Source organism: Hesperophylax consimilis, chromosome 10 (genome assembly GCF_061612785.1).
Source record: "Hesperophylax consimilis isolate HC1 chromosome 10, BYU_Hcon_1.0, whole genome shotgun sequence".
In the NCBI taxonomy this organism is placed as follows: Eukaryota; Metazoa; Arthropoda; class Insecta; order Trichoptera; family Limnephilidae; genus Hesperophylax; species Hesperophylax consimilis.
The window spans coordinates 18,385,832-18,656,832 of NC_142845.1; the positions used below are offsets into that span (position 1 = coordinate 18,385,832).

The window sequence follows — 271,001 nt, forward strand, 5'->3', positions numbered from 1 at the left end:
TAATTTTTTTTATTTACATACTTGACTTCAGATAAACATACTTTTATTCAGATAAACACAAATTTATTCATGCACACTTTTATTCAGATAAACACACTTTCATACGACTTTGCCCGCAGAGGACACTATTTAAAAAAACATTGGACCTTGCTTGATTTTACATTTGCTTTTTTACCCTCCCTTGATATTGCCTATTACATTTATCAGAAGATTAGTGGCAAAAGCAGTTTTCTTTATTGTTTCATTTTAGAATTGGAGAATTTTTTTGAAATGACCTTAAAATGCTTAGAAACTCTACTGAAATTGAAATGATTATTAGTTGTTTACAGTTTTTACTAGCATGAAAGAGACCAACAGACCTAACATACTGAACTATGTCAACCGGGCAAGTTCTGACCCACAACTAAATGCTCCAAAAAACTAATTACTGTCTCGGAAGATCGAAAACAAGGAATATTAACACCAACTTAAACTAACAACCAAAACCAACCAACAAAAAGTCTCCCAATTCGGCTGGTCCCCGCGGGAGTTACAGACCACAATCCTCTAACAACAAGAAGAAACAAAATACTCAATATTGCAACTTTAAATACGAGAACCCTTTAGAATCGAAGAAAGCCTACACGTGCTAGAAATAGCTCTCGAAGAATAAAAATAGGATATCCTGGGCATTAAACTCACGGCTGGACATCAATGGAGAAGAGTAGCGCGTGACAGGTCCCAATGGAAATTGTTAGAGGAGGCCTATGCCAAGAGGCAAACTGAGCTTCGGGAGAAGTTCAGAATAAAAGGCTTATTATTATTACTATACAGTTTTTACACATTTAATTACAACGTCGCGGACTGCAAAGGTGAAATATTTCTGTCTTCATAGATATGACTGTCTGAAAAAACGAGATTCCTAACCATATCTCTTCATAAATGAGAAGATCCTAAAAGTTATCAGATTTTTGTGCAACCTTTCTTGTTTTTTTTTAACGACAGTTTGAAATGTATTTTGGTTATTTGAGAAACACTATTCGGTAGATATAAAAGACCTGTATAATTCTTACAGGACTGATTTGAAAGAAAAATTGTGTATTGTTGTAGCCAACAGAAGTTTTTTATTGGAATGTGGCGTCCCCAATTGGGAAATGTTCTGGGGCTGGTAAAAGTAGGGGTGAGGTAGAAAAGGCACTAAAGAAAGATCTGGTTTCCAAACATATTTTTCGACTGTTTTACATAAGTTTCGATTTTGAATGGTGATCTCTCAGATCTCTCTATCCCAGACGATGTTGCGAGATTCTGTCTATTGGGTATTAAAGTTTGATTTGAGTTTTATAATATTCAATTACAAAAATGATCACTATACATCTGTCGGTCGGCAATGACAATCCTGTATTTGAAATGCACTCTTTGTGGTACAAATATTCTCAGTAATATCACAAAACAGAGTAACAATGTTAATAGCACAATAATATGTAATAATGGTTGGTGGTAAGGGGTACGGACCGCGGACTGCGGACGATCAGCGGAATTTATAATTAACTACTTTCACGCCGATCATTCATCTCGGATTAGTACGCCAATTGCTCAATGCCCACATACTGATTACATACTTTCCAAGAACAGGGCCGGCACCAGGAAGAAGCAACCAAGGCATTGACACCGGGCTCGATATCTGAAGTGCGCCATAACCTAACGTTAAGTTTCCCAAACTCGACATGACATCTACCAAAAGCATTGAAATACTAATAATGGTAAAGTGTGCTATCTTGAAGTAAAAAAGAACAATAACTTTTTTCGAAATTCCAATGTTTAAGGTGTTTTTTAAATTCATTATTATTTATTTTGGCTCTCACCCATTAGTGGTGATTTGGCCATATACAATTTATATTTTTTTCTTATAAACAAATACAGCAAATGTCAGAATTAAAAATACAGTCAGGAAAAAATACATGTCAGAATTAACAATAACATAAACATAACATAAAGTTACATAAATAAACCCAACATAAACCTGACAGCAAATAACATAATTAAAATATACAGATCATTATACAACATAAACATAACATAACGTTACATAAATAAACCCAACATAAACCTGACAAAAAATTAAAGAATTAAATTATACAGATGATTATACAACATAAACATAACATAACGTTACATAAATAAACCCAATATAAAGCTGACAACAAATGAAAGAATTAAAATATACAGATGATTATACAACATAAACATAACATAAAGTTACATAAATAAACCCAACATAAACATAACATAACATACTTAAGATAAATTTTGAATATTGAAATAAATGTCTCCAATTCACATTGTTTAAAACACCATAGCATTTTTGACCTGAATATTTTCAAAAATAATATCGCCTATTTTAGCCCTCTGACCCAAATGTGTCGACTGTATAATAAGATTGAGTGTGCTGAAGTAGATATTTTTGTTGATAATTTATATGGATTCAGAAAAAAATGCTATTGTTAAATAATATGTTGCACCGATTGTATTACGTATTACTTGCTTCTCTTACTTTTCTGTAATATTTGTATTTCATATATATTTTTAATTTTGAATTTTTATTTTTATTTGTTTTATATTTTCATCTTTATTTAGGTATATGAAAATTAATGTGTCTTTGTATGTGTATTTGTATGTTAACTGAGTTTTTATAACTGGATTGTTCTCACGTAAGTGAGATCGTCTGTAAAAACCCAGTATACATAAATGAATAAACGGTACAGATGTTGGTAGTTTTTAGGTAGTAAAAAGTTGAATTGTTTGCATGGGAAAATAAATATTGGTTTACAAAAACAAAACAAAATATGTTTTTACTTTCTACTTCTATGATCACGTAAAATCACCTCCTAAAGTTACCGTACTTTACGCCCAGACACCCTGTATATTAATTACAGGTTTTAGTTTAACCTTTTCTAGCAACTTATTTAATTTTAGTACGATGCGTCAAGATTCTATTTTTTTAAATAAATGCACCGGCACCCCTGCTATATCATAAAACGCAGCGAATCACTTAGGGTTACCTATAGCAAATGTGTTGCTTGTTCAATAATTGGTTACCGAGGCGGCGGTACCCAAAACCGCTTCCACAAATTATTATATATGTTATAAAATTCTTATTAATATTATTGGTTGATCAAATATCACAATTTTGAAATCATCTAAATCCGTCATTCGTCTTCTCAATTAATAATTATAACAATAAGAACATGATTTTGAATTTGTGCCTGCTCGAAATATTTCGCTCCGGCTCTGTTCAAAAGCGCTTACTTATTGATTGGCATTTAATTCTCAACATTTTTAATGAGATAATTTGGAAATAGACACTTTAGGAATCTGGTTATTTCGGTAGCAATAAAGATATTTCTATAAATCATTCTATGATGAGATCATGCACCTAGGTATTTCCCAAATCTTTGTCTCGTGGTTGTTGGTAGAACTCTATGAAACACGAGAATTATCTAGTCTTTCTTTCTCAAGTTAAATATATAATTTAAATATATTTTTAATTTGTTTGCTATATACAAGATGACGCTCTTCTCACCGCCTCAGTTGAATACCATAAACTAGTAACAAAAGGTTGTGTCGAGGAGATAAAATAACGAATACCCAAATCGAATGAGTCGATCATCTGCAATAAAGTTTTTTCAAAACTTTCTACGCCCAACGTAACCCCTGGTTAAAGCTTGAACCATAGTGGTTTTGTAAGGAGATCTAAGGCTTCCTTGGCCAACTTGCCACCGCATCCAAAAGCTTGACCCTCCGACCGTCCTTTCATCAAGTCAAGCCCATTGTTCGAACCCTTCCCGCATGTCTGTCTTCCCGCATTAAGAACAACAACAACAATCATAAACGTCAGACGACTATTTGAATGCTCCAACATTAATCTAATCAAAAGTGTAGTAAAAAGTTAAGTGAATCACTTCAGTTTATGAAATACAGTGTAGTTTTTTGCGCACTATCATCGCGTGATCTTAGATCCTCAACTGTAACACCCGAAAGTATCAAAATAGTGTTTTGAAATTAAAACAATAAACTTCCTACTAGATTGCACAGTCTAATCTCATTAAAAATTAAAATCATATAGACTGTATTTCGACAAGAAGCTATACAAAACAAAGAGAACAATAGTAAATAATTCACAGTTTTTCGGTGAAGATAAAAAGTGAAATAACAAAATAAAAAAGTGCTAAAAACGTTACAAGTGCAACAATAAATACATGTGTATACCCAAGAGCATAAACAAAATATAAACAAGTACTAAATGAACTTTACACAAGTATATTTAAACGTATCCCACAGCTCTCACCCAAGGCTCCATAGCTCAGTGGTCTAAAACGTCGGCACCGCGCTATTCTGTCGATCCTAGTTCAATCCTCAGACCGGCGAACAAAAAAAAAAATCTTTTTTTTAATAAATATTAATAAATTAATAAATAATACTCAACCCAGATTATAAAACTCTCACTTGGATTTTAAAAACAGCTTCACAATCAGCTACCATCACGGATTCAAACCAAAACACAACCTGTGTAACTGGTTTTGCCTGCCTATAGGCGCTAGAGAGTGTGCCAGTGTGTTTGCCTACCAACAGGCGCAACCCTCAAAATACATAACCGGTGTAATTGATTTTGCCTGCCTTTAGGCGCTAGAGAGTGCCATTGTTTTTGCCCACCAACAGGAGCAACCCTAAAAAAAAAAAAAAAGGACAACACAACATGTCTAAATCTCGCAGTAAATTCTCCAGCGCAAAGAAAACCACATCTTCACCACAAACTAGCAATATGGACTCACCGTCGGCGACACATCAATCTATGATTAATATAGACAGTGAATCAATATTTGAATTCATCAATACGAAATTCGAGGAAATGAAGACAGTAATGCTCAATAAAATTGAAACAGAGCTGCAAGAAATAAAAAACTTCACGAACTTCATCAATGACAAATATGATGACATTTTACAAAAACTTCAACAAATCATGGACATTCCAAACACCGTCAATGAAATCAAGGAGGAACTAGCGGATAAAGAAATCAGATTATCTACGGTAGAAATCCACCTGGCGGATATAGAACAAGCAGCCCTGATGAACTCCATAGAGATGAACGGCCTAAAATTACAGGACAACATATCCCCAGTCCACGCTGTTACACGGATCGCTGAACTCGCAGGCGTTACGATGTCCCCAGAGGATACATACAAAGTCACAACAAACAAAACAAATGATCAAACAAAAATAACAATTAATTTTAAGGATACCACAAAAGCACAAACCATGTTAGCATCCAAACACAGTGACCCGATAAAAAATTCAACGGAGAAGGAGCCAAATATGTTTATCTTAATGCGGCATTAACCCAATATTACAAAAATCTGCACTGGAACACCAGAAAAAGAGCCCAAGAAAAAGACTACAAATATGTTTGGGTAAAATCAGGAAAAATTCTCGTCAGAAAATCCAAAGACTCAAAGGTTATGGAAATAAAACACCTAAACGATATATCTAATAAACTGACATAAACACGACTGTACATCTAACACAACCTCACATCACATACTTACACAAATACACACCAACATGGCAGATTACATGGAATATATAGATTCGGACAATCAACACTACTGTGAAAGTACAAATGATATTAACCTCTGGACCAAATTCACAAAAGAAAAACATAGAATCAATATATTACACCAAAACATTAGATCGATCAATAAAAATTTTGATGAATTTTTTATATACCTCCAACAGCTTGAAAATAATTTTGATGTCATTGTGCTGACAGAATGCTGGTTGAATGACAACTACATACCAAAAACAATCAAAAACTATAATACACACCATACAAAAATACACAAAAACCAAAATGATGGTATAGTTATAAACGTCAGTGATAAAAATAACACAACCATTCAAGAAATAAACATAATTGACTCCAACTGCATACAAATTACATATGGAAAAGAAACATGTATCCTAGCTATGTACAGATCTCCATCCAAAAACAACATCACAAATTTCTTAACTGATCTTAACAATACATTAAATGATCTCAACAAATACAAAAATATCATCATCATAGGAGATCTTAATATAAACATTCTACAAAACGGACACCCACAAAACATAGAATACCTAGCAATACTAGCACAACACGGACTGGAGCCAATAATAAATGTCCCAACACGGGTCACACAAAACACTAAAAGCTGCATAGACCATATAATGATCAAGACAAAACTAAAAACTAAAACAGTAGTACTTGAAAGCACAATCACTGATCACTACATGAATATGATAGCAATAGACACCGAAAACACTACTTCGAAACAACATAAAATATTTACAAAAAAAATAATTGACTACTCAAACTTAAAAGAAAAACTCCAAAAAATAAACTGGAATACATTATACCAAATAGATAATGTCGAGGAAGCCTGGAATACATTTAAAAATACGCTAACGCAAGAAATAAATAATTACACTACAATAAAACATATAAAACTTACACACAAAGCAAAAAAAAATTAACTATGGATAACACAAGGAATATTAAACTGTATTCGTAAACGAGACAAAATTCACAAACAAATTAAACAAACACCGTATGACATGGAACAACTTAATTACTATAAAAGATATAGAAACATATGCACGAAAATTATTAGAGTAGCTAAGGAAATGTACTACAAAGAAAAACTTAAAAAAGCAAACAATTACCCAAAGGAAATATGGAGAATATTAAAGGAAGTTACATACACACAAAAATACAAACAAAAAAATACTATCGAACATCTAAATATTAACTCGAAAAAAATAGATGCCAAAACAAATATAGAAATGATGGCAAACCACGCAAATAACTTTTTTGCAACTATAGGGAAAGTTTTAGCGAATCGTAAAAAACACAGCACAAACACACTAACACAAACAAACAGATCAAACATCGATACCCAACCAACACAACACAGATTTATATTAAAAACAAGTTCGGAAATGGAAATTAACAAAATAATAAATACATTAAAAAACCAGATTGCTCCTGGATTAGATGAGATAACAACGGATTGCATTAAAATAATAAAAAATGAAATATTAAAACCTATAACACACCTAATCAACCTTAGCATAACACATGCCTGCTATCCTAATACTCTTAAAAAAGGACTGGTAATCCCTATGTATAAATCCGGAGATAAAATGGAAATAACTAACTATAGAGCAATCACTTTGTTAAACTCTCTATCAAAGATTTTCGAAAGACTATTAAAAAACCAAATAATAAAATACCTGGAAGAAAACAAATTAATCTCGGACAAACAATATGGATTTAGAGAAAAAAGAAGCACAAAAGAAGCTTTAGCAAGTACAATAGATTATATACATAGCAACTTAGATCAAGGGTTTAAATGCATAGCGATATATTTAGATTTGGCTAAAGCCTTTGATTCAATATGCCACAAAACACTTTTTAAAAAATTAGAAAATATGGGTATCAAAGACAAAGAACTACAACTATTAAAAAGTTACATGAGCGACAGAACACAACAAGTCAAAATTAATAACTATACTAGCAAACCACTGCCGATTACACACGGAGTTCCACAAGGAAGCATACTAGGGCCAGTTTTTTTCATAATTTACATAAATGAACTTTGCAGCATGGAAATAGATGGAGAAATAATTAGTTACGCAGACGACACAGTTTTACTATTTAAATCTAAGGATTGGAATAAGGTTTATAACATAGCGAATCTAGGAATCACGCAAGTGAAAAAATGGTTGGACTCAAATACACTCACACTAAACATATCGAAAACAAAATTCACAACGTACAGCATAACTAACACAGGACAGCCAAAAAACAATACAAACACCATAAAAATACACGAATGCATAAACACCAACATCTGCGATTGCCCCCCTCTAGAAAAAACAGAACAAATAAAGTATCTAGGAATCGTAATTGACCATAATCTTAGATGGACACATCACATCAAACAAATCACAAATAGACTCCTCAGAACAATACACATTTTCCTAAACATAAGAAACATATATAAAATAAAACAATTGAAAACAATATATTATGCACTATGCCAATCAATAATAGAATATGGAATAATTGCTTGGGGAGGAGCAACAAACGCAGCTATCGCTCAAATAGAAATCGCACAGAAAACGATATTAAACGATATAATATACCCAAAAAACATAAACTAACCGACACAGACCAAATATTTAAAAGCTGTGACGTACTTGATATACGCCAATTATATGTTAAAACACTACTAAACTACATTTTCGACCAAAAAAACAAACCCCAACAAACACAAAATATCACTAATAGACCGGTCAGACAAGCGTACAAAGAAAACATAAAAACTCCGACGGTAAACACTACCTTTGGACAAAGACACCATAAATACCACGCTATTAAAGCATTCAACAGTCTTCCACTTGAAACAAAAATTGAGGAAAATAAAAATAAATTCAAACACAAAATAAAAAAATGGATTAAAGAACAAAAAGACAATATTACCAAAATTCTATAACATAAAAGAATAAAACATATACACGCAACACAAAAAAATATATAAAACACGCAACACGCACAAACACATATATCATTATAAATGCCGATTTACATTCTCTTTTGATATTTTTCTTTTAGTGTTATAATTATATTTTAATTTTTAATCTTTTTTTTTATTTTAAATTTATCTTTATTTTAATGTTGTTTTTCTTTTATTTTAAAATGTATAAATTCTTACATTATAAAATGGGGGCCTCAGCACGGGTAAACAACCCAGTGAGGCCAACATTACTGAATTGAAATATGAAATATTGTAAAAAAAAAATGTATCAACAATAAAAAAAAAAAAAAAAAATGTCTCCTTAATACCTCAGGCCTCTGGCATTTTCTGTTAGAATTTGCTTTTGTTTCCACTTTGCAATAAAATCCAAATTGATGTAATATTTTTGAACGTGCACGAAAACTCTTTTGTGAAACTTTTTCATATTTCATTATTAGATAAAACATATAATTTTCGAAATAATAACATTTTTAATGCAAATAATAACATTTTCTACTAGGCAGGATTATTTAGATTATGTTAAAATGATTGCTCACCTTACGTTTTTCTTTTAACTAAAATTATTGATAACGAAAAAAAAACACAAGTTTTACCAGACAAATGAACTTGATATCTTATATTTTTGTCGATCCATATAAAAATACACGTAATCAATAAAAAATCACAAAGCTTTATGTAATTTTTTTTTCAAAATGCCGCCTGAACCTTTGGTTTCATGGAGGTGTACATTTAATTTATTCTGTGGTTAACTTCTAGATTTGAATATAAAGCGTGGTGTTTTTTTCTTTCTAAAACCGTTTAGATCATATTTCTGACAATGGCAATAAGGGAGTCACAACGATTTATATGAGCCCTTAAGAGCTGTTCCCAGAGCGAACAAATTAATCTGAGATGTTAGGAACAAGTTAATCTGTCTGGAGACAACACAAAGAATATTTAAGATCTGAATGATTCCATAAACTTTGTTTCCACTGCGAATTATTTAGAACTTTCGAATAAACCGCAAAAAAACAAATATATTATGTAAAAAAACACTCTCTTCAACAAAAGTATTAAAAAGTCAGGTAACACCGTTTTACAGACACAAACCGCGCAGATTGATTTTTTTAGTTTTTAAATTTCAAAGTGGGTGACTGGCACACTTAAAGTGAAATAGCACAAAACTGCGCAATTAACAATAAGTTACTGAATAAATTTAAGGTTGGCAATGAAATATTGGTGATAAGCGCTTGAAATCTCTCGAAAGTTTTGGACAAAAATGAAAGTCCTCAACATTAAGACTTTTTTACTTGTACGAGTGTCTTGTATTACCGATCTTATCGTATGTACAATGTACACTTTACATTACACATAAAACCATATTGTCGTAATTTCGTGTAGTTTTACAACTATAATATATTTTACAACATAACTGTCGAATCCTGCAATGTGTCGCGGAATGCAAAGTAAGTATTTAATGATTTAAATTTAACTTATTATTTTTGCAAGTAGCTATAAATCAAGTCATTTTGAGTATATATTTAAAGTTTAGTTATGAAAAGAGACTGCAATTCTGAAGATAATTCAATAATTTGGGTACCTACCAACTGTGTTCATCTGAAGTCACTCGATAAAATGCCAACAAACTAACGTTTTCATCCGTACTAACAGAAGCCACCTCGTCGAAAGCCTCGGGCGTCTGACCGTCCTTTCCTTAAGTCGAGCCTATTGTTCGATCTCTTCCCACATGCTTTCTTAAAAACTAGTCGGATATGTGTGGAGGCGGCTTTAAATGCCGCTATCAACATGTTGATATCTTTAAATATGAAAAGATATAAATGCTGCCATTATTACGTATAATATATTATGTACAGTTCGAGCACCGCTGTTGAGCATGATGAGAGTATTCCCTGAGAGAGATCGCCCCGCGGAAGCAGAGTTACAGAGTTACCCAATAGGTCGTTCATGCCTCCGCCGGACTGGTGGACCATGGTGTGGCTTCTGCACCTACCATCGGTCACTTTATTTGACCGCTTGACATCTCGACCGATCGACAGTTCGACCGTTTGACTGCTCGTACGCTCGACTGCTAGACACTCAATCGACTAAATCAATTTGACGGCGGGTACGGGAACCGCAAGTTTGATGACTTATCAGGGTGCCCGGGTTCATGAGGTTAGGTTTGTACAGGGTATCGATTCTCCAAAACAGGCCGCGCGCAATCGCCGTCGTAAGTACATTCATTGGTCGATATTCTTATTTTTAAGTCTTATCGAAGGTACATACTTACATACGCCAAACGTCAAAAGTTATTCCACTCGAACAACGAGTGGGTCGAACCACTCGTCGTTTGAGTGGAATGACTTCGTCGAGAATCGAGGCCTAGATCTTAGTTGCGGACGCGTCTGCTTACTAACAGCGCGCTGATCGGCGAGCAGGATCGGGAGAGCCTGGTTAAGAGAGAACCTTTGACCTCTTCAACCAGGATGACTCCCAGATTTTCCTCAGGGCCTCTTGTATGGAGTTAATGTTATGTTGTGGTCAGTAGATTATTTAGTCACAATTTTGAAACAAACTTATCGTTTGCCTTGATTGGTAAGCAAAAAGCATTGGGGTATCATTGATTTGTGTTGTTTCAGCATTTACTAATTAAAAATAATAAATAGTGAATTTGTGCCAAGTTCCAGAGTGGAATATAATCGCCTCGGTGTAAGATTGAAACGTTGCTTGAAATGGCTTTGGCCATGTTTGGTGATCAGATCTGAATAGCAGTAAATAACATACACTTTACTCTTTCCCGTTTCCTTCCCCTACTCACTACCTCCATCGTCACAACATACTTAAATTCGGGATGCCATAGTCTTACCGGCTCCAGACGGTTGAGAGCAGTTGGGGTTCTTATGAGGTTTAATTTTTTTTTAAGAGCTACAAGCCAAAAATGTGTATATTCTTGGTATACCTTATATCGCAGGTAATAGGCATTCAAATCGCTTGACAAACGGAGTCTAGAAACGTCCGATTTCAAGCAAAAAACTTGTTTTTATTTATTTTGTAAATAATTTTATAAGAAAACCAAAAATTTAATCAAGTGAAACTTTCACTGGTAATTTTAGCTATAGTACTGTATTTTTTTAAAGTTGTTTCCTTTATGCGTTCATACATATCTATTGAAAAAAAAAATTGTATTTTACATTTATATTTTTTATTGATTAAATTATTATTTATTTGTATTCTAATAAAGCGAAACGATAGGAAAACCTTCAATTTATCTAAAGCATATTTTTTGGTATTCATAATGTACACTAATTCGTTATAAATATTAATCAAAATAGTGATTTTGCATTAAGCTTCGCCTTAATCTTTATTCATATTATATTTTATATACAACGAAGTCAGTAGGTAGGTACATAATACCCATTAATGGAGGTAATTTTTCATTATGGATGTGTTCTTTATTTAAAATAAATTATTTAATACATGTCTTGTTTTAAATGCACTGTGCACCTGCATTATAACCGTACAATGCGTATAAGTGCACCTTGTTTATAATTTAATCAATAGCTTACTTCACACCTTGAGACACCTTGTAAATCGCAACTTGTAACTCGCACGAGCGGTAATTGGCACCGAGCCCCGACACCACGCCACACAATGACTGGCACACTGTCACAGTAATAACACCCATAGCACTAATAGCACCTTTATTGGCATAGGCCCATTAAAATCTAATACGGGCTAACGAATATGACATTATCTGCACAGGTAAGTGCCAGGGCCTTTCAAATTGAAACATTATAATCCAGATTGTACACGGAGAAAAATATTGCTAATTTATTAAGAATCTCTTCAAATTACTCTTTATCCGGTTAAAAACGTGATTTCAGGCCTTTAAAGAATGAATTAATATGTTTCCTAATTTAGTTTCATAAAAAATCGAATATTTTAGCTTTTTAGAGCAAATGCAGGTGTATGAACACGAGTTCCGATTTATTGCGATTGTACTATAAGTTTAATGGGATACTCATTTTTCTCCGTGTATGTTGCATGAAACATGCAAATTGATAGAAAATGGGTGAATTAAGTGATAAATAATAAGATAAGGGGTAACATCTGCCGCGATGATGAATACTGCAAGGCTGTCTGAAACGTTGTGTTAAAGCAGTGTGTTACACCTAAAATCAATCATCTTGGGTGAAGGTACTTTCCAACCTTTCTTTTCCCCATCTCTTTCCCCTCGCAACTGTCTTCATTCTCACAAATTACCCTAATTGGGGATGCCATAGTCTCACTTGTTCCAGACGGTTGGTAGCAATTTGGACTCTTGTGCCATCTTGACATCATCACATTGGGAATATTTTGATGTTGATTTGATGAGGGGAAGGGGAGTTGGCTTTTGTCATTTTAGAGGTGCTGTATGGAGGGTCTATTTGGGAAAAGAAAGGAGAGGACGTCCTGGGAAAGAAAAGGGTATGTGAGTCCAGGAGTCTCCATCGACCGGTCTCTCCCGATCCGGCACGCTACGCAATTGGTGAGCAGACCCATTCGCCGCTCAAGACCTGGTCTAACTTCTCCATATCAACCCTGGAACCCCTGCTAAGTAACCAAACGTAGCGAACCACTTGCGTTCTATAGTAGAGGTGTCAGTTATCCAATGAATGGTTCTCGAAGCGGCGGTATCGAACCACCTATTAAGCTTTGGTCACTAACATAGAACCATTTAAAGCAACAAATTCCCTCACGAAAGAAGTGGTATTCTTATATTACTGCTAGTGGATCCCGCAATGCTATTGCTAATGTCTTTCTCGAGCGTTTCCAACTTCTTCTACCTTTCACTACTGTATACCAAATGTCACTGTTAAAAAACTACTTAACATTGACTCTGTATCTCATGCAGAGATATTGCGTTAAGTATTCCTCGGGCGTTCCCGACTTCTTATACCTTTCAAACCAAACATTCCTGACACTAATAAGAACCAACTTTAAAATTTTCAGCCATATCGGTTGACTACTTTTCGAGTTTTGCTAGCACAAACATATGCAGACTGATTTTTTGTGAAGAAGATAACTTAGCTAAACTTAGCCCACAATATTTGGCCCCCAAAATCAAGGATCTTACTTATTATTGGCTAGCTAAAGTCCCCGGACTTAACGCAAACTATTTTGTTTGAAGAGACATTAATTTATCTCTTTTTTCAAAGTCAAGTGTGCAAAATTTAATCAAAATACTGCTTTAAGGTGTGGGAATAGGGTATGGGGGTGGTTATTAGAAATTTCAAGTAAACAATGACCTTTCTCTTCTTTTGAAGATCAAGTGTGCAAAATTTAATAAATCTCGGAATAGAACTGTAGATTTGTATACAAATATAATCCAGGCCGTCTGCCCCCCACAAACAGACACTTTTTCAATAAATAATCTTTAATTTTTGAATTCGGATGTTAAAACCAGTGTGAGAGTTGACGCAAAAAAAAATTTTTTTTTTGATAGTGTGAGATGCATTCAAATAATATGTGGAATAGGTAAATAATGAAGATTTTCGTAAATGCGTTATTTCGTGTTGAATTTCCTCGGCGGTATTTTATACTTGACAAGCATACTTTTTAATGATCCAGTCTGCAGATGTACATAGCAGGACGGAATAGGTCCGGGCAACAAGGGAAAAAGATATAAAGAATAACAACAATAATGAAAAATATACAACCCTTGCAAATTTACTAACTATGCAAATATGTTTAACACGCGTCATATTATTCCGTATTTATCAACATATACTAGCCAGAAGCCCCAAGCAATGGTAATAGTTTCCAGACTCAAATTAATATAATTCTTAAATGCACTTTGAAGAATTTAGTTGACTTCTTATTCGTGTCACGATCGGCTTAAAAGGCCATAAACAACAGACTACAATGACGGTGGACAAATATTTCAGTAATAACCATGGAGTTATTAGCGCTGAACTGTCACGGGGACTCAAGGCTCCATGAAATGACATTTTCATGGCAGGCTGACTATCGGTGCAACGGGGAAATGGCTTTTTCTCTTTCAATTCATTGGTGCAGTGGCTAAACGGTCAATTAGTAATATTACCCAATTGTTCTGGCAAATTAAGGCAACTGATGATATTTTTTCATATCTTTTATTCTTATCTCTTTTAATCGAAACAAAAATCTTTCCACGTTGCGAATAACCTGATAATATTATAAAACCTTCTGCTACCATCATTGTAGGGGGAATATATTGCTAGTGCAATGATGGCGCAATGATGAGGAGAGCAATCTTGCTGTTGAACAGAATCAATTCAGATACCGACATTTTAGTATCAATAAAACTGCCTTTAAAAGACAAGCTCTGTTACTACTTGTACGCGGAGAAAACTTACTGATATAAAATATTGCTAAATTATTAAAAATCTTTTTATACAATTCGGATTCCGAATTGACAGGTTTCCTAATAAACTATCACTAAAACACGAAAACGTCGGAACGGGTCTTCATAGAAATTCAAATATTTTCGCATTTCGTCATTGTGTACTATCGGGAAAAATGCAGGTGTATGAACACGTGTTCCGATATATTATGAATGTACAAAAAGTTAATTAGGAAACGGCATGCTATCCAGTTTTTAACAGGATTTTAATAAATCAGAGTTGATATACCCAATTCATTTATTCTTTACGAAAAACGCATTAAAATTACAATTTTGTAATTTTTCAATAAATAGAATTAAATTGAATGGTGGACTGGAACCAGTGATGCTTGGATGCCAACCAGATGTATTCGTCCATTCAGCTACCAACCCGACACACCTAATCTTTTCAAGCCTATAAAAATGTCAGATTCCCCATTTACTAACAGTTTTTGTGATTGGAAAGTTTATTCTACACATCCTAATGGAAAACATGACAACATCGGTGTACTGGACCTTGACAAAATTAATTAAAGCACCCTCAATGGCGATTTTTGTTTTGAATCTTTTAATTCATTTGTTGAAGGCCTGCAATCTCGTTTTACCAATAAATTAGCAATACTCATTTTTCTCAGTGTATTCTCGAAAAGCTTAGCATCCACAGTGGTATGAACTTCATGGCTACAGCATATCCAAAGATACTTTGAATTGGTTGTTGCTCGACAAACTGAGGACTTACACCTGGAATTCACGGTGACTGACAGTATTCGGCAGGAGATGCATAAGAAGATCAGCGATGAGTCGGAGTGATCAAATACCTATAACAGGAGTCTGGAACCGCAAACAATGGAGTGGGGGTTACGATCCTCGGCAGAGGAAATAACTTATCGACCTGTTACGGTTGCAATAGCCAAGCGGCACATCCCGCCGTTAAATGTCTAAAACTATAAATTCTGCTCTTAATGTTTCGCAAAAGATAATTTGCATAAGTGAAGAAAAGAGTATTGTTAAGTTGTTGTCTTGTGAAATTGTCGAATCGCGGTCTTTCCGCTCTAAATGCTTAACGGTTCGTGTTCAAGTGATATTCTCGTGGGTGCTCGCTCGTTCGTCCAAAGTCCTTGAATGGCTCCAAACAAGGACTTATTTAGGAAAATACATGTTGGAAATGAGGGAAATGCTCACGTCTTGTTTATTCAAAGCTGTTTCGGGTCAATGTTTTCTATAGGGTAATAGGGTGCCGTTCCAACTCGTTTTCAAATGTTCGTGATCTTTTTTTTCAATGAAAGTCATCTAGTACGATATTTCATTAGTTTCAGAGTGTAGATGTCCTTCTTTTAGCCGCCTGTACATATAAGTTATCAGTAAATCTGTAAATGATATTTCACCCGAAGAGAAACAAATACATGAAAATAAAAAATAAATACACTAAACAAATACTTTATAACGATTATTTCAAATACAATTGGCGACTCAAATATGACTAAAACGTGACTCAAATATGAGACGATAGAATGAAGTAGGGAGTGAGTGCCAACACCAAATTGTTTGGCGGTCCATCGTCTCTTCCTACCTCTGCGGAGAAACAGCTCATTTTAATGTTATATCTTCATTGGTTACATTGATAGCATGAAAATACCTGGAATAGGGTATATTCACTATTTTTACAGTCTAGAAAAAAATCACAACAATGAATTTATTTTAATTTTTTTTATGTTGAAGAATAAATTTTCCATAACGTTTTGAGATTTAAAATGTGCCATTTTCGATATGCGGTCAAAACTACATGCTCGTTTTTGTTCGTGAATTCGGTGGCTTTGATGTCACCAAAAGCGACGTCAGTGACAGCCGTCCTACCAGACATTAGAGTTTTATATAATGTAATATAATAAAAATATAATGTCATAATGACGTTGCAATAATTATAAATGAAAATGTTAAAATGACATATTTTTAGTGCGATAATCATAATCATAAAAAATAAACTTTAAATTTGTAACGATATTCAAAGTTTATGAAAATACCCCATTGCAGTTTGCGTAGAATAAATGTTACCTAACAAGTGATATTGATAATAGCGGTTCAATGATAACTCATCAAAATGATAATGCAAAACACATATAAAAAGTGCTATAAAGTTATGAAAAGTGAAGAAACAAAAAACTAGGTAAAATAGTTACATTTGTTACCTATTTAACTTAGTTTTTTTTTTCATCACTTTTCATACCTTTATAACACTTTTTATAGGTGTGTTGAATTGTCATTTTAATGAGTTATCCGTAGCAGGACACATTTTGCAGAGAACAATGCACAATAATTGCGTTACTATTACAATATTATTACAATTCAACATCGTTAATAGTAATAGTAAGTTCAGAGCTAGCACAAGTTTGGTGTCTGTGCATTTGTGCAATGTGTAATATTGTGTTCCACGCTCAGTAAGCTGTGTACTGTGTATCTAAACAAAAGCATGTTTGTTTTAATTCTCATTGAAGGTAAAAACGAATATCTCAATGGATGGCGCAACCAGAACTCCAAGCGGCACGATCTTTTGTTACTGGGAACAAGGTTGCCTGTTCTATCCAATGAATAATACAATACCTAATGTTTTTATTTGGTTTTTATTACACATTTGAAAAGGTGATTTTACTGTTTTATTTTTTATTATTTATTAAAATTAAAATATTTAATTTAAAGAGATTGAGATTATAAAACATTGTGCATGACAGCTTTAGAGTTTTTTTTATTTAAAAGAATACAAATATATATATTTTTTTAAATGGTTTGTTATTTATTTTTGTTTATTTAAATGATTGAACCTTGCTCCCCAGGGACTGGGTCTTAAATGGTGTGAACTTTCAAACCTCAAAAAAATATATACGGTTTATCTAATTGAATTGAACCTTCCTCTAGACCAGAGTCAACATCGCTAACAACTAAGCCAAATTCCAATTGGATAGTACCTTCCCACAATTATTTCGCATATTAATTGCTGTAAATTTTTATTTATTTAATATGTCACCCAATTTCAGTAAAATACGTGTGTGCATGAGTGCCACCAGATGGTAAAATTCATTTTCATTCACAACAAGTCAATTTTCCGAGTTTCAGCTCGATCGAATATTGGGAAGTGGGTTAAATTCCACTTCCAAGATTTCACTTCATTAATTTAATCGTTTGGTAAGCAAATGTATTTTGAGGAAATTTGTTCGCATCCGTCGCTTATTTATTACATTATTACTTTATTTATTACATTATTACGGTTTGTCAATGACAGTTGTCGAGTAGTGTTTTGCTCCGTATTAAAATAGCGAAATTAAGTGAAAAAAGTTTATTTAATCGGTATAAAAAGTTTATTTAATCAGCATAAAGTAGCTGCAGAGTTGAAGAAGTTGTCAAATGACAAGTTGAAGTAACGGAATTTCAGTAAATGTAATTTTTGTATTGCCTATGCCGAACTGTCTACATACATTAAAACAGTGAAATAAAGCATAAAAAGTCTACTAAGCGTAATAAGTTACAGTTGCGCAGTGGTGCGGTATACAGAAGTGAAAAGTACTTTAAATTTGAACAAAATTAACAAATTTTAAACGAAAATAAATAAATTTGAACGCCACAACTACACATTGTACAGTTATCGCTACTTGACCATAGAGGGCAGAAAAACGTGCAGGAATTAAACAAAAAATAAAATAAATTAATGCGTTTCGCTATTCGTCAACAGATGGAACTGAATACATAAATTGTTTCAAACAAATTGCGAAACATACATATTTTTATTATTCCAATAAAATCAAGAAACCTCGCATTCAAGAAATATCGGTCTATTTAAAATAACTAAACTCAAATACAAAACCATATTTAAAAAATGCCCCCAAAAAGTGATATGGATCAAAAATTTGAATGCTTCAAAGAACAATTATTACAAACAGTGAGCGATAGGATCGACCTTCAACTTAGAAATTTTATAAAGAAAGACATAAATAAACTATTTTTGGAAATAAAAAATGAAATAAAAGACTTAGTTAAAAGCGTAGAATTCTGCTCAAGCAAAATTGATGATTTTAATAAGGAAATAAAAAAAAAATGATCACCAAAAAAAAAATGAAGCAAAAATTGAGGAATTGCAAAAAGAGGTTAAAGATCTAAAATTAACTGTAAACCATATCCAACAGAGCGCGCTTGAAAATTCTATTGAAATACAAGGAATATTGAAAATTGAAGTGGAGAAAAATGATAATGTAAGAAAACCCATCGAACTACTGATGTCGGCCCTAGACTGCAGTGACTTATTAAAAAACAATTCCTTGGTAAGCTACTACAACAATCCGGCCAAGAAGACTATTTCTATTCAATTCAATTCAAAAGAAACAAAGGATAAGGTAATTAAACAAAAAAAAATAAAGGAATTCTTACCCCTCAAGAAATGAAGTACTCGGAGTCAACACAGAAAATCTACATCAATGAAAAACTAACGCCAGCAAATAAACAGCTCCTATGGTTAGCCAAATCGACAAAAGCATTTGGATACAAATATGTATGGACGAAGGACGGACAAATCTTACTTAGAAAGAGCGACGACTCCCCTATAATACGTATAAAAGATGCAAAAGACATACCACTGCAATAAGCATATACTGGACAAGAAGGAAGAATTTTTATACCTTGTGAAAATGGATCCCACTGACGATTATACGTTAATAGACACAAAGGTATGTGAAGATACTACAGAACTAAAAAACTACATGAGTGAAGGAATTACCGACTTCAACATAATAAATTTAAATATCCGCGGTATTTATAAACATTTTGATGAATTTTGTATATTCCTCAATTCTCTAGGATTTCAACCAAATTTGATTATACTTACAGAAACGCAAATGCGTGAATTTATCCCTTACTCCATCTCTGATTATATCACTTACTCACTTCCCTCTAAACATACTACGCATGACGGTCTAACGATATTCTATAGTGCACATAAAATAACTGATGTAATAGTAAATATCCCTAAATTTAAGTTTTCAAATGCCATACACTTATCATTCACGCTAAGCAATAAAAAATACTCTATAATTGCTGTTTATCGCTCCCCTTCCTTAGATTCTAAATCTTTTATCACAGAATTAAAATATTACATAAACGAAAATAACTGCAACCAATCAGATTTCTCGTTTATAGTAGGGGATATAAATATTAACATAGAACATTCTATCCTAAGCCCAATTGCAAATGAATATCTTAATGTTATATATAGCGAAGGATATCTATCTTATATAAATAGCCCTACAAGATACGGTTCTTGTCTTGATCATATATTTCTCAAAATCAATAAAATTTTTATACCTAGATCAGATGTCCTAAAAATTGATATAACCGATCATTTCCCAACTTTTTACGGCCATAGCACCTTAAAGTATCATCATCCAACTAAAGAACAACAAGTGGGAAAAAATAAAATTAACTATCAAACCCTAAACAGTTCTCTAAAAAAAGAAAATTGGAACACAGTTTTATCCAATGATGACCCAAATCAATCACTAAACACCTTCTATTCAATATTAAATGATAATATCAAGAATAGTCTTGAACCAACATCAACACCTAGAAGAAAACATAAAAAAATAAAACCATGGATCACGCGTGGATTGATAATTGCAAGCCAACACAGGAATAAACTGTACAAAATTTACAAAAATCATGAGAACTATTGTATGGCAAAAAATATTCCACCTAATGGAAATTTACGACAGCAATACATCACTTATAGAAATTTTTACAATATTCTTATAAAAAAATGTAAACATGAGTACTATATTAAACAATAACAAAAAGCTGATAATGATTCTAAAAAAACCTGGCAAGTCATAAATGAAATAACAAATAGAAAACATAAAGTAAAAACATTCCCTGAAAAAATTGTTACAGATGATAAAATAGTCATAACCGATATAAGAAATATTGCAAATAAATTCAATGATTTTTTTACAAATGTTGCCTCAGATATAATAAATAACAACCCCGCATTTAAAAACCATATACATCAACCCACTCAAATGGACGAACACTCTGAAAATTCTCCTAAATTATCTCAATTTAAACGTGTTACCGAATCTGATATAATAAAACACATTGACAATTTTAACACAAATACAGCCAATGGTCCAGATGAATTGAGCGCCATCGCTATCAAGTCTACTAAACAATACATTTCGAAGCCTTTGCAACACATTTTTAATTCCTGCTTTGAAAAAAATGTTTTCCCAGACGCATTTAAACTCTCCAATATTGTACCAATACATAAATCTGGATCAATTTCTAAACTAGACAATTACAGACCAATATCGCTAATATCCCAACTAGCAAAGATATTAGAAAAAAATATTAAAATACAAGTACTAGAGTTTTTAGAATCAAATGCACTTTTGTCCACAAATCAATATGGTTTCAGAACAGGTCTTAGTACAGATGATGCTTTATTTAATCTAACAAAAAATATATACACCAATCTTGACTTAAATATGAAAAGTTTAACAATCTTTTTAGACCTGAAAAAAGCGTTTGATACAGTTAATCATAATAAACTGATTAGAAAACTCAATAATATTGGAATTAAAAATAATTGTCTGTCACTTTTAACAAATTATTTACTTGATCGCAGACAATGTACAAAAATTGGTGATATTATTAGTAAACCAGAATCTGTGAGACATGGGGTTCCACAAGGAACAGTTATCGGTCCGTTATTGATCCTAATCTATATCAATGATCTGTGTAATATCAGTATTCCGGGAAAACTATTCTCGTATGCTGATGATACTGCAATCACAGTTGATGGTAAATCTTGGAAAGAAGTCTCTGAAAATGCAAATAAGTGCACATCCATTGTCAAAGAATGGCTAAACCAAAACCTTCTAACCCTGAACTGTGAAAAAACTATTTATATTCCATTTTATAATACCAAAATGACGGCACCCTTAACTCACCTAAATATAAGGTTTTATAACAATACTTGCAACCCTGTTTCGTGTTCTAACTGTGTAGAAATGAATTCGGGGAACACAGTTAAATACCTAGGAATTACTATAGACAGCCAACTAAAATGAACAAATCACGTAGAAAAGCTTGTAAATAAACTTAGGTATTTAACTTACATTTTTAAAAGATTAAATAACATAGTTGATATCAAAAGAATGAAACTGGTTTATCATGCATTGGTACAATCATCAATATCTTATGGAATAATTGGATGGAGGGGTATCTATAATAAACACATTAAGCCGCTAGAAATAGCTCAAAAATTAATACTAAAAATAATGTTGCAAAAAGATGTTACCTACCCCTCCTTGCAATTATTTCAAGAAGCTAAACTCTTAGATATAAGAAAAATTTACTTTATGTAATGTCTGAAATATATATTTTCACGAAATGTACATTTTACAAAAAACGAAAATCGTTCTAGCAGTAGAGTAAATAATGCATATGAGGTTTCACTATGCAAAACTAGGCTTGCGCAGAGACATGCTTTCTTCATTGCCCCAAAAATCTACAATGCACTCTATCAGACTATAGAAGTTAGATCTAAAAATATATCGTCTTACAGCATATACAAAAATTTAATAAAGACTTGGATCACTACCATTGACACAAATACTTACCTGCCATAACATCCTACCTTTGTAAATTTACAAATCCTTAATTTTTCTATTTTTTAACCTTTTTTCTTAATTATAATTTTGTATAAACGGAATTATTTTTTTTTAAACTGCACCAAACAAAATAAGTATACCCACGAACTGGCGATGCCTATGTGGGATTTTTTTTTGGTATATATGCATACTATTCTATTATATTTTTTATTTAATTGTATCATTTTATTTTTCTTATCTTAAAGCTACCTTTTTTATTTTTTATAGTACCTTCTTTACCTGTAAATGAAATGCTTTTTGTAATACTATAATAATTTTAATAATGTAATACTTGTTTTTGTAATACTTGATTTATGTAATTATATTTTTATGCATGTAACAAAAGAAAATTATTAATAAAAAATAAAAATAAAATAAAAATTTATTTTCGGGATTTCAATTTCTGGCGAACGATTGTCTTAAAATTTTGGTCACTTTATAGAGCACCAATTTATGAAAATTCAGATAGATCACCTGGATTCTATTTGCAAGTGCAGAATGGTTGTCGCAGCCCTGAGGTCGTGGTAGATTCAGTATGAAATCGTTTGGTTACAGATTGTGAAGTAGGGAGCCAAATGAAACTGAAAGTGTTTCAAAACCAAATCTCATGGAGTCTGCAACCGGATGCGTTTTGAATGTGATTTCGATGGGAATAGAGTCCGTGACCTGTGCGCAGTGATGGCATGAAAATGGTACGCATTTTCGAAATTCTTATATTTCGGTCAATTTTTTTTAGACGGTCGGGATACTAAATTACCCTGGGCTTAGCGAAACACTTGCTAGGGCCGTCAGAGTTTCCGAGAATTCCGTTGAAAACATCTGGGGTGCATTTACCGATCGACATTCGTTCATTGCGAGCGAATGCCGATTATTTTTGAGCAAAATTTTATAAAATTCACTTTAACACACAGCACTCGAATCTCATTACTATTAAGTTTTAATAACTGGTTGTTAAGTCTATTTAAAGTGTTTATTTTAAAAATAATCTAAAAGGGATGTTGCCACATTTCCCTTGTAAATGCTAAAAAAAACACAGTTGGAGGACGCGTTCTAGGACGCGTCCGGCGGCCACGAAGGCTCTAAAATAATCTATATCTTCTATATAAATAAAAATGTAAATGTTCGTTTGTTCAAAATCTCAAATCTCCGAAAGTTCTTTACCAATTGGTTTGAAGTTTTGACAAAACGTTGCAATCAGATGTGAGTGTGTTTTTTTGTGACAGGTACAACATGCTTTTTAAAATAAAACAGTGCCATCTGATGACGTAAAAGCAGAACGCGATATTAATTCTCCATCTACACAGTCAGACTAAGCCACAACAATGCGTGCGGGATACAGCTAGTGCACTTTAATTCTGTAATTATTACAGTATGTTTTTATAAAACCCCGAGGAAGGTTCAAGCTGGACTAAAATTACTGTTTATCTGTTCTCACATAATTTTTGTACCATGACTCATGTTTGAAAGGGTTCTTATCATCGTACAAGTTAGTATCATGTAACTTATGATTTAATACTATCCAAAACCCTTTGGGGAAACAACGTGATGGATAGTTAGTTAGTTTAAACATGTATCCACACGACAAACCGTGGGACTTTGGTACTTATTTTTTGGCGCCTTGACGTCATGGCAATACTTATCAATGTGTAGGTGTACGTATATTGTTAAATAAATTGTCAATAAGGATCTTCTCGCATGGGAACAATGGTCTAGAAAAATAAAATTATATTTCAAGGTAGAAAACATATAGTTTATTATTCAATGATGACTCTTCTGTCTCAATCAGGTGAGCATTATAAAAGAACAACATAAAAATGAACACAATAATATAAAATACATTTTACATAAAGAAATGATGACACATCAATTAATATATTATATTATGGTTGTTGGTATTGTCTAGTGCATCTTATGTTAAGAATGAAGTAGTACATTTAAGATCTCAAATAGGAATATTTTCGTAAGAAACGTTTTTCTTTTTTTCAAACGAAGTTAAAATGAACCCGAGCAAACAATATTTTTAAATCACCACAGTACGAGTATTTAACATTTAGGGAAGTTTTTTGTAAGTGGTCAAATAAATAACCCTGGATTCTTATAAGGAGGCAAACTGGCCATTACAATAATAATAAAAACTTGAATATATACGTTAGTGGTTGATAATATTTTGAAAATTAATAATTTTTATTCAACCCCGTGGGGCCGGACCCCTGTATTTGCAGTGTTGAAGAATTGTGCCCACCCACGGTACGAAGCACTGCAATTGCAGTGTCGTCCTTATATATTAATATTGCCTTCGGATGTTACCTCTACAGCGTTAGTTAAAGAAAAAATAAAAACTTCAGTTTATCAAGTATGGTATTGTCTACGTGTTGACTGAATAAAAAAATATGCTTATATCTATTGAAGTTTCTTGTTTGCCATAAGATAGTCACAATTTATTCGGAAGATAAAATATGCACAATTTATTCATACCATAAGATATTCACAATTTATTCGTACCATAAAATATTCACATGATGCACTCTTCATTGATATCAATTCAAAATAAAAACATATCATTTTTGAGTTTATTTTATTTCAGTAAATTATTATATCTTGAACTAAATTAAATATTTTTTATAGTGGAATAACTTAAAGAGTAAAACCTCAAACTGTAAAAATTAATCATTGAATACAATATTGAGGACTCTTTAAAGAAAGATGTGAAACAGAAAAGAAAGAAAAGATTCAGTCGCATATAAGGATTGAACTAAGGACCTCTTCCTTGCCTGGTTTCCATTCCTAGATGCAATTGAATTTTTTTCTGTTTCACATCTTTCGTTCGAGAGTCGTTAATATTTCCTTCTTTGATTAAATTAAATACCTGAATAATACTTTTGATTAAGTATTATCATAATAAGCACAGAGTATTCTTCCATACACAAACAGATTTGATCTAGAACCATTCGCCCCCAATTATGTACATAGTATTTATCACATCACAATTCCTTTTCAAGAAATTAGTTACACAACACCTCATCACCTAAATACAACGACGAAAACTAACTGACACATCATTAGGAATCTGATTGGGTGCTATTTTACAACAAACAATATGTCGTTTTTTATCAGTTAGAAGTTTCAGTTAGAAGACTTCACAACAAACAATTTGACGCATTTTATCAGTTAGGCATATTTATTGATAACTGAACCGATTGAGGATTTCAAAAAAATGAATTAAATTTTAAGTAGGTAGGTACCCACAATACTTTTGTGATGAGAAATATCATATTACGTTGATGAACAAAACATTTATTTTTACATTATAGCAACGAATTCCGCTTCACGCACGTTTTTACTAAAAAATAACGAAGTTTCAGTTAGAAGACTTCACAACAAACAATTTGTCGCGTTTTATCAGTTGAAAGTTAGACATATTTATTGAAAACTGAATCGACTGAATATTTTTAAAAAAGAATTTAATTTTGTGATAAATTCTAAGTAGGTAGGTACCTATACTAATACTTTTTTTAAGATAAATATCATATTACGTTGATGAAAAAAACATTGCGACGAATTCCTCCTCACAAAATAACACTTGATTTAAACTTAATTACTACTGTAAACTATTTAAGTCAGGGGAGATATAAAACATGAACAGAACGGGTTTTTAAGTTGTTCGTTTTAACCTACAAACATATCTTTGATTGAAAAAAAATGGAACTTTAATGCATCTTTTGCCTTCTCCCTCGACATAAATAGTTGTTTCTTGTAGTAATTGAGTAGAAACCAAGTGCAATTTTAATTTTGTTGCGTATTAAGCATGCGGTGGAATAATTATTAATATACAATAACGATAAGTTTATCACGATTTCTTTCAATCAGAAGTTATATTTTACGAAGAATTTTAAATAATCATTGCATATTTACAATATTAATTTATGACGTCGTTTTCAAATGGGCAACTAGCGACATTTCGATTTTTTAAATTTGAACACACTCCGTTAACAGCCGATTCGGTCTGTCAACGTTTGATTTAATGTTGACGACGGTTGAGTGGGATTTACGATGTGTGGAGAAAGAAATATGGGATATACGAGTATGATTTAAAGAATAAATGTACATTTATATTACTGTAATGTTTAACCGTATATTCCAATCGAGCTACAATATTCTACCCCGGTCTCTCATTACACTAGATTAATAAGTTACATTAAATTACAATTTATTTACTCTCTAATAATATTATATTTGACTTCTAGAGCACACCTTATCGACTCAAACAAGAATGAATTCAATACAATGCAAAGGCAGTAAACACTATCAATACAATGAAAAGGTAGTGTGAACACTATCAATACAATTCAATACAATGCAAAGGCAGTGTGAACACTATCAATACAATTCCTGCATACTATTTAATAATATATTAATGTTTGAGTAGCCAGAAACACTCAACACTCCGAACTAAGATCACACTCGTAAAACAACAATTATCACATTTTCCATGAAAATATTGAATTAAACAAACATTTGACCGGTCGCCTTGCTGCAGTCATAACATTTATGTTAAAAAAAACTGAAAGAGGATTTTCCAATCTTTTTTAAAATCAAAATTCATCGGTTTACTGCAATTCCAGAATTAATTGTAAATTAACAACAGGCCTTAAATAATGAAATTAATTAGTAAAGTTTTTTGTCCACCAAAAGACGCCTTTTATTTTTTTCAACGATAATTTGGGATACACAAGCGAGAATATTCAGAGTCCGTATTTTTGTTGTAAGACAATAATATTTATTAGATTTACATTTTCCAATGTGTATTAACGGCTCAATTAATGCAAAATCTAACGCCCTTAGTACACGTTGGCACAACGCTTAGGGTCAACGTGTACTAGGGACATCATATTCAGTCATAGATCTAAGCCAAAAATCTAAAAATCAGCTCTATTACTATTTTCTTTACTCTGAACATTTAAGTAATTAATTCAGTCAACTAAAATGTTATTTAAGTGACATTTTTCGCGAATATAAAATCATTTTAATTAAAAACGTTTTTCAAACTTTAATTATGTTGAGCTGCATTTTTTATTTTTTTACTATTGATTTGGTCCACAGTGTGGAGTGCCGATAACTGTTTTGAAAATGGAAATTTAAAAAATATTTTTTAAAGCTCTCCGGAAAACTACCTATAAGAACGTAATAGTTATAAATAATGCGGACTTTATATAAAATAAAAAATATGTATGAGTGTTGAGTGTAACAGTACAAGACGGTCTTTGATACTATCAGCCTCAGTAAGTAAGGTCGAGTGGTTGTTCGATTGATGGTTGGTTTTGTGGTGTTGGGAGTTGGGTGATTTCATCCGAAGTTCTCGAAGTGGTGGATGAAGTAGGGAAGCTTGCGACCCTTGTTGACCTCTTCACAAGCGGACATCACGCTCTTGGTGAGAGGTCGCGGTCCGCAGGAGAACACGCCGATCTTGGACACCTACAATCAATCAAAATAAATCATCGTAAACCATTCCCTTATACTGATAAAAAATACAACTGGATTCGGTACTACTGTCCTTTCATTTTTACTTTTTTATGTTTAGGTGTTTCAATGTTACATTTTCATCAGAAATTAAAATGTTACATTTACATCAGAAATTGAAATATTTCATTTTCATCAGAAATTGATTTATTACATTTTCATCAGAAATTAAAATGTTACATTGACATCAGAAATTGAAATATTACATTATCATCAGAAATTGATATATTACATTTTCATCAGAAATTGAAATATTACATTTTCATTGGCGCCATTTTGTTTTTTGAATTTGAAAGGTCCCCGTCAAACACCTTTTTCAGATTTATGCCAAATTGTATTCAGTGACAATCATAACAATACGACAGCTGTTATATTGAGCTGATCGCTGTTTAACGGGAAACTTTCAAATTTCAAAAGCAAAATGGCGCTGATTGTTTATTTGATGACAATGTTGCATTTGAATTTATATGAAACACCTCTCAGGCTCCACGCAGAAAAACTGCGCCAGCAAAAATCATAGCGCGTGGTAGACCGCCTGCATTAGCAATACTGAAATGTTATAAGAATATTGATAATTTTGTTAGAAATGTTGAGTTGAACCCTAGAGTTAGGTTAAAGAAATATTACAAGCAATACGGTCGTCAATTATACTTACATAACTATGTTTCTTTTGTACAAATTTGAGGAAGGAGGACATATCTGGTCTACCAAAGTGATTGACGGCTTTCAGACCAGTAAACATTGACATCTTCGATAGCCTCTGGAAGTGGTTCTCGCAGATGTACTGAAAACAAAAATAAAATAATTAATCAATATATTAAAGAAAGCAGATAATTTGTTACAGAGGCATCTTAAGACGAGAAAATGTCCTAAAATAAAGCAAGAATCTTAACAACGTAAGTGAAATAGTTGTGCGCAAAAAAAACGATGCGCGGCTGAGGTGTAATGGAGAGACCCCCGGTTAACATTATAAGTGATGAAGTAGTGTCAAAACAATATTCGGCGCGCGGCCTGGCGTAATAGACGGACCTGCGGTCGACTTTGCCCTAACGAGCCTAGAAAATCGATCTTTCCGTGGGGTTTTATTTTAATTATTTTTGATGAACGTAGGTACTACTAAAACCTAAAATGTTTCTAAAGAGATCCATCGGGAAGTTACTAATTCAACGCTTAGAAAAATAAAATCTGTTGCTTATCGCTAATTATATGGTTGAAAAACGTTTTTTTTTTTAATTTTCCAAATATTTTATACAAAATAATTTTTATAGTAAAGTCCTGTTTATTAATAATATAAATAACTTACATCCATAGGGATCCCTCTAGAAATATTTGAGATTTTAGTAATACGTTCATCAGAAATAATAAAAATGTTAGCGTCGGGCGAACCCCCGTTATTAGAGTCTTATTTCGCCAATGAGGCTTAGATTATTTATTTGTGTATCAACCCCTGGTTACATACAAAATCCCAATATAAAAGCTTACAATACATTAGCGTCCCTAACGCTACCAGTGGAAACCACGGTTCCATGATATTTCATCAAAATGACAACTAAACATACCTTTAAAAGGTGATATAGAGTCATTAAAAGTGTTTTGATGACATACTCGGTCACCTACACTAATAATAGACAAAACAAAGAGTTGAAGAGGTCTCGACTTACCAGCATGGTAGTCCTGAGATCGAACTTGTGGAAGAACTGCGTGATGAAGATGTGTATCTCTAAGACATTGGTGACGTCCTTGCGTTCCACGTCTCTCAGCACGTCGATAAACCACTCGAAGTGCTTGTGCGATGGACAAATCCACAAGAAGTAAACCTGTAAAATGAAAAGGTTCTTCATGAATCTATCATATAATGTCTTCTGCTCGCCTAAAAGCATTGTAATATTAATTTAATTTTTGGATAAAAATTGAAATATGTTGAACAGATAATGATGTGGTGCCTTCAGTGCCGGATCTACCATACATTCAAAAATGTGCAAAAAACCTGGCACCCATCACTGAAAAGGCGCCAATCATTTTAAAATTACCCATAACATGGGATAATTAATATACGTTGGCAACACCAACATTTCAGCTCATCTCTCGAACCGCGGGTATTGTGTGCACTTGACCATTTCAAATTTGGTATTGATATTACAATTTGTCACGGATTTTTTCTCGAATTCTATTATTTTTATTCGACAGTAAGGTCCATTTTTCTATCGTGTGTTTTACATCCAATGGATGCGATCCAAATTCAATAACCAATCACAATGCGTATTCTTGTCGCTCGTGCAATGGAATCGTATTCAATATGCTGGGAACATAAAGTACAACATTCAAATATAGAATATTCGACAGACAAGTTCGATAACATAGATTCGATAGAAGATAGTTTTTTTTAGGGAGCTTGAATTTTTAATCTGTGAATAAAAAATGTGGGGAGCATCGGTACTTACTGCACAGAGTGCCAGATTTCATGGATCCGGCACTGGACGCTTTGTCCCTTTTTATATGTAAAATCTGTACCGTGAAAATTGTTTTTTCGTAATCTTGTTCGAACATGAGATATGTAGTAATTTAAATTTGTAAATGAAATGTAGGTACCTTTTTACACGCCACCCCCGAGTATCTATTGGTGCTGGTGCCAAACACCAGGTCATTGAGGATAGAGGCGTATGGGGTCACTCCAATTCCTCCGCCCACCATCACAGCTACCTCGAACTTATACCAGTCCTGGTTACCGCCGCCGAACGGACCCTGGATCCTGAAGATAAAACGATACACATATAATTATTATGCCAGAACGAGTCAGCGCTTCTGTAATACAAGAAAACTCTCGTCCTGGATGTAGTCCAGTGGTACAGAGCGCCTTACATCATAGATGGAGAGCTGCTATCCGTCCACCATAATACAAGAACACATATATTTATATTTGTTATCTTAACAATTCTAGTTCATCGCTCCTAAAATATACGATGCATTGAACACCGATGTAAAGTCAAATAATTCTTTATCCCCTTTTACTATTCGTGTTCAACATTGGCTATTTGAAAGGGGAAGAGCTTTCTTTAACCCTTAGGTTTCGACCAATTACAATAGCAGTTCAGTGAAATCATGATTACTTTCAGGTGCACTGGAATGTACAGTGTATAGAGTTAGGTTTCAGAAGTTTTAAACGTATTTCAATATTATCCATGAAAATTTCAAAGTAAAACGTCGACATTGTAGATACGTGTCAATTATTTAAAATATTATTTTTGGTTTTCAAGATATTTACAAAATATTACTCGACTTCTAAGGGTCAAAGAACACATAAGTTCCTAAAACTGTTTAAAAAAAGGTTTCACCATCATTTTATTCAAATGTTAACGTAAATAGGTAAATTTCTGGTACCATGTTCAGTAGTACCATGATTAACATGTGTTAAAGAAAAAAAAAATGATAACAATTAATATGTATAATTTATTAGCATGTAGTTTAATACTTTTAATATTTTGATTTTGGTTTCTATTTTCTTTAAAATATCTTTTTATCAAACAGTTTAATCTTTATTTTTATTTCTAATATGGTTTCTAGAATAATATGTTTTTTTTTATTTTGTTTTACTTTAACATGTCTTTTTCCCTCATATTTTATTATTTGTTCTACAAAATATATATTTTTTTTATTATTATATAAATCACTATTACTATGATACGGGCATGACCCAAGTATGGTGGTTGAGAAAATCACCAAAATGGTAATTTTAATTTTTTTTTTAAATCAGACACATTAGAGATGATTATTATTGTGATCGGTGTTTGCATTCTGGTATTTGACCGTTTGGCTTCTCGTAAAAGTCGAAAATTTTCTCTAAGTTTCAGAAATCAATCGTATTTTTGCTAGTTCGATGTTATGAGAAGTCTTAACTAGTCGGGAGACAAAATTCAATATCCTGTACCTTATTTGCGGGCGATCTTCTGGCTGAAAGTTGCAAGGATCAAAGTAGTTCCTCAGGTTCCAAGTCCAGGGACCCTGCGCCTTGATGTGGCAGCTGAGGAAGTTCTCATGAGGAGCCGACGTCAGCGTGAAAGAGTGGAACTCTTCTTGCTTGAAGGCCGTGCACGCTAATCTCACCCATTGCCCTAAAATTAATTCATATTTAAGATTTAGTAATTAAATGAATTGATATGAAAGTTTATGGATATTATTCGATATGAGGTATAAAAATGTACCTGATAAATATTTTAGATTTGGTGGACGGTAGAACTTAATTTTGATTACATCTGACGGCAGAAGATCAGCTTCGATAACATCGAGAGCCATGTATTTCGTTCTTAGAGATACAACCTGTGGACAAAAAGAGAACGTACTATTATCCAAGACAAGAATTATCGATTGCAAATTGCTGGCAAACATATCTTCACAGAATAGGCAATATAGGCATTGCAAGAGTGCAGTATTCATGTTGCTGTAAAGTTCGAAAAGTCTAAAATTTCCGTATTAGTTGTATAAATGTACGAGAATAATTAAGTAAGTAAAGCTTAAAAGTTAATGTAAATTTAGGTTAGGTTGCTTGAAAAAGCTTGTAAAAAAGTACATCTCCGACTTTTACAGTGACAAAACATAATTTAATGTAGGTCAAGTAAACGTTTCCAGAAACTTGGTTCACACAAGAGAACCGACACGTCATTAGGCTCTTGTCATGTATACACATATTTCAAAAAAATAAATTATATATATAAAAGCGAACACGGTATATGTACACTGTACAGTTCCGTGAGCACTCGGGCAATGGGCCGGTTGTGCTATGTCTAATTTTTCCCCATTCCTTTGAGTTTTTTCCAGGTTTCGTGAGGGGCACTGTTTTCTCGCGTATAGATGATCCCCTGGTGAATCTTGCAGCGGTAACGTTTTTCCCAGAGGAAGTCCCTCTTTGTTTGGGTTACAAGAGAGGAGTGACCTCAGCTTCCCTCTCCACTCCCTCTTGGTTCCCCGAAGACCTCAAGAGGGAAGAGTCAATGGAGGTGTCATATTTAGGAAACGGAACTAACCTTATCCAAAGCATAGATGATAGCAGGTCCGCAGAAGAAGATCCAGAACCGAGGCGCGCCGGTGAGTCTTGCCAGTCCGTGCACAAGACACAGCGCGTACAGCAGCACGTAGAGGGAGTGCGCACGCCAGAAGTACGTGTAGGCGCGCTTTCGGATCATAGGGTGCGCAAAAACGAAGATTATCACCATTATTATGAACAGGAGTACTCCAGTTATTCCTGAAATGGAAAAATCAGGTGGTTGATTCTTTACGATGTGATGTATTTATTTTATTTTCAACAGAACACTTCAGAACCAAAAAATTGTAAAAACGGGAGAAAGTAATTACACATTTAATTAATACTAGATTCTGAAAGAGGTTTTGTGGAAAATATCCACATTTCTTCCGAGGCAGTTAACTAATCTGGTGACTTCCACATTCGTGTTATAATTATTGCACGTTTGTTTACCTGTGAGGGTCTGGAAAACCCAGTACGTGATGCCCGGCTTGTAGTCGGACGCGAAGTGCACCTCGCGCGTCAGGCAGCGCAGGTGCTCGACAGGCTGCGTAGACACGTGGTAGAAGTTGACCATGTGGCCCACGGTGTGAAGCAGGGAGAAGAACAGCGCTGTGCAGGCTGCGATTTTGTGGAACTGGATGTGTGAGTCCAGAGGGATGTACTGCTGGATCGAGAACTCCTGGAAAGAAATATTCAGAAAGTGAAAAAACCAAACCTGTATTATGTGAAACCGTACAAGAGACTGATTGCTCCTAAAGGTCTGTAGCCAGTGGGACTAGACATCCCCAATTGGATAGGTATGTTATAAGGCTGAAGGAAGAGGATGAAAAAGATTTTCGAAACTGGAAATTGTTGAAGTACCTGTCTATTCAAAATCGACCACCCAAACACCGTTAAAGCCATTTAAAGCGACGCTTCGACTATGAATGGTCTTCCACGCTAGTCTAATCGTCAAGTGTCAGCAGAATATTTTTTTATATTCTGCGCAAGTAACTATGGGCTAAGGCTATGATGAAGTGAGTAAAATTATTTTCATGGGTCATGTTATCAGTCATCATCCCTTTTTCATCATATTTTGCTTTCAACTTGCTAAAACATCATTATGTCATAGAAAACGTTAATGTCTGGAAGAGGACTGTCACTCAATGATGTCCGATTTCACGAATAAAAATGAACATGCCTTTTTGGCGGCAAATTGAAAATTCCACATTTTTAATCAGTTACGGGAAATTTATTCGTCAGCATAAAAATACCTCCATTATTGTAATTTTTTTCATTTCGATATTAAAAAACCGTATGGAGCAATAAATAGCAAAGCTGAACACTGGAAATTTCGTTTCGACATTCAACACAAGGAAAGAAATCTTAGAACCAACTGGTTGTAAGATTGACATGGTTTGGTACTCCATACGTAATCCTGTAAGCATTGCACTGACTTATGCGGAACAATGGAAAAGCCATATGTTCTAGGCATAGACGTCGTCATAGAAAAAACAACAAAAAACATTAATTCAATCAAAAAAATTGGACAACTTGGATAAGCATATTTTGCGTAATCCAAAAAAAAAGTATGACACATTAACTAACCTTCAATTTAGTTATGAGATTCCTGGACATGGTGAGCAAAAGCAGGCTGTAGCAGAAAGACAAAGAGGCTGCAGCCCCACGTGTGATGGCAATGCCAACTCCCATGATGTGGCGCAGGTCGAGGTGCTCCGCCATGAAGGAGTAGTGGATAAAGCGCTCCACGAACAGGCCGATGGTGATAACGTAGAACACGAACAGGTAGAATATATTCTGGCGGTTTTCCTCGAGGAAAGTCGTGAGGCTGTCCCATTTCGTTATTATCCAATGCCTGAAATTACAAAATATGCCAATATTAATATCGATTCAGTATCCCGAAAAAACGTTTTTTTTTCATTTGCCCACATGCAGAACCAACGTTAGGAAAAACCTGATTCCCCGTATATGTGCGCAGTTTAATACAAAATTTCATAAAATTAATAAAAGTAATAATAACGCGTAAGAAGTAACGAGTACGATAGTAAGTTAGTAGTTCTGTAAACGGTAAACCTTGGGTAATATTGATTATTCCGATTAGACAGCTCATAATGCTAATTCAAACTCTGGCGGATTAAAAAGGTACTATTTAATACAGCTACCATCTTGACAGGATCGACCGGACACCGAACACACTAACAAATTTACGGACAGATGAAATGCAAGGCACTCGAGTAAAAACAGGACTTCGCTCCGCTCAGTCAATTAATACATGAGTATGGAATATATCAGAAGCATCTCCTATCCATTATTCTATATTTCTCTTCCTCTCCTCTTTACCCACTAATAAGTTTTGAGACAACTATAAACAACTTTAGCCTACGAATTTTTTTTGGCTTGACCTTGATTAATCTCTTATTTATATATACTTGTATTATATAAACTGATTGTTACTTACAAAATAAAATATAAATTTTACAGTCAAGGGTCATATTATCTTAATGTTTTTCGTTAGGGATATTTTGACTAGTAGGTACATACCATTAAGCGTAAAAATATTGCGCAACTTAATAACCATCAAAACCTACAATATCTCGAAAAAGAAAATACATATGAAACCACACAATTGCGTAGTTTACAGTTAACGCGGAATATAAAATTAATTAAAGTTGAATCTATCATCATAGTAAACACCGGTATACATCGGCCATCTGTGCAGATGATATTGGTACGAATTTAATGTTATGTCAATCACTCTTATCATTACTTATTTTGGTAATGGATTATTTAACGTGAAGGATTTGAACACATTTACAGTTACGCCTGGAGGCAAAGCTCGGTTGTCCACTTTAAAATATATATACGACCTTACCAGCAGAACATCTGTATAAGTTATATTGAATTTGTGTTTTTAGCTGAAACCTTTGTCAGAGTAGTCTTACCTGCTTTGATCTAGGGCTGGTTCGATATGGAAGCTTGTCATTCTGGCAACATTGGTGGAGGTATCCAAGAAATTTTGTTTGGCTCCTTTGCAGTCCAGGCCGATGGCAACGAATTCTCCTTTGTATTCCTTCATCATAAGTTTGAAGTCGGAGTAAGTCAAATGGTCCTTGTGTTGCAAACCGGCATCCTATAAATACATATTGTCAGGTTATGTTTTTATCTTTCATTTCATTAATTACTTTCTCCCTGTTAAATAATGGTTCTCACCTGGAACATTCCATCGATTAGTTCAGTAACGTGATCATCGCTCAGGCTTGTGGTTCTTGCAATCTCTACCAATGATCGCAACATTTCACTAAGTTCCCCCTTATCAATGACTCCGTTTCTATCATTGTCGCACATATCGAATATTATTCGCAGCTTGTCTTCCGTTTTGCCTCGTGAGAAAAGGACGACTGTATCTAAAAATTCCTGGAAAAGAAAACGAAATTTAAAACTGATCAACAAACTTAACGAGAATTAAGAGATGAACAATTTATGAAGTTGTAATACCTGGAAGGATATTCGGCCATCTTGGTCCTTATCTACAATGTTGAACATTTTCTTTACAAACACGGCATCAGATTTCATTCCGAGAGCACTAGCAAACTCTCCCTTCGACAGCGATGTTCTCATTACAATAGAAACCTGTGAAATGAAAGGAATAAATTTAATTCTTATTATAGCCGTATCACTTCACAGTATTTGATTACAAGACGTAATATGTATCGAGAATGGTTCAAACTTGATGTTTTCTACCAGGAGATGGGGGGTTCGTTCAAACTGTGATATTAGCATAACGAAACACTTGTTTACCTCTCCATCAGAAGAATCTGACCTTCTTCTTCTCTCTCCGGGAGCCAGTCCAAATGTAATGGCGTAAGCTTCCCTGAAGAAGTGCTCAAGCCTCTTCTGGCGTCGCTCCCTTGTTTCTGCTTTGGCAAGTATGTGCTCGCGATTTGACTGTGAAACAAGACATCAAGATTGATTACAAAGGCGATACAAAATAATCTTAGGTTCGAGTTATGTTCCAGTTATGATGTCAGCCGTAATGATCATTTACCTGTATGCAGTTGAGGTTCTTCTTCTGTGCTGTGAGGAAGGACTCCAACTTGTTGAGGAACTTGCGGCGGGAGGCCAGGGAGTCCAGCTCAAGTAACAGGTCGTGTTCCCGGGCCACTCGGAGCAGAGCCAAGGGACGATGCTTGTTTCCGTGTTCCTGTAGAAGAAGTTTAAACATGAACGCTTACGAAAAAATATTGAACAAACCATCGCATCGGCGGAATCGTTTACAGTAGATTAGCTCAGTTTTGAAGGCGTTTTATATGCAGTTTTCTGAGGGCACGTTCAAGTTAATAAATAAATACAAACACTCACCGCACTCTCTTCTACATTTACGCAGTCAATGTTTTGGAATGAGATGGTCCTCAACTTGTCTCCCTTTCTGTCCACCATGTGAAGCGCCTGTTCTGGACCAAACCTGATCTTTACCAGTCTTTTGTGGTGTGCGTGCAACCATTCCCTCACTACCATCTTATCCACAGATCCTGGAAATGACAACAACACATCAATCTATTGAGCAGAGTACAGGATACTTTATGTCCAGCTATGATGATGGACAGGAAGTACAGATACCCACCTGCACAATTGCGTAATATATATAAAATAAGTATTGGGTTAAGAAAGGAGAGTGGTTAAAAAACCGTAGTCACCTTTCTCACCTTTGACGTGAGCATTCTTTAATTCCTCTTGTTTGATCTTCAGCTTCCTCCTCTTGGAATTCTGCAACTTGATCACTCCATAACCTGCGCCGGCGCAGAGGATAGGAATAAAACCAAGAAACACGCAAGTGTAGATGTAGGCAAGTTCACTTCCCTGGAAACATCGAATGACTTTAAAATTTAGATACAATGATGCATTACAGTAAGCTATCAAAAATCAAAATAATGAAATGCGTCAATGAATATATATGTACACAAAATAAAAACAACTATATGTGGGTATCAAATAATTAATACTGAAATTCGGCTGCAGAATGTGAATGTTGAACACCTCGTTATTTTTCAGCCATTCAATTGCATCCGGCATCTCATCGTGCAGCATCTATGTACCCCGAGGAACTTGTAGAATGGATTCAAGAATGTGTACTTTGGTTTTGTTTACCAAACATAATATATTTTCATCTAGTTGTTATCATAAATTATCATTATGTAACAAGTTTTATTTTTTCTTGGAACATGAAAAGGTGGTAAAGGTGAATTGAAACTCACCTCAAAGTAGTCATAACCCTTGAGGTACTTGCAGGGCGCCAGCAGTGAGGTGTTGAGCTGAAAAGGCTGCGGACAGACATCCCCGTCCTTCCAAAAGAAGACGTTCTTTTGCAGCTCGTCGGGCATAATATTGGTAGAGTTTACGATGATGTCCCACAACGTGATCTGCCGTAGTTCCGCGATCTCGTCGGCTGAGAACACACTGAGGATAAAACAAAATTCAATGCCCAGAGTTGCTAAACAAGATTCCATTCAAGGTACCTGCGCGTTCAACACGCTCTTGTGTCCTGTTCAGGGTTGATCAAAGTAAAACGAACTCTAAGCAGAATTCTTGCCTGAACAGACTATGCAATAATTACAATAGCGTATTATCTAAGGTTGATATTTTCAGTTGCAAACTTACCAAATACAAGAGGTCCATAAAATAATATTTCTCTGATGGTTTGTGAATAATGTTTATTTCTCTATTGTTTATATTGTTTGAATCTCTATTATAATTTGATTTATATCTACAACCTCTCTCCGTGGCTATAAATGTATTGTTTTGTAAATTTTTCGTTTCATATAATCTTTTGTTTTGTATATATTTTTTTAAATAATATTCCTTCCTCACAAATTTAAATTATGCTATTTCAGTTAAAGTCACAAGGAGGAAATCCATAATTGGTTTTATTTTACTAAATAACACTTATGTACAAACTGATTAAATGTATGTAAGCTGTCGATTTCCCAAAAAATGAATAAATAAATCAATTATATATTATACTCCTTTTACCAATGCTACTTGATGTTCTTACATACGAATGAGAAGAGGGTAATAATTACACATGTTGCTTGACTGAGCCGTGTGCGCTTCGGACAGCCTTGCAGTGCACATTATTATTGAAAATGGTGGAGATTTCACTTCAAGATTGTCCAAAATAAGAAAGATGAAGAAGCACTCCTAACAACCGAATGCAACCGTTAGTAAAAAAATATATATCTGAGACTTTATTAATTTATTTTATAAATAATTTTCAACTCACTTGTTTTCAGAATTTTCGAACCAAAATCGATCAGCGTCCCTTATTCTTAAGAACTGCTCAATGATAACGGCAGTGAACAGTTCTCCTGGACTTCCATCGGATTCTAACATACCTCCTAGAAATTTCAAACACGAATTAAATTAAATATTGAATAGTTACGAATTCAAATACATCCATAAACATGATAGATAAATTCTTACCAATATAAACATCAACATCATCGAGATCGTCGTTGTATGCTGAGACTAGAAGTTTCAAAAGATCTGGTTGCTTTGCAAACAGAGTAGGATTGATGTCGGTCCACTGCTTGTGTCTGGCCAACTTAAAGTAAGATCTGAAATGATTTCGTGATATTAGAACATATAATAATAAGGATGGAAACTATTGCTTATCCAATTTATTTATGTATGTAATTATACCTTGCAGTATTGTAATCGGGAAGACCGTTGTCTCTTCCCCTCATGATGTTTAAAGCTCCCAGATCTCTCCTAGAGAACTCCATTGGACCAAACAGTTTGTCCCGAACATCTGAACACAGCACGGTATCTTCTTTTTCAGATATTTGTGACGCCATTCCCATCAAGAACTCTTCAATCGATGTTTCTGATAGAATGTCCTAGAATAAAAAAGTCAAGATTTATGAAACGTATTAATTCATCAGATATTATTTTAATAACATTTTTAAAAATATGTCTTCTAACGCTCGAATAGGTACTTCCCAACCTTCCTCTTCCCCATATCCTTCACATTCCCACTATCTTCAGCCTCACAACATACCCCAATTGGGGATGCCATAGTCTTACTGGCTTCGGACGGTTGAGAGTAGTTGGGACTCTTGTGAGGTTTCACATTGGAAAAAAATGATATAACATGAACTTTGTAATACGTTATACCTATGATATTATTAATTACTTATAAATAACTACAATAAAGTACCTTGCACTCCTCCCAACATAAGCTAACGCTTCTATGAGTAGTATTCAAATCTCTTAATATGTAAAAGCCCAATGTAAATACGATTTTATTGTAACTACTTTATTTCTTTAATAAATATAATAATCTAACAACAGCAACATAAAAATAGTCATGCAAAGCTACCACATGACAGTTTGTAGGCAGGATCTACCATTTTTCTTAATTTAATAACAATTTTAAGGTAAATACAGTTAAATATAATTTCACGATAATGTCTTCATGTAATAAACTATTACGTACACCGTTTCATATTATTATGATTGCTCTCTCTTATCGGAGTTTGTGTCGTTGAGAAACGCATAAGCAGAATTTCAATCACGACATCAGTAAATTGTCAAAAAGCTCATAGGGTACAGTCGATTCCAAGTGATTATTGCAGTGCTTTGGCCAAGAGGATGTGATCGAAATAATAATATATATTTTTTGTTGCATAATTTAGTAAAATATTGTACTCACGTTGCTATCCCACCACGTCGAGCACAGTCGGATGGCCTTGTGTCCCATAGGCGTCTCGCGGAAGTGGCACTGTCCGTCGCGGCGGTAGATGCCCGGCGGGATGAGCGTGTGCCCGAAGCGGAAGGCAGCGGCGGCGAACACGTGCGATACGCCGGGGTGGATGTCGCCCGCGTAGCCTCCGTACGCCGGGATCTCGACGCCCAGGAAGGCAGGCAGGTACTCGTACATTATCACGTTCTGCAACAAATGGAGAAGGTAATTAAATTAATAATAATCTACCTTCAAAATCATACAATGTGGTCCTTGGTCCTGTAACCTCTCATTCACGCTGGCGTCTTTGGCTCTCCGCGCGGCGAAGGACCGCGAGGAGTGGTGGAGTCATGTTTTTTTCATTTTTATTGTATTTTATAGTATCGAATATTACCTGCAGAGTGGCAACGACAATTCTTCTAGCTCTCTGGAAGACGTCCTCGTCGCTCCAGTCGGGATGCTGGCGCAGCACGCGGGCGGCCACCACATTGTGCCAGCGGAAGAACAGGATCCCAAATGACAGGATGGCCGGGTTCTGGTTGGTGCGGGGGTCACCCAGCACTGCAAAATAACTTGTAGTTAGATATCCAATAATTTTAATATCCTTACACACGACAGACAAGAAGATGAAAAAAAAACAAGAAAGACGTTCAACACATTTTTAAACAGATACACGGTCTCTGCAAACTCCCAGTACAAGAGGGAAACTAGTGATCTACATTTGGAGTTATTTAATTTTGTGGTATATCTTTTTTGAAAAATATTCGAGTACGCTGGCCAGGTTTAATACGTTATTTTTTCAAAACCTTTTGATTCCCTTAATTAATATAAAAGGCAACTATTTGCATTTGGGAAATTTTAAATTTTACATACTAATTTTTAATTACCCAAAATGAAAATTGTATGGGATTTTTTATTTTTTTTTACACCCGCTAAACTGCCAAAGCAGTTTTTCAGCAGACAACCATTTCTAATAATTTGAACGAAATTTTCATATGTTGGTATTCCCGATACTATACGCTGGGCTGGAAGAAACGTTAGTACCATTTAATTCATGCATATTAGGTAGGCACTAGTTTGGCGAAACACTGGAAATTAAATTTAATGAAATCGGGGTATTAAGGCAAATTGAGTATTATTAAGGATAGTCAAAAGGTTTTATGTAAAAAAATGTGGCCAGTAATCAGTTTTTTATCGTAATTCGCTGATCAGTTTTTTGAGTTCTCTAATTGACGTAGACTCATCAGTTCCGTTTGTACTACGAGTTTAAGAAAACCGTGTGTACGTGTATTGGGACTTTTGCAAGGCATATAGAATTCATATAAAAAATATTGGTTAGCAATATGACTTTCCCGCCATTACAGAAGACCCCGAGTAAAATGACATACCCGCAATGTGTGTTAACATAGCAAATAGATAAAACATTTAGGGCAAATATATCTATTTAATTTGTAATATTGACATATCGAATTATTACTATCGGGAAAAAATAAGAGCCGTTACCGATTTTTATTGAAGAAAGCGTAAATGCAAGTAAACAAGTCTTTAAATATGTTTATATTTATTATTATTAAAATATACTCAAATAAATGTATTACAAATTAAAAATGCATCATCATTGCTAATTTTAGTAAGAAAAGAAGAAAATATATCGCACAGAGTTTTGGCGGCCGGGCGGAAAGAACCGACGATCACGAAGCTGGCCGAATGAAACATCGTTCGGTGCAAGAACGTCGTCCGTTTCATTGCAAGAGTCGGTTTTACCCCCATAGGCACGTCAAAAGATGTTTCATATCAAAATTTAAAAATATATATATTATGGGAAAGCCGCTTTACATAATCTAAGAGTAAAATATATAGAAAGATAGAAAAATGTATTTACAGTGATTCAATTTATGAGGAGAAAGAAATTGTAAAAATATCGGTAGATCTAAATATAAAACATAAAAATAGTTTTCCAATTCCGTTGATGAAACAATAGATGTCCCAATCGATTAAAAACAGACATCGCGCCGTTGTTTATTACTTATATTATTTTATAAAACATGTTTTATCGAGGGTAATTGACCCAACGGACATCTGTCAGACATCGACGGCCTTCAACAATCATTTCAACGCCATTTTCCAACATGGTCGCACGCTGCGCACACTAGGATGCGCGCAAAAACTACCTCACAAGAGAGATATATTTTATAATTACCATCGCTAAACGTGATACACGACCTGCGATTCATAGATTAAATTATTATTGTATTGCACCTGACGAAAAAATTCCGCCTTTGTCACGAGCGTTTTGTTTTCAGTATTATTTTTAGGTTGTAAAGATGCGTGAAATACCCATTAGTGAATTTACAAATAGGATGTAAGCATTTAGGTAGGTGCTAATTCCAATCACCAAATAACTACATGTCTCTGAAAACAGCTTAGGTTCCGTCTCAGAAGTCAACAATTCAACACCTGACGCAAGGCAAATGTAATCTTTGAAAATAAAAAATAGATTTTTCGTAAAATCAATTTGAATTAATTAAAATTATTAAACTTTACTACTTTTATCTACATAGGTGATGATTCTAGTATCACTCTGTTGAACCACTGACTTTAAAAATCAAAACCTTGCGTATCTTTAAATGGTATTGACAATGTTTAATAAATAGTCCTGAAAAATATCTACTAATCCCAATTTTTCTTCTTCTTCATGAATTCTTCGTATCAAAGAAATAATAATCTAATTACACACAAAACAATCAAAAATACAAATTCAGGTTGTACGTCTGTCCTGTGTAACTCTCGTTTAAAAAGATAAAATATCGTTATTTTTATCGATCGTACTCAAGGTGTCTTTAAAATAATTTATCTATAACTTTGTAGACAATTAACAATGAAGAATTAAAAACACCTATCCATCTTTTCATAAAGCGTTCCTCAACTAAATAAATAATATTTTTGACTTAATCCACCATGCATATATCCATTTAAAGTAAAGCGGTCTTGTTAGGTACCTGCTTAACTGTAGATGTAGGTTTAAAAAATATTTATATACAATACTTACAGAAAAGTCTTTCTGGACTGAGCATGCGCATGTACTGCGGCACGGGGTTGTTGAAGAGAGGAACCCTCATAGTGTTCCGAACAGGAAGTCTGCCGCTGGGGTCACTCAGGAACGAACCATTCTGTACACATAATACATTCAAGTTCAATCGGTGAGCAAAAATATCCTCGATTAATGAAAACTCCAAAAGTTTTCCACTGTTCGAACTGTGGGGTAAATTATAGGGAGTTTGCATCTCCCGAAAATAACAACAATATTATTTTTACCCACATTCTTATGAGGCTGGTATCATTGTAAACCTGCGCGCGATACATAGATAAATAATATCATTCTGTCTTCAGCAGTCTTGCCGTCGGGTTGACCCTAAACCTCCTCTAGCGTACGCGATTTATTTGTTTGTAAAATTATTATAAGTGAGTTTTGTTAAAATAAAAAACTAAATTAGAATTATCCAAATTCTGGTTTTTTCACACTAAAAATAATCACGCAACCTCGGATTCTGCGGATTTGGAGTACCGCAGAATCATTTAGCCATCAATTCATTTAAACTGGCAATGATAACAAATCCTCCAAAGATCCCTTGTCGAGCAACTGTTATGCATAATCTACAATCTACATTATCGGCGAGACTAAACGACGTGCAGGCAGAGAGGAAAGACAACCACACAACTCTGTCATGACCAAGGGCGGATCCAGCTTTGGCGCCAGGGGGGGGTCACGTAGTCGTGGTCAAGTTTTTTTTTTTGTTTTTTAGAAAGACAAACATTCCCGGGTTACGAATAACCCAACAATAACTCCTACCACCACCACAGAAAGCCGAAAATGCTTGCTTGTGTTGTGATGGAGGACTTAGGTCCGGTCAGTTACAGTTACAAGAAGTTATAATTTAATTTTGATAATAATATATACAAGTAAAAAGTAGGTATTGTTGGATATGGTAACACTAGGTATATCATTAAGATTGTCTTTTGCTCCGCAAGCCCGGGCGGCGTAGGCTCGTGTAATGTCAATTGTCAACCAATACAGTACAGCAGGGGTGCTCAAACGGTCGATCGCGATCGACCGGTCGATCGCGAGTGCTTTTTGAGTCGATCTCGAGAAAAATTTCCCATTTTTCATGCCTTATTTTTTATTATTTATTTGTTGCTTGTAGCGGACTGAGTTACTGAACGGAGTGTTCTGGAACATTGCAGATAATTTCAGATATACATCTCATAGCCACAGCATCTGACACAAAATTCTGGTATTTTATATCTGAAGATAAATATCCGAATCTAAGTCAAATCGCCCTTCAGTTGACGGCAATGTTTTGGTCAACTTACTTGTGCGAGTCTGCATTTTCTGAAACGAAGATTATTAAGTCAAAATATCGCAATCGACTAACTGACGAACATAAAATGTTATATATTATGTCATCGTGCTTGCGATTAGCACTCGGTAATTACGTACCATCGTATGAAAAGTATGCTGAGGACATGCAGTGCCACGCTTCAACATCCAACGACATTATTTAGTTAAGTTTAGAAACTAGAACTCGTTTTTTGTAAGAACCAATAAACTTGCAATTTTTAATAAATATAAGTTTTTTTATTGACTTTTTAGTGCAGACCTCCACCTACCTTGACTAAAAAAAAATGCATATTGCGAACTAATTTCTGTCGTTCCTCCAAATTCTACGTGGATTCGTGGCCATGCAATTGTGCAACGTCCCTATATATACACTTATACCTGCGCCACGATACACCCTACCTACATAGACGAAAATCCTGCATCACACATACTTGCAGCCTCTCAGAGTCGATCGATCGGAATCTAATAATATTGAGGTAGATCGCCAGCAGTTCAAGTTTGAGCACCCCTGCAGTACAGATTACAATTATTAATCGTGTTCTTATTTCACCACAATATAACATGGTGTCAGGTGTGTCTTCAATATAGTATTGTGTGTAGGAATCTTGCAACTTTTTGAATTTCCTTTTCCTCGTTGTAGTTATTCGCCATCATATATAAAAGAAATGATTGCTTAAAACGTTTCCACTCGCCAACCATATCCGTAGCATTCTGCATTTGCAGAATTTGACTCGACATTATTATTGTAACACTTTGCTTGTCACGACAAAATAGACAAATAATAACAGCTTGTTGACCGTTATTTCTTTGCTTCCTGGTAAAGAATTTGAATCGTTCCACTGTAATATTCACTGTATCGTCTATAGTATTCACTGTATAGTCTATCGTAGAGTAGAATAATGCCTTCCAGCGTGCTCTTCTCAATAGTGAGGCCGAATGAATTAAAAATTTGAACTCCTTTAGGACCAATCGTGTGCAGCAAATGTTATTAATAAATGTAAGTACTGTACTTCCATATTTAAGAGGAATATAAACGCTGGAAATATTTCGATTCTTGTGCTTTATAAATTTTAAAACCGAGCGCCTTGCACCGTCATATTTTGGCCTGATTTGCACGAGGCAAGTAATTTGAAATAAATATTGTTGCCATGACGCGGTGCTTGCAATACGTAAGAAGCGCCCAGCGAGATCTCCGTTCGCCGATGCTTCCATACGCTTGTTAATACCTTGTTACCTGGTGGATGAATACCGTCCATTCTATTTTGCCAGCAGCGGCCGAGCCGGCAGCGTAGTCAATATTATCGACAATCCTCAAACTATGGGGAACGCTAATAAAAGTAAATATTTATAAAATTTGAATTGATTTTATTTATTTACAATCCAAACAAAAATATTCTGAAAGTGAATTATTAATAGGTACATATAAATATTAATAAAAAGAAACTTGATTAAGTTAAATATAATATGTATATATATTAACAAAATGTAACTAATACGTTCTTTTACAAAACTAGGTATATGTACTTTTATCAAATTTACATACACTTTATCAAATTTCCACATCTAAAATTTTTGTAAAATTTATTTACAAATTATTTTTTTGGAAACAAATCAACAAACCAATCTCAATATTAGAAATGATGATGGAACAACTCACAGCTAGGTTTAAATATATTCTACAATAGATGCATCAATTTATGGATACATACACTTAAAAAAAATGTTAAAATAAATAACTTGCTCTAGCTATTCTGAATTTATCCTAAAAGAGCATAATTAAAACAAATACAATAGATATCGTGGGTTCGAACCCCGGCAAACAAATCTCAGTATTAGACATTTTCAAGGAACAGCTCACAGCTACATATATTTAAAACATAATCGGAGACGGAACATTTTCATGTAAATCATTCAAAATCCATCATTAAAAATAATACTATGCATTTCTAAAAAAAATTACTAACGTTTTCGTAATCTTAGTAAAAAAATCTATCCACACTTTTAGCCTTCATTTTAATTGATTCTGAAGAATTTGTTACAAATATTAAAAATGTGTCCACTTCCGAAGTTATTAATTCATCATCTAGAAAAATAAAATCTGGTACTTACCGCTAAGTCCGCTAACTTTATAGTTATACACGGGTTATAAAGTTTTAAAATCGTTGAACGTAAAATATATTAATTGTAAGGTATTGTTTTATTAATCTAAAATATAAATAACTTGCATCCCTCGTGCGGCATAATTTTATTTTTTTTAAATTCAATTATAATTTCGCCGAAATAAATTAAAATGTTAGCCTTGGGCAAAACCTCGATGAACGAGGTTGTGTCTCGCCTTAAGAATTGCTTTAGGAAGTATAGGAAGGCTGATAATTCGCGCGGGCGCGTTAGACCTGTCCAGACCTGTCAAAAAACTTCCGAAAGAATAAGTTCTGTAACTTACTAAAATTACGTTAAGTGACTTTTGGTGTCGTTTACATTGGGAATTTGGCCAAACTCGCCTTCAAGAGCGATTTACAGGAAAAAAACTTACGAGTCTAACCCCACCCTTAGAACATTAACAAATAACATTTGAGTTTAAACACACATACACTGGCATAATGAAGAAACTGATTAGATTACTTACCATTTCTTGTAATGAATTGAATTTGCAGCAACAATTTTTAAGAACACTATTACTTATATTGGAACTTATTTTTTTTAACTTAGTAAACAAATAAAAGTAAACACTTTGTTAATAAAGTTTAGTCGTTCCGATTGAGGTTAGGTTTTGCTAGACGCTAGACGTTAGTCGAAACAAAGCGAGTGCAAGCGTCACACGTGGTTACACGAAATGTGTCATAATAATATGAAAGGTGGCGGCCGAAGCGCGCGCCGGTGGCGGTGCGCGGTGACGCGGTAACATTCGAATTTTCGATGCGTTCGTTCCCGAATAATGCGTTTGCCGTCAAACAAAGTATTATATTAAATTAATTAAATATTGAAAGTACTTAAATAAAATTTATATTGTGACAAAAAATATATAAAAACATTATGTTTAACAATTTTAATTAGTGGTCCACCTAGGTCCTGGATGGGCCCAGGACCTAGGTAGTCATGACCCCCCCTGGGCTGGGGCCCAGGGGGGGTCATGACCACCGTGACCCCCCCCCTGGATCCGCCACTGGTCATGACACAGACTTATTAATTCATTCATAGTCTCATACATAATCTGGACAAGATTCGTGCATGTCGTATCATGTCTTCCTTGGAATTGATAGAATAGAATAGAATGGTAATAATCTTAATAGAATGGTATAAGAAGTCCCATTCACTTTCGCGTCTCTATATTCTCCTTGTGTTATGTTGGATCTGAATCTGCATACGAATTATACAGCTTCATATTATGAACTTTAATGTGGACTGTAAACAAAAACGAAATGGTGTTTGATGACATCGGGCGATAGTATATTATGTAGGATAAAACATGGTGCGGAAAGGAAAAAGGATGACTAATCACTTGAAACATCTTTGCTAAGGAGCACATAACATCATAATCCTTTAATATAGTTAATTCTAACGCGATACGTCGAGGTAATTATCGCCAAACGAATGAGTACTAACGAGATTATATAATAAACACGAACAACACCAACAACATGTTTCCACGATAGTCTGAATCCTTCTTACTGATCCAAAATAAAAATATTCGAACTTGCGCAATTTTATTGCAATAAATATGTTCAATATTTGAATAGTTTCCGGCCAGCGATTATGGTTAGGGTAAGGTAAGGAACTGGATAAATGACATGTTTTGGGCATGTAGAGCTAATGAACAAAGAATGGAGTGTAAGGAAAATATACGACGCGTATGAATGGCAGAAGAATTCGGGGACGCCCGAGGAAGATATGGCACGACCAAGTAAGCCAGATACTTGAGTCGGGCCATGTCACGAGTCGAAATAACAGAAAAGTATGTATGAGACGATGTATGAATGTGAGTGAGCGAAGGAGTGTGTGCCAAGACCGAGATGTTTGGCGGTCCGTCTTCTCTGCTTGGAAACGGCGCGATTGTTAGTTAGTTAAATGGATGAATTACATTCCGATAGGAATCAATCATATTCTCATTTCAAGACCAAACACACTCTTTTCCCATTTATCCACTCCACACGTCTAAATCATCAAATCATGTTTCCTTCCCAATGTCTTAATTTAAATACGCTTTACTAATCTTTGCATTCTTTCTAGATCTCTCCACATACCTTATAACACATACGCTTAAGGGATCTCTTTTCCACATCATCCAGTCTACTTTAACCTTTCCTCTACCAGTTCCGTGCCTCCCTGTCATGCATCAGAGTTGGTTGGTGTCATACATCCATTGTGAACTGTTAGGATGGGTTGTTTCAGAAAATTTGAACAATTCATCAAATTTCAAAGTTAATTTTCAAGTTCTGCGAAAGTCCTATTGAAGTTCTGTTATTATATCAACATGGGCCAGTTGCTTCACAGAACTAAAATAGTAATAGAACTTGACTAGAACTTTCACAGATGAATTGTGCAAATTCTCGGAAACAATCCGTCCTTAGTCTTCTTTCGAAAGACGCGAAGCAAACAACAAATTCGCATCACTAGAGTGAAAAGATTACATAAGAAATGTCTCCTTGGTAATTTAAGCAAAATGTCGTTCGAGTTTGTATAGCAGGTACTCCGATTAATATCGCTTTTAACTTTTCTATGCATTATTTTTAATATTATAAAAACAACCGGATCACTGATTGAGTAATCACATTCATTAATCCAATATATCTTTGTCATTAAAACACTGACAGTCATTGATAATATATTAAGATCCAGTTTTAAAAAGCACCGAGCGGTTTAAACTGTTCAGCTCCATGACATAGATATTACTTTTTGTTTGTCATTGTTGATTATTAATATTGATGACCAACATCATTGTTTAATCGAATTGATCAGTGCCGTATAAATTATTATGCGATATTTATATCCTTCACCCCCGGGTTACCGATCTGTCACTTTAATGCAAATTTAATATGAATACAACAACTTTCAAAATTTCGCTACACTTTGAAGCTTAAAAAAATTGACGTAAACATTTTTGGAACTGATATTTTACACGCAGCTCTTATTTTGTACAATTTTTTTTTATTCTCCCTAAAACGGTTATGCACCAATATGTATTATTATGGACAATATCACAAATAGTTAAGCACGTTTGTGTAAGTATAAAAAGTCATGGGCAGGTTAACTAGTTTGTGACATACGTCTACAGATAGTTGCCGAACTGTCTGTAAGTGACATTGAACATGTCGACGGTCAATGCAGAATCGGCATTTTAGTCGCTCTGTTGATTGGCGCTTTCTGATAGGCAGAAGTCCTCGCTTTCGGAGTATCTAAGAGTGCACGGAATCTCCCACGAGTATACTTGTTAGGTACATATAAGTTTATCTCTTCTAATATAAGTGGATAAAGTATAGGGGATTAGTTATATGTACTGTGTATAAAAACATTTCAGTAAATTCAAAGTTAATTTCTAATTTACAATAGGTTTTTAATTCTAAATAGCTTATAAAACAAACGTTTTTCAACATTTCCAGCCCAAATTGATAAATTTAAAAAAAGTTTCTAAGGTAGCCACATATTTCGGGATAATTTAGAAACTTCTCGTACTATCCCTGGTTATGCTGTCAGTCATCTTTTCTGGAATGCGGGGTAGCTGCTTTTTTGATGGCATAAATGCTCTTGAACGGTCATTTCAGCAATCCAGATATTTTAGAAAAATTTGCCCCGAATCTATGACCCTGACAATTTGACAAGTGTGAAGAGTTCACAGATGATCTCTTTATCTATGAATTCACAGTTCATAGATGAAGAGTTCACATTTGATAAAAAAAACTGGACTGAATTACATTGATGATTTAGTTTATTATGTTTGTGGTAAGTATTATGAAAGCAAGGAGAGAAACAAGGACGCCAAGGATCTGCATATCTGGAAAAAAGAGCCCATGCCCAAAGATGCTTGAAGGCTCATAAAAAGATTATGAAAGCCAAGTGTTTGAGCATTGGCTTCTTGCATCTGATCTGCAGGTAAGTAATAAGGACTATGCTAAGCATGTTATATATTGACCTGAAATGACCTCATAGCATTCACCCAGGCCTCGCTTGTGCTGTAGATGAAGCTGCCGTCAATCCAGGAGGTCATGGAGTTGATCTGGGGACAAACAAAACACACAATTATTATTGATTTTTTTAAATACGTATTTATTTAAGTCCGTTTAAAATGCGTTTACTTGTACATTTGTATAGATTATACAATATATCAAGATGACAAATAGATCAATCTAGGGTCAATGTAAAAAAAATCATAAACAACCCAGTAGATAAGTATGCCATAAATATATCAAAAATATTGGAGTACCAAAGGACTTATTATATCTATCAGAAATAAAGAAAAACTTTACAAAATAACTTTAAAAAATCCCCAAGATGAAAAAGCATATATTTTCTATAAAAAATATAAAAATAAATTAACATATTATATTAAAAAAAGTAAAGAATAGTATTTTAAAAATAAAATATTAACTTCAGAAAATAACCATAAACAAATGTGGAAAACTGTGAATTTCGCCATAGAAAATACAAAAAAAACACAAAACATTAAGTACATTGAACATGATAAAAAAATTATAGATGCCAATATACAGCCTAAACAATGTGCAAACATATTTAATTCCTTCTTTGCAAATGTTGGGAAAAATCTTGCGAAAAATATTCATAAGCCTTCAAACCAAGAAAACCATAAAAATAAAAATATACAGAAACGTAATATACTTTCAATGTTTGAAACAACAACAGAATGTGAAATCTCGAAAATAATAGAAAATATGAAAGGAGGTTCGTCCCCCGGTTTTGATTCTATTACGACACACATGTTAAAAACTATGAAACCTCACTTAATAAAACCTATCACTCATTTAATAAACTTAAGTTTAACAAATGGAATTTTTCCAATGAACTACAAAACCACAATAATCTCACCTATTTACAAATCTGGAGATCCACATCAAGCAACGAATTATCGCCCAATATGTCTAATTTCTAATATAGGAAAGATCTTTGAAAAAATAGTAAAAAAACAATTGGTAAATTTTCTAGATAATAATAAAATATTACACAAAAACCAGTTTGGCTTTATAAAATCACTCAGCACACAAGATGCTATTGCTAACGTAACTTCATACATTTACGAATCATTAGATAAAGGTAAAAAATGTGCGGGTATATTTATTGACCTTAGAAAGGCATTTGATAGCATATCCCATGAGATGTTATTAAAAAAATTGAATAATATTGGCATAAAAGGCAACGCAATTAAATGGATCACCGACTACTTAAAAAACCGTCCTCAAGTAGTAAAAATAAATCGTGTTAATAGTGATCAAGAGATTACAAGCTTTGGAATCCCCCAAGGTACAGTGCTTGGACCAATTCTATTTACTATATATGTAAACGATATTTTCAACCCTTACATGGTCAAATTACGTCATACGCCGATGATACAGTATTAATAATAAGTGATACGAATTGGGAAAATGTAGAATTAAAGGCCACAGAAGACATCAACACGCTCAAGAATTTTTTCGACACTAATTTACTGTCACTTAATAAAGAAAAGACATTTGTAATTCCATTTGCAATCCATACAAATGATACTCCTAAAAATTTTAACATTGTCATACATAATAATACTAAAATTCACAGCCAAAACTATTGCAAATCAAACTGTACAGTACTAAAAACAACAAATAAAATTAAATATCTAGGAGTAATTATTGATAAAAATCTGAAATGGAAGGAACAAATATGTCAAGTAGTAAACAAAATTAGAAAATTAATATATATATTTTTAAGAATTAGAAACTTTCTGTCGATAAAAAATCTATATTTAATTTACTATGCCTTAGTTCAATCCACTTTACAATACGCTATTATTAGTTGGGGATCCGCGTATAAATGTAACCTTCTTCCAATTGAAATTATACAAAGAACAATTTTTAAAATTATATTAAAAAAATCCTTTGACTACCCAACAGAACGCCTGTTTGAAGAATTTCAAGTACCTACATTTAAAGACCTATATATTAAAAACTCATTAATCCAAATTATAAAAGAAAAAGATAAATATCAATTTTTAAATGAAAACAGAACGCGACTTAGACATGTTTTTCTATGCCCAAAACTAAATACGTCTTTTGCCCAACATCATTATACTTACCAGGGAAGAACTTTTTTCAATCGTCTACCAGAAGAAATCAGAAGCATTAATGATAAAACCCGAATACTGCTCTCTGTCAAGAGACATTTTAAAAATATTCTGAAAAAAAAACTACTGTCACTTAATTAATCTCACAAATATCCTTAGTTTTCCATAACTTCCTTTCTTTTTTAAATTTAATAAATTAATATATTATCCTTCACTACTATCAAAAAAATACTACAGCAAACATACATTTATGTAAAAAGAATTATTTAAGTACTAACTAACAACAACATTTATGTACACTCCCCTTCCATACACAAGCAAATGCTTTCAATGGAAGAGTAGTAAAAAAATACAAGATGTAAAATGAATAATGTACCATGTAAACATATTATTAAAAATAAAAAAATAATTACAAAAAAAAAAAAAAAAAAAATTGGCAAGAAAGAAAAAAGAAAAAATTCAGGAAGTAATATAAAAGTATCAATACAATTTGACACTTTTAGCCATCTAGCCACCACTTTTTAGCACTTCCAGAGTTAAAACTGAATACAATTTAACACCTTCATCCATCTCACCACCGCTTTTTTGAACATCCAGAGTTAAAACTGAATAAAATTGATTCCTTCAGTCATCTAACCACCTATCTGTTGCACATCCAGAGATAAAACTGAATACAATTTGACACCTTCAGTCATCTAACAGAGTTAAAACTGAATACAATTTGACACCGACAGCCATCTAACCACCGCTCTTTTTCACTTCTAGAGTTAAAACAGAATACAATTTGACACCTTCAGTCATCTAACAGAGTTAAAACTGAATACAATTTGACACCGACAGCCATCTAACCACCGCTCTTTTGCACATCCAGAGTTAAAACTGATTAAGATTTGATACCTTCGCCATCTAACCAACGCTCTTTTCCACATCCAGAGTTAAAAACTGATTTTTTGAGATATACTAAAAAAAAGATACAAAATCGTAAAATCTCCCAAATCAGTTTCTAATTCACTGCTTGCGTAAACAGTGAACAATAGTTTTACTAAAGAACATACAAAAAAAAATTTACATTATGCAATACCATTAATCATCTGAAGTTTCATTAAATTAATTCAATTACGTGAATTTAGTTAGACATGAAATTATATTTATGTTTATCCAACGCGATACTTCCTACCATTTGTTAAATGAGCACCTCGTTAGGCAAATTTAGCACAAGAAACTAACCGAAAATTGATAAAACGACATTGAAAGAATGGTTGAGTAATACTATAATTACTTCAACATATTTTTATATAAAGACCTCCGAGGTCGAGTGGTTAGGATTCTCGATTACGAATCCAGCGGTCACGGGCTTAAATCCGGCATGTGCAAGGAGAAAACAAAATATATTGTTGATTTATTAAAATTCTGGTCAGATTATTCGTTTTCCTGTTAAAAACGGGACTGCAGGCCTTTGAAGAATGAATTGACAGATTTCATAACATTTCAGCACGAATATTTTATATGGAAATCGTAACACGTGTTCTTAAAAATTATAATGTGATTTCGCCCATTATATTTATTATTATAAGGGCACCTGTATCATTTTAAATTTAATTAATTAATTTAATTTTTAATTTAAAATAACCTTATTATACACATCGTAGACCGAAATGCCGTCAACATTTTTTACTCCAATTAAGCTCAGAAATCACTTTAGTCTGGTTAGACTTTTTACACCCTGTATTTACGAGTGAAGCAACGATAGGTACCTACAAAGATTTTCTTATTTAACTTTACAGTAGCTAACGTAGATAACTTTCACAACACAAAAACTGTATAATGGTTTCCGATTGCTAGGTATCCTAGTAAAAAAAACGGATATTTCTTCAAAGCCGAGAATAAAAAAGGACATGCTACAACGTGCAAGTTTTTTTAGTCTTGATTCATATTTAATTCTTTCTCAGCGGAAAGAATTCCCTTGGTGAGTTTAGTTAACACCAAATTAATGACAGTTTTTTCCAGTTCTAGTAAGGGCATTATTAAATTACAGTGCACTGTGCGAAATCTCTATAACAATTTACGCAATCTTTGATAGATGGCGTCCATGTCACACAGAGGACGAAATCAAATGGAACATTTCTGAACGTATCCGAAAACTAGAACTGTTTTTGGAAGGTGATGAAATACACTTTCAAATTTTATTATTGGAAAGAAACATATATTCTTTGAAATATTCAAATTTTGAATGCAAACATAAATAATACATAAAAATGGCTCGCTTAAATTACTGAAAATTAAAAGTATTTAAATCAGTATTTCGTTATTGTTACCTCATTTGTTTGTCGCTTCATATAAAAATATTTGATAAAAAATTCACCAAATTTAATTTTGTTTTCAAGTTGCGTTCGGAACTCTGAGTCTTTGGTTTCATAAAGGTGCACATTTAAATTCATCTGTGGTTAATTTTTAGATTTCAATATAAATGTGGTATTTTTTTTCCTTTCTAACACTGTCATAATATTTTTCACCATTATAGTAAGAGAGATAGATACAACAACTTTTTGTGAGACCATATGAGTTGTTCCCAAAAGCGAACAAATTAGCCGGAAGGGTTAAAGAAACACGAATCTTTGGTTTGTCTATAAAAAAAATTTCATGCACGTTTACTTTGAATATGGTTGACTGCTTGTTATATTTTCGTTATTTACCTACCCTTAATTAGGAATTAATAAATAAAAAAATAACAGTAATTATTCGGAATCGCTGGACAAGGATTATATGAAATATTTTTAAATAAAACCTTCTGATTTACCTTAATTACTATAAAAGGAATCTGACTGCATTTGGGATATTTTTAATTTTAGCATTTTAATTTTTAATTACGTAAATCTAAAATTCACTTTCGTTGTATAGGATGACATGGGATGACAGCTGGAATGATTTCTGTTGATGACATTTTCTCTTGTTGGTATTCCTGATACGAGTGGCTAGAAATTGAATCATTTCTGAATGCAAATTCTAGTTAGGTACTGTTTTGGCCAAACTCGAAAAATAAAATATTTTTATGTTACTTCCTTTTATTGTAATTAAGGGAAATCAGAAGGTTTTATTAAAAAATATTTCGTATAATCCGTGTCCAGCGATTCCGAATATTTACCAAAATGACAATATAAAGGCAATGTTCGAGTATATGCATTGTGGCCCGAGTAACTAAAAAATCATTGTGTTCGAAGCAGTAAAAAATATTGAACATTAAGCCCTGGCGTCATGAAATTTAAAAGTTTTTTTTTATGAAATTATTAGGTCTACCAATGAGCTTTGGAGCTTGGAAATATTAATTTATTTGTGCAAAAACATAGCAAAACGCATTGCTTGTTCAATAAAAAACGTATTTAAAAGCTTAATAAACTTGTAGAATTCCGCTGCACACTTAGTACGCAAAAATATATAAATAGAACTTGGTATCTACACAATTACTAAAAGAAATAACTGTTTATGTGGTGGTAGACGGTAAAAGATGCATTAAAGTTCCATTTTTTCTCAATCAAAGTTATGTTTGATGATTATTATTTTTTTGATAAATTAATGTTTTTAAGACAAGATTTTATTTATGCATAGCACAAAGGATAACAATTATTTTTATAAGCAATAATTGTTCGCCTGAAACACTCATCCACATTTAAAAAATATCCTGATAAAAAATACATGACGCCAACGGGTTGGCGTTGGCGTCCCGTTCATTTCCACGAGCGTTAAAAACCAAATTCCTAAATATAAGACGATCCAAGCGGCAACAGAGCTTTGATTGCTGTTGTAATCCAATCGAGGATATTGACTCCAAAGCGATATACAAAATGCTCTAGCTAACTCTAGCTTATAAAATAAGGCTTTGTGCACAGGGTCGCTTTTTAGATTTATTAAATTTTTCTGCTCTGTTAGTGTCTCGATTCTCGATTAAGTCATTCCACTCGAACAACGAGTGGTTCGACCCACTCGTTGTTCGAGTCGAACGACTTTTGACATTTGGCATATGTAAGTATGTACCTTCGACGAGAAAAGATAAGATGTCGAGCAATGTATGTACTTTCAACGGCGATTGCGAGCGGCCTGGATTGGAGAATTGATACCTTGTTCTGATTCTTGATGGATGTCCCACTGGTACATTTTATAATCAAGTGATGAAAAATGATACAGAAAGGAGTTTTAATGTTCTCTGCATTTCTGGCATTTAAAAAAAAATTGTTTGAGGAAGTGTCTACACCTGGGAAGCAATCAAGCTGGTTCACAGTTTTAACTTGTCAGCGAAAGATTTTAATTTTCACTACTATGTACGAACGACACAAATATTTATTTGAATACATATGAAAAAATGAAAATGAACTGTTTTGAAGCTTCTATCTTCGTGGCACACAGTTTGGAAGACACTGGTATAACTAGACCTTGGAACAACCTGAAGATGCGCTTCTGAAGAACATTATTTGCCGTTTAATTGCTATCGATTTGAACATTCTCGCTGAAGTATTTAGGCCATTCGAAGTACCTAGTCGCTAAGTATAATAATATACGAGTAAGCTGCTCACATCAATTAAATAGTACGGTTGATAATTCCACAAGCCATTAACGATAATTGTTTATTATCCTCTGTCTCTGGGAATCGAGCCCAAGCGGAAAAGTTATTACTTGTAAGGACGACCTCCGTGGTGGTGATTTCAGAAGTCGCACATTACAGTTTTTTTTTAAACTTATTGGTATATTCCGAATCAGGCGGTTAAATTCTAAATACGGTCTCCGGAAACTCGTAGTATAAACTGGAAACTGGTGAATCTACATAACATTTGGGGTCGATTTTGTAGTGTAACTTTTTTTAATTGAGCTATTCTTTTCGAATGAATCGATTCCGAAGTTGATATTTTTTTAGGAAATAAATTAAAAAATTATCGGTCACTAGTGGGTTAATATCAGCTGAATACTTTCTTTTAAAATAAGTCAAAGCATGTGCCTGACTCCAAAAGTTTAATAACCCTTCAAAATCGAAAATTTCAGAATAAAAAGTTTTTTTTGACCAACGAACTTATGCACGATACTAAAAGCAATAAATCTCAAGTAAGTCCACTAGACCTAGTTCAGTTAAACCACACGCGTTATCTCAGTAGCTTATCTTCGCTTTTAATTCGTCTAAGCTCAGAGAAACAGATTTGTTTTATTTCACATTAATATTATTATCCATAGTACAGGGTTTCCAATAAGAGGTGTTATTTTGAATAGCCCGCTATTTCGGTAGATGTTACTTTTGAAGCTGTCATTTTTTGACATTTGATAAGTAAAAACTACGCCATTAATAAAAATGGAACGATAGACATTTCAACAACGCATTGAAATTATTAAAATTCACTTGAGTGAATCAAATGCAAATCATCTTGATTAATGAGGCCCATTTCCACCTCGGTGGATTCGTCAACATTCGGCAAAATTGTCGCATCTGGGGCTCGGAAAACCCAAGAATTATTGTTAAAATTGCCTCTCTATTCTCAACGTGTGATTGTTTGGTGCGGTTTATGGTCCAGCGGAGTCATAGGACTTTACTTTTTCGAAAATGAGGCTGGAGCAACAGTTACGGTGAATGGATTGCGCTATCGAAAAATGATTAATGATTTTTCATGGCCGGAATTGGATGGTATTGATCTGGACAACGTTTGCTTTCAACAAGATTCAATTGATCTTTTACGATTGAATATCAAAATAACACCTCTTATTGGAAAACCCTGTAGATGCTACAGGTTCCAAAGTGGTAGATACTCTGATCTTAGATCTCATTATTACTTAGCTTAGCTTCGCTTATCTGCACCTCCTTAGATTATATTATATTCACTTACTTGCAATAGGGCTACGTAGCGAAATGGTTAATGCATATGACTTTGAGTTAAGCGCATACAAGAGGTAACATTTCGATTCCCGACAGTGCAAACTGACATGACAATGAACCTATATTTTCATGTACAGGTGCTGCCAAACGGGTATTATTGTTACGTCTTTTGATGAACCTTAAGAGCATCGCTTTTCAGCTGTCTTTTATAATACTGAAAAATTTGAATAACTACTTTTTTTAAGGCGATGCACTACGTCGTGTAATATTTTAAATTGAACCGCTATTAATACCAACCCTTAAGTAGATGGCGATAAAAATGGTTTAAATTCCCGTTTAACACCGTCCGCCTGTTTTGATTTATGCAAGAAAAAAACATGGCCAAAAAGTGCCTTTTATTTTATTTTGTGGATGTTCGGGCATAAATATTTAATTTTTTTTCGATCATTTTATAAATATCTTAATTTTCCACACTATACAATAAAATCATAACCGAAAATGGGTTGGTAAGTAGGATATTTTGAACTTTAAAGCAGTTTTCATAGGCCTTTACATTATTTTTTTCTGGGCTTATAAAAATGCTTATCTAAAAAATACTCGATTATTTCAAAGGCCAAGATGTATTCTACTCGCAGTATTTAATCAAAGCATCTGAAACATTTCTAGGCGACCAAATTTTCAAACCAAAAACAAATGATTTTGAATTAGGTACTACGTATGGCATCGCCTTAAATCCTTAAATTAATATACCATGGTCGTCACCAAGATGTTTGAATCATCTTGAGTATCGAATACTTGCATATCTTTGTGGAAGAAGCGCCTTGAATCTGAACACTAGGGGTGTGTTTGATCGTTATTTCTAACATGTATTTAGTATATACGAGGATATTTTTATAGAATAAATAATTACAATGCACCTCTCTCAACACTGCTGGTAAAGACTTAAATGACAAATATGTCTCAATAATGATAATCTATACTATGAAAATACAAGAGATGATTTAAACAAAGTAGAATAACTTTTAATCTGGTGCCAGTTTCCGAAGCATCCACCGAAGAGGCTTTTGATTACCGGTAATATCGGTATAGCCGATTGATTCGAACCACCGATTAACTACAATGATTCAACCTCAATTATATTTTCAAACATTTACCTGCACACTTATTGGCGTTTATATTACGTGTTACAAACGTGAGATGCCGCAGAGCAGTTGGTACAAGTTGAGTGATTATTTCAGAAGATTAAAACTTGGCCAATATTGGATGTGTAATCAAAATTAATCTATATAAAGTGTTCAAATTTAATAGGTGATGTCCGTGATTTTTTGATTTTTTTATTAAAACGAACGTAATGCAAGAAGAAATAGTCATTTTGTCCGATCTCAAACGATACACTTCAAGGTGAATTGCTTTAACTCGGTCGCTGCCATATTTGTATGCCAATCGATGTGCGATGGATGCCACTCCCATGGGGGTGATCGGCACTGAAAGAGTTAAAAACTAGAAGTGCGAAGAGAAAAATGAGTATTGCTACTTCATTAAAAATAGCTTCAAATTATTGGTAATCTGGTAAAAAAAGGGATTTCAGGCCGTTTTCTGAAAAACTTTTAGTAAATTCATAATATATTGGAATGCTTGTTTATGCATCTGAATTTGCCTTGATAATACATAATGAAGTTGTGCAAAAATATTATGATTTTTATGCATATGAATTTGAGTAAGGCACGTGTTCCGATATTATAATTTAATCGACAATTCTTATTTTACTAAAAGTTTATCAGGAAACCTATTAATTCATTCGTTAAGGGCCTGCAATCTCGTTTTCAACCGGATTACCAATAATTTGAAGAGATTCTTAATAAATATTAAGTTATTATTACGTTAAATTTATGAATCGCTCAGGAATGAGGATTTCTAATCGATTTCTTGTCGTAAAAAAAGCGTAACCGATATTTTGACTTCTACATGAGATAGACCACAATTGACTTCTACATGAGATATACACAATTGACTTCTACTTGAGATAGACCACAATTGACTTCTACATGAGATAGACCATAATTGACTTCTACATGAGATAGACCACAATTGACTTCTACATGAGATAGACCACAATTGACTTCTACATAGACTACAATTGACTTTTACATGAGATAGATAGACCACAGTTGACTTCTACATGAGATAGACCACAATTTCATCAATCTACATTACTTGACATTGGTATTCATAGTGATGGAATAAGGGACGTTTTACAGTATATCAAATTACAAAAAACTGACAGGCACTTCTGGCATAAACCCCCAAAAATAGAATATATTATTCCAGTTGTACCTTCCTTCAATCACGATTTCGAGGTTTTATCTAACCGATACGGCGAGGTTCCATGCAGCGAATACAAAGCAGCCATCATTATATTGTTTTTTGCAGATTACGTTTACAGTGCTCTGAATGATGATTAAATTGCATTCTGGTCCCTCGGGGTCCATATTCACACAGTGGTCACTCAGATGCAGAAGAAACAAAATAATCATTGTAATTTTAAATCTGCATTTTAATGGATGCTGCCGGCATCTTGCTGGCGAAATGAAAAATCGTGCATTTCATGCAATTGGGTTTTCGTGAATGTTCTCAAATTGATATAATTATAGAGCCTGCATATGACGCCTCGCTGGAGACCAGCAGTGCAAAAATGAATCAATGAAATATTCCACTCATGAATAAAACGTTGAAATGTATTGTCCAATGCTGGTTGATGCAGTTCGTATGGATTTCAGATCAAAGATTATTCTGACAGGCTTTAAAAACCTTAAACGACGAATCAGCAAAGTTGGACAAAGACCTCTAGACTCTTTACTGATTTATATTACTCTATATTAACCATCTTACCCCGTAATTACGTAAGTAAAGTATATAACGGTATAATAAATAACAACTATATAATACCTAGGGACATAGGTACCTATAACATGTATTAGTGATAATGTTTTAATTTCGCGAGTATAATGCCTTTTGACACGACTTTATTTTTGTCTTCAAACAAAAGTTTGAAAAATAAATACTTGCTAACATATCTCACTATCATAATGAATGCAAAACATGAACAATTTTTACAAAAGGAATCCGCTTAAAGTAAGCTATTTAATTAACTTCAATTAAACATGGAAAACACGAGGACCCTGAGGACAACCTCTTAGAATATCTAACAGAAACCAAAAAGTCCCTAGGGCATTGAAGACAGTTCCTAACAAAAATGATTAATTTGAATATAAATCATTTACTTGTCCACACGTGCGTTTTTAAAGTCTTTCAGAAATGTTGCAACTTCACTGTGGTCAATTAATCTCAATCAATATCTCTTTGTTATGCCAAAGAAATTACGTTGTGAGTGTGATTGACATTTTTCCATTACTGAGTTAAATTTACATTGTTTTGGTGGCCTTTTGCCTTCCTTGATGATCCACATACAGGCGCTTACTCGACTCTCTGAAAAAGATACTGAAAGCCATTTATTTATTAAAATGTTTTTCCCATATTGGCATAAAATCTAAAAAAACATAAAAATTGCGGTGGAAGGGTGTGCCGTTCCCAGCTACAGTCCTTGTCGTACATCTCGTCACACTCTATCCACCTTGATCTTGGGCATATTTATGGGGCAGCTTGATTCGGAGCCTACCTCGTGGCAACATTTGAAGACATACATTGATTAATGCTGTATTCTTACCTGTTCTCTGGGACTGTTGGGGCTTTGACCCGTGCTGCGGTCATAGGCCGCCCGGTGGAAGGGGATGTGCCGCTCCCCGCTGCAGTCCTTGTCGTACATCTCATCGCACTTCTCCACTTCGATCTTGTGCATCTCTATGGGGCAGCCCGACTCAGAGGCCATTACGATCTCGCCCGTCACCACCTGGCCTGAAAAACAAAAATACAATTTTTGTAAATATAATTTAATGTAACCGAAACCGAAGTAAAATGTAAAATACTTAAATCTGATAGTATTATTGTCCCAGCGTCTGGACGATGTAGGCCCTCTGATTGGTCAAATTCATATTATGTGATTCGGATAAATTCTGCATTGGGGGTCTGCAGGCAAAAAATACCAATCTGCCTCTCAATTTTAAGCAACCGTAAGGTTCATTTCGGTTTGCAGGCGACTGGATACAAAAAAAATAAAACATTAAAAATTAAGACACGATTTCATACTGAAAAAGAATCGCCACATGTAATACGATATTTCTTCAAAAATATCGTTTCTCCTCATATAATTTTTGGATAATATCGAAGAAAATATGTTTTAGAAAGTTTATAATCCATTGGATTAATTAAATTACAGTGAAAATTATCCACAATTACGTGATTACGTTTGACGTTTGACGAAAAAAGCACGCGTTCATTCAATATGGCCGGCAATAGCTGGCCGACACAGAGCGCACCTCTGGCGGTGTAAAAACTAACCAAATAACTGGCGCGAATATTTAAATATGCAAAATTACTTGACCATTAAGGGTTTCATAAGAAGATTTCTTCTGGAAGTTTATTTAAACTTTGCAATGGCATTTTTCATTATTATTTATAATTTTTTTTGCTTATTAATTATATCTGATTTTATATTGACATGTTTTATAATTTCTAAGATTTAACAATTATTTATTTGCGATGCTTTAATCCTGATTGTTTATTTATATCTTAAGAAATAGGGTAAAAATACCGTTTGAAGAGAATATGTTTAATTTTTTTATTTAGTATTTCAACTTTCAATTTATTAGAATAACCGTTATTAAATGTTATTTGTCTTATGAATATATTGTTTTATGGTTTTATGCAATTTTTTTTTTCAGGTCTTAAAATACTTCACACAGGATATAAAGCATCACAAATAAATAATTTCGAAATTTTAGAAATAAGAGAACATGTTTATAAAAGTAGATATAATTAACAAGATTTTTTTTTATAAACTCTCTTTTAAATATTTTCCCACTTAACTGGTCTTTCATATTGTAATTCCTAATTCTTATAAACCCAGCCTACTCTTACCCCTCCCCCCTCCTTCCACTTCTTTTTTCCAATTGTAATCTATATTTAAATTTTGACTTCGGTGTATACTTCGTTCATGAAACATGTATTGGTTGTATATAATAAAGTGATGTTAAAAAAGTTATTTGTTTTTTAATAAAATAAAGTTTAATAGGATAACATTATTTTATCTATTTCCATTGTATATCAATCCATACGTACATAATAAAATGTAAACATTATATTTATTTATTAATTGGACAATTTGCATAGCACCGCTTTTGTGAGATATCACCTCAGGGGCGCTATATTGTAATAATCTACCTTTATATATAGATTTTTACTCTCCTGATGAAGGTGTATATATATTCTAACTTTAAACTTTATTAGATACAGTAACAGTTTTAGGTAAAGAATTACCACCAGTTGGAGTAAAATTTACACCTTTTAATTAAACCGACTGTTAATCTCATCGCACAATTACCCTCCTTTTATCCATAAACACGGGTACAATTAATCAATATGTAATAATCTATTATTTCAGTCAACTTTGTTATAACTATCTTTAATTGTTGTGACAAACTATACGATATTGATTTAACTTATAGACATTGATGGTTGTAACACATATTTAAGCACTGCAAGTCTCCTATGAGCAAATTATATTAGGTACCATAACAGTTAATATCAGTGCCGTGCAAGAAGTGCCGCCCGCAGGGCCTGCTAGTGTAATATAATTGTGCAAATAATGGTCTGAATACGGTAACACCTCTCGGTGGAACGAACAGAGCAAAAATCATTGTTAAAAACTGTTATGTCTCTGCCTTACTTGCAGATTTCTGTGTTGGAAACTCTTTGATAAAGTAAAAGGTTATTTTACTATAATGGTGTTTATTTACGTAAAAATTAATAAGTCTGGATTAAGCTACACTGTTCATTACCCGAGGGTTGGTAATTCTCTGTTTCTAGAAGCTTGTTGTCTGTCAATAATATCCCACAGGCAATTGCTACACTCTAGCGACATCTGTCGGACTCTGGAGTAAGCTTTATGACTAGTGCCATCTATCGCTTGAATACCCAACTTATTAACATACATCACATAAACGAAATGAAAATGTGGCGTGCTTCCAAAAGGGCCAGTATAAGTTTTTCAAATTGCACTAGGCCTATATAGAATTTACACCTTCAGCAAGTTTTAACGTTCAGAAATGTTATTTACCAGTGTACCATTGGCCCGCGAAAATAACAAAAATCCTTTCTCGAAATCTAAAGGTTCTTTTAGAATTCGGAAGATAACCCAATTTTGAGGCAAAATATCAAAAAAATATTTTTCGGAAAACTTACATTGGCCGTTTTAGAAGCAAGAAATAGAAATAAAGAGACAAATAGTTTATTCCGTTGCTATGGCTTAAATCACCTACGTGTTAAAAATGTAGTAAACGTTTTCCACAACAATTCAAACATTATTATTTAAATATTTTCAGTCACTAAATTAATAATAAATAATTATTTATTATTAATTTAGTGACTGAAAAATAATTAATAACACATTACTAAAATGAATAAAATCTTGTTATCTCTGACTTTGACTCTGACAAAAACGAAAATTACTCCTTCTTTATTTATTCTGCTGATCTCTTTTTACACTTTATTAAGTCCTGATAGCACCCAAGAAAACGATTATTAGTTTTGGATTCCTAATTTCTAGATATGCTGAAACTTTGGAAAGGATTTTGCTGGTAGTAGGAATTGATCTTATTTTTTACAAATACACTCGTACATATTTTCATTATATGTTTTAATTGATTCATAATTGCAATCATACCTGGCACTCTACAAATAATTCATCAATCCTCACAAACCAACACTGAACCAGCATTTAATTCCGACACGCATCAGCACGAAACACGATCACAAAATCAAATACACTTATTGTCATCTACTCACACGACTAAATTTGGAACTAACTCCTTACAATACACCACACATACGCGATACAACCCATTACCTAGTAACCCAAAACATCCGGTAACAAACAAAAAAACATTGGCAAAAACTCTTAAAGGATATTTTCACAACAGCTTTATTATTAATGGTGATACAATCTTTCTTTGGAACTCTCTAATTTCTGTATATCCTTCTTATTGTATTTACGAAAGATTTTTGAATTAACTATTCACACACTTAATTGAACCCTGTTTTAAACTCATATTCTAATGTAAAAAATAATGTTATTTTATTTTTATAAGGTTATCTTTCCCGAAATGAGTTTTAAATTCATTGTAATAAGATAATATCAGGAATGTTAAAAGTATCTACAAAAAATATTATTGCAGAATAATAAACAATAGGTCACATGTTCTCACGGGTCAAAGAAATTACGTTGAAATCCATGATTAGACATAATTATTCATTGCACACACCCGGCGCGTGTACAGGTGTTTTAAAATAAACTCTCGAAGATATAAAAGGATGTAATTTAGTTGAGGAAAGTAGGTCAAAAGAATGGCTAGGTTATACTCGTATTGTCTCAGTCTTTAATTAGGCGGAGAAATCATTGAGAGCCGCTCTTCTTTCGGGCTCGAGCATCCGATGGCTATCATTTGATGATTGCTTTGAGGAAATTATCTAATACATGATGAAATATTTCGGGTAAAATGAAATCAGTGGCGTAAAAAGCAAATGCATGGGCTCTACGCATTAAATAAAAAAAGAATTCAAGAAATGCGATGAAGGCGTGTATCGTGATCCAAAAGCCTGACCATTCCTTGCTTAAACTTCATATGCAGAACGATGAAAGACAAGTATAATAAAGAAGAATACAAGAAATGCGATCAAGGCATGTATCGTGATCCAAAAGCCTGAAAATTCCTTGCTTAAATTTGAAATGCAGAACGATGAAAGACAAGTATAATAAAGAAGAATACAAGAAATGCGATGAAGGCATTTATCGTGATCCAAAAGCCTGAACATTCCTTGCTTAAATTTGATACGCAGAGCGATGAAAGACAAGTATAATAAAGAAGAATACAAGAAATGCGATGAAGGCATGTATCGTGATCCAAAAGCCTGACCATTCCTTGCTTAAACTTCATATGCAGAACGATGAAAGGCAAGTGTAAGAGAGACAGAGCGCATTCTAAATGGGCTAGAACCAAAATGTATTAAGTCTATGTCAATATGAGATTTCATTCAAATCTATATGGAAGGAATTTCTAGTGTGTATTATCTATTCGATGGCTCTGTGTCTTCTGCATTAAGTTAAGAATATAGAATAAGTAGATATCCATTCTTCCCAGGACCCCTGATAAACTTCTTACAATATAATGTACATAAAGAATACATTATTTATTGCTTCATGCAAACAAATAGGACATTTATGAAACAGGATTGTATTTGAAAAATAGTTGTTAATTAGTATTAGCTCAGAGATCGTCTGTATTCTTGACAAATGAATGGACAATTAAAATTATTTTCTGTTCAAAATATTACATTACAGGTAAATGATGGGTGGGTTGGAATAAGGTCAAACGGTCTCCCCAAAATAGCCTCTTCCGATCCGGTATGCCACGCAGCTGGCGGACAGGCGCATTCTGAATACACTTCAACCGATGAACCGGGCACCCCTGCTAAGTCACCAAGCGGTGACACTTGGGGTGACTTATGGCAGAGGTGTTGGTTATCCAATAAATGGTTCCCTGGACGGCGGTACCCAAACTAGCCTCCCAAATTGTAACTTAAATTCAAATCAAATACATGTCGATGTCCCTAGACTAATGCTTCTGCATGATTCATATAAAGTTATAAATGTGATCATTAGATTAGTTTCGATCATATTATGATGCTTTGGTAAGTTTGCTCAGGCTGCCCAAAATTTCGCTACGCCTTACATCATATTGGCCCTATTGCGAATAAGCGTAATTATTTCACAAGTCACGAACGCAATGAGCAATTATTCAATGAATCTGATAAAAAACTCTTAGGACGGGTTGTTTCGGAGAATCTGAACAATTCATCAAATTTCAACGTTCATTTTCAAGTTCTGTGAACGATTTTTTCAAGTTCTGTTTTTATTTCAGTTTTGTCAAGCAACTAGCCTACAATGATATAAAAACAGAACTTGAATAAGTCTTTCACAGAACCCGAAAATAAACGTTGAAATTTTATGAATTGTTCAAATTCTCCGAAACAACCCGTCCTTAAAGAAGTTGAATTTTACCAGAATTCCTTACCATCATTATTTGGCATGTTTAAACATCGATAAGATATTCAAATTTCAATAACAACAATATCGTTGTAAATAACATGTATTATTACAAAACGAACTATAAAAATTCATAACGATGCATGCGAAACAAATTAAATACAATTATCAAAATTGCAAAAGGAAAGTATAATTTCGCAAATTCAAAGTACAAATTATACCGTAAAGTGTTCCATATTATCCATTATTCAAATGATGTCGATGTTTCATCGTTATGATAATGTGTTAAGAATTAAGAATTCCTACAAAAAAACTAGGAACATGATTACTGAGAGCTTTTTATGGCAGCAAATTTAACTGAGGTGACCTCACGGAGGGTAATGAATAAGTTTTAAAAAAACGTTTGATGTTTTTTAGATTTTAAACGTTAAATGTCTCAGAGGGTAACCGTGTGATCATCATCTGTAATTATTATTTATTGTGATGGCTTTAAGAATTGTTGGTATATAATAAAAACGGTAGGCCACTCATTAGTTAACGTCCATGTTAAGATGTTTAAAGCAAATATTTCAACGTAAATCACCTTCGAAATTGAATTTAAATTTGTTTTTTTCGCATCGCAATTATGGACTAATAATTCATCAGTGTCCAGCTTCTAAGTTAGGTCATTTTTTAAATGTACCTGCCGCAGTCTTATCCGAAGTGATATTTTTTTGTCCTATCGGACTTTTTAAAATTTATTCTAAATCTTATTCCATCACGATTAAATAGCAAAGGAAAAAAACAAAATTGATTTGATCTGATTTTTATACTTACTAATGGGTCCTCAATCATTCAGTAATAAAGTTAAAAACCTTAAATTTAACAATGCTGGTAAAATTCAAGGCCTACGCGGATATCCAATTAAAATCGATGGTGCTATAAATGCTACGATTGCAATCAAACAATTTGCAAAATGTGCCATAAATACAGAAATTGGACTGAGCACATTTTGAGGATCCGGTATAATATTAGAATTACATAACAAATATATTTGAAATAAGCTTGAGCATTGCAATAAAACAAGACACTTGGCGATTAGATTGATGGCCAAATTTGAATAAATGAATAGTAAAAGATATTTTAGCATTTCCGTTGACAAGAGAGGAAGAAGTACCGCACTTTTAGTAAGTAGTTGTTACCAATTGCAACCAAATTTAGAAAATCTGAAAACCGAGGTTCTCCCAACTTCTCCTTACTTTCTTCTACATTTTCCCAATTACCTAAGGAATTAATTAATTAGGTATTGTCTAACTGGCTCCAGACAGTCGACGCTTTTGTGAGGTGATGACATTAAAGTAATAAAGAAAAAACATACAATGCTCTTTGCCTAATATCTTATCTTCTTGCAATAAATCTTTTTGTTTTAATCCAAGACTTAAAATATGGTGATATTTATCTTCTAGGATGTGAAAAAGGATACGACTAATAAACTTAATGATCTAAAATTACAACACAACTCTGTAACGGCAAACACTATTTGCTTTATTCTCATTCATATATCGTTTCATACATACTCTGCTGTTATCTGACTCTTGACATGACCGGACTCAAGTTTTTGTTTCACTTGATCGTTCCATGTCTTCTTCGGGCGTCCCCATCATTACTTTCCGCGTCATTTATTCTCCTTACACTTCTTTCATCGTTAATTCGCTGTACGTATCCAAACCATCTAAGCGTCCCTGTTTTAATTTTAACTTAATTAGTTGGTTAGATGTTATTTTTTACGGTTTTTTCATCGCAAGCATAAGCAACTTATGAGAACCCTGAGAGAACACTCTCAAAAACCACAAAAGTCTCCATGCAAATAAGACTCAATGTAGGTAAACCCCATCAGCACAGATTGGTTTCTTATTCAGTTGGTTGGTTGTTTGTTAGGTTGATTAGTTAAATTGTAGGTTGGATGGTTTGTTGGTTGGACTTACCGAAGAAGGCTAACAGCGCCGTCCTGTTCATCATGGATCCCATGCCATCCTGTCCACGCATGAAGATCTGCGATAGTTTGCGCGGACTGGGTCGGTTCTGCCCCGCCATCATGTACACCCCATCAGCATAGGCAGAAGGTGTCTTACGCGTCAGGTGGTTTGCTGCAAAGATTAAATAATATTTTTTTAAATGTCTCCAGAGAAAATAAAGCATCCCCAACAACTGGATTTCCTATACATTGGATGGAACACGTGTTGTATAATAAGGTTCATATTTCAATATAACAATGAAGAAACAATGGTACCTACAACCAGTATGTCTTCCACGCGTAACACAATCAGTCACTACTAACTAACAGAAGATTTCGTGTAGCTCTATCTAAAGCATGTCTATCTGTGCATGCCTATCTAAACCTGTCCTAATCTCATCTAACACAAAATCGTTCCTCTGCTTTTTTACTGTTCCATTTGGCCGATCCTATATACGATCTATCTGTGAGGTTATGTTAGTTTCAGAAGGGTTTGCGTAATGCGATTGTGGTCATGTCAATACAATACAGCCACGTATGCACATCATTTTCGTTAGTTTTTTTTTGCAAATGATCTATGACAATCAAGCGCAATACAATTTAAAATAACTACTTTGTTCTACAATTACAAACGAGGTTGACTTCGGAATAACGCTGCCATAATCTTCGAAAAATACTCGTAACATTAGGCTATTACAATTATACCGAAATACTTCATTAGTCATGCCTTTGTTTTAAATTTTCCGCATTTAATCTTCGCTTCAAAACGATGTCCTTGAAAAAAAAAATGCGTATCTACATCTTGAGATTTTTTCAACCCGCTATCTACAGTTAGGCAATTATTTTTGCACGAGTGGGTCTTTGCACCCGGCAAAATGGCGATCTGGACATCGTCAGAATGCTTGAAAAAGCCTACCAATCATAAAAAAGTTTACGTTAAAAAAACTAAACTGGGGTCATTGGAAAAATGGGCAACCTGTTTAACTCTTTCAATACCGGATTTCTTACTCAGAAACATGAAAAATACATTAATATCTCTTGATTTTGTTAAATAAATAGCTCCGTATTTTGTGTATCGCTTATGAAGGATATTTCTCATGGCGTCTATTTTTTCAGCTAGGTTTCAATCCTTATTCCATGGACAAATATCGTAAATGTAATGACAGATCCTGTTTGATTGATTTGAGCTGATTTGCTCGAACTGGGATCCATTATTATTTTTTTTGTTATCTATATATGTATGCACTGTAAATCGAAATAAAAATTAAAATTTAAAGTTTGTGTTTTAATTTTTTTTTCTTGTTAATAAAAAATAACCCTTTGAGGCCTAATACTAAAAATAAAATTTATAAAATAGCTAAATTAGTGAACAAAAATAAAATTTATTTACAATAAATTTAAAAAATATATTTAAGGTGTTAAGCATAAAATGTGGTCTCTGTGTGAAAATAAAAGTGCTGTGCTGAAAGGGTTCACAGATTACCCTATTTTACGGACCCGTCTGCACGCGTTGTAAAACAAAGACGTCATGTTGGAATGCTTTGTTTTTTTCTATCGTTATTTTAAAATGAGAGTTCTGCGAAAAACACTACCAAATTCAATATGTATAAAATTTTACACTGTTAACATTTGACACCCAAGAAAGTCGTCGCTTTTACGTGCTCACAGCTCGATGGCGGAATAATTTTATAGCTTCTGTTTTTCGTTTTCTCTGTTCTGCAATACGAACCTATACCAGGTGAAGCTGACCACGGCTCTCAAGCTGAATGCTGCTCTTTGCCTAGGCTTCTGGGGCTCTGCAGACATGAACTCCAATTTCCAATATCACCTCCATTCGACCAACTTAATGAAATGGAACCGCCGAATGAACTTTGATGTTGACATCAGTTTTGCCAATACTGCTCTTGTAGAGGTACATTTAGCTCTAAATCAAGGTCCTCAAAAATTAGCTTCTTTTTTAGGTATTCTAGCTGTTTATTTTATATGGAACTCATTCACGTAAAACTTTTTTTTTTCCAATAAGAATAAACCCCAGAATATTATTTTCCCTGAAATTCTCTATCCATCCCCTCCTTCCATCTCTCCACACAGCGTCCACAAAGAAAATACGAACATAATTAATAATTCTGGCTTTCCATCGAGGCCTTCTGCGTTGAATTAACATTTTAAAGTATCCATAAATAAAATAAAACATACGCGAAACCCTGTATATGTAAATGCTAATATGAATGTGCTTATTTATTTACAGATGTACCCATAAATCATTATTAAAAGCATGAACTGTATATTTGTACTTGCGTCTGAAATATCAGTTACTTTCTTTACATGTAACCATCGACAAAGGCCAAAAGATTGATGAATGCATGAAATATTTATACAGTATAATGTACCTATCAAACAATAATTAAGCGGGCGTTAATCCCGCCGAAGGCTTCATGCAATAATACGTTTTTCTCACTAATATTAAAGTGCTTCTTCTCTAACATCAATACTACTAATCCATTACTTCAAGTATTTACTAACAGTATTTTAGGCAAGCAGGTTGTGATGCAGATAATAAAACATTGGTAACTGTTTCACTGATAAAATAGCAGTTGGTTGATTATATTGGACTATAAATTAGACTAGTAGTATTAAAATCCACTAGATTGGATGTTGTCGAACAAATTAATTACTTGAAGTATTATATTTATTTTTAATGTAAGCCTGACTTTTTCCCATAACAACAGTGAAAAGATCATAATTTATATGGTTGGTTGTTATTTTCACTACAGAATAGTAAAAACAGTGAAAATAATACATGCATAATTGGTAAGTAATTAAATAAGCTCAAACGATATTTTTTTAACTTAAAATTGATTGTTTCAAAATCTAAGTCAATCTAGAATACATATATCTCAAGTTTAAACTCAATGTTCTTGGCATGACAGAGTACCAAATAATACAGACTTTTTAAGAATTTATTAACAAAAAATATTCATAAATAAAATTGGTACATTACTGTACTTATGCAGTTTGGAACAGTCATTTTTACCATTTAAGATTAAGTTCAGAAAAAACCCTTCTCTACGATACCTCACTTCTGAACTTTCAATATTTTTTATGCTATCGAACTCTATCGAAATATGTAGCTAACAATTTATAAAGCTGTGCAATATTTAGTAGTGAATCAATATTGTATGATGCATACAACACATAAGACGATTCTAAGAAGATTAAGTAAATGATAAGAATTTCACTTCGAATGCATGACAAATTTTGACCAGGGAACTTTTCTAGTGTGGACCGTTTCTCATTGTGAATTCTACAATTCTACCTATTAATAGTTAGGCACGCAAAGATGAGTTCCTCTAGATATGCAACCCATTCACCTAAAACTAATGCAAAACATGTTCTTCCAATTCATTCGCATCCTTAGAGATGCGGCTAATGATTAATTTACTACAAACAGGGGACTAATTTTTTTTCAACTTAAACTAATCGGTGGTCGTTATAAGAAAATGTTTCCTCGAGAAAAAATTAAATATCTACATGTCACTACAGACTCAAAGCTGAAGTTTAATTTTTGAGATTGAAAATATGATTCATTTTAAAAATGAATTAAGTAAGTGATTTAAGATATATTATGTTTGCCAAATAATATTATTTTTAATATCTACAGGGTGTTAAGGGACGTACTTGACTTACTTTAACTCACATTATTTGGAGTAAAAAATGTAAGTAAAATGTCTCCGGTGAATTTTTCAAAGTTTAAAAAACAAAAAACATATAAAATCAGTAAAAATTGAATAGCTAGGGTCGATGTGAGGGACCGTGTATTTATTACTCGGCTAATTGAAGTTTAAAAAAAAATTGATTTGAAAAAAAAAATTCTAAAAAGTCATCAGAGACCAACATTTCGTTTTACATTTTTTACTCCAAATAATATCAGGAATCACTGGTTAATGTAAGTCAAGTACGTCCTTTAACACCCTGTATGTTTCTAAAATTATTAGCACGCACGACGATGTTATATCTTAAGATCAATAAATTAAAAACACCAAACACCGAATCGTTTAACCTTTCGGTATTATTTAAGTTTCTGTAACCTCAAGACACATATTTTTTTTATTATTTTAAAATTGATAGATAGGTAATATTGGCACATTTTCGACATCATTATTACAGCTGCTTTAGACCGTGGGAACCCGCGAAACGGGTTGAGCAAATAAAAGAGAAAAATGATCCTGATTTGTTTTGATAATAAATCACCAGCATCTCGGCCATTTATATCTTTGACGCTGAGCTGCGTAAAATTTCCACATTTCCACGCCAGCCACATTTCAATCGGCCATTATTAAATACGAGTCAGCGGCTCCGGTTTAATTACGCTACACTTTCTGTTCGCGTCCTTATCTTCATATTTATGGGCTTTTGCTTTGAAAAATACATATTATACAAGTAGGAACATATTATATTATACGATATTGGTACGATTGATGAAGTTTAGTATTAAAACAGTTTTTGGATAATACCTACCATTTTTTCCATCATATACTATTATACCTCCTATCCATTTCCATCCCTAAAAACAGCCTTACCCACATTGGAAAGAATAAGATGGATTTGTTGCATTGTAAATTGTAGCAAGTACAACATTCGTATTCGTGTCGTGTAGCAAGAAGGTGTAATCGTCTTGTCCTCGTCGTGTATTCACACGCTTTGTGCTCTGTTTGCAAATATCAAAATCATATTAAAGATAAATTTCACCCTGTGAACAGTGCAAGTTCGTCGAGAGCTATATTGCCGGGATTCATGGGAATTCAAGGTAGGCTGTTTCCATCATTCAACATTTTCCGTGATTTTCAAACCCAATTGAATGAGTTTTATACTGTCGTTTTCTTGTGGATTTGATTTACAGTTTATTTCCGTGTAATAGAACACGTTCCAGATGATATTGATATAACATTAATATTATCAGTCCCACAAATATTTCAAAATATTAGTTCTAATTAAATACACATGTCATGTAAGATTATAATGTAATCAACAAAATGTAAAAAAAAACTTTGATCGATTTTCAGAAACATTTTTTTTGCTTAACTATGCATAGTTATCTTTTACGACTATCATTAAATTTAACAATAAAGATTAAAAACCATTAACGAATAAATCTCGTAAATTATTCAGATTTCTTTCGCTACTTCTATAAAATATTATGTGAATAGTTTCGAGACGACTTAAGCCAGTATATTAGATCCATTACATCATCGCGTAAAGTGTGCATTCAATCTTAACTTCTTATAGAGAGCAAACACCTGTCAGCCGTTGTGCTTTAGGCATTCTCAGGGGATTACCACCTGTGTCTGAACTCAACTTTTCTATATAAAACGATTAATAATGACGACGGCTTCAAATTGAACAGGTACTGAACTAATCCTCATCATTATTTCAGTTTTTTTATAATTAAGTCTTCTTTTGATTTCGTAATTATTAACTAACACTGCTATGTCAATGTTTAAACTCCTGAAGTATGAATTCTGATTATTGTTAGAAAAATTGGATGCTCATATCAAACCATACTTACAAATAATACAAACTAGCTTACTTGTACCCGTTGCTTGGGGTTATCCTTTGGAAATAGACATAAACCACAATGGAATTTTTTGTAGACATTTTAAAGACATAAAATTCCGTTTTACATTATTTTGAGGTATCTCATAAGGTTTAGCGTCCGAAAATATTTTTTTATGAATAGATTACAAAACATCAAATTTTCTCTACTTTCTTTAGGGTTTTCCAATAAGAGGTGTTATTTTGAATATTAATTAAGGAATTAATGATTTTTTATAGCCGGAATTGGATGGTATTGATCTGAACAACGTTTACTTTCAATAAGACGGCGCCATTGATATTTTACCGGAAAAGTTTCCGGACCGTGTTATCTCTCGAAGAGGTGATCACAATTGGCCTCCGAGATCTTGTGATTTAACACCTTGCGACTTCTTCATTTGGGGCCACGTGAAAGAGAAGGTCTACGCCAACAGCCCAGCGTCTATTCAAGACCTCAAAGATGGAATTCGTGAGACTATCGAGGACATAAGGCAGCCACTTTGCGATTTGGCTATGGAAAATTTCATGAAAAGGATATGGTCCTGTAGGCGTGGTCGTGGTGGTCATTTGACTGATGTTATTTTTCACTATTAACAGCATACTTTTATCTTTATAATGAAATAAACATTATTTAATCATTTATATTAAAAAATGGCATTTTTCTTTGAATATCAAAATAACACCTCTTATTAGAAAACTCTATATAAATGTAATATGCGTGTATTATATATTTAAACCTTCTGGAAGAAATTCTCTAAATGAAAGTGAAAATAATAGCGTAATCCTTAGGAGATAGACATATACCGTCGTGGAATTTTCTGAACGTCTTTTTAAGAAATACAATTCCGAAGTAGATTATTTTGATGTGTCTCATAAGGTTTAGTCAGCGTTAGCAATGTAAGCGACCGAAATATTTTTTTACGACTTGATTTTAAAACATCAACTTTTCTCTGCTTTCTGTATTATAATATGCACGTATTATAAGTATAAATCTTATTGATATAGTGGGAAATTCAGCACTAACAAAGCCTTTCCAACAATAATAAGTTTGGTTGTTTACAGGTGAAAAAATATAATAAGCAGTAATTGTCGATTGAATTTTTGATTGGTTGGGAATAAGCCGACGTAGCTTAGTGGTCCAGAGCACCTTACCGGACATCAGAAGGTGCGGGTTCAATTCCCGTCGGCGGCATTTATTTTTACTCGAGATATTTTCAATTTGTATGGATATTTCAGGCGAGTAATTAATGCTTATAATAATTTGTTATACTTTGTGCTATGCATAAAAACCTTGTCTTAAAAATATTTCTTAATCATTAAAAAATAAGAGTTATCCGACAAGTTTATCAAAATCGAGAATTATAATTGTTGATTGGTAATAAATTGCACAATAGCTAAAAATATCCTTGAAAAATCCAGAAATCTAACTTTAAAAATTTGACCAAATTAACCTTTATAAATTTAAACAAAAGAAATTCATATTTTAAATATATTATTTCATGTAGGTAGGTACCTCATCGCATGTCTGAATTCTTGAAATAATCAGTTCTATTAAAAAAAAATAACATTATAGTTTAAAACAAATCCGAGTTTATTAAACCAAAGTTGCCCACAGACAGACAGACAAACAACTGAATTAAGAATTAAAATTATTATTTTTTATTCTTTTTTTTAAATAAAGGCAAAAATTAGGGTTTTGCACCTATATATAACCTGACAATAATAATAATATGGAAATCTCGTAAGAACAACATAATTACAATGTGCGGAATTAATGTTGCTTGTGCAATGATTAGGATTTGGCTAGCACAGGAGTTGAACCCAAGATGCTACGTGCGAGTGGTAACCCGACGCATTTGTCAACTTTGCTACTAACCGGTACTCTACTAAATAGTTTAAAAAATCTAAATCTTTTAAAATGGCACGTCGCATTACCGAAACCAGAAATCGACACATTCAAAAATAACCTTTCAAACAGAACAATATTTTACGAAATGTTGATATTCTTTACAAATTAAAACGGTCATATTTATAAGCAATAATTAATAACTAAACGTTCCCATCTATTCAAAAATGTGTTAGTATTTCAAACAAAATAAAAAAAAGTAAATAGTGTTTAGGTAGGTCAGGTGAGCTCAGGTCATAAGGTCAAGGCACGCGCAAATGTCTGGTTTTTTGTTGTTATTTTTTTAGGAATGCCTACTTAATTTTTTTAAGCACATAATGCTACCGCATCACAACATGCTTCATTGTCGCTGCAGGAAATAATTGATTTTCTGATACAGTCATCCATTCAGCAGAGATAAAAAACGATCATTCGAACGTAGGTACCTACAGTAAAATACAATAGTATATTAAAATATCCAAATATTTAATTTCAAAGTGTTAACTACCATCTTAGGGTACGATCATTTTTAATGTTGGAGGCTTACCCGTAGACTCATATTATTATATTTATTAAGGCGACATAATACTAAAAACGGGGGTTTGCTCGACGCTCACATTTTAATTATTTTTGATGAATGTATTACTAAAATCTCAAATGTTTCTAGAGGGATCCCTACGGATGCAAGTTATTTATATATAAAATTAACAAAAACATGACCCTACCAATAAAATATTTTATGTGAAACGGTTTGATAATTTTATTTGTCGTAAGATCTCTCTCTGGGACTACTATAGAACGTCGATGACGTGTGTAAGACCTCTCTCTGGGACTACTATAAAACGTCGATGACTTGTGCAAGACCTCTCTCTGGGACTACTATAGAACGTCGATGACGTGTGTAAGACATCTCTCTGGGACTACTATAAAACGTCGATGACTTGTGCAAGACCTCTCTCTGGGACTACTATAGAACGTCGATGACGTGTGTAAGACCTCTCTCTGGGACTACTATAAAACGTCGATGACTTGTGCAAGACCTCTCTCTGGGACTACTATAGAACGTCGATGACGTGTGTAAGACATCTCTCTGGGACTACTATAAAACGTCGATGACTTGTGCAAGACCTCTCTTTGGGACTACTATAGAACGTCGATGACGTGTGTAAGACCTCTCTCTGGGACTACTATAAAACGTCGATGACTTGTGCATGACCTCTCTCTGGCACTACTATAGAACGTCGATGACGTGTGTAAGACATCTCTCTGGGACTACTATAAAACGTCGATGACTTGTGAAAGACCTCTCTCTGGGACTACTGTAGAACGTCGATGACATATGTAAGACCTCTGGGAATACTTTATAACGTATTTGCAGTAGATATAATATGATAATTTGAAATATTTCTAAACATTGTTATTAATATTTGTGTTTCATATTATGTGATTATTTATCGTTGGAAATTCATAAGGTACGTACATCAATCTCTATCGTTTATAATAAAAGACATTTTATTGAGGCCATACAAGCAATAAATAGGTACTTAGTGTATAAGTTGTTGACAAGTACAAATGCAAAGTATTGATAACCTATTAGGTTTATCCACACCTGTTTGTCGGTCGTGGGCAGCTATAGTAGTCAACTGGTCAGTAGCAATAGGCAGAAGGCACTAATAGTCGAAGAGAACATGCTTCCTAATATAAATACTGATTTTGTGTACCTGTTTCTCAGATAGGTACAAGTGAAGAAACACTGGCATTTACTGCCTACACATACTAAATTAATAACTACTTAATATCTTATTGATTGTAGAGTTAATACTGATAGTTAATGTATAAATATTAATACCACTACTTCCTTATATGGAGTTTTAAGTGATATGTATCCAAATACACTTTATTTTAATAGGCCAATATATATAATCTAAATATTATCAAGGGACGCTCTATGTGCTTAGTATGACTAACGTAGCTTAACCTTCTTTTAAATAAAACAATCGAACCATATAAAATACATTAAATATTTAATTATTAATTAATAAAACAATAAATTCGGAAGAATTTGCCCCGATTGCGTCAAAGAGTTACAAGACGAAATTACTCAGGCGTGAATTTCAAGTAACAACACGGAGAAAAATTAGTTTTCCTAATTTATTATGAATATATATAGTTTTTAATATTCTCCTGACGAAGGAAGGGTTCTTCCAAAACCGGTAGAGTGAAAATAAAACAATAGTGGTCAAAAACAAATTTATGTGTTTTTATTGTATATTATGAATATCTTCAAATTATTGGTAATCCGGTCAAAAACAAGATTGCAGGCCCTTTTTTTATAAACTATTAGTAAATGCCCAAAATTTCGGAAGACTTGTTCATGCACCTGCATTTGCCTTGCTAATATGTATTGACGAAATGCAAAAATCTTATGAGCTCGTCTTACGACATCGTTATAATACATTCGTATTTTACTGTAAGTTTATCAGGAAACCTGTCAATATATTTGTTAAGGGCCTGCAATCCCGTTTTTTTATAATTTCAAGAGATTCATAATAAATTAGCAATACCTACTCATTTTTTTAAATTGAATTTTTCAGAATTACACATGGACGAAATTAAACATGAAAAGAATTACACAAACTTAAATTACAGCAATTACGCACGACGAAAAACTTAACCTAATTTTTTTTTAATAAAATTGTATTGAAAGGTTATTACTATATGTGTAAAATATCACTGAAGAAAAAAAATCAAAATATATTTAATTATAAAATAATTTGGTCCCAATGGCCGAGTTGGTTGAGGAATAGTCCCAGTACGACAGAAATCATGGTTCGATTCCCAGTTCAGACCATTACCTTTTTATTTTTATGTGTCTTGTTCTGTTTCATGTTTCGTTTAGGTTTATTAGTATTACTTTCTACTTCAGTAATAGAAAAGAAAAAAAACTAAATTTAAAAAAAAAGAATTTCTTGACTGGTGTAATTGTAGGAGGTTTAATTCTCACCATGTGTATTTCCGTCCGTATGTAAATCTGACAGTGTAATTCACGTCTGTATAATTTAGTCAAGACCACATAAATTTTGTAAGCCCAATTTAAGTTAACTCTCAAGTGATTCATTATAAATACACGTATTTGGTTGAAAAATGGTTACCAAAATCAGATGGGTTAGCATTGAAAACACTGTGTTTCAAAGAAATAAAAGGGGACATACACATCACACAACACTTGAAACTACGCCTTTCAAATAAAATTGCATAAATTAATTTTTATTAGAAAGTTTTAATTTTTTTTTAATAAAATAAATTTTGTTTTAAGCATCAACTGAATATTGATGTTCAGTTATAATATGGTAGCTATTAACAACATGAGAACAATGTTGAATACATTCGAACGCAACGGGTTAATCAATTAATTATTTATTTTAATAAAAAACAATGGCTGAACCAGTTTATGCCCTCATCAACGAGCCACGAGTCACGAGCCTAGACTTGCCGTCCTTGAAATATCGTACTCCCAATAATGCTAAACACTGTCGCATGGTAACATCAAAGCCAGCGAGCAATTTATTTATTATAAAAGTTGAATACGGGAAGACTTCGAAGGTACATTTAATAAATAAATTCAACCTTGACCGTTCATCACATTTAACGTTGTTACAAATCGACGATCAAAGACATTTAGAATATTTTGACATTCGAAGATGATGACCTATGATAACTTTTTTGATGACCGTTATGCTTGACAACTTTATCAACGGCTTATCGAAGAACCCACAAAAAAATCAAGATGGTGCTGATTGTCGATTTGTGACGATGTCAAATGTGACGGTCGGTCAAACAACTGGCCCTTAATAAATGTTATTATTCGATTTTTCAAACATAATTATCGTGATTATGGAGGTCATATATATATATATATACGTATACCATCATAATTGTGATGATATTTACAGGAAATGAACTGTCAAGGTTCTCTTTTAACTAAAAGAAGATGGTGAAGATTTTAAAGGTACAACAATTTACTGAATAACTATCAATTTTTTGCAACTTATATTTATCGTACGTTTATTTATATTTTCGTATTATTCGTAATTTAAAAAGTTCTCGAATTGTTTTGTAGGTAGGTTTGGAGGCTTATTTCGACAGTATTATTTTTGTTAACAGTATTTAAAAACAGCACAATTTGTTTACAAATAAACATTAAAAAATATTTGATATTTATGTTTAATTTTATCCCTGTACCCATCATCTTTTATTTCAAATTTAGCTGATGGGTAACCTAAAAATGTACAATAGTTAATGTAACTAATAATGTAATTAATTTTTGATCATGTTTAAAATTTAATCTTAGGATGAGACCGGCATTAACATAAAAATAAATGTAAAAAACACCTAACGTGTAGTTTAAGAATTATATTAGTGTTTTAAGGTAATTTAACTGCATTTTAAGTAACTTTTAAAAGTGTCCTTGAGGTGATATTTTTCAGAAATTTATATTTATTATAAAAAAATGAACAATATTATTTTTGGTAAGTGCACTACAAGTACCTTATAGTAAGTGCAGTAAAAATTTTCGGTGAAATAATGGCGAGAACTTAAAAAAAGACACGGAGTGCAATTAAAATTCCAGGAACTGATTCAAGATAACAGCAATTTCCAAACTGTATGTCTACTGTGCCAAAAACACCACGACAAGACAGTCACGGTTCTTTCTGTCCCGTTTTAAGAGAATTCTCCAACAAGTTACAAGTCTTCCAATACGTTGGTAGCATAAAGCAAGGAGCTGGTAACATAATTCTGTCTTCTTGTCCGCCTTTATTTTAACGCCCGCCACTGGTGTGACTTCGTAATTATTTATAATCGATGGAGATGTCAATTATATGGGCAGAAAGGGATTGACGTATATGACGCTCGCGATAAAGCTGTAACGTGGCCGAGAGCCAGAGAGAAAGGTGCTTATATTTGTATACAGCACGCACAAAACATTTTAAACGCACTCGTGTATTATTTGAACAGAAAGCTTTTCATTTCTTAAATATATGCAAAATTTCTTTGTCGCGTCATTTTCATATAACAAAGCTTTTCGTATACAGCAGATAATGATGACTTGGTGAAATTATCTGTAATTTATATACCTTCTAGATTCTAGAATATTAAAGACAAAAAGACAAAAGACGATTTCAGATGCTGCGTAAATTATTACATAATTATTGAGTTTAATTATAAAACAAATGCAGCAACTAATTTGTCAATGAACCATGCTCTTCATATCTCCAATAATATTTCTATAAACTCTACATTTTCTCGAATTCACTGTCCACATTTAAAAGAAGCATAATGTCAATGACAAAAAGTATTCAATGCGTATACATATATATGTACACGCACACACTCACTCATACACACATACATACGTCGCCGGGTAATTACTAAACTTACTACTACATACAAGATGATTTTCAGATATACACTGTTGCAATTTATTTATGTATTGTTATTTTTTTTTACTTTTGTCTTTTTAATACTTAGATACTGTATTTTTGTTGTAAAAACGATGTCTACTATTTATGACCACCTTAAATATTTATTAATATTATGTATTTAATTAGAATATAGACTAGCTTCCCAGTTAGAACCGAGATTTCTCTACTAACTGGGTAATTGAAATGTTCAATGAATATCATGTATAATAAAAATTATCCTGTATTTACTTTATTTATACAAAAAAATATATATACCACCATACAGAATTGAAACGTTGCTTGAAATGGCTTTAGCCGTGTTTAGTGGCCAGATCTGAATATCCAAGTACTTCTCAACCTTCATCTTCCCATCTATTTTCGCTTCCTACTAAATACAGCCTCACAACATAACCCAATTAGGGATGCCATAGTCTCACAGTTAGGAACAGTTGATACTCTAGTGCGGTATTCACATAAAAAACAAAAATTAAAAAAAACTCTGAAATGTCCCTTCTTAATAAAATTTAATTGTTAATTCAATACTTAATAAAAATTCATAAAATTACAATGGAGTTCTAAAAATTAAACTTGATTACCATAAATACATTGAAGTCTTTAAGGCCGACTTACGCTTGCCGAGTGCTCGGCCTAGTCGCTCGCTTTGTTACTCGGCCAAGCAACTTGTTGGAGAGTAGAGGTGATCACATGTAGAATGAACAGTGAGCGAGTCAGTTCATTGAGATTAGTTCTGCTAAGAAAGTGCTGCTTACTATGTAAATAGAGTCTAAATTCCTTGCAATATTAGTGTGAAATATATAGATCCGTGCGAGAAGTAGGAAGGGGGGTGTGGCTGCTGTTGGTGTCGCCCGAATCTTTCCGACGGTGACTGGCAACCGCGCGCCGCCGCGCAAATGCTCCACGAGTTTTCAACATTAATAAGTCAATTTACAGGACTACTGATTATGTTGAAACCCTGTTTACCGATAAACGGTAGATTTTTTTTTTTTTTTTATTATTTTAATATAAATCATAGTTACATTAATACATACATTTTTTTACAAAATATAATATTTAGGTACATAATTGGTCATGTATACCTTATCAGAAAAGAGGAGCTCTTGTGCCTGATAAGGGAGCCACGATTCTTACTTCAGTGATTCAATGTTATGTGTAAAATATAAATATAATATATCCATATATTTTTTTAATATAAATTTTTTTTGAAAAAAAGTTTGATTTTATTGATTTGTTCTTGTTGGTTCGTAATACAGCGCAATTCGGAAGGGAGATTATTGTAGTTTTTTATGGCTTGGTAAATATAATGGTTTTGCATTTGAGTTGTTTTAAAGATTGGCGTAATAAATTGATTTCCATTTCTCATCAGTTTGTAAAATTCTTGATATTCTGTGTTATTTTTTTCTTTACACATTTTTATAATTGAAGTTTGCTTAAATATATCATCAATATTTGGTACTGGAAACATTTTAAAAAGCAATTTTGTTGGGAAAGTAGAGTTTTTTTTAAGTATTACCTTTATAATAATTTTTTGCGAGACTTTTACTGAGTTTAGGTTGTTTTTATAAGATCCTCCCCAACCTATGATTCCGTAAATAAGCAGGGAGTGGACAAGAGCATAATATACATTTTTTAGTATTTTCACATTTAAAATATTTCTTAACCTAACAAATATATATATACATTTCCTTATTCTCTTTACTAACTCCGTAATATGGCTTTTCCATTTCAAATTTTCATCGATGATCACACCAAGATATTTAATTTCAGAAGAAGAGTTGATTACAGTACAAATAGGATTAAGTAGTTTACAGTTGACATTGTCACAATTTTCATCATGGATTATGATATTTACTTTGTGTTTAGGTATTTTTTGTAGTGAAAATAATACATATGTTGTTTTTTTGGCATTAAGTGTGAGTAGGTTATTATCAAACCATGATTTTAAGATATTAATACATTCATTTGCAAGTTTGTTAACTAGTTCCCATGTTTGACCTTTTATTAATAAAACAGTATCATCAGCATAAGAGATTAATTCACCCTTGATTTTCTGTTGGAAAATGTCATTTACATACATTAGAAATAGTAATGGTCCGAGGACCGTGCCTTGAGGAATGCCAAATGTACTTGTTAGTGGTGTACTAAAGGTTTGGTTTAATTTTACAATTTGAGGTCTCTCTGTTAAGTAGCTTTCTATCCATTTAAGAGCTAAGTGGTCAATGCCATTTTCTTTTAATTTTAATATAAGTCTTTCATGGGAAATGCTGTCTAATGCTTTCTTTAAGTCAATAAAAATTCCTATACATTTATTTGATTTGTCCAGAGCACTCTGAATACTAGATGAAATTTTTGCAATGGCATCTTGGGTACTTTTTCCCTCTGTGAAACCGAATTGATTTTCATTTATAATCGAGTTTTTTTTTAAGAATGCAGTTAGTCTTTTTTTAACAATTTTTTCAAAAATTTTCGATATATTAGATAAGAGTGAAATGGGTCTATAATTAGAAATGTCCTCCGGGCTACCGGACTTAAATATTGGAGAGATTATGGTTTTCTTATACGTGCTCGGGAAAACTCCTGTCTTAAAGCTATTGTTTATAATATGAGAGATTGGTGTAGAAATATAATTTTTAATGATTTTTAGTGTTTTTACAGCGAGACCGTCAAATCCCGGAGCAGAACCACCTCGCATTTTTGATATAATTTGTACAATTTACCATTACAGATATACCATTGCTTTCCCTATATTTTACAGTACAACTTGTACAATATCTCAGAGTACACGTAGGCATTTTGAATTGCCGGAGACCAGTGCCCGGCGAGCGCTTGTAAGCGACTGATACCCGTGATATCTCACAGTGGACAATGAACCGATATTATGTGGCCCGTACTTCGAACGCCAAATCTGGCAGTGTCTATATATCTCAATGCTGCTAAAATAGTTTCGCCAAGGAGGGTAAAAATAAAAATTAAGAGAGTTTTACAACAACAAACAAAAAAATTCGAAATGATCCTGAAAAATTTTGAATGATGTTTTTTTTCTACTGACTGACTCGGCTGATCGCACTGACCGAGTGAAGAGTTGAGTATGCAGATGAAGGGGGCACTTACTCGACCGTGTGATTGGACCTTGCTTCTATCCACTGCCTGGCTTGAATCCCTCGCCCACTACTGGGCCGAGTACTGATTGTACTGATCACATCAGCCGAGCCAAGTTGAGTATTCGGCCGAATGCAATTTATAATAATAATATCAGTATAAAGCCTCAAGCATTCTGGAGCTTTTTGCGTGACAATTAATAATGAAATATTTTTTGCTTATGTCGATAGCATGATCATAATATTTAGAGGCAATCGAACTCACGAACCCTTCGTCAAAAAAACACATAACCTGAACAACAACGAATGTACCTAGTAACTAATAACCATTATTTTAAAAGCACATTATAATTTAAAGTTAACATTTATAGTTTACAGCGTATAAATAATGTTTAAATTGCTTTTGTTCACCAGGTGGCATAAGGTGAGCTTACATAATTGAATAATTATGTTTTAACCTGCTACAATATGCCCATGTACGAAAAATCGTTATATAATTTGTAAATGGTCAACAATTATTCCTAAGCTATAATAAGCCAGACAACGTTCAATTAAAAACAAACCTCAACTAAACCAAAGAAATAAACAAGCTTGTCGTATAAAAATGTTCGAATAACTTTATGAAAGAATTTCAAAGCCTCATTTTAAATGTTTGTTTTTTTGACGAGATTACGTCATCTGAGGTTTTATCAAAATCAATTTAGTGAATAAGATTGATTCATCGTAATTCTTGTATTTATTGCTTCGCTAGTGTTCTCAATTTAATCTAAATTTAAAAGAATGGTTTAAGGACCATCTGAGGTCAATAAACTAAAATATTGGAAAAAAATCATCACGATTTGTGAGCTTAGTTGGCTATAATTTCGATTAATTTATCGTAGCTTCATGTAATAAAATAGCTAAGAGCGTGTTTCTTTTATAAACTTTTACAGTTCGTGTATAATCATTTTTACCCTCGCATCGTTAGCCTGTGCTAAAAAAAATCAACAACGAGCACGATAAGAAATTAAAAGATGTTACGTTTGAAAAACGCCAACCGATTTCAAAACTAAGTGATTTTATTATTTCCTCTATTTCTTTTGTTTTGTGCTTTGTGTTTATATATGACCTGATGTGTTTTGTACCGAAACTGGTCGGCTTGTTTTATAAATAAAGTGATGTTAGAAAAGTTATTGTTTCTTTTTTAATATATTTTTAAAGTTTAATTTGTAGAACTCCAATTTAAATTTAATCTTTCATGATATATATTAGTATATTAAAGTATAAGTGGATAAACAGGTCTTTAAAACACGCGCGATTTTTCGAGCACGACGGCGTAGCCGAGTGCTCAAAATAAAGCAAGTGGTTTAAAGACCAGTTATCCACGAATACTTTACGCTTTTTTTTATTGGTACACTTTGAAAACATAAATATTGATATTATTATTAAAAATTTGGAAATATGAACTATTAATGAATTCGTGATGTGACATCACAATATCTTGTTGTCATGGAAATGAAAAACACAATTGACATTTAGACTTCACATTTTGTTGATTTGTTGCCATGGTAACTTTAAAAAACGCACGTTCCATAAAGTGCGATTTAAACACGCTAGAGCGTACTTTAAATGAGTAAAAAAGGGCTCCAATAACAAAAAATATGTTTTGTTATCATTTGAGAATGACAGTTTGATCATGCCTTTCGAAGACGAAACAGCTGTCATTGATAATAATTACCTAGCATAACTTTTTTTATTATTAATCCCGTTTTAATAACTCAATTTTAATTCCTATAAAAAAAAAAAAAAAACTTAAAGTTTTAGTGTGTGTATCATTTTATAATGTTTAATTACATATAAACTATGTTTTAACTGTGCCTCAACTTAATGCTATCATTTTTTGCAGGAAAAAAACTATTCCAGTCCTTCATCATACCACAAGCAACATTTAATTATTGCAGCCATTCGTGACTTTCGTCAGCGCGCATCCTCTTTATTAATGCATTCACAGGTGGAACGAACTAATCTATCGCTCTGTTTCCATGCCATAATGTAACTTATCTTCCCTGTGATTGATATCTCATCATTAATTTAAACAAAACTGTATTGATACTTCTTTATAGAAATAAGAATGAAGTCCTCACGTAGACTTTCAATCAACTAGCATTTTTGCAACATGTGATTCGTATTCTTAAAAAGTTAGATTAGAATGTTTCAATTGGAGCTGTTTATATTAGATAAGGATTTCAAGTTTTTTGTATGTACAAAACATAAAACAAAAAAATAATTTGATGTTGTCTTGTGATTAATGTGATCGATTGAGCATTTCAAGTCACAATCATGTCCAAATTAGCGATTTTGATATATTAAAGTTTCAAAGTTTGTAAATTAATTAGAAAACAAAATGAGAGTTACAAAATTAATGTTTTTCTAGTCCAGCCTATTGTATGAATTCAAAATGGTGACAACTGACTTAATTTCTACTAGAACCAATATCTATAGTGTGAAGCTATAATTCCAAAAATAAATATTTGCAATGTCTGTAACAGAACAGAACAGAATGCGAGTTATTTGTTAGTTTTTTTTAATTAGTTAGTTGAATTTGAAAAATAATTTTTTTTTTCAGCTACAGCATTGATTCATCATATGGGAGGCTTTGAGTACCGCCGCCCCGAGAACAATTTTTTTGGACAACCAACACATCTGACTTATGTCACTCCAAGTGGCTTGCTACGTTTGGTGATTTATCAGGGGTGCCCGGGTTCATCGGGTGAGGTGTGTTCTGGATGCGCCTGCCTACCAACTGCATGTACCAGATCGGGAGAGGCTAGTTTGGAGAGACCTTTTGACCTCTCCAAATGGTCTCTCGACCTATCCCCTTGCGACGCAGCGGGAGGGATATATTAATACGTTTCTCATGGACACACTAAACCCTAGATTCCTACCCATCCGTCATACCTTTTTTCTTCCCATTACTTCGACGCCTTGTTCTCATTAAAAGACCCCCACACAGAATCTCCAAAGATGACATAGGTCGTGAGGAATATTATTTTCCTCAGGGCCTCTGGGTGGTGTTAATGTAAAAAAATCAACGTCGTATTTTTCAATCTTACCACTATTTTTCAATGTATGTAGATCTCAATATTCGGAATCCAACGATCGTTATAATTAGAAAAGTCTTTTTTAAAACTTGTCTCTTCAATGTTAACTTACCCTTCAAATAGTTACGGAAAGTTAAATGTTAACTTATCCTTCAAATAGTTACGGAAAGTTCAATGTTAACTTATCCTTCAAATAGTTACGAAAAGTTCAATGTTAACTTACCCTTCAAATAGCATTAAATCTTACATTACCTTTCAAATGATTTTAAAATTAAGATGCTTTCTTTATTTATTAAGCGTCGTGTAATTTGAACCTTGTAAATAATTCACTCACTGACGTTAACAGTGAAGTATCTGACTTTGGATATGCATGTTTTGTAAGACGATCGGAGTATTTCCGCATTGCAATAAAATCCAAATAAAATTGTTTTTTTTTTAAACATAAATTTTTTTTTTAAATAAAAAAAAATTAAATTAAATTACTGATAACGAATAAATATACAAAATAGTCTTATTTTATTAGGCAAATGTATTACAAACCATATCGTTACCTCATCTTTTTGACGTTTTATATTTATAAAAATAATTAATTTCACACGAGTTTATTTCATATTTCGGTCGGTATCTTTGGTTTCATAAAGGTGCACATTTTAATTCTAATGTAATTGAATACAAAGCGTGATGTTTTTTCTTTCTAACACCGTTTAAATCACATTTCTCACCACTACACTAAGGAAGTTACAACGATTTCGGTGAGACCATATGAGTAGTTCCCAAAAGCAAGCAAATTAGCCTGAAGGGTCAAATTAACATGGCAGTTATATTCGTGTTTCATTTAGCGTGAAAATATTCACACGAATATGTTATTTAATCGAGCGTCCTGAGACACAATAATTGGCAGTTATTCTGTTACCGATACCAGAGACCTTTATTACCAAGTGACATACAAGTAGCACAAGACATGAAATAACATACTAAGTGGGCACTTTTTGAAAGGTTCGTAAGTGTTTTCACTCCTTAAACAATTATATATACCTCGTTATACTACTATGCTCTCGTAAAACGTGCAAAATGCATGCCTACCTACCGAGTGCAAATTAAAGTTGTTTTTAAATTTGATTAAATTAAAATTTAGGCAATCCATTTTATGAACATTTTTTATAAATTTACAAATGAGATAACAAAACGCTTTTTATGCAGCTTTCACGTCGATTTTAAGCTCATCAATCAAGTTTGTCAAAATTTAATCATTTGCAAGTACTTAACTGTATGTTATTCAATTTTTTAAAAAACATGATTAATTGATCGACACACTCCGAGTACAGTACAACCACGCATACAGAGCCCTATTTGGCCTCCCCTGGCGATGCAGCGCCTCACAGATGTTCACCGGAGGAAGGGTGCATGGGTTCGCTGCTTTAATGAGCCACAGAATAGCCGGGACGAGTTAGCGCTACCAGAGATCGGACAACACTCTTGTCCAGGCCGTTGCCCAGTGGCAGGGAGCGCCTCTACACCAGAGATGGAGAATTTCACTCAAGCCACCATAAATTCCTAATGTGTTCATCAATTTATTGATTTATTATTTATTTCTATATTATTTTTTTATGTATTAACTTAAATGTAAACTTTTACAGCATCAGGCAGCGCATTGCACACACCGCTCTGTCCAGCTGAAATAAACATTATTATTATTGTTACAGTTTTTCTATGATACGATTATAATCCTTCCATACAGATATTATGTGATATTATGCCAAACATTAATACAGTTATCTGGCTAGAATAAGAAAAAAACGTAATTATTTGCTAAGTAAATACATTCATCAATTTCGTTGAAATTTTTTTATCGATAATTCCGTACGTGCGCAACGCGATCTCATTTTAACATAATTAATAGAAAGTATTATTAAGTTGGATTTAAATGGACTTGTACATTCTGATAAAGTTGTTTAATTAATGAAACCTGTTCGGATTTGAATATGAATACTGAAATGTCTTTATGAATCAGGTATTTGGATCAAACATCAGTTTAGAGATAAGCCCCTAGAGTATGACAGGTTGACGTCTAAATCCTTTATTTTCGAAAAGAACGAGTCACACTTTAGTAATAGCGTCACAGGGTCTGAATATATTATGTACGGTGTACCATGTAATGTAACCATAGACATTCCTGAGCCAATCAGGAAAAGAGGAATAAACCAAGTGCGAGGAGCGCGGGAGGCGGCGTGACTGTCCCACCTTCGGTGATTTGTCAGTAACTCGCGTTGTAATATCACCGATTGGTGTTCGAAAATAAAATCTGCTTACTTATTACTAGTCCTTTATTACAATGTTGCTGGCTGCTTAAAAAACCGGGCAAACAAAAGTTTGAGCTGGTTTCCATAATTTTATACATCGTTACACTACTTACTTAGAAACATTGAAAATATTTTTTTAATTTACCCGTTTACTCTTACTTAAATTTACTCGCTCAATTTTGGCGTCTTACGAATATTCTGATTCCAGAAAAGTCCTACAATATAATGCCCTGCAAACCGTTGCCTTACTTTAGCGAACATACTTTTCTACGCATGGTCTGGTTATTTCAATGTTTGCACTTTGGTGGTCAATGTACGACTGATGTCATAGTTTATTCAAAGCATTCTTGAACTCTCCTGGTGCCAAAAATACGGTCATGTGGTTTGCCTCCAATTCGTAGAAATGATACCCAGATTTGATGTTAGGGCTAGTCTATTGATTTGCATGTCTATATGCAATACGAAAAATTAATTCCAAAACTTAATAAAGTTTAGAATACTCGTATGTGAGTTTGCGCAAATGTGTAGGTTACCACTTCGAATATGCCGACATTATTAAGTGAATTAAGTGAAATATATTATTAAGTGAAGCTGGATGTATCATTACGTTACCCTGATCTATCAAGGATATAACATAAAACCAACTTTATTACACTTTTATTTCTCGCCAATCGCACCGGTTTGCAGAAAATCAAGTCCAAATACAGACTGATACATTTTAAAACATTAAACAATGGTATTTATACTTCACCTGTTAATTGTAAGCATTATAAGATATAGATAATGTAGATATATATATATACATTATTAAAATTGACGTTTGTTTGTTTTTGCTCTTGAGAATAACATACAAATAGAAAACTTATCATTCTTTGCTTAAATTTAAAATTCATAAATTCAGTCTCTCAATACACTATGTCAGTGGCGGTCATTGAATCATCATCAAATCATTGATTTCATTTTGATTTTATTTCAGTGGTCAAGTTTCGTTCTGTATGAATCCTAAATGCTGCGGAAATTTAGAATCTCAGTCGCATGCGTTTAAAATCATGTAGGTACTGGTATGATTTACGAATAAAAATTTCAAAAAAATTTAAGGTATAAGTAATGGGCAGAAATAAAATATGTGTGGGCTTAGAATGGAAAACTTCAGCGAAATGACAAAGAGAGGGATGTAAGAAAAATTTATGGCGTGAAAGTGGACGACTGGGACGTTCAACCAAACCATATACATTGGGTCATGCCAGGGGTCAAAGCAAAAGAAGAGTATGCACCATTGATCAAGTATGATGTAAATGCAGCAAAGAGTGCGTGCCAATTCAATAATTTAATTAATTACTCTACTAAGTGCCTGTAATTTGTTACTTGTCTTAAAAGGCTACATATAAAATAGCCGTCACGGGACGTCTGGCAGATGTGAAATATGGAAATTGATTTTTATTGAGGGAAGTGAAAATGAAAGAAAACAATTTTTTACGATAAAACAATTTATTTAAAAGTTATTATTATCAAGATATGCATAAAGAAAACACTAAACATACATACATTTATACAATTCGGTTAAGTTGTATCGCAAACGACTCATTTTTCAATGAAGAATTGCCAAATTTACTCAAAAAATATTGATGATTTAGGAGCAAATATTGCTATTGAAGAAAACCATACTGAACAAAAATAAACTTGGAAAGAAGAAAAATATTTGATTTTAGCTCTAGGACAACAAATCATCTTACAAAGTTTATTTTTCGATGAGCCTTCACTGTACAGAGTTTTGGTGGCCGGGAGGAAAGAGCCGACAGTCACGAGACTGGCAGAATGGAGCGTCGTCCCGTCTTGCCACTCTTGATTTTACCCCCCTTAGACATGCTAAAAGATGTTTCACATCAAAAAGCAATCTTTCTTCAGGCGTATACAAAAACCAAAGTTATTAAGTCATTCGGAATAATATATCTACAGATAAAGGTTCTACTGAATAGAATGATTCTCACACCGTTTACTGCAACGCTAGTGACCAATCGTACATACCAATACCATCTCTGGTCGCGGCTGATGAACGTGTGATGATTCTGAATGCTGGTAACCTGTGGAATTGGCAATCCGCTATAACCAGGTAACTGCTGCTAGCCGGGTAGCTGACCGACATTAAATACTGTAACAATATATGCATAGTATTCCAATATGACTTTATCTCTGCATGCCCTTTTAGATACACACCTCGTATGCCCACTTGTAATAAAAAAATGTTATTACGAAAGAATCAATCACAATAATATACTTTAGGCTGTGAAAGTTATAGTAACAATCAACAAAAAATAATAAGCAATCATTACTAGCCTCGAACACAAATATAAATTGAAAAAATCTTTCGAGAAAAAATAAATGCCGCAGACGGGAATTGAACCCGCACCTTCTGATTGTCGGTCAGTTGCACGGAACCACTGTTCTGTGTCGGCGTATTTTAATAATTCAATAAATGCTTAGTTATTGCTTATAATAATTTGTTATCCTTTGTGCCTTGCATAAAAACCTCGTTTTATAAACATAAGTTTGCTTTTAATAAAAAATAATTATACTAATTGTATGTTAATAATTTCATATTAGCTAAAAAGAAGACACCTTTGAAAAACCTGTCAAAATTAACTATAAGAAATTTGAACAAAAGAAAAACACGTTTTAAATAAATAATTAAAATAATTTTCTGGCATATTAATAATAATTCGTACTTAAAATAATTCATAATCTGCTATTTTCATCGATGGCGCTAATTTAATTATTTTAGAAAAAACACTTATCGCATGTCATCCTTTGAAATATTAAGATGAATTATTTCTTTTCATCCATATATATGAAATATGAATGTGAAAGATAGTTTTGTCTGTTTGCAAACTCAATTCTTTCAAGAAAGGCATACAAATGCAATATTGTATCAGTGATTCAATACAATATTGTATTTGTACATATGCCTTTCTCGAAAGAGTTGAATTTGTATACGGACAATTTCATATACATATTGTGTATATACGGACGCAAACGTAAATAATTCATCGTAGTTTTTTTTCCTAAAATAATTAAATTAACGGTATCTATGAAAGAGCAGATTATGAATTCTATTAAGTATATCCATCTACCCTTAAAGTAGGAACTTTATCGCCTGTCTTAAATTCTTGACACAGGCAGTTCGAATTTTAAAAATGACACTAAAATTCAAAATAAAACCGGGTTCATTAAACCAGAGTTACACAACAGACAGAAGAACCAAAACCGAAATTAGTATTTTTGATGGTTTCTCCACATAAAAGCCTCGGGGAGTTATTTTGACATTGATCTATTTCATTTATTTGCTGGCTCATTAGGAAAAACATGATAGTTTCATGTAATCTTTAAAATCTAAATCGATGTTTTTTCTGTGTGTTATTTAGATATTTCTGTACCTACTGATTTAAATCTCCTGCGAAAAAAATCATATTTATTACTCGACAGTGTTGTATTTCATCGGCTCTCTGATCTCATTAGTTTATTGTAGTTATTCATCACGTCGGAGCCTATATTTTACTTATTTATTATATCGATGTTATAATTGATAGACTCGTATTTTAGATTTATGTTCCTACACATGTTTTGTAAGTTATCGCGTGTTTTCAAAAGTGGTGTGCTGGACGACAAGTGATTTTATTGCCGTCATTAAAGCCTGATACATGCTTTGCGAAAATGACGAAACGTGACTGCTTTCAAAAACGTATTTATTTTGCAGATGTAACATAAATTTTCGTGTCGGCACAGAAGCAAAAAATGCACACCTGCATTATTAATGTTTTGAAAAAATATTCCTGTAGTTGGCATGATATGTGTTCTAAATGACAATAGAGCAACTTCATATATTATGTTTAAGTAGCTGACATATACCCGGCGTTGCTAGGGGTAAGGAGATAGACATATGCCATTTCATTAGACCTTTTCGAGATGTACAATTCCGTAATACATTGTTTTGATGAATCTCATAAGATTTAGGCAGCGTTAGCAGTGTAAGTGCCCAAAAATATGTTTTTTACGACTTGATTACAAAAGAATGACTTTCTCTACTTTCTATAAATGAAATATACATGTATTATATACGTAAACCCTTCGGAAGAAATTTTCTAAATGAAATTGAAAATTCTATCAAAATCCTTTGCGTAGTTTAGAAGAACTAAGAGCTCAAACAGACAGACGCGGATAGTGACTTTATTTTCTAACGAAAATACTTAATTTTTCCGGCAGAAAGATTTTTTCACATAGTTAATATTTTTATCTAAAATTCTAAATGATCCATTTGCTAGTGCAGAATTGCTTGCAATGATAAACTTTCGGATTCAACTACGTAATTTTGAGACTAACTACCACATGTATTCCCCGTTGCCCATTATAGTAATGGAGGGAAAAATTATACCGAGCCAGCAGACATCCTATCAATAAACAAATACAAATATATTTTTGAGGTAGTTCAGTTATGTTTAATACTGTATAATTTTTACTATCCACATGTAAAAACCCCTAAAAGGGCGTTATTAAATAATTAAAAACCATCAACATTATCTTCATTTTTATTGGCTGCTATCTTTATGTATGATATCAAGATTCAACTCGAACTGAATGCAATCTATACAGTGTCTTGGATAAATATTTCCTATTTTTATTTTTATGTGCTGTGACGAATCAAATTTCGTCACAAATAAATTTGAAGGTTAAACTAAGTATGTCCCGCAGTGTGCGCCCAAAGACAAAGAAAGTGTTGACAGACGGGGGTTGTAAAGAAAGAAGTGAGAAGTGCGGGGTAGGGCGACAGGTCCTACGAGCTCAAGAAAGAAAGACAGTCAAGATCGAGGCGGGAGAGAGAGGAGACCGAGACAGGAGTGGTGGTGAAGTACGCGCTCCCCGCCCAGCGGTGTGATGCTGGGCGGCGGATGAAGAAGTTACAGTCGAGTTAGAGAAAGTGATTTTCAAGTGTTGTCCTCCGCCCGGCGACGTAATGTTGGGCGGGAGGCGAAGAAAGTGCGGTGACCAGACGCGGCCGGGAGGGCCTGAGCTGCAGAACTGCAGAAGCTGCCACCTAGGACTTCGGCCTTACTAAGGCCATCGAACAAAATCAACTCAGTGACAACAGTGTAGCTACAGTGAACAATGACAATGCGAATAGTGAAGAAGTAATCCGAACCATATGACAACTAGTTAAGTTATAGATGTAAGTAGATCTAAGTATAATTTAGATTAAGTATTAACACTTGACAAACCCTATTAAAATCGAGACTTATAATTAGTAGATGTTCTTAATTAAATTCACCTACCTTGTCCCCACCCAAGTGACACGAATTGGCGAGAAGGCAGAACATACGAATTGGTAAGTATAAGAACAGCAATATATTTAAGTATTATTCTGAGCTAGCTGCGGACAATATGTTAACGTGATTTTGTCACAGTGCGACATCTATTGACTTTTTTGCAAGTCTAGGATGAACATTTATTTATTTATTCGAAGTATGATACAGTCAAATATGATAGAATTAGATAGAGGGTCATTTGGTAGAGCGGCGCCCCGGCAAGGCGACGGTGGTGAGTTCAAGTTCTAGCTGCGACCGTGTCTTTTTCTGATTTTTCTCTTTCAAATTCTTTCGTTAAGAATCGCTAATATTATCTCCAATAATTAAATATTATAGTTTGAGGTTTGACTCATTAAATTACTCCAAAAATTAACAAAATATAATAATTAAAATTCAGTTCAAAATAATTTTCCAAAACCCTCTTTTCATTGAACAGCATTGAAATTATATCTGGCACTACCAACAAGTCTTATAATAACTGTGGATTTTACCTATAATTAAAACACTGCAATTCTGGTGCAAATTCATATATTTGTTTTATTTCGTGAAGAGAAACTGGTTCCATTATTTCAAAACAGGTTTCTCGATAGCGTCAGTGGGAACAACAATTGTGGGGAATTTACGATCTTTACAATGTGCTCCAATTTCAATTGATTCGGAGCAAGGCCAAGCGAAAATCCTGGCTAAGATCAGGGCAGTACAAAAACAGAAAAAGTATGCAATATTATATTATGTTAGGTATCCTATCTAGACGACTTAATTCTGTAGTTTTATTTTTAACGCCAAGCAGTTTTATGGGACAATTTTTGGAGATCTTAAGAAATTCGGATGGAGGATCGGCTAAGGTTTTATGTTATTTATGAGTTACCTACTTAATTCATACATAAATCAGGATTAATTTACATATATTTATAAACAACCCTGATGTTCGGCACTGAAGTGTGGAAATGGCAGAGGAGGGACATAATTCAACTGAATGCAGTAGAAATAAGAACGTCAAGGTTGATTTGTAATACCTTGTATAACCATGCTGCACCTCATGAGATTAATAAAGGGACATTTCAAAGACGGACAGCGTATCAATCAAGAAAGGAGTATTGAGAGAGGAAAAAATGCGAAGAGAAAGTTGATGGAAGAAATTTTCTATTGCGTTCCAGAATGAAATAAATAGCACGGACAAATATATCGAATTATAAATATCAATGGTCGTTAAGGGTTTTTGAACTGGGACATGGGTTCCATTTTCTCCATCGATCCTCCGATTTGATAGTTATTTGTGCGTTTAATTTTTTTATTTAATACACCACCTATCTGGTTGTTTTTCTTGGGTAGCATTGAAAGTAAATATGTATTTTTATGCTCTTCGATTTCTTTTCAACTAAGTCTGCGAAACTACAAGCTGTAATTTACTTTTTGAAATAAGGTAATTTTCTCTACTACCCAACCAACAAAACAGTTTAATACTTATTGTGTATGAACCGTCCCTGAATAAATCAGGCAGAACAGTTGGGCAATGTGCCGTAGGCAATAAATCAATCAATCTCCACAGCCGAGCCATCAATAATGTCACCTGTATCACCTGTGTTAGCGGAGGTAATGGAAGCCACATCACCTGTTCAGCAAGATGCTCTACTTTGTATTATTCTATAGGAACTATCTTATATTGCCAATTCTTTCGCAGTGTTGCAAATCATAAAAACTCTCCATAGAAAACCAAGATTGGCCATAGATATGTAATTATTTTGTTTTTCGTGCAAATACCACACAAGAGTTCCGGTGATTGGAAGCAGTAGATCGATTTTTGGTTAGGGATAGATGCAAACATCATTTATTTATCTGGATAAAGAATTACCTTTCCACGCATTGTTTTCTAGCATATTAATTCCACGTTTTTTTAATTTCTGTTTATGGTTGAACGACATTTATGTTTCGTATCACCCGCCCTGAGATAACCTGAAAAAGGCGATATTAAATGTTTAACTTTAAATAGTGCCGTTTAGTGATGATATCACTTTACTTTAAATATGTTTATAAAGCATATAACAAAGCAGCACGTTGTGAGCAATATTTTTATTAAAAGTATTCCATAATCATTGATGCATGCTCTAACTAGATCCGCCAACTGCAGAAATGTTTAAAAAAATGTGACACTAGTGTAAGAACACGTTTAAGCAAAAGTATAATGGTTTTGCTGTAAGTAACAAAAATTCACGTCAATTTATACAAAACATGTATTCATTAAAGGTTTGTTGTCTGTCCCTTGCGGTAGGTACTCCCGAGGCTATACTCTGTAATGATAATAAAATAAAAACTGACAGGTCGTTCCGCAGGTCCTCAGGGGATATTAATTTTATTTTGACACTTATTTACCACATAAATTATCCATAAAAATGATAATGACGAAAAAAGATCGAAGCCTTTATGTACCACGAATGTGTAATATTTAATTAAAACTTAATGTTTAAAATTCTATCAATTTTATCAAGTCCATCGTATTGTTTTAATTAATTATACATTATTTGATTGTGAATTTTATTTACAATAAGGAAAAAATGGGAAACAAATTAATATAATTTTATTTGTTTATTTATAAAAAAAACTTTTAGGTAAAAAAAAGTTGAGTATAGGTATTACGGTTCCATGATAACTCAACACAGTGACAATTCAACACACCGTTAAAAAGTGATATAAAGTCATGAGAAATTATGAAAAAAAAAATTTAAACCTCACCTAACCTAACCTAACCTAACCTACATAATACAGTTAATAATTTTTTGATTCATTTTCAATGACTTTATATAACTTTTTAAAGATGTGATGAATTAACATTTTGGTGATATATCCGGTCACCGGTATTACATATATGAAATTATAAAAAGAGATAGGTGCTCCATAATATATATCACTTCATAATATATCATTACATTTTATGTGGTTTTGTTTTTATTTGGATACATTATGAACACACCTTTAGTAGGGATTATATATATTATGGTTAAGGTTTTCACGGATGTAAGATGTGGAATAATTTTCTCGGTTTACCTGCGTAACGTAGTCCTTAAAAGGACTTTTTAATTTACGTCAGGAATTAAAAAGTCCTTCTAATATACATGTGGGAAACATGGAATGAGGACAGTTTTTCGAGCGCGCCTGTTACTTCGGGGACATTTGGAAAGTTTGGGGATAGGCTCACCGGTCGGTGGCCGAGTTGACATCGCGCTTGGGTCCCACTCAGGCGTAGTTTGTTCAATTCCTCGGCTGGCTAAGTCCTCGATCACAACACAAGAAACATTTTCAGCTTATTGTGGTGGTAGTAGGAGATTTTCAAATATTGTCAGGTTATTCGTAACCAGGGAATATTTATCTTTCTTTTATAAAAAAACTTATAAATCTTTAGAAAAAATTATCATTTTCCATTATATACGTAACGCATATGTATATTGCCGTTACAGTGGAAGATATCTACATTTGAGGGAATTTTACTAATTAAACAATCTTATAAGGGAAGCCCTTTGATTTAAATTTGTTTTAAAATGTATTTCATTCAAAAGATTGCATGAACGCGTGTGCCGTGCAGGTACTTTTCGATAAATTATGTTTAATATAGCAACATCGCATCTGAAAACTATACAAGTACACTCAATTAATCAATTTTGAAAAATACAGTTATAAATATAATTATGAAATCAATTGTACTATTTGTAAGAAATTATGATTTTTTTCTGAAACGATTAATTTTTGTTTATTTATGTAATGAATAAAATGGAGACCACGCAGTACACGCACACTCTAGGTAGATTCATAGGTATGTAAAGTGTAGTTTTTTGATAAAGTTACGTACGTTGTTACGTTTAATGATATACCAGACAGTCGACACAAACACTAGGTAGCTTCGTACGTATGCAAAATGTAGTTGTTTGATAAAGTTAAGTACGTTGTAACGTATAATGGAGACCACGCAGTCGACGCAAACTCTAGGTAGCTTCATACGTTGTAACTTATACGAAGTTACGTACGTTGTAACTTATAATATAAAAACTCACACATTATAGGTTCAAAACATCGTATTTTACTTTTCTTGTTACGAAAATACCACAGATATCGTAATGCCTGCTTTAATTTCCATTATTCTTTACTTCCCTCAATAGGTAGCCTTTATGCGAATACATAATTATATTATTATGAACATGCATATTTTTTAATGAATTCATCGAATGTTAGTAACACAATGTACAATAATATAACCAGTTACGGTCAGCACTAATTAAAATGTTACCAACTATACATAAGAAAGTAATTAATTAAAAGAGTTGGCTAGGAATTTCTCTTCAAATTATGTAACTGCCTCAACAATATTAATTGTGTACGACTGAACCTTATTAACTGAGACATTTAATAACCGGCGCGTTTATCAAAAGGCTAATGTGATTTTTATCAGGCGCAGGTTTAAATAATTAAGTTCGCTATCGACAAAATGAGATTGATTAAAATATTGCGAAAGTTTTATTTTTGTATTCCATCGGATAGTATGTAAATATAGCGCTATCATGATATAGGAGCATAAATATAAATAATTAAGGAAGTGAAAATAACGCATAGCATTTGGCGAGTGTGTTTTTTTTAATTTTAGAGTCATTGATTAAGCCTAATGAAGAGATCAGAAGTGTAATCAATGAATGACATACTACTACGATGATGTAAGAAATTTGGTTTGAAGGTTCGTCAAGTGTCAACGATAGCAGAGGCAGCAAATAAACAAGAAATCGTATTTTTATAATTTTACGCATGTGTGGAAAAGAAGCTTTTTCAGGATATAAAACGCCATAGAACAATATAAAACCGTAAAAATATATACATAAAATAATGATGATAAAATTTATGCCGATAATACGCAAGAGCCTAAATGTGAAAGTGGTGGAAAAAATATCTGTTATTGTCCAAATGCCTTCAAAGATCCAATTATATGCACTTGAAAACGGCTAAAACCTTTACAAATTTATTTTTGCATTTCTCAAGTATAAAGAATTTTCCTGAATGTCCAATTGAAAAAAGTACAAGGATCATTTCATTATATTTCTTCTTTACCCAGAAATCGTGCCAATTGATGCAGTGTGCAAAGAAACAATCAAATATGAAAAAATCACACTCATGTAGCACCTTTCAACCATATCACTTCACAGCTATTAATTGTATTCATTTCCGAGACTAACTATTGTTTGTGATTTTCGCTAATATGATAGTGATAGGTATAAGTAATAACTGTAGAATAACAGAAGTTCTTATCTGCACCCACATTTGGGCACCTTCAGTCTGCTAAGCGAATTTTTTATCTATTCGGGCTGGAAGAATATTACCATTTAGACTGTTAACATAATACATTAACTAAGGCTGTATTATAGGAGAGTCTCATTAAACAAGCAGCGTGAGTGATATTATATTTTATTATTAGAGATTATCTTTATATAAAATTGCAGAACTGCAGGGGGTGAACTGAATTCAGACAGATTACAACGCAAATTAAGATTAATTGAAATTCCTGAGTGTGTTTTTATAATGCTTTTTTGTAGGTATTGCATTATGATTTTAAACATTAATTACTAATGCCTACATATTGTTTTGTTTTTATAAGTAAACTTATAGATATAATAATATTCTGAATAACAGATAAAACCGATTCATTTTATATAATATCGGCACATAATTTTTTTATTAGTTTTTCTACTTCCGTTAACGTGTTGATTGCTCTATATTGTCTGTGCCATTCTTACAACTAAATAGTTGTAAGAAAGAATATGGCACAGACAATAATAAATATCAATCATTGTATAATACTCCAATGTAGAAAAAATCTGGAAGAAAATGTCTACTAAGGACGGATTGTTTCACAAAATTTGAAAAATTCATCAAATTTCAATTTCTGTGAAGTTTATATTCAATTTATGTTATTATTTCAGTTTTGTGAAGCAACTGGCCAATAATGGTATATAATATTCAAATTTTGACAAGTTAAGGCTCACGTTCGAAAAGGCATTACAAAATATCCTCTTTTAAAATTATTTCAAAACATTTATAAGGGTGTTATCAAAATATACATATATCACGGTATATCAGTTGATTTTAACCCGGCTTGGTTGGAATGACGAGCTTAGCGCGGCTTGGAACATAATCCGTATATAGCTCGTAAGCCTAGATATCAGCAATATTACACGAATTGTCCATGATTTTAATAGATGAACGTGTTTCTTTTTTCTTTGTAAAACCAAACTATTCTCTACGTGAGTGGTATATCTATTCGTTCTTATGTCATCGTTAGTTTGCCAACTTTCAAATTCCAACGTCAGCACTTTTTTTTGGCGGGTGTTATTTACGAGTTCATTTTTTATAATGTTCCCCACTTCACTAGTATGGTGCTATATGCAAGGATATTAATTATGATTTCAATAATGTAAATACTGTAAAAACATTATATATGTCACTAGTAAGAAGTCATGTAGAATACAATTCCACGGTTTGGTCCCCAAATTATGAGGTTCATTCACATGCGATTGAAAGAATCCAAAATAAATTTTTAAGATGTGTAAATTTTAAAATGGGCATTTCTAGAGAAAACCTCAATTACGATAACGTACTTTGTTCATTAAATTTAATAAAATTATATGATCGCAGAATTATTTCCGATTTAACCTGTTTGTATAAAATTATTAATTCAATGTTTGATACCCCTGATTTATTATATGTAATTTCTTTTCATACTCCAAGCAGGTCGGTTACAAGACAGTACCTACCATATTATTGTAGCAATTCTATATCAACGTCCCAATATCACACTCCTATGCGACGGATTCAACAGCTAGGAAACAAATACTACGATGTTGTTGATATATTTAGTACATCAATTTCAATATATAAGCATACCCTATTGAAGTTTTTTTCATCAAGTAGTGGAATATTTTAATAAAGGTATTTAATTTGATTTGACTAACACATAATATTTTTGTCAACTGAAACAGAAAAAAATATTTTGGATTTTTTATGTTTTGTGCCTGCATGCTGTGTAGATCAAGTTCAGTGATATTTTGACTTTATATTTATTTTTCTGCAATCGTTTTAAATAGTCGTTTCCTGCACTATTTTCATGCATAATTTCGTAAATATTTTTTTATATATATATATGTATGTAAAAGCCTTAGTAGGCGTGAAATAAATAAATAAAGAAATATTAAATAGTATTTGTTTTGCTGGAGTTGACCGCTGAAAACAAACTGTCCTGGGTTGAAACTTTTGAAATAATTTTTTTGATACCTTACCCGACAAATAACATCAATATTCCTCACTGTCCGTAATGATAAAATTAGGCAATTTACGCAAATTTCCATGAGACGTATGTGGCTTTCCAGACTGAGCGAGGAATATCGTACGTAGCGAGAATACGGACTGATTTAACGAACGACAATCACGTCAGTGTTTACAATAAATGATCTCGACGAGTGGACAATAACGAAACCTGAAGTGTGTTCAATTCGTTGCTACAAAAAATATTATTATTTTCTTATTTGCCTCACTTCAAATCAATATGTATTAGGACATAGTAATATTTAATACCTCTACCTTTACAATAGTACAATAAGAAAACGTTTAATATCAATGCATAATATGACAAGTGAAAAGTAAACAACAATTTAAACTATTATCACAATTATTGCACCACAATTTGAGTGCGACAAAAATCATTATGCGCTCGTATACCACACAATACGCGAACAAATCACATGGTATACAGCAGGGATGGCCAACAGGTTGACCGCGGTCTACCGGTCGACCGCGAAGCTGATTTAGGTAGCCCGCGAGAGTAAAATCAAGTGAATAGGAAAATATGACAAAATAACATTATTTTGAGATGTATTCTATACTATACTATACTGAATAAGGTACCTACTCACACGCTTCGGTCGCATCGCAACAACGCAATAGCAGTATCGTTGCGTGCATATGCGTGAGTCAGGCAACTAAATGCGGCTCGCCTCGCTACGCGCGTTTCCATTAAAAGATGCCATGCCTAAGAAAGGTAGCTTTATGTTTGACGTCGTTTTTCGGTTCTACCTATCTTTGCGAATCAACACTTTCAACGATGAATGCAATACAAAAAATACATCGTTCCCGCATAACAGATGCCCACTTAACTTCGTGTTTGCGAATCGCAGTTACTTCGTACACTCCCCAATATGATAAGCTTGTAGAGAACATGCAGTGTCAAACATCCACCCTAAAACGTAAAGCTGAATGAATTTTTTTTATATGTTACATTGCATTAATAAATTCTTACAAATTTATCACAAAATACTTTTATTTTGTCACTTTTAAACTCTACCTCGCAGTCGACCGCAAGAAATAATTTTTAACGCAAGTAGACCGAACAGGTCAAAAGTTTGGCCACCCCTGGTATACAGTATAGTATTACATTGTCAATTCTTTAAGTGATTATATCTATGAAAAAATAATGCGACGTGAGCCTTTTTTTCATTTGCATAACATGTGGTTGACCTAGATCGCAAGATCAGTGCATTAAATCTTAGAATTTGCATTTCATATACGCGTTTTGTCCAAGTCCCATCGGCCGACAATTATACTATTTGCTTTTAGTGTTTGAATAGACTGATAACTATCATTTTGAAGTGAAACTTCTTTAGGCGCGTAATTCGGGGACGGAGTAAAACCGAGTCAGGATCGACACGAAAATGCGGGTACCCCCACCACCGCTCACCGTTCACTGTCCCTCTCTCACCATATGCGCTTGTTGAGGTGGGGGAGCCGCTCACGAACGTTCTCTCTCTTCTCTTCTTTCCTCTCTCTCAGACACCAGCGAACTGCGCCACGCCAAGCATCAGCTGCTTGGTTAGTATACTGCGTCGTGAGTGTAATGCGAGTGAAATACGTAATTGATTGTGGTTCATACGGTTTAACAAAAGAAGTTTCACTTCTGTCTTGCGTAGGCTTGACACACCCACTTTTTTTTCTTTAGTTCCCAGTTTTAAAATTATACGACTGTGCAAAAAACTAGTTGTTACGTGAGATAGCATTTACTGTTATATTACGCGTGCCGTAGATTAATACGTGCTGGTCATGCGGCCTGTGCCTGCAATAGATATAAGACGTCACATTGGAGTACGAGCAGAAATTATGGTAAAACATAGTTGCTTATTGCCATCGGGATGTGATCATCTTTTGCGTGTAAGTGACGTGTGTATAAAGCATTATGTATTTAGGTGTGTTATCGGCGTTTAAATTTTGAACATGTTTGTTACAGAAGGTGCAAGTTATCATGCTGAATTGCATTGATTTGAAATCATGACACATCCCCTTCAATATTACATAGATATTATATTATTTGGTATCAAACTTAGCTATTTTATTTTATAGCTATTTTATATTTGTTCAATTGACTGTATGTTCAGAATTAAGAATAACTAATTAGCAATTGTTTAATCGTAAGTTTTTTGTTTGTTTAGTTGAACACGTGGAAAATCTCACGCAAATCACGCGTGCGTCTTACGGAACGGTGAGAATAAAAACATTATATAATTAATGACCTCTTTATCATTATACTTATCTGTTTTGCTTATTAATTTATAGGTTTTGTACAGGTATATTACCAAAAAAGTACTTTCATTATGCTAATACAATTCATGTGTAAATAGGTATAAGATAAAAATGCCCTTGAAACCTGAGACCATTACTAACTTTTTTTATTATTTTTTGGAAATCTACTGTTATTAAAACATTTGTACTCTTAATAATGAGCTGTTAGATTATGAATAAAATTTAATTGTACATTACGTAATTTCACAAGTGTAATGTTTTTAAAGTCCTGCTTTGGTTTTTATATCGAAGTCGAATTAATATAATTTCTTCCGTCTGTTTTGCAACTTCTCACGGTACATCAACCCTTCAATCTTAACGAATTAATATTTATTTATTTATTTATTTAGACGCCGTAAAAGGCTTTTACAATATACATGATATATTTTTACAGTGGTGTTATATGTCATATGTCACGTTGTGTCAATTTTTTGTTTCGACAGTGATTAATTCATTGAAGGATCCTTTTAATTGGTTGTGGTAACTTTGGTTCTTTTTAGATGAGGCGTGTTACATTCTGTATGGTTTTAAAATAAGACAATGACCGACTACCCTGATTTTAACTACCTTTTCCTACCTTGTTTGCTCGCCAGAACGTTTCCGGTTACTGCAGTCGTTGATGTGCTAATATAATGGGACAATTCAATTCAAGATGCACAAGATTCTAAGTTAATGATTTGACTATGGATTGTTAGTTTTGTGAGTTACTTCTGTGAGTAGGTATTTTTGGGAATAGCCAGAGACAAAACATGTGTTGCTTTCGATTGGTCTCCGTCCAAATCCCACCCATCAACGTGACCAGCTCGAGAGCAGCCAAATTGATGGTCCAATCCCAACACCTCCAGAAATTAATTGAATATCGCTCAGCGACAGATGAAATAATGACATGTTTTGCCTCCTGCCAGAGGGTGATGAAGGTGGGATGTGGGTCCTTGGTGGTAACTGATGATGTTGATGATGATGATGAATGATGAAGATTCATCTTATACCGTTAGGTACAAGGAGCTGCTCCGGTCCGGTGGCATGACAGCCTGATGTCAGGAACCATTTGGGTCACGTGGGTAGCGCGAGGTTTAGGTCGCGTCAACCTCCCCCAAATCGATGATGAGTTAAGCTTCGCCAGTATGCCGAAAGTTAGGAGTCCACTCCACTAACCTCAAACATAAACATATACTGAAGTGGTTTGCATCAGCAACGTCAGGAGTTCGGAAGTCCCGTGAACACCCCTCTGGTTTGCGCTTGTAAGTATAAGTTAGATCCAGCTCCAGTTCGTTCGCCTCCGCCTCTGCAGTCACGTTACTCCAAATAGCTCCTGGCTCCAGTCTATACAGCTTTTCGTTCCAGTAGAGGTAATGACACATGTTTACCATATGTGCAATACAGAACATACTTCAAGTCTTTCGTCCACACTCAAAATAGTCATTTCAATATTTAATTTGAATGGGGGCGTCCATCCGACATAACGAATGTTTCCGGGACGGGAGATTTTACCCCACTTTAAAGTCATGGTCATTCGCTCTATCGTTTGTTACCCTCCGTTCGCTTCAAATATCAAAGAATGGTAGAAAATGATATCCTCGACTTCCGGCGCTAAGGATCAGGAATACTGGAATCATCAGGTCGTGAATCTGAAATCATCCGATCTCCGTCAGCTCGAACGGTTTCAGTCGGAGTCAATTCCCAACCTAATTCTGGATGACTTCTCCTCCTATAGTGGTGTAAGTATTTATTGAATTTGATAGGAAGGACGTCAGAAATCGCCGAAACAACTTCATATTCGTCACGGTCCCTTCGTTCTGTCAGCGAGAAAATCCTCCCCATAAGTCAGAGAAGAATAGCATAGCCATTACCCGCTTTGTTCCTTCGTCTACCAAGCTAACTCAAGTAGGAAAGCCCATTAGCAATCTTCGTTCCCTTCGATTGGAACTCCGTGAAAGCGTCCTTTCACCAGCTGAAAATACTCAGAGCAGGGGTCTATCCAGGGTAACCATCTTAGGCTGGTCCTCCAACACCTTCGACAGAAACCGATGCTTTTACGGGAATAACTCAACCACACCAAGAGCACGGGAAAAGCCGGCGCTGCCCTACTGAAATAGACGCTCCTCTGGTATCCAGGGTTATCGACTCTGCTAACACAAAAGTCCCTATTAGGCAAGCCAATTACAAATTTCGTTCCCTTCGCTTTTGTTGCTTTGGTAAGATAGGACAGCCTACGGAAAATTCGTACACTTTGTCCCAAACTAACTTATGCGAATGAAAATCCCACTTGATAAAATAGGAAAGCTAGACAGATGTGTTCTCTCGGCGGCTACTTTCCATCCGCTGTGTTAATTCCGCGAATAACTTTGATAATACCAAATATATTGGATGTCCAAGGAGAATACGATAACTTATTGTTAAATAACAGGTATTGAAGCATATAATTAACCGTCCTATTCGTTACCATTCCGCCTATAGGTATCCGATTGCTTCGACTAATAACCGTTCGCCGGACTATAAAAACACCGCATAAATACAATGGTTTGTATTTTATAAATCTTGGACGCTTAAATAACTACTGGAGAATTATTTTATCATTTTAAATTGCAAAAAAAATAGTCTAACTCGTAACCCAAATAATGCGCATTGTTCGATAACCTAAAGTGTTAAAACTAACCAAGTGCCCAGGCGGCTTTAACACAATGCGTGATTTATGGCCCCTTTTGCTAAAAGGGCCCGGACTCTATTCTTCTGTTGAAGATTTTAACATAATTACCTATAGTATTCAAGTTAAATACTCTTACTTCAAAATACAATTGAATTATTTGGTTTACATAAGGGAAATAAGGGTTAATAATTAGATTATAATAGACTTACCAATTCATCTTAGTGTCAACAATCCAAATAATTATAAGAAACAACCACACTCACATGCAGTAAAATACTCATGCTGTTAGAAAACCACACCTTCTACACTAAATGACTTTAGCCGTGTTCGCGTCCCGACGATAAATTCTTTGTTGGCGCGCCTCGTAGCTTTTAATCGCCTTGACTATATTACAACGTTGACCGATGCTGGCTATGCTTGACCGTCTCCCAAACCTTGAATCCCTGACCCCCTTGACTCTATTTTACCGCCTTCCAACGCTTTCAAAACCTGACTCCTTGAACCGCTCTTTCCACGCTGACCGTCTCTTAGCTCTCCCCAATCTAGACTATCTTGATCGTCTCCTTGCGCTCCTCAAGCTAGACTATCTTCCCCACCCCCTTGTCTCCTCACCCAACCCCCAAATCAACTCCGCCTTCTCCATATGGCGACACCTAATTTATGTTCCTTGAATTCTGAAAACTTTGTGTATTCAAAGACAGAAACGCACTAAAAGACCACATCAATTATGAGCTCTAGAACCCGTCACATTAATTTAAATCGTTTCAAAACCAATAAATTGTTACTTCCCAAGTAAACTGTCCAATTCTTTGTTCAAAGGAATGAAACAAGACCCTTCCAGTCCAGTGGCGTGTCGGCCTACCAGTTTGTTCGGCTCCCAAATTATCAACACGGTCTAGGACGAATTAAATATCTTTTATTTATAAGTTTTATTTTTAAATCTTCATGCAGGATTTTAATTTAATTAGGCAACTTCCAACCTCGTCCTGATAAAATGTGATTTACCTCGCTAGTCACAATTATAATTCATCTAAATCCTTAGAAAATTACGTAACTATATTTAACGGCGTATTTCATACTTAGAAAGTCACTTAGTAGCATTGCTCAACCTAGTTGAATTGTTTCTTATTGATCTTGTTAGGGTTTTTTTTTTATCCGCCCCCTACACTGGCAAATCCGCTACTACTGCACTGAACTAAATCTGAGAATTTTAGCACCACCCCGGAGGTCTTCTGCTGAACGCAGGGCATGTTCCAAGTTTTTTTCCCTACCATAATAAATCTAAGCACTTGTTTTTAAATCAGTTGTCCAACATCTGGTAATTCCCTATGTCGTGAGATCAACTGAAAAATTCTTTCCCACCATAATAAATCAATAATAAAAAAAAATTATCCCAGGGCAAGTTCATCACACAAGGTACCAAAAATCGAGAAAAATATTTCAAAGCAGCCTTCCTGAAAATATTTGCAAAATATAAGAATCTCATCTTAAAAATATTGATTTTTTTTTTCAACTAAAGATCTTCTTATAAATTATCATATCATATCTTATAGCTTATTCTTAGCCCCCCACCCAAACGTTTTAGGGTCATATATGACCGAGTGTTTATATTTTATAAAAATATTTTTATATTTTTTTCTGTCATGCGGAAATACGTATTTTTTTTAAGTTAGAAAGAGAAATAATAATTCTTTCTAGCTTGCCTTAAATATTTACGTCAGATATTTCCCACAGACTCGCTTCTTCATTCATTCTAAGCGTCCTTTTCTTCATCTTACTTATTACACTTACATGAACCTTGCATTCTTTGAGAATTTTTTATATTTCGCATACAATCGTATTTTTTTTTTATTTTTTTTTTATGTGACACCTCACAAGAGTGTCCCTGCCTGTGCAGTGCACAGACAGGGGAACTATGTCACCACCCGGTTGGGCGGCGTTGTGAGGCGGAGTAAGGTAGGGGCTGTAGGAAGGGATTTGTTAATGCGGGCCTTGAAGAGACTCGGATTATAGGAGGGAGGAAAAACAGATGCCGGTAGCTCGTTCCACATACGAGCCGACTTACACAAAAACGAGTCGTAAAAACGGCCCGTTCTCATGAAGCCAACGTCAACCGTGAACGAGTGTTCAGTTCGTGTCTGTCGAGTTTCGCGCACGTGCACCGGTGCATCAGGGATCAATGCTGCTAGCTCCTTGGAGCAGGCTGCATGGAAATACCTGTAGAACAGACACAGCATGCCTACATTGCGTCTATGCATTAGAGAAGGCAATCGGTCTGTTAACAACGGATTGTCAATCAGACGGATCGCTCTCCTTTGCACAGACTCAAGCAGGTTTATCAAGTATTTTGGGGCACCAGCCCAAAGGTGGCTCCCAAATTCAATAGTTGGGCGGACTTGAGACTTGTACAGGGTCAGCAGCTGGTCACTGTTGAAGAATCTCCTAGCCCTGTACAAGACGCCCAACTTTTTGGAGGCCTGATTTACTCGGGCTTCTATGGATCCCCGATACTTGAGCTGGTCTGATATAGTAACTTCAAGCATTTCAATGGAGTCTTTATTGGGGAGAGTGCTCCCATCAAATTGCACCAGACAGTCATTGATCTCCCTCTTTGCCGAAATCAGACACGCTTGGGTTTTTGAGACGTTGAAACTGACCAAGTTGGCCTTACCCCAGGCACGAACCATCTCTAGGTGGTGGTCAATTTTTCGCTTCAAAACTTCCCGAGCTGTTCGGACATCATAGGTGGAAGGGGGCCTGTCAAAAAGATAACCCTCGTGAACGGTGCTGTCATCAGCGTAGCAGTGAATTGGTGCACATTCGACGAGATCGTTGATGTGCAATAAAAACAGCGTCGGAGACAGCACAGATCCTTGTGGCACCCCCGCATTGATTTGGTGCGGTGAGGAAGAAGAGCCGTCAACCACGGTTTGAATTGTTCTTCCCCTCAGAAAGTCCGCAATCCAACTATGCAGGGTTGGGTGGATCCCATACGATGGTAACTTCCCGATAAGCGCCCGGTGCCAGACTCTGTCAAAGGCTTTGGAGATATCCAACCCTACGGTTTGGGTTTCACCAAAACGTTCCATGTACCGCCCCCAAATATGCGTTACATATCAGTAGATCGCCTCACGATCGATTTCGACGAAATCCATATTGCCGATCGCTTAGGATATTGTTATTCTCGAGATATGTGAGCAATTTGTTGTTAACCACCCTTTCTAATACCTTCGAGAGTATGGAAGTGATGGCTATGGGGCGGTAGTTAGAAGGGTCGGAGCGGTCCCCCTTTTTTGGGATTGGGTGGACGATTGCCTTTTTCCAAAGATCTGGCACCTTTCCACCTTTGAGAGAGAGCCTAAATAATTTCGCGAGCACTGGAGTCATTTCTGCAGAACACCTCTTGAGGACCAAGGCAGGTATTCCGTCCGGCTCACAGGCTTTGTCGACTTTCAGCTCGTTCAAGACTCGGAGAACCTCTCTGTTCCAGATCTTCGGTTCCTCCATTTGAAAACCGCAGTGTGGAATGGAAGGGGGAGTCTCTCCGTTATCTTGAAGAGTTGAGTTTTCCGCGAAAATTTTGCCTAATAATTCAGCTTTCTCGCGGGCTGAGTTAGCCAGCCGACCATCAGGCTTGGTCAGAGGTGGGAAAGTGGTTCTGCAGAAATTTCTTCCGATCGAGCTAGAGAGTGACCAGAAAGCACGGCTACCAGTGGGGCAGTCGGCCAGCTTTTTCGCAATTCTCTGGTCGTGATCGCTCTTAGCTCTATTTAGAACTCTCTTACAATCCCTTGCCCGTTTTCGGTATTCCGAAAGGTTATTCATGGAGCTAATCTTCCGGAGTGTATTAAAAGCCGTATTTTTGAGTCTGACAGCTTCAGCACAGCGATGGTCAAACCAAGGTTTTGTGCCTGCTCCAGAGGATTTGACGGAGAAGGAAATCCATTGCTGATGTGATTACTTCTCCTACCTCGCGTGCACAAATTGATGGGTCCTCGGAGCTAAAGCATACAGTACTCCAAGGAAAGGCGCCGAAGAAAGACCGCATGCCTTCCCATTTTGCTGCCCTGTAGTGCCATACCTTCCTCTTTACATGTTTGTCGGGTTGACGGTTCATGGAGGATGGGACAGAGGTGGTAATCAGGCAGTGGTCAGAGGATCCTAAGGGCGCTGTCACCTCCACTCTGTACCCGAGTGGCTCACTAGTGAGAAACAAATTGAGTAGGTTGGCTCGATGTGATGGGATGTCTGGTATTCTGGTCGGAGATTCTACGAGTTGGCTTAGTCCATGGATAAGGGCAAAGGATTCCGCAGATCTACCGGCAGAGTTTGTTGGGCCCGAGAACTTCAGCCATTGTTCATTATGAACATTGAAGTCCCCCAGGATTACAAACTCGGCCGATGGATAACGGGGCAAGAGAATAACAGTGTCACTGAAGTATTTAAACAACTCAACAGTGTCTGATTCGGCAAGGTTTGGTGAGCGATATAGGCACGCATAAATTCTCATCATACCGGTGAGATCCACACGTACCCATAACACTTCGTGTTTTGCGCTCTCGATATTTGCGAGACGAGCGCAGCTGATGTCAGCACGGCTGTAAAGGCAGACACCTCCTTTTGGCCTGAAAAGGCTTTCCAGATGATATCCTGGGCAGTTCAGATAGGAGGTATCTGGGGGCTCGGCAATCTGTGTTTCCGTAAGGAAGAGGAGATGGGGATTTTGTGAAAGAAAGTGGTGGTGGATGGGAGTTAGGTTGGTGTGCAGACCGCGAATGTTAGCGAAATTCACCTTCATCTTCGGTCCACACTGAGGACTCCTACTGTTCGCTGTCGCTGAGTTTATATTAATTTGTTGTGAGTTCATAGTTTTTAAGTTTGTTTTATTTGTTTGTGGGATTTAGGATGGGTTGGGAAGGATTAGGTTAAAAAGGTTGGGTGGGGAGTTGGAGAGTGGGGCAACTGGATACACCAAATGTAAGGTATGTTCTTCTGACTGCGGTTCCAGGCAATGGGCAGGAGAGTCCAGCTGTGGAGGTCGCCCAGTGCGCCCCAAACGCTGGATGCTGGGTCCTCACCGGTCACGAACCGGCACAACATCAGCGGCAGGGTTTTTTCGCTGGCTGATGGGGCAGTCCACCCTTGGTCGTGAGCCCAAGGGTCGGGCCCCTGTACTATCCAGCGGCCAGGACAGCGATAACCGGTTTACTGGATCTCCCTCAACCGGCCTCTCCCAGCCCGGCCCGCCCCGCAGTAAGTAGGCTGACTCATTCATCAGTGTGATCCAGAACGCACAACCCTCCATGAGCCCGGGCACTCCTGCTAAGTCACCAAACGTAGCGAACCACTTTAGGTGACCTGTGGCAGAGGTGTTGGTAACCCAGAGTATGGTTCCCGGGGCGGCGGTACCCATTGACCACCTCCCAAATTATAGTATATGGTTATGGTTTTACCATACACAAGCCTTGAGGATATTATTTCTACAGCATTCAGTCTACTTTACTGCTTACTCTGCCAGTTTCTATGCCTCACTGCCATACATCAGGGTCAGTATCAGCACTCCATTGTGTACTGCTAGCTTCGCTTCTTTTCATATTTTTTTATTAGATCCAACCAGATTAAGTTTTTTATTTCTGTAGTTTCCTGCATTTACCCTCCTTTTAATATCTCTATCGGCCTTTCCACCTCTTGTAAACATACTTCCCAAATGATTTTCAAGTATTCAATAAATATTTAATAATATAAAAAAAGTATGTATTTTGAGTTTTTACAACCATCACCGTAAAACGCTAGATGTAAACTTCCCTTCTGTATATTAGTTTGTGCTTCAATGGAAGAGCATAAAAAAGTGTTGATAAATCACTTACACTAACAATTAAAACGATACATTTGATCAACTATTTTAAAATATATATACCTATCTGAATCCCGTTCAGATATTGAGAGTTTTATTTTGTACATTTTGAAACTTCCATCTATCTTGATTAACTGTCAATTTGGTTCATAGTTTCGCCTCTTTATCTGACAGCTCTCGACCAACACGTTGAACAATAATTATTACGAATATTACACTGGCCATATATAAATGATAATGGATGAAAATGTATAACGTATCGCTCTCACCTGCCACCGCGGCCGCTTTGACAAGACAACTGTTTAACCATTAGTATCGAAGTAATTGGATTTCCATATAAGTATTGATATAATTACTAATCTGTGTCAACTTCCAGCACAATACATGAAAGGAAAGATATCGGGAAACACAAAACAGAATAATTATAATAAGTGGTCATAACAAGAAATGTATCGAGTAGTCTATTGACTGTATTCTGAATTGGGTGGTCACAACACTCATTATTTCTGGTAACGAACCAGAATAACAGCTAAATCCATTCGAAGCAACTAATGTACGCACCGCTTCGTTCTGAGTGGTTCTCTATCACCATGGCGTTACAGATAGATGTATGACAGTGTCATTCACCTTCGAACGGGGGCAAAACCTATATTTTTATAGAATATCTGTGATGTTCCCGGCGTTTTCCGGGCTTTACGCTTCCTTTTATTTTCAATATCAAATGTGCAAAATTATACCAAAAAGTATCAAAATTCTACTTATCCAACTTGTTGAGCTAAAAAATTGGCCTTCACCTCCGAACTATTTTTTAAATATGCTCTCCTGTACTAAATATAATAAATCTTATAAACTCTATGTTTAAAGGTGATATTTTTTTAAATCTACTCTTGTATTGGATTAATATTTGGTAAGATTATACTTATTTTGGATCAAGTTATCTAATAATTATATTAATGTGAGTAAATGGAGATATAAAACTTACATAAAAAAAATAAAAATAATCTAATCTAATCTTCATCTAAGATACAAAACAGTTGAACATTGGTCATTCTTAATGGCATAATTTGTATTTACGTACATAATATATGTATAACGAAAAAAATAATTTAGTATGATATGCCTCAAAGCATCCACATCGCGTTTTTAGAACATGGTTAACGATCCCAGAACCACTGGCCATTTTGAAAAATTACTATGACGCCGTCTTACTAAATTTACTTTTTGATTATCAGAGAAAAACTTTACCTACGTATTATTAATTATACTACGAAATAAATGCTTCATTATCTGTAAAGCGATCGGCATTTAAAGTTTGAGTTTAAGACACAGCGATACACCCCCGGTGGGCCGGCAGGGTTTGATGCGAATGGGTTAAGGGTGAGAAAAGGGGTTCAGGTCGTTTTTAGAAATTCATGTAGATTCTCATTTCCCTTGTTTAGAAGGTTAAGTCTTTCAAATTGTTACGAGTATCAATCTCAGAATAAAACTCTAGATTTGTATAAAAACAAAGCCACCTCACGACACACTCTTCTTTATATATGTATAAGAGAAGAAAGAGATAGATAGATGTATTTTCCATAATACGAATATACGGATCTTATATTCTGTCACGGAGGTTATAAATTTCATCTGCGATGGTAGTAAATTAATTTTCACGTAATTCTAGATAATTGATTGCAATTTCTAAAAGCTTAAGTAAGCAATATTCCCATACAAATAAACATTAAACACCTTCCCCAAATGTATCGTAACTTACGTAATAAAGACTGTGCATGAAACCAATTTTTAAATTCACAGCCTCTTTTGAATTTTGCCGTGAATTGCTTTACGGCCTCTTTGTTCGACCGCTGGCCTCTGGGGTCTGGGGGAACTGACAGTTCTGAACATAAACTGTTTGTTTATTGTAATTTATTGTTTTTCGAAACAGAAAATTTTACGTTACTTGCAACACTTTCCGCTGACATGTAACATGTAATGATAGGTTTTGTACATTATTGGTACTAGCCTTCAAATGGATTTATGACGTTAGAAATTTGGAATAGCGTGGAGAAAAAGGCTTGTAAGTTGTAAGGCCTAATTTCAAAAATTTGGTTACGTGGCGAAGCTATTTTCATCAATATTCAGAGAAGTTTAATTCTCACTTGAAATTAAAAGCATTTACACTTCATTATGTTATTCATTATTATCTATGCGTCATAAAACCATTGAGTATATTTTTTTTAAAGAAATCAAATATTCCCGGGTTTCGAATAACCTGACAATATTTGAAAATCTCCTACCACCACCGCAGTAATCGGAAAATGTTGCTTGTGTTGTGATGGAGGAGCCAGCCGAGGAATCGAACTCACTACGCATGGGTGGAACCCAAACGCGATGCCAACTCAGCCACTGACCAGTTATATAAATTTAGTCTATATTCCTTGCAAAATCAGTGTAAAATATTGTCCAGTATGGGAAGTAGGAAAGGTGTGTGGCTGCAGTCGTTGTCGCCCGAATCCTTCCAACCGCAAAATAACTCAACAAACGGAGTCGCCGGTGTTCGCCCGCCGTGCCACGGCTGGAGAATTTGAGTTATCTACGCGCCAAAGTGCCTCTCTCGTTTTTCAACATCAAAAGCCAAATTATACGATTGCTGATTACGGAAAACCCCTATTTACCGATGAAAGGTTAAACCATTGCTATTCCTATCCTGTTCAATATGACTTGTACAATATTTCAACGTGCTTATCGACATTTTTGAGTTACCGCTGGAGACATGTGCCCTGCGAACACTTGTAACCGACCAAATCCCGTGGTTTCTCTTAACAGATGTTAAGTTATTAATACAACGCCAATATTAGCTCTATCTGTACCTATACTTCAATGCATAAAACCAACAAGATGCGATTTTTGTGTTTCTACCAACGGACTACACACATTTTTTTTTTATTTACTCATGATTCATAACCAAATTACGTAGCATGTTTTAGAATTGTATTTTCATATTCATCGCGGTCATATAAATGTCAGAAGATCAAATATTAGCCGTAAATTTGTCATCTTGCAATATATTTGGTACCCCCTAAACATTGGATATTATTTCAAAAGTATAACTAATTCAGATAATCGATAATCAACCGTTATCTAATCGAAATTAATTAACCAACTAATAGCAATCTTTTAATCTATAATAATCATTAGTTTAATTTAATTTAAATTTAAGTGCGGGCATTGAGTTTCAAGTCAATTTTTTTATTAAATAGAGCAATGAAAAAAAGTATTAAAATATTAATTTAAACACGCAATCTGTCACATCTCAAAATACAACTCAATATTACTGCACTGGCCTCCAAATCACGACGCAAAAATTATATTTATTCTCCATTGAAGCGATTTTTAAACTGTTCTATATAAAGTTTACCATTTATATATTTATACACTAGCGTAACTCTTAACTCAAATAACTCTTAAATTAAAACAACTTGGAATTTATTGAATATGAATAATTTCACGTATAATCAACTGAAACCAGTATCTTTGATTATTTATTTATTTATTTATTTATTTATTTAGACGCCGTAAAAGGCTTTTACAATATACATGATTTATGTTTACAGTGGTTCACAGGAGCGAAACAGTATTATGTTAAACAGAATAATTACTGAGAAATTATGTTGAAAATTAAACAAGAATAACATCTGGTATACAGAGGTACAATAGCATTTTTATTTTCAATCCGTACAGTAGTTTAGTATTGAGGCTATTGTTACCTTCAATATTGAATTTGGTTGAATTTGCTGAGAACTAAGAGTTAGCTCTATTGAATCAGGGCTGTCAGTAAGACATCTCATAACAATTTTGGGAAAAATTATAGTTTTGATTAAGTATATAAAATTATTAGATAACACTCTTCTGTCTGATATCTGATGTAAGTGCATAGTTTAGGTTCTGTGATAACTTGCAGTTGAACACATCTACTACTTCTGAGAAAGCATTGCCAACTGCATGCAATCTAGGTATAAGCGAGTTTCTAAATGACTCAGTCCTGATATTGTTATTGAAATTAAAAAGAATTTTGGATCGAGTAGTTCTAGTGGGTATATGGAAGGTAATTAGGCTTAATATATCAGGGCTGTCTATAATACCATTGACAATTTTAAAAATAAAAGTCAAATCGGAAATAAGTCTTCTATCTGAGAGTTTAAGTAAGTTTAATTCTTTCATCAAGTGATTGTAATTTATTGATTCTATAGGTAGACCGAGTTTATAGTTAATGTATCTTAGGAATTTATGCTGAATTTTTTCAATAGAGTTGGAGTGGATTTTAAAGTAAGGACACCAAATAGGAGAATTATATTCGATTTGACTTCGAACAAGTGAGGAATATAAGATTTTTAGTGTTGAAATATTTTTAAAGTCTCTGCCATTTCGGAGAATGAAGCCGAGCATTTTTAATCCTTTGTTGGTGACTGTTTCTACATGTGAAAGAAAGTTAAATTTTGAATCGAAAATAATGCCGAGATCGTTAATTTCACTTACAGAGGCGAGAGAAACATTATTAATTTTGTATTGATAGTTAAGGGGTTGTGTTGTTCTAAAAAATCTTATAATGTGGCATTTACTAATATTGAGATAAAGTTTGTTAGTTTTGCACCAATCTTGAAGTTTATTTAAATTTAATTGAATTTGAATACAGTCATTTATTGTTTTTATAATTTTAAATAGTTTAAGGTCATCGGCAAAAAGTAGCACTTCAACATTTTTATCAAATACAGTAACAATATCGTTTATGAAAAGGAGAAACAGTATTGGGCCTAAATGTGACCCTTGGGGTACACCGCTAGTAGCTATGAATTTGTGTGAAAGGTTAGAATTATTTTTTACTTGTAGATTTCTATTTGTTAAGTAGCTTTTTATCCATTCCAATAGTTTACCCTCAATTCCGATTTGACTAAGTTTATTGAGAAGAATTTTATGGTTAACTTTGTCAAACGCTTTTACAAAGTCTGTATATATTGAGTCGACTTGGGTTTTGTTTTCGAGTGAACATGCTATAAAATTTACATATAAGGAGAGATTTGTTAGTGTGGATCTGCCTGGCATAAATCCATGTTGATTAGTTACAATGATGTTGTTAATATGTATGGAGATTTCATCGAGGATAAGTTTTTCAAACAGTTTGGGGATAGTTGAGAGCATGCAGATGGGTCGGTAATTAGTGACATCATGAATATCGCCTTTTTTAAATACAGGTGTTAGATAGCAATTTTTTCCATAGGTCGGGGAAGCAGCCATAATTTAATGATTGGTTAAATATATGACATAGTGGATTGGCTATTATTGATGCACAGTTAATTAGAAAGGCAGGACTAATTTTGTCAGGACCCGCTTTTTTCTTTAAGTCGAGTGTTTTTATTTTGCGTATAACATCAGGAACATTTATATGTAAAGCGGGAATGTGGACCGATTCCTTTGGATGAAAGGGTGGAAGTTGAACATTTGGGATATCATTATCGTAAACATTTTTGAAGAAGTCGGCAAACAAATTAACGATGTCATTAGTATCACTACTACTTTTCCCTTCGAAATACATGTATGTTGGTAGGCTAGGTTTGTTTTTTCTTAGTGAGTTTACATGTGTAAAAAAGTTTTTGGTATTTGAAGGAATAGACTTTTCTGTGTTGAGTATGTATGTTTGATATAATTTTTTGGAGAGCTTTTTACAGTCAGTTCTATATTTATGAAATATTTTGTAGTCTGAGATAGAGTTGCTCTCTTTGAAATTTTTGTGCCAGATTTTTTTGTTAATTATTAAGTGTTTTAAGTCATTATTAAACCATTTGGGGAACTTTGATGGTTTGAATTGAATTAAGGGAACATATTTTTCAATAGCCGTGTTGATGATGGAGTAGAAAGATTCAAGATTTTGGTTAACATTTGTGTTTTTGTCTAAAAAGGACCAGTCTGTACTTTCTAAGTATTTTGTTATGAGTGGATAATCTGCCCTTGCAAAATTGTATGAATATTTAGGAACACTATTAGAGTAAATGTTTAGGAAGTTGTTAGTAATGGTGATGTTTAAGGGAGGATGGTGGGAATCTTCGGGAAGAAGGGGGTCTATGGATTTACATAATTTTACTGAAGGATCGCTACTAAATGCAAGATCTAGTAAATGGTGATTAGAGTTGTATACGTTATTAATTTGTTTAAGACCTAGGAAATTTGACATATTTATAATTTCACGAGCATTAGCAGATGTATTAAAATGAGTTGTTGAGTTATCGCTATGGGTAATCCAGTCTATATTGGGAGTATTGTAGTCGCCGATTAGCAGCATTCTAGCTTCCGGATATTTGAGCTTGAGGGCCTCTACATCTTCAATGTGGTTTACGTAAATTTGTGTAATTGATCCGGGAGGAATATAAACACATCCAAGAATGAATTTTCCTAGGTTCGTCTTGAGTAGTAGGAAAATTTGTTCTATATTTTTGTGTTTGCATTTTAGCCTGGATGAAGTTATAGATTTGGTGACTGATATTAATACACCTCCTCCTCTTGATTTGGTGCTGGTGGCGGTACTTCTATCTAAGCGGTAGGTGTTGTGTGAAGTGAAGCCTAGTTCTTCTGTGTTAAAGGACGGATCCAACCAAGTTTCAGTCAGGAAATATATATGAAAGGGATGGATTGGAATCGATGATCTTAGCTCATTAAGTTTTGTGCGGCAGCCTCTGATATTCTGATAGTAAGCCATGATAGGTTTTAGTTTTTTGAGTTACTATTTACAATAACAGGTTTATTATTTTTGTATTTTATTGTGAGTCCAATCTCACCATCTTTGGTTCTTTGTTCTAGTGTTAAACGTAGCTTGGTGAGATAGTTTCTTTGAGCTGGGGTTTGGTCTGAATAAATTTTAATACCGGGGTATTCGGTTATGTTGTTCTTTTTCTTCAGTATGTCTATGGCTTGGATGGAACTGTCTAGGATGACTTTAAGAGGTCGAGGTTTGTCAGGTTTTGTGATTCCCAGACGAAAAGTTGTTATGTTGGCTCGGGTGATGGATGAGTTAAGAGTTGTTAGTGTGGTTAAGATTCTCGTTGTATCAACAGTATTTTTTTCTATATGGGAACTGGCTGAGCTTTCAGGGAAGTTAAAAATAATTATGTTTTTTGACCGTTTTTTCCTCTCTTCGAGCTCATCGGCAGCTTCACACATTGATACAGTTGATGAGTTTGTGGATTCTTGTGATGAGTTTGAATCTATCAATTTTGAAGAGACCATGTGCTCGTACGACTTGACCTGTCCCTCGAGAATTCCAACTTTTACACCTACATCCAACATAGTGCCAGAGAGGTTGGACAGTTTATTGAGTAGTTTGGTCATCTGATCTTTAGTTAGTTTTAAAGCGGGATCCGTTATGTTACTGTATAGAGCACTAATTTCTTCTTTCGCTTTATTGATATAAGAAAGAGAATCTGTGGCACTCATCTTGCAAGTTGGAATTTATAAAATTATTTTAATTTTATTTTATATAATATAGCGGTGACAACCCTGCACTTGAGTTGTCTGTGACAAGTTAGATGGGCAATTCACTTGCACACTTCGATACTCTGAATGTGTATGTCAGTAGTACTTCCTTCTGTATGGCGTTTGTTTGTGTGTGTCTAATGCGCTCTGGTGACAGTTGAGATTTGAGATATTAAGTTATAAATAAAGAGTTACCAGTTAGGCAGCTGCAACTATTATTTCACTGTTTAAGTTTAGATTTTAGTTGAGTTTTTGTAATAAAAATCACTACATAGATTCCTTAGATTAATGTTTACTGTTAAATTTTGTGGAGCAAAAAAAGTATGTGTTCACTGTGACACTTGGTATTGTTGTATTATAATGTTTCACTATTTAAAAAAATAACAATTAACAATATCAACTTACTTGCTAATCTGAATATAGATTAGTTAGATTCTTTCGTAAATTTACTTTTAATGAACGTTTATTTTGACTTTAAAAAATATATGTGTAAACTACACTTTATTTAAGCATTAGGTGTTTTTTTATAATTCGTAAACTTAGAATCTCTAAGAATTCAACATTAAATTAAAAATAAACCTTGTGCATAATACAATTTACATGGAATTGCAATGTTTTGGAAAAACCAAAAGTGTTGATCAAGCAGGTACTACAGTTGTACACTTTCTAGCATGTCCATGTTTCAACGACGGGAGTCTAAACTAAGATCGAGACCAGAATTTTAATTAGCTACCTACTACTAGTGACATTCATTTCATGAACGCGAAATTTATGTACGGAATGCTTTCTGTCATCAAGATAAAGTTGACTGATATTTTTCTGGTACCGATTTCACTCTAATGATGATTCTAGGAAGAGAGACTTTATATGAAAGCATTGATAGAGATTTAAGTGAATAAATTATCCTCCTTCCTATGTAAAAAAAATAATAATTAAAGCATAAGAAAAAAACGAAGTGTTTTTCGTTGCTTCCTATGTTCAGCAACTCAATGCGAAGTGATTTTGAAAACATCCATAGAGCAACCTCACAACGCTTCACTGTATCCTCCCCTTACTATTAAATTTGTCGTTAGAGAGAAAGTGCTTATAAGGAGCGTTCACCGCCACGACTATAAACGACAACTGACCCGAAAATCTCGGTTTAAATGGATTTTTAATTGAATTATTTTTAGCAAATTCAAATTTAAATTTTGTGTTAAGACCAGAACACGCGAGTCTGACGTGGGCGTGTCAGGCGCCGCCACTGTATGAGCAATACGCTCATAAATTCTCACTTACCAAATCTTAACGCAGTTAAAAAGTATTTTGAAAAGCAGAGTTGTGCAATGATTACCGGCAGGAATATATGTCAACGGAAACAGGAAAAAATCAACCGGTAAAAACGAAGTATTTTTTACTATAATACCTACTCTATTTTTTTTAAGAGACGTATATTTTTTTTTTCTTGAAAATTGAACCTTCCTTCCCAAGAACTGGCTCTTAACTCCAAAGAACTTTTAAAATGTCTTTTAATACTTGAAAAAAATTATTTGACTGAGGATTGGGTAGGACCGACATTTATTTCGTATGTAATTTGTAATACGTACCAATGTAATTTCTACCAATTTCAGAGAAATGTGTATACGTACACATGTTATGCGTGATTACTACAAAAGGGTGATTAAATGACGTGTCATCAACAACGAGTCAATCTGCCGAGCTTTACCTCGATCAGATCTCGGGAAGTGGGTTAATTTTCACTTCCAAGATTTGCATTAATTAATTCACGAAAAAGTGAAATTCAAATATGTAGATATATTTAAAAATCAAAATAATTACACCATTTTTACATCAAGCGGAGTTTGTAGGAACCAATGTCTTGGTGATATCAAAGCAACCAATGAAAGTTTACCAAAAACGAACAACTAGGGGAAGATTGATGGAGACGTATTAGAAGAATTTGAAGCACCCTGTGACTTTGCAACTTACGTGACGGATACGAGGACGGTTCCGTAGGTTGTTTCAAGTTATTCATATCCTGCTATTATCTATAGAAGAGAATTTCCCTACTGATGAATAAGATGACGGATTGCCGAGGGTGCTACGAAAGTCTGGACTGGCCGTAAACACATCCCAATAAGATGGCTATTAATAATCGTTATAGTTTTTTCAGAAGAGCGAAACAGATTGTTTATACTTTTATCCAGCCATGTCGTCGTTGATGATAACGATCTTCTAGAAACTCCTAGAAACAGTAACAACCTACCATAGTTATTTATGCCAATGAAGCAAAACTAATGCATGATCATTTCTCTTTGAGAATTTCAAACAAAACCCAAATGCAAATCAGTATTATTATTTGCATAATTCATTACTAATACAAGGATAAGAGATGTGAGAGTCAGATCTTTTGCTAACTTTTTGCTGGTTGCATCATTAATTTTCGAAAATGGCAACAGGAAGTGGAAGACGGACCGCAATCGTGCAATGTCAACGGACAACGGTTGTATTGAATTGGAAATTCTTTTCATTGACTTCAAAGCGAAGTGGTCACATACAACCTTCAGAATCAACTGAGCACGAACAGTGACCAGACGGTATCAAACACTTTACACACTCCAAACAGGTAGTATGTGAAATAGTTCATAATATACCACAGATGAATTCTAAGTACCTTCTATTCACAAAGCTTTTTTCCTGGTGACACGTAACAAGTGCAAGTAGTTTTACCTAGCTACCTCATTTTGTTATAACGTGTACCACACACCATGCAATATGCTTTACCAAATTTAAAAATAACACGCTATTTACAATGTCGTTAATTTTAAATGAAACACGAAAAAGGTTTGGACAATAAAATATGCATGAAATAATTATTTGAAAATTTAGGAACGCCTGCTTATTGGATTGTTTAGAACAGCGATCAATAAAACCGATAAATATTGACGTTTTTCAAAATAAATCAGTTTCAAAATCTAAATTAGGCCACACACCCGAACGAGGCGTAACGCTACAAATATGTTAATCTATGAATGATCATGAATCTAAAGCTGGTAGAACAACGTGGATTAGTGATTTCTCTCCAAGTATGGGAGAAGTAAAAACTATAATTAAAGTAGTGACCAAAACTCAGAGTTGAGAACGACTTGCAGGTCGCTAGAAATGCGCGCGTTCATGTATCCATTATTACGAGTGCACAACACGAGAAGTTGAATTATGAGCGTGGTTAATTCGACCACTTGCTTTAATTGTAGTACAAATGTTTTCTTATCATTAATTTAAATTTTTCATCTAGCAATAAAAAAATCACTTGACTTTTTCATATGATTTTTTTTTAAAAATTAAACTCTGGCTCATACGATATGATGAAATATTTGACCAAAGAAATGTTACCTCAATGACCATTCCTTTTTCAAACTTTCTTAAGTCATATTTAAAATAAACTTGTAGTTCTGTGAACAGTAGACCTCAAGTCCAAAGCAGCATGTTTTTCATTTTATTTTCTTTAATACTAATATTTCCTCTGAAATCATATCATTTTTAAGTACGTACTTAAATAGGTACCTACTTAATTAGAAACCATATATTTCATGTAACATTTTTTATTTATTTATTTCATATTAGCTGACGTGTAGCCGGCTTTGCTCAAAGACTTATTTACTTTCTATAAATATAACATGCATGTATAATAATAATAATAATATTTTTTATTCCAGGATGTGGGGAGGTTAGTGCAATCCCACACGTCCCATATATATGTAAGCCTTCCGGAAGAAATTTTCTAAATGATAGTGAAAACCTTATCAAAATCTGTTAGTTTAGAAGAACTAAGCGCACAAACAGATTGACGCGGATAGCGACATTGTTTTATAATATTATTTTTTCCAAATAAAGAATTGTACAATTTATTGAAAGAAATGTCACTAACTCAACGACCATTCATTTTTCAAACTTTCTTCAGGTAGATAGGTAACATAATATTATTGAAAAAATGCAAATTAGAAAGTCCAAATAAACACAAGGAAATACTTTTGATAAAATAATCTTAAATTACTGAACCATAAAAACTGAGTGCAAATTGAAACATGTTAAACACGTTTAAAACACGTAAAACTAAAATATTTTACACAAGACAAAATAGGAAATCGTTAAATAAATTACGAGAAATCGTCCTTGCAGAACTTTTGACACATCAGAACATTGTAAGACGAAGATAAAACCACATCCAACTAAAGAGAGGAAGTTAATAAGCCTCGTAAAAATGATCAACTGTCAGATTCAAACAAAATGGTGATTGTCTTCTTCTTCTTCTTCGATGGCGCTACAGCCCATATCGAGCTTTGGCCTCCTGCAACAGTCGCCTCCAACTCCTCCTGTCCTCAGCGGCTGACTTCCAGTTTGTCACCTGGAGAAGCTGTGCTGCATCCCCTCTTACCTCATCTTTCCACCTCAGTCTGGGTCTTCCCACTTTTCTCTCTCGACCTGGGTGACCAGTCAGAATTCTTTTTGGGACGCGTGTATCCGGCATTCTCTGTACATGCCCAGCCCATCTCAGCCTGAGGAGTCTCATGTGTGCAGAGATGCTAGGGGCCTTATATATATCGTACAATTCTATATTGTATCGGATACGCCACTGTTCGCCCTATTTCACGGGTCCACATATTCTTCTCAGCACCTTTCTTTCAAAAGTATCCAGCATTTAGCCATCTTTACCGTCAGTGTCAGCGCCTCACATCCATATGCCAATACAGTTAAATGGTGATTGTAAAAGGGGCAAATTTACTAAATTTACCTATTAATAAGTAATACATTATTTACTTAATTTTATAAGATTTATTATATTTATTTGCTTATTACTATTGGTATTTACCTATTTTAATTTTCTTATTGTCACCCTTTAATTGTAACTGATAAGCCAACATACGTAGGTACTTTGTAATACTTATTTGGTCAGTAGAATTCTACTGTTGCCAACTTTGAACGCACTGACTATTGACTTATTATTATTAGTTAAATTTTATTATTTTTTTTATTTTAATTATCGTTATTTTTTCATGATAATTATTCATACCATCCCTCTTGTCACAGTCAGAATGGTCACCCTATAATTTTAACTTATAAACGAACTTAGGTACTTTTTAATACGTATTTGGTCAATAAAATGTTATTTTTTTACAACTTTGAACGTACTACCCACCGGTAATTTTAGTTTGATTAACTGTGGTGTTCATTTTTGTAATAATTTTTTCGGTCTATAATTTTAATATCGTATTAAGTAAACATGTCTGTTTATTTATTTAATCTAATTGTAAAGCTGTTCATCTCGACACAATGATTCCCTAGCGAGATGAGCAGCTTATGATATCATTATGATGTACCATTATTTTAATAGATAAAGAGACTGTTATTTCTAGAAAAATATAACGTTTTTCCCCTATCTTAATTTACTGTCTCCAACTAGTTTTTATTATATTGAATATGGGGTGACAACACAAGCTGACGTGTCTAGGGGACTGGCTGAGGTGTTCTGTATTTCTTGCAATCCGTAGCGAATGGAACAGAACATGAACACGCCTCCGAAACAGTTACAAATCAATCCAATGGTGCTATATTAGGCGTACCACCAATAAATATACTTACGTGTCACGACGTTAGCGTTCCGATGTATATGGAACATGACGCAATGTGGATCATGCTCATAGTAAATTCCATACTCTTTCACAAACCATACCTTAATCGGAGGTCGCGAATCTAAACGGTATGAATGAAGAATTAATATCTATGCCTGATGAGTTATACGATCTTACGAAACAGCTCAATTCTCAGTAAAAGTCGCTCGTCAGATAAAACCTGTAACGTTTTTTTGTATATCAAATGTTGGGAATCTCGATGTTGGTATAGCTTTTCTCGGATTGAACAATGAATCATCATATTTCAGGAGAAGTTGTATGCATGGAACTGACAAAGAAAGGATGAAAGTAGATTGAATGCTGTTGAAATAAGATCCCTGAGGGGTATGTGTGGTAAAACCTTGTATGATCGTGTGAGGAATGTGGAGATCCGTAAAGAGTGCAAGGCTGATGTAAGCGTAATGAGTGAGATCAAGAAAGGGACGCTTAAATTGTTTGGGCATGCAGAGCGAATGAGCGAAGAAATAAATGTAAGGAGAATATAAGAAATGTGAATGGTAGCAGAAGTCGGGGACGCCCGAGGAAGACACGGCACGACCAAGTGAATCAGATACTTGAGTCGAGCCATGTCAAGAGTCAGAATAATATAAGAGTATGTATGAATGTGAATGAGGCAAGAAGTGTGTGCCAAGACCGAGTTGTTTGGCGGTCCGTCCTCTCTGCCTACCCCTGCGGTGAAACGGCGTGATGGTTAGTTAGTTAGTTAGTTAGTCGTAGACAATTTCATCCTGACAATAATTGACTTTCTATTTTCAGGCATCTTGATAACACCGTAAGCAAACAAACATTGTTTGTTTTTATAACCATTGAGACTATGGCATATCCAATTGAGCTGTAAGGATGTATTGATGCTGTAAGGATGGAGGTAGTGGGGAGGAGAAGAAGACGGGAAAAGGGAAGAGAAGAGAGAACCTGGCTGTTTGGAACTATTCACCAAACACGGCAAAAGTCTTCTAGTGGTTTATTTTTTGGGTATCACGCCGTGTTGCGCTACCTCCTTGTTTAGCAAACGTTTCGGACAGCATTACAATGTCCATCGTCAGGACAGATATGTAAATACATCCTCCACATCTGTCCTGATGACACTGTAAGACTGTCCAAAACGTTGGCTAAATAAGGAAGTAGGGCAATATGGCATAATACCCAAAAAAACAACTATGATGATTTTGGCCGTGAAAATCATATCTGACGGCAAAAGCTATTTAAGCAACACTTCAATGCTGAATGCTGGTCTTACACCAGAGCGATACTGGGAAAATATTCCACATTCATTCATTCATTGTTCCGATTCAGTACAATTAATGAAATTTACTTGTCTGACGTTGAACAAAGCACTGAATCTAGTTATTAAACAAAACACCAAAATCTGATTATCATTTGTGTTTTATGGGTTTGTTCCAACTGTTTATTCATGTAATTAAGACCATTCGAGGCATTAAAGATTTGCAAGTGTTAGAAGAGTACGGAAAATAAGGCTTGTGTTTACTTATTGCCTACTATTTCCCTAGAGACCTTTGAAGATTTCACCAACTGGAACGGTGTTATTCATAATTATTTCATTCGCGTTTATGCGGTATATTTCACACGATGAATCAGTATAAGAATACCACTTAATTAATTATTTTTTTGAATCACTTAATTAAACCTTAATTTAAAGGCGAAGGTACTGTACATTATTAAAAACTATATATTTCAAGGCCGATTAATAATACGAGTAATAAAAGGGATTTAAGGTATGAATTCAATGCTTGGGTCTGTTATTGTTTTGTTGATGTTCTGATATGGTATTAAATTTATGTCAGTAAAAACTACCAGCATTGCCAGATTCCGTTAACAATAACAATTGCTCATCTTTCGAAGGTGTTACTACTTAAAAAGAGCTCATCATTCGATGCCCCTGATGTAATCACCATAATTTTTTTTTCAAAGTTATACTGGCTAGATTCGCGTTTAGAAGATGGTACTCGTAGATTAATGCAATTGTTTCTTGAATTGGTCAGAGTAATGAAGTAAAGCAAGATATAGTGGTACTTTTAATACCGACAATACTACGAGCTATTAAAGAAAATTGACGTTCGTTTTGCTAAAGCTATTCGTCCGGACGTCCGTCCTTCTGGGAAACTGTAGACACTCTGGACACGAATTAAGTGTTGGCTTGCTTTACACCATATACACATAGCGACACGTGCAGGCTAGCAATACTGCAATTCCAAAAGATGCATGATAAAATTTATTTAATAATCTTTGAAAAAATAAACTACGTAATCACGCGCTTGAATAAGGTTCTACTTCGTTTACTGCGTTCGAGTTTTTAAAAATATCATTATCATTTAATTGAGCTTTATTTACAGGGTGGGTCTAGGCGTTGCTATGTTCTCTAGCTTTTTCTGGGGCAACCAACTGGATATCTTCTCTATGGAATTGTCTATGATTTTATATCTGCATGCATTCTGCATAATTACCACATTTGAATTATTATAATATTGTTAAAAATTTTCAACACAACTTAACGTTGATAATATTATTTGTTGAGCTTCTCAATATTCAGTGAGAATTAGTAAAAAATGTTAAAAAAAGAGACTTCAATAACTTAAGTATTATACTATTCTAATACACGTAGTTGCTTCTGTTCAAGGATTTAACATTTCCTCATTCCGCACTTTTGGCTGGCAGACCAGAGCCCATTACATTAAAGATCGCTCATGTGTGTGACCTTGCTTATCGAATTTAATTAAATTTTTAATTAACAAACCAATACTAAGAGCAGCTTAATTATTATAAAAAATTTACAACCACGCCCGAGAATAAAACTTGTACAACTGATTTCCAATTTTTTGTTGATTCATAACAATATCACGAACCCCTGTAGAGGAATGCGATACTTTGAAAGCTTTGTCTCACTGAGAAAGCTATACTTCTAGTAGGTAGAACTTTCTATGTTAAACAGTTGGTAATTTGTATTGTTGATATGAAGGTTTTTTTTTCCACAAGACCACTTTTAGTTTCACCCATTGGTAAGTATGCTTGAACTTTTTGACACTTCAAATTTTAGTTTCTAGTGGTTAAATATCTATTGAAATTAAACTTAAATTGGAAGTCGATTGAATGCTGGATAAATATTGCTTTTAGTGTTCCACTGTGGTCACTTCAAATTATTTGTCTAATATTATTTGCATATAAAATATATAGGCACGCGTATCTGCTAATACCAAACTATGTATTTATTAATAAGGTTCTTGTGCGTATGTAAATTTTTGTAATTACTTTCACGTTAATTTGTGGAACTAACTCGCCACGTTTCACAATTCCACGGAACCTGCTCGAGAGTCGGAATCTATCACCCATTTTGATTATTCGATTTTCAGGGACAGTGAATAATTATAAATACGGTGTAACAAGGAACTATTAGTAAAATATTATGTAACGAAAAATTGAAGGTTTTAAAAATACTCAGTAACCGTTTTCTCAGTTACAAACCTTAGTTCATTCCAAAAAAGTGTGCGAAGTTCTCTGGCTTCAGATTTTTGCTACATTCATGTAAAAAATCCAACGAAGGTTTGAGGTCTCGATTCTCGACGAAGTCATTCCACTTGAACAACGAGTGGTTTGACCCACTCGTTGCTCAAGTGGAACGATTTATGAAGTTTGGCGTATGTACCTTTGACGAGACTCAGGAATGATTATGTCGAGCAATGTACGTACTTTCGACTGCGATTACGAGCGGCCTGTATTGGAGAATCGATACCCTGGCCGATCTGAACGTAAGTCAATTAATTTGTACACTGTAAAAAATGAGTATTTCTAATTTATCAAGAACTCTTTTAATAATTGGTGATACAATTAACGAATGAATTAACAGGTTTCCTGGTAAACTTTCGATAAAACAAGTCAAATGCGCGTGTTCCGATGTCAGAATATATCATGACGAAGTGAAAAAATATTCATATTTTCATGTATACCGTGTATATTTCCGTAACTTATTAAAAGTTTACTAAAAAACCTTTTATTCATTCATAAGGCCTAAAATCACGATTTTAACCAGATAACCAATAATTTGAAGAGATTTTTAATAAATTACGAATATTCATTTTTCTCCGAGTACAATCTCAATTCTCAATTACTTCTGTTGAAATTTGGAGCCATCAAGATGAATTGTATACAAGATGAAGGCCTATATTACGTATTTATTAAAATAAACATTGTTTTAATAGACACGAAATTAAAATATGGACTTCGTCTGCATCAACAATTTCTCACAAGTTATTAGTAGGTACCTACCCATTTATTGTTTTGATTTTTACAATTCTCCGGTTGGTATTCCAATATTTTTTTTAATATGTTACCTACGTTATTTTCACGAACCGTTGAATCAGTACATCTTTGATCACAACATTTACAGATTAAATGTTTACTAATATAGACGATAAAGGCAGTACTAGCGTTGAAGGCAAAAGGCAAACTCACCAACAGCTCCCCAGTCCGGATGCGCCCTGTTGTTGAACCAGCCATCGTATCGCTGTTTCTCTGTGTGACTGTGTAATGTTTCTGAAAAATTAAAATAAAACTTTATTAAAACAATATTCACTGTTCAAAAAATTACATATTATGAAAGACAATTTTTCCATTTTTATTTAATTTATTGTTAGAAACATTTACAGAGTGTTAACAATTATTTCAAGAATGAAAATAACATTAGGATGTGCGTAGATGTTAACATTAATTAAAAGTGTTCACAGCATGCCTGAATCAAGGTTTACTTGTTACCAGGTGGAAAAGCTAAAGTGAAATAACACATATAATAATGATAAGCACAATAAAATAAAATAAAAATTTCATGTACTCTAAAGTATATAAAAAGAGAAGAAAGAAAAGACATATTTTTTAGTTCAAGTACTTCTGTTTACCATGAAATTATATTAGCTTATAGCTAATAAAATTAGCACACGTTTTCAAAATATACGAGGCTGTTTATAATGATGTCTTTATAGTTACATTATACAATCTACACATTTAAGATACTGGATTGAAGTTGGTAATATTTTTACTGAATAACTCAAAATGAAATGTTTTATAACTCCTTTATAACGTCTATAGGAACTTTAATGGGAATATTACTTAGACAATGAGTGGTTTCAAGCGAGTTGTGACAGATTGTATTATTTTTTCTAATGTAAGGAAATTAAATATTGTTCCCAGTGTGCATACACTATTTCTGATTTATAATTTTTAATATTGAGAAGGTGAATATAAAAAAATATCAGTACACGCGCCTCGCAATATGATGATTTATAGAATTTACTGGATTGACGACTGGTGGCTGATTTCCCAGAAGAAGCGGTCGAGTTCAATAGAGGGCGATGGAACTTGGAATAAATTCTATTTTTGCTGAAACATTCTTGAGTTCAATAGAGGCCAGCCTCAACGTAGACTGTGACAATTTAGTTGATATTATTACAGAATCAGCACATACTTTACATTTGGCCATTTTATTGTTTTCATATTTATTGTATTTGCAGCCTTCATGACAGATATCTACATAATCATCAACTGCTTAGATTGCTCTATACGAAACATACCAACACCATCATCTTTTATAACATCTTTTATATCTAATATAATTAGTGGAATCAACTTTCATCTCGAAGTAAAATACGCATCATACTCGAATTATCAGAACTCACAATCTACTATACAATATATTAATAAAACACTGATTAACAACACAGTAATTTACACTTTCGTTTTTAACTTTTTGTTTGCAGACTTTTCGCAAAAGAACTACGGGTTCACCACCACACATCATAGTAAATTTAATCATAATTATGTTTCAGTTACCTTTGGATAATTACAATGATTCTGTAATTAGCATTAATATGAATATAATTCGAGATCTGGAGAATTTAAACAACTATAACTGGGACTCATATAGTCTAAAAATCATACACCAGAATATTAGAAGCATATCAAATCTCGATGACTTTACAATTTTTCTGGATCAATTTAATTCATCTTTCGATGTTATAATATTAACCGAATGCTGGTTAAATAAATACTACACCGTAAAATCAATCCACAATTACTCTGAATATCACACCACAACCAACCTCAACAAATCCAGTGGAATTGTCATCTACATCAAGGACGGAATTAAAGCTCATGTAGAGGAAATTACTTTAGCACAATCAAACTGTATGAAAATAGTATTGAATAATAACATATGCATATTTGCCATTTACAGATCTCCTTCCTTCATCAATATTGACCCCTTCCTTTCTTCATTGCAAGCAATTTTAAACAATGCGAAAAAATTTGAACAGCAAATTATAATGGGAGATTTAAACATTAACACTATCCCTGACTACCACCGTCAATCAATCGATTATCTATGTCTACTCACGGAAAATGGTTTCACACAGACTATTAACAGCTTTACTCGTGAACAGGGCTCGAGTAAATCCTGTCTTGATCACATCAATGTAAAAAATATTAACTTTATTGACACTTTTGTTATACACTCAACTATTTCAGACCACTATACAACATCTCTTTGTCTTAAAAACAAGCCTCCCACTTCTTCGAAAATTAAATACGTTGCTAAAACTAATTTCAACAAGTTAATTGAGGACTTGAGCGCAGAAAACTGGCTAAATTTTCTAGATAAATCAGACACTGACTTAGCAATGAAAGAATTTATTATCAAACTACACGAGTATATATCAAAACACACAAGTAATATAACCGTATCTAATAAACAAATTAAATTCACACCATGGATCACCCTGGGGCTAGTTAAATCGATTCACAGAAGAAATCATCTTCATGAAAAGGCAAAAACATATCCTGAGAATTTGATATTACAATGTTATTATAAAAAATATAGGAATTTGTGTAAGAAATTAATTACATCGGCGAAAGAAAATTATTATAAAAAACTCATTTACGAAAACAACTGCAATCCAAAACGTTTTTGGGATACCTTTCGCAACATAACCAAATCCAAAATCAATAAATCTTCTGAAATAAAATCGCTATACATTAACACATCAAACTCTGAAGTCCCCAAAGATATGGCAAACTTTGCAAACAGTTACTTTTCATCTGTGGGTGACACACTTGCGAAAAAAATTCTCGATAAGTGTAAGAAATCACAAACCGCTCTCGCCAATTTAACTATCCCTAGGATCGGTCACAAAATAGACTCAATCACAACTTCAACTAACGAAGTCATGAAGATAATTGACGACCTTAAGTCATCAAATGCATGTGGTCCCGATAAGATTTCATCAAATCTTCTAAAAATCATTAAAGTATACATAGCCATACCGATTGCGTTCATTGCGAATCTAAGCTTTAAATCAGGGAAATTCCCTAACCATTTAAAGCAGTCAATCGTCATTTTGCTGCATAAAAGTGGGGACAAATCACTGATACATAATTACCGGCCTGTTTCCTTGCTCAACTCTGTCTCTAAAATTATGGAGAAAATTGTAAAGAACCGTCTCATCCTCTATCTCGAAAATAACAACATCCTTTCTAGTAGACAATTCGGCTTTCGCAAAGGTTTAAGCACTGAAAACGCCATCGCTAATTTGACAAAAATTATCTCTAATAATCTAGATAAAGGTAATAAATGCATTGCACTTTTTTTAGATCTAGCTAAAGCGTTCGACACTATCTCGCACAAAATTCTGCTGAATAAACTACAGCGAATTGGGATACAGGGTCAAATTTTCAAGTGGTTTGTTAGTTACCTAGAAAACAGGAGCCAAAGAGTGGATATTAACGGTACTCTAAGTGATCCAGCCAATATTAAATATGGCGTACCGCAAGGAAGTACACTAGGTCCCATATTGTTTAATGTTTATATAAATGACTTATGTAATACTTCATTTGCAGACCACATTATTACATTTGCTGACGATACAGTTCTTTTATTCGAAGGCAAAACCTGGAATGAGTCTTGCATTAAAGCTGAATTTGGCATAAACAAAGTTAAACAGTGGCTTGATAGTAATCTCCTCACTCTAAGCTCGGATAAAACTAAATTCATCTGCTTCAGTTCAACTCAAGCGGGTCAACCACAAGAAATTATTAACATTAGAATACACCATTGTTACGACACTATTACATGTAAATGCAATACCTTAGAATGTGTGGACAATATAAGATACCTAGGAATTATCATTGATAAATTTCTGAGATGGGACAAACACATAGCCTTTACTTCCACAAAGGTCAGGAAACTTACACATCTGTTTATAGCAATAAGAAATATTCTATGTCTAAATGATTTGAAACGAATTTACTTTGCAATGTGCAATTCCATACTAGACTATGCTTCCTTAGGTTGGGGAGGTTGTGCTAAAACCATACTCGATCCCTTAGCTAAATCCCAGAAATCGCTTATAAGAGTCATACTGAAAAAACCTTTCAGGTACCCCAGCGATTCATTGTTCGCAGAGTTTCGTGTTCTTGATGTAAGACAATTATATATGAGGAAAATCATATTACATACTCAAAAACAGAGGCACTACTTAGCTTCCGTAAACCACTGTCATAATACAAGACATGCAAAAAAAAACCCAACAGTTCCGCCCACCACTTCCTCATCTTTAGCAAAGAGACAATTCTCATACTTAGGCCCTAAACTGCTCAATCTCATACCTGATGCATGGAAGGCAAAGAGTACTAATATTTTGCGTATGCAGGTAAACAATTGGCTTCTGGTCTTGGGGAGAGCTGAATGCGAGAATATGCTAAAAAACAGTAATTAAATTGTAAATTTTGTTTTCTTTACATTCTTCTTTACATTTTAACTTATATTGGTATTATATTAGCATTACAGGAACTGTATTTTTACATAAAGAAAGTTCGAAAATTGTTCAATTCTTCGTGATATTTTTCCTTAAAGGAAAAGTTCCTTCTTTACTTTCATTTTTTATTTTTTGTTATTTTTCATTTCCTTGTTTTATCTTTTAATATTTCTTTAGTTTATTATATCAGCTAAACAATAGTAAAAAAAAAAAAAAAAAAATGTCGTGGTATAACTGAAAGTATACTAGATTATGAATATACATTTGTATTACTTTACCAACAGAATTTCTTCAATTCAGTTTCATTTTCAAATTCATTTTCTTGTTTTTATCTATTAATATTTCTTTAGTTTATTATGTCAGCTAAACAATAGTAAAATATGTCGTGATATAACTGAAAGTATTCTAGAATATGAATATACATATGTATTTTTTTTAACTACCGAATAGTCAACACTATAATTTACTATAATTTTACATGTAAAAACATTATCATATTGGAATGTCCTAAAACGGGCAATCGCCTAGTTGGACATTTTAAGTTCATTAATTGTATTATGTAATATTTACAAACAAACAATAAATAAATAAATAAATAAATAAAATAAAATATACACACTGTATGTAATTGACGTGTTGTCGATTACATACGTACTATGCTGACGATAACTGTCGACAACTGCTGTCAGCATAGTACGGAACGACAACACACATACAATCTGACTTCTACAATATCGTGCAATTTTCAGTTTTCGGTGAATGTTAGGTTTGGTAGACCTGACAAACATAGCCTCACAGTTACCGTAAGGAACGTTAAAAAATATGTAAATATGAATGTTTATACCTCGATTGGAGTTTGGAAGTCAGTATATTTACAAACTTCTTACACGTTTAACTACTTAACCCTTTCAGCCCCAGTGTTAATTCAAATTAACACGAACTTTGTGAATTTTTTTACCGTAACTGTAGCAATTTAGAAAAGCCACGTTTTCGTTTTCTTATAGTTTGTAGTCTTTTCTGTGGCGATTATTTTTTCCGCTCGGTTAAAATCCTTATTCCCGCCACAACAACGATAAATATTTTGACATCTGCTGATTGTGAATTTCATCGAATTTCTGCTGTCATTGATTACTTAATTTAAGGTGAGATATCAATATTTTATACTCGAATTACAAATATTTTAACGCATTAAGATGTGTTCTATAATAATAACATCAGTTTAATTCACTGATCACAGTCATTTCCCAGAATATTTTAAATGAATTTCAATGTTCATTCAAATTAACACTGGTAGTGACGGATATGTTTTCGACTAGTATTGCGAATTTTTAAAGATTTATTATCTTCGATTATTTCTTTATTTATGAATGAATTTAGTTAAAATGTTATTTGTTTGTCTCTTAGAGATTATCACTACATTGTCAATGTGCATTTTTGACATGAAACAGTTACTTGTATTACTTTTGTGTTATGTTTATTTTACGTTACTATTTAAAAAATACCCTCTGACGCCCAATGTTAATCCAAATTAACATAGAAAAAATTTCTAAAAAAAAAAAAATTAAATGCCAAAAATTTTCAAATAATTTTCCGAGGTATTATCAAGCACTACATATTTTATATGCGTGGAAACAATAATGCGGGTGTGAAAGGGTTAAGTGTATTTCTCTATTACTGAATAAATATCAATAACGACAGCAGTTTGGGTATAAAATGTTGTTCAATAATGGGTTAACAATACGAACAAGAATGACACTAAGGACGGGTTGTTTCGGAGAATTTTAACAATTCTTCAAATATCAATATAAATTTTCAAGTTCTGTGAAAGATTTTTTCAAGTTCTGTTATCAATTCAGTTCTTTCAAGCAACTAGCCAACAATGATGTAATGACAGAACTTGAATAGGACTTTAACACAACCCGAAAATTAACGTTGAAATTGTTTCAATTTGACGAATTGTGCAAACAACCCGTCCTGAGGATGGGTTGTTTCGGAGAATTTGAACAATTCATCAAATTTTGAAATTGATTTTCATGTTCTGTGAAGGTTCTATTCAAGTTTATTTATTTTACACTATTTAGAGATTTATCCCTAGAAACATAACCTTGACTTTAAAATATATTATACGGCCTATTTAACTGATTCATCTTGTTATAATATTATTTACTGAATTAAATACGATCGAGGTAACATGTTTTTTTGTAAATAGCACAATTATTGATAAAATAAAAACATATTTTATAAAAGCAACGCAAAAAAAACAACTTGCTGAAAATTATTCATCGCCCCGATTTGAATTAATATCGTCGCACTTATCATCGCGAAGAGACGATACATTTTAATAAGAATAAAAATAAAACATGTAAATTCGTAACAACTATTGCATACCTACTTTGTGTAGGCGCGGTCAGAAGTTGTTATTTTTTGCACATTCGCTTCGACAGGTGAAAACTCATTCAATAATCGAATTGAATAATAATTATAATATATTACTTCGAATAAAATAGTGGCAGCAGGTATTTATCTTCCTACGCTGCTTAAGACATGGGATAAAATAGTTTATTTCGAACTTGATTTGAGAATGAAAAAGTCTTAATAATAATATGTTACAGTCTAATGAATCGGTTTATTACGCACACATTTGGTAATTTGATTTTACTTTGGTGTATTGGGAAAACAAACAGTTTGACATTTTTTTATAAATAATTACATTTTACGTGTTGCATTCACCAGTGAAGTTTCCACATAAAATTCATATTACGTACAAAAAATATATAAATAAACAGAAAAACATAAAAACACCTTAATGAAAATAACTGAGATATCTTACACACCTTAATGAAAATAACAGTGATATCTTAGATATCTTACACATCTTAATCTTAGAAATCTTACATACCTTAATGAAAATAACTGAGATATCTTAGATATCTTACACACCTTAATGAAAATAACTGAGATATCTTAGATATCTTACACACCTTAGTGAAAATAACTGAGATATCTTAGATATCTTAGACACCTTAATGAAAATAACTGAGATATCTTAGATATCTTACACACCTTAATGAAAGCAACTGAGACTACCAGTGGCGGTTCTTCCCTTAGGTCAATTGGTGTTTGACCCCCCAAAATTATAAGACAACAATAATAAATATAATAATCAATTATGTGCATCAAAACATTTAAAATGTAACGCGAAACAGCGGCGGCGGCGAGTGACTAGCAGTGACATCTGTTGTCTCTAATAGAAGCTTTCATTCACAAGTCCACACGATTCGCTGGGTCAATTTAAAGAATGTCCAATTTGGCATCTTCTGTCCCTACGCGCGCCATAGAATAAACGAGATGGCACTATATTTTTCGTCGAAGTAAAAATTAGCTTCCGAAGAAAGTTTAGGGACGCTTAGGTCATGACCGTGGGGGAGACAACACGGTGAATATTATATGTTTTACAGAGATGGTGACATAAACAAATGTCGTTTTTTCATTTTACACGCTTGTAGTGTGTGGAACAATGGTTGTTTTTCAATTGCATAGTTCGGGAAAGGATTAGAATAATTATTTATGTTGTTATCGATTTAGAATGAAACAAAACAAAAAACGTAAAAAATCATTGTCAAATAGAATCAAACACTGATTTTATTTATTTTAATGTTGTGGACAACTACATTAAAACTTAATATCTTAAAAATAATTTGCCGTAAGTACATGGATTGTGTATTTATTTCCAATTTATTATATTAACATAATATTTATTTAGAGTCCGCGACTCTAAAACTCTATAACAAATTGATATAGTTAATAATATATGGGCATTTTTCACAATATCAAATAAAGATTAGTCACACATTTTTTTCAAATGACCTACCACGACTGAATCCCTAGAGCCGCCTCTGTATCTTAGATATCTCCACACCTTAATGAAAATAGCTGAGATATTTTAAATACCTTACACACCTTAATGCAAACACCTGAGATATCTAACACTCTAGAACGTTCTACATTGTAACGATCAAAGTAAAAAAATTTCATCCTCGAGAAAGTACTTCTAAGATATTGCAAAAAAAACTTACATGTTTTCAGTTTTTTTTTTTTGTCATTCACTTTTTTTAAGCATTTTATCTAGTACTATTATTAAGATTTTTTGCTAGTTTTGAATATAACGCAATGTACTAAGGTATTTCAATAAATAATAAATATTATTTTTAATTAATAAATTGTGAAATAACAGAAATCAATCTTATAAAATTTACTTGCGCATGCTGGGATTTAAACCCGTCACTCGTGACCATAGATCGTAACCACTCAACCACGGAGTCCGTCAGAAAATAGATAATCCATTTTAATCATCGATCTTGGGGCAAGGAGTAGAAAGGTCTAATGTAAATTGTTTATAACCGTTTTTTTTCAAATCCGTAGTTACGATCCATATATCCAAAAATCATGCTAAAAGGGACGTGGACATGTAAAAAGGATGGACCGAGAATGGAGTGTCAAAATAATGATGTGCAAGTGAATTTGAAGAGGAAAGACACCAACGATCAGATAAGTTGAGTCGGATCATTTCAAGTGTGGTTCAGAGTAAAGCGATCAGAGCTCGGAGTGTATGCCGAATGCCAATATGGGCATTTTCGCCAAAGTTTGTACATTGCGCTTTTGTCATGTCCCACGATTTTGATTGCCTTTTCCATAGTTATGTATTATGGAATATTGTAAAATTATACGAAAATTTATTAATTTACTTTATTTAATCAGTTAAATACAACCGTCGAATCTGCATATATTTTAAACTAATTATTTAGTAGTATGTTTTTACTATAAACCCTTATTTTGTCACATTTTATCGACATTTCTAATAATTTAAAAATAAATAAATCTACCATTTATATATCAAACGAAACAAAGTCTGATTTCAAAATCAGTTTTAGGTGTATAAGATTATTTTTCTGTTTTTTTTAATATCATTGAAGAAGAAGATAATACTAAAAAATCTTAACTGAACATGAAATAGAACAAGAAAAAGAAAAATAAAAATAAAATTGGATAGTATAAAATCCATTATTTTTTAACGCCCTTTGTAGGGGTTTTAACATAGGAATATTTATAAATTAATAAACAATTATATATTTTGTTTTGGTGGAAACTTAAAAATGAATCGTAAAAGTAACGGAATGGTAGGCTTAAAAAATAATAGAAACATCTACAGACGTTGGTGAAAATGCCGCAATACATATCTGAAAACTCCTGCAGAGAAATAGTCTGTTTTTTGTCTCTTGCGTAATTTGAACAGATACGTACTCAATTTTATTTGATGACTGCTAAAATTAAGGATTTAATTTTATTAATTTAATATTTTGAAGTATTTCGACCGATATGCAGAAATCGGAATAAAAATCTTCAGAATGTAACCTGATATTCATTTGTGAACACAACCTCAATAAAAAAGGTTTCACTTCATCGTGATAATAAAACAGTAATTATTTACGTCATTAAAGGACCTAACCTAACAATTACACCACTGAAGCCGAAAGATTTCAATGATGTCCAATGAGTCCATTATTAAATACCTGGGTAATTCGCAGTTGAAATAAGGTTAAAAACTAACCATATAATTTTGGCAGCTTTAAATTTACCATTTTATGGCAACCATTATGCAGTATTATACATTATTCTGTTTTGCCTTTCATTTATGGGACCGCCATAAGAATTTTTATGTCCCATTCAATGCAGGTGATCTCGTTAAGGTAGGTGGAGTTTTTTTGTCCGACATACTGATATAAAACATTGTAGGTGACACTCCAATCACAAAAATAAACAATATTTAATCACATTTTGGTAGACAGACGCTAAAAACAGTAATTTGTATTATTTATTAAAAAGATTTTCAGCAAATTAATGTTTTTTGGCCTTAAAAACACAAACATTGCCACGTAACAAAATACTTGACAGGTTTTAAATGTTGATTCTGCATTGCTGGAGGACTTAGCTAGAAGAGAATTGATCACGCTACGCATTTTGTCAACTCAGATTCTGACATTGTATTTAAATAATTACATTCTAGTACTAGATAACCATATTTTGAAAAAAACTCTGCCCTTTTATAAATTATAACTTCGGTGTACACTCTCCTACAACACTTCCGTAATATTACACATTTGAAGGTTTTGTTTGAAAACTTCCTGAAATCGGTTATTAAGTCATGTATATCTACTCTTCTGATGCATTTGTATCAAAAATTAATCATGTTTATTCCTCTAAACATAATAACTGTATTAATGCTAATCTCTGTTTTTGTTTTGTATATTGTAATCAATGGGTATTATTTTAAGTTCGAGCAAGTCCAGGCGTATATAATATAAACTAGCTGACGTGTAGACGGCGTTGCCGGGGGTGATCCTTAGGAGATACAAAAGGAGAGACATATACAATCACAAATTTTTGTATAGGCCTTTGTAAGACATACAATTGCGTAGTACATTATTTTGATGTATCTTATAAGGTTTAGCCAGCGTTAGCAATGTAAGTGCCCAAAAATATTTTTTTACGACTTGATTGCAAAACATCGACTTTTTTCTACTTTCTATAAATATCATATGCATGTATTATATACTAGCCCGGAGTGAAAGAGGTCGAAAAAATTTTTTTTTCGAATTTCAAAAACCCTATATCATTTAATGTTGCTGTAGATAAATAGCTGTTGAAAAATATTTTTTATTTTTTTTGACATATGATCTTCAGGTGGCGCAGAGGACCTGAAATTTTGAAAAAATGATCGATTCTAGAAATTTTTTAAAAATTTAAAACAAAATTATTATCATATTTAACTTTATTATTTGCATTAAAATATAAGGAACATTGAAAATATATATTTTTTAATCATTTCAGTCTTCAGTCGTGGCATATGCGTATGGGGTAGCTCCCTGAATTCCAGAGGAAAAGTGTAATTTTGTTCCGAATTTCGGCATTTCTTTTCTCGATTTTATTATTGCTCGAATATATCCATCGCGTGCTGTACTTCTGCAAACAGCTAAGCTAGCTTCAGTGACCAGCTTCACACATCTCTCCACAGCCTGTGTGTGACAGGGAAAATTTTCAACCCGGATATTTATATGTTCGCTCATAATTTTGTCCCATAATTCACTGTCACCGTATTTTTTTTTGAATGGTGGCTAGAATATTTTTTCTGTCTTCCAGTTTATCAAATCATAATAATCGTTGGCTTCGAAGTTTAGTTTTGAAGTCAAGAATGTCCTTACTTTTTTCTCCTTTGCATTTTTTCGGGCTTTAAGAATTCTTCTTACTGCTAATTCTTTTATATGCTGTCTTTCGTCTTGTAGCATCGCTAATAAAATATTTTCAGAATGAGCGAAGAAAGAGTTCCGCTCGATTATTCGAAAAACAATTGTTTTCAGCTCATATTTTAAATAGGAGCATCTTTTTATCATACTAAGGACATGTTTCGGACCATCTTTACATGAAGGTTTTGTTTTTATGGTGAACCATATTGGCGCATACACTTTTATCACAAACGTAGCAATCTCAACCAGACAATGAGTTGGAAACTTTGTTGCTACATATAGTCTCAATATTCTATTTGCACAGGTTAGCCAACGAGAGTGTGCCAGCTTTCCTGGTTGCTTATTAGCCAAATCAGTTTTTACGCTGCCTTGTGTTACAGCTTGACAAATTTCATACAGATATTTTTGATCATTGCTTAGGACGGGTTGTTTCGGAGAATTTGAACAATTCATCAAATTTCAACGTTCATTTTCGGGTTCTGTGAAAGACTTATTCAAGTTCTGTTGTTATATCATCGTAGGCTAGTTGCTTGACAAAACTGAAATAAAAACAGAACTTGAAAAAATCTTTCACAGAACCTGAAAATGAACGTTGAAATTTGATGAATTGTTCAGATTCTCCGAAACAACCCGTCCTTAGAATTTTCGATATCGGGTAAGACTGTCGTAATTTTATCAATTTTCACTACAGGGAGGTCTTCACAGTGCTGTAACATCTTGCCAATGACTCCTGCGAACGTATTGGGACCTGAAGTACTGCCATCCAACGTATTAAAAAGATGACGCAGTGGTAATTCGTTGGCATGCAACAAACATATAAACCAGTGTAATGGTCTATTTAAATGTCTTTCAATCAATGCGATTGCTTCATTCTTGAAGCCCGTGTTTACAGCCGCTTCATCGCATCCAATGGCTACAATGGTTGATAAATCTCCGAAGTGCAAATTTAAAAATTCTACAATTGAATCCTTATTAGAATTAGCGGTTCCAGAAGGAGGCGCGACGTGGCCATGTACTGAGAATCTGGCTCGGAGAGCAAAACAATATGTTCTTCAGTAATGGTTCTCCTGTGGTACTTGTTATCATGTTTTTCCTGCACAATGGTCTTGTTTTTCCGGTCATCAAAATATAACCCACTTATTTTACCGTCAGAACTCCCGAAGCTCGAAATCTGCCTTCTTTGCAACTCTTCTCGAACTTTTCGGCGCTCGCGTCGTAATTTACTTCTTTCTATTACTTTTGAGAAATCTTGTTTACAAATAAAACCAATATCTTGAAGAACTGCACTGGCAATGGTTGATGCTGATCTGTCGGAGACACCAGTCCTGTCACAGGCAGTGGCAAGATTTTTTAATCGATGCCTCATCTGATTTGTTTGTGATTTCGATGTGGATGGCGTGGAGTATGTCGGAAAAAGTGTATAAAAGTCTGGATATTGATTGTTGTCTGATAATCTTACACTATCATCCGAGGTCTCTGAAGTCTCTGGTGAGGGGCTCAGAGGTTTCTCAACAGTCTGTTTTTGAAGTAATTTATTTTGCCTCATCAGTCGTAATTGCCTACGCTCCAAAGCCTTGGATGCCACTATATCTTTTGAGCCGATATGCATTTTGCGGGTACTTCTCTGATCTTGCAGGAATTCTAAGCTCCTTCTTGGGTATTTTCACTAAACATTTACAAAAATCGACACAAATGCACTTGCAAACAGCAATATCAAAGAGTTTTTTTTTGTTGCATCTTCATAAAATTCAGTTTTCTTTGTAGGTACTCGACATTTCAAGCATTTGTACTTGTGATAATACCGGGTTAGTTTAGTTATAATTTGACGTTCAGTTACAATAGGAATAGACGCTTTATTCCACAACGTAATTAGATCAATTGCAATTATTTCACATATATCTTTAACAGAAGGATCTTTTCCATTTGACAACCACTGCAAGTCATTTCTAATCCACAAATAATACTTTATTACATCCGAATAAGTTGGCAACACATTGTCTTTTAATTTTTCTGGGCCACCAAACATAGAACACATTGAATTTTTACTTGTTTTAGGCATATTACAAAGAAATCACAATCAAGTTTTCGCAGCTGTTCCAACGAACGTGCTAATGTCTGTTAATTACTGATTACTACAGCTGTTGTTACGCAAAATAGTGTCAAAGGGTGGGGGGAAGAGGAGTAAGTTAGATGGCTAAAACAAAAATACATTTTGTGACGTTTAAGCTGGATTAGATGATGCGCTTATTTACTAACAAAATCTGAAAAAACACCATTTTTTGTAGAACTTTAGGGTCAGTGCGCCACCTGAAGATGAAGTTGGAATTTGATGATATTTTGTGTACTTTATAGGGTACTACCAAGGCACCCATTGGTAATATAGGAAACACGAAATTTGAAAAAAAAAAATTTCACTCCGCCCTATTATATACATTTCGGAAGAAATTCTCTAAATGATAGTGAAAACCCTATCAACATCAATTGCGTAGTTTCGAAGAACTAAGCACACAAACAGACAGACGCGGATAGGTACTTTATTTTATACTATTTAGAGATATGAAATAATTAAATATTTGGAGTTCTTGATATTTCGTAGTAAGCATATCCTCTTCCGGCTTCTGGCCTGATATTATATTATCATAATTAAAATTCACATAATCAAATACATGGCTAACTACTTAACCGTAAAGACCGGTCTAGTGGATTTAAAATCAGTGGATATAACGTGAAAACTACAATTTGCAGTATGTAATTGAGCCAACGCAACAGTTATAAAAATGCCATAAATTTTAAAATATTAATAAATCTGAAACATTGCATCAACGCGTACTAACCCACTTAACAGTATGTAAAATAATGTACCTAAAATTAAGAAAACAAAATAAAATATGCAGTATCGTAGCAGGAAAAGGAGTGCTTATACATTACCAACTTAACCCTTTCAGACCTAAAGCAAAATTGACAGTGATTAAACATATATAAAACTCAAAGAATTATTTGAAAATTTTTGATAAGTTTAGTTTTTTTCAATATTTTTATTCAAAACAACTAAGGGCGTATTTGATTTAAAATGACAAATCATAGGTAAACTATACATAAAAAAATCCGTTTAGTTTTTTAAAAAAGCTCACAGAAAAATTAAACAAGAAAAAAATTTACATTAAAAAAAAATAAACAAATGAAATGTTGCAGAAGCCGAGATTAAAAACAAAAATTTAAAAAATTCCCAAAAAGTTATCAAAATTATATAAACATGCCTACCGCCTGAAAGAGTCTAGCCAAAATCCAATAAAAAATCACACAAATCCAGTAACGTCTGAATTTAATTAAATATTTATATTTCAAAGGAATATTTGACGCATTGTTATGTACCAGTCAAATCAAAAGGTTAGTTCGTGACATTACCGTTAATTACGCAATATCTGCACATTCTTCACTCACCTAATAATAATTATGGAACATTGTTTAAAATACCGCTTTTAAACGGGATTTAGGGCTGAGTTTTTAAAACATTATTACTGCAATATATAATATATCATATTTAACATAAGGACTTAATGATTCAGACAATATAGTCTAAAGTCGTTAAACGTAATGTTTTAGATCAATCTAGGAGGCGGTTTTTGTTACCACCGCCCCGGGATCCATTCATTGGATAACCAACTATTAAACTTAGGTCACCCCAAGTGGTTTTGCTTGGTGACTTAGCAGATTTTCCTGGTTCATGGGATGAGTTTTGTCCATTATTTGTTGCGGATGCGTCTGTCCAAAAGCTGCGTGGTGGGCCGTAACGGGAGAGATTGGATGAAAGAGGCCCATCGAACTCTCCAGCCGGACTCTCTCGACCAAAACGCATTGCATCGCATCGGGAGCGACAGATTTATACGTCACTTTAGAACACACTGACCCTCACATTCCTAACCACCTCTCAAGCCCGCTTCCTTCCCAAAACGTTCTCCAACTTTCCTTTCCTTCAAAAGACCCTCAATCTCTCACCTTTTCAGGATTCCCAAAGGTGACATAGACCCCGAGGGAAAATATTGTCCTCAGGGTCTCATGTGTGGAGTAAATGTTAAAAACAAAAAAAAAATTAAATAAATTGTTTTTTTTAAATAACAAAGAATCAATATAAATTTTCAGATAAATGTAATTGATTTTCTATATATAAATTTATGCATGAATACTAATCACAATGAATTTTTTTTATGGCACGAGAGCAAAAAGGTTTAACTCCATGGAGGTGTAAGACTCCAAAAACCTGTTTTTGTAATATTTACTCTTGTTAATTAAAAAAAAGATTTGGTACCGAATTACTCGAGATTGAAAAACTAGAGAAGTTTGCAATACCTGAATAAAACACGTTTATTAGTAAAGATTTATGTATTGGTAATGGTCAATCGTGACTCGTGACTGTACAAAGAGTTTACTCGGGTTCAAACGAACCATGCATGTAGGCGAGATAAGATTACACAATAATTATTTTCAATAATTTCTTGTTATCGGTCGATCACCTTAATTTCTGCCAAACATTTATTTAATATTAAATCACATTCAAATCTGTCTGTCCGTGTTTCTGTCAGTTATCACCTCATTTATGCAGTAACTCGCTTCGTATCTCGACGTGCGTCTGTCTGTCTCTCCTAACTAACTACCTTGAGAAGGGTTCAAACTTTAATCACATTCGTATTTAACAGGCGGGCTGCTTGGACGTGTCATTCAAAATAATTTAAATGATTTGATTGCCGTACGAGATTAATTTCAGTTCAAAATCTTTATCAATGTTTTTGGCAGAAAACATTAATGCAAGAAGAACTACTTCGGCACAAAATACTGGCGACCATTCCAGAGGGAAGACATCAAAAGCTAAAGAGCCTAGGCCTGCAATGGAGGTCTCTAAAGTGGCATAGAACTGGGAAGCCTGGATGACCTTTTGGTGCCCTATAGAAGCGATTGCTCCCCGATCCGAATAGAACAAGTGGAATAGGATGAGATGAATATAAAAAATCATTAATTTTTGTTCAAAGTTAACTAACTAACCATCACGCCGTTGCCGGAGGGGTAGGCAGAGAGGACGGACCGCTAAACAACTCGGTCTTGGCCCCCACTCATTGCCCCAATCACATTCATACATCGTCTCTTAGATACTTTTATGTTATTCCGACTCTTGACATGGCCGCACTCGGGTATTTAATTAGTTTATATACACCTCAGGATCAGGAATCTAATTTCTACAGCATTCAATAGTAAAAGTTAATGTTTAGTAAAAATTGTACTTAATGTGTCAAATGTGGCCAAAAGAGATCTTGCGCACTAAAACAATGAAATTGAAGAAAAGTTAGTATTAGAAGAAACGAAATAAACTTAATTATTGAAGGAGTTGCAATAATGAAAGAAAATTAAAATTCGAAGTTTGGTATGGTATATTTATAACACAAACTATATTTGTAGTATAACTGCTGCTTGTTTCTTGGAACAATTAATTTAAAAGTGAAATAGGTACCTATGCCTTATTAAAAAATACAGCCTAAATAATCACTTCTGAAATATCTACCCATGGTAAATAATTGCTTTTGAGAGTTCGGTAATGATAGGGAGACGAAAAAATACACGTAGTTTCTTGGAATCATTAGCAAACAACGAATTAACATTTTTTGGAAAAAAGCTTTTGAAACTTAGCAATTGAACACAGGGAAGCTGTGTTAAGAATAATCAGTTTTCTATTATTATAATAAGTGATTTTGAACAAAGGCCAATTTGACATCAAATCAAAAAACACGCTACTTTTAATTTCAGAGTATAATGTTCTCAAATCATGTACCTCCCTAATTTTTACTACCGTGTAGCTACTAGTTGGTTCTAGAAATGCAATACATGCAACGCGCATCACATTGGAACCTACGAGTAAGATGGTGAATATACGCTGCATCTATATATTTAGAATAATAGCGAAGCCGCTAACCTACGTACTCGTGATTTGTTCGCGGACGAGTTGACCTATAATAGAGTCTTATGGGGCCGACAGACGTAGCTATAAAAGATCAAAAGATATTTGGCTTGGCGTATTTCGGCATATCGCTCGCCGTACATTTCCAATTGAAATGTATGGCGAGCGATATGCCGAAATACGCCAAGCCAAATAACTTTTGATCTTTTATAGCTACGTCTGTCGGCAGCTTTACAAGAGGTTCGCTCCCATTCAAGCGTCCAGCTACAAATGACAACGCGCCCGCGCACCGAGCACGCGCACCGCGCCGCGCTTCCCTGCTTTCGCATCAAGCCGCAGAACCCACTACGTGTACCCGGCGTTGCTAGCGCGGTTCGTGCTTACGTGATATAAGTGATATGATAATAGGTAAAAGCGCAGGCAAAAACAACGCACTCTGTTGAACAAACATGCTTTTTTAAAACAGCGCCATCTGTTGGACGTAAAAGCAAAACGCTCCATTGGTACTCTATCTCCACAGACAGACTGAGCCGTAGCAACGCGTGGCGGGGTACAGCTGGTAATTAAATAAAATTGCGAATTTAGCTATAAAAATACATTCCCGCCAAGATTAATCATCTAACCAAAAATCTTGACTAGTTTGAAGGGTAATTTGCAAGTCGATTAATTAAGTCGCAATGTAAGGATCTCGTACAAAACAACAAATAAAATTTGTCTGCTCCCGAAATTACCTAAACCAATGTCATAAAAAATCAATTAATCTCAGTTGCTGATGGTCACCTGGAGATCATTATCAAAAAAAAATGCAAGGTTAAATGGAGCAAGCCATAAAAAAGACACAACCATTTTCTGTAGGACGTATGTAGTGACGTAACAAAAATAATTACTGAATTCAATTCTAATTCATACACACTTTGATTAATGGCCAAATATTTGTATGACCAGGTGAATTAATTAGCCGTTTTAACAGACCAACTCAGCAGGCACATAGTTATTGAGAATAAGAAATATGGAACCAAGTCTACAGATTCATTGATAGTTTTTTATGACAAGTACGAGTGATTGACAGATCATTAAAATGACGTGGTTATGTTTAAATCTTTTTATTTATTGTTTGATATAAATTTATGACGGAGAACCGTTTATCAAAGTTTAATATGTGAAACGAGATGAACACAGTAAGGTATTGAAGATATCTTTTTTTTTAAATTTTATACTAGATTACAGAAAATTACATTTTCATTTATTTAACTAGAAATAACTAATACATTACACATAAATAAATTACATAACAATATTATTTACTTTCGTTTAGTGTTTTTCGATTGAGCATAAAAGTGAACAATTTTCTTGTAAATGTTCCCATAGTTTATTCATTTTTAATTTTGTCTGGAAGGCAATTATCTATTTTACCCCCTCGTAACCAATGGATGGCTTGCCATATTGAGTATGTAGAGTGTTTAAATTTATGTTATCCTGTTGCCGTGTAAAGTGTGTTTACTTGGTACTTGTACTTGTTGTACTTGTGTATGTATGCGCATGGCTTCTGAATCCTTTAAGCCCTCGTCACCCAGCACGATTATGCACTTCGTATAATCAGGTTTGTAAGGATATAAATATAACATTACACGAAAATGACCCAGTTTCGAAAGCAGAAAGTATCAGTATGGGTTTTTCGACAAACCAATTTTTTGCCTATTTTCGATGGGACTTTTTTTTTTACGAGTTTTTCATAACTACCCTTAAATGCATGATTTATTTATTTTTCTGGAAAAAAATATATATTTTGTAGATATTTACATGCATATGCAAGGAAATATAAAGAATTTTATTTTTTTGTAATTTTTTAATGATATTTGATTAATAAAAAATTGTTGCAGGTTTACAACACCATGTATTTAATAAAAATTAATATGAACAATTTACGTGTTAAAAAAAATTAAAAACCTAAAAAAATTTCTCAAAACTAATAAGTGTACCGGAAAAATACGAGTTATTACCTTTAAGTATTGTATCTAATTATCTAAGAAAATCAAAATAATAACAGTAAAACAAAACTGTAATTCTAACCTCCAACCAATTTTCGAGAATCTTCACTTTGTTAAAGAAAAAGTGACATTTGACATTCGCGAAAGAAAAAAAAAGGTGATGCCACTCGATAAAATATATTACCGTGAACTTGATAATTCTAAAACGGCATGCATTAAGTATACACCAAAGAGTTAAAGGTGGTTTGAACGGTATGTTGGAGTTTTGCAACAGTATGCATTTAAGGGTTAAGAATGTAGCTAAGTCAAAATTTTGTAAAACCAATCCTTTCCACAGCCCAATAATTCCATAAATGTCGTTTTAACATCATGTCAACACCTCTTTTAAACCATGTTAATATTATTTAGGTAACATTAATGTGTAGTCACTAGTCACTATTTGATAGCTTTTTAAATAGCCCTTGAGCTGACAATTCACAAAACTGGTACAATAAAAGTTCGTCGATAATTTTATTTATAACTAGCTGACGTGTACCAAAACCTCCTAGATTACAACTTGTATGAGATTCTACAAAAAAGTAATAAAAGTATTAAAACACTTTACAATGTTTTGGTTGATTAAAAAAATTAAAAAATGTTTTTTTCAGTTTCTCATATAAGTTGGGAGGCTGATTTGATTCAGTGTCCCGGCCTTGTGATCTAGGAGGTTTTGCGTGTACCCGGCGTTGCTCTGAGACTTTTTTCTTCTTTCTGTAAATATAATATGCATGTAATATATATAAGCCTTTCTTTTTGTAATATATATATAAGAAATTCTCTACGTGATTGTGGAAAGCCTTTCGAAATCCGTTGCGTAGTTTAGAAAAACTAAGCGCACCAACAGACAGACGCGGATAGCGACTTTTTTTTATACTATTTAGAGAAAATAATGTATCCAATACAGTAGGTACTAGTGGTACTGGTTCTTACAGAAAATATTGTAAGAATAGCTATATGTCTATTTGTTTTGGAAATACAAATGTAATCTAAACATCATATTAAATAAATTTTAAATATATATAAAGAAGAGTGTCCCGTTGTGGGTTTGTGAGTTTGTCTTTTAACATCTTCATTTTTAAACAATCTACAGTTTTATTCCCAGATTGATAAAATTTTGTACGCTTAACCTGCTTAAAAGAGGAAAGTCACTGTTTTAGCTGAATTTTGATACGTATTGATGCAATTTTGCACACTTGACGTTCGAAACATCAGAAAAATTACTTTCTACTTCTGAAAGCTAGTAAATAAATAGGAAAATGCAAATCCTGTGTAAGGCCATAGAAGAATCTCAATTTAACATATCAACGTTCACGATTAATTCCGAGATACTCGGTAAGCCTGGCATTTGTCCAAAAAAGAGAGTTTGGACTTCTTTGTCGGATTCGTACTCTTCCAGATACCAGATTGCCGACCATCGCGCGGCAACGACTGTTATTCTATCCAAAGGTTGACCCATTCTTCAATTTTAATGGTTTTGAGTTTCGCAAGAGATAATGCATCACAAAGGTTGCAGTTGGGATTGTATTAATCTTTTATGGTATAATAATGGCCTTAAAATAATTTACAGACTGTCCGAAGTAAAATGCATTGAAAGGTTATTAAGTGTAACTTTAACTGGATTATGTTCGTGAAGATTTGAATTGCACCGAAAAAAATATGTATAACCGGTTGTAAATTCGCTTTGATCGCTTGATCCAATCCATGACAGCATTTAATGGTTGATCCGTTGGACGTTGTAAATGGCAGGTACAAGGGATAGAAGAAAAGTACTTAAAAAGACTGGTGAAGACCAATAATTATTATAAACTTATACCATTTTCATTGAAATTTAATCGAACAAACGGGTTTCAAAGTCATCCTTTAGAATGCTTGGAATTAAAAATTAATGTGTTTTAAATACAGTTAAGGCGATGCACTACGTCGTGTAATATTTTAAATTGAGCCGCTGCCAATAACAACGCTTACGTAGAGGGCGATAAGGTTTAAATTCCCGCTTAACACAATCCGCCTGTTTTGATTTATGCAGGAAAAAAACATGGCCAAAAAGTGCTTTTTATTTTATTTTGTGGATGTTCAGGCATAAATATTTAATTTTGTTTCGATCATTTTATAGATAACTTAATTTTCCACATTATACAATAAAACCATAACCGAAAATTGGTTCGTAAGTAGGAGATTTTAAACTTTAAAGCAGTTTTCATAGGCTTATACATTATTTTTTTCTGGGCTTATAAAAATACTTTTCTACAAAATTTCAAAGGTCAAGATGTATTCTACTCGCAGTATTTAATTGAAGCATCTAAAACATTTCTAGGCGACCAAATTTTCTAACCAACAACACATGATTTTGCATTACTACGTATGGCATCACCTTAACAAGAAAAAAATCGGCAAGCCTTTGAAGACTTCGTTGGAATTTAAAAAAACTACATAATATATTCATGTCCATTTGTAAAATGAAAATCAGAAAGAGTCTCCACTGCTTCCAAAAACAATATTTCATTTTAGGATAGGTTCAAAAACAGCAAATTTTTTTACAATTTAATGTCAACCGGGAATGTTTTGATGATATGCTGATATTATAGGCCTGAGATGTTAAAAAGTTGTGTGTACGAGTACTTCACCGAAATTCGTGTTTTTTTAATACCCACACAACTTGTATGGGAAACCCTTTCAATGATATTGAAAAAAGAAAAGTTACCGCGGAAGCACCTGAACATAAATCATGTCGCGTTAAATCATCAATTTCATCTTGACGCGGAGGACATGTTTGCATGTGGAGATTACCTTTCAAAAATGAGAAAGAGGCCTCTATAACATACACTTACATATACCTACAAAAATATGTTATATAAGTATACATATATTGTATACAAGTCCTACATGTCCGAGTGAAAACCAGCTGGTTGCTTTCTGCAGAAAATTGAATCGGAATGGGCCATAAAGATAACATCATAATATTCGGCCCAAATAAACATGTTCATAACAACATAAAGCATCTTTTGAAAGTGACTTATTTTATGATGGATCATTATTTTTCAAGCCTACTCCAAGTTTGCATTCGGCGGCAGAAATAATGAGGTTCTGTATATAAGTTGTTGATGTCTTGCAATTGGGTGACATACAAAAACCAACAACGGTAGAATTTGATTTCTTTCTTTGTTTTATATTATTATGTATGCAGCCCCTTAAAATTGATATTTTTACGATGTTAATATCATAACTCATATTTTATGTGAAAATTACGTCACCTTTCAGTTTATATACCTGTAGCGACGCTACGTGAATATTCTGGAAACGCTCGCTAATACAAAACGCATTGTAGCGGGAATATAGTTTATGAGGTGGAGGGAAATGTTATGGGGGAACGAGAAGGAGAAAGAAAAAAGTACAAGAAGAGTAGCTGTTTTTATTTCAGTTCATTGTTCAAATTAAAGCGTATTCATCAAATGAAAGCTTCAATCCTCAGTCAAACAGAAAAATATATATTTTTTAAAGTTTTAAATGTATTTTAAAAGTTCACAGCAGTTTAAGAGACAGTCCCTAGGGAGGAAAGTTAAGCCTAAGTCAAACTAAATTAAAATTTGCTTCGAAAATTGGCTACTAGCAGGCCAAGATATAGCGCAACTAGGTCGAAATAGATATCACTGTTTCAGATATTTTGCTGTCTCGTGCAATCAGATTTTTTTACTTTTTTAAACTAAAATTTTGTTCAAATAATTAATTAAGACATGATCGTGACGAGTCTAAAGGTTACCACCATATATTATTCGCGCAATTAGCTTAAGGTTCCGAATATCCGATACCCGCCAACTTTTAAAAATACGATGTATTTTCAAACATTATATGATAATGTGGACTTCACTGTGTATTTTGCAAGCCCTCAATTTTACATTTTCATAAAATTCAATAAAAAGATAATGTGACATATTTAATTGAACTAAAATGTAATGTAAAGGCGGTAACAAAAAAAAAGTGTTTTGCGTAGGTATTTATGTTTTATTTTTCTACGTTTGTCGTTAGTCATTTCGTTTTACAAACACTCTCGTTATTATCATACATCTTTCTTCAATCAATGTACGTGAACGTATTGATTCATAAATATATATAAAGAAAACAATTTTAAACCTTTGTCCACTTGTTTGAAACAAGTTTAAAATTGTTTTCTTTAAATATATTTATAATGGAATTCCACCACGAAATAACAGTTTCAAATATTAAAATATTATTGATTCATATTTAAATATCCGTTCAACAACCTCATATTTGTCATAAGAAGCGGAAAGTGAGCCCCAAACAGAACGTGATGTCTTATGTTATCTATGTCGGAAACACGACGAATAAATGACGAATATTCTATCAATTTAAAATCAATATTGCGCAATTGCAATTACATTTGTGTAGTTTGACAATGATTCATGATAAGCCTCTCTACAGCGGGCGGGTATTGGCCAGCCTTGGGGGGCTACTTAGGTATTAATAAAAACAGGTGATTAGAATAATTACAAGAATATTTGATTTATGAATAAGCAATAGAAGACCTTTCGACATTTCGGCTCTCATCGATCTGACAGACCGATGAAAGTAATGGACAAGCTTAGTCAAAAACAAATTATTATACAATGTAAAAAAGAATTAACATTAGAACAAAAAACAGCAAAAATAAGTATCCATAATTTTGGCATCAAGAGATAGATTCAGCAAGTTTGATTTTACGTGTTTTCAGGGTACAGTTGTAAAATGTCTACATCTTGTAGGACGTTGAATATTTTGCAGGCACGTTCCATTAATTAATTTTTGCATAGATTTACAGTAAATAAATCATTCGATAATAACAATCTTTTAATGCCAAGGAATTTTCTCGTAATTTTTCACAGAGGCGAGCTACTTCCGTGAAAAATGAGTTTTATCAGAAAATATGCCATACTATTGTTGCAAAAAAAAACTGTTTATTCGATATTACAAGTTAAGCGTTTCCAGTGATGAATGTGAACGGTTGAGAATAACTGGTCAAATGTGAGGGCCACATGGCGATATGCACAATATTTCTTACATAGGTCGTCGGATGGCGATATCCACACTGTTTCATACATAGGCCCTTGCATGGCGATATCCACACTATTTCTTACATAGGCCCTCGCATGGCGATATCCACACTGCTTCTTACATAGGCCCTCGCAAGGCGATATCCACACTATTTCGAGCTCTGTTACCAAAGCAGACAAGTTAAGCGTTTCCAGTGATGAATGTGAACGGTTGAGAATAACTGGTCAAATAAATCAGATGGGCTTTTAATAGGCACATTTCCGTTGCAAATTAAAGTTCTCACGAAACCGTATTTTGGCTTTCTCCGCAATGTTTTTATTATTACCTGTGTTTATTCAGGGCTTGGCGAAATAATATAATTTAAACTCCGACTATTGTGGAAGGCGGGACGAATTAGGAATCCCGGCGACTATCTTTCCTTCGTCATTTAATCCGGACCTACTTAACCACGCATTAACAAATCCCTTGCTTAACTGGACTCTCAACGTCGCCCAACCAAGTGTGACTAAATAGTTCTTAAATAAATAATTTATTTAACTGAATATCAATAATTTATTGATATAATATATTAATTCCAGTTGGTATGTTGTTTTAAATTCTAGCGTTGACACATAATTCTTTCGTTTAGCAAAGTTATTTCGCAGTGTAATAAATGTATTATTATTTTTTTGTTACTGCAAAATTGTGTTTTATTAATTGAATACATTATTCAAAATAGTGGATAATCTCATTCGGTCTATTTACTTGTATTTTGTCCTTGCATATTAAATTATTAGTCATATAAGGCCTTTGATTCGAACCAGATGCTACCTTTCGTTATAGTGATCTCATTATTGATGAATAATTCAGTGCGTCTGTCGTCTTCTCTCAGATTGTAAGATGACCAAATTAAACATGGATTTTGTAACATGGAAATCCTTTAAATATTTTTTAACTTTTCAAGTTCAAATAAAACATCTCTTGGCCGCTTGCTTTTGTCGTGGGATCATGATTATTGTTTCCCTCCATTGAATTACATAAAATTAATAATTAAATAATCACTGAAGGGTAGAAATGATTAACTAGATCCCTCTACCATTTGACTGAAGATTTAACAGACAGTTTTATAAAGTACAGTGCTTCGTTATGGCGGCACGGTTATTCATCAGGATATTGAAAAGCAACAAAAATCGGCACAGAAACCAAAAATGAAAAACAATGCATTTTAATAGCTTTTTCCTTAAAAAAACGAATAATGTGACGTCTTATCGTCACGCCATATTTTGATATAATAATATGAAAACAGTTTTTTTATACTACTTTTTTTAATCAAGCCCAAACTAAAAACCTAATTTAGGTTCTTAGTTTCATATTTTGGGTTAAATAAGAGAAGAAAAAAACTAACCGGAAAACTCTTTCACAGGGATAAGAATGGCCGCCAAGTGAACAATCGATTAAACTTTTTTATTTATTTTATTTGCAATATTTTCCATTTCAGAAAACTGAAATACTGTCTTTTTAGTGGGTATTAACCGTGTCCCACTTTTCTGTATATTTACCAAAAATGCTAATGGTTAGCACCGTTTTATCTACGAAATATAAGTAGGCTTGGTTAGGTTAGGTTAGGTTGAAATATGAGTTGGCTTGGTTAGGTTAGGTTGGGTTAGGTTAGGATGAAATATGATTAAGCTTGGTTAGTTTAGGTTAGGTAATGTTGAAATATGAGCAGGCTTTGTTAGGATACGTTAGGTAAGGTTTAAATATGAGAAGGCTTAGTTAGGTTAGGTTAAAATATGAGTAGGCTTGGTTAGATTAGGTTGATATATTAGTAGGTTTAGTTAGGTTAGGTTAGGTTAGGTTGAAATATAAGTAGGCTTGGTTAGATTAGAAACATTAAAATTATAACTAAATCTCCAAACATACATTTTTTTCGGGTTTTCTGTGTGTTTATTTTAAGAATCTACGAATACAATATGGGTAGATAAAGCTTTATTTTATTCCACGCTAATAAACGAAAAAAATGTATTTTTAAAAATATTAATAGGGGTCATGGAAATATCTAGTTGCGGATTTTTTTAATAATGGTTGTTATTGCGCAAGTAATTGGTTAATTCCGTGCGGCGTTCGCTTTTTAGCTTTTACCTGTAGAAATCAAGAAACCAATTTGTTGCTCTTTATATCATTATTGGGTAGTTTATTTACCAACATGAAATCTAACGTTCTTAACATTATTTCTTTGAATTTGTACAATGGGTATTCTATAATAATTTCAAAATGATGATCTCATAATTCTTAATTTGAGATTTGAATTGATTCATTTCAAACAAATTTCAGGCAAGGCAAGGCAAGTTAACCGAACAGATTTGCAAAATTGACTCCATTGTAATGGAATCCATGTTCAAAGAAGCAAAAAAAATATAAGAGTTTTTAGATCGTGTGCAGCCAAAGATATTAGAAGAACGAGATGTGCTATGCGCAGTTCGTACTGAGTGGAATTGTTTTGCCGAGTGTCGCCGGTTTTGTTCACCAATACTACTGCACACCTTCGCTTGCGCTAAGGTATCCGCACTAATACATAGAACAGATTTCTGTGCGTACACGTCCCGATACCGTTCAAAGTACCCTAATTAGGTAGTACTCCGGCTACGGTCCGGCGGCCAACATGGCATATCTCGTTCTTCTAATATCTTTGTGTGCAGCCGATTTTATTATATCTTTTTAATGTGAAACATCTTTTAGCACGACAAAGGGGATAAAACTGACATTTGCAGATGAAAGCGTGGCAAGGCGCAACGACGATTTTGTAAGGAACGACGCTTCTCGAAGTCTCGTGTCTAGTCGGCGCTCTCGGCCCGGCTGGCAAAACTCTGTGCGGGGAAGGCCGATTTTGTGTGGCGCGACGGAACGAAGGTTCAATCGGCCAGTCTCGTGACTCGTCGGCTCATCTCTCTGTCTATATTGTCGTTTTATTTACTATAAATTCACGTCTTCAATTGTGTATATCGAAGTGAATTTAAAAACAAGATCATCATTTCAAGCATTTTTTTTTAAATATGAGTGTCAGTGACATTGAAAACAACAAATCATCACAAGTAAATGGACTCAGTGTTAAAAATTTAAAAATAAAATTTCAATGTTTCAAATGCCAGGCGTCCCATGACGGCTAAATTGTTTAAACTATTGGACACGCAGCCCTGAAGCTTAAACTAATTCATTTATTTTTTAAATATTTGGTAATCCTCGTGGATCAGTAATCTTCTAATGAAAGCGAAATTAGTAATAAATTACAGAGACCTTCAGATATAAAACATTATGTTTGTGAGGAATAAATAATATACTATACACAAGATTGGCATTTACAGCGTAGAAAGTTACACAATATTATATAATGGCGACTCCGATATTGGCCATTTCTTTATCTTATCGGTAAAACTGTGTTATAAATAATTGAATAGATCAATCTAAAATGCAATCACCTTTGATTACTTTTCTGGTGTAGTTTCAATCTTCAAAATGCGGAATATACCTGTAGTAGTTACATACTTTATGGTACCCTCAGAGATTACAGAATGCCTAGCAAATGATGTGGACTAAAAACATTAATCCACTTTATAATAAAATGGTCATTCACAGTATTCTTTAAAAGATTTTAGTGTTATGTTATCTGTTAAATCCTGCATTATCTTTCAGTATATGTTTGTATAATTTTCGTGGTAAGTGATATGTTAAATGCTGCATTATTTTTCAGTATATGTTTGTATAATTTTAGTGTTATGTTATCTGTTAAATCCTGCATTATCTTTCAGTATATGTTTGTATAATTTTCGTGGTAAGTGATATGTTAAATGCTGCATTATTTTTCAGTATATGTTTGTATAATTTTAGTGTTATGTTATCTGTTAAATCCTGCATTGTCTTTCAGTATATGTTTGTATAATTTTCGTGGTAAGTGATATGTTAAATGCTGCATTATTTTTTAGTATATGTTTGTATAATTTTAGTGTTATGTGATCTGTTAAATGCTGCATTATCTTTCAGTATATGTTTGTATAATTTTAGTGTTATGTGATCTTTTAAATGTTGCATTATCTTTCAGTATATGTTTGTATAATTTTCATGTTAAGTGATTTGTTAAATGCTGCATTATCTTTCAGAATATGTTTTTATAATTTGAATTCCTCTTTTTTTCACCAACCTCCCAATCCAGAAGGCAGGTTTTGGGTACCGCCGCTCCGGAAACCATTTACTGAATAACCAACACCTCTGCTATAGGTCACTCCAAGTGGTTCGTTACATTTGGTGGTTTAGCGGGGTTGCCCGGGTTCATCGGTTCAGGATTCCCCTGCCCACCAGCTTCGAGGCTGGTTTGGGGAGACCCTTTGACCTCTCCAGCTGGCCTCTCGACCCATATACTCATACGTTTGTCACTCCTGGACGCACTGATCCCCAGATTCCAATCCAACCCTTATATTGTTTACCTTCCCAGAACTTTCTCTCCTTTCTTTCCTCAAAAAAAAAACCCTCCACACAATCCCCAAAGATGACAAAGGCCCTGATGGACATTATTTTTCTCAGGGGGTGCTGTGTGGAATTTATGTAAAAAAATATTATAATAAGAACGCCCCTGTCTGTACAGTGTAAAGAGGAATTATGTTGCCGCCTGATTGGGCAGCGTTGTGAAGCGGGTTTAGGTAGGGATTACTAGTAATTAAAAGGGACATGATAATAATTAAACAACATTGTTTCGTGCAGCTATGAAGTTGAATGGCGATACTTTTAACACTTTTAATTGAATTTAAAAAGGGTAACGTGTATTAATCATGCGGACCTGCAAGTAAATATTCCTGATATAACCTGATTGAGAGTGGAAATGTTTTCTGATAACGAGTTGTTCGTGTTGTGATAAGCTCTGGATAAAACAAGATACAATTTAACAGATTTCACATGAGTCTTTTTAACGTAAATCACATCACAAAAACATATTACACTTTGAGATACGACAAAAACGATTGAAATCCATGCATGTGAATTGCAAACTATTAAGTTCAGCTCTATTTTCAGATTTTTTTGAGCTTTTAAGCGTGTAATACATTTTTTATAAATTGGATTTGATCCAAGTCAAGACCTTAAAAATATATAAAACAAAATAGAGACAAAATATTAGAACAATCGTTCGTAAATGTCCTTACAAAAGTATGAATCAATATGAATGAAGCTATGATTAAAAACCATTTTCAAATGAGGTAAGTTCTTATAAATTGATTGAACAATTTGGTGACAAATAATAAGATAATTCTTTTGAAATTAGTTCACAATCCTAAAATGAATCATCATTTGATTTTAAATACAATAACGGACATAGCTCCAAAATTGGACACTTAATAAAATTGTTGTGCTCACTCCAAGCTGTGGTTGGATTTAATTTTGTACACTACATGGACTATATATATACGTAACATAATTACTATGAAACGTTAATATATTATTTTGTCACCCAGTAGCTTTTACAGATCAGTGAATTAACCTTTGCAAGAAAAGACATAACTTCCTGCTACAAAAGTAATAACAAATTGGATAATGCCAACCAAAATAAGAAATATCGTGGTCTTAGATCTTCTTACAACCATAATGAAAGTCTTGAGTTAAGTGGTAAAAGATGTGAAAGTTGTGATTACTACTGTCAATTAGTATTTGACATTTGACATTCTCCTACAAGCTGATGTCAATTATTATTATCGTAGATCTTTAGTCTCCAGTGCTTCTGTGCAGAGATCAAAATAAGTCTTCAACATTAGAGATTTGGATTTTAGAGATCCTGATGAACAAAACAGATTGAAAACAAATTGATTACGCATATGAGAAACGGTCAAATATAATATTAAGTTTCTACGATTACATGTATACAGGATGTTAAGGGATGTACTTGACTTATTTTAACCAATGATTCCTGACATTTTTTGGAGTAAAAATTGAAATTTTGAAATCCGGTGACATTTTAAATTATTTTTTTCTTCTTAAAACATTTAAAAAAATCCGTATGTATTGGGGACAGTTAGTATTGAGGTGAGAGGTTGGTCGGTTACTAAACTGAGTGACCAGTGACGACATGTGGAAGAATTTCCGTGTTTCTGTGTAGCGCGTCAGGTCAATCCGGTTAAGATGGTAGCCGTGTTTGATAATACATTTTTATTCCGCCAGAGCGTATGAGCGTTGCGATTGTCGCAAGCTCGGAGTAATCAGCATTACGCGACAACAGATAATTTTTTGTGATATTTATTAATTTTTTTACCAATGCAAAAATTCACATATTTAGTCCACACATGTATTAATACGTCCATATAATATTGACGGTTTTAACTGGTTGTCAGTATCTAATAGACGGAGTCCCCTAGGCTGTAAATAAATAACTTCAATTTGCAAGACATTGCGACTATATTAAGAATTTATTATTGATTATGATTAGATTTGCCTCCAGCGGGATATAACGCATCAACTTACCTGCCAGCAATGAACAACAATTAATTACTGTGATTAATGTTTATGATGATACCGTAATAATAATTGCAAAGATCAAGATAAGTTCAATTAAACGTCCTGTGTTAAGTATTATTCTCTTAAAGATATTAATACTATTATAGTTATTAACAACACTGTTATTTGTATTAACTCCACGTCAGAACTGTGGGTAGACTATAAGGCTGCGATGGCATTAATTGAAGGGAGGATCTGGAGGGAATCCTCTTTAATGGCACTCTTTATGCATTTTACCCTCGAATACCTACCATAATGTAATTTATATACTTTGAATCATTTATTTATTTTGTAAGAAATAAACAGTTTTTACATAATATACAATGATAGATATAAATATACAAGTTAAATGAAGTCAAGCCACAGAAGTTTCTTATGCTAAGGTTCATTTGAAATGAAGTTTTAATATTTTAAAATTAATTTGGTGTTAAAGGAAGGGGAGAAGAAGAGGAAAATAGGAAGAGGATAGGAGATGCTCCCGATACATTCCATACTCTCATATTAATAATCGATCGTACGTTTAAGAAGAAAATCAAAAACATCGTATTATTAAGAAGAAAATTCAAAGATTTTGCATGTCTGGAACCCACATCACAATATTCATGTACTAGCTATTGAAAGAATACAAAATAAATTCTTACCTTTTACAAGTTTTAGATGGGTGTTCCAGCAATTTTATTAAATGATATGAATTGTGTTTAAATTTTTATAAATTAAAGATTTTCATTGACTATGTATTTCTATATAAAACTATAAATGATGCATTTGATAATCAAAAATTGCTTGTATTGTTAAGCTTTCGGGTTCCATTACTTAATACTGGAAGTCGGGATTTAGTTCAGTACAGAAATTCTGGGACTAACTACCATAAAGCATTATTTATTCCTCATTGTCCAGAAAACTAATGGAGTGAAATAATTATGCTGAGTCAGTTGATATACTCATCTTCCTCATTAAACAAATACAAAAGATTGTTAAGGAGGCAGTCCGGTTGTGTATAATTCTGTATAATTTTCTACTATCCCTATGTAAAAGCATATTAAAAGGGCATAAATAAAAAAAGAGGATTAATAAAATTAGTGATCCATGGAAAGTTATTTGAAGACGAGTCCATTGAAACAGAGAAAGACTTTGCACTTTTCGTGACTTCGAAAAGACCGTGACCGCTTATAATACAGTTCGGCAGAGTTATTCCGGGCTGCAGCAAACCTCCTATCGAAGAGGGCAGAATAAAAATATGGTCTTATAGTTTAAAATAACATGTCTAATAAAAATCAAAATTTCACATCAATTCATTTAATATATTAATACTCATATACCGAAATACTCAAATCCAAAAAATCTATGCAACAATTTATAAGGAAAAATTTTTGTTGGGGAGTTTATTAATGAAATTTAGAAAAAATTAAATTGTCGATAAGTACCAGTCCACATACAACAAAATGTCAACAACGTATCTGTTCCAAAAATAACCATATTTTAATAATATTATATTTTTGTAGAAAGCAATCACTTTATGGTTTGACATATTGATTAAAATAAAACATTTTTTTAATGTGAAACTGCACAAGAGTCCCAAGTGCTCCCATTCGTTTGGCATGGCATGAAATTATGGCATTCCCAATTGGGGTATGTTGTGAGGCTAAAGGTAATGGGGAGGGGAAGGAGATGGGAAGAGAAAACTGGGGAAGTACCTGGCTATTTAGATCTGACCACCAAACACGGCTTAAGCCATTTCAAGCAACGCTTCAATTCTGAATGGTGGTCTTACACTATGGCGATACTAAGGACTGGTTGATTCAGAGAATTTGAACAATTCTTCAAAATAGTTAATTTTTAAGTTCTGTGCAAGTTCTTCAATAAAACAATTACTTTGTTTATAACCACGAATTTTGTTTTATTTAATTCTCTTTAATAGACCGGTTTCGCCTAGTAAAAGCATTATAATCAGAATATAAAATTAAACTAATCTCCCGTATAATTTAAAATCATAACAATTTGTTTGTTATGAAGATATATCCTATTGTTTGCATATGCTAACTTATAGCTTGGAGCGTTACAGTTAGATAGTTATTTTTTTTTTAAATAATAACAAATGAATCACAGTTTTTCACCGAAGTAACTTACAGGTCAACATTTCCATTTATTGCCGTAATACAGTGTAGCAACTGCACCAAAAAGCATTACGAAGTTATCGGTTCAACAAGGCAGTACCCTGAAAATATAGAATGAAGCGGGTCGAAATTGTCGAAAGAAAAAGGCCCGTTCGAGAAGTAAGTACCGTTCGCTACTTTTTGAAGCAGTCTCTGCCCGCACGAAGTCCCACTTAAGATAAGTTAGGTGCCGCTCTGACTCCTGGCTGCTTAAATGAATGTTTAAATAAAAATCGTGTGCTTGGTTTTAAATTTATGCTAATTATTGATTGTCTGGCGATAAATATTTAGCAATGGCAGTGATAACTTTGCTCGCTCCCCAGTGCACTCAGCGCAGAGGTCAGTGAGATGAACAGCTTCTTGTGGCCATTTAGCTACTCGAGTGATCACTGATCGCGTCAATAACTGAAATGCGTGCCCAGTGCTCGGCACTTTTAAGCATTCGTTTTGGAAATGTCCCGTCTTCATTAAAAAAAATCATACCTCTGAATTTTAATATAAAGACATAAAAACTGATTATATTGCTGTAAAGTCAATGAATGCACCTATATTTTGCCGTTTATTCCATATTTTTAGAATGCATAAAATATTAAAAATCAATAACTTTATAAACACGCGAATTCTGTTTATTAGTTTTTTTTTAAATTGCCTTACTTATTAAAATACTTATTTGAGTCAAATTTGAATATTTTCCATTTCTGTATATTGTTTATAGCCTACTTAATAATCACAGATACTCATTACAAGACTTAATTTTTAATCGTTAACAGCTATTCTAAAAGTTTTGTATTAAAAAATAGTTTATAAAATTTGTGTCAACTTGGGTTCGCGAACTGTCAAAATTGAATTCAATAAATTGGGATATTAAATACTTTCACCACAAAAACTGGGGTTGCTTTAGAAACATACGTTCACAATATACAATTTTCAGTAACAATGGTCTCGATTTTTGCTTTATTTACCATCGATTAAACGTTTTTTACAGACAGCCATTTACATGCTATTTGACAATGTAAATGACATGTGACAAAGAATTCACACGTTGAGTAGATAAATATTGAATAAAAAACCACTTCACATGCGTTTAAAACGCGTTAGATTGATGTGTAATTCAATTACGAATGCACTGCTGTGCAAATATGTAACAAACATTGCATAAAACAAACATTTGCATCATTTTAATAGCCCGCGTTCGAAAAAAACTATGAATTCTAGAATAGTCCACTTCAGACTTTAATCGGCGGAATTTAGACATATATTGATCAAATAAGAAAGCATTATATCAGCTTTCTTTCTACCAATGATAACTGTTATACGCGGGAATGTTAGAAAAAATTTAAATCAATGTTTTACAAACGGTAAAAATAATAGCATATTACGACGTGCGATCAATCAAGACGTTTAGCAAAACTTGGCATAATATGCCGAAAATCACTCTAGTGGCTAAAGTAATTTAGTTCATCTCCTGTATGAAGACTTTTTTCCCATTACAGTTATAGTGTTTCCTATACTTTTTAAAATAAAGAATTAATATTTCAAAATTAGTAAATCTTACAACACGTGCTTACTATTCTTTTGCGTTATTTTCGAACCCTCTGATCATCCTCGGATCATAATTAACAAGCAAACTACAAAACAAGATTCTTAAATAAATATACCCACAAATTTAATTGTGAAAATAAATCAGATAATCAATTCACAAGTCTTTCAAAGCTTTCTAGCTTTATCGTTTTGAAATTTGGTACAATTTTCTGTCAGAAATTTACAATCTGACAACGAAACTGTTTTCAGCTCGCAACGTTATTTTTCTATCAAAAAAGTCGTCATTATTTTTATTTTTATATGACTACAAAATATTTTTTTACATCATATTAAATTTATAGTACCTACTTAATTATTAACTGTCTTAAACTATTTTATATATATTATTATCAATGATCAATATTATTAACTATTATATAACTTTACAAAGTAAACCTTCCAATTGGTAATATTAAATCATTACCTATATAATAATACATCATTACGTTCGCTAATAATGTATTAATTTATTAAGTATAAGCAGTTTCTTACTCATGCTAGCATACGTACCAACGTAAAGACGTACGAACATGTACAATTTTAAATGTAACGTTTATGTATTATTATTTTACTTACCTTTTTTACGTTTACTTAGCAGGTATCTACTGTATTCACTAAGTATGTACTGCGAACTTAGTGTGTACTGCGAACAAGAGTTACTTTGGGAAAAATTATTCAATGTTTTCCTAATTTATTCGTATTCTTCATTACTCTTAATAACATTAGAATTAATTTGAGATATTTATTTAACATTTTAAATAAATTCTTTAATAATCGCAAATTCACTATGTGGCATTAACACAATTTTATAAAATAAAAGTTTTTGATGCACCTATACTAATTTATTTAAATATATATATTCAAAAATGCAATAATTACCTGTTTTACAAAAACTTATTTTATTTTATAAATATATTTTTTATATAATTATGACTGATTAATATTTTGTTTATGCGTACTTAATATATGTACTTGTTTGTGTATTCTTATATTTGTTCATTTTCATTATACATTTATCCTGACGAACATAACATTGTCTTCGAAACTTGTCGATTATTTCGATTTAATAATGGTGTAGGTATAGATAGTTACTAATTTTAAAAAAAAGTTTACATTTAATACTTTAAAATTAATATAATAATCTGTTCTGTTGATGTTCTGATTTTCGCTGCATTTAAAGAATTTTTAAACCTCTGAGTCAAAGTAGGAACCTTAGGTACTGAGATATTTTGTACCAGTCATCAAAGGTAATATAATTTTTATATTTTAAAAGTTTTAAGAGCATGAAAGTAATAAATTTGAGCGGTCGGTGGCCGAGTTGACATCGCTCTTGGGTCCCACTCGGGCGTAGTGTGTTCAATTCCTCGGCTGGCTAAGTCCTCCATCACAACACAAGCAACATTTTCAGCTTACTGTGGTGGTAGTAGGAGATTTTCAAATATTTTCAGGTTATTCGTAACCTGGGAATGTTTGTCTTTCTTTAAAAAAAATAAAAATAAAATACAAACGCACTATTGCTTGCTCTGAAGTGATGTTCAGTAGATATCAATCATTACTAAAGAAGCAACTACCACTGCTATATTTGCTAACCGAATAAAACAGGACAGTGACAAAACAGAACATGATAAAAAATAATTGATTAGGTTAGGTTTTTTTTCCTTCGATTTTCTTTATTTTTCACCATTCTGTTTTGTCACGGAACCGCTGTTTGCATATTACGCCGAAACATTTTATCAGGGTGGGCAAAGTAACACCCTGAGGAATAAATTAGACGTGGTATACGGTAGTGAAAATCATCAGGCGCTATGCACTATAACGCTAATTGCTAACCGAACGTAAGGTTACGCGTGATAAAATTAATTTCACACCGAATGTGGACCCGGTCATAGGAAATATTAAATAACGATTTGACAGCCTCCGTTTGGCTTCTGTTCCCCTGGTAACAAGTACGTGTCCCATGTCCAATTACCTTGTCACTTCTTCTCCGGTGAACCAGTTATTAATTGTTGTTACATGCTTCACCTATTATGATTGTCAAATTAAAGTTTGATGTCCAATTTTTTAAATAATTAACTGGCGCGTAACTACTTTTTTTTTAAAGTATAAGTGGAATCATAAACCGCTTCCGTAAACAAAACTATTTTAATTAAAGTTAATGTCACCTGTCAGAGAAATATTGTCGTTTATTGCTCATCATTATGGTTAAGTAAGGGATTTTTTTAGTTAATGAAGAGTTTTTAAGTAAAACTATTTATGATTTGATGATAACCAGCGAAGAATAATTTTTTTGTATGGTATGTAACGAAGTTTACTGTGTTTTTGATTAATAGACTTTCGTTTTAGACAAACGCTCATACATTATGTATATTGTTAAATAATATAAGGTAATGCTTTCTGTCAATACTGAAGAACTTTCTCCTAAATACAAAAACTAAAAATTTGATTAATATGTTTTAAAAACCAACAAACTAGTACCAGTGACTGTAGTGAGATCTTACGTGACGCCATCGTTCTAGTATCTTCTGACTTTTTCGTTTTCAAACGAGACACGTGAGAAGAAAGTGAACAAACGCCAATGACTAAAAGACAAATATTGATCAGGCGATTCTTCAGAACGGGGCAAGAGGTAACTCCTTTACAACGAGAAGGGCGTGGCTATAGCATTCATATGGTTGGTGGTTCGGTGGTTCCAGGGGGGGGCAAATAAGAAAGAGGGGGGGGGGTTGTAAAATTTATTAGAAAAACTTTTTTGGGATCTCTACTTACCACAATTTATTATTTACATCACATTGATAAAAGAAATGGTGTAAATATTATTATTGTATTTTCAAGGAATGTAATATACGAATAGTATTATTTTTTTCCAATTAATATACGGTCCGGAATGCTCTCAAGGCAGTTCTACCACTTTAGTGACGATGTCAGAAAATTACTCTTTAAGGCATACTGCACTACCCTCTATACATCTGAGCTCAGTATCCAGCCGAACAATCGAACAAACTGAGGGTGCGCAACAATTTCATATGGGCAACTTATGAAACTACCAAGGTTCTGCAGTGCCTCCACGATTTTCACAGAAGGGAGAGTGCAATCATTTCTTGCCTTACTTCGCCACCGACTAACCAGCCTCTGGGTAGGACATTAACCAACATCTCTGTCGTGGCTGCATCCGAGTTGCCCAGCTCTCCACTCAATGAGCAATGATTGCAGATGATGCGGCAACCTCCGTGATGGACGATCTTTTAACTTTAATTTATTGTTTTAGTTTAAATTGTATATATGTATATATATTGCATATATATTGCGGTATATATATTACCAGCCTTCCAAAATATCAAATTGACAAACTTCAATCAGTGTTTAATGCAGCAGCACGGCTCATAACCGGGGTTTCAAAATATTCGCACATTTCAGAACACCTTCGTAACCTTCACTGGCTCAAGTGCCCTGAAAGAATCCAGTACAAACTGTGCTGGATAGTGTTTAAATCCATCAATGAAATGGCCCCACTCTCCATCTCTGAACTATGCGTCCTGGAAAACAATGGTCTGAAGCAGTCAACTCTTAGATCAGCGACATCATCAGCTATAGGCAGACTGATAGAACCTAAGCGCAAGCCAAATACTAAGTTTGGTGATCGCGCTTTCGGAGTATCTGTGCCGAAGGCTTGGAATAAACTCCCTCCGGAACTAAGATCCATAACAAGTCCGACAGAATTCAGGTCTAAACTAAAAACTTACCCTTTTAAGCTGTCATACCCTTAAATTAAATATACCATTCCTAAGAGAAAGTCCAGTTATATACAATTTTCCAATTAAGTCCTAAATCCTGTATCTAAATTTCGCTCATAAACAATTAGATAATGTTAATTAAGGGTTAATCTCAAGTGACCTACCAGGTAATTATTGTACTGTATATTATCTTCATAAATAGTTAAGTAATATCATAGATCACTGTAGAAATGTATTATAAGTTTGTGCAGCGCCCTTGAGGTGATTTTGCACAAAAACGGCGCTATACATGTCATCCAATTATTATTATTATATCTAATGTACTACGGCAGACTGGTATTGCACTATCCTTCCAGTCCTGCTGGATTAAACACTTTCGAAGGTAGGTACATAATACGTAGCAACTAATTTCAAAAAGGTTTCCCAGAGTTACCCCAGTCGTTTTAAAGACATCGGACAAGTATAGATCATCAAAAATAGATACATAAAAAAATACATAGTACCCACATCTAAGCAAAGAGAGTGTGGATAACGTTAGGTAGAGATAAATGAAATAAGTAGTATCACTGCGATCTTATTATGTAGACAGAGTAGTTGTGGTATGTATCACGATGAGATGTTTGAGGGTCACATCACGGCGGGATGTAGATGCATGCTCGACGCGTTGCGGGCGGAGACGTAATGATGATGCTGGTCGCTGGTGGTGAAGATCACGAATCTTCCTGTTCCCCCAGTGAGATGGTCCGATACTCTGTAGGGAGATTGGACGAAAGGCCGGAAACGCGAATGGATCTTGACGTTGCGATGTGAGTTGTTGAGTCCTAAACAAGACTTTTTGTTGTGGCGCGCGCCTTTCAGGCTGCCCGGAGATTTACAGAAGTTACGGGTGTAGACCGACGTGCTTTCGTCGCTAGTCCGGAAGTTTCCAGGCCATACTGCGTACGGGTCCTAATATTCAAGAGTAATGATATAAATTTACATACTAAATTATAGTCATACAACTTACATGGAAAGGCTTTTGCATATCACTGCAAAACACACTCGAGGATAATAAGATGCACAAACAGGAAAATTATTTTTACCCAGTCATAAATAGCACGGATAAAACCAGGTCGTAATCGAACAAGACGGATACAAACCCATGCTTCATCAAATAATACATTTAAATTATGATCATTACAGACCTCTGTAGTCAGGATTAAATTAGGAGAGCACAAATATTATTATTCGTGGAAATGTAAATCATTTCTCGTGCCCAATTATCGCAAGCCGGAAACATAAATAATGTTGAACAACAATAAATATTCAATAATTTATTGTAGATCAGATAAAAATGGCGATGGAAATATCCGATAAAATATAAGATTGAGTCTAAACATTCGAACTTGGATCGACTTTAGGGTTTTCCGCTTTATGATTTTACGTGATTAGATGTTCTTTACTCCTAGGAATATAAAGTTGAGGGATCCCACAAAGGCACTGCCTGTCTATTAAAGATTTGCCGGCATCTGTCTTTCCTCCCTCCTACAACATCCACTTCTTCTTCTCCCCAAAAACCTCCCACACATCATCCCCGGAGAATATTTAGGCCGTGTGGGAAATTTCGTCGTGGCCTCCTGTGGGGAGTAAATGAAAAAAAGAGTAATACTGCACAAAGGTGGACTTATTGGCTGATATCAATTGAGAAGCGGTTTCACAAAAAGAAATATTTCCAAAAATATTTTTTTCTATAGTTTTATTCTTATTATTTACGTAGGTGCCTACGAAATGGCAAGTCAGATTGTCGAAACTCAATAAATGTACCTGCTATATGTGTCACATGATACATTTTAACAAAATGAAATATCTACATAAAAGTGAAATAACTAGGTAGGCATATACACTTAAAAAGTCATTATTATCTTATTTCAAAAGTATCACGTATCAGAGTAGGTCCCCGGTTATATAAAAAAATCTGATTTCCTATCGAAAAAAATTCCGATGCATTAAATAATAGATGCTCTTTTAAGGGCTTAAAAATGTTCAAAAAGTACGTTACATTTAGACAGAAAAAAGAATGTTGCATTTAGATAGAACAATTATCTTACATTTATGTAGAAAAAAGAGTGTTACATTTAGATAGAAAAAGTATGTTACATTTAGATAGAAAATCAGAATGCAAGGTTTTAAGGGTTCTAAAACGGCGCAGTGTAAACCTGGTTTTTCCAATTCAGTAGGTTCTTTGGTATGATTAAGGCATTATAGAGAAAGGAATAACCATTTCATTGTCCTTTGAAGTGAGAGATTCATCGATAAATTAGTGTTCGTGTTGACATCTCGGCCATTTATTCTTCTTTTATTGAACTGCATAAGGCTATCGACTAGCGATCCGAAGGTCGCGGGTTCAAATCCCGGCGTGCGCAGGTAAAATTTGTTAGAAAGATTTGTGTTATTTCAGAATTTAATCATTTAAATTATATAAGGTATATTTGCGGCGCGTTTCAGAGCGGAAGACACTATCAGTATTGCCTTGGTGTAAGACCACCATTCAGAATTGAAACGTTGCTTGAAATGGCTTTAGCCGTGTTTTGTGACCAGAACTGAATAGCCAGTTACTTCTACACCATCCTCTTCCCCCACCTCCTTCCCATCCCCACTACCCTCAGCCTCACAACATTCCCCAATCGGGGTGTGCCATAGTATCACTGGCTCCAGATGGTTGGGAGCAGTTGGGACACTTGAATAATAGGATAAAAATCGAATAAAAATTCAAAGCTTTGACATGTAACAAATAGGTTTATACAATTATAATTATCGCATAGGCAGGTCACACAGATGTTTTGATATTGTGTTCCGCCTGCCAACCAAAGAACCTTATTATAGTAGTTAATTAGAAGACATTCTGGAAGACAAATGGCTGCAAAGTGTAAGGCCTCATTACAGGCAGATCCTGTTTCTTTACGCCTTTGGCCGCTCTGTCGCTCGGCGCTTTGTCTCTTGTTCCGGGTCTTTACGGGTATTAATCATTGTCTTTCCAGACGGCATTATAGATACCATGTGTCATCGGTGACTGGGATTATTCGTTGAAATTATTATTGAATGAAATAAACGTACTTTTTTATTCCGCATGTTTTATTTTGCCTGGTTATCCCCGAATCCAAAAACCTCCATAAAAAATACTCAAGTTCCTATAAATGAATAGTAATTTGTTTAGCAATAATAATAATAATTTGTTTTTTTTTTAAACAATGGATAAAAAGGTACTCTCATTGGGATCACCCATGCTGAATATTTAATTTACAAATTGTTTATATTTAGTAGTGTGAATAATATAAATAGAACTTTTTTTCTGAAATAATTATAAATATATTGCATGATGTTTTTTGGTTCAGTTGAGTGGTTTCAGTTTCAATTTCATATTATCTGAGCTGATTTCCCTACGTTTTGTATCCAGATTTTTATTTAGATTTAAATGTATATGATCTATTCTGATATTCCTAAGTTTTGTACCCAGCTTTTATTTAGATTTAAATGTATATGATCTATTCTGATATCCCTAAGTGTGGTGAACGTATGTCTGTCGGTATGAAAGAGACAGGCATATCTGAGTAAGACAGCATGACCGAGACGTATAAAAAGGCGTGTCTGTTGTAACTCGTCCTCTCTTTGCAACAACATCTCGAATACTGTACATTTCTATAAATACTAAATAAACCAAATAGTATGGAGTATCCAAACGACTATTATTTACAAATTATCTGAGTGATCGGCACGGCAGATCACCACAGTTGGCGCAGCCGAAAAAGGAAGCTGAACGGCCGCAAAATTCTTCCTGGAGGAAGAACCGTAGCCGCAGCTGAAAGAACTACAGTTGGAGCAGCCGAAAAAGGAAGCTGATCAGCCATCAAATTCTTCCTGGAGGAAGAACCACAGTAGGCGCAGCTGAAAGAACCATAGTTTTGTTATAATCCCACCGAGCACCGCGGAAGGGATTATTGTCGCATAAAAAAAATTATTTGGGGGCAGCTTCACGGACAGTATCGGACATTGAAGGAGCATCAAGGCAAGGAACTGGTGAGGAGATTCAAGGCGCTGAGCTCAAGGAATCAGCAGCCGAGAAACCGGAGGAAAAACGGATCCAGGCAACTTGTACCGGGACCCGACACGGGAAGGCGTGGCGGTGGTGACCGGACGAGAAGGACGACCAGGAATCCGGACGGAGCCAGACGACGGTCGGACGCGGAAGGGCGGCGATCGGCGGCAGCATCAATCATCAGATTCGTGAGTTGAGTGCTGTTTGTTGTTGTTTTTTCTGATTATTGGTAATCTGTGTGGAAATGGAGGGAGTGGGTTTACCCAGGTTTTGTCACCTTAGGGACGGGCTGGAGACGTTCGTGCTACAGTTTGAGCAGTTGATCCTCGTCAATGATGACAAATTTAAATCCGAGGATAAAAAGAGGGCGGTTTTAATATCCCACCTACACACAGACACGATTAATCTACTGATAGATTTATGTTTTCCAAAAAAAATAACAGATTTATCGGTTGAAAATATATTTTTGTTATTAGGAAACCACATTGGTGTTTCAAAGAATGTGTTTAAGGAACGTGGAAATTTTTTTGCGGCGAAACAAAAAGTTGGGGAATCTATAAATGATTATATAGCTAGGTTACGTTGTCTAACAAGATTCTGCAAATTTGAAAGCAGACTGGAAGAAAACTTAAAAGATATTTTTGTGACTGGTTTATTAGAAGGTCGTATTAAAGAAAAAATGTTTTTAGATGCAGAGAAGCTGACTTTAAAAAGTACATTAGAGTGCGCATCGGGTATGGATTCATTTCATAAAAATATTACGTGTATTAAATCCGAGAGTGTCGGGCTTATTTCTAGAAATAAGCAAAATTTTAATAGTAGTGCAGGTAGGAATTATTCTACTTCACCGGCGCGGGCGAATGACAAAAATGTTACAATTCCCAGAAAGAAATCAGTAGAACGTATACAACAGTTGAAGTGCAAATATTGTAATTTAAATAATCATGATTCCAGTAATTGTAGATTAAAAAACGTGACGTGTTTTAATTGCAAAAACAAGGGACATTTTAGTAAAAATTGTCGCGAAAAAAAACGGGAGGAAGTTTCATCTGTGTTTGTGAATTCAAGTGAAATAAATTCAAGGTTAACAAGAAATACCGATCCCATTTATTTATCGTTAAAAGTTAATAACGGTATCATCATAAAAGGATTATTTGACACGGGTGCAGGAATATCGATCCTATCGGATAAAGATTATTGGGAACATTTTAAAGATGTACAATTGAAGCCGAAGAATTTAACCCTGAAGGGTTACAATAATTGTAAGTTACAGTTACTTGGATGTTTAATTTTGTCAATTAATTTCAAGGGTATTACTAAAATAATGGAATTTTGTGTTGTAAAGGATGGTTCAACCACTGTGCTAGGTAGAGACTTCGTAAAGGAATTTAACATTGGTTTTACGGGTTTCGAGACGGTTTCTTCACAGTTGAAAAGTGAAATACTCACGCATAATATTCATGACGTAAACAATAATAGTATCGATACGTTAGTGCGTAAATATCCGGAGGTATTTTCAAGTAAACTAGGTAGATTCAATAAATTTAAAGTTCATTTAAAATTGAAAGAAAATGCAGAACCAAAATTCTGCAATCCGAGAAGTATTCCTTTCGCTTTGAAAGCGAAAGTTGAAACGGAATTGAACCGTTTACAGGAAGAGGGAATTTTAGTTCCGATTAGTTATAGCAAGTTTGCATCTCCTATCGTACCCGTAGTTAAAAGCGATGGAAGCATTAGAATTTGCGGGGATTATAAATGTACTGTGAATCCACAATTGATTGTTGACAAATATCCCATGCCGAAGATAGAAGTTTTATTATCACAAATTTCGGGCGGAATAATATTTTCAAAAATTGATTTACGTCAAGCTTATTTACAGTTGGAACTAGACGAAGAAAGTATGGAATATACTACGATTTCTACACATTTGGGGTTATTTAAATTCACTAGGCTAGTGTTTGGGATTAACAGTGCACCGGCAATATTCTGTAGAACTATAGCTTCATGTCTACAAGGTTTGAAGAAAACAGCGGTTTTCCTGGATGATATTATGGTTACAGGAGAAACGATAGAGGAACATAATGCTAATTTAAATGCAGTTCTTAATAGGTTAAAAGATTGCGGTTTGTGCGTAAATATTCAAAAGTGCAATTTTAACGCTTCATCGGTATGTTTCTTAGGGTTTGAAATCTCGAAGGAAGGGATTAAACCTATGGAAGATAAAACGAACGCAATTAGTAAAGTCGCGCAACCAAAAGATTTATCAGAGCTACGCAGTTTTTTAGGAATGGTAAATTTTTACCGATCTTTTGTGCCAAATATGTCTATGTTATTAGATCCTTTGCACAAATTATTGAAAAAAAATACGAATTTTGATTTTAATCAAGATTGCGTAAAAGTTTTTAATAAAATAAAATTAATTTTATGTGATAATCGAGTGTTAGCACATTACGATCCAAATGTTACTTTGAAGGTAGTTACGGACGCCTCAACGAAAGGTTTGGGTGCAACATTGTTACATGTGTATGAAAATAATTTACAAAGACCTATTTCTTTTGTTTCTCGTAAACTGACAGAAGCGGAAAAGAAATATTCAATTTTAGACCTCGAGGCTTGTGCAATTGTGTTTGCTTTTAAGAAGTTTTTCGAGTACATTTACGGAAGGGAATTTATTCTAGAAATAGATAATGAACCTTTATGTAGAATTTTTGGTGAAAAAAAAGGAATTCCTGTTTTAACTTGTAATAGATTACAACGTTATGGTGTAATTCTCTCATCTTTCAATTATAAAGTTCAATACGTAAAATCAACATTAAATTGTTCGGATTACTTATCTCGCGTACCTGTAGGAGATCCTGTTGAGGAAAATAATAACTTTGATTCAAGAATTTTGTGTTTATTCAAAAATAATAGCGAGATGCCAATAGATGTTGAGGAAGTTAAAGCAGAATCTAATACGGATAAATTATTATTAGAGATAAAAAATTATCTTAGAACAGGGTGGCCAAATAAAGTCAATAAGGATGATTGCAAGTGGATTTATTGGATAAAAATGAACGATTTATCAATAATTGATGATTGTATTTTCTGGAACCATAGGTTAGTAATTCCAATAAGTTTAAGGGATAAGATATTAAGCTTATTGCATAGATCTCATCTAGGGATTGCCAAGATGAAAGGGCTAGCTAGAGGCTATTTTTGGTGGCCAGGGATAGACAGTCAAATTGAATTTTTAGTTAGAGAGTGTGGAAGTTGTGCGGAAATTCAACCATCACAACCTAAGAGTGAGTTAACTCCATGGCCGATAACGGAAGAAATTTGGAGTAGGGTTCATATAGATTACGTAGGGCCTATCGGAAATAAATATTTTTTGGTAATCATAGATTCAACCTCAAAATGGTTGGATTGCGTGGAAGTAAATTCATCTAACTCAGATAATACCATTAAAATCTTAAAGAGATTATTCAGTTATTTCGGTAGTGTACAAACCTTAGTTTCTGATAATGGAGCAGCATTCATGTCAGCAGACTTTAAACAGTTTTGCGAGTTAAATGGCATTAAACATTTAACAACACCTATAAATCATCCTCAATCAAATGGATTGGCAGAGAATGCAGTCAAATCGTGTAAAAATTTTTTAAAGAAAATATTATTAGAAAAAAAAATTCAGTCAGGTTATTATGAGAAGTTAGAATGTTTTCTCACAGATTATAGGAATGCACCACACTGTACAACAGGGTTAGAGCTAGCAGTTCTAATGTTTGGTAGAAGGTTAAGGTCAAATTTGAATAATTTTATACCTAGAGGGGGGAAGGTAAAGGAAAATGTGATTGATAAAGATACCAAAATGAAAATGTCAAAATGTCAGGAAAATCAGAAATTCTATTATAAAAGGAATAACAAAGTATCTACGAATTTTAAGATTAATCAGAAAGTTATGGTTAGAGATTTTAGAGACCAAAACAATGATAAGTGGGTACCAGGGAAAGTACATAAACGTTTGGGAAATAAACTATATTTAATTGAGGTTAAATTGAATGATAAAATCATGTACTGGAAAAGACATTTTGATCAATTATCCAAACTGTGTGTATCATGGGAAAAGAACCCTAGTATTTTAATCCCTGAGTCTGAGACGAGGAGGCTATCGTTCGATGAGTACGATGTCTCCGACTTTGTTTCGGATGACAATCTAATGGGTGACCCTCTTTTTCCTTCCAGCTCCAGTGAACCCGTGGCGTCAACGTCAGGGAACTGGAAGGAGCGCCTTCGACCAAGGACAGAGAAATCATAATAAGCAGCAGTCAACTCCCGAATGAACATGGTTATGAATAAAAAAAGAAAATGTTGTAAAATAATAATTAAATATGTGTATGTATGTTTTATAATTATTATTATGATAATCATGTTGTGTTACTGTCTGCTGATTTAAGTGTGGAGGGATGTGGTGAACGTATGTCTGTCGGTATGAAAGAGACAGGCATATCTGAGTAAGACAGCATGACCGAGACGTATAAAAAGGCGTGTCTGTTGTAACTCGTCCTCTCTTTGCAACAACATCTCGAATACTGTACATTTCTATAAATACTAAATAAACCAAATAGTATGGAGTATCCAAACGACTATTATTTACAAATTATCTGAGTGATCGGCACGGCAGATCACCACACTAAGTTTTTTACCTAGTTTTTTTATTATTATTTTAGATTTAAATGCATATTTATCTATTCTGATATGCCTATGTTTTGTATACAGCTTTTTATTTAGATTTAAATTTTAAAATATTGTTGCGAGTTTTGAATGAGAGTGGGATTTTGTTGTAGACTTTAGTAGAAGAGTATAGGAAGCTTTTTGGTCCAAATGTTGTATTTGTTGTATATGTTTTTGACCCGTGTTTAAATGTTTATCTAGTGTTTCGTGTTAGTTGTTATTTCTTGTGTTTTGTATTTATGAATGTAAAGGAGTATTGTTTTAGAATAGAGTTGTAATGCCTCAATGTATTTTTCCTTTTTTTGAATTTCATTGCAAATGAATGCCACAAAACTAAAATAAATTGCGAAAAGTAGTTTAATTATTAAACAGTATAATCATATTATGATGTACGTAACATTCTAAAATTCCAAAATACTAAGGGTGGGTTGTTCACAAAATCTAAACAATTCATCAAATTTCAATGTTAAAATTCATATTCTGTAAATGTTCTGCTTATGTTTCCAATATATAATACATAATGCATTATGGCGCCATTCTATCAATAGTTGGTGGTGTAACGGTAGTAGCCTTCCAAGCAGTTGATGGGGGTTTAATTCTCGGCCCAGGATTTTTTTTAAAGATACCTAAAATTTTATAACCAGTGATTTTTTCGTGGGTCTGCGCTAGTCATATAATCAAAGGGTAATTTAAGCAATATTACACAATGCCGATCAGTGGCTGAATTGGCATCGCGTCTTGTTTCCACCAAGGTGTCGTGAGTTCAATTCCTCGGCTGGCTAAGTCTTCTAATACGACACAAGCAACATTTTAAAATGTTGTTAGGGCCCGTTCCCACTTCCGTTTTCAAATCGGAGGCGGGTCCCGTTTTCAAAACGGACGGCCAATGGCCCTGTTCACACTACCGTTTTAAAAACGGACCATACTCTACGAAAAAAAATAATTGTCGATTCACCAAAAACATGTTATTTGCTCATTATTCAGTAATGGTGCGCAATGGACGACGATGAAGCTCTTGTTGTCATGTGGTACTTATTAAATAGAAGGAAAAAAGTGAAAAGAAAATTTTGAGTACACCCAATCATAGCCGAATGATTTTCTGTAGGAATTTTCCAAGTGTTAATTGGTGAGTTAAGAAGTGATGAACTAAAGTTCTTTAATTATTTTAGAATAATAATGAATGGATTATTTATATAGCGCCGTTTTCACCATGAAAAATCACTATCACTTCCTTTAACCATCTACTGGAATGAGTTTCAGAGAGCTTAACATATCAAAATACAAAATTGAGAAAGTGCATTTGTCCTGAAGAAAGGCTATCGATATTTTAAAGTAAGAAAACAATAAACACTCAAATATTTTTTATTATGTGTTTATTTAACTAATACGCTCTTCCGTGCATCTCATTAAAGCTTTAAAATTTAAAAAAAAGTAAACTTAAATAAAATAACATAAAAATTTTGATGTACAAAAGTTGTGTACACCAAGTGTTTTGTTTTTATTTAGTTAAAGATAAAATATTACCATACTCTTTCTTCGACCAGTGGTATTAAATTTTCGGGATTTATTTCCTTATCCATTATTGTAGTTTTGATTTATTTACTTAACAAAATAACCAAATACAAGCACGCAGTGTGCCTGCTTCCTTGCGACAGGGAGCGGGCGGGGAGGGGTCGGGGTTTGGCGGGGACTCTGCCGGAACGACTGGACGGCAAGTGTGAACAGCTCCATACAACACTATGAGCGAGCGTGTGCCGACACGATTTGAAAACGGACGCGCTGCGTAGGCGAGCCATCCGACAAAAAATGTCGGATCCGTTTTCAAATCGTGTCGGACAAGTGTGAACAGCTCCATACATCCACTACAGCCACTAGGGCATCCGATTTTAAAACGGGACCCGCCCCCGATTTGAAAACGGAAGTGGGAACGGGCCCTTAGGCTATTCATAACCCGGGAATATTTATCATTATTTAAAAAAAAAAACTGTTTTTTTTTTTAATTTGTTACCAATTCGTCAAATAACCTGGAAGCTGGAAGTTAGTGCAGCCAACTACATAACCAGTGTGTTTGAACAGGTTAGTGGGTTTTGAATAGTTTTGCTTTGATTATGCAAAACAAGCAATTATTGTACCCACGTGTTAAATGTAAGTAATATACGTTAGACCGAGAAAAAATAAGATTAATTCATGAAAAAATCATAAATCCTAACCATTAAGCAAACGGCAGGAAGAGGTGGCCTTCGATGAATAATATTTTTTAATTAAAATATAAGAATATTCGATAAATCAGAGTTTTTTACGAAAATTTTTTCGCGTGCAAAATGAATGGATTATTCAATGACTTAGTTGTGAGCACTTCCTTGTAAAACATTAAACTTTAGAAGCTATAGAAATACGATCGAGATTTGAATAATCGGGACTATGACGGCCGGCATAGTCCAGTGGTAACGCATTGGACTGCCATTCCGAAGGTCGCGGGTTCAAACCCGGCGTGCGCAAATAAATTTTATTTGATTAATTTGTGTTATTTCACAATTAATTAATTAAAAAAAAAATAATGTATAGTATATTTGCGGCACGTTCCAGAGTGGAAGATACTACCAGTATCGCCCTGGTGTAAGACCACCATTCAGAATTGAAACGTTGCTCCAAATGGCTTTAGCCGTGTTTAGTGACTAGATCTGAATAGCCAGGTACTTCCCCACCTTCCTTTTTCCCTTCCCCACTTACCTTCAGCCTCACAACATCCCCCAATTGGGGATGCCATAGTCTCACTGGCTCCAGACGGGAGCAGTTGGGACTCTTGTGAGGTATTCACTATAAAAAAAAAATTAAAAAAATCAATTTAATACACACATCCAGTATTGGGTGGATCAATAAAAACAAACTGCAACAAATTATTATAAGCAATAATTTGTCCCCTGAAATATCAATACAAATTGAAAATATCTCCCAAGTAAAAATAAAAATACAATAAGCAGTAATTGTTGATTGAAGTACTAGTACATATTGATTTATTTGACGTTTTGGAAATAAGCCGACGTAGCTCAGGGGTCCAGAGCACCTGACCGGACATCATAAGTTGCGGGTTCAATTCCTGTTTGCGGCATTTATTTTCAGATACTCGGGAGATATTTTCAATTCGTATTAATTTTTCAGGCGAGTAATTATTGCTTGTTATAATTTTTTATCCTTATATGCATAAAAAACATTAAAAAAATAAAAATAAACTGAACTAATAAGTGAATAAGCATTTTTATGAAGGAGTTTTCCTCTTATGATGTATTATTTACAATTGATTTTAAGAGGAACGGCTGCACGGTTGTATATATTTTTGGATGAAAATTCTAAAAAAAACTAAAATTTAGATCTCGACAACAGGGCCACATATCGACGTCCAAGACTTTCCTATTTGTCTATAGGATATATTGCTGGAACCAACCATACACATTCACAAAATTTCATTCAAATCGGTTGGGCGGTTTCGGAGATTAGCGTGTACGAACACAGTGACATGTGATTTTTAAATATTAAAAGAAGATTTTAGATGAATTAACACAAATTCATAAATTAAAATTTAATTGGGATTTGGACCCGCGACCTTCGGATTTCCATTTAAGAGACTTACCCCTCGATTACAGAGGCCGTCAAAACTAAATTAAGATATTAAAAAATAAATAGTCACCGATATTTTCAAGGCACCATTTACAGAATTGATTTCCATAAACTACAGATAAATAAAACAATTGCAAATGTGCAACTAATAAATGGGGTAAAATTGAAGCAAACATAAGTATGTTTAAATAATTGCGATAGTTTTAATTTTCGTAAAAAGCTTAATCTGAATTTGTTGAATCAAGTCGCAAATTTCCAATAACGTGGGTCTTATTCTGAAAATGTTATATATTTAAAAAAAAATTATTATTCGTAATCAAGGGATAATCACTTAAGGCGATGTCATACGCAGTAATGCAAAATCATGTGTTTTTGGTTTGAAAATTTGGTCGCCTAGAAATGTTTCAGATGCTTTAATTAAATACTGCGAGTAGGATACTTCTTGGCCTTTGAAATAATCGAGTATTTTTTAGATAAGTCTTTTTATAAGCCCAGAAAAAAATCATGTAAAGGCCTATGAAAACTGCTTTAAGTTCAAAATCTCCTACTTATGAACCCATTTTTGGTTATGATTTTATTGTTTCATGTGGAAAATTAAGTTATTTATAAAATGATCAAAAAAATAAATATTTTTGCCTGAACATCCACAAAATAAAATAAAAGACACTTTTTGGCCATGTTTTTTTCTTGCATAAATCAAAACAGGCGGAATTTAAACCTTATCGCCATCTACGTAAGGGTTGTTATTGATAGCGGCTCAATTTAAAATATTACACGACGTAGTGCATCGCCTTAAGGGTTGTAGAAAATATCTAGTACGCTGCAGAGGTATTTTTAATTTAATTTATACAATAAAAGCCATTAAAGAAATCTATATTTGATGATTTTTGAGGCAAATTTGGCAATCGGCGAGTTAATAGAAATTATGTCCAAAAATAATTTTTCTTTATTACAAATGAATTCATATCCATGCGTCACTTACGAGGTATTGACACTTGCTATAGATTCTCGATATGGATTAGTATAGAGGGTTGTCATAAAATTTAGCATTTTAACCAAAATATTATATTACATGTAGGAATGTATATCTATTTTTTTATCTTATGTTTCAACTTTGTATCCTTTTAAAATAACATATTATCTTCTTAGTTTAAAATGATATTTTTTTATTTGATTGATTCGTAATATTTTACAATTGAATAATTTAATATAAGTATATTTGCGGCAGGTTTCATATTGGAAGATATTTTCAGTATCGTCCTGTTGTAAGACCACAATTCGGAACTGAAATTTTGCTTGAAATGGCTATAGTCGTGTTTGGTGACCAGATATGAATAGCCATATCCCCATCATCCTCTCTCCCATATCCTTCTCCTCCCTACTATTTTCCACCTCATGACGTACCCCATGGCGCTGCCATATCATCACTGGGCCCAGGCGGTTGGGAGAAGTTAGGACTAGTTCGGTATGAAGTCATGGGGTGCAGACCACAGAGCTAGTCAAAATGCCATCCATTCAACCCCCGACGGAACTGATCAGGTCCAAAGGGCGACGCCTAAGACGCTAGACTGGCTCGCAAACCTAAATGTTCCGGTCTGACCCCACATCATACTAACGAAGAACAACGAATTAAAAAAAGTCATTTTCCGTTTGCAATTTCGAACGGTTAGTTCATTTTCTTTGCATACAAATTTAAAACTGATTTGGAACAGGCGCAAAATACTCACAATGTATTAAGCCTTCGAACGTAACAAACGGAAAAAAATGATCTTGTTAAAAAAGTGAAAACTTCCTGATTAAATATTAGTCTTTCAGAATATATCAAGATCACGTGCTTTTCATAATAGGTATCATGACGGAATGCTACAATATAAGTATGTTAATAATATAAATATAAATATTCACTACGCTCGAGCTCATTCAATAATACAGTATGGTATCGTTGCATGGGGGGGGAGCTTACAAATCATCACTTTTACCGCTGGAAATCACTCAAAGGCTGTTAATAAAAAACCATCAGACTACCCAACCTCACAACTTTTCCAAGACTTTCAAGTCCCACCACTAAAAAATACATATACAAAAAATACGCTGCTTCAAATCCACAAAGATCTGTATAAGAAGTGTTGAGAGCAATAGGCAAAATACAATGGGTCGCTTATGCACTCCATTAATGCACACCAGTTTTGCACAACACTATTATACGTACACTGGAGTGGTGTGGTTTAATCAACTAACGACAGAGATGAGATTAGAACCGGACTATAATAAATTTAAAAATAAAATAAACTTCACTACCTTAAATAATTTAGCGAATTAGAATGACGATGACATCTCAGTATATTATTTTATATATTATTGTATAAAAAACTAAAATCTCTTCACTTTATATGTTTTTATGATTTTTTTATTCTATTTACGTATGTATGTTAAGTTTTTATTTTGTTCCCTTTACACACGAGTTTTAGACTCTTGTAAAGGTAAACATGTTAATTTTTATTTAATTTTATGTTCTTACTATGTATATTTAAATAATTATACTGTATTTTATAAAATATTTAAAAAAAAAAAAATTGTATAAATATCAGAATTTGTATGAACATATGTGTTCCGCCGTCCTCATACAACGATTGCTTTTGACTGATACTTTGTTAGGAACTTTTCAAATCATTCGTTGTTGGCATGCAGTTCCATTTTTAATAGAAAAACGATTAATTTGACCAGATTTTTTAATAAATCAACCGTATTACCATATCAGAAAGTTTTCTATGTGCACTTACTTTCAGTATACTCGTATTTCATATCTTGCAATTTTTATATATTTAATCCACTCCGTTCTCCAAATTAATATTCCAAATTCCCACAGTTAAACACTCCGTACTTAGCGCGAAGCACTCGTTCACCTTGCACGTTTCATAGAATTAAGTGATTACCCGCTGATTATGGATAGTAATTATTTTTGAAATATTAATACTTTCAGAATAAGACTCTTATTATTGGAAATTTACGATTAGATTCGCCGAATTCAGATGACTAAGCTATTAACGACAATTAAAACGATCGCAATTATTTAAACATACGTCACAATACAGAAGTTAATCAAAATATTTTTTGTTTCAATTTTACCTCATTTAACACAATTTATTAGTTGGACATTTGCAATTATTTTATTTATCTGTATTTTATGGAAATCAATTCTGTAAATGGTGCCTTAGAAATTTTGCTGACTATTGTTTTTTTTTAATCTTATCTTTGTTTTGATGGCCTCCGTGGTCGAAGGGTAAGTCTTTTAACTGTCAATCAGAAGGTCGCGGGTCTAAATCCTGGCGTGCGCAAGTAAATTTTATTTTATGAATTTGTGTTAGTTTCACAATGTGTTCATCTAATATCTTCTTCTTAATATATAAAAATCACATATCGCCGTGTTCGTACACGCTAATCTTCAAAATTGCCCAACTGACTTCAATTAAATTTTTTGAATGCGTGTGGTTAGTTCCAGCATGAAATATAGGATAGTTTTGGACCCGATAGGTGGCACTGTTTTCGAGATCTATTTTTATTCAGAATTCTCATCCAAAAATACATACAACCACAAATTGTAACTTTCCAACACCCCCTCCCTTATTTAATATTTAATATTTTTGAATGCGATTATAGGGTTTTTTATGGGAAAAGGGGTCGTTATAAATTTTTAAGTTGTGTAAGCTTTCAATTGATAGCAGTGTAACTGTAGTGTTTGGTGATTTAGGTTCGGGCAGGTTCGGGTTCTACCGAACATAACCGAACGCTACCAACGGCCTCGGATTACATTGTCGGGTGGCGAGGAGTTCATTCTCTCGCTAGACGGCCTTTAGGCAACTTGTTACTTGTATTGTCAGTTTATTATATTCCGAATTAAACAACTTCCGTATATAAGAATCTACGACTATTCAATATATTACAAGATCCTATCCTCGTTAGAATACTGGAGATTAAGGGCCCAGTATTCTATCCTATAAAACAACGATACGTTACAGTAACTAAATCTATTGACAACTATATTACGAAAATTCAACGATTCCCTGAAGATGCAACGATGTTTGAGTGTGGTATTTTCTCTATATGCGGAATACAGATGTCAATACATAGAAAGCGGTCTGTGGCAGGACAACGTCTGCCTGGGCCCACTAGTATATTATAAAAAGAAAAACTTTTTTCCCTACCCGCCTAATTTTCTTCGCAACCAGTCATTGCCACCCACGTGGTTATGGTGGTAGATTGCCCTTGGTGTCTCATCAAAGGTAAGATAGTTTGGTGGCGGTAGCTGTGCGTGGGTGAGGGGAGTGGGCGAGTTGATTTGGAAGGTTCTAGAAAGTTCATGAAGGTTCTCGAATGCTCTAGAAGGTTCTGGAAGGAAAAATTCAAGAAGGTTCTATAAGGTTCCAAACTGTGTCGGAGTGGCGGAGTGTGTCGGTGAGTCTAGAAGGTTCCAAGGATTCTCTCGAAAGTTCTATAAGGAGCCACAACAATATAGCATATTTGTTATACGTTCCAGAGTGGAAGAGACTCTCAGTATCACCCTGGTGTAAGACCACCAATCAGAATTGAAACATTGTCTTTATTCGGCTTTAGCCATGTTCGGTGACCAGATTAGAATATCCAGGTAACCCTGCCTTCATTTTCCCCGTCTCCTCCTCCTCCCCCCCCCCACAACGGTTAACCTCACAACATACCTTAATTGGGAGCAGTTCAGACTCTTGTGCAGTATTCACATTAAAACAACAACAACAATAAGTTGTTATGTATATCTAACAATGCAATTAGACTGTTCCGAATCCAACTATGTTACAGATCACCTGCTACGACTTACTAAAATGAGTTCACATTGTAGATTTGAGAAGAAAAAAAGTTAACTGTGCGAATATTTTTAATGATTATTTGTGATTACTAAAGAACAATTGCTGAACTAAATATTTATTTAGGAAAATATAAAAAAATAAATGCAGTATAAATTGCATCGAGGGAATCAGTTATACCTAGGTATCCCACGAATTTATTACCAATTATTATGAAATTCATCATGAACAATCACACATCAAAAATTTCCTTTGTTCAGAATAAATTACAATTATTATTTTATTGATCTGAAGTATTTTACAATCATTAACCATGGCTAATCAATTATTTATCAAGCAGGCTCGTTGACACCAACCAACTCTTGTTCTGCCAAAGATAAGCAATGCATTAGATTGCTTTCAACATAAAAACGTACAATTCTTATCGAATAGTCTACTCAGCATAATAAGCAGACTTCTTTGTCTTTTCTATTGCTACAAAAAAACTGTGATCATCAATATAAATCAAATGAAATAATATTGGCAAATTTATGTGTTCACAACGTCAATAAGTACACCATAAATTTAAAAAAAAAAGAATTTCACGATTTTATATTATTTATTAATTTTCAGAAAATTAACAGTTTAAATTTATGAGTTTATTGTATATAGCCAAAATAAAACCAGTTATGGATTTCCTCACTGTGACTTCTTCCTCTAAGAAAACATAAAAAAATAAAAAATAGAAGAAAAACATATATTTTTTAATTGCTATTATATAAAATATATTATTTTATTCTCTCGCGTGAAAATCTTTATTTCAGAGCAGGCACAGTAGTTTATAATATAATATCTCTAATCTAAATAGTATAAAATAAAATCGCTATCCGCGTCTGTCTGTTTGTGCGCTTAGTTCTTCTAAACTACGCAACGGATTTTGACAGGGTTTTCACTATAATTTAGAAAATTTCTCCCGAAAGGTATGTATATACAATAAATTCATATTTCATTGATATAAAGTTGAGAAAAGTCGATGTTTTGTAATCAAGTCGTATAAAAATACAGTCGGCGGCATTTATTTTTACTAGTGAGATATTTTCAAATCTGTATCGATAATTCAGGCCAGTAGTTATTGCTTATAATAATTTGATAATATTATGACTGGTATTGCAAAAAAAAACAATAAAGATCATCACAGTTTTGTCCTACGTTTTCACAGGGTGTCACGACTCATGACTCTCAGTCATCGACAACCTCTTTATATTGCATTGAATTTCTTACAATTATTGAAGGGCACATATAACAAATTACATATCAATGCTTATAATTAATATAACAATAATTATAATACATTGATAGACAGAATAATTCTGGAAAATATATTTGAAGGCACACATGTTGTTATTTGCATATTTATGGCGTGAAGTGGAATACATTCACATGAATTACACAATCAGGATGTTGCTATATTCGTATGATAATGTTTTATCAATAGCTGAGTGATTTCCCGTACTTAATAAAACAATAATATTAATATAAGCGGATCTCTGTAACTTGAAGCCGGAAATTTTACTGTAAATACTTGACGTTTTTAAGTGTTGATCCGTATTTTAATAATGGTGTTATTTTATACAAATAACTCATAGGCAACATATCTTAGTTGTGAATATCGAGAATTGTTTTCATTCTTTCAATGACATCGAACAGAGGATTTGTAAGATTATTTATGTAAAGGTTAGAGGTAGACCATTGCAGTAACTTGAGAAATATGTGCTTTATGAATCTATGTATAAATATAGGTACCTAAATTTATCATTTATGGCTTGTTGTAGGAATATACCTACTACAGTTGTAGGCAGACTGATAGAACCTAAGCGCAAGCCAAATACTAAGTTTGGTGATCGCGCTTTCGGAGTATCTGGGCCGAAGGCTTGGAATAAACTCCCTCCGGAAATAAGATCCATAAGAAGTCCAACAGAATTCAGGTCTAAACTAAAAACTTACCTTTTTAAGCTCTCGTACCCTTAAATTAAATATACCATTCATAAGAAAAAGTCCAGTTATATTCAATTTTCCAATTCAGTCCTAAATCCTGTATCTAAATTTCGCTAATAAACAATTATGTTAATTAAGTGCTAATCTCAAGTGACCTACCAGGTAAGTATTGTACCTACTGTATATTATCTCCGTAAATAGTTAAGTAATAACATAGATCACTGTAGAAATGTATTATAAGTTTGTACAGCGCCCTTGAGGTGATTTTGCACAAAAACGGCGCTATATAAGTTATCCAATTATTATTATTATTATTATTATTTACCCGTCTTATCCAAGTTCTAGTTCGTTTTTATAAAGCTAGAATCCCTAATTTGATAGTTTTCAATGCTTCAGTAACATACTAATTGCTTTTTATTGTTTGGTGAATTTTCAAAAGAGGTAATAACGTTATTGATACGTTAGGCGCCATCAATTATATACCGTCTATTTACACAATAAATTAAACTGATGAAAAACACTGCTTTTATAAAAATTTTCTCTAAAGTTTTGTATGATATGGGTTACCTTTTCACAGTACAAATAATAATGCGCTTAGAGCCAAACAAAAACGTAATTCAAGCAAAATATCTAAATGGGATAATTCCTTATAAAATTTGACCTACAATAGGACAAACTCAACTTTATCTGACGATTAGATTATTTAAATAAAGGTTACCAATAGAAAATATACCAGTATTTACAGACAATATTTATAAATTTTCAAAGTTGCGGCTCGTGACTTTGAGAGTGTGATAGAGTGCTAAGTTTGAAAAATCTGACATTGTTGATGTTGTTTACTGCAAAACGATTTTTTTTCGAAAATGTTATTTTTTGTATGAAGATTTTCAGGTAATTTCAGTTTGGCCGTGCGCAACACGGATTTCCTGAAAATCTTCACACAAAAAACCGAATTTTCGATAAAAAAGGAAAATGTTTTCGGCCACAACAAAATCAATAATTCTTTTTTTTAAATATTAGTACACTAAAACAGCCAAAAGTCACGAGCCGCCACCATAATTGTTCATTTATGTACCGTCGGTTACGGTACATAAATGAACAATTTAACTACTCTTCAGGCTTAGCAATAAGTGAGAAGTATGGTAGAAAATGTTCCATGGCCAATACGCACACCTGAGAGCTTAGAGCTTGATAATCCTTGACCAATTTGTCGCGGAATATTCACGGATGTGGATTGAATTGGTGAGATCAGTGCCATGAATCTTAAAGCGGATGGATACGAAGATGATTCGCATCGCTCTCACAGCATCCGTGCAATTCATCCGCTTTACTTGTCTTCAATTGACAAATTTATAATAATATCACGATGTGTTTAAGAGTCACAAGGAAATAAATTAAGTTAAGGGCTTAAGTTAAGTTTATAACGTTAAGGTATTATCATTTGGTAAAAAAATCCTGTGATTTAGGGAGTTAAATCAATATGTATTGTACAGATATATTTTACGGTAGCGAATGTAATATAGTTTTGTGAAGACCACGTAATTTACACAAATTTTTATTTTAACTCAAACTGTTATTATTGAAACGAATGTCCAAGTGAAAGTGGACAATACTAGCTTCTTTCTTTAATAAAAATGTAGAGATCTTATTATGTACATAATCAACTATATAAATATTAAATATATCGTCAATACCTTACATACTTTTTCGTAGATATTGAAGTGTTTTAAAAAAAACGTTGTTTCGCGACTGTCCAGACATTAGCAATTCTTTCGAATGAACTTTATATCACCCTAGGAAAAAAATCTGTTAATGAATAGTAAGCATACACCTTGAATGGTCGTGTTTTTCTATCAATGTAATTACTATTTTGTTTTTAGAGATTAAAATAGTGCTAGGGTAAGTATTAGGTGTAAACAATGATTATCTTGCTCAATTTGAGTGTAAACAAGACAACAAGAAAGTTCAATCAAAAGAAGATCGTAGAAACTGTGCGAGAACTGAAGGAGAATATATTGCATCTATTGGCTTAATGCCTAATCTTTACTATTACGTCATGCACCAAAATAGTTGGAAATGTTCTCAAATGGACTGCTCGAAATTGCTTAAAAGTCATACTTTGGATTTACTGCCTACTGGCAGGATATTAGTTGCCATAATAGTGTTAGAAACCTATTCTAAATAACTTACACAACAGCTCCATTCACTTCACACACAAGCTTTATGGCAAGTTTTTTTTTCTTAGGATGATTTAAAGTTCATATGAGAGAATTGCTAACGATTGGACAGACGAAAAAAAAAGTTTTTTTTAAAACACTCCAATATCTACTAAAAAAGTACGTAAGGAATTGATCGGTGAATTGAATATTTATATAGTTGATTATGTAGATAATTAACTCTTTACATTTTATTAAAGAAAGAAGCTAGTATTGTCCACTTTCACTTGGACATTCGTTACAATCATAACAGTGTGAGTTAAATCAAAAATTGCTATAATTCACGTGGCCTTCACCAAACTATATCACTTCCGTTAACTTAAAATATATCGGTACCACATTATTTAAAACGTTTTGCAGTGGATTTTTGACCTAGTAAAATTTTAAGTTATCGGTATCGTGTTTCGCTCCTTGTCACCAGGTGGCCACTTGATAATTACTAGTTAATCAACTTCGAACTGAATGCAAAGGTGAAGGTGTAATTTTTTTTCTTGTACCAACAGTAGTTATCAATATCTCTGTAGGCAATATCAGCTATTTGCCAAATGATTACCTTCATTTTCTCATTTATGTCTATATCAAAGCAAATATTTATCAAAAGGATTGAAATCAAAGCAGGTGTGAGATTTTCACTCCTGTTATCAAAACAAACCGTGTTTTAATTCTTCGAGTCCTGTCTGAGGTTAACTAATTGCATATCTGTAAAGATTGCGTCTTAGAAACTCATATTGAATTTGTTTCCAAGGTTCGTCTTGCATATGATTTCTGTCGGTTTTGTATTATCTGTATTTATGTTGGTTTTAACGAATTTACCAACTTCATAATTCGTAAATTAGATTAAAGATTGTTTTTAAATATAGTAACTGTCATCTAAAACAAGTCATGAATTTTGTAGGTAGTAGCTCACCTTGTTTCAACACGTATCATGTAAGTAGTTGTAGGTAATTTTAATTATCAGATGACCAAACAAGAAGCTTCGTCTATTTTTTTTAATTACTACGGGAAAAAATGGTATTATCACATTAGTTTGTAATCAAGAATATGTCGCATAACTTTGTCAAAAGCTTTGGAAAAATCAGTGTATACCTAATCCACTGGATGCTTCAAGGAAAGGGAATCAGATATATAATCTTCATAAGTGATTAAGTTACTTGGAATAGATCTACCCGCTGATCTAGCCGTGCTGGTTGGGAACAATCATATCATTGATTTGTTTTATAATGACATCTAGGACTAACGAATCAAAAAGTTTAGGAATATCTGTAGTTTGATACAACGGTTTTATTTCCTTTTAAAAATAAGTGTTAAATAGATTTTGTCCAGGTAAGTTTTTAGATTCTCACGGCCAAAAGCATTTTTGTTGTTTGTTTTTGGGGTGTTATGCCGTGTTGCGCTAACTCCTTTTTAAAGAAGGAGTTAGCGCAACACGGCATAACACCCCAAAAACAAACAACAAAAAAGATTTTGTCCACTTTTCTGGAAAACACGCTAATGATAAAGACTTGTTAAATAGTACAAATAAGTCAAACTCAGTTCAGTAATAAACCATTTTGCATGAAGAACGACACTTTAAACAATGTTGCGTATATAAACGGTCAACCAAAATTTAATCGACAGCCAAGGCAGCCAAGGAGTCACGTTAGATTTGGCGGGTTTTTAGGTCTTTCGATGTTGACCGTGCTTGCAAATATTGCTAACTGACCATAGATTACAAATTATTATATTGACATAGGGTTTTATTGATCCTCCGTGCTATACCTCCTTAGGTATCCAGATGGCGTTCTATATTTGGACTACCGGATATGAGTATTGTGTAATTACTACCGTAATATATTGTAGTAGGTGGGTAACCATATCCTTTGTACGTTCAATTGAAACGTTAGCCTCAATATTAATAATGGATTCTGAACCTTTAGTCATAAGCGCACATATTTAGAAATTCTAATCAAACTATTCCTTGTCACACGGAAAAAATTAGTATTGATGATTGATTAAAATTCTAACAAATAATATTTATTGCTTATTATAAGCAAAAATTATTAGCCTGAAACACAAATATAAATTGAAAAAATATTATGAAATAAATGCCGCCGACGGGAATTGAACCTGCACCTTCTTATAATAATTTGTTATCCTTTGTGCTTTGCATAAAAACCTTCTCTTGTAAACATAATTTTCCTTTAATAAAAAAATTATTAATTTTCTGTTAAATGGGTATCTAATAAACTATTAGAACTTACAATATAAATCGGAACGTGTGTTCATGCAGCTGCGTTTATCCTGTTATTATATAATTATGAAATGCGAAAAATTTGAATTTTTATGAATAAGTGTTCCGAAATCGCCATAACACAGTCGTGTTTTGCGGATTGTTTATTAGGAAATGTGTCAATTCATTCGTTAAACGCCTGCAGTCCCATTTTTAACAGGAAGACGAATAATTTAGGAGATTTTTCTCAGAGAGATCTCTCAGGCATTCTACTTATTTACTTTATAAGCCTGGTTATCTGCAATGCATTAAAATTTTGTAGTTAGCCAATAACAGAAAAATCAAAATTGATAAGATCAGATATTAAAGTCATGTTTTTGAGGTCGTCCAACTTTGTTACATGATTAAGATCAAAAAATATTTAACCAACAATAACAGGTTTGGAACTAGTAATAAAACCTTCAATGAAAAAGTTTAATGCCCATTGATATTCCAACAATGTTCTTTAGGAACATAATGTGGCAAAGCTTAATGCTAAATCACTATTTTGATTAATCTTATGACGAATTAGTGTACATTATGAATACCAAAAATATGCTTTTGATAAATTTAATGTTTTTCTATCTTTCGCTTGAATAGAATACAAATAAAAATAAAAATTACTCAAAAAAAAATATAAATGTAAGCTACTAAAAATTTTTTTTTTCAATAGAAAATGTATGAACGCGTTAAGGAAACAACTTTTAAAAACACAGTATTATAGCTAAGATTATCTGTGATAGTTTCACTTGATCAACTTTTTTGCTTTCTTATAAAATTATTTACAAAATAAATAAAAACCAGTTTTGTGCTTGAAATCGAATTTTTCTAGACTCCGTTTGTTAATCGATTTTAATGCCTACTACCTACAATATAAGGTATACCAAGAATATACACATTTTTGGCTTGTAGCTTCCTCTTAATTAATTGGAGCATCTACTGATCATGCTATGCGTGTGATACATATTTTTGTTTGTTTTTCTTTTATATATTCAATATAATTATATTAATGTTCTACTATGTAATTATTATTACGCTTGACATTATTTCGCCATCTGGAGGGAATATCAAAGTGTGAAGGCATTAAAATGGAGTTCTGCAAATTAAACTTGATAAAAATAAATAAAATAAAAATGTAAAGTTCTTTGGTTACAAGTAACATTTATAGTTTTTGGAATATGGATTGTATGATTCTTCAAGGAAGGACAGCGTTCTATAACTATAGGGTGCTCTAGAGACCCGAAGTGATTCTGCTTGTTGCTCAAAGCCTCGTGTCTCCGGTGGTTACCGTCGGTTCCGTTCGGGAAGGTTCGGGAATGATCGGTAATTTAGAGTTACCAGTCGGCTGATGTCGAATAATAAATTAACTCCAGTACCTACATCAAAGAAGATATAGGTATGTATGTATTTGTTATTAATTAATTGGAGCAATGATCTATCTTGCTATGTCAATAATTACACGCGTACAATAAATTTATTCCTTTGATTCATATAATTTGTAATAATAATATATATTACATGGAAAAATGTATCTATTACTTAAAAATTTATTAATCATTCCATAAGAATAACTTTAAATGTCGTCTAAGACAATGTTGTGCTGAGTAATTTGCTCAATGCATTGGCGGTAAAACAATAAGTCATCGCAATAATGTTAAAGCAGTAAAAGTTTGTTTATTATCCTTAAGTGTGTGGGAGTTAGATACTTTTTTTACTATATCACTATATCAGCATGTTTATTTCTCGTCTAAACCTAGGTAGGTACCTGTTCAAATAAAACACATGCATCTTAGAGAGTTTACAAGTACCTCAAGTAAATTTTAAATATTAAATTGAATCTAGACTAAACTATGAGTTTCAGGGGGGTATAACCAAAACCTCTTATATCACAAGGCAGACATTATTATTACACATGACTGTTTCCGATTAAGAGTTTATAGGTACAAATTAATCAGTAACACTATGGTTACTTGCATTTTACCGGCAATTTTACAATACCTGCTAAAATTTATATTTCGATCAATCAAATACAATCATACCATTTATAAGTTTAGCTTAATATTCTTGACGGAGTTTCAACACAATTCAAATATTTGTATCGGTTGCAACACCGACAAATATCCACTATTATCTATTATAATACTATATTATTGGCTACTCTGTAACTTTCTTACACGTCCTTTATTGAGCCGATCAAATTTTTTTAATAAACTTGTTTTACATAAAACGAAAAAAGTGAAGGTTCGCGTGAAGCGGAAATTACAGTTTGCGCGACGATACAAATGAATTTACAGACAAATGGAAAACGGTCGGGTTTAAGTAGGACTTCGCTACGCTGTGGGTTCAATATTAAAAAAAATTTAATTGCTTTTTTCGATGTATAATATTAAAATCTTACAGAGTCATTCATCTACTGTCTTAAAAAATATTTTATTGTGAAATACGTTCGAATCAGCGAATTTATCTGGAATTTAATATTATGCAAAAATAATTCCCGTGCAATCAACATTCTGACAGTTCGCTAAGAGAAACAGATTGCAAAATATCAAAGGCTCAAGGGGTTTAAGTAAAATACACTATCTTTGTCTCTCCACCCCCAACGCTTCGAGGATCCGCTGAGCACAGCTGGATCCTTTACAAATCTACCTCCTAGCCCGCCGAGCTGACCATTGACCTAGGAGCACCCGCCAGGCGACCAGGTAATAAGGCAACTGGGCAACCAGGCAGACATCCGGGACGAGAAGTAACGACTACCTTATTGCAGTCAGTGAGAATACCCCGGGTTCAATTATTGATGAGAAATGCGGTTTAATGCAGTCTGCTGAATAAAAAATAGTACCTTGATGACCTTGAGCGTGCAGGATTCCGATGGGCCGGACACTCCTAACCCTTGAGCGACCAGAACTATGGGTTAAAATTCACCGTAGTTAATAATGATACTATCTTTATTTGTGCAATATAAATTAAAAGGCGTTCAATGTTTTTTTTTAATGACCTCTAATATAAAATCTTATGTAGAAATATTTGAATATATATAAGTTATCCTTGGAACTCATGGAAGGATTACCTGTGGGTTTACCTTTAAAATCCCTTTTAATACTTTATTAATATTTTATTTGTAGCGAAGTCCTGCTTTAACTCGACCGTTTTGCATACCGTATGTCTTTAAATTTGTTTGTACGTTCCGTTTCCAGTTCAAGATGGTGGCCGTATGAATGATTCAGTAAGGACTCTTTTTTCAAATGTGAAATCGTCTTGTTTATTTTTTACTTTCTTATCAGCATTTTTTCAATACGAACCTACCTGCCTGAAGAAAGTTTCAAAAAAGAATTGTCACTGAGAAAGTGACACTTTCATTTTTTTTAAGTTTTTGATACGTGGAATAGTTATAGTAAAAATAAAAATACAAGTTATGTAACACAAAAATCTCAAAGAAGCAAAGCCTGTGGGTTTCTTCCTTTGTATAATTCCTTAGGTATTTGATTTTTTTAAATGTATTCTATATAATTAAATAGGTAGGTATTAAGTTCCTTCTTACAAATCTTATGATTTCAGAGGATTTTTTTTAAATTTTATAAATATTAAATTATATTAATAAATATTTAATTTTTGGCTTTGATTTTTTAATTAAGAAAAACATACTTTTTTGGACCCAAGGTTCACTACTGTTCACAGAACTTCTATTTGTATTAGGGTAGATTTAAACTGTGTTTTTAGTATTTACGATTATTTTTATTATACGATTATTACGTCATAATCAGTACTTACAGCTCAATATTCAAATATTTCCAATACAAAAATGAAACACCTCATTTGCACAACATCATTACACATTTCTAGGCAAAAAATACTTTAATAACCTACCTGATAATATCAGAAAAATCGAAGACGAAAAAAACCCTACTCAAAGCGATCAAAGAACATTTCAATGTAAAAAAATCAAAATAACGAAATTCCTCAATTAAATAATGTAACGTTATAAATCGTTAAATTGTACATTGTTGATATACATTTATATTTTTAATGTTCTTAACTCCTTAAATTATTAATAAGAATACTTACATAAATAATGTTCATCTCGATACTCAGCATCTCTTTTAAACACAAGCGTCTGTTTCCATAAAAGAGTAACATCAAAAAATTCAAAAAAAAAAATTGTGAAAACTAATTTTTATATATCATTATTGTTAGCAAATATTACTATACATTCTAAACTGTTTAATTATTAAATTTAAAAAAAATTAAAAAATAATCCTATTTCTATAAGCGCTTCTGTTAAACGTGATAAAAAAATATAACGATAATGTTTTTGTACCGTCGCTAACGACGTTAAATAAAACCATTTTTTCCAAGTTTAAATGAGATAAAAACCTTGTTTTTTAAAACGCCCAGATTGAAATCTGTTTTCATTTTTTTCAACAGATGGTTCGTCCTAATGTCATGTATACACTTTTTATAATAATTAACATTACGAACTTGAGGCAGAATTTTCGTTTTGTTTCTTTTCGTCAATCATCACAACATACGAGAAGTATGTTATTCTGGGGTCAGTTTAACCTCCGTCGTGACTTTTGGGGTCAAACCTTTTTTACATTAAATGATCGGTTTTTGAACTGTTGTCAAACATGACTCTTTCTAACACATCGGCATGGACACATTTAATAAATTTGTTTAAAATTTTATTGTACAAATAGTTTGTAATATTCGAATGTACCTGATGGAATTATAAAGGACACACAATGCTGTCATTACGATATTAATAACGGGCAATATCATATACATTGTAAAGTGTTAATTAAGGAATTAATTTTCTTATAACGTGTGTTTATTGGAATTGGATTGTTTGTTTTATTCGTGAATATGTAACCTGTTATGTTGATATGTAACCTTTTCTAATAAGGTAAACTTTTTCGTGTATTTTTTTTTTTTATAAATAACGTGGCCTTTGAGTCAGAGGCAATTCATTGGAAGTTGCATTTATGCATTGCACTGCTCGTCGTCAGTCTTCACATAACTTACAACGACATATGTGCCAAAGTTATAGATTTATGAAAGTTCGCCCCAGTCATATTTCCCGCCAGGCTATTATTTGATCTTTCTTCTAGTACAAGACTAGCGCGCAAAAGCAAAAGTGTCGTGCATATTTCGTTGTGCACAAAACTGTGTTTTTAAATACTATTGAGAAAGCTTGGCTCGCCGAAACGGTGACATAAGCGAGATAGATTACGCTCATAATGGCAAATCAGGTGTTGGAGCAGTGCAAATATATATAACTCATCCCGTGCACTAACAATGCATGCGCGAAGCGCCTTGAAGACAATTGAGTTTTGATCATTTGTAATCGAATGCGTCTTGAATAGATTTGTTAAGGAATACTAATTTACAATATTAGCGCTACAACATTCCCCTCTTTAGCACTTGTGGGCGGTTAATTTAAATGGTTTCGCGAGATTCTTTCTTCGAGTTCTTCTTATTGGATTCTTCACATGAAACATGACAGCAGAATTTCCTGGCAGCAAAAATGTGGCTTCAAAGTTACGTAAATTATAAGCACCCGATCAGTAAGAATATGGTTGACAGGGATAATTAACAATTTGGTACGTGACAAGAGTTTTCCGAGATTTGTCTACTATATTACACAGAATTAAGTATAACTTTTTGCAGTACACATAATATGCTACCAAAGGATGGGCTCTGCAAAGCTGTCATAAACGTTGCCTTGAGAACGAAACGAACTGCAATACTACCCAATACACCGAAGGCATATTGGGCAGTATTCATCTTATTGATTTAAGTCAGGTACGTACTGTCAATCTGCAAGCAGGTAGCATTTAAACGTATCATCGAAAGGTTTTTTGTTATGGCACCTTAAACTAAAATTAAACTAGAGATATTTCGTTGTTCTACAAAAATGTGGCTAATTAGGCGTAGAGTATAAATAGTATAGTATGCGATGGAAGCCACAGAGCATCGGTTTATGGACATAGTTACAGAAAGTATGTATACAAGTTGGCCTTGACGAATTGGTTGATGAACGGCGGCGGTATGTTGGAGAAGTCGCGGCGTGTTGGCACGAGGCTCATTAGATCATATTGCCTACTCACGATTTTGAAAATTTGTGTAAATTCCTTTCTATATTCTTCAAATAATCTCCACGGAAGAAGTTAATGTCAACAACTAGTCTTAATGAAAATGTTAAAGAGAAAATGAAAAATAAAAAGGTAACGATCGCAACTGGGACTCGACCCCAGATACTAGTCTTCCCTGGTCTAGAGGAACTAATGTCGCGTCCAGATGTCTGAAATTCATGCCGTTTGGACGGCAATACGAACATGCAATGCAATGTACCGTCCAAATACAGTTGCGTTACATCTTGCATATAAATCCACGTCTAGGTGCGGCTTTAAAGTGCCAGTAGGGAACAGTTACCACTAGGGAATCTGGGTTCGTGTCCCGACCGTTACCTTTGTCATCTTCCGTGTCTTTTTCTCTTTCATATTTTCATTGAGAGTTGTTGACATAATCTTCTTCAATGATTAACTTCTTTTACCAAATAAATCTACTGGTAGGTATACAATTTCATTTCCCAACTAATTTATACACTGCCATGGGAGATTAACTTTGTTTGTGTATCTTCATTACATAAACAGGAATTTAAAAGAAAAAGTATATTGTATGTACAAAAAATAAAAATTTAAATAAGTTGTTAATGTACCTAATTGCAATTAAATAATTAGTTAGGTATGTACATAATATTACAAATAATTACAGCATGCTCAATTTCGAATACATTATTCAACACAATGTAGGTAGAATTAAAATAAAATAGGAATAAAACATACAACTTTTTTAACACATTTTCAGTTTTAAAATTTGCAAAAGATTTAATTATTGGATACATTAATAATTTATTTTTAATTTACATAAAACCCATCAAATAATTTGCAGAAATCGATTTATCATACATTTTAACACATTACATAATAATTCTAACGAACCCTGCAGCTAAATAATAATTTTGGAACAAATCATGTTATCGATACAAGAAAATACATAATAGCATAACACAGTAGTAGTTAGAGAAGCAATGCATCATGTTCTCAGACAGTTCGACTGAGCAGAGGTCGCTGATCCTAAAAGGAGTTATGCATTGCAAGCCGCCCACACAACTAACATCAAGCTTAAATGTATGTTCACCTTTATTATTAAGGTAACAAGCATTCACCGGAGAATGTGCTGATTTGAGGTACCTGTTTTTACCTTGATCTAATATTGTAAAATAATGAATTGTTAAAATATTGGCACATTGCTAATTAATCCAAGGGAGTCTGCTATGTCTCAATACAAAGGGCCATCCCATCAAAGCCGTGGTTTCAACAATTCCCCCATTAAAAAAATACTTACTCGAATGAGAATTGGACATTTTTCCTTCTCACCTTTTTAAATTAAAGTTCTTGACTCTACAGATTGTATATTCTGTGGTCCAGAAGTGCGAACCTTAGATCACATATTTTTGGTTACCCTCTCTTTCCTAATATCCTCTCTTCTTTAAAGCCCTAAAATTGCCTCCCCTCCGTTCGAATCTCATCTCTTCTAAGTGTGAACTCAATCGACTCCAAATCTTGCAAATAGATAAGAAATTTGCCTATTTAAATAAAATTAACACATAAATTTTCCTTCCCTTTCTCCATAATTTGAAAAGATAGCCAATAACTTAAGGGTTGAAAGCCAAAATATATATTTTGGTTGATGGTAGATATAGATTGAGTCAAATTCAATGCAAGTACATCACACGCGTTGTGTGTACGTGAATATAGGGATATGAAATATTCTAAGACGATTTATTTTTTATTTTAAATAAGTATACAATACATAGTGTTCCCAATGGTTAAGAAGCTCATTATGTGATCATAATTAGCAATACATTACTAAAATTTACAATACATAGTTAACATTAACATTATATAATTATACTTATTATTGACACACAGCACAGTAGTTATCTGTATTCTTTCAAATAATATAGTTTAAGCATCCTTCTTTAAACCTTTCACATGCACATTTAATCTTGGTAATTTATTATACCGTGTGTAAGCTATGAAATTTAAAGATTTTAGTCCATATTTTGTTGAGTGTACTTTGGGTATATGTCTTTTGTTGTGGTTTCTTGTGTTTTTTTGGTATACGTCGTGATTGTAATCGAGTATGGTGTTAGTGTGTGCCGAAAGATAACATTATTAAATTTACTGCCGAAATTAGGCGCTGCGCACCGCTGTGTCTGGCAAATAATAATTATTGTTTTTACACTAAAATAAAGTGTTATGTCTAATGCTAAGAAACATATATTTGTAATGCTATACAGCAAATATACAAATTCTCTTAAGATGGAAGCTTATAATGTATTAACAACGATCAAACAATGAGCATAATGTATTATTATTACCATAGCTGTAAGCTGTGAGGTATGCACAGCTTTGTTAGAGGTGTTTAATACTGATGAATAAAATCACTGACACAGACTTTTTTGTGTCACACCGATAAAAAAACTGTAAAAAAAACTCATCGAGGATAAATATAACAAAAAATAAATTCAGAATGTTTATCACTTAAATCTTTTTTTCTTTCATATAGGAATAACTGAATGACATGAATAAAGATTAGCTTAGAGGATGTCCAATTTTTTTAAACTATTTTTATCCAAAAGGTTTGCAAATTACGACAAAAATATTCAGGTACCTGCTATGTGGATTAGAGATAGGTACCTCCTCATCAACTTTTATGTATGTACATACTATTATTAGTAGGAGGAACATATTATGCAGGATGACGTACCTGACTTCTTGAACCAAAGATCGTGAGTTTATTTGGAGTAAATAAAGTGAATAACATTTTGGTTTACGGTTACTTTCTTAACGTTTTCAATCAAAAACATAAAAAATAGTACTTGTATATTGAACAGTCGGGGTAGGAGTAACACTGATCAGTGACGTCATGTGAAAGAATATTTTGTTCGATTTTCAAAAAAAAAAGTTTTTTACCACTTTATTAGAATTTATACATTACGTCGTCAACTAGTTTCAGTTATATTTTCATTTCAGTGTATGAAGCCACATGTCATTTCAGTGTGTGAAGCCACATGTCATTTCAGTGTGTGAAGCCAAATGGTGATCGCTTTCTTCGATAGTTAAAATTCTTTACTACATTTTACCTGAATGATCTTTCTTACTGGTTTCAATGGCGTATTTTTTTATTGAGTATTTTCTTACGAATTTTCTTGTGAATGTTTTCTGATTATGAATGCTATATTTATAATAAAACGGAACGTAGAAAGTGTATTTTAGGTACTGTGAACCTATTCTAGAGGAAGACGGAGCAAATACAAAGAATTTATTGAAAAAAAAAACCTTTCAGTAAATCTATCAACGTTTACCCATCTAGTCATCTGAGACAAACTTCGATCTTCCATGCATTCTATCCAATTAAACTAAATGACTTTAGTGTTTAAAATGATTTACAACAAATAAAAACTTATTAGACATCATAAATACACAATCTAACATAAAAGGAACAAATTAAATAATATCTTCTCGCGTAAAAATGGTAGGATATTGTTTGTTGTTGTTGAATATACGTTTTTAGTATCCACACCATTCAGTAAATCATTGCATTAAAAAGGTAAAGTATGTTTTCCAAACGCGCGAAGTAACTAACACCGAGTACACATCTCTAAATAGATAAAATAAAGTCACTATCGGCGTCTGTCTGTTTGTGCGCTTAGTTCTTCTAAACTACGAAACGGATTTTAGTAGGGTTTTCTTTATCATTTAGAGAATTTCTTCCGGAATGTTTATATTTATAAAACACTCATATTTCATTTATAGAAAGTAGAGAAAAGTCGATGTTTAGAAATCAAGTCGTAAAAAAATATTGCGGGCGCTTACATTGCTAACGCTGGCTAAACCTTAAGAGATATATCAAAATAATGTACTAAGGAATTTTATATCTTAAAAAAACCTACAGAAAATTAACAACCGTATATTTCTATCTCCTAAGGATAAATCCCAGCAACCCCGGGTACACCACAGCTAGTTTAATACATGATTTATCGTCTGGTTCAGTAAAATGACGCCAAATTAATATTACCAAGGATAGGAAGAGCGTAGAAACGTTTAGTGTGGCTGTTTATAGCCGTATAAAATGCTGCATTTGCTGGAGAATCGATGACCTTCGGATTATAGTGACGGAGAATCTCAATGGACCTTGAAATCGAGTTTAAATTGCGAGAAAAACAAGCGTTATTAACGTTCTCGTGTTTTGTTTTGTTTATTTGTTTTTGCATCGCCATCGATGTCGGAATTCTTCTTTCTCTTTGTTTCCTTTTCGAAGAGGTTGCTTTGGGAAAACGCGCAAATACATACAAATTTCATTTTCTGATTGAGTTTCTTATACTTACTACTCGTTGCAAAGTCCTGTTTAAATGTAACAATACCAGGACTGAGCATTTCAAACACTCGTTTGTTTCTAGATAACATGAAGTTAGTAATAGATACGTAGGTGTGGCGGATCTATTTAACTGCACGGAAGGTACAAGAAGGCTATATTAGCATATTTTCAATCAATATGAATTAAACCCTAGTCTACTTATACTTGTTTATTATATTTTCATCTACTTGTATATCCTTCTAGAACTTGAATTAATTTTATACTTTCTGTTGTCATTTTAAGATCAAATGCCACAGTAAATTGATTAAAAAAAAATCTAATATTGATAACGCTTGTATACTGTGACATGCAATTATTGTTACGGTATTTATTGAGGTTAAATAAATAAATAAATAATTATACACTAAAAACAACTTATATGGCTTACCAATACATTTTTGTCTTTCTCGGACAATCTGTCGCTTTCTGTTATTTGTATTGGAAATATGTGTTATAAAATAAGATTCATTAACGTAATTTTAGATCTGTTGACCAGGGATATTTTCCTTGTAGTATAACGCATCCGTAAATCTAATCAACTTTATATCGTGTGCTGTAAGGATAAAAAAGATTTCACCAGGCTTTCAAGTCATGTTAATAAAATATTTACGATCAGTTAATATTGTGTTATATAATGATTATGACATGGTTCTTAGCTAAATATTATTGTTTAATTTAATATAATTCATATCTTCAAAAAAAAATTCAAACTAATGAACTCAAATTATATGTATTCGAATTCGGTAACGTATTATCCTAGCCAAAATCATAGGTTTTTTTTAATCATAACTGTAAATGTTTTCTTTGTGTTTGAAATCATCACGCCTTCGATGCAATTTTTGCGAATACGGTAGGTTTTTGGTTTTATTACCTTTTTCTCATTTTTTATTAATATAATGATAATCTCAATACTTAATGATATGTAAAAATGATACAGGTATTGTAATCGAAGAACCGGACAACAAACACAATGTGCAGGTAGCAAAAAAAAATTATGTTTGAATAAATGAAAATTTGAGAGGCGGGTATGGCTACCGCCGCACCGGGCACCATTTGTTGGATAACCAACAACTCATAGATAAATAGCCATAGATCACCCCAAGTGGTTCGATACGTTTTACTTAGCAGGGGAGCCCGGGTTCATGTGGTGAGGTTTGTCCGAGAAAGACCTTTGACCTCTCCAGCAGGACGGAACATTGTCAGACGGATGAATTAATATTTCCGTCACTCCTGGACACACAGACACCCAGATTCCTACCAACACCTCGTGCCTGTTTCTTTCTCAGAACTATATTTCCTTCCTTTCGGCGCTGAGACAAATCATTTTCCTCACGGCCTCCTGTGTGGAGCTAATGTAAAAACAATATTGCTTAATATTATTAATGTTTTAATATAATATTTGCCCTCAGTGCAAAATACAAACTAACATTACAAAATAATGGGTGAGTATATATAATGAAGTGTTGAAGTGGGGGTGGAGGCATCACTAGGAATAAGTGAGGAGTGGGGAGTGGAGATAGAACTGACGGTGAATTAGAATATATCTAAGATGAATTGTGAGATAATATTTTTTGTTTATTGATGACGGAGATTTATTAACCTTGCTTAACAGCCTCTTCCTTCGAAACCATTATCAACTGTTCATATACCAAAATGTAACCAGTATATTTCAATTGACTTAATCTCTTTCAGTTCTCTCTATCAATGGGTATTTATTTAAAGTTCTGTTTTTTTTTTACAATTGCCGAATAATTTCGCCACACAGCCCACGCAGTAACATTGAATAGTAATTTTTAATTTAGATTGCGAATCTTTGATTATTATTATTAGACTAGATTAGTTTATGGCTTGATATCTGGGCCACAGACATCCTTTCTATTATATCCTTGTATTCATGTATGAAGAGCGACCGTTGCATCATTGTTTCAATCTAAACTTAATCATTCCAGTTAAGCGGAGAGAATCAATTCGCTCACATTGACTTATTTGTACAACAAGTAATATTATCTATTTAAGTATACACATTTCAAATCTGCAAATTCATTATTTCCTTTGTTTGTTAGAAGTTGCAACCTTACAACACTGATTTTAATTTTAATAATCACCTGCTACCGTAGTATATAAGTTATTCACACATTTTTTAACTAAATTAATCATCTTAAAAAGTTAAAAAGCTAGTTAAAACTTTTTATTTATTGGTAATATTATAACACTATTTATATGGGAAGACAGTAAGGACGGGCTGTTTCTCAGAATTTTAACAATTCATCAAATTTCAATGCAAAATTTTAAAGTTCTGTGAAGGTTCTATTGAAGCTCGGTTATTATATCATTATAGCCTAGTTGCTTGACAAAACTGAATTGATAACAGAACTTGAAAAAATCTTTCACAGAATATGAAAATTAACTTATAAATTTGAATAATTGTTCAAATTCTGTTATTACATCAATATTATAAATTATAAGGTTTGGTTATTATTATTATCGGCCACTGGTTTCACAAATCTGAAATAATAACATAACTTGAATAGAACCTTCACAGAACTTGATAATCAACTTTGAAATTTGATTGAATTGTTCAAATTCTGAGAATCTTCATTTTTAAACTTTACTAATAAATAAAACAATCTCAAATCAACAAAGTTATTTTCGGTTAATATTTGAGATTTCCACGGCCAAAAGTATTATAATGATTTATTTTTGGGGTATTATGCCGTGTTGTGCTACCCCCTTCTGTTCCAAACTTTGGCTAAAGAAGGAAGTAGCGAAACACGACTGAATACCTCAACATTAATTGCTTTAAATGTTATTATTGTTTTATTTCATTAATATATCAAACCACAAAGTAACTGCCATCTACCGAAATATTAAAAAATATATAAAATACATAAATTTAAAAAAATGTGATTTGGATACAGTAAGCGTTTATTATCGTTTCACTTGAGTAGAATAAAATACAAACTTTAATCTAAAAATTGTATTTTATCATTAGAAATATATGAACGCATACAAGAAACAACCTTTAAAAATATAATTTTATGACTAAGAATATCTATGACAACTCTTTTACAAAACCAAATGAGTGCTGAAATCGACCGTTTCCATTAACAGACTCCGTTTGCCAGGCGATTTTTATAGCTATTTCCTTTATTCATGGTGATATAAGGCTCAAGAAAATAAATATTTTTAGTTTGTACCTAGTTACATGTTAAAATGATGCGGGAAATATGTAGAAAGATTTAAAAAATTAATGCATTTTTGGAAAAAAATAATCTAGCGGTATACCAGCTTTGTCATGCGTATTTTAATCCATATAATTATACATATCAAAACATATAATTATGATAAATAATGGTCCGAGGTTTCTAATAATTTTAACAACGAAATTGATACTATAAGATTATACGTCCCCTATGAACCGGTGCATATTTTAACAGTCTGTCAAAATAAAGTAGACAAAAATGGACAGCGTTGCGAACGTTTAAATGGTTTTAAATGGCAACACCGTGATGTCTGAAAGGAATAAAACTAAGTACTTAATTCAAGTGAATATTTTTTAAATCAATATCAAACGGTGTTCAGAAATTATTGTGTTTATTCCTGAAAAGAGGTGATTTTATCACATATTCTATTGATATTCAATATCCGAATTTATATGATAATTACGGTTCCATGATAACTCAACACAGTGACAATTCAACAAACTTTTAAAAAGAGATATAAAGTCATTAGAAACGATGAAAAAAAAATTAAACCTAACTTAACCTACTTAACCCAGTTCATAAAGTTTTTGTTTCGTCACTTTCCATGACTTTATATAACTTTTTAAAGATGTGATGAATTATCATTTTGATGATTTATCCGGTCACCGATAATTACATGGTTATTTTTTTGTATTTTTGATGTGTATTTACAATATTAAATAAGACACGTACAGCTTTATGGAAAAAGTACCTATGCACTTTTATTTTAAATAAAAACGTCAAGAAAGTATCCAGTAAATATGTCAGATTTGGAAGTCAAACATAACCTCACTTTTGAATAAATAAAAAAATATATTTTTTAAATCGTTGTTAAATTTATTGATTATTTTGACACACTGTACGTCTGAATGGTATACACTCTTATGATCTCGGTTTAAGAGCTATTCGAGATTTTAAAAATGTTAAATATATGCAACACAATTTACATTCATTAGCAGTTATTCTAGATGGGGTTGTTGCCCTCTGCATGTGTGTGCAGATAAATCGTTTCAAGGAGTTATTTCTGCTCTTTGCATTATGAGATGCTGTTTAACACAAAGCCTTGTAGGAATATTTTGAGTCTCCGTAAAAGAAAAATGCTAATTTTTAAGAGTTCGCGCAAAGATTTATTACAAAACATTGTATTCTTTTGTCCAGGTACCAGACAAATACTACGGTTTCAAGAAGGGAAACATAATATCTACTTATTAAATTCTTAGGTTAGTTATAAATGTTTGGTTTGGAAATTGAGAATATGCTTAGTTCCTACCGGGATGTCATTTATTCAGTTTCTACTTATCCCTAACAATCACCTTGCTGAAAAAGTATTTAAAATTTGGAACAATGACAAGAACACGGTGCAAATTCGAGTGCATTTGTTTTGAAAAAATCAGAAGAAGGATTGAACTACTGGAAGCATGCTGTTTGTGTTTTTTCGTGCACATAATTTAGTTGAAAAGTGAAACGAAGTGTTAATATCGTTTAAGTCGATGAGGTATAATTTACCTCGAGGTATCGTGGTAAGTTATTGGTCATCCTGTTTTTCTTCTTTCCATACATTGTTCATTCCTACACATACTATCACCGAATTCCAGTAAACACCATTTCATTTCTTCTCGTTTAAATTCATTTCCAGTCAACTTTCATGTTTATCTAAAGCTGTAATTCGTAAACAGTATCGGATGCAACAATGAACATTTTGATTTTCTATGAGGAACATATTAAGTTACCGAATTAGGAATTTAAATGGCTAAAATATTTATGTAGATCAGCAAACAGCAATCTGGAGGAGTTCTAACGTCACCGGAACACACGCCACTACTGCGACATCTGGTTAGCTTCTAAAATATTAATATTTCATAGTCTCATTGAATCAGGGTAATTGCTTTATTAGGTAACAAACTGAAGTCTCCGGCTTTTCTCTGGATTTTTTTCGGTAGTCTTAAAAAACATAAGTAAACAGTAACCATCCTCTCGTGTTGGAAGTCAAGTGCGCAAAATTTAATCAATCTCGAAGTAAAATTGTAAATTTTTATACAAATCAAATCCACACCGCCCGCCCACCACAAGTCACAGACACTATTGTGTATAATAACAGAAGATAGATATATTTTCCAACAATAATATAACAGGTACAGTGGGTATATATGTAGTAAATAAAAGAGACTTACCACTAGCGCCATCTGCAATCTTCACGAAACTGAGGAATAGTCCCGCCACCAGCATTAAACCAACACACTTTACACTTAACCACTTTTTCTTCTTCAACACACTTCCTTCGGGAACCCTCCCCTTTCCCCTCTCCTTTCCCATGGCGGACAAACACGGAGGTCTATGGAACAATTGGGCACCGTCTACTGTCATGACCGCACACTTCTCTACTGAATTTCACTGGATTTATGCAGTTTTTAATTTTATTAGATTATTAAATATTAAACTTTTTTATAAAATTTATGGTTATTTTAGTAAAACACTTGATTAGAGTCATTTGTTTTGGTTCAAAATCACTGTTTTATATGGCTGCATTTCTAAAAAAGTAAAAGGGTAAAGTAAATAAAAATTCAAAGCGTAAAAAATTACCAACAAAATACTAATTTCGGCTGTGTGTCTGTCTGTAACCCTGGTTCAATGAACTCTAGAACTCGGATTTGCTTTGAATTCAAATCTTGGAACTGATTGTATTCGCGATAAATCGATAAAGTACCTACTTGTAATCTAATATATTTGAAAGATTTCTTTTGTATAAATTTCTTTAGTACAAAATACCCAGAGGTACCTACCTATTATAGTGTTATATTTTTTTACAAAAAATATATTTTGTAAAAAAATATATTTTAATAAAAAATTCTAAGTTTGAAATTTACATTACTTTTTTTTAAATTTGACGGGTTGTTTCGGAGAATTTGAACAATTCATCAAATTTCAAAGTTAATTTTCAAGGTCTGTGAAAGTTATATTAAAGTTATGTTATTATATCAACATGGGCTTCACAGAACTGAAAAAATAATAATAGAACTTGAATAGAACCTACACAGTCCTTAAAAGTTAACTATGAAATTTGATGAATTGTTCAAATGCTCTGAAACAACCCGTCCTAGAGTTGAAATTTTGACAAGTAAAATCAGATTTTTCAAATGTCTACCCTTTTTATATATTTATAATTATAATAGTCCGTAATTTTTAATAGGCTTTAGAAAATATTAAAAAGCTCAAATCGTTTAAAAATATATGGAGGTCAGAATTCAATCGTTCCATTTTCATGGGTGCAACAATGTTTTTAAATTTGACCCACTTTTTAAAATATATTTAATAATTTAAATTAGCGGGGATATTTCTGAGATGATATTATAATTGACGAAAACTAATCTCCATCTCTATTATACTAAAATAAAGTAACTTTCCGTGCGCTTAGTTCTTCTAAACTACGTAACGGATTTCGATACGGTTTTCACTAACATTTAGAGAATTTATTCCGAAAGGTATATATATTCGATACCTGCATATTGTATTCATAGAAAGTAGAGAAAAGTCGAGCAACGCTGGGTACGCGTCAGGTAGTATGATTATATACTAAGAGACGATGGTTGAAGACATTAGCAATTCATAATCAAATAGTAAATATATATTATAATATATTAGTTTTTAAATTTAATTTTTGGGGGTCACCATTTTAAATTGAAAAACATTTGTGAAGAAAAGTAAAAAAAAACTTGTACGTTAATTCTTCTTCCACTTCAATATTGTGTGGTGTTATTTTGATATTCAATCGTAAAAGATCAATGGTTTCGTTGCTTGTATGGCACGTATCCCCGTCTTGTTGAAAGTAAACGTTGTCCAGATCAATACTATCCAATTCCGGCCATAAAAAATCATTAATCATCTCTCGATAGCGCAATCCATTTACCGTAACTGTTGCTCCAGCCTCATTTTCGAAAAAGTAAGATCCAATGACTCCGCCGGACCATAAACTGCACCAAACAGTCACACGTTGAGGATAGATATTGATATTGCTTTTCAACAATAACTCTTGGCTTTTCCGAGCCCCAGATGCCACAATTTTGCTTGTTGACGAAGCCACCGAAGTGGAAATGGGCCTCATCACTCAAGATGATTTGCATTTGATTCACTAAAGTGAATTTTAATAATTTCAATGCGTTGTTGAAGCGTGTATCGTTCCATTTTTATTAATGGCGTAGTTTCTACTTGTCAAATGTTAAAAAATGACAGCTTCAAAAGTAACATCTACCGAAATAGCGGGCTATTCAAAATAACACCTCTTAATGGAAAACCCTGTATATACGTTACAAAATATTCTGTCATCTTCCATTTAGTTATTACAGCTATTTTAGCACAAACTTCAAAAGCTTCTTACCTACATAATAGAATAATATTATAAACAGTTAAACTATTAAAAAAAAGTTTAACCGAGTAATTCATTCAGGCGCAAGAACCCAAAAACAACTTTTTATACCGAGACTTATCGACCTATATTTTATAAACCATTATTAAATACATTTGCGTAGAAGCATAATAAATTATTATTAGATATCGATTATGAGTTAATGACAAAAAAAATCATTATCCAGCGATTAGGTTCTTGTCATGGAGTTAAGCTATTTGAACATATTCCGCTAACTAGTCAGCATGTATAAAAGTTTGATAACAAAGAACCCTGTTGTGTTTGCTTCCATAGAAGTAGGTTAAGAGAAAGAAACATCTATTGTTTCAACCATTGTCCGTCAACACAAATTTGCGCATTCATAATACAACGAACTGTTCGTTTGAAATAATGTTCGTAATAATTCATTTTGCCGCCCGTCAAAGGAGACCGTAGAGTGAAGAAATAACGTGTGCAATCATTCACGTTAAATCATTACGATTCTATGTAGAATTGTGGATTGTATTTGTGGGTATATTTCTCATTTTACTTTCGAGGTAACCGCTCTGAGGATTGAAGTCATTCTAAAATCGATCCATTCTTTAAGGTTCTTCTTTTCTAAAAGGACATTAAATTAACATTAGTATCAACACATTTAAACTAAATTATGACAAACAACAAAGCTATGTTAAATATTACTGCTGATTTGACTGTTTTTTTTTTATTAATCTTCTATGTATTATATATAAATGTTTGTTTGTTTGTTCCCTATATACTCAAAAACCACTGAACCGATTTCGTTGAAAATTACAATGTTTGTTTCTTATTATTATTATTAGTGTCAGGAGTATTTAGAGAGTGGTTTTAATGGTATAAAAAGTGGGGGACGCCCTAGGAAGTCTTAACTCGTTATCTCTGCGTTAGAATAAGGTATGGAGTCGAATTAAGAACTATGTAATGAAGTTTTTTAATAGTAACTATACAGGGTGTATCGGCACTAACCCGACAAACATTAACCAGCTATTCCTTAGCACATTTGGAGTAAAAAATGTTATGGGCACTTTGCAGTCCGGTAGCATTTTTTTTCAATTAAAAACAAAAAAAATTAAAAATTTCCACACTACATCACTGTCATTGGCATTGCTTTTCGTGTTCAACAGCTGTTATAAGCAAGTATGTCGAAAAGGGTCTTCGCTTTTTCGCACACACTAAATAATAATAGTTAAAAATGAGACAAATGGTGCCATGCAATTTCGTTGTGATTGTAAAAGTGCGCCAATATAGGTACACACGTGCATTATTCAACGGAATTCGAATAAAATATTGCCAGATGGGTTTTCAAACTTTGACAAAGGATAAAACAGTGGTGACATGTGGTGAAAATATAAATAGTAAATTTTTTATTAAAAAAAAATGTTACCGGACAGCAAAGTGCACATAAGATTTTTTACTCCAAATATGCTAAGGAATAGCTGGTTAAAGTTTGTCGGGTACGTGCCGATACACCCTGTATAGTATACAGTAGTGAATGGTAGAACAAGTCGGGGATCCCCGGTGAAGACTTAACGCATTATCTCTGCACTGGAACGAAATAAGCAGTCGAATTAAAGTCGGCATAATGTAGTTTGTTGACAGTAACAATATGGGATATTATACTACATGAAGTAAATAGTAGATGTGAAACAAATGTTTCAAAAAGTTTTCCATTTTTACAATAATATTATTTCCACTTTAAAAATGCACCCAGATTTATTTATTTATTTATTAAACGCCCTAGTAGGCTTTTCTTTAAAAAAAATACAAGCATTTATCAGAGTAAACACTTAAAAATTAATACAATAGAGAAGAATGTAAACATAATGGCAAAAATGAATCATTGAGTTTAAAAGATTCAACAAAACAAAATAGTAGAAGCGGAGAAGTTATATGGGTACATAGGTCTATTTGTGTCTAGAAAAATAAAATTGATAGAATATACAACATTTATACTGATTAGTTTTCAAATGAAATATATCACCCAGATCAGAATATTTGTTTCCGAGATTGTGAAGTCTCGGAATCGGAGAATTTTGGTAAGCTAGTGTCCTGGTGTTATTGAAGTAAAAAGGTAAGAAATGTCGGCATGATTTTTTGGGAACATGGAAGTAATTCGGGGCAGTCAATTTTAAAATGTAGTATTCTTTGTAACAGTATTAAATAAAATTAAAATTAAACTAAAATAACTGGTACACTAAAATTCATAGCCTCAAAACGTTACTCCAAACCATTCATAAGCCCGAGAAATGCCGGGAACACATAAGCTAGTACTATATAAAAGTTTAATTTTCCCGGGGCTAGTGAAGTTTTGAGAAACCACTCTCTTTGGGAAATGTCGAAATTTTGAAAGGTGTAGGGGAGGGCAAGTAGATGGGTAAGAAGGCGTTTCAAACGTACATGGCTATTCAGATTTGGTCACTAAACATAGCTAAAAGTATTTAAGTATCACAACTTTTCGATTCGGATTATAAATAAGTTATCGCTCAAGCATAATTTTGGCCCCCAGAAGAAGTCTACACAATGCCTAGAATACGGTGTCACCTGCATACCTTACGTGTTACTTCAAACACTGCCGATTGCCGACGAATATTATTATTCTATATGGAATATATTACAGAAGTGAACAGATGTATTATCTTGAAAGAAAATAAATTGAATAGACTCGTGCCGACTTGCGTAACACTGGAAAGGTGGCGGTTCAACTTCTGAAGAATTACGGCAATGAGTAAGAACTAAAAAATATTATTATTATATGAATGGATTTCCAGAAATTTAAAAGGTATTGTAGTATATCTTCCATGTACACCTGTTTCTCACGATTCATACATTATTATTGATTGCTAAATGTGGCTAAAACTTATAAGAACACAGCTATTATTCACCACAAGTCTTGATTTATGCAGATACCAATCATTGAAGCAATTTTTTCTTAGAATCCTTTTTTTACATTTCAGAAGAAAACTGTATGTCTACTTCTTGGAATGAGCTTAAAAATTATAAATAAACTGTATGTGTTGCCATTCAGCTATGAGATATCTCCGAATTAATCCCCAAATGAGTCAGGTTGTGGTGCCTACCTATTGCGTGTTTCGTGAAGGACGATGACTTGTAGCGGTACCCATGAGAGAACAGCCGGCAGCTGGCTTCAAGGAGAGGTCGCTGAGTGTTGACAGACAACAAAAAGGTTGCTATAATAATTAGCATGGGGCGGTGTGACGTAGTGACGATCCTTGAGTATAATGAATGGCAAGTGAACTCGATGAATAAAAATAACACAGGAATTTTTCCGCGTCGGAACACCAAAATGACGCGCAAAACGCTGAGCTGTCAGATTTAACTGATTCTAATTTATCCTCAGAGGTTAGCAGAGGACAGATATCCTCAGAATCCTATCTTTTCACGTACTCTTTTTCTGTATTAATTTTCATATCTCGTATTAAATCTTAATTTCATGACTTTGTGATGTACCATCCCTGGACATGACCTGACTCAAGTATATCTTGTCATATCTTTATTCGGGTTCTCCAACTTCTTCTTTACTTGCTTGTCAGAAACTTCTTTCTCCGTATCTCATATTAGGGCCTTCCTTTCTGAATCTCTTTTCGTCAGCCTTTTCAGTCAAACGTGACTTTTACCACACATACGCCACGGGGATCTCATTCGTTCTGTATTCAGTCAACTTTTGACTATCCTCTATCAGCTCCATGCCTCGCTGACATGCATTAGAGTTGACCACTTCTTTTTATCAACTACTGCATTCAATCCACCATTAACAGAATGTACTGCATTCATTCTTTCAGTGTCTATATTAGCCTATCCATCTCTCGTGAGAATTCTTCGCATAAATACAAACTAATCCACTTACTCCAAAGAATAATCACTCATGTTTTTAAAGAATATCTTTAATATTCAATCCAAAGCCTTGATTTATTACAAACGACAGTCACAGATGGTGCTTTGTGTCCTAGTTTAAACACTCTTTATAAGAGACCAAACAAGAAACCTAATTGTAACAATCGACATTTTGATTTGATATTTCACCGCGTCAGATTAAACAAATTGATTGTCACTTGGCAAATTCTAGGCCAAACTCGTGTCATACAAAACAGGCATGACAGAAGGATATCTGTCTCGGCATTTCATTGCTGAAATATACTAATTTGATACATGAATTGAGATTTAACCCTCTTTTGACTGGCGTACACCAGCAATGCCGCGGTTTGAATAAATAATAAAATTTCCGATTTTAATAATATGACTCAATATTTTCGTACGGCTCAAAGAGTCGACTCAATTGAACGACGGTTCAATTAAACCAGGGAGTCGCGAGCTCAGAGCGTATGAGCTTGTGAGAATACTGTTGACCGGTCGGTTGCTGGGTTGACATCGGTCCCACCCAGGCGTACGGTGTTCAATTCCTAGGCTAGCCATAGCAATATAAGCAACATTTTCCGCTTATTGTGGTGGTAGTAGGACATTTTCTAGCGTTGTCAGGTTATTCGTAATCCATGATTGTTTGTCTCACTTTAAAAAAAGACAGTGCGTTTATAACACATAATATGTATATTGGTTTCCTACCTTCGCAATATTTTCTCGATAAAAGATCGTTGATTGCTATTCTCAACTACCTCACGAACACCGATTTATCGTTTACCGGCGTACATAGGGTTAAATAACGTCTATTATATTATTATGATTATTAATAACGTGTTAATATATCAATGGTCGATTTGACAACACAACCATTGTCAAAAATACGTTAGACATACGAAACCTAATTTCGTACCCAGCTTCAAATTTAATCCAAGTGGTCGTTCGGAATATAAATATTGAGTTAAATAGTTTTAAACAGGTTTTATTTCCTCAAAATACTAAACACACAATATTTAGCAATGGCCTTCGAATATTTGTAATACCATCAAATCATCAACAATGAATACAAACATACTTTATTTTTAAATATAAAATGATCAGATTCATTATTCCAATATAAATATTATGTGTTTTTTAATGGAGTTTTAAAAATTTGGTAAACAGTATTCCGGTTTGAATTTAACCCACAAGTTGACCCGAATACGACCCAAAATCCACGAAATTATTATATATTTACAGAATGTGTCAAAAAATTAAGAACCTTCTGTGCAAAATATGGAAAACTAGTTGTCCAATGTTTTGTTTAAATGATGGGTATCAAATGTTTAGGAACTTATTTCAACGAAAAATGGAATTTATTGCAAGAAAGAAAGGGTTAGAAATGTTTGCATTGAAATTGCCAGAAGTGCCTTTGTTTGAAAGAAAAACTCTTCAGTAACCGTGGTTTTTTGTAATGTTTTTCTCTCAATATGAAAACTGTCAAAATGCATGAAATTTTTACAATCCGATAATAATACAGCATTTTCCATCTCCCCTGACATAAATAGTTATCTTTTATAGTAATTAAGTTAAATCGACGTAATTTTTTATATGGTTATGTTAAGCGTCTTCTAACGTGTGTTAATACTAAAAGATTACCTTTCATTTATATGTAGAATGAAAACCCAATAAAAAAGCCTAGTAAAGCGTAAAATATTTAGAATAGATTTTTTTCGCTGAGAACTTTCTAATTCGTTTTAATATATTTGAATTACTGTACTAATTTTCTTTATTGTAAGGCAAATGTGATATTTTTATTTTTGGTTTGTTAATAATAATCATTGTCTAACAATGTGTAATTTTATCCGCTATTCAGAAATTAACATTTTGATAGACAGTGTATCGTGTAACAGAATGATCATGATAATGCAAGTCGTTTGAGGATTTTAATGTGTATTTGTAGTATGAATTTCGAGTGGGATGACATATGTTTTCGTTCACTATTCATTCCATGTTTATTTTCCTGTTCTATAAATATAAAGATTGTATCATCGGCATAAGAGATAATTCATTCATATAGTGTAAATATTTTACGATATGAAATATCGTTGATTTATTTAAAATCTGGTCAAATTATTATTTTTTCTGTTAAAAACACGACTGTGAGGCCTTTAACGAATTATTTGACAAATTTCATAACAAACTATCAGTATATGTTATGAGGAAGTTGAAACAAGTGTTCTTCAAAATAATAATATTTTCGTATTTCGTCCATTATATTTATCGAACAAGGCCACCACTACTCTGAATGACTGATATTTCACTAAGAAATGGTCATGCAGTCACATTTTTCTCCTAGCATCTTCTTAAAACGTCCAAATTATATATGCAGTAAGTAATCAATAAGAAACAAATAAACTACATATATAAAGTACTGGATATAAAGAAAACTCCATTACCGTGGTCATATTATGAGTAGCGATTAAATAAGAATACCAAAATGATACTCCAGGGGAAGATTGATGGAAGATATTATATAGCGGAGCAATTCCTCACGGCCGTTACGCGTTGCTTACAAATCTACGTCGCTGGTGCTATTACAGGTCCGCAGTAACGTTATGGACCTTAGACTGCAGTGTGACGACTGAAGATTCACATGATGATATCCAACCTCCGTTGGAGAGGGCATTAGAAAAATAAGTATACTCATTATATTATCTTCCCATATTAATAAGTATTTTAAATTTGTTTGTCTAATACAAAAGCAGTTCGAAATATCACTTCCAAAAAATGACTTCACTAGCCTAATTTTTTAAGCAATTCGGCGACTCATGGGTGCGAATCAGCTAATATTTTGCAATTAATCAAAATTACTCAGAAACCGAATAATTTCATTCCAATTAGATATTACAAGTTCGTTCTGTCGGACGCTTGACGTACAATATTAAAAATCGCAAAGCAATCAAAATTATGCAAACATATTTCGCAAGAATAACACAAGTAATTATGTTTCTTGTTGCAATATCTCTTTTTGTATTGCAAAAATACGGCGGCATAATTCTACAACGGCCTATTGATAATTCTGTCCATTCCACTTCGGTGAGCGATTTTATAGTTGATAATAAAAAATAAATCCTCACACAAAGCACGGTTATGTTATGCCGTAATCAATTAATAATAACTTGAAACATGTAGTTAGAAAGCTCTTCACTGTCCCAAAATTATCTAATTTGACAAACTAAAAAACCATCACGCAATTTTTCATACCACACAGACCCTGCCCTGACACACAAACTGCTTTATTCACATTCATATATCATTTCACTCCCACTGTGTTATTCCGATTATTCATATAAATCGACAAGGATTTGGTTTACTTAATCATATAATCACGCTACATCTTCTTGGGTATCCCCGATTTTTCTTTCCATTAATTTCCGTATTATATATATAAATAATTTCCCGACACTCCGTTCTTCGTTCATACTCTCAATGTCTTGGGAATAAACACTTCATCATCAGTATACAACAGGTAACAAATTCAATTTTGCGCTTAGATTGGATAACCGCGGGGTCATTAGAGAACCTTGTGTAACACCTTTTTCGTAAAAAAAAACACCCCATAAAATCTTTGTTCACTCTACAGATGGACAATATAAGATTCTTGTTCACACCATACACAGATAACACCTTTTATAGATTTTTTCCCACCTAAACTCCCTGGGAATTTAGAATAATTTATACAAATACTCTTGCTGCAAAGAGAAGCGCGTTAAGTAGTATGTATTTCCCATGTTAAAATCAAACATAAAATATTGAAATGGACAAATAAATAAACTGAGTGACCCGACATCGGTTTTTTTTAATATAAAATAAGTAATTTGAAGGTGCAGGTATCATTTTTAATTAATTACCTATATATATATATATATATATATATATATATATATATATTTATCCCCTCTCGTACTATGTTGATCTCGCGCGACGGTACGCCAGGTATATGTTGATCCGTTTGCATTTGTTGATCCACCCCGGATATGTTGATCCACTACCCAAGCTGGCATACATATGTAAATCCCTACAGATCAACTTGTGTCATCGAGATTTTGCTGTAAGCCACGCCCGTTTTTCGGTCGCATATACATTTTACACGATTTATTTTGTTGATCTATATATTTCTGACAAACTTGACCGCTTGCATGTGTTGTAACTTGTAACCGCCAATTTCGCGCGCGTTGTGGTACTTTTTAGATTCCGTTAGAACATCCATATTCTATGAAAATGACTCTGTACTTAAAGAGGATAGACTGCCTCACGCGTATTTATATTGAAATGGAACTTTCAAAAACGTCAAATCCATGCTTAAAAAATCTTTTGAACTTGATTAAACAAAAATGTAACTTTAATGCATCATTTACTACGTTTCGTGACTTAGCAGGGGTGCCCGGGTTCATGGGGTGAGATTTGTCTAAGTCATTTTATAAGAGAAATTTTGAACATTGATTGAATAAAATTTTATTTTAATGTATCTTTTACCATCTCTCCCGACGTAAGTTTCTTGTAATGATTAAGTTGAAACAAAGCGTAATATCCATAATATGTGCCTATTAAAATTGCGGTGATTAGATTGGTGAGAATTTAATTTTTCAAATTTTAAATTGAAATTGCTGAAAAATTTATTCCAATTTGTTTTTTACTAAACATGGCTAAAGTCATTTCAAGCACCGATTCCAACCAACGATGTTTTAGTATATGTTCGTCAATCAACAGGAGCCATAATGTCTGTACATCAGAGCCCTCGAGAATTATTACAATTATGTGTACCGCCGCCCCGGGAGCCAATATATTAGATAACCAATACACCTACCATTAGTCACCGCCAACGTTTTAGCGAGATAGTTGTTTATTTTTTGTATTTTTTTACATCGTCTCCACACAGGAGGCCCTAAGGAAAATCGTAACCCTCAAGGCCTATGTCATCTTTGTGAATGCTGTGTTGGGGGTATTTTGAAAGAAAGGAAGGTCAGTGAGTTCTGGGAAGGAAATAGGTATGGATGGGTGGGTAGTATTCTGGGGGTCAGTGTGTTCGAGTGATAAACATAAGATTCCAACTCTCCTACTGCGTTGCAAGGCGATGCGTTGAAAGAGGATTAATCGATCCGGCCCACCACGCATTTGGTAGGCAAGCGCATCCGCCGCCAAGAACCGAACAAACCTCACCCCATAAACCCGGGCACTCCTGCTAAGTCACCAAACATATCAAACTACTTGAGGTGGCTCTCGACTAGCAATCCGTAGGTCGCGGGTCCAAATAAATTTTATAAAAATTAATTTGCACTATTTTAAAATTAGTGTTTGGTTATATCCGAATAGCCAGGTACTCTCCCACCTTCCTCCTCGTCATCTCCTTTGAGGTCTCCTTTGAGGATGCCATAGTCTCACTGGCTCCAGACGGAAGTTTTTGTAAGTCTCCATATTCAAATTCGGCGGTATGATTTTTTTATGTGACACCTCTCACTAGAGCGCCCCTGTCTTTACACGTTAAATACATAGAAACTATGTCGCCAACCGGTTGGGCAGCGTTATGAGGCGGGTTAAGGTAGGGGCTGTAGGAATGAATTTATTAATGCGGGTCTTAAAGAGGCCCGGATTATATTGATAGCTCGTTCCACATGCGAGCCGACTTACGATAAAACGAGGAAACGACCCGTTCATATATGTATAGATAACATCAACTTAACTGTGAACGTGTATTCCGCTCGGTCCGTCGAGTATCAAGCACGTGCACGGTGCACCGGGGATCAATGCTGCTTGCTCCTTTTAACAGGCTCTAATAAAATATCTGTAGAATAGACACAGCATACGCACATTTTGTCATACATGATTTTACCGTACATATGCCTCAGGGATCTCATTTCTACAGTATTCAGTCTACTTTCAGCCTTCTTCTGCCAGCTCCATGCCTCACTTCCGTATATTAGGGTAGGTACCAGCACTCCATTGTGGACTGCTAGCTTCGCTTCTTTGGACAGTTTTTTGTTAGCTCCAACCTCGTCCAATCATCCATTAATTACCCATTATAACCAAGAACCCGGCCACCCCTACTAAGTCACGAAGCGTAATCAGGAGAGATGGTAATAGATGCAAGTTCAAAATTTTCCATATAACATTATGCCTTTTGCTGCCATTTTGGATTTTGATGGTCAAAAGGTATCCCTCAACCAGTCTCTTTCGATCCGGCCCGCCACGCAGTAGGTATTTTTTATGGATTTGATTTTTGCGAAAGTTTCGTTTCAATCTAAATACGCATATATTTCTTATAAACAATTCAAGCAACATATATTAGGGTAGGTACCAGCACTCCATTGTGGACTGCTAGCTTCGCTTCTTTGGACAGTTTTTAGTTAGCTCCAACCGCGTCCAATCATCCATTAATTACCCATTATAACCAAGAACCCGGCCTCCCCTACTAAGTCACGAAGCGTAATCAGGAGAGATGGTAAAAGATACAGGTTCAAAATTTCCTACATAACATTATTCCTTTTGCCGCCATTTTGGATTTTTATGGTCGAAAGGTATCCCTCAACCAGTTTCTTTCGATCCGGCCCGCCACGCAGTAGATGGGCAAACGCATCCGCCGCCAGGACAAACCTCACCCTATGAACCCGTGTACCCCTGCTAAGTTATGATTTTTTTATGGATTTGTTTTTGCGAAATTTTCGTTTAGATCTAAATACGCATACATTTCTTATAAACAATTCAAGCAACACACGTCATTTTGATTTGAAACGGTACCATTTCACAGTCATTTCATGCGATATTCGACTCTAGAGACTAATACTTTGAGTTCAATATCACAAAAGATTACGGAATCACATAAAACCTTGTGATGAACAGTCCACCGATTGCCCCTTGATTGGTTCATTTAGTAAAACCATATATAGGGACACAGATCAACTTTGTCTAATAACTTCTTACCTGGATCAACATACTACGGGAATAGATCAATATATATGAGATCAACAAACATAAGTATGCCAATTTGGGTAGATCAACATACTACGGGAATAGATCAATATATATGAGATCAACATAAGTATGCCAATTTGGGTAGATCAACATAAATTATGCATCCGATTTCCATACAAATTTTGAAAATTTTACTAACAGTATATCAAATGGTTTTTCTGGCAAACTGGCAACATTGATAATTATTGTACCACTGTTGTCAATTCATTCAGATGTATTCCATAATAGCCAAGTTATATGGTGTTTAAGGTGGATCAACTTAGTCTAACAACTTCTTACTGGATCAACATAATACGGGAAGAGGACAATATATATATATATATATATATATATTTACTTCTTTAAATAATGCAATTATTAATCCAAAAGATCGATTTACATGAATTTTAATTTCCTGAGCGTAATTATTTTTCTAAATAAGATCCATGCGTGAAAAATGATTTGGAAAATTATCTGTTTTAGTCTCTGAAAGTTAGTGAGAAACATGACATTATTCATAATTCTTTTAAAAACACACCCACTGATGATGTAATAAATTTTCCACGGGTTTTTTAAGCTTCGATAAATCTATCTTAAATTCTTTAATTGATTCCCGACATGAAGATAAAATGTTATATTTTTAAACGAAAATTTGCAACAGAAAAGATACGATATTTTTTAGCAACTAATTTTTCCCATATGTTTGGCAGCTATACTTTTAAATGATCATAAATTTCTACAAAAATGGTTTTTAATCTAGATAGAGTATCGGATAGACATATCCGATTTTTTTAAATGGGATATTTATTACATAATATTGTTAATTATGAATTTTAAATCTGAGATTTTTTTTTTATATACTGAATACCTCACAAGAGTCCCAACTGCTCCCGTCTGGAGCCAGTGAGACTATGGCATCCCCAATTGGGGGATGTTGTGAGGCTGAAGGTAAGTTGGGAAGGGAAAGAGGAAGGTGGGGAAGTACCTGGCTATTCAGATCTAGTCACTAAACACGGCTAAAGTCATTTGGAGCAACGTTTCAATTCTGAATGGTGGTCTTACACCAGGGCGATACTGGTAGTATCTTCCACTCTGGAACGTGCCGCAAATATACTATATATTATTTTAATTAATTAATTGTGAAATAACACAAATTAATCAAATAAAATTTATTTGCGCACGCCGGGTTCGAACCCGCGACCTTCGTAATGGCAGTCCAATGCGTTACCACTGGACTATGCCGGCCGTCTAAGATCGACATATATAACGTACAATTATTAGGTCCCAATGGTCGAGTGGATAACGACGTTGTCTCGGTAAGACAAAAATCTTGGGTTCGATTCCCAATTGCAACCGTTTTCTTTTTTAGTTTATGTGTCTTGTTCTGTTTCATGTATCGCTTAGATTTGTTAACATTATCTTTTCTTCAATGATATATTACATTGACAAAAGTAAAATAAAAATTGTTCCAATATATATATTATTTAAATATAACTTTATTCTTTTCTGTAGGAAACGATGTAAATAACTAAATATTAACTACCTTTTGCAAGTATAAACAATGTCAGGGATCGGATGAAAAACTCTGATAAATTTCAAATTAAAATAGACTCGACTACTATTAAATATTAACATTTAAAACATATTTTTTAAAAACAAAAACCTTTCAAATATTGTCGGGTTAGGAATAACCGGACAATATATTAAAATCTCCTACTACCACCACAGTAAGCGGAAAATGTGATGGAGGACTTAGCCAAGAATTGAACACACTACGCCTGGGTGGGACCCAAACGCGATGTCAACTCCGCCAACGACCGGTTAAACTTGACCGTTAACTTGACAAACCAAAGAAAACAAAAGCTTTTTTAATCGGTTTAACTACAAACAAATTGATTTTATCGTAAAACCATTGTCCATTGATTGGTTGCCATTTCGCCAATGATTATATCATACTGTCGTAACTAACAACAATGACAGTAGAGCAAAGGAGTATCCAATAGTTGGCATATTCCATCCTTTTTTCCCTAAGGTAATCGCATTATTTATTTATTTATTATTACACGCCCTAATGGTCTTTTACACACTACAAAGTTTAATAGTAGAGTGGACGCTTAGATGGTTTGGGCATGTAGAGCGAATGAGCGAAGATAGGAGTGTAAGGAGGATATATGATGCAAATGCGAATGGTAGCAGAAGTCGGGGACGCCCGAGGAAGACATGGCACGATCAAGTGAATCAGATACTCGAGTCGGGCCATGTCAAGAGTCAGAATAATAAAAGAGTATGTATGAGACGATGTATGAATGTGAATGAGGCAAGAAGTGTGTGCCAAAACCGAGTTGTTTGGCGGTCCGTCCTCTCTGCCTACCCCCGCGGGGAAACGGCGTGATGGTTAGTTATCAGTTATTATAAATTCTAAAAATTAAAACAATAAAGGAAACATAATACAACGAAAAAATATTAAATGTTGCAACAAAAGCATATAATAAAATAAGATACATTAGTAAAAATGATAAGAAGTCTCACATAAATAGATTTTCAAAATAAAAATATATATATTGCGGATTTTATAGATGTCTATTTGTGTCTCGATATATAAAAGAATTGAAATAAACAATATTTATATTGATTATTTTTAAGATGAAATATATCTCCCAGATCTGAGTATTTATTTCTGAGACTGTGAAGTCTTGGAATCGGGGAATTTTGATAAGACAGCGTCCTGGTGTTGTAAAAATAGAAAGGTAGTAAATTTCGGCAAGATCTTTTGGGTATGTGGATGCTGATTAATTGGGGCAACTCAGGACAGTCAATTTTGTAATGAAGTATTTTATGTAGTACTATTAAATCTGTGTTAATTCTTCTTTCTGAAAGAAAGAAAGGGACAATTTATCTAGTAAGTAGTTATAATCAATGTTTTCTACAGGAATATGCAATTTATAGTTTATATACTTCAGGAACTTATGTTGAATCTTTTCAATGTTATCGGAATGAATATTGTAAAAGGGAGACAACAGAGTTTTGCACAACATGATAAATGTGCCTAAATTATTGTCTTTTGAAACTCTCAAAACAAATCCAAGAGTCTGAAGAGCCTTATTGATAATGTTATTAATATGATACACAAAAGTTATTAAAATGTTGGTTAGTTTTAACTAATTTCATCAACACATTTAATAAAATGTTTCAATATTGTTGAAATCAGAATCGTAATTTAAAATGCGTCAATCGCTATGATAATCATCTACGCAATGGAGAGGATTATGTAGCGCCCTCAATCTTGGCAAACGGTCGTTGGTAGCGTGCGTCGTTAGTAGGTTTCGTATAACAGAAGAGAACACTGGCGATCGGCGATGTTAGTGTTTGCCGTAACTGCAATGGGCAATCGCACAAGTTATCTAGAAGCAGAAGCTAGTTGCTGTTTACGAAATTGCCACAACCTTCGAGCATTGCAATTATCGGTCGCACGAGACGCCGCTCTTCGCTTGCGTAAATCACAGCACACTCTCTCACATTTACAGCGCACTCTCTTGCTATGTGGCTTATTGCCTATTGATTGTTGCTCAAATATACGGGTATTACGCGAGTTACGCGACTATGACGTTTTAAAGCATCACAGTTTTCAGTGTGACGTTTGTAAAGCATGAAGCTTTAGTGAGACGATTCAAACTTAAACTGTTTTCTTTGTAACTTAACGTCGTTTTAGCGTAACCTTTCAAGGATACCTATCTTTCTTTTAATTTTGAGAAGAATTGCTCCGGGTTCACTGGTTCAATTAGTTTGCTACGTTTGGTGACTTAGCAGGAGATTCCGGATTCATGGGGTGTGGTTTTCCCAGGTATTGGTAGCGGAAGCTTCTGCCCCTCAAATGCGTGGTAGGCCGGATTCGTGAAGGCCGAATGAGGGACCCTTTCACCTCTCAAGTTGAACTCTCTCGACCTAAAGCCTTGCACCGCAGTGAGAGAGATGGATTCATACACCCTCTATACAGCATCCCCAAAGATAACATAGGCCCTGTGGAAATTATTTTCATGTGTGGAACTAACGTAAAAAGATACCTAGGTATATAATTTTGAGAATGACATGAAAAAAATGGTTTTACTTTGACAAATTTATTGACTTTAAAATTTATGTTTATTGATGTACGACTTTTCTAGCCATTTGTTTTTAATTTTATACAGAAGAATAAAATTATTTGAAAATACTGATGTATGATTAAAAAACGTTTTTGTTTGACTATTCAAACAACATAATTTTCGGAGTAACACTTAAAAGTAACGTCGGTTTGATAATGACGTATTATGAGTTACTATATTTGTGTGATGTTACAAAGTTACGTAGCTTTTATATTTTGAAAGTAACATTTTGTCGCGCATGAAGTTTGCAAAAAATAACTGTTTTAATGTGACATTATTATAAAACAATAACAATTGAGCAGTTCTCTCAAAGCCATGGATAATCCTTGCACAAATGAATGAAACTTAATCGTGTAATGTTTCTAAAATAAAAATCATAAATGCATGAAAACGTACGTGCCTAACCTCAGCTATACCTAGAATTTCTAGAACCTACCTATAAAACATGCTTATTGACCCAATATTTTTTGCCATAGCGGACTAAAATATTGACATTGCGTTACTCATGACTTTAAATATCAAATACAAAGATCATCTAATCTCTAATTACAGGTACACTAATTTCTAACTAATTAATTAACCATCACTTAGTTTCCCGCAGGGGTAGGCAAAGAAAAAGGACCGCCACACAAAATCATCATTATCTCATCCGTTATTCTAGTGACTCTTTGTTACATATAAGATTTGTAACAGGGTGTGTGCATCACTTTACTTACATCGCATCTAAGGTCTTGGTGTGTGGGACCTTTAAGTACCTACACATTGTCATTTTGCTATTGGTCAAATTGACAGCCCTGGAATTTTGACTTGGAGAGTTGCCAAACCTGAGGGAGCAAGAATCTGTGATTTGCATTGGAAGCAGTTGCCATTCTTTGATCACCAGCCCAGAGCAGCGGGCATTCCTCTTGGCTGAGGTTCGACGAACACATTCGCCAATTTTTTGAGCATCAGCTTTGCATGTGGAGCATTGACCATTGGATTGATGGAATCGGATAACATCTGCCGATCCTGATTGGTTGAGAGGGACTCTTTTGGAGACCAGCAGCGTGAGGCTGTGTTGCAATGGATTACAGCTTTATTTTTTGGATAAATTATAAACTGGGACAGTTACTATGAAGAACCGGAATCTACTACTTGGCATCAAGAACGAACTGGTATCACACCTTCATTTTACCTAGGCAGGCCCTTTTCCAGACAGATTTAATTGTAGGATGCTAATTAATTTCTTTTTTGTGGTCTTAGTATTCTTAAATATTTTTTTATTTCTAGATAATAAACCCATCCTTACTTTTATTTGTTGCCACATAATCCCACTGTAACATCTTGACATGACCCGACTTAAAGTATTTTATTCGCTTGATAGTATTATCTCAGGGCATCCTCCCTCCACCACGTGGAATGGCTGCGCGACCTTTTCATACAAAACTTAAATTTGGATTTGAGGCCAGTACTTAAAATAGAACAGAAAAATTATTTTTTTAATCAAAGGGTAAGTATCTAATACGGATATAGGATACTTTGTTAATTTGTGTTTCAAAATATAGGTAACTAAAACAAAATCTCTTTCCGCGATGAAACTGAACTTCAAATTACTTGATAGATCGAGCGATTGAGCGAACGATTGTCAATGGCCCAGCGAAACGATCGATCTTTCCACTGCATCAATGGTACTTAAATGCGTTCAATCAAAATAATGTACTATTCTCCCCTCATTAATGTCAATTACTTCAATCTGTACACGATTTATATAAGAACTGCCATATTATTGACATGAGTTGGAAAAGTTTTAACCCTTTAGGCCTCATTCGCCATATTCCGTTATATTTCTTAACGATGTTGTCAGAAAGTCAATAATTTCTAAATAAATGGAAATTTTTTGAACGAATCCGAAAACATAAAAACTTTTTTTGAAAGGCGTTGACATAAGCTTTCAAGTTCTGTTATTAGAAATATAAAGACATTGTGTTAAAATTTTGAATTTAAAGTATAAAAAGTTTTAATTATAAACTGAACTAAATTTACTGATAACAATAAAAAATATATTTTACTAGTCAGATAGGAACCTTACTTTTTGTCGTTTCATACAAAAATAATTTAATTCACAAAGTTTCAATTTTTTTTTTCAAATTGCGGTCTTAACCTTTGTTTTTATATAGGTGTACATTTTAATTATTCTGTGGTTAACTTCTATATTTAACTATCGAGCTTAATGGTTTCTCATTAGTCATTAAATAAATCATTTTTTTTTTGGTTTAAGAGGCAAATTGGGCAATTTTTGTTAATAAATAATAATATTAATTATTTTTGTTAATAAATCGTAAAAAAATGTTTTTGGGACAAATATAAAGATTTATTATGTCGAATTTGTGTGCCTACTAGACATTTATAAGTTAAAATAAATCATTTTATAAAGAATATTTATAAAGAAGGTTGGGGAAAATCGTTTTTATTTAATTGTCATTTAACTCACAATACTTGCCAAAGCTTCTTATAAAATCATGAAAAAATCATCTTCTATAAAGGCCTATATTTTATAATAAATTTGAAACCCAAATAGATAAAGTAGCACAAATCCATACTAGATATTTGCTATATCTTTTGATCAAACATAAAATTTCAGTTTGGTTAAGTATTTTGACCTCAAATCCAAATTAAAGTTTTGTATAAAAAAGGTTGCGCAGCCCTTCCTCTTAATTATTCTAACTATTTATAAAAGATTCTAAGATCAGAGACCTCTTCCTGCACAGCATCTAATAATAAATTAATTGACCACGAACCTAGTAACCGTACATTAATAAATAAATCATTATTCTATGGGAAGACAAACGTACCAGCATAGCGGAGACTGCGAGTCACCTATAATTACAAATGAAAGTGAGACTTTGAAATGGAAAATGGATGTAGCAACCATAGACTTAACTAGATACTGAATGCAGTAGAACTAGAATTGTAATAATAATCATAATGAGAATGCTCCAAGAAGCTGTGTGACTGAGGTAAAATAACTCAGTCATAAAACAACTCAATTAAATATAAAACGTCATTCATGAAGAGATGCTGAAAGAACTTTGGAGAGTGATTATTATCCATGAAAAAGTTACCTCAAAAGGAAGACTTTTTGTCATAATCGCCCAATAAATTAAAAAGTGTTGTGATAAATGTATAATTTTTTTGTGATTTACAAAGCGTTCGTATAAACACACCTTAATAATATTTATTTCTTCCCTCTCAGTCAGCTGTTCTATGTAAGGGTGGAAATTTCGTTATCCGAACACGTGCATTACTCGCAAAACTAAAGCTACGTTTACACTAGACAATTTAGGTATACTAGTTTTGTTGGTAATTAGAAGTACTTTGTTTAACTCTTGACAGGCGAAGATGTCAAAAAACGTCTGTAACCAAGTGGGTCTTCCGACGACCCCATGCATTTTTCCGTCTTATGGGCTTTTAAACTGTAGAAATCCCAATTATTCAGTCAATTATTAATGGTAACTTATGTATTTTAAATACTAAAATAATATGTCAAGTATTTAAGTTAATATACTCGTAAGGAGGATAGTAATTTTGGGTACTACCTACTCCCCCACTTGGCTGCGGGATAGTTAAAACTTCACTTTTTACGAATAATCTCTACCTGAAATTTCGATTGTGAGCTGTGTGAGGTGTATATTATTTTGCTGTGTGAGCATGGAAAACGGTGTATATTGTTTTATTTTTTTTAAAGTTACGTATAACATTTGTGGGTTACAAGAGCAAACAAGCGGTCATATGAAACACATATTTTAAAATCTCTTGCTGTATCCCACCAAAAACTCTGGACCGGTTAGCACAGAGGTCATGGAAGTTTCAGACAGTGTTACAGTGTCCATCATCAGGACAAATGTGTAGATTGTGGTGAAGTGTGTTGACGTAAGAAGCTACAATCCTCTTTTGGCCTGCATTTCAGAATATTAATTAATTTAATTAATGTGGTTTTTGCGTTTAGTTTTGGTGTAGCCGTCAAGGCCTTCAATGTATCTGGTAATAAAACGGAATAATAACCTAAAATAAAAAAATCAACATTTTTATATTCTTCCGGGATGTAATTGATAATAAATACTTTTAAACAGCAATTGGAAAGCCGAAGCGATTTATTAAAAAAAGGTAATTTTAATAAATAGAGTAATGTCAAAAGCCACAGGCCTTGAACTGACGGAGATGGGAACCTGTTTGAATGTCGAGACCAATAGTAATATTGTTTGGCCATCCTTCCGGCAGAGAAAATAAAAACACAAACATAATTGGCTACTGTTTACTTATGAAACTAGTAGTTCTGAGCACAGTAGTAGATTTTTATTTCAAAAATGTGTTACTAATTGTTTCTTATTTAATAAATCAAAACCTTTAGTTTTTGATTTTTAAATTTTCTAAGATTTCTACTTACACACTTAATTATAAACCGTATATTTTGTGAAACTATTTTATTTCAGATAAGGAATTATACAAATTATCCAAAGAAACGTATCTCACTGATAATTCTTTTGAAAATGTATATCTATTTGAAAATCACTTTTGTTTTCGATAATGAATTGAATCAAATGTTGGAAGCGGAAATTAACACAATTTTCGACATACGATCGAGCTGAAACTCAGCAGACAGACTACATGTATACGTATTTCTCTGAAATCGGACGACATTGCAGCAGTTAATATGCGAAATAAATGTCGGTACTACCCACTCGGCATCTGGCAAGGATGGGCGCGCGGTTTACTTTGTTTCTTGGGATCGAAGGTGCAACTTACACCAAAACGAAAATTAAAATTTAATTTTTTAAGACATTTAAGTAAAAAACTTTGTTTATGCAAGTAAGGTAGTCACCCTAATGTTGAAAAATGCGAATAAGTCCAAATAAAAATGACGCTTCCACATTAAAAACAAATTTACAGAGAGACAAGTTAAAACTGGGCTTCGCTACGCTCGAGTCAAAGACGCTGAATAAATAAACCTACAGAAGTATTTTAAGCAAATTTTTTCCTCACTTCGGATGATATTAATCAAATATTGTCGAAAAACGTTTTTTTTCTTGAGCAAATTATGAATTTTATTGGCTTAAGTCTAGGGTCAAGAAGTATTTTATCGAGTAACGTCATAATTTTTCTTTGAAATCTGTAGAGATTACAATTTATCTAGGAATTGTCCATACGATGTTAGTTTATCACAGGACATCGACTTATGTAATCACTGTATATAACAAGACATTCATTTGAACTTTCTTTTTTGATTGAAGAAAATAACTGATATGGAATCTATTTTTATTTTTGACAGCTTAATTGAAAATTATATGCTGCTTGGCTCATGTTAGAAATGGTGTTTGCAAGCTGAAAATAGCTGCGTTGACCATAAAATTGAAGCCATAAAAAGCTCAAGAATTTGTCGATGTTGTTTAGCGAACCTTTGATCAACCGAGATGGAATAATTTTCAAATACATTTTATGGGGTTCTAACGAAATGGTATGTGCCTACAAATTTAATTTTCATTGCATTTAGTACCTACTCAGTACCCTACTAATTTTACCCGATCGGTTTTATTTATAGATAAAGTACAATTCGTAATACACTAAATACCAGTAGGATGTAATGTGACAAAAATAAAATACAGACTAATTTAGAATTACACACACAATTGAGTTATGGCAGTTCTTGCATTTAATGCAGAAATTAAAGATTAACTTACCGGCATGTGTTCTAAATCTAATCCATAAAAAAAACCATTTAGATTTAATTCCCGGCCTTGGATCAGAGAAACTCTTGCATAGTGTTAAAAAAGTATTTTTTTACAGAAAATTTTTGTGCACAATACATTATTAACCATTGAAGATAATATATGAATGACTCTCGAACGAAAATGTGAAACAGAGAAGTTTCGGTGGCATCTAGGAATTGAACCATGGAGCTTAGCCTTGGCGAGGCTTTACTCTACCACTAAGCTAATACGAGATCTTTTTATGATTTTTCAGTTTCATATTTTTCGTTTGAGGGTCGTTAATATTGTCTTCAATGATTAATGACGGGTTGTTTTACAGAATTTGAACAATTTATAAAATTTCAAAGTTGATTTTCAAGTTCTGTGAAGGTTCTATTCCAGTTTAGTTTTAATTTCAGTTTTTTGAAGCCCCTGGCCAGTAATTATATAATAATAGAACTTGAATAAAATCTCCACAGACCTTAAAAATCAACTTTAAAATTTGATTAATTGTTCAAATTCAAACTCATCCTTAATATTTCAATTTGAAGTTTTCCTCATTAAGTTATTACAAAAATGTAAATATATTATTATTTACGCGCAATGTATTTTATTTATATCTACAATAATTTGTACTTATTGCTAAGATGATATTGCCACTCTATTATTGTGAACAATATTACATCATAGAAAATGTTTATTACAGCAGTACGTATGATTGCGGTAGGTAAGGATCGTAAATATCCTTATATTAAACACTCGCCGACTTACTAATTAGATTCTTAAACGCTCGTTTAACTTTTTTGCGGTAAAGCCGTCCTTGAGCCTGGTTTAAGACCGTTTTAGCCAAACAAACACCATGGTAATAAGTCTAGTTTTTCACTGTTCTGGCCTTACGAGCTGTGTAATATTTATATCACGTTTTTAGTAAGTTAATGTAAATGATAGATATTTTATAGCAAAAACAGTTTTCTATATTTTTTCAAATGTAGGTAAACATTTGCGTTTATGGGTAGGTGCCCAAATAGATATTTGATTTCTATAAAAGACGTGGGTGTTTGTGAATGGGAATGTTTTAGTTTGCAAAATATTCACGCAAAAATTCCGTCATAAATGATTCTAAGAAAAAGGATGCTTTGTATTTTACTTAAGAAAATGTCAAGTGTGTAAAAAATATTAAGAATGTTTTATTCTTCAAATCTTCTTATAAACCAACAAGACTCTCATAAGATCTTAAATAATTAATTTAATGGTGATGATAAATAGTGATATTTAAATGTCCGCATACCTACACCGTTTGCAAAATACAACTTTCAGCACACCTCCTAGTACCAGCGTGATTACCAGATCCCACTTATTCTTGTATTTTTCACCTTATTAGAAAGCGGAAATATTATTGTATCTTCTTGCTAACCTAACTTCACTCATTTACGCAACTTGCAACATTTATTCCGACAACAATGTAACACACATAATTAATTTGTCAATGTAATGATTTCTCAACATTAATAAAATTTCAAATAATTCTAAACTAAACAATAACTCCACGAAACCATAGAAAAAAACTATTAAACAGATGACAAATAGATAAAATCCTAGCATAATCGAATGCAGCGCGGGTGTTTTAAATTCCTTTTGAAAACTGGGGGGAAATTTTTGAATCTGACACAAATTAGGTTATAACCTCACTTTCGCGTATCGACGGTCGATTATCGATTATTGGCGATTCACGGCACGGATGTTGGGTTTACTCGAGACACCACACGGCACGAGGAATCTCGCGGAGTCACTGCCGGAGTCGGTCGGTCGGTGGTGGCAGCAGCGGCTAGGTGAAACCAAACCAAAGATTGCGGTACATCGACACCGTACCAAAGAGAAAGTCTTCGATCGCTGGTTGGTCGCGGCTGTGGGGAGGGGGCCAGGTGACGACACCGGTATAAGGTAGGTACCGGCCGTACCGAAATTGCATTGCCATCTAGGACTTAAATCTAATAAATTGTCCTGCGCGTTTTTAGTACACAGTACCTACCCAGCCTCGTTAAACTGTTTACCTGTCCAAATTTCGACCGTTCGATGACATTGTGGTCGTATTTTAATTTAATTTTAGCAAACCTGGTTTTTGTAAGCTGTGTTGTGATGCGGAAAAGCGATAATAATATTTGTTTTATGCATATATTTCAAATTTCCGGCGATTACTATAAATGTGGAATAAATCAAGAAACGAGCATGTTGTTAATTGATCAAAATCAACAGCTTAACCACTAGGCAGGTACCAGGTTACCTACGACAACATAACGAGGTGTTTTATTTTCGAAAACATTTTAAGTGTGCTTATTTTATCATAAAATATTCATGCGCGCCTAATAGTCTAATGTGAAGATTTTTTTGTGTAAATACTAGAAAAGAGTCCCAACTACTCCTGACTCTTTGGAGCCAGTGGGACCAAGGCGGGCCATATGCGGGCGCAACTGGAGCAGTCCGCTCCGGGCGCCGAGTTGCCAAGGCGCCAAGATGCTGAACAAACCTAACACCTAACAGTCCTAACACATCGCCCTTGAGATCATTTTTCATGTAAGCGGTGCTACACAAAAATACAAATCACCCGCATATTATTGTATACGGTGACATATTCCTACACGTTTACTGATTTGGCTCAGGACCGGCCCGGAATGGGACAATGGCGGATTCAATTGGGGTGTGTTGTGAAGTTTAAGCTAGAGATGGGAAAGAGAAAGATCGAAAATTAGTTGGATATTCAGATATATAAAAGTCTTTTCAACAAACGTTTCGATTCTGAATGGTGGTCGTTCACTGAGGCGATTCTGAGAGTTTTAAGAACAATAAGGTTGACTTTTTTCTCTTCTCCAAAAATCCTACACACAACATCCCCAGAGATGACATAAGCCTTGAGGAAAATCGTTGCCCTCAGGGTTAAACTATTAATATTTATTAATCTCCCAAGCCTCTGTGTGGGATAACGTATAAAAAAAACTTGTAAATATTTTTCTTCAAGACCTGTGTCGTCTTTAGGGATGCTGTGTGGAGGGTTTTCAATGGAAATAAAGTTCTGGAAAGGACAAAAATATGAGTGGTGGGTAGAAATTTGTGGTTCAGTGTATTCAGTAGAGAAAGACGCATGCATCCATCCCTCCTCCCTCCACACAGCATCTCTCCATCAACCTGCCTCTCCCACTCCAGATCGAGGCAGTTGCTTTAATTAGATTTGTTGATCTCCTTTCCAATATAAATTGTACTAAGACTTTTTTATATTTAGTGACTGATAGATTAAATATGGCAAGAAAATCATTTTAATCCGGCGTGCTGGCACTGTTGGTGGACGCGGTGGACTGCAGCAGCTGGTCCAGTTTCTTCACCATTCTTGCTGCAGAGTCTCCATCTTCTATCTTCGTCGAACGTCACGGCGGTGCTGCCGAGGTTTGGTATCTATGTGAGGATATTGTGTCAGCTCTTTATTAGCAGCAGACCTGGACGGATGACGAACCTCGTGCTGGTACTGTTTGTGGGCGCGGTGGACTCTCTCTGCAGCAGCTGGTCCAGTTTCTTCACCACCTGTGTCACCTGTTCCTGTTCTTCATTTTACTTCACTTTATTTTAGCAATATTTATATTTTTTGTAATACCTGCATCAACTGTAAAGCGCCCCTGAGGTGATATCTCACAAAAGCTTATACAAATTGTCCAATAAATAAATAAATTAATTAATCATTAGGTACCCAAATTCTGTATAGGGCAAACGGGAGTATACAATTATGATGCCGTATTGGAGTTGTCATAATAAAACTGTAGATATTGCCTCAACGTTGGTTTACGAGGTATATGGAAAGAAATCAAGTATAACATTATTGAATTACTGATTTTACATAAACAAGTTAAGGCGATGCACTACGTCGTGTAATATTTTAAATTGAGCCGCTATCAAAAACAACCCTAACGTAGAGGGCGATAAGGTTTAAATTCCCGCTTAACACCATCAGCCTGTTTTGATTTATGCAGGAAAAAAACATGGCCAAAAAGTGCCTTTTATTTTATTTTGTAGATGTTCAGGCATAAATATTTAAATTTTTTTCGATCATTTTATAGATGACTTAATTTTACACATTATACAATAAAATCATAACCGAAAATGGGTTTGTAAGTAGGATATTTTGATCTTTAAAGCTGTTTTCATAGGCCTTATACATTATTTTTTTCTGGGCTTATAAAAAGACTTATCTAAAAAATACTCGATTGTTTTAAATGCCAAAATGTATTCTACTCGCAGTATTTAATTAAAGCATCTCAAATATTTCTGGGCGACCAAATTTTCAAACCAAAAACATTTTTTTTTTTTTTTTTTTTTTACAGTAATACCGCACAAGAGTCCCAACTGCTCCCGTCTGGAGCCAGTGAGACTATGGCATCCCCAATTGGGGTATGTTGTGAGGCTGAGGGTATTGGGGAGCGGAGGGAGATGGGGAAGAGGAAGGTGGGGAAGTACCTGGCTATTCAGATCTGGTCACCAAACACGGCTAAAGCCATTTCAAGCAACGTTTCAATTCTGAATGGTGGTCTTACACCAGGGCGATACTGAGAGTATCTTCCACTCTGGAACGTGCCGCAAATATACTATATATTATTTTAAATTAATTAATTGTGAAATAACACAAATTAATCAAATAAAATTTATTTGCGCACGCCGGGTTCGAACCCGCGACCTTCGGATCTGTAGTCAAAAGCGTATACCACTAGACCACGCCGGCCGTCTGATTTTGCATTACTACGTATGGCATCGCCTTAAGTCATTAACTTTTCGTTAACTTTCAAAAACCTGGTAAGGTCTTCAGGCTTAGAAATAATAATTCGCAAAGCTGGTACAGATATGGTGCAGGTATGTAATATTAATATTATAGTCATAATGAACCGGTTGTATACACGCATTTCCTTAATCACGTACACGTACAACCTACTTCAGGCAGATGTGGATAAAACAGGATGCTGATTCATGCTTCACAAACATTTTTATCTTTAACGTTTCTCGTTTTAATATCCTTGTTTTCGTTTCGGGCTGAATTAGAATTAGATTAACTAACTATCTAACCATCACGCCGTTTCTACTTAGGGGTAGACAGAGAGGGTGGACCGCCATCCATCTCTGTCTCGACTGCACCACACGCTTTAGAGAGAGATTTATATTCAATTTAAGAATGTTAAGTTTCAATTTTTAACTAATTTATGTCTTCTCACTAGGCATTAATCATACTTTATCACATAAAAATCAACCTCATTAGGTCTAAGAACAGGTAACAACTTGAACAAGAATTTGAACGAATCATCAAATTTCAAAGTTGATTTTCAAGTTATATGAAGGTTCTATTCTAATTCTGTTATTATATTATTATTGACCAGTTATTTCACAAAACTTAAATAATAATATATTTTGAATAGAAACTTTACAGAACTTGAAAATAAACTTTAAAATTTGATGAATTATTCAAATTCTGTGAAACAACCCGTTCTAAGCCTTCATCGAGGTAAACAATTTATAAATTTGAGTAAATTAAACATAAATTAATCGAAAGAAAAAAAATGTTACAAGAGTGGCCAGTTGGGTTCTTTAACAGTATATTGTAACAACATTTGAACCATAAATTATCATTATTCCCAAGTAGAAACAAAGCAAACATAAAGACAATTAGGGTGACACTCTGTTTTTAGCAAACGGGACTTACATAAAAAACTTTACTCTTTCAATATATTTTTTTCTCTAAAAAAATTATTAATCACTGATCGACAATATTTTATGTTTTTCATAATGTTTTGAAGTTGAATTCAGCAGATTATATTCTCTGATTAAATTTGGTTGTATTTATCTTGTTTGTAATATGGGAATCCTTTTGCGACCCTAATAGGACTATACAGTAACTAAGACTATTCAGCCACGTAACGAGTAGATCCTGTGCATAGCCTTGTTACAGCCTGCCATATGTTAGGGGCCGATAATATGAATTTCATAAATGTGATATCTGCGCGCATTTTTTTCCTAAGCTTTTCCATATTCGGTGCATCTTCTCTACAGGTTATGAGCGATCGGTGGGAAAGGAGGAACGCTGGGTTATAGAAGGTGCTCCTGCTTAGCTTTTGAGAAACACCGCCTACTTATGTTAGGGTGGTATGCCATATTCGGTACATCTTCTCTACAGGTTATGAGCGATCGGTGGGAAAGGAGGAACGCTGGGTTATAGAAGGTGCTCCTGCTTAGCTTTTGAGAAACACCGCCTACTTATGTTAGGGTGGTATGCCATATTCGGTACATCTTCTCTACAGGTTATGAGCGATCGGTGGGAAAGGAGGAACGCTGGGTTATAGAAGGTGCTCCTGCTTAGCTTTTGAGAAACACCGCCTACTTATGTTAGGGTGGTATGCCATATTCGGTACATCTTCTCTACAGGTTATGAGCGATCGGTGGGAAAGGAGGAACGCTGGGTTATAGAAGGTGCTCCTGCTTAGCTTTTGAGAAACACCGCCTACTTATGTTAGGGTGGTATGCCATATTCGGTACATCTTCTCTACAGGTTATGAGCGATCGGTGGGAAAGGAGGAACGCTGGGTTATAGAAGGTGCTCCTGCTTAGCTTTTGAGAAACACCGCCTACTTATGTTAGGGTGGTATGCCATATTCGGTACATCTTCTCTACAGGTTATGAGCGATCGGTGGGAAAGGAGGAACGCTGGGTTATAGAAGGTGCTCCTGCTTAGCTTTTGAGAAACACCGCCTACTTATGTTAGGGTGGTATGCCATATTCGGTACATCTTCTCTACAGGTTATGAGCGATCGGTGGGAAAGGAGGAACGCTGGGTTATAGAAGGTGCTCCTGCTTAGCTTTTGAGAAACACCGCCTACTTATGTTAGGGTGGTATGCCATATTCGGTGCATCTTCTCTATTTGCCCCTCAAGTGTAATGAAAAAAATAATCGATGTTGATTTTTGTAAATTTTTCCATGTTGTGAAAAATGGTAAAGAGAATAAAATGGGGAAGAACCTGCCTATTCAAACCTAGTCACAAAACATGGATAAGGCCATTTTAATCAACATTCAACGTTTTGATTTTTAGTACCTAATAATACATTACCAAGGCGAGACCGAGAATATGTTCCAATCTGGAACGAGGTGCAAATATCAAATACGATATTTCAATATTTTTAGTAATATTATCGTCATTTACATATTTTAATGGTAAACGTAACGTACGTTTTCATAGATGATCAATTTAATTATTTGTTAAAAATACCATTTTTGCAGATGATGCATGCTTTAAAATATTAAGACGAATTATGTGTTCGCAAGATTTGGCCATTTAAAACTGAATTCTTTCAAGAAATCCATAAAAATATAATATTGCATAGAGAATTAAACCCAATATTGTGTTTGTATGCCCTCCTTAAAGAAATTGAGTTTTTATACGGACAAAACTATGTATGAATTCATATTGCGTATGTACGGGCGCAAATAATTTGTCTCAATATTTTAAAACATAACTTCCAAAAAGTTTATTCAAATTCATTTATGTTTAAAACCATAAATTGCGAAACGTGTAAGTTAATAACATAAACGCGTAGACTATAACTTACTTTACATTTATTTACCTTGAAGTACGATAAAGCCGTAAATAATAATTTCTAATTTTCTTTGGCCGTGTTTATAACATGCAATCTCTGGGTTCAGAACCAACGAAGTCATCTCCGTCACGAAGGTCATTATGAACTGAGATCTGAATTAAAAACCTAAATAATATGTGATATGTCTTAGTTTAGGTCATATAATGCCCCAATTAATAATATTGTAACATACCTACAATAACAACACGACAAAATACACTATTCCTCCCCAATACAACGGTTTCACACTATGGGAAACCAATTCTTAGGTGTTGTCGATATATTTAATATTAACTTTGCGAATTTTGTGGATTACGTAATAATAATAATAGTAATAATAATAATTGGATAATTTGTAGAGCGCCGTTTTTGTGAAAAATCACCTCAAGGGCGCTGTACATTTTATTTCCTAGGATCTACATTTGTTATTTAGAAAAGATACCAAAACATACTTACCTGGCAAGTCACTTCCGACAAACACACTTATATTAAAAAGTTTATGCTTATAAAAGATAAAACTGCACGCAGAGGACACTATATCAAAAAACACTGGTCATCGCATGACCTTAAGTCTGCTATAGTTTTTATTTTAATTTTAAAAGACTTATTTCAACACTATTCCAAAATGGAAGTTATATTTTTGTAAACCAGTCAAATCGCTGTATTTTTTAATTTATGTTCTTGTTATTTTTAATTTTGTTTCTTGCATAATATTATTTTTTAATGTAATTTTATTTTTATTATTTCTTTCTTATGTTTCAAAACTGTTATTAAAATTGTACCAGCTACATGTAAAAGCCCACTGGGCGTCAAAGAAATAAATAAATAAATGAATACTTTTCCTATTCACATTTATAAATTTATATCTGTGTTTGAATCTAAGGCCATTCATGAATGGATAGCGGACCTTGAAAATAGTATTGGATTTATCTATTTACAAAACTTAATTGTTTTACAAATCCACTACCGCTATCATTATTTATGTTATATAAAGCCTGCGGGGACATAATTTACTCCGAACGGACCAAGTGACTCAGCCTCTAAATATCACCTTCACGTTTTGAGCTAGATCCTATACTAAATAACCAGGGTACCGATTCTCCAATTTGAGTCGAGGCCCTGGGCCTCGATTCTCGACGAAGTCATTCTACTCGAACAACGAGTGGTTCGACCCACTCGTTGTTCGAGTGGAATGTCTTTTGACGTTTGGCGACAAATGCATGTAGGTACTTTCGACGGCGATTGAGAGCGGCCTGGATTGGAGAATCGATGGTCGCTTGCAATTCGGCCCCTTAGAGTCAAAAAAACGTAACGCAATTTTTATCGATTTTGAGTTACGGATGGTAAAATGAATTATTATTTTATATTTAAAAGATGGTTCAGAAGCACAAAATACCATCCTTTAACTAAATGAGAAGAAATTATTAATATGTTTCGTTTGTTTAAAAGTATACAATACTGATTAATTGAGAACTATGTTTTCTTGCTCTCCTGTAAAGTAGAGAAAAATGAGATACGTTTTTTTGACCCTAAGGGGCCGATATTGCTGTTGAAAGTACATACATTGGTCGACCTTCTTATTCTTGAGTCTTGTCGAAGTTAAATAATTATAAAATAAATAATAATACGCCAAACGTCAAAAGTCACTCTACTCGTTGCTCGAGTGATAATGACTTCGTCGAGAATCGAGGCTCAGGTACTTCCTCCACCTTCTACTTCCCAATCTTTTCTTCCTTCCCACTTCCTTCAGTCTCACAACATACCCTAATTGAGGATACCATAGTCTCAATGACTCCAAATGGTTTAGAGCAGTTGGGATCTTGAGCGGTGTACACATAAAAAATAAAACGATACTACACACTTCGCTTCTTGCGAGGAATTACTTGGAGGTTAGGACTTGAAAGAGGCTTATACACATATGATGAAATCAGACAAAATTTAAACCTAGATTTAGAAAAATGTAGAAAAGACTGTGATAAAGTATTTTTGAATACAATGTCCCTAAATTTTACAAAGTGTTACGCAATTCAATGAAAAATGTGAACTACTTTTCAGAAGGAGATGCAATCTGAAAAATGGTTAAGTGAAAAAAAAATCATGAAAACTTTAAGCCATCGCAACTGCTTTCAACTCGTAAAGTATTTTCCACTAGCTTTTACCCGCGGTTTCACTCGCGTGGTATTAAATAGAAATGATATGTTTCTCCGGAATGAAAAGTAACCTATGTCCCTTCGCAGACCCCAACTATCCCTAAGCAAAAAATCACTTCCACCGTTGCGACGTGAAAGGAGTACAAACAAACAAACACACTTGCGCATTTATAATATTAATTCAGATTACGCGGTGTGGAGCTACGAAATATCCAAATTAAAAAAATAGGACAATACGACATGTTGTTTGATCCAGTTATTTTAATCATTTTTCAATACGAAAAAGAGTGTTGAATGGATTTTTAAAAAAACTTTTTTCATGTTTTTAGGCAAACTAAAGGGCTAAAAACTTTTGGCGTCAGATCTACACTTCTACGCATTTTAAAGGACACTAAAGTACTGATAGCTACGACCTAATATTATCAAATTATGCCAAAAGAATTCGAACTTGTGAATTGACTCAAATTGTGTTGTCACAAAATTAAAGACACCGTATGTATGAAGTAGTTAGATATTTGTTTAATTTGCTGTACGCTATTTGATAGTATAGTTTCTTTACAAGCGACAGTACAATACTAAATTGAAAACCACCAGCGGTCTTGCACGGAACATCGATAAAGCCCTATGTCAATACGATATTGATTAAATTCGTGATCTATGGTCAGTTGGCAACCATTCCCTAGCACGTTCAATGATTGATAAGAAATTCCGACAAAGAAAGCCCGCCAAATCTCCTTGGCTGTCAATTCAATTTGGGTGACTGTTGATATACGCTACTTTTTTTATGGAAAATTACTGGTTTATTACTAACGGAGACAGATTAACGAAGCTCCTAAGATTGAAAGACGTCATTGATACAATCAATTAAATCCGTTCGAACTTGGAGAGCCGAAATTCAGACACTTATTTCATATATCTCGTATTATGGCTAAAGATCTCATTGACCAATTAACTTGAATAAAGACTTCACTGACTAATCAAATCCCTTTTTAATGCCAAAAAGTAATTACAGAATGCCAATGCATATTTAGTTTGTATTTCAATTCAGAATTCCAGTATTATTAAAATTTTTACGTAAATATAATATGACGTTTGATGATTCGGAATGTCAAATTACTCTAGTGTTGCCAGTATGTATAAATAATTTTACAATATCGGATCGATAGGCGGAACTACCGACGAATTTGTAGCGATTTAGCTAGCACGGTCGAACTATTGATACGCCAACCGATATCTACAAAATTAAAAAAAAAAAATACTAATAAACTGACATTGTCGAATTTAAATAATAACTTTAATACACATTTAGTACTTTTTGACACTAATTAGTTCATGAGGTCTTTAATTATTATTATTTATTTATTTTTGAATTGCCAGCAACCGGGGAGTTTATTTTATTTATTTATTTTATTTTTATATATAAATTACAAACAATACAAAACAAAATGAACCTTTGTCTGTCCAACTGGGAAGGATTCCCGTTTCAGGACAGCCAAATTGTGTATTTAGTACATAATATTCTTACAATTGAATGGCGATGCTGTCAAAACAAATTTTGAGAATATTGTTGATTGCATTCGAAGTGACAGGATGGTTTCTTTATCCTTGAAAGAATCGCAAAGATGTAATTTATTACCAGGGTCAATTTGGATAACATAGTAATTGCATTCAGAACACATGAATGGTTTCATTCGGGACATCACAAGTCTGAGATTCTTTCCAGGGCATTTTGGAGAACATTTACAATTGTATAGTTAGAATTTCTACATTTATAAATCAGTATAAGACATATAAATCTTATAGTACTATATTTTTAGAATTTCTTAGGTGATAGAAATTACAAATTATTAGACCAGAATATATGCCGTGTGACATATGAATTTCCAATTTTAAAATTTCGAATCTTTATTATTTATTAAATGGCTAGACATTATTATACAGTAATTGAAATAAAACCGCGCAAAAGATTCGTAAATTTAAATTTAAATAATAACCACAATGAAGATCAAGTTATTAGGATTGAAATAACATTATCATATAGAAACAAGTAACCCGCCTCACTAGAAGATTTCTGTTCATAGTTCTGTTCTGTACACATACACATACACATACTCATATGATTATATTTCAGTATATATACCTATTCATCAACATATACACATAAATTCATAAGCACACATATATGTACACATACGTACACACATACAATCACATACGAATACTCATGCATGCACATATTACTAACAACTTTTGTTCCTCCAAGTTGGAACGGAATCAATTGATTGCGTTTCGATCATCCATGGATCGTGTATACAATTTCTTTCAACTAAAGAGCTTCGTTAGTTCACCTCCATTAAATGATTAGCCAGTTATTTTGCATAACAAACGACATTATCCAAAAAGTGGTACATATTGACAGCTTATCTGACACCTTGGAGGCCTCGCTAAAAGCAGCGGGTTTTGTCTACCGACTATCGGAATCATATTTTAGCCGTGCTTTTAACTGACCATAGATGACAGATTTCGCCAATACCGTATTGACAAAGGGCTTTATGGATCGGTATAAAATCATCAATAGTTACGCCTATCGATCTGACATTGTAAAGTTATCGATTTCACTGTGCTAGACCCCCAGCCTTATGATCCGAATTCCTAATAATAATAACGTAGCATTTATATAGCGCAGTTTAGTGTCATTTCGCTTCAAGCGCGCTTAAGGCGAAGCTTTATGCCTAAGCACTATTTTGATTAACCTTTATAACGAATTGGTGTACATTATGAATACAAAAATGTCTGTCCCGACACAGGTGTACCCTAGTGAGACAGATGTCGAAAAATTTATGCAATAAAACTTTATATTGATAAATAAATAAATAAAATATAAATATATTCTAGATAAATTGATGGTTTTCCTATCGCTTCGCTTGAGTAGAATACAAATAAATATATAAATTACTCAATAAAAAATATAAATGCAAACTACTAAAAAAAAAAAATTTTTTTAGTAGTAATGTATGTACGCATAAAGGAAACAACTTTTCAAAAATACAGCATTATAGCTAAAATTATCTGTGACAGTTTCACTTGATTAACTTTTTTGCTTTCTTATAAAATTATTATTATTCAAAAAATAAATAAAAACCAGCTTTTTGCTAGAAATCGAACGTTTCTAGACTCCGTTTGTCAAGCGATTTTAATGCCTTTTACCTACGATATAAGGTATACCAAGAATATAGACATTTTTGGCTTGTAGCTTCCTCCTAACTCCTACCTACAGGCAAAAAAACTAAGATATAAATGTTCGCGTGTATGAAATAGTTATATATAGCCAGAATTAAAGTTAAATGAAACAATGTGCTTAATATGTCAATTTTGGAGGCGGGTATGGGTACCGCCGCCCCGGGAACTATTTATTAAATAACCAACTTGTGCCCGGGTTTATCGGATGAAGTGTGTTCACGTTTGGGTCTTGGCAGCGGATGGCCTGCCCACCAGCTGCGTAGCAGGACAGTTTAGAGAGACCCTTTGACCTCTCCAGCTAGTCTCTCTCAACCTATCGCTTTGCACCGCATCGGGAGGGATGGATTAATACATCCGTCGCTCCTGGATACACTGACGCCTATTTTCCTGTCCACCCCTCATACCTTTTTCCTTCCTAGAACTTTCACTGTTAGAAATTGTATTGTATATGAAGAATTTAAGTTAAAACATACACGGAGAAAACTTACTTAAATAAAGTTCCGTTAATTTATTGAAAAATCTAGTTAAATTATTAATTTTCCTACTAAAAACGGGAATGCAGGCCTTTAACGAATGAATTGACAGAGTTCCTAACAAAGTATCAGTTGATTCATTATCAAAGCGAATGTTACATACTGATTGTGTCGCATTCTGTCATGATATTTATTATGAAAAGAACACGTGTTCTATGTATTCTGAATTACTTATATTTTATCAGGAAATAGGCATGTTATCACTTTTTTTCAGAAACGTTTTTCTCCGTGTACAAATAAGAAGTTTTTTCCAAATGGCCCTCAAAACATGTCAGTAATGAAGGTGAATGGAATAAACACGTATAGTTGAGTATCCCTGATCTACGTGCATCAACAAACAGCATCACGTGTGAGATTTGTATAAATTTAGCAACTGAATTGTGTCAAATGTGTAATACAATGGGAGTCGTGAAGGCCGCGGGTTCGCAGACCCGCGATCCTATCAACACCGACCAACCAACTAACACCGCTACACACACTGCCAACTACTAACTACTATCTACTAAATGCTAACTACTAACTGATGTTGCAGTGCACCAAGATGTACATGGTGTGCAATGTGCAACCTACGAGGTCTGCCCACCAGAGCCAAGTAGATTCTTGCCCAATGTGGCTAGGTATTTTTTTACATGAATACACATAAAGTACACTCTGCACAGAGAAAAATGAATGCTGCTGATTTATTAAAATCCTGTTAAAAACGTGACGTCACGCCAATTCCCAATATATCAGTAAATTCAGAATATATCGGAACACGTGTGCACGTGCGCTTATCCTAATAAATATAAGGACGCTATCCGGAAATATTATATTTGACCGGTCTGTGGCCGAGTTGACATCGCGTTTGGGTCCCACCCAGGCGTAGTGTGTTCAATTCCTCGGCTGGTCCTCAAAGTCCTCCATCACAACACAAGCAACATTTTCAGCTTACTGTGGTGATAGTAGGATATTTTCAAATATTGTCAGGTTATTCGTAACCCGGGAATGTTTGTCTTTCTTTTTTAAAAATTAAAAAAATAATAAAAATGTTTTATTAACACGTGTTCCGTCATCCTAATAACACAATCCTAACAACACTGATATTTTTTTAGCAAATCTTTCAATTCATTCGTTAAAGGCCTGTAGTCTCGTTTTTCAGCAGATTTTCAATAAATTAGCAATATTTTATATCAGTAAGTTTTCTCCGTGTGCCACAAGGAGCCATTGGGACCGAAAGAAGTGGGAGGGGGAGAGGTAGACTGGACTGTTCAGATCTGGTATAATAAGAATAAGCGTGAGCCACAGACATAGGAATTAATAGACGAGAAGATAATGGCGAGGGGTAAAATCAACTGTTGAAGAACGAAGGGGGTTAAGCTGACTGTGATTCGTCAATAAATCAATCTGAAAGTAAATAGGCATCTCGCATTATAATAACACCATTTAGTTCTTAAAAGTAAAATCTGCTTTTGAATGAATAGACATTTTTACATGGGAGCGCAAATTATTCGCCACGTTATGAACTAATTTGCGAAGTCCAAATTCGGCAAAGTAAATTTCTTCCGTTTGCAGAGTCGTAGTTAGTTTCAGAGTATTTAGTTAAGACACTTTTACAAATGTTTCATAATTTACTTACCCCAGTAAACAACGATGAGCACACTTGAGAATCGCTACATTGTGATGTGATAGTATATGTTTCTAAAACTGATCCATATAATACGGTGTGAATAAGCTTAAAATAAAGTAAAATAATGCTTACTTATGGAATGTAATACGACAATTGGGTTTATTCTCTTTTTCACATCTATTTTTACAAGTTTTCATATCACAAGTCAACATTTTGCCGTGTTATTTCGTAAAATGAACCGATGATGCCTCGACCATAGTTCGCACAAGAATGATGACGTCACGTTTTCAAATTTCACTTGAGGCCATACGCGAGCCCAGCCGGCTCCAATGGAACCGGTATGGGGAGTGGGGATAATACGTTTTTAATCACTTAGGGCAGGTCTACTAATATTCATATGTCTATGGCGTGAGCACATATTTAATACTGTTTTGAATATCCTGAATTGCTTCAATTAATCATTATCAATGTTCGCGAAATATCTCGCCGACATTTATTACCTATTTGTTTTTACAACACCAGGATAGCTAGCCAGTGTCGTATTTAGCACGATAGATTGATAAAGGTTTTATCGATAAAGTCGATAAAATGTCATCGTTCCCGAGCTTGACTGTAGGTCGCTAATGAACAAAAAACACTTCACAACGACTAAGTAGTCTTGATTCATTCGATTTGTACTGTTCTTTGTTTGTTAGCGATCTGCAGTCGTGCTCGGGAACGATGACAAGTTATCGACATTATCGATAAATCCTTTATCGATCGACCGTGCTAGATACCCAAGACACTGGCTTATACTTCACAGTCTCTGAAATAAGAGGGATATAAGAGAATTGGGAGATATATTCTACCAAAACTAACCAATGTGCATTTTGTTTATTCCATCCACAGACATATGAATATATAGACTAGAAATTAAAGGTGAGGGGTAAAATGAACTGTTGAAGAACGAAGGGGGTAAAGCTGACTGTGATTCGTCAATAAATCAATCTGACAGTATATAGGCATCTCGCATTATAATATCACCATTTAGTTCTTAAAAGTAAAATCTGCTTTTGAATGAATAGACATTTTTACATGGGAGCGCAAATTACTCGCCACGTTATGAACAAATTTGCGAAGTCCAAATTCGGCAAAAAAAATTTCTTCTATTTTCAGAGTCGAATATGTTGTTTACGTATTTAGTTAAGACACTTTTATAAGTGTTCATAATTTACTTCCCAGTAACAACGATGCGCACACTTGAGAATCGCTACATTCGACCAATGTTGGCTCAATGTGATAGTATATGTTTCTACAACTGATTCATATATTATACGACGTGAATACGCTTAAAATGATGCTTACATATGGAATGTAATACGACAATTGGGTTTATTCTCTTTTTCACATCTATTTTTACAAGTTTTCATATCACAAGCCACTATTTTGCCGTGTTATTTCATAAAATGCCTCGACCATAGCTCGACGCTAGTTCGAACAAGAATGATGACGTCACATTCTCAAGATTCACGGGAAGCCATACGCGAGCCCAGCCGGCTCCAATGGAACCGGTATGGGGAGTGGGGAATAATACGCTTTTAATCACTTAGGGCAGGTCTACTAATATTCATATGTCTATGATTCCATCACTTTATTTTTCTATACACAAACAGACCTAATTTACTTCTACTATTTTGTTATTGAACATCAGAACCGTTGAGTTATAGAGTATGTTAAATTTGGTGTTGTTTATGTGAGGTTAGGTTTTATTTGTATTCTTAAATTGTTTTAATTTTTTTTAATATTTATAATAGTTCGGTGTTACAAGCAACTTGTAAAAGCCCACTAGGGCGTGTAATACATAAATAAACAGGGCAGACCTCCTGTCCCAACACTGTTAGCTAAATAGTGAAAACGATGGAAGTAATTAAGTAGATTCCAAATATCAGCGTCTGTTAATGATCCTGATTTCTTCCAATCATCTTATTTAAATCTGACATTTGTCAACCTCGTGGATAACATACAATGATGAGCTAACTCAATATTCTCTCAATTTCTTCTCAATTGATAACTTTGTTTTCCCTACCTTATACTTTAAAGGAATCTTGAATATTGTTAATTTAACGATTATATAAGGAATGTAAGAAACGACCAATGACCAACATATTATCTAAGGATACGTTTTAGGAAATTAACTATTTTGGATACGTTTCGTTTCCTATATTTGATAGTTTCGTATGCCTGACACTTTACCAAAACCACATCAAATTATCGTGTTTCAATTGCTAAAATAAACATAATTTAATTATTACTTTAATAACGACCCTTTAAGAGGCTTTTTACGTAGTAAAAATTATATATTAATACAGTACATAATTATTAAACATAACTAAACTGCCTCCATCTTTTGTATGTGTTAAGTGATAAATTAAAGATGTCCGCTGACTCGGTATAGTTATTGCCCTTCTATTTTTGCAGAATTTCTCCAATGAAATAAATCCAGACTTTTAATATGTACTTAGTAGACCAACTCAACTCATGTCGCCATATTATTGTAACAATACTGCCACTAATGCATAACAAAATTCTTTAATATATCGGGGAATATATAATATAATATAATATTTAATATATTAGGAAATGAATACTTTGATATCAATGATGAATTAAGTGTGTTATCATATAAAAGATGCATAAAAAATATTTATTACTTACGCAAGAATCAAAAGATAAGTAAGTAAGCATACTATATACCGTCGGTGCATACATAATTATGAACAATGTAACGTTTTTGACGAAAATGAACTAAATATACAGTTTTTTTTAGTTTTTTTTTCTCCACCTTCTACAATATGAACCATGTCCTAATAACCAATATTTATGGAGATAGAAAACGAATCATGTGCAGGCAGTCAAAATTTTGCATCTCAATAAGAACCATGTGAACTTATTTTACATGGTTCATATTAAATGTGCGCTTTTTTCCGCATCTATGGTCACATTGTTCATATTCTACATCTATGATTACACTGACAGTTGTCAACAGGGGCATTTAACTAAGCTTTGGCCTTGAAACTCATTTGAAACCGCCACGCCCACCTCAAAATTCTTATAGAAAACGAATAATATGGCTAAAAGCTCAGATCTCATTGGTGAGAACAGAAGGATTGGTTTGATCTCTCGCTCTCTACCATAATGACTCGTGTAACAGAAAGAGATGATGGAATTTTGCCGTTTGACAGATGAGAGTGGTTTATTTATACACGCAGGTTGTCATTTTCTGCCGAAATACTATCATTTCCGTCGAAAATATTGCGTGTTAAAGTTGTTCGTGATAAAAATACAATATAAGCCAGTATAGTGTTAGCGAGTTACAAACATATTATATTCAACCTACCTACGTAAGTTCAAGTTTAAAGTGAATTAACAGTTTTAGGTTATTCGTTCGGTTTTTTGAACAATGCTTCATACTTGACATATGTCTTCCTCCACAACGTATAAATGTTATTTATTATATCGATAAACTTATTCATGTTATTGATTATGTCATGTGTTATCCTGTATTATCTTATTGTTTTGGTGAAATTAAAGATTTTTAAACATATGTAACCATGAGTTCATGAGGCTGAAAAATGTCGGAATTTTTCGTCGTACTGTCGGACAATCATGTTTTGGAAATTTTCTTCAGTGTTTTTGCAAATTTCTTGTCATTTTGGGTGTCTTCTTCTCAGATTAACAAGTTTCATCTTAAGGAAATGCACTGTAAAAGTTTATTTTCTTAGTCAGATGAACCTTGCCCTTGGAAAACATTTCGACATTTTTCTGCTTCAAGGACATTTTTATTTTTATAATAGTTTTTTTGTGCTAGTGAATGAATAGAGTAGGCTGAGAGCAATTATGTTGTCTATGGTCGCATCTTTTTTGAAATGGCCTTGAGTTTCCTCTACCTTGTCTACTGCTCTGCTCCGCACGGTAGGTACTGCTTGTATATCTGTGGTTAAGTACTGTATAATTCTGTTGGATACAAAAAGCCGGAAGATATCGATCTAGAGAGTGGTATATTTATGGTTGTCAAGTTGTTCCCGCATATTTTCTACCTTGTACACGCTCTAGCTGTTTTTGAAGTGAATAAATAAATAAATCCGACATAATATTATTGTTTGACGGTTCGTGGCCATTTGGTTTATGAAGTAGCGGTAAGTTATTATGTTTTATTTTATAAATTTCACGTATTTTCCTAAAAACAGTAACAAAATGTCATCCGAGGATTTATGAAAAATGGCTGCCCTTTGAAGCGTCAATAATTTGAGTCCAGTGTTGTGATAAACTTCGAATTTTGACACAATGTGGAAAAATATTAAAGTTATTTTGTTTTTATGTTTCAGGGAAAGTTTAATACTAAAATTTAACTCAAAAATAAGAGAAATACATGATTATTCTAAGCATTACATGTCATTATCATCTGACTGGCATCTGTAAGTATTTGTCTGTCTTTTAACTATATTTTACTATATTGTTGTCATATTTGTGCGTACTATGTAATGTATATTTCAATCTGTGTATCTTCTTTTACAGATAAATATATCTTTGACTATAATAAGAGAAACGTGTAGAGAAATCACTGTTGTTTGCTGACAAGTTCAAAAATTTTTATGTGAGTTCATATTTTTATTACTGTACTAGTACTGTAGCAGGAAAGATGTTGAATTATGTATTTAATTTTGATTTTGTTCCAGAATGTACCGAAACCGCACGAGGGAGATTGTACGTTTAAGTACGATACGTAGTTCTGTATCAGAGGTTATGGATGTTGGAGATCTTGAACCAGTCAATCAAATGGATGTTGAAGATCTTGAACCAGTCAATCAAATGTATGACAACATGATGTTATGTCCTGTGACTGGAGAATTTATTCCAAACCTGTCGAATAACATTGGCTCCACACGGAACGATGTTATCTCTGGAGACAAAAGTCTGTGTGAATTAACTGGAGAGTGGATCCCAGAAAATGATAATACAAATGTTTCTTTACCATTAGATTCTGATTCACTTGTTCAGAAGATTAAAAAAAATAAGAGATGTAGAGTCTTGGGCAAAGAGTATGTCGGATATAAAAAGCATTGCGGGAAATATGAGCAAAGCCAATTGAAGTCAGCAAAGTCTATGGGAATAAGATGTGAACACGAACAACCCAAATTTGCACTTAAAAATTCTTTTTATTGTCATAAAATAACGGAAGAGGATCGCCTGCACACATTCAACAGTTTTTGGAAATTGAAAACTTGGTCGGAGAAGAGAGCTTATTTCCTGGGCTTTGTAGCAGTACGTGCTATAAGACAGCTTCGTCGTGAAAGCGCAGATTGCACGAAAAAGACACAAGGACGTGATGTATATCTGTTTACCAAGGACGGGGATAAATATAAGGTGTGTCACAAAATGTTTATGAATACGTTGAGCATTACAAAAAGCACTTTCAGGAGGTGGAGCTATCATAATCAAGTTGTCAATGACGAGGATAACGTATCCCCTAACACTGTAAGTAAAAAAGTTGCCAAGCATACTAAAGCAGTGGATAGTATTAAAAAATGGCTTAATCTTCTGCCAGTTGTTCCGAGTCACTACTGCAGATCACAAACAAATATACGATATGTGGAATCGTTCTTTTTATCGAAGCAACACATGCTTTCAGTCTTCAGTATTTGGTGCACTGAAAATAATGTGCCAAAAGTCAACAGAAACTTATTCAGTGACGTTTTAAAAGCTGAAAAGGTTTCCATTCACCACCCACGCAAAGATCAATGTGATATTTGTGTGGGTTTTAAATGCGGTACTATTGGAGGAGAAGTTTATGAGCAGCATATTATACGCAAGGATCAAGCGAAAATTGCTAAGAATGCAGCAAAAGAATCTGCCAGTGAGACTACATTAGTTGTCACTATGGACTTGCAGAGTGTACTGTTATGTCCCAAATTACTAGCGTCTGCTGTATACTACAAGCAGAAACTTCAACTCCACAACTTCACATTATACGTCCTAAACAATGCAGATGTCACTCTCTACACGTGGCATGAAGCAGATGGAGGTGTGACCGCGAATGAATTCACAAGTTGTATAATCAACTACCTGGAGAGCTTACCCCTACAGTATAAGAATGTCATCCTTATTTCCGATGGTTGCAATTACCAAAATCGGAACAGAATACTGGCAAGTGCATTGAGTGATTACTCTAAAAGGTCGTCAGTCACAATAGATCAAATTTTTCTGGAGAAGGGCCATACTATGATGGAAGCCGACAATTTCCATTCGGTGCTGGAGCATTACTTCAAGCCACCAATATATTCTCCAAGTGATTATTTATCTCGCATGCAAATGGCTCGACCCAAACAGCCATACAATATAAAAAATGTCCACTTCGACTTTTTTTTAAATTACGAATCATTGAATACAAACCTAACATCTTTGAGACCGGGAAAGAAAGTAGGGGATCCCGTTGTCACAGATTTGAGGGCTCTTAAATACTTATCGTCGGGGGATATCCTCTATAAATTAGACCAGTCGAAGGATTGGCTGGAATTGCTCCAACGCCGCAAGACTGGCTATGTTCCCCCATTGCCTCTATACACCAAACCCCTTGCTTTATCAGATTCTAAATTCAGGCATTTGCAAGAGTTAAAACTGGTAATAGATAAGGATCATCACCCATTTTATGATTCTCTAACTTATGTGTAGAATTGTGGGAGAAAAAACAAATAATTTAAGTGTGAATTATGTTTCCTCTTTTTTAGTAATTATATTCCAATAAAAACATCATTAAAAAATATAATATTGTGTTTATTTTACTATTATGTATTTCATTGAAGTATGATTTTATGCTATTAATATTATCGAGTTATTAAATTTATTCTTAAAGAATAAACTTACTAAAACTAGTGTGAAAAATGAGAGCAATGGTCCACTCACTGAACTTGTCAGGAGGTTACTAGTTTTAATTAGCAGAGCTCTAAGAATGTGAATGGTAGAAGAAGGCGAGGACGCCCAAGAAAGACATGGCACGACCAAGTGAATCAGATACTTGAGTCGGACCATGTCAAGAGTCAGAATAATAGAAGAGCATGTATGAGACGTTGTATTTATGTGAACGAGACAAGGAATGTGTGCCAAGACCGAGTTGTTTGGCGGTCCGTCCTCTCTGCCTACCCCTGCGGAGAAACGGCGTGATGGTTAGTTAGTTAGTTATCTTTAAGATATTTTAGAGATGGATTTTCTTCTGTGTAAATATGGGTGTTGTGATGACAAAGATGTGTGTCGTTAAAACTTGGGAATCTTAAAATAAAAAGTTTCATTCACATAATTTATACTTTTCCAAAATATTATACAAAAATTGATATAAATAATAAAACAAAATGTCATATCCTTTGCACACCACTACATTCACATAATATATTTTGTGATAATAGTCTCCCATTTTAAATCTCTACTTTAAACACAAGACTTGAATGAAATATTTTGACAGCTGCTATTGAAAATGAACAATGTGACGAAAACCGTGCACAGAATATGAACCATGTGAGCAAAATCGCATTAAAATGTGATTTTCTGATACAAAATAATAAATATTTGCAAATAACATTTTATTTTACTGAATAAAATGTATATTTCCTACTTTGTTCATAAATAGAACTTTCGTTTTCCGTTTCGTTATTTTTTTAAACAGTTTTTATCGATTATCTCAGAATGTACTAAAGCTTACATTGTTCATATTATGTATGCACCGACGATACACTAAATGTATTTTATGATAGTGTTAATAAAATCATCGTAACTTTTTTTATTTGGAAAACAACAGTTTGTAATATTTTTGGTTTTTAGGTACATGTGTAATTTACCTGAGAAATTAATTATAGATTTCATTACTATACTACACATTATGTATTCAATAATTATACAGTAGAGCTACTACATATTATTTAAAATTATAACAAGAGTTACCTCATAATCGATGTACTTTGGTTTGTTTGGGATAAGAATACATTTTTAACAGATAGTTACAATTTTTTGTTTATAATGATTTTTTTTTCTTTATTCATAAAATATATTTGAATACAGTTTTTTTACATGCTTTTCGACTACCACACAAGACACATGTCCGTATTATGATAAACTAATGTTTATAAGACAAGGTTTTTGGTGGCATTTATTTTTACTCGGGAGATATTTTCAATTTGTATTGATATTTAAGGCGACTAATTATTGGATATTTTACATTTATTTTCGTTGCAATTGAAGATATTTACTTCAGAGTATGTGACTTTTATAGGTACCTCGTATGTTAATGGCACATGTTGTGCCGTATGTTTTTAAATAAATAAATTTCCGAAAGCTTATAAATGCAAGCAATTCTGGACAATCAAATGCATTATATAAAAACACATATTTTGTGCAATGAGTACTGGGGATTTTTATAATATAACCGCCTTGCCAATGTTCGCACTCTACACTTACGAAATATTACAAGATGCTCTGTTATACAATATCATAACAATAGTTCGATCACAGATAAGACCTACTTTTACTTTTGTCGAAACTAAACCGTGATCCGAGATCTGTGATCAGTCGATTGGCTAGAACCAGCCCACTATTATAATACCTACAGATAACAAAGCCAACGGTGTTGTTAGAACCATTGGAAAATAATGGACTGGCGGAACTCTCGACAGTAAGAAACTAACCGGGTATAGTCCCATTAAATAAGCGTAATAGGCGAAACAATGAGTGTTTTTTGTACTAAAAACGCGATCATCCTTTGCTAGATACTCGTACAGTGTTTTAGTAAACCCAGAATTGGTAGATTTTGAGGTTTGCGTAGCACATAATATATATTGAAAACATTTCCCAGAAAGTCATTTTTTTCGCATTAACATTTCTGGCATAACTTTAGCAAAGGATAAATATTTCTGCCGGTTTATTAAGAACCTTAAGATGGGGTCAATAGAAGACTCACAATTAAATTGAAGAAGCACTCTAGAATCTCCCAGATTAGATAGACATAATATAATCAATTGAATCAAATATTTGACATAGATATTTGCAAGAATCAGAAAATCGTCTGCACGGAAAAAAATGAGTACTGATTTTTTTTAACCAGATACTGTTAAAAATATGACTGTATGATCATTTCCCAATAAAATATTAGTCATTCATAATATATTTTAACACATTTTCACGCAGTTGCCCTTGTCCGAATAAACATAACGGACGAGATGCGAAACTATTATTAGAAAAAATAATGTTACATAATTACATAAAAAATAATGTTACATAATTTACAGAAATATAGTAATTATTTCACCAATTTTATACATAAGATGTACCACCATAATATAGCTAGGCTTGTTGTCAATTTATTCGTTATTTTTTGTGTAATATGCCAAAGTATTCAGTTTATATTTTCAATGTGTTTTTTAACGTGAAGATTAGAATCTTTGTAGTTATTTGTATTTCGGATACTTTCTGGTAATGAATTTAAAAAAAATACTCCAAGGTATTTACAGTTGAATTACCCGATTGTTTCTTTTACATTTTGAAGTTGGGAGTATTGACGTTTATATGAGTAATCTATTGTCTTTAAATGGTGCATTTTTATTTAGAATATTACCTATCTTAGTAAGTTCGTTATGTTGCATGATAGAAGTATGATGTTTTTAGTTTTCTGACTTTAAATTCTTTAAACAGAAGTTCCGATTGATTAGAATTGAATAGAATTGTTTTTAATATTATTTTAGCTTTAATTTGTAATGAAATTTTTCTAATCATTCTTTATAGGCTTCCAGTCCCATTTTCAACAGGAAAACGAATATTTTGACGATATTTTTAATAAATTATCAATATTTCACATCAGTAAGTTTTCTCCGTGAGGAATGATGATTATGCTAAGATGGCACTGTGTGGCGGTTCACCATCTCTGTAATTGTGTACATCATCGACCAACCTTAAGCGTACCATATCTATGGTTAGATACATAGATGCAGTGTATTGTGTGGGCTGTTGTATTCTGTGCACTGTACCAATAGACTGCAGGGCGGAGTACTAAGTCATTATAGATCTAGATAATCCTGCCTTGTACCTCAGACCCAATATTAGGGGCATCGGAATGCAGCTTTTCTCGTTCGCCTGGTTGACCCAGTTTCTAAATGCATTCTCGCGACGAATGCATTTTGAAACTACCAATCATTATGACTTCCTTGTTGATTTGCAGGATATTTAAGTTTGTGGGCAGGTGTATGTATCTAACAGTTAAATGTCGCCATTTATGAAAATGAAGACAATTTTAAACATTATGTTTTGTGGATTGTTATTTAATTCATTATTTTTTTATGATAAAGTAATGTATATAAGCAAGGTTTTTTATGCATAGCACAAAGGATCACAAATTATTATAAGTCGCCTGAAATATCCATTTATTTATTTTTACTCGGAGATATTTTCAATTTGTCTGAATATTATTGTAAAATTATTTAATTCGTGTATATCTTGATTCTTGAGCTTCCATGATATGTAGCTCAATGAATGCAGAATAATTCAGTGTTCATTCTACAGCCTACACCTACACATTGAAGGCTGCAGACTGGATCACTGGACATGAAAAGGAAATTGCAGTTGTATGACATGATTAATCTCTTGGAATTGTACTTGTATTTTTTTCTACAATGCAAAAATAGGTATATCGTATAGTCGCCATGCAAAATTTACAATAACAGATAAATTATTTAAATGCTGTACATATTGTTTTTAATTCCCAAATGGTACCTGTAATCTAACAATAATTTATTTATTTTTATTTAAGTACATAAAACAGGCATAGTGCAAAAATTTACGTACATGGATGTTTAAATACATTTTTTTTTTTTTTTTTATGTGACACCTCACAAGAGTGTCCCTGCCTGTGGAGTGCACAGACAGGGGAACTATGCCACCACCCGGTTGGGCGGCGTTGTGAGGCGGAGTAAGGTAGGGGCTGTAGGAAGGGATTTGTTAGTGCGGGCCTTGAAGAGGCTCGGATTATAGGAGGGAGGAAAAACAGATGCCGGTAGCTCGTTCCACATACGAGCCGACTTACACAAAAACGAGTCGTAAAAACGGCCCGTTCTCATGTAGCCAACGTCAACCGTGAACGGGTGTTCAGTTCGTGTCCGTCGAGTTTCGCGCACGTGCACCGGTGCATCAGGAATCAATGCTGCTAGCTCCTTGGAGCAGGCTCCATTGAAATACCTGTAGAACAGACACAGCATGCCTACATTGCGTCTATGCATTAGAGAAGGCAATCGGTCTGTTAACAACGGATTGTCAATCAGACGGATCGCTCTCCTTTGCACAGATTCAAGCAGGTTTATCAAGTATTTTGGGGCACCAGCCCAAAGGTGGCTCCCAAATTCAATAGTTGGGCGGACTTGAGACTTGTACAGGGTCAGCAGCTGGTCACTGTTGAAGAATCTCCTAGCCCTGTACAAGACGCCTAACTTTTTGGAGGCCTGATTTACTCGGGCTTCTATGTATCCCCGATACTTGAGCTGGTCTGATATAGTAACTCCAAGCATTTCAATGGAGTCTTTATTGGGGAGAGTGCTCCCATCAAATTGCACCAGACAGTCATTGATCTCCCTCTTTGCCGAAATCAGACACGCTTGGGTTTTTGAAACGTTGAAACTGACCAAGTTGGCCTTACCCCAGGCACGAACCATCTCTAGGTGGTGGTCAATTTTTTGCTTAAAAACTTCCCGAGCTGTTCGGACATCATAGGTGGAAGGGGGCCTGTCAAAGAGATAACCCTCGTGAACGGTGCTGTCATCAGCGTAGCAGTGAATTGGTGCACATTCAACGAGATCATTGATGTGCAATAAAAACAGCGTCGGAGACAGCACAGATCCTTGTGGCACCCCCGCATTGATTTGGTGCGGTGAGGAAGAAGAGCCGTCAACCACGGTTTGAATTGTTCTTCCCCTCAGAAAGTCCGCAATCCAACTATGCAGGGTTGGGTGGATCCAAATAATAACAAAATGATAATAACAAAAATAGTAAAAAAATGAATAAGCTAAATATGCAGAAGTAAGCATATATCTGACTCTGAATATAAGAGGAAAGTCGAACATGAACATAATACTAGATTTAAAAAAAAATGAAGGAATGCTTGTACCAAAACATAACAATAAATACGGACAGCGAACCCTGGAATACAACGTGCCCAAAATATTAAACATGTTACCAAGCAATATAAAAAAATGCGAATTACCTCAGAGATTCAGATATATGTTGAAAACATGGCTACCGAGCAGAGATACTCTGTATTAGTAATACTTTTGATTATGGCAGTGGTTGGTGATAAATATGATGTATAAGTTGTATTGTAATAAGTAATAATATTATGAAAATATATTAAATTGTAATTGAACATGAACATCCTGTTGACAAACTGCTTAATTGCGGTTTAATGGGATTGTACTTTTAAGAACAATAAATAAAATAAAGAAAAATTCATAAATGACAAATAAGAATGGGTAAAAGGTAAATACAAATATGTTCATAAACGATTTGTTATTGTCACACCTGTACTGGTGAGACACTGATTAGGTAGGTACAATGTTACTTCTCTTTAAATAAAGGGCTTCATCACAATATCAGCTTAATATGATTAAAGGTAAAACGTTTTTTTTGAAGTGTTTAAAATGATCATTAAAAATGTCTATTTCATTATTAGAGCCATGTATAATGTTATAATTTCTTAATGTTCGCGGTACAGGGGAAAAATATCCTGTATTTGTGTGGTAGGCTTTAATATAGAAAATGTCTTTCATCCTCCTTGTTGATTTTCTTGATGGTATATTGATGTTAATTTGGGATCAAATGTTTGGTGTATCAACTGATGCATGTATAATTTTGTGTAGAAGCAGTACGTTAGAAAGTCTACGTCTGACCGTCAGTGAGTGTAGTTTATAGTGCAAAATTCGGTCATTATATGTTCCAAATTGACCGGATAAACCTTCACGACAAGCAATTACACGGGTTAGTTTCCTTTGTATGGATTCAATCCTATAATTATGAATCTCATAATTGGGAGACCAAATTGTTGATGCGTATTCGAGAATACTTCGCACAATTGATTTAAATAATGTTAAAGTTAATTCTGTACTTTTAAAACAATAATTAATAACTCTGATTTTTTTTAGATATTTTGAGTAAAGAGGACTTGAACCAATATCACAAATTTTCGCTTTTAAATATACCTCTTACACTACAATTAAATGCCTACTTGTTTCACATAATACAATAGTTGAATTAACGTTAACGATGGGCTAAATTATTATGTAATACTGATCATTATATCGACATGTTAATCGATAAATAAAACATTTAGGACGGGTTGTTTCGGAGAATTTGAACAATTCTTCAAATTTCAACGTTCATTTTCGGGTTCTGTGAAAGACTTATTCAAGTTCTGTTTTTTATATCATTGTAGGCTAGTTGCTTGACAAAACTGAAATAAAAACAGAACTTGAAAAAGTCTTTCACAGAACCCGAAAATGAACGTTGAAATTTGATGAATTGTTCAGATTCTCCGAAACAACCCGTCCTTAATTTCTCAGGAGTATTCAGATAATGCCCCATGGGAACTAAATAGCATATTAACGCTAAACACTTTATAAATAAAAATGAAAATAAACAATTGGTACGTATTAACCGTCCGTTCACGCTGTTTAGATCAAGACAATGTTTAGATTTTAGATGTTGATAAAAGTAAGACATAAAATATGGTGAAATAATAAATAACTTTTCTTATTGTTCGATTGCCTAGGTAGGTTTAAAGTTTACTTAAAATTGTATAAGACAAATATAATGAGTCTAGAAATACCCATAACATTTTAAAACCATAAATTAAAATATAAACCACGAAATATCTTTTTCTCGCAATATCAAAGATTGCAGATAAGTTCGATTTCTCAAAGTCATACATTAAACTCAAACGTTTTTCTTTGCTTAGTACCTGCGATTAGTTCCTTATTTCATAGAATTTTACCGAAAGAGGAATACCCATGGCATTTAGAATTTTGTTGCCACAAAAATGAGTTATCTTTAAAATCGGTTTAAAAAAAAGTACAACATCCTCATCCCAATACCAATGGCCAATTATTTAAACACAATCACCATAGATAAGTATTTGCCAGTCTGAGGGTAATTTGGTAAGCACGTAAGTAAGTAGAAACTATGCCATCATCTTAGGTTTTTTCAAATCTAAAAAAAATTCCCCGCAAACAGAATTTTTTTCAACGGTTTAAGATTTCCAGTAAAAAAAATCAAGGATTCTTGTTCGTTCTCTATAATTCGTATGTTTTATTTAATTGCAAATTAACATATTCATAATTTCACCGATCTGTGGTTGAATGGCTAGAAAGACTCTAATACAAGCAGCGGCGTAGCTACCTAGGGGCTACGCGGGGCAGTGCCCCGGGGCCCTCAAGCTCAGGGGGCCCTCGAATCCTAGAAATCTCATTCGAACTGAGCTTCTGGAAATTTCTCCCATTTTCAAAATAAATATGACAGGTTGCAACTTGCAACCCCACTTTAATCATGACAACTCAGTTGAGAGAAATTCAAATGTTATGCCTAGGGAATTCCCCTAAATTCAGCTAAATTCAGGAAACAGCATCAAACGTTGGGATCTACTGTCAAAATTCACTGGCGAATCGATGATCGAATCGAATCGACGATTTGCGAATGATGGTGCAGTGGGGTCAATACGATATCTGCAATAAAACTTCGTTATTTTGATATTATCAAAGCATTATCAGAAATAGTTCTAAAGAGTCCTAAAGATGAGCGTAGTGAAGCAGAGAGTATTAAAACAAAAATGCTAAATTTCGAGTTCGTGTTGCTTTGCGAATTCATGCACAGTGTATTGAACGACATCAATTATGCATCCAAAACTTTAAAAAAATGCGACATCAATTTGGGCGAGGCGAGTAAAGTTTTAGCAGAGACCAAAGCAAAGTTGCAAATTTATAGAAATGATTTCGAATTATTCAAGTGCAAAGCCAGTGAAACTGCAAGAAAATATGGTATTGATACCCATTTTCAAGAAAAAAGGCAAATAAAAGTTTAAAAACATTTTGATGAATTAGCTGCTGATCACCGATTTCCAAACTGTGAAAAAATATTTAAAATTGAGATTTTCAATAATGTACTAGACACAGTAATATCTCAATTAGATACATGTTTTATTGGTATGAGTGCAGTGTGTCATATATTCGATTTTCTAACACCAACATTTTTTATTACATGTTGATGAAGCAACTTTATTACCAAAGTGTGACGAATTTCAAAGAAAATATTCAGATATAATAGGCCCTAGTTTTTCACTTCAATTTATTAATATTTACCATCTAGTTTTACCTCAACTAACTCAAGCATGGACTGTTCACCAATTACGTAAGGAAATAATGAGCAAATATGGAGTGCTAGAATGCGACCTAACGGAAGTATTTACAGCAATGTTATTATTCTTTACAATTCCTGTCACTTCTGCAGCAGCTGAAAAGTCATTTAGCAAATTAAAAATAATAAAAAATTATTTAAGAAATAAGATGGGCCAAACTCGACTCCGACATTTATCGCTAATAGCAATTGAAAACAAAACCGCATCAAGCCTGGATTTAAACAAAGTCATTGATACTTTTGCGAAAACTAAAGCTAGGAAAAAATTGTAAATATAATTGTTATTTAGTCAGTTGGTAGGCCCAACCTTTATAAATATAATAAACCCTTGAATCTTCTCTATTTCGTTTTATTAGCCAAACCTACACCAAGTATTAATTGTAATTTTTGTTGTTACTGTTTAATATTTTTATGACCTGCCCTGCAGTCTGCAGTGCACAAAAAAGAGCTTAGTAGCTTAGCGTTTTTAAAGTGTTTGTATATTTCCTATTTTTATTTGATAAAACCTAATCAGTTTACATAGCAGTAGGGCCCCATTTTTTAATTTGCCCCAGGGCCCTTGGTTACCTAGCTACGCCACTGAATACAAGTATCACCGAACTGTGGTTGAATGGCTAGAAAAACTCTAATACAGAAATTACGTAATTAGTGCGATTCACAAATCGACATTCAAACTGTGATTGATCCTGATGGCCCCAATGCCTTCAGGAGACTCCGAGAAGCTGCCGTGCGATTCACAAATCAACATTCAAACTGTGATTGATCCCGATATCTGTCCTCAAGGCCTTCAGGAGACTCCGAGAAGCTGCCGTGTGATTCACAAATCGACATTCAAACTGTGATTGATCCCGATATCTGTCCTCAAGGCCTTCAAGAGACTCCGAGAAGCTGCCTTGTGATTCACAAATCGACATTCAAACTGTGATTGATCCTGATGGCCCCAATGCCTTCAGGAAACTCCGAGAAGCTGCCGTGCGATTCACAAATCGACATTCAAACTGTGATTGATCCCGATATCTGTCCTCAAGGCCTTCAAGAGACTCCGAGAAGCTGCCGTGTGATTCACAAATCGACATTCAAACTGTGATTGATCCTGATGGCCCCAATGCCTTCAGGAAACTCCGAGAAGCTGCCGTGCGATTCACAAATCGACATTCAAACTGTGATTGATCCCGATATCTGTCCTCAAGGCCTTCAGGAGACTCCAAGAAGCTGCCGTGCGATTCACGAAAGAAACAAAGTGAACATTTATCGGGATTGCTATATTTAGACCGCATTTTTCAGCTTTCAAATCAATAAAGGATAATAAATAAATAAAGGAACAAACCTTAAAAACTCTAATAGTAGAAATCCTAAACTTAATAATAGTGAATTAAAATGTGACCACGCCGACTGCGACGCTACTTATATCGGACAGACAGGAAGGGCTCTCTCAACTAGATTCAAAGAACATCCTAAGATGTTATAATAATAAAAGCACTTTTTCAAATTCGCCGAACATCTCTTAGTGAATAATCACATCCCGCTTGACAACAATTAACTTAAACCCTACATATAGAAAGAAAGGGCTTTAAATTAAATTTACTTGAACAATTAGAAATCAATAAAAGAACCAATGACCCTAATATTACATTAATTAATCAAGTAAAGAAAATTATTTATTCCCGCTTCTTAGTATGTTCACAAAACCTAAACAATATAACACATTTAAATAAACTTATAACAGCCACATCATTGTTAAACACAGACTTCAAAATACCCCCGCAGAATATGAAATCTATTATCACAATTATTTTATCAGTAAATCGGTTTAACCGGTAATAAATCATTTTAAATTGGGATGGTGTAAAATAGAATCAAATAAATAAGTCGTCTAAACGTGGTTGTAACCACAGTTTGAAAATGGAATTGAAAGCCGAAACAGCTGTAACAATAACATAATTCAAAAAATACTCGCAGAACTTAATAATTATATTATTAAATGGAGTTCTACGAATTAAACACAAAACAACAAATAAATATCTATCAATCAACTTCATGCTTCGAGTAGTGTTTTTTCAGTAACTTCTATGAGGATGTTTTTAGAGAACTAGTCAGCTCTTTTTCCCATAATCCCTTAAATCAATATTGGATGAACTTAATGTAGCTATTTTTGGTTTTATTTAGTTTGATCTTTGCGCTGATAGTTTCTAACAATGGCTAAATAAAATACCTAATCTCTATTCAATGGTCTCCAGTATCTACCTCGTGCTTGTATGTTTAATTATTTATTTATTTAACATGGTGAGATAGGTCAGTTCGCGCACATAATTGCCTTACAAGCTGAAAATAAGATTTAAAAAAACAACAGGAAAATAATTAACGATACTTAATATTTTATGTCTTCATAATTTTGTTTTGGGTTTGTTTTTTATCGACTAACGTTTGAAGCCGGATATATCTAACAACTTAATCATAACTTATTAAGAGTTTTTTTTCCATGCTGATATTTAATAAACTTAAAATTGAGATTCGAAGCTTTGTATCGATTAATTACTTTAATTGTTGTGTATTTGGTTTACAGGATTAACTTTTGGAAAAACCGTTTCGAAGGCTTTTTAAAAAGGGAAACTCATAAAAGTAAAAAATACCTTTCGCTGTCCTAGTTCTTGTATGTTCAATAGACCTTTTTTTTGCAAAACTTTTTTTTTGAGTTATGAATGCCAATATGTTCATTAGCCTATTGCGCATTAATGAAGCTCAAAAAAACCATATTTTTTGGTTTTTAAGTGACATTTTAAGCATTTTTCGAGTGCCAATATCCACTCACGGAATAATTTTTCAGTTCTTATTTGTTCAATCTCCTGGATATTGAACATTCAAATAATCAAAGTTATGAATATAATATTTTTTAAAAGTTCATAGATATTTGTTCAACATCCCGCCGAACGTTGAGGTCTTGAATGTTCAATCTCCACTGTCAACCAATCAGGAGCCGGCTAGTTAAAATGTGCGGCCATGTTGATTTTTAGTTGTTTTCTAACAACGAAATTGTTCCACTAAAAATACGTTTAATTCCGAATATATACTGTTATTGAACTAAAAAATGACTTCACCGACTCCAAAATCAATTCACCTAAGAACAGTAGCTCAAATAGAAAGGTAAGTCTTAAAATTATGTCATTTATAGGCTTTTTCACCATATTTTACATGTACTTCTTGAATTTGCTAGGCAAATATACAGGATGCTTCATTTATTATTTATTTATTCAATTATTTATTTACAAACTTAGGACTTTTACATCAAATGTGTATTAATAAATTATATTAGTGCATTAAAACTTATTTTTATTCAAGAAATACAACAAAAGAGCCAGGACATGGAAATGTGCAAAAAGTCGACTGTCCTCATAGTCTGATTGAAAGACATCTACGACACATATTTTGTCCGTTATCAGTGCTGAGATCGCGGATGAAAACGAAGTCCAGATATTTCAATTTTGAATTCATTCAATTAAAAGTTTCTGGTTTTTTGTTTTTTTTAGTCACATAAAAAACAATAAACATATTCTTATGTAGGAACTACAATAAAACCAAATAGGCAAACGACTAACAATAAATGTAATGTTAAATAGCGCACACCCATAACCCAAATCGCGGGATATTATAATTTTAGGATTTTAAGAGCTGAAAGTATTTAAAAAAATAATATTTTACTCACGATAATCAACATAAATAATAAGCTCACGGCAAATAAGACCTTCCGAAAGAAAAAAAATCTTTCTAAAGTAAGTAAACTTTAAAAATTACATTTATCAAATGTAGGTAACGAAACATTAAAAAAAAACAAATTTTCAACCTAAAATTGAACTTCAATAATTTTACGCATCACTCGGGATTTTTTTTTAACGGAATACCGCACACAGTTTCAACTGCTCCCAACCATCTGGAGCCAGTGAGACTATGGAATCCCCAATTGGGGTATATTAGCATATTGTGAGGCTGAAGGTAGTGTGGAGGGGAAGGAGATGGAGAGGAGAAAGAGAGGAAGGAGGATGAAGGAGAAGAGAGATGGTATGTGAGTATCTATTCAGATCTGATCACCAAACACGGCTAAAGCCATTTAAATTCTTATGGTGGTCTTTACACCATATTTTCCTCTCTGGAACATGCCGCAAATAGACAATATGTGATTTTAAATTAATAATTTGTGAAATAACGTAAATTAATCAAATAAAATTTACTTGCGCACGCCGGGATTTGAATCCGCGACCTCCGGATTTCTAGTCAAGAGTACCCCTAGACCACGGAGGTCGTAATACGTACGATATAAGAATATTTCACATCACGCATGCACCGACAGCTGATAGTAGTATATTAGCGGTAGGTACCTTTGTACTTGTGCATTGTTTTCAAACTTCCAAAATATTGGATGATTTATATAGAGCAGTTTTTGTGAAAAATCAACTCAAGGACTCTGTTTGTATATTTTAAAGTAATACTTTAAGTCAACTACTAACTAAGATAAAAGTAAAGTATTTGAAATCTGAAAATCACCCTGTATATACAATTTACCACTAATTGGCTAATTGAATAAAAATACCTCAAACTTATGGGAGCCGAATTGTTCAATCTCCAGACAATATGTTCAATATTCAAAATAATCATTCATCATTTTCAAGCCATGTTCAACGTCCACCTTTAAAGTCATAATATGGGCTTAATATAGCTTCAATCTTAGAAAAATGATCTTTAATAATTTCCTGTTACACATATGTATTAAACGAAATGACCAAAATCGAGAATTTTTTTGAATTTGCCTGTAAAAACAAAAAAACGTCTCCTGTAAAATTTGCTAAATGGTCTATTGAACATACAAGAACTAAGGCAGCGCTTTGTCGATGATTAAATTTCAGAAAATTGCAGGTGCGATATTATTCATCAATGGTTGTTTGATTACACAATACATTAGATTTGTGTAACATGCTCTACGATTATGCGTGGCCAGGTTATTATCAGGAATAGGTTTGGGCCTTAATAATTTGGTATTAGAAATAACAATAATAATTGTTTAACATTAAATAAGCAAAAGAATTAACCAAAAATACAATATTAAAGAGTTAAATTACTCCCCATGTAACCCCTATTCCTCTACCACCTTCGCTCTAATGCTCTGTCCTTCTCTAATGTGCTTTCTCTCTCTCTCTCTTTATTTCAATCCTAAGTTAGCTTTGATAATACTGTTCTTAAGAAGTTTAGGATGTAACCGCAAACACGGGAGAAATGGAAATTGTGAAGTTACAGTATATCTATGTATATCTAAACAAAGAAAAATCTGCGCCGGGATTTCAATCCACGTACGCTGAGTCAATCGTCAGGGAGATTACAGGCATGTGACAGAAACCTACATATACGTTTACGGTGACAAAAAACATACTTACCCTATCACTAATTTCAATCAACCTTTACAATTATTGAACACATCTAATAAAACCCTCACAACGCCATTTAAAGTAGGCAGCTGAGAATATGCATTTCCTTACGCCCAACTGATTTTCTCAGTGCTGGCTTTTTGGTGTTTCATTATTAATAAAAATTTTAATGATTACAGTTTTTTGTTGTCTACATCCACCATACTAGGCTCACGCCCGTATTATGGTAGCCATAATTCTTTAGATTACAATGTTAAGATGTACAGAAATAAGAGAGAGAGAAAAAAAAAAATAAAAATAAAAAAAAGCATATGAAAATAATGTAATAAAAGAGCAGTTAATTTAATTTTAGAGGTTGTTAGTACATTACGAATATATTGTCACGATGTCGGAACACGTGCTCGTTTCCACGTGTGAATATTTTCGCATTTCTTCATGATGTCAAAGCAAATGCACGTGTATTATCGGGGTTCAAAAATATCAATATATTTGTATATCAAAAGTGTTATTTATTTTCTAAAGAGTAAAATTCA

The 271,001-nt window shown here is 33.7% G+C and overlaps 1 protein-coding gene across 3 annotated transcripts; it reads right to left on the reverse strand.

The window, feature by feature from the left end:
• Positions 1-24,464: 24,464 nt before the first annotated feature.
• Duox (dual oxidase) lies at positions 24,465-236,188 on the reverse strand. Of its 3 annotated transcripts, none has more exons than XM_089636693.1 (29): positions 236,097-236,188; positions 211,445-211,801; positions 133,238-133,318; positions 70,647-70,808; positions 63,190-63,377; positions 51,482-51,565; positions 44,005-44,125; positions 41,350-41,516; positions 40,926-41,162; positions 39,914-40,110; positions 39,695-39,828; positions 39,495-39,609; positions 38,470-38,671; positions 37,921-38,074; positions 37,577-37,746; positions 37,263-37,418; positions 37,016-37,162; positions 36,713-36,847; positions 36,428-36,631; positions 36,160-36,347; positions 34,805-35,072; positions 33,668-33,896; positions 33,219-33,436; positions 32,400-32,514; positions 32,126-32,309; positions 30,790-30,949; positions 29,862-30,017; positions 28,856-28,984; positions 24,465-28,155 (listed from the first exon to the last, which is right to left on the reverse strand). In XM_089636693.1, exons 2-29 carry the CDS (start codon positions 211,635-211,637, stop codon positions 28,027-28,029), a joined length of 4,623 nt encoding a protein of 1,540 aa, XP_089492819.1. In that variant the 5' UTR covers positions 211,638-211,801; positions 236,097-236,188; the 3' UTR covers positions 24,465-28,026. The 3 variants fall into 3 exon arrangements, with proteins under 3 accessions (XP_089492819.1, XP_089492817.1, XP_089492818.1); XM_089636691.1 differs by having other exon boundaries at positions 37,912-38,074; XM_089636692.1 differs by having other exon boundaries at positions 37,912-38,074; positions 236,102-236,168.
• Positions 236,189-271,001: the final 34,813 nt, after the last annotated feature.

What these genes read in the sequence shown, in the direction of transcription:
- Duox (XM_089636691.1), bottom strand. Translation starts at nt 211,637, where the DNA reads ATGACAGTAGACGGTGCCCAATTGTTCCATAGACCTCCGTGTTTGTCC. An exon ending in CCAGCCCTAGATCAAAGCAG is followed by an intron (nt 35,073 to 36,159) that starts GTAAGACTACTC and finishes TTGTAATTTCAG; the next exon opens with GCATTGGATAATAACGAAAT. An exon ending in GAAGATCGCCCGCAAATAAG is followed by an intron (nt 30,950 to 32,125) that starts GTACAGGATATT and finishes TTTTATCTTCAG; the next exon opens with GATCCAGGGTCCGTTCGGCG.